At 45.8% G+C, this 288,358-nt stretch overlaps 3 protein-coding genes across 4 annotated transcripts; 2 read left to right on the top strand and 1 right to left on the bottom strand.

Annotated features, from left to right (window-relative positions):
• The first annotated feature begins 95,456 nt into the window (after positions 1-95,456).
• Positions 95,457-208,427, top strand: Trpc7 (transient receptor potential cation channel subfamily C member 7). The gene is made up of 12 exons (XM_042055336.1): positions 95,457-95,516; positions 96,025-96,852; positions 128,641-128,823; positions 153,579-153,743; positions 161,893-162,109; positions 173,787-174,020; positions 181,193-181,457; positions 194,325-194,520; positions 199,935-200,156; positions 200,995-201,075; positions 206,203-206,278; positions 208,258-208,427. The coding sequence occupies exons 1-12, from the start codon at positions 95,457-95,459 to the stop codon at positions 208,425-208,427; spliced, it is 2,697 nt and encodes an 898-aa protein (XP_041911270.1).
• Positions 208,428-228,005: 19,578 nt separating this feature from the next.
• Smim32 (small integral membrane protein 32) lies at positions 228,006-228,317 on the top strand. The gene has a single exon (XM_038332551.1). It carries the CDS (start codon positions 228,006-228,008, stop codon positions 228,315-228,317), a length of 312 nt encoding a protein of 103 aa, XP_038188479.1.
• Positions 228,318-236,375: 8,058 nt separating this feature from the next.
• Positions 236,376-284,515, bottom strand: Smad5 (SMAD family member 5). 2 transcript variants are annotated; one of them, XM_038333551.1, is made up of 7 exons: positions 284,385-284,515; positions 258,751-259,312; positions 253,101-253,352; positions 252,083-252,202; positions 245,919-246,140; positions 242,909-243,165; positions 236,376-241,263 (listed from the first exon to the last, which is right to left on the bottom strand). In XM_038333551.1, the coding sequence occupies exons 2-7, from the start codon at positions 259,151-259,153 to the stop codon at positions 241,120-241,122; spliced, it is 1,398 nt and encodes a 465-aa protein (XP_038189479.1). In that variant the 5' UTR covers positions 259,154-259,312; positions 284,385-284,515; the 3' UTR covers positions 236,376-241,119. The 2 variants fall into 2 exon arrangements, with proteins under 2 accessions (XP_038189479.1, XP_038189480.1); XM_038333552.1 differs by lacking the exon at positions 236,376-241,263 and adding an exon at positions 241,271-242,563 and having other exon boundaries at positions 242,841-243,165.
• Between the last annotated feature and the right edge of the window lie 3,843 nt (positions 284,516-288,358).

Below are 288,358 nucleotides of genomic sequence, written 5' to 3'. Positions count from 1 at the left end.
TGAGCACTGAGTATGACCCCGAGTACTGAGTATGACCCCAAGTACTGAGTATGACCCTGAGTACTGAGAACTGAGTATGACCCCAAGTACTATGACCCGAGTACTGAGTATGATCCAGAGTACTGAGTATGACCCCGAGTACTGGGTATGACCCCAAGTACTGAGTATGACCCCGAGTACTGAGTATGACCCTGAGTACTGAGTATGATCCAGAGTACTGAGTATGACCCCAAGTACCATGACCCAAGTACTGAGTATAACCCCGAGTACTGAGTATGACCCTGAGTATTGAGTATGATCCACACTACTGAGAATGATCCTGAGTACCCAGTGTGACCCTGAGTACTGAGTTCTCATCTAGAGGAAGCTTCATGCTGCTTAGTTTGGTGGAGCCCCATTCTTGGTTACAGGGGCTGCAAGGTCTCCGGAGGAAGCTAGTGTGTCCGTAGCCATCTTCAAGACTGGGAACAAAACAGGGCAACCTTGAAGCTTTGGTTACAGAGCACGGGTCTTTGCCTAAGCTCACCTTTAGGGCTCCTTGTGGGTCTTGGCCTGGGTATGTGGCCCTCAGGCTCTGCTGGGTGCTGGGATTCCCCAGGGTAATTGTGCCTCCAGTCTCGTAGCTGACACCCCTGCATGAGCATCCCTTGCCTGCTCCCCACCTTACAGCACTGGTGGGAGGAGGACAGTGCAAACCTGGCAGTAAGAGTCCTGGACTTTCCTACACATTGGGCTTCATCATGGCAGGCGTGGCCTGCACTTCCCACTCCTAGCTAGAGATGGCTCTCTTCAGACCAGACAATTTAGGGTCTCGGGAGGGTAGGGATGCATTCTTTCCTTCCTGCTCTCAGTGTCTCCTTTCTTCTTGTTATGTTGAACAAGACACTGGCCTCTTCCCTAGCTTGTATGAAGAATTGCTCCATTTGCTGGGTCAGTGTGGAGCTCCTCCTAGGGAGGAGCTTAACACCTTCCAGATACAGAGCAGACTCTAGTTAACCTATTATTTGCTTAAAATTTGCTGAGAGAGTTGACCTAAGGTGTTCTCAACACACGCACACACACACACACACACACACACACACACCATACACTCCACCCCACACCACACAGAACACACCATACACACCCTACACCACAAACACACAGCACACCACACACATCACACATACCACACCACACACACATACACCACACAGTCCACCCCACCCCACACCACGCAAACATACCACACAGATCACACCACACATACACACACATACCACACACCACACACAGCCACTATGTGTGATAAAGATTTTAACTAACTAGACTATCTCACTATACAATCAATATTTGTCAATTACTTATCAATAATGCTGAGGGGGGAATTCCAAGAAAGTTTCTAAAATGTATCCTTGACTAAACAGCATCCTTTTAAAAAGCAAGTCACACCCAGATGTTGGCTGAAGATAATTAGAAGCTTTATCCATTTAAATCCAGATATTGAAAATGTTTATCTTTAGAAAGGCAGGCGCTCTATTTTGGGAAGCAGAAAGCTTGAAAAGTACAATGATTTGTCTCTGGCTTTTTTTTTCTTTTTACAAAAGCTATAATTCCCAACAAGCTGTCATTTCCTGGGGGATTTAGTCCTAAATATCTTTCATTTTTTTCTGTCTTTTATGAATTAACAGGCACAATTCCTTGCAACAACATCCAGAAAGAGATCTAATTTTATGGCAAATTACAATAAGTCATACCCACTATAGATATGCACTAATGACCCTAACGGCTGCCTCCGATGACCTAACAATTGTCACCCAATATTAGGTTTAATGTCGGCATTGCACGTCAGTGCTCTGATTGGTCTACGACAGGCAGGCACTTTTCATGCTGTGGTTGTTGCTGTATGGAACCCAACGCACTGTGCTGAGACCTGCATGGTTTGGGGGTTGACCTGACTGGGGTGAAAAGAATAAAAAAAGCAACCGTGTGAAGACCTAGGAAAACCCACTTAGCCTCACAGTCTCCATCTTGAAAAAGGGCCTCCATCTTAAGATACCTGGTGACCTGGGGGTTGAACTCAGGTCCATGGAATGTGCTGTGGCAGCTAAAACAAATAAACAAACAAAACCCTAGACACAGCCAGTCAGAAGACAGGGCAATAACTTTACAAGGGCCAGATGTTCTTGCAGATGTCAAGTCCACAGTCTGTGGTTTCACGCCAATAGCCTAACCAATTATTTTAAAACCCGCCTTGCCCCATAGCCCTGACCCGATCCTGAACTGCCAACACATGCAACTCCCTGCTTGTGTCTTTTTGCCTTTAAAAACTCACCCTCTCCCGAGTTTGGGGCTGCTTTCCACCCATCCACTGTGTCTGGAGTGTTGGATTGTGGACCCCACTCGAGCTTGTCAACAAAGACTCTTGTATGTTTGCATCTGAAACCATCTCCTTGGGGACCTCATTGGGGGTCTCGCGACAAGGGCACAACAACAGATGTTCAGGACCGCTGGGGTGGGCGGGCTGTGCATGCTGATGGACTCACAGCAGCTGGGGACCTCCGTGTGTACCGGGAAGAGCACAAATGAGGAGGAGCTGGGTTGCCTGGTCCCTGTAGGAGGCCTCTCCAGTGGGGCGGTCTCCCCGCTACCATCATACACTCTCAGCACCCTGCCTTGAAAGCCTCAGATGTAGCTGCTGTACGAGCTGCCAATATCCATCCTCGGATGGGGAAGAGCTAGACATTGCTCTGAGCTGACCTGGGGAAGGCCTGGCCATTTCCGTGGGCCTGAGGTGTTGGAGGCCTTGACATGGCGGCGGTATGCTCTTGCCCACAGTACACACTCAGTCAGGACATGGTTCACTCCCCTCACCCTTCCCTGACTGCTTTCTTTTCAGAGGGCCTGTCTTCCCTCAGACAGTTTACGGCAAGGCCACTCTGGCTGCAGACCTGTACTTTGAAGACAGTCTGTGCGAAGCTGTCACTTGGTGGCTGGAGCTGTTTAACCCGGGGCAAGTGACTCAATGCCTATGATCATCTGTCAAACAAAGCAAATAATTACACCTGGCCACTTAGAGCTGTTAGGCCTGGTGTCAGCAGCAAGAGCTTCCCACCGTCCCCACCTTCAAATCGTGATGGAGAAACTGCTTTTGTGTGCTGCTCAACAGCCACACTGGGAGAGGGATAGCATTCACACAGGACCTAGTTTCCCCTTGGGGGTCAGAAGACAGAGACTCCTTCTGGGCTTCATCAGCAGGACAGCCAATGCTATGTTAATGTCACCTGGTTTTGCGGTGGCCCACACATGGCCCCCAACTCTTGCTTTTGACTTCTCAGAAGAAAAACATTGAGAAAATGAGATTTGTTGTTTGTTAATAACAGCCTACTGTATCTCAACTCAGAGTTCTAAAGTGTATTATTTTAAAATGGCTCAAGTGTTTCAGTGCTCTAACTCCTTTTATGAACTGAGCATCCAACAGAAGAATCATTATTAAATACTCAAAAGGAAAAAAAAATCTCTCAAGGCAGGACTGGCTGTTTAATAAACAAGCCATTGAATTCTTGATGCTCTTTCTTTCAGATAAAGAGCAACGGCCAGGCATGCTACAGAAACCCATCAGGGTACACCCACACCCGACACAAAGTGTCGGACAGACTAAGACGGTAGCACAAAGGGCAAGAGAAACCACAGTTGTGGAAAGAACTCAGATACCTCTGGCACATTAGTCTCTGAGCTGTGTGGTCCAGGAGAACTGGGGGCAAGCACAGCATTTGAAGCGTGTCAGGGGTGTCCCTTCTGCAAGGCAGGTGACAACGTACACGTTAGTATGAGGAGAGAATGACCAAATCAGTCAATTTGCTGTGGGACTATTTTAAATCCACAATAACACAACCGAAGCTCCCCGCTTCGCTCTCCAGCCGGCCAGTGTTTGTCCACCGAATGGACATTGAGTTTGAGTGCCCAGGCGGAGACGAGCCACAAGCCTGTCACCTCCTGTTTCCGGACTCTTCAGCTCCAGGGCCATTACCACTCTTAGGCATTATTTGACTCCCCTAACACATGTAGCCTTCTCTCACCAGAATGCCACAAGTAGAAGTCCCCAAGGGACACATCCCTCCACCACTGCTGGCTATATTTCTCTTTCTCGCCTCCCAGTGGTGCTGTGTCTGTCAGCTTTCTCTCCCGAGGGTCCCTAAGACCTCCCGTTCATAAGCAGACATCTTTATTTCTCCTCAGAGCCTTACGTGACCTGATGACCACTGTCGGGCATGTGTCATCATGAGACTGGAAGTCATGTCCATGTTGAGATCCAGGATAATGGATTTCATTATCTGGATATGTCCAGATCCACATCTGGACAGAGAGACAGCTTCAATCAATATCCAAATGAATAAATAATTCATGATGTGATATCGATCAACAGATAAAATCTATTCCAAAATTAATAAGCATTTCTGGTTTGTCTTCAGTTTTCTTTAAAAAGGTATCCAGCCCACAGTTTCTGGAGGTAGAGGTAGGTTAGGCTGTGGAAGTCTTAGGTCACTACCATACTTACCAATCTTCTGGGGACCAGCCCTCCCATTTTAGAAACTGTTCTATGGCAACAGAAATGATGCCAAGCGCTTCATTTCTAGACAGGATTGTAGAAGTTAATATAGAAGGCATCAGATTCATTCTGGAGTAACTGAGCAATGCTATTTTTGTTCAATAAACACAAAATTTTGCCAACTCTTTAATAGGTTCATATAAATAATCAAATATACAAAAACAGTTTTGCAAATTTAGAACTTTTAAACTGTATAACTTCATGTTAAGAATAAAAATCTTACCAGACATGTTGGTACATGCCTTTTATCCCAGCATTTGTGAGGCAGGCAGATCTCTGTGAGTCTGAGGGCAACGTGGTCTACATAGCAAGTTCCAGAACAGCTAGAGCTACCTAGTAAAACCCTGTCTAGAAATAAAACCAAAAAAGAACACCCCAAGAACCTTCACCAGAGCTGAGAGCCACAAGCTCTTTCCATGAAGCCATGCTGGTCTTTCTCTGCAGTCTTTCTTTGCTCTAAAGGCAATTGTTAGCTCTGTGACCGAGCTATCTGTTCCTAAGTGTACACAAGAAACTTGATGGCTTTGGAGGTTCACATTTACAATGTTCATAGGACTTTTGTTCATCATGACCCAACTCCAAACTATGTCATGTCACCATCCTTGTAGTTGTGTCTTCTACTATGAAGAGTCAAATAAATAAATGTAGTAATCTTCCATGGGAACCAATATACAGTGGATTTGTGTTTCTAGGAGGAGGGAGAGCATTAGGGACCACTCATGTAATCAGCGAGGCTGGCTCCAAGGATGAAGAGGAAGCAGGTGGAGCACCACCATCTGTGCAATGATTATAGCCGCCCTTGGTGTGTGGGAGCACAGAGTGGGTAGAGAGACATAAAGGTCAGGATGTTCTCTGGGAGAGTATGTTCAGGGGCTGGAGTAGAGCAGAGGGCACGTGAGGAAGGCTCTTAGGATTTGGGGCTGGCAGACAGATAGGCAGGTAGGCAGGGCAATTAACACTTGGATGTGCTGAGCTGGGGAGTCTGGATTTTATCCTCCAAGTGATGAGAACTCTCACCTATTCAGAAGGATGAGGGGGTGCAGAAATAAACAAATCTGTATTCTTTAATTCACATGCTATCCATTAACTTTCAGAATCTTTGGTGATAAGAATTCTAAACCAATCTAACTTTTTTGTTTTTATTTGTTTGTTAGTTTGTTGGTTTTTTGAGACAGGTATAGCTTTGGAGCCTGTTATGGAACTCACTCTGTAGACCAGGCTAGCCTCAAACTCACAGAGATCCATCTGCCTCTGCCTCTCAAGTGCTGGGATTAAAGGCGTGCGCCACCACTGCCTGGTCAAAAATACTTTTAACTGTATTCTAAATACTTGTCCTCATGCCCACAGACAAGTGTCAGTCCCATCGCCTCATCAAAGATGCTTCATGTTGCAGCAGACAGAAACTACAGTAGAAATCCACAACTGGTCCAAATGCCCAGAATAAAGTATGGGATGCCTGCCCTTCCCTGATTGACACATCTACAATGCAAGCTCTGTTAAATCTCAGAGAAAACTGTAGCCGAGCGGACAGATAGGTTTAGAAGCCAGAAGATCAGGACTAACTAGCTGCTAGACAGTGTCTTGTAGATGTGACAAGAAAGATAAAGAATATGATCACCTAACAAGATGCGAACAATGGCCATGCGAGCTGACATGCCAGCATGAATGGGAAAATTTCACAAGGACCACTCCTGGATGAAGAGCTATGGGCATTCAGTGGTCTTCTCTAGGGACAATCTCCCAGTCTATCTGGTTCCAAGTAGTCAGTCTTAAACACACCCCCACACAAACTAATTAATGAAGTGGTCTTCAATTTGGGCAGAGTGTAGGAGGGTTTGGGGGCTAGAAATGATCTAAATACAATATTCATTAATGCAAGTCTCACAAAAATTTGGAAAAAGAAAAAACAAAAACACCCAAGAATGTATTCTCGGCAGCAACCCTTACCCAGCAGTGAGTTTGTCAAACTTTTTCTTGCTACTTGCTGCTGATTCTAAGCTGCCTGAGGGCTGCCCTTCATTTACCGCAGAGCCACAGGGCCAGATCAGAACCAAGCCTGCCTCTTCCTACATGAGGGCACGACCTCACTGAGCCATAGACTGTGGTGACCCCTTATCCCTCTTCTTAAGCCTGGACACTCAACCAATCAGTCAACTTCAGCATGTTTATGCTGAAATCCCTAAGTCCTTTTCAAACCCTCACCTGCCACCAAATTAGAGTCCAGCTTCCCCGATGTGTGTCCAAAGCCATGCCCCAGACTGAGACATTTTCTCCCTCCAGAGCCTCTGCCTCAGGACTGGATAAAGATGACAGTGAGTAGGGGTGGGGACTCTGACATTCAACAAGGTCCTAAGTCTTCTGTCTCACTGATGTGCACAGTCTAGTGGTCCAAACTTAGGTCCCCCTGGGGCAGAGCATCACCTCAGAATTACTGGGAGGATGGCTGTAATGAGGTCTGGGGGGATAGATGCTTACAGTTCCCCAGGACATGGGGCTCCTAAGCTGAGGACACCCTGCCGTGACTGCCAGCAGCATGGACGTCCTTCCCCCAGTGAGATGATCTTGTGGAGTCTTATTTTTCCTCCCTTGTTGTTCTCACCTCTCATGCTAAAGTTTCAGATTTCACACCTCTTCTGTCCAATGTCAGTTTCTTTTGTCCAAAACCTTACTTAAATGCATCATCAAAAACAAAACAAAAGTGTTGGATAGCATCCTCTTGGCATTGAACCGCCTGCGCAGGAGGCTGTCTGGAACTCAATTATGGACTCTTGGCTAAGCGGGCCTTGAAATACGCACACGTGGGAAGCAGGGCGTGTTTAGGAGAAATGAGTGCAAAAGAGAGACCTTGGGGGCAGGGCTGGAGCTGTGGGACAATGGCTGTAAGGACCTGGGGTCCCTGGGATGTGCAGTCAAAGGCACTGCAGCCAGGGATGGGTCTGGCAGCTTAGAGGAACTTCTGACCTTAAGACGATGTGTGCATGACGGGAGTTAGCAGCAAATTTAATATTGTTCCTTTCTCAAAGGAGCCTGCTTCTTTGTGGAGTAAAAGGGAGCTATTTTACTAGTTATAAAAACGGCAGTGTTTCAGACTGTCCCTGTGTATTTTTAGCTGTCAAGATGAGATGACAATCTTGTGACCGTAGTTAATGCATGATTTTCAATGGTTCAGATTTGCTCCGGTACAGATCTGAGGATGACATTTTGGGATCTCTTTGTGTTGAGAGAAGAGAGATTTCTTTCTTTGCTAATGATTGAGAATAATTTCTGAGTCCTCGCATATTAGGTTCTTCTTGAAGATCCCTTTCTCTCTCTAAAATGCCAAAGGAGGAAAGGAAACTGCAAGACCAGAAGGTGTGTCACAGCCGTCTCGTCCAGTCCCCTGGCTCATGTTATTTCCATCTGAGTCATTTCAGACAGTAACTTGTTTGGACACAAATGCTGTGACATCCAAACAGAGCATCCACACCCAGAGGTGCTAAAACGAGAGCGTGGGAGGGTTAAGTCAAGATGGAGACACACAGACTCATTGGTTTGGAAGCTTTCATGCCCACTTTTAAGAACTTTGGTGAAAGGCATCATTTCCTATGCAGAGCAAAGCTTATAACTCAGGGATTGGCACTGGAGAGATGGTGTAGCAGTTAAGAGCACTAGCCGTCCTTCCAGAGGACCCGAGTTCAGTTCCCAGCACCCACACTGGGTGCCTCACAAACAGAGAGTACTTTAGCTTCAGGGATCCTCAGTCACCTTCACTCACATGCACAGCTCACACGCACACACACACATGGATAGACATATACACACACACATACAAATACATGCAGATAGACACACAGACACACATTCACACACAGATACAACGCATAGACAGATATACACACAGTTAAAAATGAAAAATAAACCCTAAGATTTTCAAGGTATACAGGTATATATCATGGCTCCCACATGTGGGAGGCTTAGGATTCTTTTCTATCTCCAATGTGATAAAATGAAATAAAATATAAAATTTTGCAAGGAATGCTATAAAACACATACCGGATACCAACTCCTAGGTAAAAGGTATGCATGTTCTCTGAGTTGGGACATAGCCTGAGCAACACTGTGAGACTAAACTCTGTGCAGATGAAGATCTCATGTCTTACTTTAATGATGTTTCTCCAGTGATTATTGCTGCCTAGAAATCATAGACATTTAAAAGATTCCCATTAACCTTGTGTAAATTTATAAAATTTAATTGTAATTTGAGACCCACTGTCCTTATCTTTAAAGAATCATTCTAAATAAAATCTATGTGGAAGACGTCTAAGGCTTCCATAGCTAGTTTCATCATGGCATTGTTAGCAACAGCCAAGAGTGTGAGAAACAATAAAATACGAAAGATGGGGAACAAGCTGATGAAATTATAGAGCAGCCGCAATGGAACACGGAATCAGTTAAAATGGAATTACATACAACTGATGGCATGGAAAGATTCATGAAGAATAGTCCATGTTAGCAGGGGCCCATGTAGGCCTGAGAGTTCTGCAGTCTCTCACTGCACATTGATCAGCTGTGGGTCTCTACATGAATCACCATCTGCTACAACAAAAGCATCTCTGGTGATGGTTCAGAGGTAAAGTCATCTATGGAAATAACAATAAGTCATTAGGGGTCCATTTGATATGACATCCATGTAGAGAATAGTAGCAGGCTCTGCCCCAGTGGATATACAGGAAGAACTTGTTCTAGCTACACGGTGATGTGGATGGGAGGTCGGCAAATCTGGAAGAAATTAGGGGGAGGGTGAGTCTGATCAAAATACATCTTATCGAATTCTCAAAGAGGTAATAAAAAGTAAAAATAAAAAATGCCATTTTATCAAAAATACTATATTTATCAGAAATTATCCTATTTCTGATATTATTTTTTAGTCACGAATATATATTATATTCACATATATACATATAGCAGTAGGACATTATTCAAAATAAAAAATTCAAAAAATATTAAAAATCACTTTCTTCCTCTCTCTCCTTCTCACCTGAAAGCCCCATGGCCTGAAGATGGCTGGCGCTGTGCCATCTTCCACTGCTCATGGTGCTTAGGAAGCGAATGGCTCGGCCATTATTCGTTTCCATTTAATTTAGTTTGGCTTAATTTAGACAGAAATATTAAAATAGCAAAAAAAAAAACAAGGAAAGGCTGAAAGTGCTTTAAAAAGACAGAGAATTCTGATTCAGCTGACATGTATAAACAGTATTTTGGATGTGCATTTCATTTTGTGTGTGTGTCATTAAAAGGCAATCAGCTACAGTGCAAGCCCGCAAAGGGGGTGTAAGACTACAAAGGAGGAGGTTGTGGCACAGGACTCAGAGAAGGGAGGCTGCTGTATGCAGCATGGACCTCTAGGCCTTCCAGTTCATCCTGGGTAATACGTCTGGAGGCACAGAACCTGCAAGGCGTTCTGTTACCACTACCCCTAAGGGAAGTACTGTGCCCACACTGCTAAACAAGGCCCATCAGTCCCTGTGGCTCCTCATTTATTACCAGCTGCCATGAAGCTTGCCATCTTAGCCCTGGCTGCCAGAACAGAACTCCAGAGGTGGCGTGGCATAACCATTAATCATCCTCCTCGCACACTCAGAGGCTGGGAGGTCCAGGATCAGAGCACTAGAAGACGGTACCTGAGGGTTCACTCTTTCTGGGTTGTCAAGGTACTTGCCTCTGCATGCGCCCTCACGGGACGGAGAAGACTGAGCTCTACTGCTGCGCACCGCGCCCCCCGTGTCTGCACTTGGTGCACTTGAACCCAGATCGTGAGATTCAGACAAGGGGCAGGAGGTTAAAATACACAAACACACACAGACAGAGAGACAGCGACATCGGTCATCCTTGAATTCCCCAAGAATGCCCCCTTTATTGTGTTCAGGGGCAGATTATATAGATATAGCCACGCCCCAGCCAAACCCACCAGAAACCACTCTCCTGCCATCAGGAACTCCTGAAGGTCTCGTGCTCAGAGCAGCTGTAGGCACTCAGATCAGGGGATTACAAGAAATTCAGGATCTGGGGTCTCACTGCTCCCAACACTCTATCTTTCTACAAGGACACTGGTCCCATTCTGAGAGTTTTACCCACGTGTCTCCCTAAAGCCCCCTTCCCCCTACCGTGACGCCGGGAACCAGGGACACACCATTCCACCCTGGACTGTCACCCTTGCCCTTCACCAGATGCTAACCAGCTGCGGCAAAAAGAGGACTCTAAGGACAGGATGGACAGAGTTTTACCAGAGAGAAAATGATCAGAATCTGAAGCCAGCAGAGGGCAGGGCCACGTCTGGGGGGAGGGTGTGAAGGACACAGCCAGGGGAAATGTAGACGGTGACCACACTAGGTTGGCCCTTGCATGACTTCTGGGATCTAAAATTATGATCTAGCCTTTTCCTGTGGGACAAACGAGGCTCAAGCAGGTTACGTCACATAGCTTCCAAGTTTGGGAATTCGCTTCAGTCTCCAGAGCTGGCAAGCCCCAAGGCCACTGCTCTTTCTGCTTAATTATGCAAATCAGTGGAATTTAATTCGTGGAAGAGCATCCATCTTTGTCTGATTTGTGCACTGATGTATTCCCAGCAAGCAGAATACTTCTGTGCACATAGCGAGTGCTCAGAAATTATTTGTTGAATGAATTAACAAATGAATGAATCAAGAAAAAGACCACAGGCAACATGGAGCTATCAGAAGTCCCTCGTTGTCATGAGCAGAAGCTCCGTAGACATTTCAGACCCAACGCAATTAAATTAGTTTTGCTGTGGCCTGTTTTGCAAGATCTTGCAAAGCAATGTGCACATCTTAATACTGTTCACAAAAACAATGACTAGAGAGAAGATGGGATTTTCATTCTGGGTGGTGGGGTGTCCACTGGCTGACGGCAGTGACGTAACACACCACCTGCGGCTCTGGTCACTCATGCAGACCTTCACCTGTCCTTAGCACAGCTGCCCTGCCCGCTGGGACGGCAGGGCCTCCAAGCTGAGTGGAGGAGGGAAAGCTGGTCCAGCTGATGCAGGCAACCCCTGTCTTCCCTCTTTTGCAGCTGATATACAGACATACATACATACATACACACATACATACATACAGTTCTGTCCTTGAACACAGTTCAAGTGATGTGGCTTTAACATTTGAGTCGGTCCCCAATCCAGCACATTTCCAATTCAATTCAAGCCACATTTACAGCCATCTCACATAGGCAGTTCCCCTGAACAGCTTCAGTGGAAACCTTCTCCCATGCATTTCGGTGAAAGACTATTTCAAAACCCCAGCTGGAAACTGCAGAGAAGCGAGAGACGGTTGGACTCAGTCATTCACGCGTGTGACTCCAATGGGACCAAGCCTCTCAACGGTGTATAACCAATCCCTTTGGGTGTCAAGAGCAAATGGGTACAGGCACGCATCTAACATTGAGCAAAGCATTTGGGCTGTCAGCTTGAGTTTGCTGTTCTGAAATGGAGACCAACGTGGTCCTCTAAAATCCCTGTTGATAGAAATGGAGCAGCGCAATGGCTAGAACCCTTGTGAAAGAGATGGGTGCACAGGCCTTGAGACACCAAATGGCCTCCTCCAGTAACACAGCTTGTGGGTGACACCCATGGAGCTGATATCCAAGCTCCCAGCTCTGCTACACCTGCCATTTGTACTGATACCTGCTGTATGCATCCCAAATTCAGATGAGTCAGTGAGTGCATTTGTACTAGAGCCTGGCAATAATGTTCCACCCAAAAAATTATTCAGTGCTTTTGAAAAGAAGGAACAATATAAAAATTATATTTTCAGTGATTTACAGCTATCTGCTCTGGGGCTGTGGAGATACTTTGGTTTCCTCTTGCATAATTTTATTGGTTATAATATCTACCTGGAGTATAGCTAGTCTCTTCATTATTCCTGGATATTAACTTATCCTTAATTCAAAATGTGGGCACAAGGAACACTTTTCATTTTCCTACAGGAGAAAAAAAAAGGATTCTTTCAAACTTTTTGATAAATGGCTTCAAAACTCAATTCTATATTAAGATGAATTTATGTTGAGAAGTATTTCAGTAAACATTTAGGCTTGGTCCAAATACTCCACTGGGCTCACAGAAAATGCCTGACAGTTGATAATGAAAAGCTCCGCTGTGAGCGATTTGATTTTGGTGTCCAAGTACATTAGAGAACTCACAAACAGGCTGCTGAATTACTTAGCATGTGAAGCCACTGCTCGAACATTCTCGGGTGGCTGTACTTCCTGCTCCACCGTCCGACAGCTAAGCACTTGGGGAGCTGCCCTTCACCTTTGAAAGGCGGCACAGCGCCAGCTGTGCTCAACTTTCCCTCCGCTGGGTATGAGCACTGCGCCCAGGACAAGTCATTTAAGCTCTGAGTTTGGGGTCTGCTCATCTGAACATGGATAAAGAAGAGTCTTTGGAAGATGTTCCAGAGACTGAACATTTCCAGCCATCTGGCACAATGCCCCAACAGCTGTCCTGTCCCGCCAGCTGCTAACTGTGTCAGTGCTGTGGGTCGGGTCTCATGTGCTGCCACATTCTACCCATTTCCTGGTGAAGGGAAACCCAAAACAGCTTAATTCTCATGTTCAAGGTCACACAGAGAGTAGGTGAGTCCATTCTGTCTTATGCCTAAGACTATTGCGCATTACTGTGTATGTGCGTCTCTCTTTCTGGCTCCCATGCCATTCCTGGCCATAATTCAACTCAGTTTTGGACAGCAGATTCTCTATGTGACTGATGAACTTATTATGAAACTTCTTTACCCTGACACCAATACCAACTGCCGGGCTAGCAATGGAGTCTCCGAGTCAGGACATGTCACCTCCTTGGACTGGACACATAAAGGACACCATCCTAGTATTATCAAACCACTTGCCTGTTCTGGACATGCTGGGAAGGGGCAATGAGTCTCACAATCAGGATGTGTCCCCCGCAATGCAGGGCCTGGGGACTGGCTGTGCCCATCAGTAACCATACTCACAGAGAGGAAGCTCAGTCATCGGCCAGAGCAAGATAATCAGCTGGGCTTCCTCTACAAATCCTCCAGCATATGGAATAACTAACAACCCGAAAAGGAAAGATCCTTCTTCTAATGTGGAAAAATGTCATTATCTATCACTAGTGGGGGGATGGGAAGGACTTGCCAGACATAAAACACATTCCCATGGCTTTAGCTGGCTGGCTTCCATTTGGAGCTCTGTAAATTGTGCCTGCTTTGACTACAGGAAACCCCTCACACCCTCTCCCTGCTGGCACGAATAGATGATGTTCCTCAGAGAAATATTATCCTGAGAGCTTCTTGGTACACGAGGCACAAATGTCTTATTGAATTTTACAACTCCATAAAACCTGAATTAAAGTGTTCGCACTACCTGCTAACTGCCTAATCCATCTTCGCAGAGAAGCACGCATTTTTCCTGGTTATTTCAAAAACCTCTGCCTTGCCTGCAACCTCGCTTGAAAGCAGTGGCTGAAAACGATCAGGAAAGCACTGAGCCTTCTGGTCTAGATCCATCCCCGGGGGCCATCGCTTAGACTGGCAGCCCTGCGCCTATCAGATGGAATCTATCCCGGGGGCCATCGTTTAGACTGGCAGCCCAGTGCCTATCAGGTGGAATCCATTCCTGGGGACCATCGCTTAGACTGGCAGCCCAGCGCCTATCAGGTGGAATCCTTCCTAGGGACCATCGCTTAGACTGGCAGCCCAGCGCCTATCAGGTGGAATCCTTCCTAGGGACCATCGCTTAGACTGGCATCCCAGCGCCTATCAGGTGGAATCCATCCCTGGGGACCATCGCTTAGACTGGCAGCCCAGCGCCTATCAGGTGGAAGATGGCGGAAGAACACTATCTATCCCCAAACAGCAGCCTTCATCATAAATTTCAATCTTGGCACTAATGGCTACCATTCAGCATACTCTATGGAACCTACTAGAATTACCAGATCCACCTCTGCAACACATATTAGGTCCACGGCTGAAACACTTCTCCCGTAAAGGTAGAGTGTAAATTATTGACGTGATCTCTTTTTAATTACTTTTGTTTATATGCATCTGTGTGTATCTGCACAGTGAATGCCACATGTGTGTGGTACCCATGGCAGCCAGGACAGGGTGCTAGATCCCTCAGAGCTGCAGTTATAGGTGGCTTTGGGAAGTCTGAACTCGGGTACTCTGGAAGAGCAGCAAGTGTTCTTTCTTATTTTCTGAGCCATCTCTCCAGCCCCATGGGCTTGCAAATGTTACCTAATTAAAAATCACCACACGATGGCCACCTACTAGCTCCCTCTGTAAACTTTACTGGATGCATAATCATTTGGACTTTTCCAAGCCTCAGCTGCCTTATGTTTTGGGCACACAGTAAGATTCTGCTATGGTTTAAAATTCACCCATGAGTTGAGTGCTCGTCTGGGTGTGGTGGTGCACCCAGCACTCAGGAGGCAGAGGCAGTCAGATCTCTGTGAATTCAGGAGTAATCTACACTACGCAGTGAGTTCTGGACCAACAGGGAGAGCTATATCGTCAGACCTTATCTTAAAATATATAGATTGAGTGCTGAGAATAGCACTGTGCACACATTAAGTACCATATAAATATTATATATATATATACACATTTATATGTATATATATATTAGCACCGAGCAAATCAAAGCGCTCAGTGCATGTCACACGCCACCGTCATTGTCGCTATCAGAAGCATCAGCCTGCCTGGCACTATGCTTAGGCCTAAGAAGGAAACAAAGACTTCATAGGTCCAGTCCTGAGGTCCATCCCCCTTAGGGGAAGAGAGAAGCAGCTTGTGGGAGTGAATTCTGATGGCCACTGAACCTGAGAGAAGCAGCCACTCTGGTGATCCTTCCCCAGTGCAGTCTACCTGGAAGAGAGGCCATTAGCAGTGGCCAAGTAATGGCGCCCACCAAGCATTTAGACTGAGGGACACTGTTTTCCATGCTCGGTGATGAGGGAAGCACAATGTATTGGGTGTGTAAGGAGGAGGAGGCTGACCGTGTCTTAGCATGATGGAGACTCTTCATGGAAGAGGCAATGGTATTGAAAGCCCTCAAAAGATAAGCATTAAATATCACAAATATTGTGTTAGGGTCTTGGATGTGGGATTCCCCTCTGTATGCTGTGATTACCATTGATAAATGGTAATCAAAGAACTGCTTTGAGCCTATGGCAGGGCAGAACAGAGCTAGGAGGGGAAAGCTAGGCTGTATGCTGGGAAAAAGAGGGCAGAGTCAGAGAGAAGCCATGGAGCCGCCACCGGAGTCAGAAGTGCTGAAACTTTGCTGGTAGGCCACAACCTCGTGGTGATGCACAGATTAATGGAGATGGGCTAATTTAAGAGATGAGTTTGCCAGAAATACGCTTAAGCTATTGACCAAACAGTATTGTAAATAATATAGTTTCTGTGTGGTTATTTCAGGGTTGAGCAGCCTGAAATGGCTAACAGGCAGCGGCTGTGCATGATCAGGGAGGAGGGACAGGCAAAGCATGGGGAAGAACCCTCTGGCCACTGTACAGGGAGCTGCAGTTCACTGTAGGTGGGACACGCTGGTCTGGTGAGCTGGTGATGGAGAGATCACAACCCTAGATCAGTGCAGAAATGTCCCGCAGGTGCCTGTTTAGAGGACACCCACCTGGGGTCAGGACCTTAACTGTGTGGAAGAGATGACATGAGGCCTCCTAGCTGCTACAAAGCTGAAAGTCACAGCCAGGGTGATAGGAGCCAAGAGTGTTAGAGGGTCGCAGTTCCAGTCTGACCCAAGAGAACAAAACTTACCAGTGTGTCACTAACATGCAGACTGTTGGGACACTTGAGGTGAGTCAGAGGCCTGGAGGCAAGCCTTCCAGACTCCCCCAGCACCAAGACCTGACAAGATCAGGAAGGGAGACAGCTGTGTGGAGGCCGAGTTCCATCCACCTAGAACAGCCAGGAAAACAAGTCAAGTGTTGCAGAACTGGCCTCAGTGAATGGTAAAACCAAGAACTCGTGGAGAGGAGACAAGCAAGCATCCAAGGAGAGCACAGGATGAAATAAAACATTTACACTCTTCTGAGAAAGACAACAGACTCCTGGGGTTCTGGTTGTACAGTTGTCAGCGTCCAGTCTAAAAGCAAAGTTAGGAGCAAGAGAGGGAGGACAGGCACGTGGCGGGGGAGGAGAGGGGGAAAGGAAGAGAGAGAGGAAGAAAGGGAGGGAGAGAGGTGGAGGGCTTTAACCAATTATAACAGCTACTCTTCAAATGAAAATGTCGCTAAAGAACTGAAGAGATATTGTGTTAATGAATAAACATTTTAAAAAAACTGGAAAATCTACAAGTAAGCAGTTAATCAAATGGATTTTCTTACTGGTTAGAGACAGTGAGAGGCAAGACTCTGAGAGCTCTATGGGAAAAATCACACAATTAGGAGAACTCTAGGAAACAGAGAAAACAGCCAGGCTCAAAGGCCTGTGGACAGCATCCACTGCATGTGTAATGGGCATCCCAAACCAGGTGAATCAGAAAATACAGCTTAGAGCGGTAGCTGAGATCTCCCGGAATTTACACTTAAAAATAAGCATCTAAGGTATTCCTCTCTTGGGACTCTCCACTCTTGGGAGCTCTTTTTTCACTTTTCCTTAACAAATCTATAGCTGTTCTATCTACTACATTAAAAAATAACAACTAAAATAAATGTATAGATCCAAGAGCTTCATCAAACCCCAAGAGGATAAATATAAAACTAAATCACACCTGGGTGTCGCTGTAGTTAGGGACTTGGCCAGGTGTTCCAGATTCTTGGTGTCTAATTAGAGAATAAAATCAAGGTACAAAGAGGCTTCAAAGCCTGAAATATTCTACTCAAAACCAGATGGTTGCACAGATTAGAAAGGAATATACTGTCAAGACTGTCAGCAGACCACAAGAAGGAAGGGACTCGAGAGTCTGTGATACTGCTTGGGGTCTAAGGGAAGTGGGGATATTGCTAAGGAGCACAGTTTGGGTGGTTCTGTTTTCATCAGTAGACTAAGCTGTATAACTGTTTCTCTACTACTTGCGCCCTTTCCCGTTCTGCATCTGATTTTAGTCCTATGCACATCTAATTATGCGCAGGCTTAAGATGGTAAATATAGGATTCTCCCTATAAGTTCACTTGAGGACACAGTTTTGCCTCATTGCCCAGGTACCCAAAACCATCTCAGGCCAGGTCAGCCTTCCTACTCTTTGACCCAGGCATACACTAAGTACAAATGAATAGTTTGACAGTATTAAGGGGAGGAGAAATTTGTTCTATTGTTCAGCATTGGCTGTGCATGAAGATAAATGCAGGTGGGGGTTGTAGGCTGCTAGCAGGTTTCTGGGGTGGGTGCAGTTTGTCCAGGTAAGGGTATTGGGGTGATGAGTAAATCACTCCAAGAGGGGTGTGTGCATAGTCCAAACCAAGTGGAGTCCCAGGTTTCTGAACTGTTCTGATCATCTACCTCATGGTCACATTTTAGGAGAAACTCTAAATCATAAAAGGAGGGGAAGAAGGAAGGGGAGAAAATAATTTAAATGATCACTGACTTTTCAGCCATAATGGAGACAAGAAGAAAATGAACATTTTTTTTATAGAAGAAAGGATTTATTTGGGCACATGTCTCCAGAGGGTTAGGGCACATGATGGTGGGACAAAGTCATGGCACCATTCACAAGAAGCTAAGCGCTCACACCCTGAGCTGCAAGCCTGGATCAGAGACTGGGTACCAGGAATGAAGCATGACTTTGAAACCTGAAAGTTCACTCCAGAGAGACTTTCCCAAGTGACACCATACCTCCAAAAGCCACCCAAATAGTGCCACCAACTGGGTAGCAAGCACTCGAACATCTAAGCCAATGGGAAGCATTCTCATTCCAACCACCATGCAATGGAAAGATAGCTTTGTTTAATCAATTATTCTATTTCCAGGGTATAAATCCTTTTACTATATAATGTGCATAAAATAAAATGCATTGAAGAAAGGATAGGAAGCAATGAGGAAGGAAGAGAATGTCTTTAGGAATGTTGTATATTTCAACAGCCTCTAGTAGAGTTCCATTGTAGACCAACCATTGAATTTCATTTTCTATTAGCCTATAAATGCTTAAAAACAAAGGTAACTAGTCTCAGTTGTTGGTAAATTAAATTGCCATTTTTATAATACAAAGTTTTAACTCACTGTCATAAAGAAAATAAAAAAGTCATATACAAATTTGTATTATTGTATACATATTTTCTATTTCCAATGCAAAAGCACAAAGATGATAGGTAGTGATGGATATAATGATATACTAATTACAAAGCATAGGGGAGAATGTGGAATGGGTGTAGAGGTTAGTAGATACAGAACAAAGGTGGGTCCTTCCAGCTGTGTGAAGTCTCAGAATATCATTTATTATTTTTGTATCTTTTATCCTTTTATTAAAAATAGATTCTTTTCTCACATAATATATCCCGATTGCAGTCTCCCTCCCTCTACACCTTCCAGGTTCTCCCCACCTCCCCTACAAAGTGGTCAAATAAAGGAAAGAAAACTCAACCTAGAATTCTGTTTCTGCTAAAGCACTCTTTACAGGAGAGTAAGCTGGTCAGGAAGTGATGTCTTTAATCCCAGCACACCGGAGTCGAGGCCAGAGAATTGTCATGAGTTTGAGGCCAGCCTGGAGCACAGACATTTCTTGGGAGCCTGGGCTACAGTGTGAGACTCTGTCTCAAAGCAAAATGAGCAGAGAAAGTGAAATATTCTTCCAGGAAAAGCCAGGTGAGAGAAATCAGCACCAGGAAACTGCACACTACAGGAAATGCTGAAGGGTTTTCAGGCATAAGCGAATGACAATAGATAAGGACTTGGAAGTACAGGAAAGAACCGGAAATGGCAAATAAATGTATAACACAAAATAGGAGTGGAGAGAGAATGGCTCTGTGGTGAAGACCACAGGCTGCTCTTCCAGAGGGCAAGAGTTCAGGTCCCTGCACCCACACTGGGCAGCTCACAATGACCTGTAACTGTAGTTCCAGGGCGCCCGAGAATTTGAGCTGTGTTCTGGTCTCCAGGCACACCTGCACACACACACACACACATACACACACACACACACACGTATACATACACACATATAGAAATCATACACATACAATTAAAAATAAAATTTTATAAATATAAACAGCATGATTGTTTTTTCTTCTACAACTTGCCTTGCAAGACAATTAACTTTTTAAATTTTAAAAGGGACATTGTAAAGGTTTATAACATGTAGAATATGAACAATATGACATTAGTGCAAATGATCAATAATACTGGTGAGAGGGAACACACTGGTGTAAGGTTACTATACTTATAAAGTGTAACAAGGGAAAGTGGATGCTTCCAGGGAAGACAAAAGTATGATATACAAATCAAAAACTTGAGCTGTCAAGTGGGACCTGTAAGAAGAGATGTCATTGTAAACTGTAAGGTGTGAGCTATCAGGTGAGCTCCCAGCTGTGAGCTGTAGGTGTGAGCTGTAAAGTATGAGCTGTAAGGTGTGAGCTATAATGTCAGCTATCATTTTAAGATGTAAGGTGTGAGCTGTGTGAGCTGTAAGGTGTGAGCTGTTAGATATGAGCTGTAGGTGTGAGATGTTAGATATGAGCTGTAGGTATGAGCTGTAAGGTATGAGCTATAATGTCAGCTATCATTTTAAGATGTAAGGTATGAGCTGTCAGGTGTGAGCTGGGAAGTAGTTTTATTTAATTGTGAGTAGTGACGAGTTAAACAAGCAAACTGTAAGCCTGAAAACATCCTCTAAAGGTGGACAGGAAAGAGAGGCATAGTGACATGGATAGAAACAAAGTGGAATCTAAAATATACTCAACAGAATGCAGTAAGAGAACAGGGAGGAGTCAACCCCAGAAAGGAACACAGAGGAAAAGCAGCAAGCCACTAAGTCAACCTGAAATGAACATTCACATTAATACACTACTGATAATACATGAAACAGTTAAAAACCATGGCCATGCATGCTAGCTGAAATAAAAGGGCACATATCTATTCTCAAAAACAAGGCAAAGATTTGCCAGGAGAAATCATGAGAAAAACAGGCTCCCACAATATCAGCCAGAAGTCTTAATAATGAAAACATCGCAGAAAATATAATACATTACACAAGATACTCGTTATAAGAGATACAAGCATGATAAGGAGCAATTCATCAGAAAGATAAACAAGCCCATATATATGTATGCCTCTGATGAAAGAACAGCACTCCTAAAACATAAAATGTTGAAACCAAAGGGAGAAAAGACAGATAGGCAATCACAGAGATTTCATCTTCTCAGTTGGTAACTCAGCAGAAACCCACAAAGATGGAAAATACACAAAAACATTCTTAACATTACTAACCAACTTAGTACAGAACACCAGTCCCAGCAGAAAAAAATCATTTTTTTTCAAACGCACACATTAAATGTTCATTGGTAGCAACAGAACATAAGGTGAGCCAAAAAGAAGTATCAATAAATTTCAAAAGATGCTATATCATCTATCCTTAAATTGGGAACACCTTCATCTAATGACGTGTCTGGAGATGAATGACTGAGTGTTCCCCGTAAACTGGGGGAAGACAGCACCGCTGCCCATTTGTAGGCAGGACAATTAGGCAAGAAAGAGAAACCAGAGTCGCTCAGACTGGGTGTGAACAGCTAAACTAATCTCCATCAGATGGAAACCCTGAGGTCTCCACAAACAAATGCTCTTAGAGCTTATTACGTACAGAGAGCAAAGCAATAGGATATGAGGTCAGTACCCCAAACCAGTGCTGTACTTCACTAGTGCTGAGCAACACGAAGGGAGACGTAGGAACCCCATTTCTGTGCAGCTGGAAGTGCACTCAGGCCGCATGGGCTAGCTGTGCCCTCCTCTGACTGGGGAAACTTTCTCGCTGTGTTACCAGAGCTGTTACTCTCGTGGGAGGATTAGCACTGGCCATGGAAACTAGACAAAGAACCTTTTCCATTCAAACATCCCCAAAGTGACTCCTTAACACACCTCTCAACCACCTGAAAAGCCCCACTTCTTCAGATGCATAAACCGAGTTTCACCAATATAGACAGACCATGAAGTGATCCAAAAGGAAAGTATCAATAAATTTTTAAAAAAGTAGAAACTACAACCTCAAGTCAAGCACACCTTGTAGAGAGAATTTACCCCGGGATGGGGGTAGTGTCTACCCGCCCTCTTTGTAAGGTCCAATGACAAACCAAATTTTTATTCCACCAGAGTTTACCAGAGAGAAACCAATGAATTTATTAGGGTGACTTACAGAGCATGGGTGAGTGGTCACAAGCAGAAGTCTGGGTGGCCCTGAACACCCATATGGCCACACACACATAAATGCATTTTTAAACTTTACATGCGCTTTAGGGTTTCTAGCGCTGTGGTGAAACACCATGACCAGAGCAGCTCGGGGAAGAAAGGGTCCCCATCATCTTCATCATCTAAGAAGTCAGGCCAGGAGCCTGGAGCAGGAGCTGATGCAGAAGCCATGGAGGGTGCTGCTCACTGGCTTGCTTCACGTAGCTTGCTCAGCCTGCTTCCTTATAGAACCCAGGACCACCAGCCCAGGGATGTCACCACCCACATTGGGCTGGGCCCTCCCCCATCAATCACTGATGAAGAAAACACCCAAGCCAGGCAACGGTAGCACATGCCTTTAACTCTAGCACTCAGGAGGCAGAGACAGGTGGATCTCTGTGAGTTTGAGGCCAGCCTGGTCTACAAGAGCTAGTTCCAGGATAGGCACCAAAACTACGGAAAACCTTGTCTCAAAAAACCAAAAGGGGGTGGGGGGGAGAAAAGGAAATTCCCTACAGAACTGCCTACAGCTCAGTCTTATGAAAGGTTTTTCAGCTGAGGTTCCTCCTTCTCAGATGACTTTAGCTTGTGTCAAGTTGACATAAAACTATCCAACACATGTGTGGGTATTCTACCTGCAAATATGTAAGTTTATTTTGTATATGTGTCCAGTACCTGCAGAGGCCAGAGAAGGATATCAGATCTCTATGGTCTGACATGTGGAACTTCTGAGAGCAGTAACTGCTCTAATCACTGAGACATCTCTCCAGCCCCATGAATATATATATTTTAAAAATTAAATGGCATGAAGTATGATATGATAATTAGCATGACTGTAATTCCCTAATGTGGATATATACCAAAGCATTACATACACACTGCAAGTACAAACAATAGTATTTGTAATTATTCCTATGTAAACCTGAGTAGAGAGCAGTACATAATGTGGCTCCAAAAGCTGTCTTATTTTTAACTAAATAAAATTGAAAATTATAGATTAGAGCAAAAAGGAACCCTCACTCCTACTAGTGAGAAATCAAAATTGTACACTTTAAAAGATGATTTGGCGTATCTTACAAAGTGAAGGGTAGCTTGTCCACATGATTTAGCAGTAATGCCTCAGAGAGCTTACCAAGTGATTTGTAAACTGTCATAGCCATTAAACACATCCATGGGTCTTTACAGCAGTGGTTACGGTTTGAATATGAAGTGTCCCCTATGAGCTCCTGTTTGGAATTCTCAGTTCTGAGGGTGGTGCTCTTGGGAGAGGTTATGGAAACTATAGGTCACTGGAGTCAGACTCCAGAAGAAAATACCTCTCTCTGCCACAGGCTCCCATCATCAAGAAATGCTGTCTTTCTCCATGCCTAGAGACACAGAGCCAACCAACCCACAGATGGAGATCATGAACCAAAATTACTCTCTGCCCTTGGGCTGTTTCTTTCAGGTATTTGGTTTCAGAGATGCAAATATAACTAACAGAATAGTTCTAGTCTCAGTCACTCCCAACTGGAAAGAAGTACAATGTCTACAGACAGGTGCATGAGGAAACAAACTAATAACCCCACAGGTAGAACATTATTCCAAAGAAATGTGTTACCAAGCTATGAGAAGCCATGGGAGTAACTTACACAGATACAGCTGAGAGAAAAGGAGCTAGTCAGAAAAGGCACACATTAAATGATTCAAACTGCAGTGGGTAACCATGGGAATGGGAGGCAGGTCAGCAGTGTATAACCATGGAGATGAGAGGCAAGTCTGCAGTGTGTAACCATGGAGATGGGAGGCAGGTCTGCAGTGTATAACCATGGGGATAGGAGAGACAGGAATGCAGTGAGTACCCATGGGGCTCAGAGGCAGGACTGCAGTGAGTAACCATGGGGATGGGAGGCAGGTCTAGAGTATGTAACCATGGAGATGGGAGGCAGGTCTGCAGTGTGTAACCATGGAGATGGGAGGCAGGTCAGCAGTGTGTAACCATGGGGATGGGAGGCAGGCTAGCAGTGTGCAATCCTGGGGGTCAAACACAGGTCAGCAGGTGTGGGACTTCAGAGAAGGGGTACCTTTGGACAGGTGAAAAGCAGGATGCCTTAGGTAGGAAAACTATCCCTTATGGTACTACTGTGGTAAGTACATATTGTTACTCTCAGAGGCCTTATGATAGTTCAGAGTGAACCTTAAAGTTTGCCAGTTTGAAAGAGCATGTAGCAAACTGGGGAATTCCCAAGATGAAATGCAGAATGCAGGAAAGCAATGAACTGTACTGCAAATGTATGAAGCAAGTGTACTAAAGGAATTGTGCATGGAATGGACTGATCTCTATGACTGGAAATAGCCATGGAGCCCTGAAGACAGAAAGTCAAAGCAACTGTACATGCACAGTGCACTAACTGACAGAGCCGCTTCTTGGGAACATGTGGGTCCTAGCTTATGATCTGATACATATGTACCCTGAGACTGAATAACTGATTAAATGACTGGTGGGTAGAGGGGTCTGGTTAGGCACATCAGATAAGCAAAGTAAAAAAGGTAAAATAATGTGTGTGGCGACGGGTTAGATTTGGGGACATCAGTTTGAACCAATGTTGAGCCCACTCTGGTTAAAGATGGCTACACAAAGAAGTACTGTGGAGATGGTAAATACACTTGCATTATCCTATACGTTTGCTAAGAGGACATAGAAACTTGACACAAACTACCTCAGCCAGGTGCTCAAAGGAGAAACAAGCAGTGATAGATTGTGCTGATTGTCTGAGAGCCATTTAACATGTCCCCAAGAGATCATGTCACCTGAGGGAAATGGCTGATGATGGCTTCTAGCGAGTGACAGGGATGAGTCCTGGACACAGAGTTAAGATGAGAACAAAAGAGGCAGGCATGCGGGCATCAACGCTGGTGGCTCTTTGGGGAGACATGTCTGTGAAGGAGAGGTGAGCAGAGGCAGAGCCAGGTGGAAACTCAAGGTCAAGAAAAAGGTTCTGAAGTTGATGGAGACTTGGTTGTAATTCTCTGTTGATGGGGAAAGAAGCAAACAAAAGAAGTGATTGACTAGCACTCTGCAGGATATGAAAAGCTAGACAAAGATAAAACACCAGCCTTTTGGATAGCCACTACTGAAACATGTATGTGAGAAGTTTTAAAAAAAAGTACACTCATATCATTTTCAACAGTCTTGGTAGGAGAGAGGTTAGACTCAATGCAAATTTGGACCAAGGCTCCCTTCATTGGTAGATGTTGACTGAGGTTTCTGTCCTGTCCTGTCCTGCAGCCATTAAGTCCCAAAGAATCACACAGAGGTCTACATTAGTTATAAGCTGATTGGCCCATTAGCTCAAGCTTCTTATTAACTCTTATAGCTTACATTATCCCATAATTCTTATATCAGTTTGTTACGTGACTTGGTACCTTTTTTGCTGAGGCAGTCACATCTTGCTTCCTCTGAGGCTGAGTTATGCCTGGAGACTGAGCTTTCCTCTCCCAGAATTCACCTGTTCTCATTGCCCTGCCTCTACTTCCTGCCTGGTTGCAATGCCTATACTTCCTGCCTGGCTACTGGCTGATCAGAGTTTATTTAAAATACAAGTGACAGGGTACAGACCATTGTCCCACAGCAGGTAGATGTAAAGGCAGTCTCACAAGCACTATTGGAGAAAGCTTAGTGGATAGGTAACAGTGGGCTGCCCCAGGATCAAGTCCTTAAGTCAAAGTAGAAGACAAGTTACCAGAGACCTTACATGGGGCAGCGAACGACAGCACAAAAGTCCACAAAAACAGACATATGAACCAGATGTGTCTGTGCATAACTTAATATGTACGCATGTGCTTCTTAGAGGCACTGAGAGGTCCTGGTAGCAATAATGTCACAGAGCCAGAAACACACACACTTCCCCAGGTCCTAATTTCTGGAAGATTACTTCTGGGACAACAAAGATAAAAGGTGAAATTAAAACTTCTTGGAATGCCAGAAAATCAAGACATTGTTTGAAAGCCAGGTGGTGGAGGTGCACACCTTTAATCCCAGCACTTGGGAGGCAGAGGCAGGCGCATCTCTGAGTTTGAGGTCAGCCTGATCTACAAAGTGAGTTCCAGGACAGCCAGGGCTACACAGAGAAACCTTGTCTTTCCTGTCTTGAAAAACCAATTAAAAGAAAGAAAGAAAGAAAGAGAGAGATTGAGAGGGAGGGAGGAGGAAGGGAGGAAAGAAAGAGAGAGAGAGAGAGGGGGGGGGGAGGGAGGGGGAGGGGGAGGGAGGGAGGAAGGAAGGAAGAAAGAAAGAAGAAAGAGAAGAGGAGAGACGAAGAGAGGAGAGGGAAGGGGAGGGGAGGAGAGAGGAGAGGAGAGGAGAGGAGAGGAGAGGAGAGGAGAGGAGAGGAGAGGAGAGGAGAGGAGAGGAGAGGAGAGGAGAGGAGAGGAGAGGAGAGGAGAGGAGAGGAGAGGAGAGGAGGAAAATGCTTTGAAAAGAATGAGATGGATCAACTAAACACAGAAGATTATTGACCTGGATCAAAAGTCAAGCTGGAGGAGTTAGATCCACAAGATAAATAATGACTGACAGAATGCAAGAGACAGCTGAGTAAATCTAATAAACAGGTAAATAATCAAATAAGCAAATGGGGGAAACAGTTCTGACTTAGTAGGAGGACTTCAATTAAGGAAAGAAAGAAGGAAAGCATCAGGCACCATCAGCTGCCTTGCGTTCTCTGAAGGATGGATTCCCACCACGTGGTATGCATTATGTACACACTCTCATTCAGAACAGAAACTGGTCCTGTGAATGTGCCCATTAAAGTAACCTAATAACAAACTGCTAATCATCTCTATTGCATGGCTCTTTCACAATCTACTAATGACATTTTCTGAAATACCTTATTTTTACATATTTCATTTCCATTATTATTAGTGTAGTATGTAATGAGTGGTTTGGATAGCCCTTCTTCACAAAAGATTACGAAAGATAATAAAAGTTTAGAAAGAAATAAAATCTCTGTTCCTGTCATTTTTTATCAAAGGTGACATTATAATGGTAATGTGCCAGGGTTGTTTCCGTGAGTCCTAACAATGTATTGCTGTGAGCTTCAGGAGAGCCTCGTGCAGTGATAGTCCTGAAGACTGCAACTATTCTGAGCTAAATTCTTTAATGAAATATAATTTACAACTGCATTAAACTCACAAAATTATGGGGATCAGTTCAAGGAAGACATGCAAGATCATTCTATCGAATGAGTGCATTTCCGGGCTGGGAAGGTGGCTCGGTCAGTCAAGAGCTTGCCTCACATGCATGGGGACCTAAAGTCCCAGCACGCATTTGAAAATCTGGGCATGGCAGCAATGCCTGCACTCTCAGCACAGGGCGGCAGAGGCAAGAAAACGCTGGGCCTCTCTGGCCAGACTGACAAACCAAATCAGTAAGAGCAGGGTTCAGCAAGGGATCTTGTCTCAAATGTGGAGAGAGACTGAGGGAGACAGCTAATGTCAACCTCCAGCTCCACATGTGTGTGTATGTGTGTGTATGTGTGTGAGCACACAGACATAAGGAAGCATACCTCCACTTGCATGCATACGTACACATGAACATACACACACACACAAACACAAAAGATCAATTCATTTCTGACAGAAATACTTACCAGAGATAATATCATCCAAATTCAAATCATAGCAAGGTTTTGAAACAATTTTCTAGTGGGCTTGTGTAAAATATATATGTAGATTTAAAGAATATTGGCTTCTGAAACTATTTTGAAACAATAAAACAAAATTAGAGGACTTTGCAATCATATTATCATGAAGTCTCAATAATCACAAGAATAGAGTACTGACCTGCACTTGGCTCAGAAGCACTGAGCAGACATGCCGGAAACTATGCTGTATGGAAGTTGTATTGCTCTACACAAGTGCCAAGGCGTTCAGCGGGGAACTATACTGAAGAACTCCCGGGAGAAAATGAGCTTTAACCTTTCCTTTCACCAAACACAAAAGTGAGTGCAAAATGAACCCTACACCTAAATGTAAAAGCTAAACCTACAAAGCTTCTAGAATGAGACAAACGACAAAATATCCATGACCTTGACTTCTTTTAAAAAAATGTAGCATGTGACACAAAAGATGAAATGCAAAGCAATAAAAGGTGAGCTAATTACTCTAGGGAGATCCATGAAAAAGACGGCATACAAACAATAAATACACACAAAGATTTCCAGGGTAAGGGAACACGACTGAAATGGCTACAGCTGAGAAGACCAACAACGCAAAGAGTTGGCAGAGCTGGAGAGCAACTGGAATGTTTCAGTATTGCTATTGGGAGGGAAAGGAAAGGAAAGGAAAGGAAAGGAAAGGAAAGGAAAGGAAAGGAAAGGAAAGGAAAGGAAAGGAAAGGAAAGGAAAGGAAAGGAAAGGAAAGGAAAGGGAAAAACATGACTTTGGAACAACCTGGATGATCTTTAGGGAGTTAGTCACAGCCGTCCTGTGACCTGGCAGCCCTTCTTTTGGCCATTTCACACGAGAAATACAAAATGACACAGTCACAGAAAGACTTGGGCAACAACTTCCCAGTACATGCTTTATTCCGAATAGCCACCAACTCAGAAAACTCAGATGCCCACAAGGGAAAAGAGTGCTATTTCTCAAAAGAAGAGAATGAGCAAGCTATTTGTACACACAGCAAAGATGGTCTCAACAAGCCAAACCGAAGGAGACAGATAAATGAACACATACCTTGTGACTTCCTTTGCATGTAGTTCTACATTTGGCAAAGCTACCCTTCATTCTATGTAACAGGTCAGTATTTGTAGCACAAATTCTAATTGGTCTTAATAATAAAAACTTGGGAGTCAGCTATCAGGGTCTGAAAGTTGAAGGATCAGAGAAGCAGAATACGACCAGCCATTAGAGTTCTTCTACCAATGCTCAGACCAAAGGGGCGATCCTGTCCCTAAGAATCCTCAGACTGAACGCTCTCTCTATGAAACCTCAGACTGCATCCTCGGACTGCATCTGAGCTCCTGTCTCCTCCCACCTTAGATTCTTCTCTCTGCCCAGCCATACCACTCCTGTCTCCACCTCCCTAGTGCTGGGATTAAAGGCGTATGATCCCAAGTGCTGGGATCACCTTTCTATGAGCTCTGTTTCTCTTTTAGACAGATTCGTTCTCGTGTAGCCCAGGGTAGTCCTGAACTCAGATTCATCTGCCTCTGTCTCCCGAGTGCTGGGATCAAAAGTGTGTGCCACCACTGCCTGGCCTCTATGGCTAACTAGAGGCTTAGCTCTGCACTCTGATCTTCAGGCAAGCTTTATTTGTTAGATCATGAACAAAATATCACCACAAGTATTTCTTTCAATGAAGTGAACGGCGAGTTCACTAGAAGCGTGCCAGAGGGCTAAAGCTGCAGAGAGGGCTCAGCAGTTAAGAGTACTGGCTGCTTTTGTAGAAGGCCTGGGATTCGGTTCCCAGACCCGACAAGGTTGTCCACAGATATCTGTCATGCCAGTTCCAGAGGATCCAATGCCCTCTTTTAACTGCCAAGAGCACTGCATGCATGTGGTACACAGATAGAAATGCAAGAAAAACATCCATATACATAAAATAAAAATGTAAAACTTTTTGAAAGTACCTAAGAATATTCAGGAATGTTTAAAATGTCCCATGTCTTGATTGAGGTTGCGTTTATAGAAGAGAATACATTCCTCAAAACTCACACATTTAAATATACTTATGTATTTGTACATAAATTATGACTGAACAGTGATAAATAAATGTTTGTCAGGTTCACACAGTGCTCTGATGGGGATGATGGTTCACAACTGAGAGACAGAAGTTTTTTATCTCCTATGTCCCAGGACCCTGCTAATGTCTAAGGCCCCTATGGCAGCAAATCAAGAGCAGTCCCCACTCTCACTGATGTCACTGGGCTGTGAAGTCAACCTCAGGGGGATGTGCAGCAATAGGATGATGGGAGCACAGGGGAGGGGACTAACTGCCAAGCAGAAGGCCTCAAAGGGAGGCAGTAAATACATTGCTGAAGGGAAAATATGAGCACGGTATACAGGAAAAGGTAGGTGGCTAAGAAAGAAAACCATAGAAAGAAGTTAAATGGATAAAGGCAAGGGAGTGAAAATGGAATTGAACAAAGAGAAGCTGGGCCAAGACGCAAGCACGGGAATTCAGGTCCCTTCCACCCAGGGGTGACTGTGGGGGAGGCCTTACTCTGAGGAGAACAGCAGTAGCATCTCAGAAAGCGTCGGGGCTGCTGCAGCAGGTGAAGTCTGTGAACAGTGGGATGCAGAGGAGGCAGAGACTACTAAGACAATAACCATGGCAAACAGCCTGTGCCAGTGGCTCAGCAAGGGGGCAGAACACAGAAAAGGGGTGACGGGTGTGCAATGCACCTGCCCAACCCCCTGAAGCAGGTCACAAGTTCAAGTCCACTAGCTCCCTCAAAATTGATACGGGTCCAAACAGCCCAACCTCCTGCAGCTATTAAAAATCATTTCATGTTAGTGGTGGAGCCACTTCCCAGAACCACAACCTTTGTGGCTAGAACATTGGCTTGTTCAAACGCCCCTTTACAGCTATCAACCCTGGAAGGAAACTCAAAATAGTGTTGCCTCACATTCTTGGGCACTAACTGCCTTCTGATGCTGGGCATGACGCTCCTGATTTTGGCCATGCCCCAAATCTGTCTTCACAGTTGTTGGAAACTCTGGACACTTTATAGCTGTCCATGAGTCTGGGGTTTGCACCTGACCTTGCTACTCCTTTTTCTTCCACATCCTGGAAAGCGAGCTAATTTTCTTTATTCTAATGAGATACAGACTGAAGAGCATGTCACTCTGTTTGGTGTCTGGTGGCAGCTTGGGTAGAGGTCACCCCTTTATGTCACTACCTGTTTAAGTACTCAGACAAAAAGAGGAAGAGGCAAAGTGGTCGCTTTTTGAACAGTGGGAATGAGAATCCTCCCTCTGCTGGGAGTCATGGGAAGGAAATGCCTCATGGAGGCTGGGATGCTATCCCCCCTCAACTTACATGCAGTTATCCACCCAAGAAATAACTGTCGAGCTCTGACATGTTATGGGCCTGTGTTCTTCACTGGGGACCACCAGGAGAAGGTGCCCTAGACGATCCTGAGGGGACAGTGGAGAACAGTTCATGTACTCACATACATCCCCACTGCTGCCCTGCTCTTGGGGAGTGTGGCCTGGCCAGGGGCTTGTGGATATACCACACAGAGTCAGATGGATACACCTAGCAAAGAAGGGGGATTTTCAGCTCAGATACTCTGAGGTCCTGGTGTGTTGGCATATGGCAACAGAAATAGATTTTTGATGTCAGTTTGAATAGAAATCAGTCATCACACCCAGGAGCTCTGACTTCCTGGATCCGAGGAGAAGACTAACAGGCGTGTGTAACCCTCTCCCCTCACTCAAGATCTCCAGAAAGCTTGCTGGCTCTGGATTCATCCCTCCCTGCCCAACCCCCAGCTTCTGTCTTCCACCTCAAATGGCATTTCTTCTGCGAAGACTCTCTGACCACCCACGGCAGAGTTCCTCCTCACGGTTGCAGCATGTTTCAGAAATGGCCCCATAACTGAGCTGGAAGTATGGATGGGCTTCCGGGCACACCCACACAAATCCCTATAGGGGCCATGAGGTAGAGGAACCAATGCAGCCGCTCGCTTGCTCACCAGGTATATTCAGCATGCACTGCTGATCTCTGAGTTGGTGTCTTGCTGCTTTGTGGTAAGAATTCAGCAGAGACACTATGTAGAGAGCGGGCAGCCAGTGCTGATAAGGGAGAGCTGGCCTCTCATCTGAGCATGCTTTGAGAAAACAGTGGCACACTTTGTTGGAAACTGTGTCTGCATTACCCCCGTCTGCCTCTTTGGCCTCAGAAAAGGGATTGGGATTTCCCAGATTAATAGCAGATTCCTCTAAGGAATTTCCTACAGAAGAGGGAGCCAAGGCCTCTCATCTACATTTTTTTTTTTTTTTTGGTTTTTCGAGACAGGGTTTCTCTGTGGCTTTGGAGCCTGTCCTGGAACTAGCTCTTGTAGACCAGGCTGGTCTCGAACTCACAGAGATCCGCCTGCCTCTGCCTCCTGAGTGCTGGGATTAAAGCTCTCATCTACTTTTATAAATAAGTAAGGGTATCTTTTTTCTTTTCCTTGCTTTCGTCTGGATAGGAATTACCTTAGAAAATATGTACCTCTTCAGCTAACAAAAGAAAGTGGGCTTTTTCCCCCTGAATAAAAATTCCCACTTGTTTATTCAGAGAAAGAATATTGTTTCTAAAAATTATATCTGCTAATTGTGTGTTCTATGGAAATACAGTTGGCTAGAATGACCTGGTCAAGCTGAGTGTACATTGAGAAAGTGTTGGACAGTTTCGACACAGTTCTCTTTTACAACTCATGGGAAAATTGTATGGCCTATTCTTTCTAGTTCCAAGATGGTGTGGGACATCCTTCTGTCTTTGTGTTGCTTTTATTGGTTAATGAATAAAGCTGCTTTCAGCCAATAGCTTAGCAGAATAGAGCTGGCAGGAAAACTAAACTGGATGCTGGGAGAAAGAAGGTGGAGTCATAGAGAAGCCATGTAGCCCCACCAGAGACAGAAGCCAGATGGAACTTTACCGGGTAAGCCACAGCCACATGGCAATACACAGATTAATAGAAATGGGTTAATTTAAGATGTAAGAGTAAGCCAGAAATACACTTAAGCTATTAGCCAAACAGTATTACAAATAATATAGTTTCTGAGAGATTATTTCGAATCTAGGCAGCTGGGAAATGAACAAACAGCCTCCTTCTACACCAAGGGTTGTGAGTACCCTCATTTGAGTGATTTTAACCTCTGTCAGCTTTCCTATGGCTGTTTTCAGCCTCCCATACCTCAGTATGGTAGCTTTAGAGGGTAGGGTCTAAGGCAAAGTAATCAGGTCATGAGGTTCAGCCTTCAGGAGGTTTTCACGAGATCCTGCTGGGTTCAGGACTGGCTTCTGCCTGCTCTCTGACTTCTGTCTGGTCATGTGACTGCTCACTCTTGTGTGTTCTTGTATTGCTATGATGTCATATACCATGAGGTATGAATTATACAAAGCTAAGCCAGAACTGTGTCCTTGAATGTCTGGAACTAAGAGCTACAAACTATTTTTTATTTATGAAGTACACAGTCTCAGTATTTTATTAGATCTACTGAGATATGTGATGCTTCTGAAACATGGCTGGACTCCTGGACAGTCATGGACCTGTTAGTCCCAAACCCTACCCTGTCAACAGAGTTGAAGGTGATGCTTAGCAACCACTGCCAGCCGTCAGGCCAGGTTCATCTCTCTGAGGATCTAACAAGAAGCTCTCAGCCCTTATTCACTCAGAAAACTAACTCTGAATTTAACAGGAACCAGCAAGTGTCCTGCATGGCCCAGGAGACAGACGACAGTCCAGAGGACCTTGAAGATGCTAAAAGCCAAGAGAGAAACCACAGAGTGGTATGTGGAAGACCCCTCCTCGCAGCCCTGAGAGCAAAGGGAAGGCTGTGAAAGGAAAAAGGGATCCCTGAACAAAGCTCTAGCAAAGTGAATATGAGCCAGGTGAGCTTCTCTAAGCATGTCAGACAGAGGAAGTGGCCTGCACACATTCCACAGTGTAATCTGCAGGTGACCAGAGAGGTGGGACATCAAGAATGCCAGCTGAAAAGTCCTGACCACATGGCTGGTACCTATTTTGAAACAATGCCCAGCTTTTACCAGAACCTAGAGAGAGTCAACCCTAGTGTCTCTCTAGATGAGCCTAAACAAGTAAGTTCACTTCCTAGAGCTAAAGGTGGAGTTTTTCTGTCCCATGGTCACACTCAAATAAACACACTAAGGTTCATACTAGTCAGAAATGCTCAGCCAATAGCTCATGCTTATTACTAACTAGCTCTTAAAACTTATCCCATTTCTATTCATTTATGTGCTGCTGCTACACTCGTGGCTTTTAGCTCTATCCCATTTTGTGTGTTTGACTCCTTCTCTGACTGCTGATGACTCCTTTGACTCTGCCCTTCCTCAACCCATCATTCTCAGTTTGACTTTCCTGCCTAACTTTATCCCGTTCAACTATTGGCCAGTTAGGTTGTTTATTAAACTAATGATAGTGACATATTCACACAGTGTACAGAGGATTGCTCCACAGCACAGAACCTGAAAATGTTGCAGCTCTTCTTCCTTTTCTCTTTAGTGTCACCATCACTGTGAGGGTCATTTTAGCCAACATGATGCCAGTCATTGACCTGAAATATACTATTTGTGCTACTTATGAGAGTGTAGTCTGTGAGGGCAAGACTGTGCACAAGGTACAAATTATCATTCATCCATGAGTCTATGAGGTGGGTGCTGCTGTTGTTCATAGTAGAGATGAGAGGTTCTGTGCTGTGGAGCAATCCTCTTCCTACTGCAACCTAATTTCCTTAGAGGGAAAAAAACCTTCCATCTTGGAAGAAAGCTTGTTAAGGCACGCAGGATGTTCTAAAGAGAGGTGAAACCTTCCACCCTATAGGGAAGTTTCTTAAACTCAGGAAGTAAACAACTCAAAAGCTTCAAGAAGTCCCTGAAACTGAACAAAAAGGTTAGACCACTCCCTCACCAAGCATATATGAAGAGTAATGACCACTCTCAGAGCAAACTGACTTGAAAGGAACACTCTCCAACCTGTGGAGCAGCCTATGCCGGAGTCATGCAGTGAGCTGTAGGGTCTGGGCTTTGATGGTGCAGCTGTTTTCAGTCATTTCTACTCCTGTAAGGACCCCACCTATGATCTTGTAAGCAACCCAATAAAACTCTTTAGTCCATCCAGTTTGACTTTGGTAGGATCTTATTTTGGTCTGTAGTTAGTTCCTATCTGGAGTGAGTAAGTGCTTGTTCATATCTCCCCAGTCACACAATATTACCCAACAGCATTTTCCAGAAATTCAAACTTAACCTCATGTATAAGCCAATGACATTATTCTAGCTTTCCTAATTCATACCTCAGTGTAAAGGTATTGCCTTATACAACTACTGGAAGATAATTAGAAAGTACATTTGTTTCTCTTTTAATTGGAAATTAAAGGCATCCCCTGGGGAAAGACATGAACACAGAGAAATTAAAGCTATTTCTTTAAGGAAACCGATCCCTATAAATTAACAGGGAAATTAAATGGACTAGAAAGAACTTCCTAGACTCTCCTAGGCTTTAAGGAAATAATCTATCCACCCAATGGGAACCAAAGACAGAAATAAAAGAATAGCAAATGGAATCCAGCACCAATTTTAAAGAACAAGAACCAGTGTTGGCATCAGGAAGTCCCCATCGGGAAATGTATCGATATAATTAATCACATCAATATGTGGAGAGATAAAGACAATTGCTGTCTTGCTATTGTTGGAGAGTATTCCATCGGCAGCTGCTGCAGGTTTGAGAGAATTAGTAGAGGAGATGAAGATGGCAGCTGGGAGAGAATCCAGGAAAGCCCATGGAGACAGGTTAACATCAAATAGCAGACACATTCATAGCCTGCATCGTAGAGACTAATGTAAGGGAAGCCATGTACTCATTAAGGAAGTAGGTGAGCTGTCCGACTCTCAGTGAGTCATATACACGGTCAGGAGCCCAGACTATGAGCCAGACCGATGGCTTTGCACCTGAGCTCTGTTGTTCATTAACTGTATGGCTTCAGGCATGGTGATAGACCCTTCTGAAGTCATATAACCTATAAAATGAAAGTCAGGATAGTGTTTTCCTGTGGGATGGGACACGGCGCAGCTGGGGAGGGCCTAACTCCAAATGTGAAGACCCAAGTTCACACCCCAGAGCCCATGCAAAGGCTGTAAGCAGAGACTGCTCGTTTGTTTTCTGGCTACTCAGACCCAAATAATCACATAGAAACTGCATTAATTATAACACTGTTTGACCTATTAGTTCAGGCTTCTTATTAACTAACTCTTATATCTTAAATTAACACATTTCTATTAATCTGTGTATCGGCACAAGGCTATGGCTTACTGGTAAGGGTCTGGTGTCTGTCTCCTTGGGCAGCTACATGGCATTTCCCTGACTCTGCCTACTCTCTCTATATATCTCTGTTTGGATTTCCTGCCTGGCTTTATTCTGCCCTGTCATAGGCCAAAGCAGATTCTTTATTAACCAGTAGTAATAAAACATATTCATTGAATACAGAGGGGAAATCCCACATCAAAAAGCCAGGTGTGGTAATGCTATCTGCAAACCTGGTGTAGGGCACAGAGTCAGGTGGGACCCAGTCTAGTCAACTGGTGAGGGCTGGGTTCAGTGGAAGACACTGTCTCAAAAGATGAGGTAAACAGCAAGGGAAGAAGACACCCAACATCAGCATCTGGCCTACATATACATGTACTTATGCAAGTACACATATACATATGCACACCTGCACATGCACACATGCACACACACACAAATAACTATCTTCACAGAGTAACTATATGCACTAAATTAATTAATATTTATAAAGTGTTCAGAGCAGTGCCTGGCAGAGTGTGTTAAATAAAATACAAAATGGTACCACCAACCTTTAATACTATAATATATAGAAAACCCTACACACACACATATGCCTTTGAGCATACGCACACACACACACACATAACTTCCTTCTGACTGGGTGCACCAAGAAAAATGTACACAAAGAAGTGGAGGGGACAGCTAACTAGAGGAAGAGGCAGGACTAATCACCACAGATGCCAATCATCCAGTCACCAGAAGGAGGCTCCCTGACAGTCAGGAAATCCTGAAATCCTGGAATTCCACCATAACAAGAAGAGAGCATCTCAGAATGGGGAGCCGCAGAGAGAGGAGGCGCAGCGGACCTCAGTGGGACCTAGGAGTGCAGATGGGTCAGGAGGAGAGAGATGGAGTTGTTTTCTTCTATGTGCAGGGTGGTATGACAGTATAATTATGAAAATGTGTTACTGCAATATTTTGGTGGCTTAGAAATTAGACTGTTAGATGTAAGGATATGGTATTTGAGATCCAATACAAGTTCTTGCAAATTCTAATTCCACAGCACCCAAAGGAAATTTCAGTTTAAGGGCGTTTGGGGAGACAGCGCAGTCAGTAAAGTGCTCGCCTTGAAATGGGTACCTGAGTTTGATTTCCAGAGCCTGCCTTTTAAAAACATCCCAAACACGGCAGAATGTGGTTGTGACTCCAGTGCTGGGGAGACAGACAGGCTGGTCCTGTGGCTCTCTGGCGGGCCAGCCCTGCCCACCTGATGACCTGCAGGCCACTGTCTCCGGAGAAAAGGGGCCTCAGGGCTGTCTTCATATGCAAGCACACGTGCACACGCACACACACGAATGTGCACACAAACATACCCACAAGCATACAAAATTTTTAAAAGAAATTTAAATCTAAGAAAGAACAATAAAGAAGAATATTATTTTAAAACCCCTATTTGGCCTTCCTTACTGGGATGCTGGCCACACAGCAGAGGCAGATCAGACCAGTTTTACACATGGAAATTAAAATGAGGGCAGAGGCACATGGCCCGAGGTGCCCATGGTGATGTCTAGACGGCAGAGGCACATGGCCCGAGGTGCCCGCGGTGATGCCCAGAGGGCAGAGGTACATGCTTTCTGGTGCCCAGAGGAGAGACCCATTCAGAACTGCGCTATCATCTGTGGTACCACCACAGTTTCACGGACCAGGGTCCGGGTCTTGTCAGTGTACCAAGAACTTACCTGGCTCAGTGTGAACCATGCAGCACCAAGCTCAAGACAAAGGCGATGACCCAGATGCCAGCACAGGCTGATGGAGAAAGCACAGGCTTTATTTAAAAGACAGCTTTGGATTCATGTCCCTCAAAGCTGTATGACTTTGGGGAAAGCTGCTCACCTCTCTGGGTCTGCTTTCCCCATCTATAAAACTTTAACGGCAGAATCCTCTTTGTCAGATGAAATACCACGACACTTCAGAATAAGTGCAGTGGGTCTTTAAAGCGCATTCTTGCCTGTGTCTTGCAAAGACCTTGTTAAGATAACAGCTGTGGAATTTTTAAAAGTACGATGTGTGAGAACAAAGCAAACGGAGAAAAGATGAAGGCCAGGAAGGCGTCAGTGTCTCTGTGTCTAGGAAATCTGTTAAAGGAAAGTAACAGACAAGCAGCTGGCACTGGAAAGTGCATGCACAGCTTTGTAAACTTCAAGAACACAGGAACTAAATAGAACTGCAGTGATTCACGAGCTGTGGTTTAAAGACAACGTGCTCCCCACGGGTCACACACATAGACAAGTGGTCCCCAGCCAGTGGCACTGTTTGGGGAGATTTTGAACCTTTACAAGGTACAGCCTTCCTGGAGGAAGTGCGTCTCTGGGTTTTGAGGGTTTGCAACCTCTCCCCACTTCCTGTTCATGCTGTTTCCCATGTGTGTTTGAGATGCGATCTCTCAACTTTCGGCTCCTGCCACATGCCATCCCTTCCCGTCATTTTGGACTATACTCCTCTGGAACCGGAAGTTGAAGGGACCCTTTCTTAAGTGTTATGACAGCAACAGAACAGCTGATACATGAGGTTCCCTATTGAATGGGAAACTGAGGCCAAAGGAGAACCAGAACTGGTCCATGGGCACAAGATAAGGGACAAAGACAGGACTGTGCACATGAACGCAGCAACTCCCCTGGCTGAAACCTCATCTTTCTTGCCTTGACAGTCTGAATTTCCAGAGTACTGGTCAAAAGCAAGATTTTGTTTTGCTGAGTCTAAGACACTAAGGACCTGAAAGAGGAAATGAATTCCTGAGGCAGAAAGGAAGTAGAGGTCTGGAGAACCGAGGAGAAGAACTGGGCATCTCTACAAACAGCTTTGGAAGGAGATGCTTCTCGGAAAGCATCCTCACAGGCAGACAAGCTGGTCGTGGACACAGGAGGTGGGCTTAGGTTCGGAAGCTGGTGGTAGCACAGAAGGACTTTACCCTGGGTGACAATGTCGCTGGAAGCCAGAAGAAAACTCAGCAAACTAATCTGGCATACTATAGACTCGGATGTTGGATACACAGCAGTCCCGGTATTGATCACTGTCTATGACCGTGTGGAAGGGCTCAAGGGCAATCTCTCTAACAGAGAACTGTTACACCAGATCACACACACACACTACAGGAGGCTGCACAGAACACACTTTTGATGTAAAGCTGATAGAATAGTTCTATTTCTAGAGACAGGACTTCCGGCCCTTGCACTGCATGCTCTCCTGTCGGCCTGGCTCTTGCTCTGGACCTGGAATATGGAACAGCCTTGCTGCTGTGCATGCCTTTGTTTTCTCCCAGGAGAAAAATGGCATTTTGATACTGTTATCTGGTATGGAAATGGGAGCAGAGAGAGATGACCTGCCAGTCTGACCCTGACACCCACTCTTGGAAATCCCCGTGTTATATGGCAGGTTCCTGCGCTCCTGCCATTGACCTGGAGGATGCCTGCAGGTGGAGTCCAGAAACATCAGGGGGCACTGCAGGGAGTCAATCGATCCAATTGGAGGCCTGCCCCTGAGTGCTGGGGTTCCTGCAAACCAGTCTTCCATTATGCAGCCATCAATGGCACGTGGCCCAACACAGAGCTCTGAGCCTACATTAGGACACAGACTGGTGATAGTCTCACCATTGTAAAGGCCTAGAGCGTCGTAAAGCAGTAGATGCTTAGCCAGACCTCACTGTGTCATGAGGAATGCTGGGATCCAGAGTGGGCTAGGGTCCTCAAAGTCACAGGGAATTAAATCTCCCTTCCATTTGACTGCTCACACATTATCGTCTCAATAAAGTCAAAGTGTGTCTGAACTTGTCCCTGCAGTCACACCCTTACACTCGCCCTCAGACGGGCGCTTCCCTGCTTTAGAGACTCAGTGGTCCATCCTGCACTGATGCTGCCTGATGAATTATGGCTTAGCGTGTAGCCAAGTGGCCAGGAGCCAGCCCGTCCCTTCCAGCAAGTGTAAGTGTGCAAAGTGGGCCTGGTCCACTCCCTCTGCCCTTGCACAAGTTTGACTTGACTCCTCTCTACGCTTGTCTTCAGCAGCCTTGACATTTTCCATTCTAGAATATCGCAATCCTGCACAGTGCTCAAGTAACCAAGTTTGATCTTCATGAATTAAAATGTAAAGAACGTTCCACTGAGAATTGTAAAGAGCCTGAAGAAACTAATTCCCATTCTTGAACTACAAAGCAAGGTTGCTTCTTTATTTTCAATACCCAAATGATCAGCACCAGCCACATTGCCAATGACGTCCCAACATTTTACTCATGGAGCTGCCTTTCTGGCAAGGCAGGGCTGCCTAACTCCTTCCGGGCCATCACTGGCAAGAACCATGTTGTTCCAACCTTGGGGCAAGAGTGCAGCTGTTAACCAACAGCACAGGTTTTGCCTATGTTTGGATTCTCAGACAATGGCGATTCTCTGCATCTTCTATTGCCAAGGCCCAGAGCCTCTGCCTGGGCAAAGCAGCCTCTGTTTACCCCTCTCCCAGCCTGCCTTAGGAGGAAATACCCAGCTAGCAGACTCTACAACACACTCCAAGAATATTTATGCCCATTGTCCTCCGACCCCTCTTCTCTCTTGTCTCTAGGTTATGAACAAGGACTTTTTAGACACCTGTCCCCAGCCAATGTCAACATTCTTTCTGCTCTGGAAGAGACAATCGAAGCCTGTACTTACCCACTAAGACAGCTACACAGGGAAAAGAAAACACCACTGACAGTAAACATAGTCACTTCTCTTTGGGATGACAGGCCACTACGGAAGAGGTCTACATGGGATCCATTTTGCCCTGACTAAACTTGGCCAGGGCTTCACCTTTCTTTATCACCAGGTGGGGGAGCTGAGCCCAGTTTCCCTCTTCCCCTTTTTGTGTCTTGCCTGCCTTCCTCTCTGAGGAGACACCAGAGGCAAATGAGACAGTGCTTTTCCACTGGTTTAGGTAGGCCAGTCCCAACGTAGAGACCACTGAGTAATAAAGCTGACCTGTCAGGGCCACCTCCAACTGTGGCCACTGCCTTTTCAGAGCTGAGCACACTTCCCTGTCTAAAACACCTGTTTGTCTTTGGATCTATGCGGGACTTTTCCTCAGTAAAGAAGTAGGACTTTCTCATTGGCTACAGCTACTTGATTGACAGCCCCTCCACCAAAGACACAGAGCCCTCTTGGCCTGATACTGGGCTTATCTTCCTTAGGACCTAAGAGAGGGTCTGAGAGCTGGTCATCTGTTCCCATATCTTGTCTGCTATTCTCAGCTTGCACCAAAGAGCTAAAGAAGAAATGGAGGAGGCTCTATCTTGCAAAAATCCTCAAAGAGCCTCAAGCTCCTCAAAAAAATTATAGCTTTCTCCAGACATATGCTGCACTTGGAGACACTCATGCTGGTCTCATGGAGACACTCATGAATGTGCCTGGGCTCACTAGTCCACAAGGGCTTGCTGTAAGTGCAGGTGGTTTTCAAAGGCCCAAGTTGGTAGGGTTATAGCATGACCAAGAACTAAAGTGCAGACTTGGCAAATTAAAACCTTTCAAAGAAAAAAAATAGTTAAAACATTTAAGGGAAAATGGTGTAATAAGCATGATAGTCCAATTTAGCCAACCATTCCTTGAAAATACTTTTTTTGAACAAATTAAAAAAAAAATGGGCCGTAGCTAAATCAGCAGGAGATCATTTTCACATTCACATGGACCTCCAGATGAGAGGAAAGGCAGAATCCAGTGAGTGACACTGGTTAGGAAGGGGCTTGTCTATCTAAATTCACAGGTGGGGAGATCTCCCAGTGAGATTTCCCTACCCTGTGCACATTTACACCCCTCCCCAGTTGTTGCTAGAAAACCCAGAGCCTCTGAAGGACTCGTGCTTTGACCCAGTGTGCACAGCCCTGAAAGACCTCAAAATGGAACAATGGTAGTAAAGCTGTGGGGTGCATGATCTAAGAGGGGTGCAGAAACATCACTCTCAGGACTCACCTCCAGGATCAGAGAGACCACAAAGCCTGACCACACGTCAGAGGATTTAAGCAACAGGAAAGCAGAGGAGGAGACGCATGTTTCTTAAATATACCCATCAAGGTCCTTCTGTCTTCAGGATGAGCTCTGTCGAGCAGGCCCCTTGGCTCTCTTGAAGGGAGACTTATGACTGGCCATCCCACCAACATTACAGAAATGCAGACAGGAGTCTGAAGCCCAGCAAGCACTGAGCTGCTGGGTTTTGCCAACACATGACACATCAGCATGAAAGGAGAGCTCCTTGTGTTTGCTCCATTCTAGCACCCAGGTCGTCTTCTCCTGGGACTCATCTGTTGCAGTGGCATTTTGTTTGTATTTCAATAAATAAAGCTTCCCTGAAGATCAGAAAAATAAAACAGTAACACTGGCCAGCCTTACAGACCAGGCAGTGGTGACACACACCTTTAATGCGAGTAGTCACGTTAACTTGCCATAGAAACTGGATAGTGGTGGTGCACACCTATAGTGCAAGAACCAGAGAGGAATATAAGATGGGAGGAGACAGCTCTCAGTCTCATTCTGAGATTCCTGGAGGCAGGATCGCCATTTTTTGGACTGAGGTTCAAGTATGTGGCAGTGACTGGCTGCTTTGCTTTTCTGGTCTTCAGGTTGAACCCCAATACTTGTCTCTGGGTTTTTATTAATTGTGCTTCAATCTGTTCACTGAATGAACTGCTCTTTAAGGGTAAAATTTAAAATCTGATATTCAGGACAGTAGGTCAGCAGGATGACTAGTCACTAAGATCTTCCATCTGTTGTCCCTTCCTCTTGTCTGCTAATTCTCAGTGGGCCACACTTAACTGGTGGCCACCTCAGGAAGAGCTAAATAAGACCCCTTATATGATGAGCCCAGAACAGTGCCCAGCAAACCACAAGTCCCTCTCCAAATAGGCTTGTTCCCTCCAAGCTCTTTGACTGTCGGCCGCCTCCACTGGCACCACTCATGTGGTCTCGTCATTAAGGCACTCAGACTGCAGGAAACAGCTTCATCCTTCAGTGAATTTAACTTTCCCTTTTCATGGTGGAGTCGGAGCATTCTTTGGTTCTTGTCCAGGTTGACAAGGAAATGAACGGGAGGGAGTTACCGTCCAATAACGAAAGTACATATAGGAACATATGTCGGCTCTATAAACCAGCAATCTCCATGGTGACCATTAAATTATTATTTCCCATATTTCCTCACGTGCTCTGTGGGGGGCTACCAGCAGGACTAACAATATGAGGGTGAAATCAGACCTGAGGCAAAGCAAACATCCCTCCCTCTGCTTCTCTTTGCAGCGTCACTGAATTTATTGATGGGATAATTAGGAAGTTTGGCTTTTAGCCACAAACTGCCTCCGAGAGGGGGAATAAGAACACTCGTGGTAAAATGTTAATTGACACACATACAAAGTCAAGGCTGCTTTCCCTGTTCTTCAACACCACATCCAGCGCTACAAATTCTCTTCTTACCAAGCTAAAAAGCTTCCCTAGGAAGCCCCAAGGATAGAATAGCAAACTGACTTCCCTTGGTCCCTGAGGCTCCTGACTTCATATTAACATCTACAGCCTGAGCCTTGAGCTATCTCTAAGGTCCTGGAAACTCCATTCCCTAAACTTGGAATAAAAGGGCCTTCCAAGGCTGCAGAGCATGGCTGGACAACCAAGCCAGCCAGCAGTTCCTCAACCACCCATCCGTCACTCTCAGGTCCCCAGCAATGGCACTAAGCAGAGGCACACTAAATATTCAAGGTCTCCCCTCTCTGAGTACCATCACTATTCCACACCGACACCCACAGATGCCTGCAGGGAAGGGGCTATAAGGCTCAGGCAGACACACCTGCACACACAGACTCATGTGTGTACATGGATGTCCTTCACCTGCCTGTAAAATTGGGCTGGAATTACTCTTCCCTGGTTTGACACTTCACCCCCTAGTGTGTTCTGAGTTGCCTGTTAATTTCCCAGCATGCTTTAAGAGGCTCTGTATTTTTCTAAGTCAATCTTATCATCTTAAATGTGGGAAAACTGAGGCCTGGGTGGGAAGGGGGAAAGGCTTCAGTGAATTACAATTGGTTGATTCTGGTCTTTGTTGTCCAAAATAAATGGCCCCAGGTTCCTCTAAGGGTGACTTCTCAGCCATTTGTCACCATGGGAAATTCTTATTGGCCGCATGAATGAGCTCAAAAGAAAAACCTTGAACTAATCAATCTTCAAAGATGGCAGCCCTGGCTGGAAAGATCCCAAGCCAAAGCCACCCAAGATCACCAGGGGCCACCAGGTGTGGCAGGATTCCTGATCCACAGAAACTCTAAGATAACAACTATCTGCTGGGCCAAGTGGGCCTGTCTGGAGTGACGATCACCTCTGGCCTGACTTGGCAGAAAGAGGCCACCCATGTGGATGCTCACACGTGTGGGTGGGATGCTTTAATTGTTTCCCTAATTACCCCAGACTGCCTCTTCTGAACACTGGTGGATCACGCTCCTTCCCAAGCACCTCCTCTGCCAGGGTCCCTTGACTTCCAAGGCTTAAGCTACTGGGTTTTTAAGCTAACTTATTTATTTACTTTTGGTTAGCTAAAATTCAAGCCCTAAGGAAAACTCAAATTATGACAGCCAAATCTCTGAAAACATGATATTCCTGTCTGATATGAGCAGAGCTGATTTTAAATCACGTAAGGGCCGCAGCAACACTCAGATCCCACCATCTCATCTCATGTGCCTGACCCGAGTATGAGCTGAGAGGTGAGAATTTCCCACTCTGCTGAAACACATGCATGTTGACATTAAAGCATGTCAGGCTTGAACAAGAGACATGGATGTCTCTGAGTCCAGTACAGTTCTTACCTTGTACGTGTGCTTTGCCTTGGCAAATTATCTAGAACAGTTGTCAGGGGGATAGAGTCACACCACTGTGAACGTGGATGGTCCCCCTGTGTTGCTTGCTGGCCGTGGAATTCTACTGGATGGAACTGATATAATGCAAGTGGATTCGAAGCCCCGTGGGGAATTCAGAGGTTTAAATGCGGTGGCAGTAAGTCAGCTTGTTCCAGAATTGAGTCACTTAGGCAGATTGGCACTGTGTTTTCTTTCTTGTTCCCTTTGTTCCTTTGTCCCATCTCTGGCTCACACTCTGGCATCTGGGTGTTAAAGCACTCTGGTCTCTTCAGAAAAGTTAGGAACAAGTGTTATTACTTGTGGCAGTTCTATCACCATGGAACCCGAGGTGCTATCCTCTCCTCATTTGTGACTTGCTTACAAGGTCTTTAAATTGCCTTGGGACAATACCGCTTTTAACCTTGGAGAAACAGACAAGAAAATTAAATTGATGTGTCCAGCTATTTCACAAATAACTCATAGCAAATAGCTCAGGTTGCGAGTTGCTCACTTTTGTTCTTTTTTGTTCTCTAGAACTGCCTGTCCCTCTGTGGGTAGCTAACAGCTGTGTGCATGTTGAGGTGGCAAGGACATGGGGACTGAGCTGATGCCATGGGCCCGTTTATCCTTGGACCACCAAGCCTGGGCCTCTTCTTATAGAGAAAGCATGCTGACAGCACTAGCCAGCTCCCGAGTGAAGCCTCTCCAGATTTACAAGGTAAATGTCACAGCTACCAGGATGGAAGTGCATCCTATAAAATGCATCCTATAAGAGAGGTGACCTCACACAAGGTCAGCCATGGCCAGAGAACATCTCACAAATGGACAAAGACAAATCTTAATTAGAAACAAACAAACCAAGATGTGGGGTTTGCTTGAGATGCCTGACAGAGGAATTCCATTTCAAAAGACAGCCTCTTGGGCTTCCTCCTTCCACCAAGCCCACCCACTAAATGAACTGCTGAAGCAGCCGACTGGAAACATGGTCTGTGCTTCAGAAAGAAGAATCAGCTGCAGTCGCTCAAATCTGTCACCAGCAAAGTAGGAAAGCGGATGAAACTATTTGACTTCAAACCCCAAGAACACACAGGGAGAGGAGAGAAAAGAAGCTGGGGCCGCAGGATCGCCCTCTATTGTCTCGAGGTCCACAAACTCTAGGACATGTTTTGTTACTCATAGCCAGTGCCTCAGCCTCAACCTCTGGAAAATGGAGCTACTAACCAGGATCTTCCTCACGGGGCTAAGTGGATCCCACATAGGAAGCCTGTGCAGCGCATTGGAAGCACTAAGTCAATTAAGGTATTATTGATGTTACCTGCTGTCCCATTCTGAGTCTCCAGCCCACATGGCAGACAACTTCAGAACACTGTTGCGCTGGATAGGTGCATCAGTTACACATCAAGATGGGTAGAGAGTTAGTAGCATCAGGCAAGAGTCCTAGGCCCTGTCTGTCAGACAGGTGGGGTTAACCAGGCCAGGAGCTGCGAGTCCATTCCCAATAGCTGCTTCTGTCTGCATTTCCTTCCCACTCTGACTTTCTTTCCCTTTTAATAAAGCAGAATTTTCCAATCAGTCATCATAATAACCATTTCTGCTTTCTGTCTCCATTAATCTTCGCTATGGCCAATTTGTAACGATTCTAACACTTACTATCTTTCTTAATGGCAAGTATTTTGCCCCCATAAAGCTTGGGAAGTCTTTAGGATTATCTAAAGAATTTGCTTTGGCCATTTTATGGTTTTTTTTATGGTTTTTTTAGGTTGGTACACTAGTCTCTTCTCTGTATAAGATGAGGGCTGTTGCCCTTGAGAGTTGTTTGTTGTTTGTTGACACTGGATTGGGACAAGGAAAGCATCCACAGAGACACTTCTAAGGAGACTTGAACATTGAGTCATACACATACACACACACACACACACACACACACACACACACACACGTGTGTGTTTTTATATATATGTGGGTGTATGTATGTGTGTATGTATGTATGTATGTATGTATGTATAACCACATATAGCCCTGCTAGATGTAGTGATATTTCATTTGTATTTTAATATATAAAGCTTGCCTGAAGATCAGAGAGTAAAACAGCCACCCAGGTCAGCCTTACAGACCAGGCAGTGGTGATGCACGCCTTTAATCCCAGCATTTGGGACGTAAAGAAAAGTAGATCTCTGAGTTTGAGGCCAGCCTGGTCTACAGAACAAGTGCCAGGACAGGCTCCAAAGCTATACAGAGAAACCCTGTCTCTAAAAACAAAAGAAAACAAAACAAAAAACAAAACAAATCCATGAATCAAAGCAGAGTTGTGGATAGCAGTTTAACCCTGGTAGAGGAGTGAAGGTAGGCAGGTCCATCACAGGAGAATTCCTACAGCCTAGACTTGAGTCGTCACTGCAGGGAAACCACATTTGAAATTAGCAGAAGCAACTGAGCAGCATCAGGAACAGCAGTTTTAACTGTTGCTTGCAATGGTGTTGCCTGTTATGTTTAAACTGTCCTCATAAATAAATGATAGATACCACCTAGTTGTGTCCAAGGATTGCTTCAAACCAGATCACACTTCCATAGGAATGCAGCTAGCAAGTTTCCCTTCTTTGAAATGATACCTTAAATCAGGCACTGTAGCACATTCTTAGAATCCCAGCCTTTAGGAGGAGGGTATGGCAATATGATTACAATGTCAAGGTCAGCCTGGACCGCATAGGAGAGTGTCCTGAAAATAAAGAAAGAAGAAGGAAGATAGGGAGGGAGGGAGGGAGGGAGACAGGGAGGGAGAGAGGGAGGGAGGGAAGCAGGGAGGAAAGGAGGGAGGAAGGGAGGGAGGAAGGGAGGGAGGAAGGGAAGGAGGGGGAAGGAAAAGAGGGAAGAGATGGCCGTGAAGCAAAGGGGCTAGGGAGAGGGTTAAGTCACGGCAGCGTTTGCTGCATAAGCCTGTGACTCAACCCTCAGAGCACATACAAAAAAGGCAGTCATGGCACACAGGCTTACAACACTTCAGTGGTAAATCCCAGGGCTCACTGGCCACACAAAAACTATTAATTACAACACTGTTTGGCCAATGGCTCTAGGGTATTCATAGCTATCTCTTATATCTTAAATTAGCCCATTTAAATTAATCTGTGTATCACCAAAAGGCTGTGGTTTACCAGGTAAGGTTCTGGACATTTGTCTCCTTTGGCAGCTACATGGCATCTCTGTAACTCCATCTACTCTCTCTATCTCTATCTCTGTTTGGGTTTCCTGCATGGCTTTGCTCTGCCAAGACATTGGCCGAAATAGCTTTATTTATTAACCAATGGTGATGAAATATATCACAACATACAGAGGGGAATCCCACATCATCTCCCACTTCTGTCTAAATAAAAAAGTTTTAATTTTAATATAGTAAAATTACATATACAAAAACTGTTATCAAGCAAGAATTACAGTTACAATATTCCTTTGTGAGTCTAGAGTTTGGTATCTAATTTATATTTTATTATAACTAAGGAAAAATATAAATATCTAGTCTTTAACTCCATCAAAGACCACAGAAGGATATAATATTACCTAAAGAAATAGGAAGTACACTATAAGCAATTTCCAAAGTTCTAGAAATGACAGAGACATCTCACTGCCTGGACAGTCACCCAAAGTACTTCTATAACACTGGGCATTCACCTTCAGCCTACAGGCCCATAGTATCTGGCAGACTTTTCCATGAAGCAGGAAATTTTAAAGACTTTTGCCTATATTGGCAGTTTGTTAGTCACTTTCTTCCATGTCTTGCAAAATGTCTGGAAGACTCTTTCACAAAACAAGGATCCTGAAGGACTGTCTCATCTTTAGGCGGCAAGTTCGGCAGTTATTTTTCTATGGGTCCTGTATGTCCAGTTTATACAGCACACAGTCAAGCAGACCAGGCAAGAGTAGTTTCTTGCCCAAATGGCTAGCCTTGTCACATTGAAGGCAAATTCCATAATGAGTTTCTTCAACACCCATCAACCTCTCTGAAGTAATTGGTGCTGCCAGAAGCAGACACATCTCATGTTGAGAAAAGTCTAAGCTCTTAAAACATTTTAAATTCAATATTCTGTAGGTCTTTGAAAGGTTTGAAGAAGTCGGGTGGGGAATTCCCAAGTTGCTGCAGTGGTCCAGTTGAACCAAACCATGCACAGCTGCACACCAGTGGGGTAGTTCAGTTGCAGAGGGGGTACATCAGCTACATGGGGTGGGAGAAGGTCACAGGCCACCTAGCAATGGCATGGACTTAGGCCACATGGGTATCAATTTGTTGGTATACAAAAGAGTTCCACTCCAGCCCAGAATGGAGTAAAACAAAGGTTTATTTTTTGAGGATAAACTCACAGAAAGAGTAGTGATCTGCAGTCCTCTGCATGTGCTGGGAACTGGAACTGAGTCCAGCAGCCAAGAGGCCCAGGCATGCTTTTTGTCTACCTATATAGTACACAAGACCATACCCAAAGTGGGCTTGTATCTTAAAGGCTATTGGCTGAAGGAGTTCCCACAGCACCTCCCAGAGCAGAACCTTCCTGTGTCTGCAGGTTCCCTTCTAGGAACAAGGGGTTCTCACTGCTGGATACAGGCCAGTAACAAGTAAAGGACGACCCTGTCACCACTTGGTGCTGGGTCCCACCAAGGACACGGAGATGGGAACGGGATACTTCTTACATTCTATACCTGTAGAATGGAACAAAAAGGGCAGAAAACACAGAACAAATTCAGGGACCTGGCACAACACTGTCTGAGCATGCAATCATAGAAGTGTGTCTAATCGAAAGCGATTAAAACAAGGTTCTGAGACTGGAGATGTGGGTCCGTGGTTGTGAGAGGGCACTCCTTTTGCAGAAGATCTAAGTTCCCAACACCCGCACAGGGTCGTTCATAACTGTCTGTCCCTCCAGTTCCAGGGGATCCCATGTCTCTGGTCTTTCTGAGACCAGTATTCATGTGTACATACATCCCTCATACACACATAGTTAAAAATAAAAGCTAAGTCATATTTTTAGACACACAATTAGCCTCTAATCTCCATAGCACTCCCCACCAGAGCCTAGCTTATCACTCACATTTTTTGCTGCCACAGTTCTCAGACTTCTGCCCTAGGGAGCTGCTCACAAGGGCCTTCTTTCCTCCTCTGAACCCTGACCCTGCAACCTTGGGTCCTTTCCTGGAACTCTGCTGCACTTGAGCCTCCTCCTGGGCCTTCCAGGAAAGCTAGAAGATGCAACAACTGCACAGCCTAATTCTCTCTCCCCACCCTGGAGGAATCCCAGGGAGAGGGAGCATATGCTTCTCCCCTGCTGGGACGGCTTTGCTTGCAAGAAATTCTCCACATCACTCCACTTGCATAAGAGTATTGTTTCAAGTACTTTGCCGCAGAGGATAATGTGTGTCCAGGGACGTACGTGTGTGCAGAGACAGGGCCTTTGCTTCAGAGCCAAGCAGACATTCAGTTGCTGAAACCAACATGGGCTCTGCCCTGTGAACTTCAGGTTTCTAGGCTGTTCTAGACCCAGAGGAGCTCTAGCTGCGGAAGAGAGATTAAAGACATGCTCCATCAATCCCACCTCAAGCAAATGGCTCTGAAAACTAAACAAAATGGAAACAACAACAACAAAAAGCCAACCTCACATGCTCTATTTTCCAGATCACTCGAGACAAACAGCTTGGAGGTAGAAGAGGTAGCTAGATCTGTGTGGAGTCAGCTACTTGGTTACCAGAAATAGAGATTTATTACACCATGAGAAGAATTGAAGTGCCTGCCAAGCAAATGTTAATGACACGCTGGCTGAGGCCTGGGTCTCCTTCTGCCCTAGTCATATCTATATCCCCAGCCCTTTGGTAGGGTCCTTTGGGGAATAGCATTCTGAGTAAGGATAAGAGGGCTGCAGACAGCTTGACTCTGCCACACTGGCCAGCAGTGAGATACTGAACAAGATACTGTGTGCCTCAGTTTCCAACCCTGAAAGATTAAATGAGGCAACCCACACAAACTGCTCAGAATGGTACCTGGCTCATGGTTAAGTATGACATGTTTGTTAAATAGTCTTGTCATTTTTAAGGCTGTTTAATTTGCATTTAGCTAATGCTAAGTACTATTTTCACAGAAGTCCCCAAAAGTAGGAGTTGAGAATACCTACAGTTTACAACCAAGGAAACAGACCTGGAGTAAGTGATTCATTCAGACCATTCAGACCACCCTCTTCCTGGTTCTTTGCAGGAAGGATCATACCCTGGACTGTGCCCTGTCACCTAATGAACAGCATAAATCCCTAGAAATGTCCAGTAATGTCACTTCTGAAACAAGGTCCCCTTCCAGCCACTGCACCAATTTCTCTCAATGATTCCTCCCTAGTCAAGTATCCCTGATCCCCATCTGCAGGTGACCAGAAAAAAACTCAAATCCCAGGACCCCAAGAGCTTATTTCCCAGCTATGCATCATCCACAGGTGAAGATCCCACAATGACCCTGGGAACAGCTCTGTGAAGGGCTGAGCAAGAAGACTCTCCAGCCAAAACCACAGCGGTGTGTGAGGATCAACCCTAAAGTGGGAGGCAAGAGTAGAACAGTTATGATCATGGAGACTGAAGCTGTTGCAGACTTCAGGGGCAGAAGAGTGTAGGACGTTCCCTGAGCAATGTGCACACCAGTTCATATATTCTCCATACAACCCTCAATAGTTGTCATTAACCCCACTCTACAACATGAAGGAAGAAGTCATTCGTGAAAGCACTCATAGCTAGTGAGCGACACAGTAGGTAAATCTATAAGTCCTTCCCAAGGCTTCAAGGTACCCAAGAGAAGCAGCCGTGCATCGGCGTCTTCTTGGATGCTCTAGATCCAGCCTGTTTTGTTTGTCTTCCCCGTCTCCAAACTACTGACCAAAGCATGGACTGCCCGATGCAAACAGCATTCAGAGGTAATTTACATATGCTCTGAGGTCATAGCCTATATTACAGCTCCTTATGGGAGCATTCATCTGCTTTGCCATCTCAGCAGTCAGGTGGGATCCTGCTGTCTCTCCTTGAGTGGTTTTCACTGTGACACAAATATACTCAGTGTGCCATGTGTACCTTGCTGGACCCCTGGGCCTAGAGAGGCCTCACTGGTCTATTCCCACCCTCTGCTTTCTCACAGAGTCTGTGCTTCTGTTCTGGATCCCTGCTTGTTTTGAAGCAGCTCTACATTGAGAATCGGTTCAAGGCCTTTCTGGGGAAACTGAGGTAAGGAATATCAGAAGCCTCTGTGACAGCTGGCATGTTTGGAGTTGGATGGACCAGCTCAGCCCTATAGTCCAGTCCACTAATGACTGACATTTAGATATGTTCCTTGGAAACAGGAATTCACTGAAGCCTGAGAGGAAAAAATGTTCAAAAACAGGGGAGCATGCTTAGTCTCTGACTCCCTCCTGGGGCAGACACCCCTTTGCTCACATTCTCTGGGTACCCAGGGGTTGAGTGGGTGTGGCTAAGGAGAAGGGCTGGTTCCTGTTGGCCCACAATCAGGTTCGTCTGTCTCAAAACTTGCACAGTAAATCTTGCTTTTCCCCAAACCAATTTTTCCAGCCCTAACCTCTAGGGTGTATTCCCATCCCTGATGCACGTAGCTCTCACCCTGCCCCTTCCAAACTTAAACTTTTTCCACCCCTGGAGGGATGAGTCACACACCAGCATTGCTTCTGGAGAAGGCCCTCACCTAGTTCTTGGGCTTACTTAGTCATTTCTTTCCCTTTCTACGTTCAAGCATCACTTTCTCCAAAAGCCTTCCTGAACATGCCCTCTACCCGGGCCAGGCTCAGATGACCTTTTGGAAGTTTCCAGATCACCTTTCATTTCCAGCTTCTCCAGTCAGAGCCCACATCACACTGAACTGGAATGACCTGTCTGAAAGATAAGCTTTTCTGTGTACAATATAAACTACACACACACATGCACACACACACACACACACACACACACACACACATGTACCATCTTTCCTTTGTTACTCAATAGCTGAACTTAATGTCCCACCAATGGGAAGGCAGAGAGACGGGCCGGGCAATTATTGCTCAGCTGTTACCACACACTTGTGCCAGCATGCTAAGCTGTGGCCCACCTGCTCTGGTCCTCTGCTAGTGATTTCTGGAGGGCTTCACCTGTCCCAGAATCTACTCTCCAAATCCAATACCACCGAGACTGCCTCTGTGCCCCCTTCTGCACAGAGGACATCTCCCTGTCCTCCATACAATGCTGAGCACCAAGGGGCTGCTACAAGCACATCTCAGGAAGTGATGTGCAAAGGATGCTTCACTCCAGGCTGTCCCAGACATAACCAGATAACATCCTCCTCTCTGGCACTCATTCTAGTAGACTCACAGGATCCTCTCCACGGGAAAGACAACCCTTCTTACTTCTGTTGTACTCCTTCCAAGTCCTCCCTGTTAGCCCAGAAACTATCTTTTTATGTATGGAGCAGGAGGTAAGGTGGGGGGAACATTTCTGATTGATTTTGTACTCTCTGGGTCCTGTGTCTTGCAAAGCAAAGGCTTTTGAAATGCAAAGTCCTAAGCTCTTAAAATCCAGTATCTTACTTCCAAACTTTTGTTTTGTGTTTTTTAAACTTATTCTGAAACTCAGAAGTCAAGACTCACAGCATCCTGAGCCAGGCTGCAGCAACCTTTCACTGAGGCAGAGAAAGCCTTCAGGTCTAATTTACACAGGGAATATGCCCCGTGTGTGTGTGTGTGTGTGTGTGTGTGTGTGTGTGTGTGTTAAAGAAAAGCAAAGCAAGAAGTCAGAGCAGTTAAATGCATGGCAAGAGCATCCCCCTAAGTAACTCGTCTGGTTCTCCGCAGTGTGCACTCTCGGAAGCCAGTTGTCTCATTTACTTCATTAACGCTGCCTGTGCATTCAGTAGAGGTTAGTGGGAAAAATATATGAAGCATGATTGATTTCTGCTCATTTAGAATTTTAAAGAATCAACAATGTAATTGAATGGTAAAGGGAACACAGCTGAATGGTGCAAGGAGACAAACCAAGCTCCCGGAAGTTTCTAAGGTGGTCAAGACACTGAAGAAGTCCCCGTACCTCAGACACTGGGGAGAACGCTGCTTTGCACGTACTGTCTGCTCGCTTCCCACCTTTAGAGAGAATTGGATCTTCCAGGGACCAGGATTCCTCTTCTCCAGGGCTGCTTCTCCCACAGTGAGATGGTAAGAGTCCCCCTAGCACAAACCCTCACCAGTTCAGGTGGAGTCAGGCCAGGACCGGAAGTCACAGGAGCTAAGTGTCCCTCCTGACTTCTTAGACACCGCCTCGTCAGATCTGCTAGCAGAGGACCCGGGAACAAAATTTTCTGTATGATCAGCGCCCACACTGAGCTAAGTTCCTACTGTTTAATGTGGCGAGAAAGTGCTCATAATTTCAGGGATGCTCCCAGAAACCTCATATCGTGTTTGCCCCGAGGCCCATAATTCAGCTTTCTATCAACGGAACTGAAGTACGACGAGGTATGAAAGTTTATAGCAAAAGGGAATCTGTATGCCAGAAGGTAGCTTCCTTTGTCTGTCAGTATTTACTGCCAGGACTCCCTGTTTAGTTTCCACAAGGCCTTTTTAGCCAGGGTTACACCGGCTGGGTTCTCCTTTCCTGCTGAGCCACACCCCCAGCCCCAGCTGCCTTCTTTAAAGGGAAACCACAGCAATGCGGACAACGGGCGCTTGGTTCCTAGACCCCGCTGTAGCTCGGAGATTGCCAGGCTTGTGAAAACCCATGTAGTGACTACTCCCTTTCCTCCCGAAGTTGCTGCTGTCTGGTCTTGTACACATGGACACTGGGGAGAAGCAATTTGGTGCTAGGAATGTCTGCTGGACTTTTCAAGTGCAGGCCAGGACACTCACTTTTCCCTTGCTAACTCACCCGGAGTGACCCAAAACCATCTTCTCATCTGGGGATAACAGTACTGACCAACCCCATGTGTCATACATGGTTGCTATGAGGACTAAGCCAGTTGTTACCTGTAAAAGAATTTTCCACACTGAAATGGCGTGTCCTTGTGAAAGAACAGAAGGCAACCTGGCTGCCAGGCTGACGGCTGTCGCTCTTGTAGGAACAATGAGACTGACAACTATGTGTCCTCCGTGAACTAGCACAGCCCTGGGCAGTCAGGTCCTTTAGTCCCCAGTCAACCCCAGTGCGGTAGGCACTGCTGTCACCATCAGAGTCCTATGAATTCCTTTTCTGTCTGCTAAAGAATTAAAAGGCAGGAAAGAAAATTTTTGACTGTAACAGGCAGCAGCGAAGAAATTCTCTCACACAGCAGACAGAATCAGCTGGTGAAGAAAGGCTTTACTAAGGATGAAGAAACACATGCACTCGTATGCACACAACACATAGATACATACATACACACATGCACATGCATACATACACATGTGCACATGCACCACATACACGTTCACACACATATACACACATGCACACACACCACACACACAGTACACACACAGAAGCACACACACTTTCGTAGGCACACACTCTGTGTGCACACAGAGAAAGACCTTGCAAAGCTCAGCCCTGTTTATCTTTGGGAGGTGGAAAGGGGCTTTTAAGGATCTCTGAGGGTGTCTTCCGCCCTAATCTAGGGTTGGTTGTTTTGATAAGGACAGGAACCCACAACTATCCTATAATCATGTCCTGCTCCAGTTGTGAACTCACAGGGCTGCTGCATGTGAGGGAGGGGTCCTACTAGTGAGAGAAAACCCCTGACTAACTTATCTGCCAGACTTATCTCAGGTCAGCAGGGTGAGGAAGAAGCCTGATATCTTGGAAGTTTTCAATCTTTATCATCTAGTCCACCCAACAGGGAGGCTAATTCCTAGTCCCTCACTACCTGACCTCTTACACATAAGGAAGCAGGGCCATGAGAGGCTTAGCAACTCACCCAGGATAATAGCTGTAAAGATGGAGTCTAACCCAGGCTACCTAACCCCAGAATAATAAGCTGTAAAGTTGGGGTCCAATCCAAGCTACCTAATTCCAGAACAATAAACTGTAAAGTTGGGGTCTAACCCAGGCTTCCTAATCCCAGAATAATAAGGTGTAAAGCTGGGGTCTAACCCAGGTCATCCAGTTCGGGAATTTGTTCCCAAAGCTCCTGATAAGGATAGCTTCCACTCACCTGCTGGCCTTCTCCCACACACGCTGCAGCAGGCCCCAGACCTCTGCACAACTGACTCCATGATGGAAGTGCCATTCAGGCCATAAAACTCGGCATGTAGACAGCACCACCTGCCAAAACAAAAACAAAGGCCTAATCCATCAAAGCCCGTAGTTCTAGGTAAGTCTCTAAATGTACTAACCTTGCTTTTTGGCTTCTTTAGTTCTACTTCTGTTAACTGCTCTTGTTAACTGAAGTATGACAACCCAAGTATAGTGATATTTCACTTGTATTTTAATAAATAACGTTTCCCTGAAGTGCAGAAAGTAAAACAGCCACAGTGATCAGCCTTACAGACCAAGCAGTGGTGGCACACACCTCAAACCCCAGTAGCCTTTTGGGCTGAGGTAGAGGTGAGAGCCAGTGACTGGCTGTCTTGCTTTTCTGGCCTTCACGTTGGGCCCCAATTTCTGTCTCTGGATTTTTATTAACTGTGATACACCCAGGACATGGTTTTTGTGCTTAAAAGCTCACCCTGAGAAAAGCTCGGGGCTACACCCAGTGTAGTCATCAGATGACTTTCTATTGGCTTAATCCCACATCTGAGCAGTCTTCCCTGGTGGGTCTCCCACAAGTTTTATACTGTCAGGCTGTACTTCTCTGAGCCCCGAGAGAAATGGAGGAAGCATACCCAGAACAAGTCTTCTGGGATCCTGAGCTTCGAGTGCACTCAGAACTCTCTCTCCCCTGATCATATAACTCCTGCTTGCTGCTTTTCCCTGCACCCTCTGAGGCCATTAACAGCAAGGCAACTGAGTACCCTCCTCCTCATGGGATTAGCTGCAAGGCTAAAGATAAAAATCTTCTTCGGCCCCTTTTAACCACTGAACATCACACATACTTCAACTTTTTGTCCTGTGAGAGCCCCACGCCCTTTGCAAATGCTTTCCTCCCACTTCCGTGTTCCCTCCCACTTCCGTGTTCCCTCCCACTTCCGTGTTCCCTCCCACTTCCGTGTTCCTGTTTCCATCTCCTATCTATGACCCGCGGGGTCCGCAGCAGGAGTTTAAAGCTCACCACACTAGGATGGGTGCTAAAGCAGAGCTAAGTATTCACTCACCATCTTAACTAGCTCCCTTCCAGCTGAGCAGGTTCTAAGGCAGGTAGGGCTTTCCGGAACCCAAGAGGGTTCAGCTGACTCTCATCCCGAGAGGCTGATTACTGCACTGTGAAAAGCTCTCCCTGTCGCCAGAACCTCCTTGTTCATTGTCTTCCTTTAGGCAACCTCTGTTCAGCTTTCCTTCCTTCCTTCCTTCCTTCCTTCCTTCCTTCCTTCCTTCCTTTCTTCCTTCTGTCTATCCTTCCTTCCTTCCATCCTTCTTTCACTCAGCAAATACACAGAGTCTCCCAAGCAGAGTTTACTAGGGCAAATATATTCTAGAGACTTGGGTAGGAAACTAAGTAGAATTATTTAGCGGCTCTGAGAATGCAGACAGTCACTATTTGGTAATGGTCAAAGACTGTGAAAATCTAATTTATCCTGATTGATTGTCTCTGAATGTGGTAGTAGGAACTTGTTTGCTGAATTTAAGGAAAGAAGTAAATGTCTATGGTGTATGCACTGTGCCCATCCACTGACATATAACCCAGGAGGATGCTTCCAGAAACCTGCTGAAGCAAAGAGAGTGTGAGCAAGCATAAGGCAGCTCTTAGTGTCCACACACCAGTCTTACAGCATTTGCTCGGGCACACCTCTGTGTTTCTCCGAAAACGAAATCAATCTGGGTGAAGACTGTCTGCTGAGCTCTTTCGCAGGTGACCTGTGACCTTGCTGTTTATTTTGGGGATGTTTGGTCATCCAAAAAAGTCCTCAGCTGAGGCTTTTTTATTCCCTTTGAGCTTTTAAAGTTTTCCTGTGTTAACAAATTGTTTTACCCTCAATCCAGAAGACAAGGAGCAGGGTTGTTCTCTTTTATTTTGAGACAGGGTCTGGCTTGGAATTCTCTATGTAGACCAGGCGGTCCTCAAACTCACAGAGATCTGCCTGTCTCTGCCTTCCCATTGCTGGGACTAAAGAAGTGCACTACCACGCCAGGCTCAGGGTTGATCTTAAATCAATATATGATCGCCGGGCGGTGGTGGCGCACGCCTTTAATCCCAGCACTCGGGAGGCAGAGGCAGGCGGATCTCTGTGAGTTCGAGACCAGCCTGGTCTACAAGAGCTAGTTCCAGGACAGGCTCCAAAAAAAGCCACAGAGAAACCCTGTCTCGAAAAACCAAAAAAAAAAAAAAAAATCAATATATGATCAAGAAGAGCAATTAGCAATTATAAATGATTTTGCAGGCCTCGGCTTTTATCCCTTCTGTGTGTGTGTGTGTGTGTGTGTGTGTGTGTGTGTGTGTGTGTGCGCGCGCTTGCATAAGTATATGTGTTGAAGTGGGTGTGCATGTGTGTGGAAGCCAGGGTGACATCAGATGTCCCCCTCAGTCACTCTTTATATACTGAGGCCTGCAAGGTTTCTCCCTTGAACCACTAACTAGCCAGCTTGCCACTGGGGGAGTTCTGGAAGCAGGGGCAGAGGCAGACTGCCACGCCTGACCATCACCGACAGATGCTGAGGTCTGGACTCAGGTCTTCATGCCTCCATGGCAAACACTCTGCCCACAGACCCATCTTCCAGTCCCAGGCGCTGACTCTTGGTAATTTATATACTGCAGTGTCTATCACCCCAGAACTCTGGCTTTGTTCCTGACTGTGGGGGTTACTGGGGTTGAGTGTGGATGGCAGAGATCACTAAACCAGCAAGGGAAGACCCAAGTGGTTCTAATTGCCTGTCTGGAGCTAATGCTAGCATCGAGTTTGTGCCTGTTCTCCAGGCAGCCTCCTTGAGTATAGTGCCTACACTTCCTCACATAGTGACTAGGTTTTGGGAGCCAACTCAGAAGCCCTCTATGGCCTAAGCTGGAAGGTTTCAGAATATACTTCCACTGTGTCCTCCTGGATAGCACAAGCCACGGGGTGAGACTGGACCATCCATGAGAAAGTAAAACCCACCCCTGGATGGGTGGAGCAGGAAAGACTCATTACAAAGCATGGGGGGGGGGGGGGCAGTAAACAGGAGAAGGAGTAATTCGTGGGGTACTATTTTAGGTGACCTCCCCAAATGCTAGCTACAAGTGGATGTCATTGTCATTCAAAGAAGGAGCAGAACGACTCGTCCTTCAAGACCCTCCTGAGAAGCAATCTGGAGCCAAATGTGTTCAAGGTACAGGCTGAGCAGAGAGCAGGGCTAGGGACTCCTGAGCTTGAAGCTGCAGAGCTGCCTGAAGCGAGGATGGCTGTTAGGGACCAGTGCAGACGTGGGTAGCCAGACAACCCTGGGTTTAAATTCCAGCTTTTCTACCTGTCAGCCCTTGACAAGTTCTCAGCCTCTAAAGAGACCTTCCCTTTCTCAAGAACAAAATGGGTGGAATATCATTAGAGCCATTACAAAGGCTTTTGTGTGAGACAAAGCGCTTCTGAGCAAGCGCTTGGCTGAGCACTGGGTAGAGTGAGCACCTATGAATGATGGCTCCTCATTTCCCTGAGCTGGAAGCTTTCCTCGCTGGTGAAAACACTCCCACTGTATTAATGAGCCTGGTATTAGAAGGGAGGCTGGGCTTTCCCTGCGCTAGAAACAACAGTATGACTCACAACACTGAACAACCTGTGTCGACCTGGGCTAGACAAACAGAGCTGCAGAATTCCTGCAGCACCGCTGACGCAGGACCTGAAGCTCCTGCCATACCGAACATTAACTCTCAAGTCGCCAGATACAGGGACAAGCAGGGCAGGCTACATGGCAGGGGCACCCGAAGGACACGGGGCAGGGACATGACCAAGCAGAGGTGTTTCAGCGCTGCCATCCCAAGCATGCAGGTATGGACCGACCACAGCTATATGCTGTCTAGAAGCAGGAAGTGCGGAGGCCCTTCTTGGGCAGGTGACTTAGTGCAGCCAGCTTAGATGTGCTGAATTAACATGTCTGAACCCGTGGCATTCAACTGATGCCCAACAATGGTTCAAGCAAGGCTAAAAGAGAATCATGCTGCCATTGGATTGAGCTCCATGGCATCGGATGGTCTGCAAGTCAAGAATGATAGCTCAGTAGCAGGTGAGACCCAGGGAGACTGGCCATCTCGGGGGCAGGCGACAGTGACAGCAGCCATCACAGGATCATATGAGACTCAGTGAGGGTGGCCAGTGTCGGAGGCTCTATCCTGGAGAAAACGCAGTAAGGTAGAGATTTAAAAAGTGCCAGAATCCAGGGAGGTTAAGCATGTTGGGCTGAGTCAGTGTGAGGAGGAGGGTTCAGTGGGAAATGTTCACGTCTGTGCTGGGTACAAAGATGTGTGCTTAAGGGTGCGGGGAACCAAACAAGTAAACTTCACCAGCGGTGAGGAGCTCGTGTGGCCAGTCCAGAGGGCTTGCTGCCCCAAGCTTAAGAGGGGGAGGAGGTCAGAGAAGATAGTGATTGGTACTGCTGAGGAAGCAGGAGATTGGGGGGTGACACTCAGAGCAACGTGCAGGATGTGAGCATGCACTAGGCTGGAACAAGTGTGCAAGGGTGTTTGCCCTGGCCTGAGCTTGGAAGGTCTGGGTATGGGAGACCTGGGTAACTCCAGGGCTCTGTTAGAAATTCATTGAGTAACCAAGGTAGAAGTCTCATAGACCTACAGAATAAAGAGTGTTTCCCATACTTGGAATTCAAAGTCCTCCATGATTTATCTCTAACTCACTTTTCCATCATCCCCAGAAAGGTGAAGATGTGGGAAGCGGGGGAATGGAGAGGGGTTTTCCACCTAGGAGGATCGTGGAAGCTGATGCAGGGGCTGGAGAGATAGCTCAGTGGGTAAGAGCACGGGATGCTTCTCCAGGGGACCTAGGTCTGATTCCCAGCCCCCAGACGGCAGCTCACAACATTCCTAACTCCAGTTTGACAGCATATGATGCCCTCCTTTGGCCTCCATGAACATTGCACACACATGGTATACAGACATGCATGCAGGCATAACACTGATACACACAAAATGAAAAACTAAGAAGAAGAAAGCCAATGCATGCATGAACCACCAGCGCAGGACCTGCACCACAGCTTATGTCTGGTAAATGTTATGATGGTTTTCACTGCCAGGTGCAGCTGGGCATTGGACACTGCTCTCAGTCACCCCAACTTGTGTTCCCATGAAGTAATGTTTTCTCTAGCGTGCCATTTGTTCATTCTCCGAAGACACTGTAGAGGCCACAAGTGCTCTAAGCACATCACAGGGCTTTGTGGGATTAACCGAGGTTACAGTCCTCGTGTGCTTAGCTCGGTGCTCACTAGGATTCTGTGTTCAATAAATGTTTGGTGCCATTGCTCTGCTATCCCTGATGTTAGTGACATCTGAACTTCAACCCTTCATGAGGAAAATGCCCTTCCCCATCACAACACTTTCCCTGTGGGCTGCTAACGCTGGAGTGTGCATCACTGTTCTGAGCTCTTCCTCCATCTGTCAGGGAGTTTAACATGGCCCATGCTCCAGGCCCCTCTTCAGGTCCCACATCTTCTGCAGATCTTCCCCTGGCAATGTCTGCATCTTCTTTTGGACCTCTAGAGCACCAGTAATCAGCATAACTCACTGACAAGTCATCAAGCCGTGCTATGCCACAGCTCCCTTAGTGTAGTGAAACCAATTATGTGAGATTATCCTAAACGTCTTCCTTGCTGCTTGAGAGCTTTTAGCTCTCAGCCTTGGCGGGGGTGGGGGGAACTAGGATGCTGCAGCACCAGCCCAGCGTCTGCACCTAGCGTGCGGGTTGTTCACGTGGAGATGTCCACCAGGTGATAGAGACCAGGGACGTGGTACCTTTAGGTAGTCCTGGAAGAATAATGAAGAAACATGCTGCAAAGGGCATTGATAAAAAACACCTTGCCCAGGCTGGGGGAGGGGTCTGGGATTCCTTCCTTTGGGTCACTCCTTTTCCAAGTTGTTCCAGCACAAAGTCAAGCCTCTTTTTGAGCCCTGGAGATGAGACACCACAGCCCCAGGGATGCTCAGTCTTGGGAACCTAGGATGGGGTCTGACTTCAAGAACTGTTTGAAATTTGAAAGAAATAAACTTTTATCCCACATTCTCAAGCCTTCTCCCTCATCTGGGGCCCTAGGCATCAAACAAACATTTACTGACTCCTGGTACACTACAGAGAGGACAGAGGACCACGATGAGTAAGTCCTAGATCACGACCTGAAAAGGCTCAGGGTCTTCAAGGAAGACACCCTCAAAAGAACACAAAAGACCAGGAGCCCACCCACATCAGGCCCAAATGTCTTCATGGACACAGAGGAAGCAGTTGGTCCAGGAGGACCCCCCCCCCCCGACAACAGGACCAAACGTCTTCATGGGCATAATGGAAGCGGCTGGTCCAGGAGGACCCCTGCATCTCTCACTAGTAAATCCTACCTCACCTCTAAGACCCAACCTAGCTCCCAATCTCCCTGGATTCTCTTCTGATGCTTCAGTCACAGGACTCACTCCCTCAACAGCCAGTGAGCTTTTCCTATCCATTTTGTACCATGTCACAAAGCATTCCGCATGGCACTGCCACAATTATCACCAAGTTTTGCTTCTAATTTCATCAGACCCTGAAGCGATTTGCATATGGAAGAGTTACCATATTGTTCAATTTTAAATACTTATGTTCAACAAATGAGCCATATAGGTTACATCATCATGAATAAATGTTATAAATGAAAATGTAAAATCTATCTGAATTAACGCAAAGAATATTGAATCTGTCTGTTTTTAAATATGTGGACCTCGGGACTAAAGAGATGGCCTAGTAGTTAAAAGTCTATGCTGCTCTGTCCCCCCAGACCCAAAACCACAGTCTCATCTGTATCTCTGCAACAGAACACATGCCGCAGCCTCCTTCACCTTCTGCCCAACTCCAAATACCCAGAAACACATCTTATCTGTAACCCAAGTGACCACAACTATCAGATCAAAAAAAAAAAAAAAAAAGCCCAACCAGGCAACACACATCCACCACAGTCTCCAGACAGGAAACAGAAACCATGGAACAAAACACCTACCCAACAAAGATAAGTCCAGTAGTCAGAACCTAGACCTATTATCTTCCCAATCCCAGATGCCTAGACACCAGCATACAAACACAATAATAGTCAAAGCAGAGTGTTTCCCCTAGCCCAGCTATCCTACCAAGCAAGCCCTAAATATTCCAACATAGCTGAAGCACAAGAAAAAGATCTTAAACCATCTGTGTGTATTTATGATAGAGGTCCCAAAAGTGTAAATTAATAAATCCTTTAAAGAAGTCCAGGAAAACACAAACAATCAGTGCAAGTAAATGAATAAACCCATTCAAGACTTGGAAATAGAAACAGAATCAATAAAGAAAACCCAAACTGAGGAACTTTTGGAAATGAGAAGGTTAGAAATTCAAACAGGAACTACACATGTAAGCTTTATTAACAGAATACGAAAGATAGAAGGAAGACTCTCAGGCAGAAAAGAAAGGGATACATTGCTCAAAAAAATGTTAAATTTAAAATACTCATGACACAAAACATCTAGGGAATCTGGGACACTATGAAAAGACCAAACCTAAGAATAATAGAAACAGAAGAAGGAGATGAATCCCAGATCAAAGACCCAGAAAATATTTTTAACAAAAGAATAGAAGAAAAGTTTCTTAACCTAATTTCTGTGCCTGCTCTTTGGGGCTCCTTTCCTTCTGTTGGGTAGCCTTGCCCAGTGAGCGCGTCTCTGACTCTGTGCCTGCTCTTTGGGGCTCTTTTCCTTCTGTTGGGTAGCCTTGCCCAGTGAGCGCGTCTCTGATTGATTCTGTGCCTGCTCTTTGGGGCTCCTTTCCTTCTGTTGGGTAGCCTTGCCCAGTGAGCGCGTCTCTGACTCTGTGCCTGCTCTTTGGGGCTCTTTTCCTTCTGTTGGGTAGCCTTGCCCAGCCTCAGTGTGTTTTTGTTTTATCTTAGATTTTATTTTATCATTTTGTGTTTTGATCTCTTAGAAGTATTGTCCTTTTCTAATGACAGACAGAAAGAGAGTGGATCCAGCGGGGAAGACAGGTGAGGAGGAATTGGGAGGAGCAGAAAATAAAAAAAAAAAAAATGCTTGCTGTTCTTGCAGAGGATGGGAGTTCACACCCCAGCACCCTCCGCAGGGGACTCTCCAGGGGAGCCCATGCCCTCTCTGGCCCCTGCTGGCACTCATACAGATGTATAGATACATACACATAAATCAAAATAATAAAAGTAAATCTTTAATGAGCCCAAAGCAAAACAAAAGTGTGAAAAGGAGCATTTCCTATCCTAGGTCAGGTAACTTACCCATAATGCTCTTCAGCACTTCCAACACTACCGCTTTAGGCTTCAGCGTGTTTAGCCAGCTTTCTGCCACTGCCAAGAACACTGCAAACAAACAAAAGAGGAAAGACTTATTTGGGCTCATGATTTGTGTTTCCTGTCTCTATTGCTTTGGGGCTGTGGGTGAGGCCGGACACTGCAGCAGGAAGACGCAATGGAGAAGATCCATCTATGCAGGAGGAAAGAGACAAGAAGGGATCCGAGTTAGGGTATCCACGTCAAAGGCAGGTCCCCAGGGGCACCCCACCCACCTCCCATTTAGCCATAGGCCCATGACTAAATCTTGAATATGGGAGTCCTTTGAGAGACACTTCATATCAAAGCTGTAGGAAGTGATAGCAATTATCAATTGTGGTGATACTGTTTCTTAATATTTGGAAAATGAGATTCAATTTCAGAAGCAGCAGGGGACAGAAGCTGTGGGATCTGCGCTCTTGAGAGAAGAGGTGGGGAAGAAGTTCCCCCACTCTTCCTCTAGTTTGAGAGACGGGACCTGATCAGGGCAGAGGAATGCCACAAGAGGCAGGGAAGGGCTGACACCATTTTCTGCCCATTGGCAAAGATGCTGCTGCCCATCAGGTCTGTTCCCTAATCCCCCTGGGCACTGATAAAATCAGTATCCCCAAGTGGGTCACTGCAGTTTCACCTCTCCTCGCCCAGGTGGCTCTTCTAGGAGACCCGTGACACCAGCTTGATGAAGAAAGGTGGGGTAGGGAGGGGGTCCATCTGTCAATTCCTTGTTCTGTTCTATTTCCTTCCTGCATGTCTCTATGGTGATTTCACATTATATTGACTGTAGACGTTTATTAGGAGTCTCGAAGTCATAAGGAATATGCCATCAGATTTTCTGCAAGGATAATATTCTCTGCTTAAAAACAAAAGGTAAGTGTATTTTGCATAGTTGGAAGGTCTGACAGACACCATGGCTCCACCCTTTCACTCTTTTGCCCTCTGGTGTGAGCATCTGCTTTCTGTGGACACCTCTTTATGTGCGGAAGCTCTGCCCTGTTTCTACTCTGAAAAAAAAAGTTTATTTTTTTAATCAGGAATATGTTTTGGATTGATTTCAAACATTGTTTTTCCTATACATTAAGTTGATATGTTTTTTTAAAGTTTTCAGGTTTACTTTGTTATGATTTATGACATTGGTTTGACTTTTTCAGATTTTATCTCTTAATTGTGTGTGTGTGTGTGTGTGTGTGTGTGTGTGTGTGTGTGTGTGTGTGTGTGTGTCTGTCTGTCTGCATGGGTTAAGGGCACGTTCATGCAGTACCTGAGAAGGCCAGAAAAGGGACTGGTTCTCCTGGAGCTGGCGTCACAGACAGCTGTGAGCAGCCTGTCATGGGTGTGATAGGAACTGAACTCAGATCCTCTGCTAGGGCGGCAAGCACTGTCAACCGCTGAGCATCCCACCAGTTTGCACATGGAGTTTTGATACTAGATTCACTTTTTAGGATGAAGACCTTGCCCACACTATCACTTTCCCTCTATATAGTATTAATATAAGCTGATAAATTTTTGTTTCAACTGCATCCATCTTCACAAGGGACTTCAGCATGGATCTTTCTCTGCCATAATGATCTTGTAATGACCGCCTCTGCTTTTGCTCTTGACTTAACACTGGCCTCACACAGCTCATAAGAAAGTGTGGCTGCTTCCTTGGCTACAGGGATTTATGTAAAACTGGCATAATCCTCTTCAAATGTCTGCTGGGTTCCACCAGATAGTCACTGAGCCTGGATGACATAGGAAAACTTTTCACTGAGAACTCAGTGTGGGGTTGAGCAGGGCTGGACACCGCAATACTAGTCCACGAGGATGAGGTGGAAAGATCACGAGTTTGACATCAACCTGAGTGACACCATGAAACCCTGGATCCAAAAAAGAAACGGAAGAAAAGGAAAGGAAAATGACCAAAGAATAACAAAAAGCAACTCAGTATCTTGGGTGAAGTGGAGCATCTGTACCTTGAATGCTGGTGTTTTACATCTGTCGACTCCACCTTATTCCTCAGGTTTATAGATGATAGTCCCAGCACTCAGGAGGCAAGGCAGATCAATGGATCTTGAGTTTGGGCCACCCTGATCTACAAAGTGAGTTCCAGGAGAACAGGGTTACATAATCTCTGTCTCAATAAATCAAAAACAATAAATGAAAAACCTCCAGTGCCGTCTTTTGACAGCTATGGAGCCTGTTGTGACGTCACGATGGATTGATAATCAATAATTTGTGTCCGTTTTATCTTCTTAGTAAGTCTGGCTGCAAATTTGATTTTACAGATATTCTCAAAATATAATCTTTCTTTTTTATTTTCTCTTTGTTTTCAGTGTCAGTGTTTTCTGTTTGAACTTTATTTTGTATCCACAATTTGCTCTGCTTTTCCTGTTTTCTAGGGTGGCAGCTTACATAGCACTAAATCAAAACTCCTTAGCCACATCTTACAAATTATAGGTGAAAATAAAATACAATAAAAATACAAAATAAAATTTTTTAAATCTGCTTTCATCATAACTCCTTTCAAAATGCTAATTTCTCTTTTTTTATTTCTTCATTAACTTAGGCATTGCTCAGAAGTATTTTATTTCATTTCTGAAGATTCAAGGATTCTCAAGAGAGCATTCTTCTATCCATTTCTAATTTAATTCCGCTGTGATCAGAAGACATACAGTAATCTTTTATAGCTTATTGACTTGCTGTATGGCCCAGTATATAGTTTATCTTGGTAAATGTTATTTTTGTGCTATCTGTCCCATTTCCTCCCTTTCTCCTGTGTGCCTTGTCCTGCATTTTCTGCTTTCGTTCTGTTTCCTCTGTAGCCTTATTAGCTGTAATCCTGCAACTCCAGTAGTTGCTCAAGCTTGCAGCGTCCTTAGCTGCATTCCTGTGACTCCAGAAGTTGCTCAGGATTGCAGCATCCTTAGCTGCATTCCTGCTGCCTCAATAATTGTTCAAGCTTGCCGCACCACTAGCTGCATTCCTGTGACTCCAGCAGTTGCTCAGGATTGCTGCATCACTTGCTGCATTCCTGCTGCCCCAAGAGTTGTTCAAGCTTACAGCACCACTAGCTGCATTCCTGCAACTCCAGACGTTGTTCAGGATTGCAGCACCACTAGCTTGGACTTTCAACTGCCATTGTACCACTTCCTGCAGATCACAGTGACAATGGCACAGGCCCGTTTCTCACCTTTCACTTATAGCTTCCACATTTGCATAAAAACAATAACAATCTCCATATATGATCAACTTTCAACTACATTATTGGGGGCTTACCTTCCTATTTAAAAAGTGTCAACCTGTCTGTATAATTTGTCACACTCTGTCTTCCTGGGTGTCACTAGAGCTTGAGGCAGCATTGTTATCCTTCCAGCTGAGTGTTTTCTGTGTGGGTCTGCTGGTGGTAAAGTCTTAGTTTCCACATGCCTGGCATGCATTTACTTTGAAAGTATACTCTTGGCGGGCACAGCAGAGCAGGCTGGTTCTCTGCTTTTGCGACTCCGAAGACGCCAGCAGAGCACATTGATTTCCTTATATTCCAGTCTGATTTTCCTCCAGCCATTTAAAGGTTTCCCTTTTGTTACCGGCTTTGAGAATCTTGATTACTGTGTTTCCTGCTGGTGCTGAATTTCTATTTCTTGTGCCTGCAGCTAGTTTCCTGGATTTCTGATTGTTCCACAAAGAATGCCTCCTCTGGAGTTTCACATGGAAGAACAGTCTGCACAAGCCCAAAATGCCAGTCATGAGGCAACTTGTAGCTTACGACAGCCGACCTGGAGGAGTTTGCTGCTGGCCTCCTCGAGCAGCGGATTGAGTCAGAGGCAGAGGTGGACAAACAGACCTTGTGGAAAGAGGGGCAGGCCTTTGCTGTGGGTCAGAGTACAGGCTTCTGCTAACAGGAGACATTTCAGGAAAGAGTTTATGCTCCATAGAAAAGAAAAAGAATGGACTAGAAGAAACACATTGGCAAAGGGAAATGGGGAGGCCCTGACAAGGAGAATGGGAAAAATAAAATAAAAATGAATTGCGCAGACTCCCAAAACTGCATGCAAGGATTGTATAGTGTGTTTAAAGAACCTTAAATCAAAAGGGAGGAGGAGGAAGGAGAGAAGATGAAAAGGTGGGGATACAGCATAAGGAGAGGTCACGTGTTCCAGGTTGACTACTATCCCTGATCGCAGCTTTGCACAGACGGCTTCAGAGAGCCTGCGTGCATTCTTTTGGTCTCCTCTTAGGAGTCTACATTCAGCATTTAGATGGCTGTAAATATCCCTCAGCTGTGTCAAGAGAGCCGCCCTGAGAAAACATTTGCAGAACACCTTCATCACGGTAACAGGGAGTGCGCATGACGGATAAATCTCAAAGAGAGAAGAGTTTAAAATTATGAAATTTTCTTTCACTTTTCTAATGAGGAGTTTGTTGGCTGGCAAGAGACAACTGCTGAACCCGGGCTTTGATGTAGAAGCTGTGCAGTGCCTACTTCTAGCCAACCAGCTAAGCCTCTTCCTGCTACACACCCAAAGAAATGCTTGAAAAAAAACATTGTCCCAAAACGGAAAATTTAGAGAAAAATATGAAAGGAAGAAAAGGCAGTCCCAGGTGCCAAAAGCTAACAGAGGAGCAAGTGTGAGCGTCTGCTATGGGGGCTCAAGAAGACGTGGAAACAGACAGAGGTCCTAAGAGGTCCTAGGAGCTAGAGAGTGCAGTCTTTTTTTTTTTTTTTTTTTTTTTTTTGAGAGTACAGTCTTTAATACACAAAGAAATCCAGGGTCACAGAGAGTACAATCCCAGAGGAACAAGCTGTCTGGGAAATAGCCTTGACAGGGACATTGGCTTACAGGAGTCACTGCTGCAAGAGGGCCCAGGGGCTCCGCCATCATTGCATGCAGGTGTGACTGTGCCCACGCTTGCCTGTCTGTCCCCCAGGTGACAGATGTCTGGGTTATTCCTGACCTCTACCAACACAGACATCACTGCTACAAGAATCTTAAACAGTCCCCTGGTACACTAAAATAAGCTTTCATTAAATTAATATCTAGGAGGGGAATTACTGTCATAAAATACTATGAGTTGTTCATAAAATGTGAGTTTTCTTTCAAATGTTCTGATACTAACCGATGAGGATAACGTGTCTTTAATTTGCAGTTGTACAAGAACTAAGAGCCTAATCATTTCACATGAATTTAGCCATTGGAGGTCCCTCTTTACTGATAAACCAACTTAGCTTTTGTCTGTTTTCCTATTGTCTTTGAGGGGAGGTGTTAATATGCTCCAGACATTAGTGCTTCAGAAACACGCACCCTGCAAGCACCTCGCCTTGCATTCTTTGTACTCTTAGCTCTGTTCAGTTTGCCTTGTGCTGCCATCAAATATCACAACCTTTCCTTTGTAGGAAAAGACTTTGGCGCTATCTAAGAGCTCTCTTCCTGCCTCAAGGTCAGACTGTGATCCTACGTATCTCTTGAAGTTTCCGTCTGGGCATCCACTCTGATTTCAGGCTGGGCTGATGAGGGCTCCAAGCAGAGTCAGCCCTCGGTATCCACAGGTCCTGTGTCTGTAGAGTCAACCAGCTACAGACAAAAATACTCAGGGGAAGCGGTTGTGTCTATAATGACCATGTACAGACGGTTCAAACTGTTTCCTAAACTATGTGGTCCGCTGCAGTTCCTATGGCGACTGCACTCTGTTGGGTGTTGCGTGTAATCTAGAATTGATTTAAAGCATGTGGAGTGGGGGGCACATGGAGGTTATATGCAAATACTGAGTTTTATAAGGCACTGAGTGTTAACATACTTGGTTACATTTGGAAGAGAGATGTCCTTGAACCTGGCCTTCACACTCACCGGGGTCGGCTGTGAATGTTTCTCATGTGGTCTCAGTAGCGCTGATCAGAAAGCTCACCTTTCCCCACAGATGTGAAACTCATCTGATTTATAGTGCTGCAATGTAAATTTCTCTTCAGCATATTATTCCAGCACAGAGATCTTTTCCAAATCTGAATTGCCAACTTAAGTTTAAAGACAGCATTCTCCTAGAAATCTGGCACTTGGTTCTTTGGGTACTGGGGCTTGGGGACTTTCCAATTTCCCCATTTTAAATATCCAAATACATTGCTAAAAGTTAACCAATTCTTACCAAAGAGATGGACTAATGCTTGTTCGGTTTTTGTTTTTGTTTTCCCTCTCTATTGTCTACTAACATCTTCCTTTAAAGTATGGAACAGTGGATACCTGGCAATGGTGATTATCTAGAGCAGTGATTCTCAACCTGACCCACTTGGGTCGCATAATGGATATTCACATTACAATTTATAACAGTAGAAAAATTACAGTTATGAAGTAGCAATGCAATAATTTTATGGTTGGGGGTCGCCACAGCATGAGAAACTGTATTAAAGAGTTTCAGCGTTAGGAAGGTTGAGAACCATCAGTCTAGAACAAAGTGGCTTGGGTTAGAAATCCAGCAGAATGTAACTTAGTCACTCGGTGACTCTGATGAAATCTCTCCCAGGATAACGCTGACCTGACTGAGGGCTGTAGCTGGTCCTGTCTCTCTCCTAGGGCCATGGAAGCCACCCGTGCTCCCTTCACACTGTGTCACACAAATGGAAAGGAGTGGAGAACGCGGGGCATCTTCCTGAAGGTCAAGAAGATGTGCATGGCATTAAATAAAAGTCCTACTAGTCATAAATGTGGAGAGCAGAGAAGGGCTGGGCAACTGGGCCCCCAAATATCCAGCTGGATTCTTCAGGCACCTCTCCAATAACACAAGGTGACAAGAGAAAAGGCCAGAGGGGACACCACACGGAAAAGGTGTTAAAACGCAATGAGCATGGTATACATGAGATAAAATGCAGCTGCTATTAATAGCTTCTTGTCAAGTCATCAGGATTGCTCATTTGGAGGAAAGCTTGTGACAGAGGGATAAATGTCAAACTCCAGAAGTAGACACTGATGTCTAATTTTCCTACTCATTTGGCTCTGTTTATGTCCCATTTGTGCTACTTATAGTGTCACAGGCTTGAGAATGTCGAGGCTCAACACCAAAATTGCCTATGGTTCAGACATGACTCTAAGATCATGAATTCATATGCAAGAGGGGGGTATATCTAATTTTTCATTCCAAGACCCTAGAATAGGATCTGGCCTTAAAGGGTATGCAAAGAATGCCTGTGTGAGGGAATAAATGAGGGTATAGAAAGACCAGTAAAGGGAGGCATGAAGAAGAATTTTATTTTGGTGGGGAATAGAATTCACGGGCAAGAGAACACTGTGACAGGCACACTCATAGTGGGATGTGTGTGTCTCTATTTCAGTTCCTGCCCTGACTCCTCTCAATTGTGGGCTGTGACCTGGAAGTGCAAACCAAATAAACCCTATCCTCCCATGTTGTTTTTGGTAAGAGTATTTCACCATAGCAACTGAAAGCAAGCTAGAACAGGTGCCCAGGGGCAGATGGACCAGGTCACTGAACTCACAAAGTAGAGAGATGAGTTTCTCTTGCTAAAAGAGAGTCCAGGCTGACCAAAGAAAAGTGTTTGCTTGTGTTCCAGGTACACAGTGTGTGTCTACTGCCTCACTGATCCAAATACCCAGCATGCCCCAGTACCACAGTAGAGGTGACTGAGCCCAGAGAGACCAAGAGACCATCCTGGTCACATCATCCCAGAGAGCAGAGCTGGCTCCCCAACAAACCAGGCAGTTTTCCTGTTGTGCATTGCCAACTACTATGGCACAGTGTCTGTAGCTTGTATTTCCACTGACATTTTTGTATTATATTTGATACCAAAGATATTTTCCTTTTAAAGGTATTATTTTTGTATGTCATGTTCAAAAATGTAAAAATTGGCAGTGTGGTGATGCTGATCCTGTAAATCACCCGATGCCTGTATTAGAAATTACCAGTTGCATGGTGTCCTGTCATTACACCAGCAAAGGCAATCATTATAGCTCATAATTTACCACAGAGTGGAGATGCCGTCCATTAGTCTGACTCAAAGAAGTTCGAAAAAAGGAAAAGAAAATATTCATACTTCAAAAGAGGGGGAACTCAAAGGCCCAGGCTCAGCCCCATTCCTTCTTCAGTAGGAGATGGTCTTTTATTGAGTTACCCCAATCAAGAGATATCAAGCCTGTACCTTAGAAGCAACATTCTGATCAAACTCATTTCCGACAAGTGCTACAAGACTGGCTCAGAAAAGTAAAACCAGGAAGATTAGCTAAACTAAAAGTCACATAGGAGTCCAGCCTAAGTGGTTAGTAGAGTTGACTGAGTCATCTTTGAAACATCAGCCTGTCTGGTCCTGGAACCTGACATCCTCAGACAAGGTGGTGAGGAAGAGGCCTGGATGTGGGGTGACAAAATCGAGGGGAAGCTGGTCACACCAAGAAGACCCAATTGGTGCTGCTAAGCCTACGTTGGTGATGCAGACACCCTTCCGGGGAAGCTGCACCTCTCATCACAGAGCTAACGTACCTAATGCAAGAGTCAATATAGATGGAAGGTTCTGTCTACCCAGTCCTGCAGCCATCCAGTACCAAACAGAGAGAGGCTTTTATTAATCATAAGCGATTTGGCCTAATAGGTCAGGCTTATGACTGCTGTCAGAGGCTGCTTGTTCATTTTCCAGCCACCCAGACTTGAAATAACCACACAGAAACTGTATTAATTAAATCATTGCTTGGTCTATTACCTTATGCATATTTCTAGCTAGATTTTCTTAAATTAACCCATTTCTATTATTTTATATTTTACCACGAGGCTTATGACCTACCTGCAAGGTTCCAGCTGGAAGCTTATGTTTTTCTCTTCTGGCAGCTACATAGCATCTTACTGACTCAACCTACTAGGTTTTCCTACCTAGTTCTATTCTGCCCTATCACAGGTGAAAGCAGCTTCTTTATTCATTAACCAATAAAAGCAACACATATACAGAAGGACCTCCCACACCATTTCCTCTTTTCTGTTCAAAGAAAAAGGAAGGTTTTAACTTTAACAGAGTAAAATTACATATAACAAAACAGGTATCAAGCAAGAATTACAGTTACAATATCTATATCTACTTTATCTTTTATTATAACTAAGGAAAACTATAATTATAACTATCTGTTCTTCAACTCAATCAAAGACCCAAGAAGGATAGAATATTACCTAAGTTAACAGGAAGTGCATTGTAAGCAACTTCCAAAACTCCAGAATTGACAGAGACACCTCACTACCTGGACAGTCACCCAAAGATCTTTTGTAAAATTGGAATGTCCCTAGAAAATACCTCTTGTGGCTCAGCTTGGCATCGTGCAGAGAACTGAGTACTGAAAAGTGTGGTTTAAGCTAAGCTGAGGCAATATTAGCCCTCCACATGTATTCTTCAAAAAGTCTAACACAAAAGGAAAACCATTAGACACTCTAGCTTTGATCTGCCAAAATATGTGAATACATCCTAGATTCAAGGGACTTAGGTTTTTGCAAAGGAACACTGATCAGTTACTAAGTATTTAGTACATTAATTCCATTGCCCTAGTTAACCAAGGGTTAGTGCTATGATTGGGACCCCTTGTGAGTAAAAGGGGAAAACATAGTACAGCTCAGAGAAGTTAACTGGATCACATATCTGCCTTTCTGATTTCCAGTTCCCGCCTGGCACCCTATCAGCTATGATATAATCTAACTGGCTGGGTGCACCTGGCACCCATCTTTCTCTGACCCTGTAACCCCTCCTGCTACCTGATCTGCTACAATAAATTAAGAAAATCATTGAGTGCTCTGGGTATAGGCATGATTTTGACAATGAAGCCCAGTCTTCTTGCAACACTGGTTATGGAAAATCTCAGTCACTGACTTATATTAAATCCAAGAACCAGACTGATGTGTGTTGCAGAGGTGCAACTCTGTGCTCCCCAAGGAGAACCCTGAGAGTTAGAGATTCCCAGGGAGTGAGCTCTGGAAGGGATAAGGAGCCACTGCACCTCAAACAAGGAAGGAATGGAGAAAAGAAGACAAAACTCAAAGATTAAATGGAGTCAACCAGAGGTTTGAAAGACAATGTTCAGCAGAACCAAGGCAGATGAGAAGCGATGTCTAAGGACTCTAAGTTATAAGGCTCAGAGTGAGCCCCATGGGCTGCTATACGAAAAGCAAACAAGTCCAACAATGTGAGACATTCCTGGATTTGACAAGGCCAAGCTGAAGAAAATGGAGGTGCAGAAAAATACACTGAGGCCCAAAAAGAGACAAGAGAGCAGGGAGTATGGAGTGGGGTTTTCTGAATACCTAGACTAGCTCTCTCCAGATCCCCTCACTCCATTGCTGAGACCCCTCCTGATGTAAAGATGGACAGAAACCACAAGGTACACTGTGAATCCAGTATGTCATGATGATGCCTCCAGCATGTGGGGCTCTGAGGGCACCTTCGCATAAGGTTACCAGATTTCTTGGGTTTACCCTGAAATAATAAATTATTTATTTAATTAATGAAAATAAAAGATAATTCATGGGGGATGGGGGATGGGGGATGGGGGCGGAGAGAAAGGTATCTGAGCCGAAGGAAATTTCATGTAAGAAGGAAAACTATCTTGAGTCATGAGAAGATCAAGGACCTGTGAAGAATTACAAGGATGGGGTAGGACACAAGTTTCCATCATTGAGCCTTCTGTGTCCCTGAACTGTCATGACCATGAAGGCCTTAACCAGCACTGCCCACCACTTAACTAGAACCTTGTGCTTTTTCTGATCAATCCCCACCCCCATCCTTTCTCTTTCAATGTTAACTTTAGAAAGCTTGTAATTGCTCATCCTTTTTTGTTTCATTTTTTAAAAAGGGTTTTATTGGTTTATACTCCTCCCACAGTCAGGGTTTCTCTGTGTGTGTCTCTCTCTTTTTGTTTTTGTTTTTGTTTTATTTTTAATGTTTTTCTTTTAGAGATAGGGTTTCTCTGTGTAACCCTAGCTGTCCTGGAACTCAAAGAGATCAACCTGCCTCTGCCTCTCAAGTGCTGGGATTAAAGGTGTGCATCTCCACCAATTTATAGTTTCCCATTACCATCCATCATTAAAGGAAGTCAGTGCAGGAACTGAAGGCAGGAACCTGGAGGCAGGAGCTGAAGAAACAGCCATGGAGGAGTGCTGCTTATGGGTTTGCTCCCTGTGGCTTGTTAAGTCTGCTTGTTTGCTTGCTTGCTTGCTTGCTTGCTTGCTTGCTTCCTTCCTTCCTTCCTTCCTTCCTTCTTTCCTTTCTTCCTTTCTTTTATTCCTTTTATTGAAAATGCATTCTTTTCTCCCATAATACATTCTGAGTATGGTTTCCTCTCTTTACTCCTTCCAGGTTCTATCCACCTCCTCTCCTATCCAGAATCACTCCCTTTCTGTCTCTCATTAGAAAAAAATAGGCTTCTAAGAGATAATAAAATATAACAACAACTATCATATCAAAGTTGAACAAGACACACCAACAGAAAGAAAAAAGCCCAAGAGAAGGCACAAGAATCAGAGTCTTCCTTGTTCGCACACTCAAGAATTCTCCCCACACACAAAAAAAAAAATCCCACTAAACCACAAGCCATAATATGTAAGTAGAAGACCTGGTGCAGACCTGTGCAAGCCCTATGCTTGCTGATTCTGTCTAGGTGAGTTCACACAAGCTTAGATCATGCTGATTTAGAGGACCTTATTTTGTTGGTGTCCTCCATTCATTCTGGTTCCTACACTTTCTGCCTCCCATCTGCAGGGTTCCCAAAGCTCTGAGGGGAGGGATTTGATGAAGACATCTCATTTAGGGCTGAGTCTTCCAGGGTCTCTTACTCTTTGCATGGTATCTACTGTGGGTCTCCGTATTTGTTTACTTCTGCTGCAGGAGGAAGCTTCTCTGATAATGGCTGATCTAGGCACTCCTCATGAGTACAGCAGAATGTCATTAAGAGTCATTCTATCAACCTGCTTTCTTACTCCATTCAGGACTAGAGGCCCAGGGATGGCACTGCCCACAGTGGTCTGGGCCCTCTCACATCAATCATTAATCAAGAAAACACTCCACAGACTTGCCTACAGGCCATTCTGATGGGGGCATTTTCATAATTGAGAATCCCTCTTTTTAAATGACTGTAGCATGTGTCAAATTGATCAAACAAACAAAAACAATTGACCATGATAAACTCCAAGTTTTACAATTGCTTCAGGCCTAGGAAGTCACCCACTTTGAAATGTAAACACTGAGGGACACAGGACTTACCTTCTAGTTTCCATAGGCAGAGGCTGCTCATTCATTTCCCAGATGCCCAGATCCGAAATAATCACATAGGAACTATATTAATTACAATACTGTTTGCCCTTTAAGCTCAGGCTTCTTATTAACTAACTCTTACATCTTAAATTAACCCAATTCTATTAATCTGTTTATGGCCCACAAGACTGTGGCTTAATCAGAAAAGTTCCAGGTCCTTTTCCCTTGGAAGCTCTCTGACTCTGACTACTCTGCCTTCTAGCATGGTAGAGGTATGTTCACCACCAACTCTGGGACTGCTGGGTGGGAACTGTGCTCACCACTTCAACTCTGGGAAGTAGTTGGCTCATGTCACCAACAAGTAACTTGCAGCATGATACTCACAAACCCTACTTAAGTGCAGGACCTCCCAAAGAGCTAGAGTTCATGCTGCAGCACAAACCAGGAAGCTGCTGTTTTTAAAACAAGCCACACAGCCTTCACTGTCAATGCTGAGTCAGGAAAACCTCTCTTAAAGGAGTCACGCACCCCTGCTCACCACCAGCAAACAGGGCACATACAAAAAGTGGCTACCAAGAAGCTGTGCTCAACTCTGCTCTGTTGTGTCTAGAGTTCCTTCCCAAACTCTCTCAGATTTTATGTTGATGTAGTTGCCCCACATTGGCATCATTTTGTAGGCCAGTTCTCTTCCCTGAGCTGCTCCCATCTCTGAGATCCCTTCTCACTTTATAATGTATTCTGTTTATGATATAGTTGAAACCGTGTTCAAAGTCGCTTTTCTCTGCATGACAATTTGCGCTTGATATGCAGCTAATTTGGTGGTGGTGGCATGGTTTTTGTTGTTTGGTGGGGTGTTTTGTTTTGTTTTTTGGTATTGCAATTCAGACTTAGTACCTGCCTTTTCATCTTTTTATAATTTTGAACATTTAAACCATCCACAGTGGGGCTGAAGACAGATCAGTTGTTAAGAGCACTCGCTGCTCTTCTAGAGGACCCAGATTCAATTTCCAAAACCCACATGATGGCTCAAATCCATCTTTAATTCCAGTCCCAAGGGATCTGATGCCCTCTTCTGACCTCCACAGGTATCAGGCACATAGGTGATACACAGGAACACATGCAACTAAAACACCCATACACATAAAATTTACAAATATACAAATACACTAAAAAATTAAAGAAATTGTTCACTTTGTTGGAAAATGAAACTGTGCAGACAGCTCACCAAGACAAATCTCTTACATATGCTTCCACCTTCCTCAGAAGTAAACGGGCTCATGGATTTCTGGGTTTTTATTTCCCATTCCATTTTGTAATAATGGGCACCTCTCTTGCCTGTCTTCAATAGCCTGCTGTGAAAATGCCACTGAAATTACTTTTACTTCCCTGATAGACTATGGAATCACGGTTTCCTCCCATTCCTGTTCTCTGGCTGTGCTGCAAACCCTCGAATGTCATACTGTGTCCATCACACCAGCTCTAAGCGGTCCTTTAGAAGGACTTTGGTGCAGTGTTTGATATAGTACGAGACGCCACGAATTATTCCTTAATGAGCAACTGTGCACATATGCTGTTTCCTATCTGTGGAAGCATGTCTGCGGAGGGGAAGAATTTAAGTGGATTTTTCTGGGTCAAAAAAATAAACGTTACATCTTGTCAAGCTCCCCTCCAGAGGAAAAACATCATTTTGCATTCCTACTGGAATTACATGAAAATATTTGACTTTCACAGCCTCATCAAGTATGTTACCTACACTGTGGGCTTCTGATCAGCCTAGGAGGTGAGACAGAGTCTCTCCACAATGTTGAAATTTGCATTTATTATAACTAAGTGTAACTGCCTTCTGTGTTTAGAAGCATGAACTGCCATGGTTTTCTTGCCCATCTTGTTTCTCATTCCACAGGTTTCTTCCATTTTCTGAGGTGAGTTCTGTCTTGGGAAATTACCTCTGCTATGAGCCTTAGGCTCTGTCATTTGTCCTTTGATAAAACGCAGGTTGTTCTGTCATGTAAAAATCGCCTTTCTTTTTTCTTTTTTTTTTTTTTTTTTTGGTGCAACTGATACTGCCAGTCTCTTCTTTGGTTATTTCCTGGATTTGTGGTTCCATTTGGAAGTTTTCTCCTGCTGAAGTGAAGTGGTCCAGGTGGTTTTCTTTTGTCATTTATCTGATGTTTATCTGGGATGTTTATGTGGAATGCTTATGTGGGATGTTTACATGGGATATTTTCTACAGTTAGGCCTCCAGTCAGTGTGGGATTGACTCTGCTGGTTGTGTGAGATGTGAAACTATTTTCTTCTAGATAAATGTCTATTGTATCAAGAACACTTACTTTTAAGTGGGCATTATTTTAAATTTTACACGTGGAACTAGTTACATGAGTGACAGATGAGCTGAGAAACCAAACAAGATGACTCAAAAATTGTCACTAGCAAGAAGCCATCACCTCAAGGCTAAACTGTCAAAGTCAGAAGAATATTGCCCCAAGAGTTTAATAAGGTCTCCAGGTAAATGTTAAAATTCTAAGGAGAGATGGTATCTATGGTGGAAAAGTAGAAATGCCACATTTCTTCCTATTTAGTGATCTCCTATCAGTGATTCCCATAGGTCAAACCCAGATAGAACCAAGTTCTAGGGAAGCCTGGGAGATGGATCCTACAGTTGTTAGCACTTTGGCAAAACAGAGCAGAACTAGAGAAAGCAGTGAGGGTTGATGTGGTCCAAGGACAAGTATAGCACTTGGTCAACAAGTGTAAAATGTATCTCCAGTAAGACAAGTCCCCAGAAGGTATATCATGTATGCAGCTTATTAATATGCTAAGAGCCAAATCTCTATGTATTAAGAGGTAGATATCTGTTTATAGATAGTAGTGCTGGCTAAAACACTGTGGAGAGAAAAAGCAAATTCATAGCCCAAATGTATGTCCCTGGCTGTGAGATACATAAACCACTAACCTTACTAGGATAAAAGGGACCCACTGTAGCCAACCTACCAGTCTGGATGCCCTCCTTGGGCGAAGGTATCATATTAACATTAGTCTCCCTTGTAGATGTTCAACAGTGGTCATAACTAGAAATGCTTGCCCTGGGGAAACGTAGACTGTTGGGGTCCCACAGACCCTTTATCACCATTGTTACCATAGTTACATAGCCACTATCCATTAGCAAGACAGCCTAGCACATGTCAGCTAGGTAGGTCTCTCTTGCTATCACCAGGCCCCCATCCTTTCTCCTGCCATGTCTCTTGCCAACTAGTCAGGCTATTCATTACTACTGATGAATCTGTATATATTGAAACTCAGATTTTTTATATGCAAAAGAAACAACCAGGTCTAAGTGTGCAGGCTAGGAGGATTTCTATCATCTTTCAAAGCTACCCCTAAATGAAGTTTATTGACCATGTACTTTTGACTTATACTCAAGTACAAAGCCAACATCTCTATAAACAAAACTCAGCTTTTCCCATCTCCCTCACCTGGGGAGATGAGCAAGGGACATTGGTGCCATAGTGGGAGGCACCATGGTTCTGGGTCAACTGCCCAGGCTGAAGCAGCTTGCTTGTTCTCTGTCCCCCTAGTGCCCTGTCGCAAGCATACTACTTTGATTTTATTATCACTGTTCTAGACTTTTATGACTGTGAATCTCATAGCCCACAGTTCTAGATACATGGTCACACAGCTCCTCATATTCAGATGGTCCAGTGTCATGGCAGAAGCCAGTTTTCAAAAGTTATATAATGATTAGACATACAACAAACTGTCCAGAGCATAAAGTCCATGCTATGATTCTCTCACAAAGACATGACCTAAACTGTGCATGTACCTACTACTACATGTACTGTGTAGTGTACCTACTACTGATGACCTCCAGCTGGTTTGGGCTCATCAGGTTATATGACTCACATGGCAGAGGCTGGACCTGCTGTAGAGTCTCTTCCTGCTCTGGGCTACAATCAACCTTTCATGTTTCCCAGAATATGAGCTGGAGCAGAATTCCCAGCATATATGTGCTGCCTCCAGAACCCATAGACGATTACCAAACCTTGTTTCTTTCTCAGGGTGGGAGACTGAAAGACACAGCAATTTGTCTTTTGCTTTGGAGGAAATTTACTGGCATGTCTTCATTTCTGAACTCCTAAGAAGGTTAGTGATGGCAAATTCATCACTTTCTCCCATGGGAGGTTTTATGTCCTGGCCTCTGGAACATGAGCATCTCACTGAGACTTCTGACATGCCAACCACCTCTCGCTCCTCTGGCCAATCAATGTATTATAATATCATCAGTGTGCTAAACCACCCCAGCATGCTGCAGTATGCTCAGAAAACCTACATCTCTGCATACTCTCTTATGACAGAGGGTGGGGCAGTGAACATAAACCCTTTGCCAAATCATACACATATAATGTTATTGACTTCATCTAAATGTAAATTATATCTGAGAGCCTTTTATAATGTAGGACATGGAAACACTTTTCAAAACAATGACAATGTATTTCAGGCCTATTAATCTACCCAAACAAAGATATCACACCAAGCATAACAATAATGATCAGACCAACTAATGAACTGAACCTGTAGCCACCTGCTGCTACCATCCTAGGACCCCTGGTTCCAATGGCGCCAGGCTGATCAGTTAAATGAAGACTCTAACTTGGGAAGCATCACCTCTCTGGGCTTCATTTGTTCACTGATTCATTTGGAATCCATAGACGCTGGATGAATGAAGGATTCAGTCACTCGGTGATCTCCACCACTTCCTTTCTCTGGAATGCTATGTAGTTTTAAATTTTGCCATTGTGGTCTGGGGCATGTGAGAGCCATCCAGGCATCCTTGCCATGAAGGGTTTTTACCCACGTGACTAGGACTCCATTTGGAGGTCCAAATGCTAAGAACTTCAGACCCACTCATTCAGGGGCCAGTAAAATGGCGCACAGGAGAGTTCCTGGGCTCTGCACACTTGATGCAAGCTTCTCTCTGTCAGATCATGACAAGTCTTTGGGCCTCTGAGTATTAATTCCAATTCATATTTTGTGTTCAGAAGCATTCCCAATGTCTACATAGTCCCCTTCCTCTTTTCCTTGAGACAAAATAAATCAAGTAAACAGGCAGATGATAGAGGACCCAGAGCTCTGGAGAAAAACGGAGGGACGCACTACCTTGAAGAAAACCGGGTTCTTTCCCTCGAGGCCGGGCTTACCTCTTTAGGTTCAGAACTATACACTGGATCAGATCCAGACAATGGAACAGAAATTATAAACAAACATAAAAACTAAGTTTCAGAGTACTTTGGGTTCACAATAAAATGGTGTGGAAAGTAGAAACTGTCTTCACATACTCCCTGCCTCTATCCATACACAGCTTCCCCCATTACCAACAGCATAAGAACTACCACAACAAATGGCCCTATATAGATTATCGCTTTCACAAAAGGACAGTTTACATTAGAGTTCACTCTTGATATTGACGATGGTCCAACAGTTGAAATATGTATAATATGTTCCTTTACTGAATATATGAAATTGTTTCAGAGCCCTATCAACCCTCTGTGTTATGCTCATTAATCCTCCCTCCTCCTAAGCTCTGGCAAACACTGGCCTTTTTACCATATTCATAGTTTTGCCTTTTTCAGAATGCCATATAGTTGGAATTACACAATATGGTACTTTGCCACTGAGACTTCTTTCACCTCATAATACACATTTGTGACCTAGAATAACAGCTTTTTAGTATAATAAACAGCCTTTGAAAAATCATTCCTACAATCACAAGCAAAGTAATATCCTAGGAAGCTGTCTTTCCATTTTGTCTATAGGAAGGCTATGTTCTGGTAACTGTTTCCATATTTCTGTGGGTCATGACCCTTTGGCTGCCTCTCCAATTTTGCTGGTCATGACAGTCATTGTAATAGTCTTGTTCAGGATGGTGAAGCATAGCCATCCTTTTGCTTCATGGTTCCGTCCACATACTGCCGTCAGTGAGCCTGTAACAGACTGTCTTCCTGTTGGCGCTACTCTGAGAGAAGCCCCACTGCTGAAAGGCTCTGTGACCCTGGTGCGGCTCCGAGCCAGAGGCACGTTCTTATGCCTTCAAGGGCCCTCATTTATTAAAAGAAAAGTTAATGAGGGCCTAGAGAAATGGCTCAGTAGTTAAAAGAATGTACTATTTTTCCAGAAGATTCAAGTTTGGTTTCCAGCACTGAAGGAAGGTGGCTCACACCTGCCTCTAACTCCAGCTCTAGGGATCCACCTCCTCCTTCTGGCCTTCACAGGAACCTGCACTCACATGCACAGACTCCCACACAGACAGACAGGCAGACACACACACACACACACACACACACACACACACACACGGTGTAAATAAGTAAATATAAAATGAAACATGAATGTTTTTACTGGATGAGTGACATACCGCGGATATTTACTGAAACTAGAAAGTCACAGTTCTGCATCATGAATGCACAACACCAGCCAGACTCCAGGGCTCTACACCTGAAGGACGTATTCTCGGTCCCCACCTTCTACAGTGGAAATTATGCCATCACAGCCTTGTACAATGCAGCGCTGCTTCCCATGTTTCCAGGGTCATTCTAATAGCCAATTTGTAGGACCCCCTAACAGTTAAACACTATGATTCAAGATAAAAAAATTTGAAGTTAATCAACTCTTACATAGCCAATCTTTCCCTTAGCATCTCGAGACTTCAATTCTTCATGTTTCCTTTGCTCTTGCTGGTACATGCTAGCTAGTTCTTGTGGCTCCTTAGGGGAATTAGTTTTTCCAGTCTTTGACTCAGAACCTCCTCTACTGCATTATGAATCTATGGATATTAATATCAACTTGGACACTGTGTACAACTTAACCTTAAATACAGGCATGGTAGGAAGAAGGATGGTGGTGTGGGACCGTCGGGCACCAGCTATTTCATATGGATGAGGCCTATATATCATCCAGATCTGCCAGTGTGCAATAGACACTGGGTTCCAGCTCATTTTCCTTTCCATTCTAAGGGTCAAAAGCTATGCGTTCAGGATGTCAGGAAAGTGCTATGCCACTGAGCTACATCCCCAGTCTGCTGAGACCACTTAGTAAAGAGGGTAGGTCATGTCCTCAGGCCTTAGAGTGTTCAGAGGTGGCTGTGAAGCTCAGTCACTCAGTGATCCGCATACCATCATCCCACTAGTCCTGGATACTTACCTTGGCAACTCTGACTTGGCTGAGCTAGTCATCTGTGAAATTCCATCGCTCTGAATACAGATTCTGTGACTCAGACACTGACTTTCCTCAGACTGAAAATGCACTTCTTTACATGTAACCATGGTCCTTTGCCTTTATATAACCCAGATATCAGTATTCTGTTATACACCCTCAGCATCATCTTTCCATCAAACATCAGTAGTATTTCACAACAGCTATCTAGTACAATTCGGTCAGCAATTATTTCTCCTACATTTCGATCCATGATACAGCTCACTGCTGTGTATTCTTCTACCTCCTAATTCACTACAAGAGAAAAATGCAAGCACTGGACCATCACCTTGTTCCACGAGTCATCTACGTTTAAGACTTGTCGTGGATCCATATCACCCAACTGGGACGGTAGTGAACCAGTCTGAAACCCCACTGTCTAATTTTTTAATTTATTCCTAGTAGCAGTTAAAGCAGAATACCTTCTCCAGGAGTCTGACTTTTCAGTGAAAATATGCCTTAGAGATCAATGTCTATAAAGAGAGGAGAGAGGAAAGGGGAATAGGCAGAAGGAGAAATCCAACTGTGATAGTTTTGTCCAACAGGAGCATGACATTGTCCACTGTCAAAAGCAGCTGGGGAGGAAAGGGTTTATTTGGTGTACATGTCCAGATCACTGTTTATCACTGAAGGAAGTCAGGACAGGAACTAAAAGAGAGGAAGAAGCTGGAGGCAGGAACTGATGCAGGGAACATGGAAGGGTGCTTCTTATTGGCTTAGCTGGCTTTCTTGTAGAACCCAGAACCACTAGCCCAGGAATGGGAACACCCACAATGGGCTGGGTCCTCCCCTATCAATCGCTATTTAAGAAAATGCCTTACAGCCAGATCTTATGGGGTATTTTTTTCAGTTGAGGTTCCGTCCTTTCAGATAACTCTAGTTTGTTTGACATAAGACCAGTCAGCACATTATATTCATTTATAAAATTTTCACAGTAAAATCAATTGTTTTATATGCTGATTTTTAAAAGTATTTCATGTTAGTTTCACTTTCTTTTAAAAAAAAAAACTTCAACAATTTATGGGCTGATTTATATAGCTTATATAATTCTAGTACAACCTTTGAAATTTCAATGCACATGCCAAATTGGATAAGCCACAATTTTTAATAGATAAACTGTAAGTATACATACAACTAATTTAACACCTGTCGTGAGATATTTGATTATGCTGTGTAAAGACAGGTCACTGTGATTAGTTTAATAAAAAACTTAATGGCCAATAGCTAGGCAAGAGGTAAGGCGGGACTTCCGGACAGAGAGAGCTCTGGGAAGAAAAAGGGAAGCGTTGCCAGCCAGACACAGAGAAGTAGGACAAAAGCCCAAACCATGTGACAGCCACATAGATTAATAGAAAGAAGTTTATTGACATTCTAAGAGCTACACAGAAACAAGCTTAAGTTAAGGCTGAGATTTCATAATTATTAATAAGTCTCTGTGTCACAATTTTGGGTTGGAGGTTCAAAAAATCTGTTACAACACACCACCCTATTATGAAACACTGCTTCCAGTTTCCTTTTAATTGTTTGTGAATAAAGACACATATTATGACTTGAGAACAAACAGTCTAGAACATGAAACTTTTGTCACATTTTGCTCTATATATTGCTATACAGAAGGAACACATCAGTCCTAGGACCCAACCAAACAGCACAGACTGTTTGAAAATATTCTAAGAGGTAAGAGAGCATCTCAAAGAACTCACTTATTGTAAAGATTTCATCCGTTGACTTCAGTTTCTAGAAGAGAACAGGGAAGTGGTTCCTCCAAGGGTGGTTTTTTTTGTTTGTTTGTTTTTTGTTTTTTTGTGAGCTACCTGTGAAGTTCTTGAGTGCAATAGTACAATTCTCTGTGAAAGGAGTACCTGGAATCAGTATTTTTCTACTTTTACAAGCGGACTTGGGCTGTATGGACCACATATGGCTGAGTATTATCGCTGCTCAACAATGATGAGTAATAGCAAAAGCTGAAGTCTGTGCCAGGCACTGCCCTAAGCTCCGAGTGCCCTCACCACAGCTATAAGCAAGCAACTGCTGCCATTTTCATTTTCTAGGTAACAGAACTGAAACATACACTCAAAATGGATGATGCAAACACAATGTGTTGGTGAAAAGTCATGTATGCTACACTCTACCATGATAGAAAGCCAAAGTCAAGATCTTTTACAGAGGAACCTTAGACACCCTCCAGTCCAAGAGCTGAGAGCATTCTCAATCTTAAATGTGAATAGCAAATACCTGATTACGCCAGTATTCTGCTTATTAAAAATGGAGCTTTCATATGGGTGTGACATTTTCCAGATGGTAAGTGCTACCCATTGAGAAACGCCTCTCTATGTGTAAGTAAAGAGCTCTGATAACGAGGTTTCTGAAGACTACAACCTTCATAATATGCTAACTCTTGTCTGAACTGATGCTGATCTTTCTTCAGCTAATTAAGATTTCTATTATTTTCTATAAAATAATTAGTTCACTCCCCTTTCTTCTCTCTGCCTCCTCCTCTGTTTCCCCTTTATAGATGGGATATATGTGCAATATATATATATAAACTTTATTCATCATTGGTATATATTAATATATTTTTCAATGAATTATTATGGATTAAAAAAAGGACAGTTTATCTCAGAATTTCATGAAAATATACTATTGGCTATTTATTCAAAGCCCATCATCTCTATCACTAGCAATTAAAGTCCTAACTAAGTATTCATGAAAAAGTGTTTTATAATTAAGAAAATTTTGTTCTATTTTGATTGATTCACTAGTCATGATGGTGAGGAGGAAACACCTCACTTCATGGCTATGCTAAACACTTCTGCAGTAATATTAAAGAGTTCATGAAATTACCATTTTATTCAAATGATTAAGCCTACTTGTTTGAGTCTAATGAAAAATTAAAATCTTATATCCTTTAGGGCCATAAATATTTTAAAGAAAGATATCTTACTTTTAAAAATTTCTTTTAGAAAGTACTTTATTTAAGAAAACACAATCATTAATATTGGAAAGTTTGTGTGGAGGCTTATGGAATAAAATTAATTTGTCATCAATCATAGAAAGTTTTAACTAGAGGAATTCCCTAGCTTCTTTTGAACAAAGAAGGGAGAGAAAATATTGAAATGTATCTACTACTGCAGGAAATGCCAACTCTCTTGGGTGCTTTGCATAAGTTGTTTCAGTTAATTATCACCATAACAATTGATAAAGGGCACCATTAACCCCACTATTACCTGCAATTTGCATATCAAGGAGCTGAGATTCAGGGAAGTTAACTATTTATTATTTTCAAGGTCACACAGTTAATAAGAAAATTAACAGCCTAGGGTCTTTCTCCACACATCTCCAAAGAAGATGCTAGAAGCATACCACTGAGTCAGTGCAATCTGATTTGCATATAAAACTAGAATGGAAGTGTGCAGAACCCACTAGAAGCCAATGTTTTAATGTGCTGCATTTGCACACAGAGGCAATTTTTATAGGTGACAGTTATTACTGATCTTTGAGTTGGTTTCAGAGAATAAGCACGCTGAGTCAACAGCCCAAATCGACCCTGGAAACTGCGGTGGCATCGCGGGTAAGGATATTTCTCTCCTATGATGTCATCAAGATACTTTGGTGTTTAAGACTCTGATCATTTAATAACATATCAGTTGGAAAGAATGGGGTCTATCAGTGAAATGGATTTGTACACTGGGAATTTTCTTTCAAAATATGGAAAGTTACATATAAAGTTAATCATTATTAAGTGTCTTTTTTACCAGGGTCAGATTATCCTAGGAAATACTAAAAGATCAAAAAACAAGGATCAAGTTGGAGAATGCACCACTCTCAAAAGAGAAAGTGGGTGTGGTTTGGGGTGTTACAAAAGGTTTTAGTTTTTTCTTAACCCCCACCCCACCTGTGTAAATACCTACAAACCAACAGGTAGGAAATTAGCCCCTTCTCCATTTTTCACTTTAAGTTCATGAAGACTCTTCATTTTGCTTTGCATAACTGAAGGCTTAGTGTGTGTGTGTGTGTGTGTGTGTGTGTGTGTGTGTGTGTGTGTGTGTGTGTGTGGTGTTACGCACTGTTCTAGGAGGAGGGGCAGAAGAATCCTGAGGGCCCTGGCAGAAACATAGAGTTACTCTCTCCCTTTCAAAGCTACGTCTGGAAGAGGGTGGGGACTATACCAGCCCATCATCACGCCGCATGCCAGTCTCACACACGGATGCTTCTCCTTCACATTCTCCGGGAAATTTCCCCCAGACTAGGAAAAGGACAGGAAGGCAAACCGGCCACAAAAGGCGAGTTTTCACCATTACCGCACAAAGGAAGGCAGAGTGCACTTCCGCACCATCGCAACTCCGCTCTCTGGAGCAGCTCTCGACTTCAGCACCACGGAGAGCGGCACCTCGGCCACCCATGGGGAGCCAGATCCCCGCGACTCAGCACAGGATTCGGGTCATCTAGAGGAGGGACAAACCTGCGTGTTCTACTCTCAATGTAAGTGGCTATGGTGGTTGGTTTTATATTGATTTTCTCAGTAGAGACTGCTTTCTCCCTGAAATATGGAATTGAACTTTTGTTTATTAGCCCTTTCGCAGGCATTGCTTAGATTTGGGGATCTAAGTCTGGAGCTGAAATCTTATCTACTGAGTTGGTAGAATATTTCTCCCCTTTATCGGAGGTCTAAGTTTACAAGCTATTTAGAAATAGGAAACCCAGCCTGGTATCCTGGCCCTTTCATGCTGGGATAGTACCGTTTTATTCCTAGAAGAGAGCGTGTGTGTTGTCTGGGCTTCTGCACTACTGAGAGCGTCTCTGGTTTGATTTAATATAAATATGGAGTTGGGAGGAGAACCGTAGCTACATTATAAGAGATTATTATCATTAAAGAACTACAGGTGATGATTAATGGGTTATTTTTTCTGTTTTTCTTCTTTCTTTTATCTTTTTTCTTGTTACAAATAAGGTCCTGGAGATATATTTCCTTTCGGCATTCATTTCAAAATAACAAATATGCTTTTAATAAAAAGAGATGTAAATCTGGGCAGGACTTTGGGCATAAGCTTCAACACCAGAGATCACAGAGTCCCTCATTGTATATAAGCTGTAAATTCACTTATGTAAGGCTGAGTAGCTATAACCAAGACGCTGTGCAATTAATTGTCATTTAATGGGTTCAGGGTAGATCTGAAAAAGGCAATAATGACTGACCCTGTCTGGTAGCAGTCAGTAAATTTTTGCCTCGGAATGCCACCTGCTGGTGGGTCCTTTTTCTAAAGCATTGGGCACACATCAAATTTATGAATGAATTCACATAAAATCCAGAATTTCCATTATGGATATCATACAAATCCATTCCCTAAAACGACTATACAGTAACTTCCCAAGCTTCTAAATCACAGTGCAATTTCATATTGATTTCCCCAAACATTTGTTCTTTAGCTTAAAGGTATGTAGACTAGCCAAATCCTTTAGGCAGTAATTAACCCAGAAAGAAAAAAAAAAAACATCAGAACTATGTGGTGCCTCCCTGTGGCTAATTGTGGCATGCATGTGGTATCTTCGACAAGAACTACCAGGAACTGTTGCTTCTGACAAGCAATTACTCCCTCCCCCCTCTCCCCCCAGCAAACGCTCAGCAAGTCATGGGTTTCTCTTCTAGTTCATTCCAGACTCTTGTCACAGAGGTAGAGGAACTGCACAGCACTGTGCACATTTGTTTTATTCCAAGACTAGTTTTAACATCATTATTTGAGCTGGTTACTTCAGCTCTGTCTGGAACTGTGTAAAATATGAGAGATAGACACCTAGTTTCATGTCCTCTGCAGTATAAATAGACAAATGATGTTTTTTTTTTTTTAAAAAAAAAAAAAGACAAAAGTCAAAGCACTAGTTAACTGACTGCTAATCCATAGCAGTTTGTAGACACTAGGAATAACTTTTTCCTAAATGATGTTATTTTTGAGAAAATGAATTACTAGTAGAAACATTTGACATTTAGGAATACTAGGTGATATTTTCCAGCCCAAGATCAAATGGAAACCCACCCATCTTCGCAGAAGTGCTGGAGGGCAGCCCTTGCTCTAAGCGGCGTGGACAGCAGGGTGTTCTGCTGGTCCCTTGCGGAGCCTGGCTATGAAGTAGATGAACTCACATACACAGTGAAGTAACTAACCAGGTATCTGCTTTCCTCTATTGGGGATGCAAACTTTACTCTCACCAACGTAGGCCCAAACCCAAATGCCTTAGCTCCAGAACTAATGTAATAAATGTAATGATACCCAAAGACACATGAGCACTTACTGGCTACAAAGGAATTTATACGCAGTTTTTCACCCCGATTTCAACATAGGGAAGGTAGAACTCAGAAGTCATTAGAAATCCACAAAAAAAATCAGGAGTGTGACGACACAATGGAGATGCTTGGTTCTCTGCTCTCGACGCTCGGCACTCGGCAGACAGGCCCTCGGGTGCTAGCTGCTTCCTCTGCCTGACCTCAGCGTCACTCCCACATGGCAGAGCTGGCCCCTCGGAGGTGGCTCCTTATGTTTGGAGTTCTCGATGAGAAACAAGAAATAATACCTCTAGGACTATCTGGGTCAACGCTTGTCAATACTGTAGCTTTATCATTAAAAATCAAATTAAAGACCAATCCGGATCAAGCATTTGAGAACTGACTTATTTGACTATGAACCATGTCTTAAACGCAGGGACACTGAGTGCCAGGTTCATATGCACTGTAAGCAAGCAATCCCCTTGCCAACCAGGTTCCTGTGCCTTGACAGAAATGTTTGCAGGCTAAATAAACATAGAAAATGTGTGGGGGCAGACGTGTGACAACAGCATCCCAGATGAATGCAGGAGCTAAGAGGCCAACCGAGCACCCACCCGACAGAGGGTGCCCCGTCCACACCTGGGATACCTGGGAAAACACGGCTAATGCACTGAAGCCTCGTTTCCTTGTCTGCTAAGAGGGGATGGAATAGCACCTACATAATGCCATACTGTCTTAGAAGTTAAAATGTTGATGCTTGTGAAGTGCTCGGCCTGAAGGCTACCGTGGTTAATGTTGGCAAGTATATATATATTAATTGTTAGGATTGAATAGTCAGTTAGGAAGATAGCTAAGCTTATCATATGATAATTTACATTAGTAATTTATATAAAGCACTTAATATGGTGATTGGCACATGGTAAATGTATGTGTGTTTACCAACTTGATCATTCACATCATTTGAGACAATAGCCGATTGTATCAGCATAGAATACAATCTGAGCCAACAGAAACTAAGTGTGCCTGCGTGTAAGGTTTTGATCACCACTGTCTCTAAACTGTCTAGGACACTTGATACAAATGTCACTTAATCTTCAGTGAATACTGAAAAAAAGCAATGAGGTTTCGGAGAAGACGCCAGAGTATTGACTCTCTCCTCACTGTGGACTAGAACTCAGAACTTGTTCATTAGAAGAGGAAGCACAGAACCAGGCTGGGTTTCCACGGGCACCTGATCTCAGTTCTGGCTTTTATTTGGCTCTGCATCCAGCTGGAGAATGTTACTGACTGAATCGATTTCAGGCTTGGATGATTGGCACAGAGGCTTTTGATGCATGTAGCAATGTTAGAAAGAGAGAAAAAAGACAACACATCTTTCAAAAGGCCTTCTTAAGTGGCCATTTCCTCATTAGTAATCAAGCACAACCCTAACTCCAAATCTATACACATGTGCAGCTGGACTCGGGGCAAGATTGCTACCTTCATGGCTTACTCACATCTGGCTTCCTTCAGACTGACTGATGTGTTGGTGAGAGCAGCTTGATAAAAATAGCATTCACGGGAACTGAGAGGGAATTTACTGAGCACCACCCCCCCAGATGGTTTGTCTCCACTGGAGTTCTTCTTGATGACACCAGCATCAGTGTGCGCACTCTGGAAAATGAAAGTCACAGCATCTTAACAGAGATGCTCAGTGAGTTTGATCACTCATCTCAATAGCATGTGTGGATAAAAGGCATCTGGGTTCAAAGTTTATTTTTAAGGAGAGTATTAAGGACAACCAAATGCCATTTGCACCAAGGGACAATCCCTCCCTCATTGGCCCCGCAACTGGGATGGGGGCCCAGGAGGATGACACATGGGTTCTCAAGCTTGACCCTGAGCACCAGCTGCCATGGGCTGAGTGATTCTGTAATAGGATGTCTTTTGTGGATTCTGCCTGAAACCATGGGATAAACATGTCCCAAAGTACAAATGCTGTTATATCAAGAGTAAATGGCAAAGACACGGTAGTTAAATATATCCATAAGTTTACAAGCGTCTAAAAAAGCCAACATTAACAGGATGCTAGGACTGGAGGCGCTCAGAATACCACGGTGAGGTTTAGGGGCTCACCAGTATTTAGTCCTTTCTAGGTCTGCTGTGAGGCCATCCTGTCAGAAGCTATCAAACTGAGTGGCATATCTCATGTTACATGCTATTAGCCATGCATGATCAGAAGCCTTATAAGATCTCATTTTTTAATTCCAAGTTCAACTAGAAAAGGAAGAGAACTGATCATTTTTTGAACATCCAAATGCATCTCAAAGCTGAGACTTCAAAGGCTGTGAAAGACTGAGTTGTTTATCACCTTAAATCAGCTTTCAAGGTCATTCAGGAAAATGCGAGGCTACCAAGGACAGTTTCCCTCTGACAAATCCCAGCCATGCACTCACATACATGCACACCTGTGCACGCCCCCCCCCCACACACACACATGGTGTAATCATTACAGGCACATCGTAGGACACCAATCCTCATTGCCCTAAGACAGAGACTTTTCATTTCACCTACTTCAGTTTGTTCACTTAAGAGATGAGCATATTAATATTCTGACTTTTTTCTTTTGTTTTGTTTTTGTAATGAGAAAAATTAATAAACAATATGTGAGTGTTCTTTAAGTTTGTAGGCTTCGATGTTTACAGCATTCACAGAGTTTGAATTTAGATTGGGTATTTCTGTGTTCCAGCAAAGTGTTCTCTGCTCTGACTTGGTTCAGTGGTTATTCTATTTCCTTTGAATTTGCTCCCCAAGGCTTCTTGCTATGTAATAGCTTGGTACCCTTGACCTTGTAGTCTGGACTCCTATCCCTTTGGGACATACCTCTGATGGGATGGGGAGAGTGAATCAAGCTGCCTTGCTTTCTCCCTTGAAGACAGCGGCTACTCCATCCTTAATACACAGCTTGCATGCTCTTCACGGGGTGAAGCTGTGATGACTAAGTCCAGGCCAATGCTCCCGAGCAGGATAGAAATGCATCTTAGAACAGGCTGAGTAATTCTATGAGGAAGATTACTCTTCTGGGGTTTCAGTTTCCACAGTCTCTGGGTGTTTCTGTGCCCAGACGACAGGCCTTGAAAATTAGCTCATTCAAACCCTGGGTGAGGGTCTGGAAGACAAATGAGGTGACAGTTCTCCCCTCCTGAAGCGCCTATAATAGTAAACCTGCCCACTATCTGAGCCTCCCTCTCTTGTGGAACCTAGGATCTGCCTCCCTTTTATGTGGAATGATTACTGGGGATCCCCACCTGGGATCTGCCTCTCTCTCTCATGGAATGATTGCTGGGGATCCCCTCCTGGGATCTGCCTCTCTCTCTCGTGGAATGATTGCTGGGGATCCCCTCCTGGGATCTGCCTCTCTCTCTCGTGGAATGATTGCTGGGGATCCCCTCCTGGGATCTGCCTCCCTCTTATGGAACGATTGATAGGGGATCCCCTCCTGGGATCTGCCTCCCTCTTATGGAACGATTGATAGGGGATCCCCTCCTGGGATCTGCCTCCCTCTCTTGTGGAACGATTGGTAGGGGATCCCCTCCTGGGATCTGCCTCCCTCTCTTATGGAACAATTGATAGGGGATCCCCTCCTGGGATCTGCTTCCCTCTCTTGTGGAACGATTGGTAGGGGATCCCCTCCTGGGATCTGCCTCCCTCTCTTGTGGAACGATTGGTAGGGGATCCCCTCCTGGGATCCGCCTCCCTCTCTTGTGGAATGATTGATGGGGATCCCCTCCTGGGATCTGCCATTGCATGAGGAAGCAGCCCCCTCTGTGAAATGGTGGCACTTTGGGAAGACAGGGCTCAGAAAAAATGTGTAAATTTGAGCCCTAACACTCTTCCCCCTGCAGTCTTTTACCAAAGTACACCCTAGAACAGGGCAGTTTGGATTCCCTTCCTGAATCAGCAAAGCTCACCATCAGGGTTAGTTGCCTGGAGCTGTCTTGGAGGGGGTTTCCCATGACTGCTTCCTTCAGTTTTTGGAGATGAAGGAGCTGCCCCACCTGGCTGTACCATGACTTTCCCAAGGGGAGTGTGACCCAGCTCCACACAGGATTTAGAGTACCTGACCCTCCAGTGCTCTACAGCAGAGGTCGCCACTCCCCCCCCCCCCCAAGGAGCTGGAGCGGTCACAGGTTAAATGAGTAAGAAAATAACAGACCTCAAAATTCCAAAGTCTGCACAGTCATAAAACACCAAGTTTGATTTAAAAGCTTATTTCTTCTGATGGTTTGAGTAAAGAACCAAGCATTCTGCATGCCGCAGACACAGTCAGGAACAGAGAAATGGTTCTCTGGGACCATGGAGAACACTTGGGTACTCGGTCTGAAACAGATACTCTCCAGGTTAAAGCTATGCCATCCTGGATTATTTAGATAGCATGAGTGAGAACAGACAGGAAAAGGAGAATTCAGGCAGGAATAACTGGGGAGTCAGTGCTGGCCTGGGGCTGTATGTGGTTTATCACCTCTATTTTACATAATCTGGAGCTTCGAAACTTGGTACCCATTCAAGGTCCTGAGGCTGCCTAGACAGGCCTGGTGTGAACTCAGATTACATTATGGCTGCGCCTTTCTAGATTGTCATCTTAAAGTTTTGTCAGGGCCCAGTGAGGCTGCTCAGCAGATAAGGCCTTTATCACCAGGTCTCACAGCTTGAGAGTTGATGCCTGGGACTCCCATGGTAGAAGGAGAAAAGCCAACTCCTGCAAGTCCCCTCTGACCTCGGAAGTGCGCTCTCTCTCTCTCTCTCTCTCTCTCTCTCTCTCTCTCTCTGTCTGTCTGTCTCTCTCACACACACAGACAAATAGATAAAAGTAAAGAAAAATCAAAAACCCTTGGCAAACTCTTAGGTGATTTGGCAAAGCCAAGAAGCCTCAAGACTGCCAGCACCGTGTGGATTTCAAGTCCTCTTCCATCAGCACAGATGAGGATAAAAATACCTTTTCTGCTGGTTTGATGGAGGAACTCCACAACCTGACTATGCGAAGCTCTTAGCACCGCTCCTACGACATGAAAGCTTCTCAGCACATGTTAACTGCTGCTCAGCACTAGCTTCTACTCTGTGCCACAAGGGAAGAGCAACAAGCCTGGAAGCCAGCACAGCATGGGAGCTGAGCCGTTTCTTCTGCTGAGAAGAGTGAAGGCAGCTTGAACTGAATCTAGTCTCAAGGAGATGTGGTAACTTCCCAAAGAGGCTGATCCCTGGCCTTCAGAAGAGGCAAGACCCCCAGTCCTGTTCCCGGACACATCTTGGCCTTGAGTAGATAGCTGGTTTGGATCTGGACATGGCCCACATAGAGATGGAACCACATAGAAAATGGAACCAAACGTAGGAACAATCCCATGTGGCCAGGCTTGCAGTCTAGTGCAGCTGAAGGTTAGTGCCAGAACTCAGCAGAGGGTGAGAGATGGGAACTAAAGGCAGCATTAGCCATGAGGCCGGGTCCCTGTCCCACCCACTGAACCTGGGCATAACAAGAGACAGAAAGGGGCAGACGAAATTGAGAGGAAGAATGCTCTAGGCCTCTACCTGCACCTTGCACCCACGTTGCGGCACACAAAACACTGTCCACATTGTACAGGTAAGAAAACAAGAATGCACAGAGCCTGGGGTGGGGGGGGGGGGGGGGCCGGCTCTGCTCTATACAGACAGGAATAAAATTTGCCTTGCCCAATTCCCCACAGTCCTACTCTCAGTCTGCTTTTCCTCCTCGCTCCACCCCTCTAACGTCAGGGAGGAACAGTCAGTATTCTTCCAGTTGAAAACAACAACAACAACAACAGAACAAGAGCAGTACCTCAGGGGGGGTCAGCGGTAAAGCCAGTCTCTAGCAGAATCGCAATGCAATACTCTTAACTCAGTTTTTGTTTATCCTTTTGGGTAGTCCCCAGCCCCCCAGAGAAGTAACCAAGCCTCTTTGCCTTTGTCCTTCAGGTTGGGGAGCAGCACCTTCAAAAACATGCAGCGCAGGCACACCACCTTGAGGGAGAAGGGGCGCCGCCAGGCCATCCGGGGTCCCGCCTACATGTTCAATGAGAAGGGCACCAGCTTGACGCCCGAAGAGGAGCGTTTCCTGGACTCGGCAGAATATGGCAACATACCAGTGGTCAGGAAAATGCTGGAGGAGTCCAAGACCCTCAATTTTAACTGTGTGGACTATATGGGGCAGAACGCACTGCAGCTAGCTGTGGGTAACGAGCACCTGGAGGTCACGGAACTGCTGCTGAAGAAGGAGAACTTGGCACGTGTGGGCGATGCGCTGCTGCTGGCCATCAGCAAGGGCTACGTGCGCATTGTGGAGGCCATCCTCAACCATCCAGCCTTCGCGCAGGGTCAGCGCCTGACACTCAGCCCGCTGGAGCAGGAGCTGCGGGACGACGACTTCTATGCCTATGACGAGGATGGCACGCGCTTCTCCCACGATATCACGCCCATCATCCTGGCGGCGCACTGCCAGGAGTATGAGATTGTGCACATCCTGCTGCTCAAGGGGGCGCGCATCGAGCGGCCCCACGACTACTTCTGCAAATGCAATGAGTGTACGGAGAAGCAGCGCAAGGACTCCTTCAGCCACTCCCGTTCGCGCATGAATGCCTACAAAGGACTGGCCAGCGCCGCCTACCTGTCCCTGTCTAGTGAAGACCCTGTCCTCACTGCGCTGGAGCTGAGCAACGAGTTAGCCAGACTGGCCAACATTGAAACTGAATTCAAGGTAACCCTCCACTCACTCGCCATGCTGCAGGCGGGTGGCCCGTGGGCTACTGTGTACCCCCAAAACAAAATGGGTTGTGCATCCATCTAAAGTGGGGTTAAAGATCTTGGGTTCTTGTCTTTGGGGTTCACAATAGGGGTGTCTGTGGCCGGTGTAGGCCTGGGGAAAAGCAGCCCAGCATGGGATGTTTTGAACTACATAAGGCTAGTATAAGGCAGAGAGAGAGAGAGGGAGAGAAAGAGGGGGGGGGAGAATATCAGTGAGTCAGCTTTGGCTGCAGAAGCCCAGAAGGTCCAAACACACAAGGATCTGGAGTTATTAACTGGGCTGGGACTTAGATTTAGGGCTTCTGTGTCACTGGGTGGTTCGACCCTCACACGCACATTTCTGGGATCATCCTGGACTATGCGTTATACAGTCAACTTCAGAATGACCAGGAAAAGAATTTCAGCTTTTCAAAGAGTTTTGAGATAGGGTCTTGCTACAACTACCAAGCTGGCCTCCTAGTTCTACTGCCTCAGCCTCCGCAGGCCTGTGTTTACAAATATGGGGTGCCGTAGCCTACCGCAGCTGTTCTCTCAACTGGCTGCGGCAGAGGCCTGAGAGAAAAGATCAAACTCTTCTTAAAGGAGGGTTGAATTTGTCATTCCAGTGAATAAGGTCCAGGGTTGTCCTAGAATTCAGCCACCTGGCCAGTATCTCTGCCCACTAGGTCAGCCCCAAAGTTGAAGAATCGCCCCAAAGGCTATGACTGAAGTTTCAGTTTCGCTGTCTCTAAAAGAGAAGGGTCCGACCCAGACAGAAGAGTGTCTTTTGACAGAATGTTTACTAAGAAGAGCAAACACTTATTAGGCACTTGCTGCTACATGGCAATTACCTGGGACATCTTATTTAAGCTCAACCACCATGTGTCAAGGGTACAACGCCTCTATTTTGCATGAGAGCACAGGGCTGAAAACACACAGTCTAGGAAGCAGCCAGGCCCCGAAGCCTACTCAAGCCTGCAACTGACAAGTACCTGAGCCTCATTCACGCTCTCAGCTCCATGGTTTCATCTGCTTTGTGGGCATGATGAATGGGAGTGTGAGTAGGAGAGCAGCAGCCACAACTAGACTCAGTCTATCTCACCCTGTCCCTTGCTAAGAGAAGGCCGTGCTGGGTGCCGTGTGCCGTGGACATACAAGGAGGCGCCACGTACAGAACTGGCAATCCAGCCAGGAAAAGATGTCACCCTCAAGTGAATAATTCATTGTCCAAACCAGATGTCAATGTAAGAGGTGTCCCTGTGTGGGACACAACTAAGCAGTCAAGGCTGAGTCCTGCCTCTGGCAAGGAACCTTTGGCTAAGCTGCTCAGGCAGGACTCAGAGGAGGAATGACAGGAGAATTGGGCCCAGATGAGACAGGTGAAGGTGAGATTCACAACAGCCCAAAGAAGGGAAGGGACAGAGAAGAAGTTCCCTGTGACTGCAGCACAGCTCCCTAGGTGGGTGGGGGGTTTATTCCAAAGAGGTACGGTGTGGGCATGAATGTGGGGGGCCCAGAGCACACAGGCCCTGCTCATCCAGTCTGAACACTTTGAATGTCATCCTGCAGGAAATAAAGATCCACTAAAACCTTGTGAGGAAGGTACTACAACGGTGACAGAGATTCAGAAATTTGACTGACAGGAAAGAAGGATGAATTACAGGGTGCAAACCGGAACTAGAGACAGAGGCAATTTGGTTATGCAATAAGAGACCAAAGACGCCTGTCTGTTGGGAGACGCTTGTCCCACAAGCCAGGGCTAGCCGAGCTCTTCTAACAGGAAGGGGCAGGGCCACGGGCTATGATTGTGCTGTGATTGTGCCTATTTTATTCCATCTGCTCTGTCCACTGAACCGGAGCTCCTCCCAAGATCACTGTACTGCTCTTGGCCTCATTTGGACAGAGTGCACAGCAACCCAGAGAAGCTCCCAAGAAACAGCTGTTGCCTCTCTCCTTGTCTGTCCAGTAACCTGGGTCTCCTGAGGCCAAGGACAGCCCAGCAAATGCCGGGCGAGCTTTGCTTGCTGCCCAGTGCTCAAGTGGACCCTGCAGGAGCTGTGTAGCAGGAATGCCTGAGCCAATTAACTCGGCTATTAGTCCTGGCCCAAGGTGGGAAAGCAGGCAAAGAACGTTATTGGATCAGACTACCGGGGTAATCGCGCAGCTCTCCACTTACCCCACACCTGAGAGTGCACACTGGTAGACTAACATTTGAGTGCACACTGGTAGACTAACACTTGAGTGCACACTGGTAGACTAACACTTGAGTGCACACTGGTAGACTAACACTTGAGTGCACACTGGTAGACTAACACTTGGAAACACAGCTGAGGCATTTGCTTCTATTAGTGAAATCAGGAGTCTGTCATATTCCAATATACATAATGTCTAAATCAGGAAGGTCTGTGAAAGCATCTTTTGAAAGCAAATATGACATTTGATTTCAAAAGTAAATAATGAAAATTGTGGACCATTAAGCAGGCTATGGACACGGTGAGAAGCATTTTCTAGAATGCAGTGGTTCAACCTGAGTAAAGAGCTAGCTGAAGGACACTCACTGGCTATTAACGCCTCCTAGTTAGCACACGCGAAGTAACGCATTTCAGACTGTGGGTAAATGGCCCATTATAAATTAACCTGACTGATGTTTAGAACTTGGGCTTACTCACCCGTCTCTGCCCGTCCATTCCCAGGACTATAAATCTCAGCTTCGCAGGAAGTCAGATTGCAGAGAGAGGATAAAGAACACGTGGGCACGTTCTGTCAAGTACTCGCGTGTCTGTTCTGTTCTCAAGGGACTACGTGTTGTTGTTTAGGTAGCCACATCATTAATATGACCAGATGTCGTCAATTACATAGAGCCATCAGGATCACTGGGAATGTGTCATATGTCACCCTTCATGTCCTTTAAAACAGTCTAGAGTGGCCTCCCCTGGGTAGGAAACATTATATACAATAAGCCTGAATTCAGTCGCCTTGGCTGTTGTTTGTGGAGTTGTCGTGATTTATTAACAGAATCAAGCAAAGTCATTAATAAGGAGTGTAACCCATGTCAAGGTCTTGGGCAAATTGTAGTTGAAGTCAGATGCAGCAAGCCATTATTTTGGAGAGGAGATGATACAGCCACTCAAGGACTGTCTTCAGTCTCATTGTCTTGGCTCTAGAAATGTGTCGCTGGAGACTTCCTAGTGCCTTGGGTGGGACCTAGTGAATTACTAGGCCTTCTGGAAATTCCTGATGAAGAGAAGGAAAACCCCCCAAAGGGACATCATTCTGGCTACTGAGACATAAGATTACTTGGGATGTGCTTTAACCTTCTCTGACACGTGCATCTATTTAATGGAAGCACTTGATCTGCATTGTAAATCTGGATCGTTCTAACAAATGCTCCCAGCTTGGTGGGGGTTCTAGTTTACTCTCTGTTGCTGTAATAAATACTATGAGGAAAAGTCATATGGGGAGAACAGAGCTGTGTCAGCTCACTGGTCACGGTCCATCATCAGGGAAAGCCAGGGCGGGAACTCCAGGCAGGAGCCAGGTCAGTCACAAAGCAAAGACCATAGGAGAATCTGGCTTCTGGTTTGCTCTGCCTGGCTCTCTCAGATACCTTTCTGATACAGTCCAGGATGAATGATGCCACTCACAGTGGGCTGGACCCTCCCACATCTATCATTAATCAAGTGACCAGTTGATAAAAGCTAACCAGCTAACACAGTGGAGGAACGAAGCCCATACACTCAATAACCGGGGATTGACTATATGCTATACTGTGTGTATGTGGCAGGGGAGAGGGGGAGAGAAAAGGGGTGTGTGCGGGTGTGTGTGTGTGTGTGTGTGTGTGTGTGTGTGTGTGTGTGTGTTCCAGGCTCTCCTTAAAGTGGCTCCTGGAGACGGTGTTGCCTGATTGAGTGGGAGCAGTGAGGACGGACTACTACTGAGTGACGTCAGAGCTTCGGAAGGAAGGGAGGCAGTGTGTGATGCCAGGACCCTCTTGCTCCTGCACATTCGGCTACCATTTAGGAGCAGGAGCTTCTGTGTTCCTAAGTCAGGAAAGGAAGAAGCCTGTCAAGGTGTTTGTCATTAGTGATTGGCGGTCCTGAAGATGGGCGAAGGTGCCACCGAGGAGGCTTTCCTGTTGGTACAGTGCCAGCTCGGAGGCACCCTGTGCTTCTGCCTAGAGCTCAGCGGGGGAAGAGTAGGGAGGGCAGGAAGATCAAACTGTAGCCCATCTTGAGAGAGTGCTAATGACCTTTCTGTGTATCAATGGATTCTTAACCACACGTATTATGAAAAGCAGATGATGAATTATGTATCGATGTTTGTGCTGTCATTTAAAGATCCATTTAAAAACACCTCTGGGCCTAAAATACCTCAAATTAAAAATGCAAATAATGATAAATCAGACCAATTTACCACCTGCTGGGAGTCAGGCAAGCCCCCCTACAAGGTAAAGATGATAGTCTGCAATCTTCTGGAAAGCATCTCGGAGGGATAAGGAAGAGGAGGGAGCACGAATCTGTCTCCTGATGCTAAGAGCCCAGGACATTTAAACCGTGACCAACTGGAGCCTAGGAGCCAGGAAGCAGAGTAAAGGGCCAGCCTGGGCCAGAGGCAGCGAGAAAAGCTGAGCAAGCCTCCAGAGTTGGAATCGGTCTCTCACATGCTTTGAGCTTTTAAATTGTATAAACCAACACCCTAGGAAAACAGTTCCTTGAAGCTGGCTGGTAGTATAAACAGATGTCTGCTTAATATGCAGGGAACAGCTTGAAAGTGGTTTCGTTTGCAACTGGGGAAATATTTTTTTAAGCTGTGAAGGCTGCAGGTGTTAAAAGGAAGGGTTTTTTTGTGGGTGGGGTAAGTGTGGAGGAGATTCTGGCAGCAAAGTCCTCAAAGAAGTCTCTTTTCTGTCATCCCCGGGACCCCTGGGGATAGAGGTGCCACACCAGCCCTGTGTGAGAACATTTAAGGACACACAAGCTGAGCGAAGGAAAGAGAGCTCTCAGGTGCCTGTCCATCCATGCGCTGAGCCTGCCCCTCACTGATGGCAGGCCAATGTGGTCCCACATGGTGCAAGTGTGGTCCCAGCACATGCGGGGAAGGTGCAGTCTGAATGCGCTTAGCCTTCTCCGGGGCAGTGTTCATAGGCCCCTGGGCTTGAGAGCAAGATCTGGGGAGTGGCTTCGTGTGGGAAATAGGAAAAAGATGAGTGACTGCCTTCGACCAGGCTCTTTGTCTATTTACTATCTGAGTGTCTGGAGGAGCAATGCCCCAGAGCATGCGCTAATGATTGGCGTCACAGGAAATCGGCCGCTCAGTATGCCCGTTCACTCACGGGGTCACAGACGGTACATAAAGTTAGAAGGTCCTGCTCTTGTGGGTTTGTGCTGTCAGGAGCATCAGCGTAGCGGAGAATGTATAGGTTGGGTGGCAGGTATCGGAGCGGGACAAAGGAGGCCCCTGCACTCAGGAAAGTGTGGGAAGGGCGCAGGCTCCCGGGAGCACTCAGATGGCCGTGCTTTACTTCTTCAGTGCGGAGTAAGAGCCAAGAACTGGGTCCTGAGGTCAGACTGGCCCACGTTCTATCTCCCATTAACCACGGGATTTCCAGCACCATCTGAAAGTTCATTTTCTTGTCTGAAAATGGAGGGTGGGAAGGACTGGGACCCTTGTAACTGGTCTGGTGGATGCTGACTTCCCCGCCTAAGCAGTCCCTCTTACTCTTGAGATGTCCACCTCATGATCACCAGTCTGCAAGAACGTCAGGCACCTCATCCCACTTACTGCCCAGAGAATCCTCACACCCATTCGTTGCTCAATAACAAGTGAAGAAGCTGGGGATGTTTACTCCTAGTGAGCTCTCAGTGTGGACGAGGGTTCAATGGGATCAGTACTGTAAGAAGAGAAGGCCATCTGGAGAGAGCCTGGCACAGCGGGTCTGCTGACCCAAGTTCCCTCTGGTTTCCTGTTGCCTCGGCACCACAGATTCCCTTCCAGTGGACACAGCTCACATCTCAGCACCTCCTCTTTTTAGAGTGTCTCCCCAGTTTTAGCTAAGCTTCCCACTCCCTTAGCAGATCTTTGCAGAACGAGAAAAATGAGCCAAGGGAGTACTTTCAATTGGAAAAGTTCAGACCGCTGAAATTGGATAAGAGAGCTGCTAAAATATTACTGTGGAAAGAAATTATGTGGGCTGGAAAAAGACAGCGAAGAGGAGGGAGGCTGAAGTGGGCAGGCGCACCAAACACACACAGATTATTTTTTAAAAAATATCTCCATGGAAAATATTCATCCTCTCTCTGTGTGACTGTGTGTCTGTCTACCTCTCCCCCCCCCCACACACACACACACAAATCATTTTCCTCAGAAGTGCAACTGTCAGTCTGAAATATCAGAGATCTAAAGAAAATGGTGATGGTTCTTCAAGGAAATTAGCCAGTGAGAAGTAGCACAAATTAAATCAAATGGATACACAAGGAGTTGTCTCTGAGAAGTAAAGGTCACAGAGCCGTGCAAACTGGTTGCCTTATCTGCACAGACTGTCGGGATGGAGGCGCGGGTTTTATGAGTTGCTGATTATTAGTGTTTTGTTAGCAGGCTCTAGAGACTCGCAGCTGACCTGTAGCTATTCTTTGAAAACCCTGAGTCTGATGCAAGGGCTGTGGGCTGGGGGCAGAGATGAAGTGATGCTGTTGTCTGTGGCAAGATGGGCATTCTTCTGAGAGTCGCAGAAAGAAACACAACATCCCAAACCATACGGTGAGATTCTGATAGTTAAGATGTAAGTTGTTAGTTAATGTGTAAGATGGAATATCAGAGTTGTTTTGACTTACAACTCTCTGATGACAAAAGATGTTGAGCATTTTCTTAAGTGTCTTTCAGCCACTAAAAGATTCCTCTGTTGAGAGTTCTCTGTTTAGGTATGTACCCCATTTTTTATTAGATTATTTGCTCTTTTGGTGACCAATTTCTTGAGTTCTTTGTATGTTTTGGAGATCAGACCTCTGTCCAATGTGGGGTTGGTGAAGATCTTTTCCCATTCTGTAGGCAGCCATTTTGTCTTGTTGACCATGTTTTTTGCTTTACAGAAGCTTCTCAGTTTCAGGAGGTCCATTTATTGTTTCTCTCAGTGTCTGTGCTACTGGGGTTATATTTAGGAAGTGGTCTCCTAATATATTCAAATGTACTTTCCACTTTCTCTTCTATGAGGTTCAGTGTGGTTTTTTGTTGTTGTTGTTGTTAAGGTCTTTGATCCATTTGGACTTGAGTTTTGTGCATGGCAATAGATATGGATCTATTTTCATTTTCCTACATGTTGATATCCAGTTGTGCCAGCACCATTTATTGAATATGCTTTATTTTTCCATTTTAAATTTTTAGTTTCTTTGTCAAAAATCAGGTGTTTGTAGGTGTATGGATTGATATCCGGGTCTTCAATTCAATTCCATTGGTCTTCCTGTCTGTTTTTATGCCAATACCAGGTCGTTTTCATTACTGTAGCAGAGTTTGAAGTCAGGGATTATTATGCCTCCAAAAGTTCCTTTATTGTACAGAATTGTTTTGGCTATCCTGGGTTTTTTGTTTTTCCATATGAAGTTGAGTATTGTTCTTTCAAGGTCTCTGAAGAATTTTGCTGGGATTTTGATGGGCACTGCATTGAATCTGTAGATTGCTTTTGGTAAGATTGCCATTTTAACTATGTTAATTCTGCCTACCCAAGAGCATGGGAGATCTTTCCATTTTCTGGTGTCTTCTTCAATTTCTTTCTTCAGAGTTTTAAAGTTCTTGTCATATAGTTCTTCCACTTGTTTGGTTAGAGTTACCCCAAGATATTTTACGTTATTTGTGGTTATTGTAAAGGGTGATGTCTCTTTGATTTCTTTCTTAGCCCATTTATCATCTATATAAAGAAGGGCTACTGGTTTTGTTGTTGTTATTGTTTTGGGTTTTTGGGGTTTTTTTTTTAGTTAATCTTGTATTCTGCTACATTACTGAAGGTGTTTATGAGTTGTAGGAGCTCCCTGGTAGAATTTTTGAGATCACTTATGTATACTATCATATTGTCAACAAATAGTGAGAGTTTGACTTCTTTTCCAATTTATATCTCCTTGATCTCCTTTTGTTGTCTTATTGCTCTAGCTAGAACTTCACATACTATATTGAATAGATAGAGAGGTGACAGCTTGTCATGTTCCTGATTTCACTGGGATCACCTCGAATTTCTCTCCAATTAATTTGATGTTGGCTGTTGAATTGCTGTATATTGCTTTATTATGTTTAAGTATGTTCCTTGTATCCCTATTCTAAGACTTTAATCATAAAGAGGTGCTGAATTTTGTCAAAGGCTTTTTCAGCATCTAATGAGATGATCATGAGTTTTTTCTTTCAATTTGTTTATATGGTGGATTATATTGACAGATTTTCATATGTTGAACCATCCCTGCATCTCTGGAATAAAGCTTACTTGGTCATGGTGGATGATTTTTCTGATGTGTTCTTAGATTCAGTTTGCCAGTATTTTATTGATTATTTTTGCATTAATGTTCATGAGTGAGATTGGTCTGTAATTCTCTTTCTTAGTAATGTCTTTGTGTGGTTTGGGTATCAGGGAAACTGTAGCATCATTTAAAGAAAAAGTTTGGCAATGTTCCTTCTGTTTCTGTTGTGTGGAACAATTTTGAGAGAATTGGTGTTAGTTCTTTGAAAATCTAGACGAATTCTGCACTGAAAGCACTGAAAACATCTGGGTTTTGTTTTTTGTTTTGTTTTGTTTTTTTGGTTGGGAGACTTTTTGGTGACTATTTCTATTTCCTTGGTAGTTAAATGTCTATTTAATTTGTTTATTGCTTATCTGGTCTTGATTTAATTTTGGTAAGTCATATTTATCTGAAAATTTGTCCATTTCTTTTAAGTCTTCCAGTTTTGTGGAGTACAGGTTTTTGAAGTATGACCTGATGATTATCTGGATTTCCTCCATGTCTGTTGTTATGACCCCCTTTTCATTTCTAATTTTGGTAATTTGGATATTCTCTCTCTGCCTTTTAGTTAGTTTGTCTATTTTGTTGGTTTTCTCAAAGAACCAACTCTTTTTTATTGATTATTTATATATTTTTGTTTTTATTTTGTTAATTTTAGCTCTCAATTTGATTATTTCCTATCGTCTAGTCCTCCTGGGTGTGTTTGCTTCTTTTTGTTCTAGAGCTTTCAGGTGTGCTGTTTGTTAAATCACCAGTGTGGGATTTTTCCAACTTCTTTATGTAGGCATTTAGTGCTATGAACTTTCCTCTTAACACTTCTTTTATTGTTCCCATAAATTTAGGTATGTTGTGTGGTCATTTTTGTTGAATTTTAGGAAGTCTTTACTTTTTCTTTATTTCTTCCTTTGCCCATTGGTGATTCAGGTGAGCATTTTTCAATTTCCATGTGTTTGTGGTCTTTTTTAAATTAGTGTTGTTGTTGAAGTCTAACTAACTTTAAGCCATAGTGATCCAATAAGATACATGGTTTATTCCAATTTTTTGTATCTGTTTAGGTTTGCTTTGTTACCAAGGATGTGGTCAATTTTTGAGAAGGTTCCATGGGGTACTGAGAAAGTATATTCTTTTATGTTTGAATGGAATGTTCTATAGATGTTTGTTAAGCCCATTTGAGTCATAACATCTGTCAGTTCCATTATTTCTGTTAAGTTTCTGTCTGGTAGACCTGTCGGGTGGTGAGAATGGGGTATTGAAGTCGCCCACTATCAGTATGTTGGGTTTAATGTGTGATTTAAGCTTTAGTAAGGTTTCTTTTACATTTGAGGGTGCCCTGTATTTGGGGCATAGATATTCAGAATTGAGATTTCCTCTTTATGGATTTTTCCTGAGACAAATATGAAATATCCTTCCTTGTCTCTTTTGATGGATTTTAGTTTGAAGTTTATTTTGTTAGATACTAGGATATCTACCCCAGCTTGTTTCTTAGGTCCATTTGATTGAAATTTTTTTTTCCAAACCCTCTTCTATGAGGTGATGTCTGTCTTCGAGGTTGAGGTGTGTTTTTTGTATGCAGAAGAAGGATGGATTCTGTTTTCATATCTAATCTGTTAGCCTGTGTCTTTTTATAGGTGAGTTGAGTCCATTTATATTAAGGGATATTAATGACCAGTGATGGATAGTTCCTGTTATTTTAGTTTTTGTTGGCAGTGATGCTATTGTGTGTGCTTTTGCCTTCTTTGGGATTTGCTGCTGTGAGATCATCTATTTTCTGTTGTTTTTTTTTTTTTTTTTTTTTTTTTTTGTGGGTGTTCCTGACTTCCTTGGGTTGGAATTTTCCTTCTAGTACTTTGTACAGGGCTGGATTTGTGGGTAGATATTGCTTAAATCTGGTTCTGTCATGGAATATCTTGTTTTCTCCATCTATGATAATTGAAAGTTTTGCTGGGTATAGTAGTCTGGACTGGCATCATGGTCTCTTAATGTCTGCATAACACTTGACCAGGACCTTCTGGCTTTCATTGTTTCCATTGAGAAGTCAGGTGTAATTCTGACAGGTCTGCCTTTATATATTACTTGGCCTTTTTTCTTTGCAGCTCTTAATATTCTTTCTTTATTCTGTATGCTTAGTGTTTTGATTATTATGTGGCACAGGGAATTTTTTGTGGGCCAGTCTATTTGGTGTTCTGTAAGCTTCTTGTACCTTCATAGGCATATCCTTCTTTAGATTGGGAAAGTTTTCTTTATGATTTTGTTGAATAAATTTTCTGTGCTTTTGAGTTAGACTTCTTCTACTCCTATTATTCTTAGGTTTGTTCTTTTCATGGTGTTTTATATTTCCTGGATATTTTGTGTTAAGTTTTTGTTAAATTTAATGTTTTCTTTGACCGATGAATCTGTCTCCTCTATTGTTTCTTCAACGCCTGAGATTCTCTCTTCCATATCTTGTAGTCTGTTGTTTATGCTTGCATTTGTGGTTCCTGATTGTTTACCCATATTTTCCATTTCTGTAATTTCCTCTGTTTGTGTTTTCTTTGTTGTCTCTATTTCTGATTTCAAGTCTTGAATTGTTTCTTTCATCTGTTTGATTGTTTTTGCTTGGTTTTCTTTAATGGATTTGTTAATTTCCTCCAATTTTTTGCTTGTCTTTTCCTCCACTTCTTTGAGGGAATTTTTCATTTCCTCTTTAATGGCCTCAAACATCTTCCTAAAGTTATTTTTTAGTCATTTTCTTCCGCTTCATCTGTTGAAGTGTTCAAGTCTTGCTATTGCAGAGTAAGAAGTTTGCAGAGGTGCTGTGTTGCTCTTTGTGTTGTTGAGTGTGTTCTTACCTTGTTATCTACCCATCTTTTCCTCCAATTGCTACAGCTGGGGCTGTGTCTCTGATGATGTCTCCTCCAGGTGCCAGTGGATCCAAGGCTTAGATAGTCGTTCCTTGTGGTGGAGTCAGGACCATGGTTCCGGTCACACTGAAGGTAGCTTGGTGCTCCCGGAGGTCCGGCCTGCCTGTGCTGGCTCTTGTGGAGGTTGGGCATGTGAGCAGGTGGGTGGGCCTTCCTTGCCGGCTGGCTCTGGCAAAGGTTGGGTGGGCAGACAGTCGGGCCTCCTTCTGACTCCTTTTTATTATTCTGTTTTCCTCTACGTCTTTCTTGGTGATTTTCTTCTCTCGTTCTTGTTTTCCTTATAACTCACTTTATTTTTTGTCCTTATAGCTTATGTACCCCAGCAAAATCTTTCAAGAAATATAAAAATTACAATGTGCTTTCATTTTATTTTTTCAAGTGAATGATTACAATGAATACAAGTTTTTTAAAAAAGCACATTTTCCGTATCCCTCACATGATTAAACATTTCATGTATTACAGACGAAAAACAAGTTGTCCCAAGAACCCACATACATTCATATCCAAGCAACTTATGATAGATAAACAGAGTGTGAGCAAGCAAGGTATTTTTCTTAGCCAGTTCTTTTGCTGGCAGGCTGCAATTTGTGGTTACAAAAAAAAGGATCAATCATTTTACTATTTATCTCAAATGGTCATTTTATAAGAAATCTTAGAAGAACCACAAATCTAACTTTTATATATTAAAAGAATCAGCCAGCTCTATTTTAAATCCCCGGGGTGCACGCCCACTCATCAACAGTTTTATATCAGGAAGCTGGGGGCAGAAATGGACACAAGGAATTAATCGCCATCCCTTCCTAGCGAGAAAGAAAGGCACGTCAGCGGATAATAATTGGGCTGTTTTGTTTTTCTTCTCTGACCTTAACGAGTCCCTCACTCAGCTGTGTTTTTCGAAAACTTTAGATTGTCTTTTTGGGTTTTCACCTCAAAGCTGTTTGACAAAAACAAATTAGTCTAACCTTATTTTCAAAGCTTTGTTTCAGCTATGATGCACCTGGAACCTGTGAACACATCTCCCAACATTAAGATGAAAAAAATTTAAGCCAGCTGGGCTATTGGGACTCAACTGTTTTACTTAATCATTAACATAAGTCACAGTCTGTAAGGCTCCTCCAGAGAAACCCCTGTGTTCTAGCTGTGTGACATTCCTTGTTTTATGTTTTTATCCTCTGCTTCATCAGAGGCAGGCACAACATTTTATCCTACCATTACCTATGTTGATTTTTCCACTAAACTAACCTTTATCATAATTTCTTACTATATTCAAAACTGTCAATCACCAAAATTCTATTTAAACTAATGCTATTATTACATAAATTCCCTGCTTCAGTTAAACAGCACAGCTTGGTAGGAAATCACCTTCATAACTATCCACAGGTAATAATGCCCAGTAGAACATGACATTTCCAAGAGATGATCGTACTGCATTGATGGTAGTGGGATCTCCCCATGCCCACTCACACCATGCCAGACAACAGAGAAAAACGGTAGCAGTAAATACACAAAGGCACAGCGGTGTCAAACATTCTGGGGCTTAGGTTCTCTGTGCCTGACCTAACCGAGATTCACCCATCAGGGTTTGGTTTCCTGGTGAACTGTCCCCCTGAAGTCACTGGCCACCTGCTGCCCCTCTGACATGGCCACTGGCAGTGGACAGCTCTTCCTTCCTTGCCTGTGGGTGTGGAGATGAGAACCTGCAAGCCAACAGGAGACTTTTCAAGGCACCCAGCACACACCTTGGACACTCAGTTGAACCTCAGTCTTTCACTGCTGCTCTAGTCTACTCCCCAAAACACTTCAGTCTATGAGAGAAGTTTATTTCACCTCAATACTGCTGCTAGCCATCCAAAATCACGGTATAAGTAGAGTCTTTCTCTCTCTGAAGGACCAAGGGGCATCCTTCTTGCCACTTGTTCTGGTGGCTGCTACCAGTTCTTAGCTTGTCGGTGCATTGCTCCAGTCCCTGCCACTATTGTCACAGGGAAAGCTCCCTGTGTGGTTCTGTGCTTCTCTTCTTCTTAGAAGTACACCAACTTTGGATTGAGGGCTTACCCTTCTGTAGTAGGGCTTCATTATAATTAGTTCTATCTGCAGCTACCTCCTTACAAAACAAGGTCACGCGCTCATAGTCCAGGAAGGATGTGAACTGGGGAAGTACAAATTCAACTTTACACACAAGGGGAAAGACCAGGCTGAGATGAACTAGAGGAGGCCAAGACCTGGAATCCAGGCTGAGCTTCAGGAGGGCAGACAGAGGCAGGTATCAGCATTCCTGGGAAGCCAGAGCCAGTTCCAAATTAGGATGTCAGTACAAAGAAAACAGGGGGCTGCTTTCTGATGCTTTCTGTCAACCAAGGCCAAATTCTGATAATTCCATAAAAGCATCTGCATGTGTGCATGTGTTTGTGTGTGTATGTATATATGTATATGTGTGCACATGTATGTATTGTGCATGTGTATACGCATATGAATTCCTGCATGTGTATATATGTATATGTATGCATTTGTGTGTGCATGTATGTGCATGTGGGTATATGTGTGCAAGTATGTGTGTATGTGTATGCGTTTGTGTATACACATGTGTGTATGTGTGCATATGTAAGTGCACATGTGTGATTATGTGTGTGCACTTGTGTGTGTGGTATTTAGGGAAGAAGATGGTAAAGGTGAAAAGGAAGCTGGCAGAAGAAAAAAATTGGTTCCAAGGCACTAACCCTCCCAAGAGTGAGGCAGTCATTTTCTAGTTTGAAGTTGGAGATAATAAAAAAAGACTATTCATTATAGAAATTTTTAAAAATATAGAAAAGTTGCTGGAACAAAGAATCAAAAGTAATCTTATCACATAAAAATACATATTTTGATAGTTTTCTTTCTAGACTTCTTCCTCAGCCAAGTGCAAAAATCTAACCAGACATGCTGACCCCTGCTAACAGAACCCCACTATTGCACTTGTTGCTCTTCCTTCTTTATTCTTGTGTTCCTAATGATCTTCATTTCTGGTTTACATGGACAGGTCATGTAAACATGTGACAGGGCGTCTACAGCTCTCATTTGTCTGTATCCTTGTATCTACTTTCTTTCCAAGTTCAGCAACAGGCTAATGAGGCAATACAGCAAGTTTTGCTAGACTCCTTGTGACTTCTGTGTACACCACCATTCTTCTCCTGGATCTGAAGCAGGGGAGGCCAGTCATAAATTTTCTTTATAACAACTCTCAACATAGGCCAGCAAGGAAAAGATGAGGGGAACCTCCCTGGTTGTGAATACTTTGGAGGAAACCTCCCGAGACCTAAAATCTGTCACCTGTGTCTACGGTGCTTCTGTGAATGCCTGGCTTTGAAATAGCCTGAAGGTGTAGTCTTGCTCAAAAAGGCATCTGCCCCTGTCTCCCAAAGTCCTAAATATTCCCTCCTACGCTGCTCCTTCACAGACTTGGTGGTCATGTTCATCTTCAGTCCAAGTGCAGCTTCCTTATAAATGTAGAGTGAGTTTCTAACAGATTTGCTTTTTTCTAAACAAATTGTGTCCCACCATCATCCATTAAATAATCTGCTTCCCAGCTTTCTTGTCCCCACTGTCATCTATCAATTCCCTACTGCACGTGCTTCTGCTTCTGCGCTTTCTAGTACATTCCAGTACTCCTTCTAGCTGTTAGCCCACCCATTCCTCCAGTTTCACTCCTAGAAATTTGTTTTTTTAATGATTACCAAGTTGGAGGATCCAGTGGTGATGGTGGTGGGTGATAACAGTGATGGTGGTGATGGCAATTGTGGTGGTGGAGGTTATTGTGGCAATGGCGGTGGTGGAGGTGATTGTTGTGGTGGTGAAGGTGATCATGGTGGTGGAGGTGATTGTGGTGGTGGAGGTGACTGTGGCAGTGCAATGGTAGTAGTGGAGGTGACCATAGTGGTAGAGATGTGTAATGATGGTAGTGGTGGTAGAAGTGATTGATTGTGGTGCTGTGTGATGGTGCTAGTTTTATATGCATAGATTTGTCTTGTACGATTGTGTCAGGAATATATAACCAATCTGTGGTCCTGTCTTTTTCTCTGAGTACTATAGCTTTGGCATACACACCCCTCAAGTTAGAATATCACTCAATAAGCATTGGTACCTAGAAAACTCTGCCATCACCATCAACAAAACCAAATCCATGTTAGTCCAATAGCTTCCCAACCTGAAGTATGTCTGTGGGAGTTCAAAGACAGAAGCAGGGCCAAGTCTATAAGAGAGGTCACTTGAGAGAAAACATCAATGAAGAAGACCATGGGGTAAATGGTTACTCATCTGTCCATCTCACTCCAGGTAGGGAATTCTCATACACATTTCAAACAGACAATGAAGACATTTCATTTCAAATCAAGTCATTAACTTCATTTTTTCTTAGGTTTGTGTTCAGTGTTGCTGTAGTGATTGATTTTGGACTACATATATCACTCTGATCTTTCCAGTGCCCTCAGCTACATAGTGTGAAATTAACAATAACGACTGGCTTCCCAGGCTCCTAGGAAAGATGGCCCATCACTGATGGCAAAGGATTACCCACCTTCCCACTCTCTCTTCCTCTCCTTTTCCCTTTCCTCCACCCTTCCTCTCAATTTTGCTACCCACCCTCTTCCCCATCCTCTCCCTCCTTCCTGACCTTCTCTTTCTCCCATGGGGTACTGGATGGGTTTAGTGCTTTGTCTGTAGAGAGCATCTGGCTCTTCTTGCATGGTACCTGACAACTCTAGTTTGGGCCTTTTCCTGTCAAGCCTGGGACTGTGGACTAAGTCTATCTGGGAACAATGTCTCTTCTCAAGCAATTATTGGATTTGAAGTTCATTCTCCAAAGAGTCCACTCAACACTTTGGCACAGCACATTAGAAACTTGATGTTTTATGGGCCTGAAACAGATATTTTAACATAAACATGGAAATGAGCTCCAGAAAATGTGCAAGAATAGAAAAAAATTCAAATTAGGCTGAAAACATCAGGAGCCAGAACCAATGCCTTTAAATAGTATCTCCTCTATACAGACAAATTTGGAAACCACACTTGAAGCAGTGTTGGGTCTGCTCTTCGCACGCATATGACACACAAGTTTTGTTGAGTACCACGGGGTAGCTGCGCTTTAAACATTACTGCAAGGAACTAGACAGTTTGGGATCTTGTGGTCAAACTCTCCCAGGCCATGCCACGTGTGACAAGTGAGGCTACATTCATAAAAGAGCAGGGTAAGGTGTGGACAGGAAGACAACTTCAGGAGAAGAGTAGAAAAGACCCAGGTTCTGTCACGTGACCTTGACTGAGTCCTTCCACTGCTCAACATCTTCGTCTCGTTCTGAAGGCCCATGTTCCTGGGCTACATAATCCCTTAATAACCTCCAATGCTTCAAGCCTTTTGTGCAGATCATTACCACACCACACCACACACACACACACACACACACACACACACACACACACACACCTTTGTAAACTATAGAGGATTAAGCCCAGAATATTAGACCACTATAGACAATCTCCTAACTGGAATGTAAGAAGGAACTATTGTTCCCATTTTACGGATAAGCAAATGGTCTAAATAGTTAAAACATCCATCCACAAAGGGTAGCTCCCCTCTAGCTGCCAAGTCCTGTACAAGGAACTAAAGATGCAGAGGGAATGAGATCTGGGCTCTGTCCTCAAAACAGGGGAAGAAGCGAAAGACTAAGGTCATTACAGATGATTCATGGTAAGGAAACACAACCAAGAAAGCACACGACCAAGCAGTGAACGGGCCAAGCCAGCAGAGGCTTCAGTGACTCGGAAGGAGTTTTACAAATGGGCAGCAGAAAGGAAAGCATGAAGAGTGAGTGTGCAAGTGAGTGTGCACAGAGGCAGAGTGGGCTCAGAGGATTTGGAGAACAGGTGTGTCCAGAGGAAAGTTTGGTTTCTGGAGTTAGTAAGGTATGTCAAGGCATACTAGGACGCCGAGAATCCTTTATAGATTCTGGTGTTTGGTTATAGGAGACTGTGGTTGATAAACTGGCCAATCAGCAAGCTAATGCATAAGTCAACACTCTATAAGTCTTGGTAACAAACTGGCAGAGATAAGGATGAGCCTAGAACACCCACTCTGGATGCCAAGCAAGTGAGGACAAGGCAAATCGGGTCAGAGGAGTCCACAGAAGTCCTGCGTGTTTGGTGTAGGGTGTGCGGACTTTGAGGTACCTGCTTGGTTGGTTGAAGTGATGGTCCAGTCAGCTCCTTACACTGCAGGCTGGGTCTGGAGGGGGAAGTCCAGAATAAAAGCTCGCAGGAGAGAGCAGCGGCTGTGCAGTTGCAGGAGCTCATAAAGGAGATTGTACCACAGGCTCTTCCTCCTAGTTCACAGAACAGGTCTAACATTTATTTCTGTGGCATCCAATCATTAATTAGACCAAGTCACTTTCAAACAAAAACTAGAATCTCACTTTTCTGATCACTTATAAGCATACCACACACACACACATACATCCCACATACGTACACATACCACATGCCACATATACCACATACCATGCACACACACCCCACATACACACTACCCATACCATACACACATCCCACATACAGACACACACCACATACCATACACACACATACACACACACACATACACACCACACATCCTATGTATTCCAGAACTTTTAGAAAGTCACTCCATCCATCCATGCCCAGGATAACTCTGCTTTGTAACAAACAGCTGTGTTCAAGGCTTAAACTAAACATTCCCTGAATGTTCTCAGGTCAGGTAGTCAAGGTTCCACACACTATCACTACCCCCAGCATCTCACAAACAAAATTCTCTCTCTCTCTCCCTCCCTCCCTCCCTCCCTCCCTCTCCTCTCCTCTCCTCTCCTCTCCCACCCCACCACCCCTCTCTCACACTTTCTTATGTGCATGAATGTTTTGCCTGCATGACGTCTGGGCACCAAGCCACACACTATGGACTGGAGTTACAGACGGCTGTGATCAGTGCTGGAAATCGAACCCAGGTTTTCTGCAAGAGCAGTCAGTTCTCTTGACCTTTGAGCAATCCCTCCATACCCTAAAAACAAGATTCTTAAGCCAGACTGCATATGTTAAATCAGTTCATTATTTTACAAGTCCTATAGCGTGTCATTCCTGGGCTGGAAAATACAAATGAGTAAGTTTAGTTTGTTAAGTGTCAAAATACAAAGGTCTAGGACAGTTATTTAAATGCAAAGAAGGCAACACTGTAGGAGCCCAAGGCCTGAAACAGCAGGTTTCTCCAGGGATGCAGGGCAGAGCTACCCTGGAGTTATCCTTGGGATAGTTGTGAGAAGGGTCTTAGCAGTGGCAAGGAGGGAGGCAGGACCCAGGGAGAGAGCAGCCTGCAGTGAGAGGCACAGTGAGCCCTCAGCCGGGAAATCACAAGCCCTGATTTGCCTAACTTGATTTTTGCTCTTTGTTTTATTATCAGAAGGCTCCACATTTTTAATTGCTACTTTGCCATCTAGCTATTAGTCCTTCTTAATCAATAGCATTTTCAGCAATCATAAGCAATTTTCAAATGTGCTTCTATACATATACCACACCGTAATGACTCTCCCAAGGAATCTCGTGCACACTTCTTATTTTGAATCTATAATCAGATGAGTCGTGGCATAATGCTCTCTCAGGGTGTCACCTGGGTCATGGCATAATGCTCTCTCAGGGTGTCACCTGGGTCATGATATAATGCTCTCTCAGGGTGTCACCTGGCAATGCCAATTTCAAATTAGTACCTCTGTGAACCGTTTTCAAAAGATACAGTTAATATACGGTACATATGTGGGTTCCCATCTCCACGGGGACTTTTGTGTTCAGCACATGTATTCCAAAGCCAAACAGAAAGGGTTTAAAAACCGTAACACATCCAAAGTCTTCTTTTCTGGTTACACTGGTGATGTATTATTAATATAAAAATGTATTTGTATGGAAGAAAAAACTCATTTATAATCCTATCAGGTGTCAGCACAGTCAGGAAAGTCTTTCCCCTCCCCAGTCTGCCTCAGGCACTGTCAGGCTCTGAGCTCTCATCCTCTGCACCCTAAATCTTAGAACATAAGCGCTCCCCCAATCATGTCCTACACCCTTCCCGCCACTGCGAGCTTCTATGACACATCACCGAGTCAGAGACAAGACACTGCCCCACCTAAGGCTTTGGTGGCCACCCTGCCTGTAGAGTAACAATCAGCCTTACCAGGGAATAAGACCTCTCCGTGGTCCACTTCCTGCTTCCTTGTCCACATGAACCTTCACCTTCCCTATCTGCCTTGCTGCATGGCTTCTGCAGATCCCTGTGCCAAGCTTTCACGTCTCTCAGCTTCTGCTTGCCCTGTGCTTCCTCCACCTCTAAAACTGGATGACTAATTTCTCCTTCTAGGCTCTGCCTTCTACCCTTACTTCATTCAGGTGACTTCCTTGACCACCCACATAGGCAGAACCTGGTGACGATATGCCAAATCACCCAGTCTATCTTTATCGGTCAATTACCGCCACATAAGAAGACGTGACAGCCACCTCCAAACTCGGTCCTCCGTAAACGAACATTTATCCATGTTTACAAGTCGGGGGTGGGGGAGGGTCTTCTGGCCATGCTGCCACCCTCAACAGCCTGAGAAGTTTGCTTAGATTTGGGGGGCCCTTGACTCAGCCTAAACTGGGGTTTGTTGCTTCAACACTCTACAGGATTTCAGGACTAGCCTGTTCAGCAAAGCAGGCTGGCAGCTTTATTAAAGAGAGCTTAATATAGGCTGATGCATGAGTGTTAAGGGAAGGAAAGACCATTAGAAAGGAAGACACCCCTATGCAGAAGCGTTAGCTTCCTGAGAGAGTGCAAGCAAAGGCAAGATTACCCACATGTGGGTCCAGGCTGCTATGGAAAAGACTAAGCAATCATTTGCCCTAGTGTTAGCCATGGACACACCTTGGGGACTCTTGACATCTCGAAAGCTTGTTAAGAAACCCCACCCATCTTTCGACAGGAGAAACGGGTGAGGTGGCTTCAGAAATGCCTGTCCTGGGCACATTCTTCTCACACTCAGGGAGACAACAGAGGAGGCCTGGTGTCCCCAGGCCTGGGTTAGAACTCCCAGGCTGTCATTCCCACTGTCATATTGTCTTCACTGACCACAGCTGGTGTCAGTGGGAAAGGAGGGGAGCTTCTCCTGGGACTCGAAGGAAGGTGGGTTGCTAAGCGGCCATCTAGCCCAGCCTGGTGCTAAAGCCCCAAACCTCAGATTCCCCTGCCCCCACTTTCCTTTCCTAAGCTCCACCCCATCAGCAAGCCCTCAGTCTTGCACACACTTCCAGAGTCCTACACGCCTCAACCCCTCGACTTCTTTTCTCGGCCCTGGCTTCCTTCATCCCTCCTCTAGGTAACTGAACAGCACTCTAATTGGCTCTCTGCTTCTGCTTCCGCTTCCGCTCCTTGCAATTCGCTCTCTGCTAGCATCCAGACTGATCTGTTCAGTGCACGAATCAGATGGTGTCCGAGGTTTTTTCAATGACTTCCATCTCCCCAGAGGAAGAGGAGAGCAGCCCTCAGCAGCGCTGGACAGACAGACATCCGCCATCTGCTCACTGCTGCTGCCCTGGACTCAACTCTTTTCTCCTCCTTTGTTTGCTTTGCCCCAGCCACTGCCCCTCCAGCTCTTCCTCGCTAACCCCTGACCCTCTCCCTTTCGTTCTGCACTCTCCTTCCTCTGGAGACCATCTGGAATATATCACAAATTTGCAAAGCTGTCTCCCTCACCTTCCTCCACTCTTCATTCAAAATCACCTCCTCGGGCCGGGCGGTGGTGGCGCACGCCTTTAATCCCAGCACTCGGGAGGCAGAGGCAGGCGGATCTCTGTGAGTTCGAGGCCAGCCTGGTCTACAAGAGCTAGTTCCAGGACAGGCTCTAAAAAAAGCTGCAGAGAAACCCTGTCTCGAAAATTCAAAAAAAAAAAATCACCTCCTCGGGAGCTCCTGCCTCACCATCTGGATAAAAAGGTGACCTCTCTAGGCAGCCTTCCTTCCCCAGTAAAATGCAAGGCCCACAGGAGTGTGGCTCTTGCTTTGCTTATGGTTGCATCTCAAAGACTCCATGCAGTCCCTGTCACGGTATGAGTTGCGTGAGTACTTAGTGGCTCTTGGCTCAGAGGCTGTTTGACACTGAGCACATATCCTAAGATCATCTACCATGATCTTACCATGTAACAATGTCCCCATGGGCAAGGAGAACCCATGTCACTCCTCCTTGTAGCTCCAGTGCAAGGCAGCTCAGGGAGCACACACTTTCCAAGGCGAGGTTCCTGGAAGTCACTTAGCCTTTGGGTTAACACATTCTTAGCCAGTTTCTTCATCTTACTAATAGTTTTGGAAAGGAAATGTCTCCTAGGGATTACCAGAGGCTGAGAGTAGACACAAGCTCCAATTTCACAAGCAAGTCAGCCCACCATCTAACTCTGCACAGGGCTCCCATTGGCATCATTCACTTGGACCAGCAACCTCACAAGGGCAAGATATGACTGCCCAACTCTCCATGATGTCTCGGGGTCCCAACTGGTGCCTGCACCCCAGATGCACGGTTCAACTCTGATGATTAAATGAATGAATCAGAGACCCCATAGTCTCCTGTGCTAAAGCCTGTGCATGCATATGGCTTGGGAATGGTCAACGGAAGCTTTGGAGGGAACCAAGGAGGGGGCACTTCTAGTTTGGCAGCATCTGCAACTATATCATCAGCTTCAGCTACAACAGAACAAAGAGACCCCAAAAATGTGTCTGTTGAAAGCTACCCACTGCGACTGTGCAACCCTCAGGGACTGAGCTGGCACAGGCAGGGATGCCATATCCTGCCAGGCTGTTTCTCTGTGTTCCTGAGGAACGAGCTACGAAGTGCTCTAAGATACTACCAGGGGACTCTGCAAACTTTCGTTCACCTACCCAGCCCTGTAGCGTTCACTCTACAGACAGGAATATGAGTGGGCAGGGGACTCGTTACAGAGAAAAGTGAATTGAGACCAAAGACAGTGGGGGGAGGGGTGAACACGTGGGCAGAGAATCGCCACACTCTACCGTCCTCCTGCTTTCAGGGTGCTGTGCAGGGTTTGGGGCATATACCACAGCACTTTTATGGGAGACCTGGGACCTTGGGCAAAACAAAACATCCCATCCCCTTAGAAAGCACTTCCACCTGTCACACAGGTCAACCCACATCTTCCTAACCCAAGGACGAGGTAAGCTCGCCCACCAGTTCATCCTGCCTCACCTCCCAGCCTCCCCCGGAACAAGGCCCTGACTTAGTCTCAGCTCTGCGGCCTTTAACACCAGCTCCTCATCTTCATTCCTCTCTCACCGGTTAGGACCCTGAACAATCCTCCTCCCTTCTGCCTGTCAGAGCGGGGCTGGGGTCTTAGAGTGTGTGCTAGGGTAGTTGGTGCTATTATCCAATGCGTGCTTACCTACCCTAGGATACTGATACCTGAGTTTGAATCCCAGCTGTCGTCAAGTCTCTAGATTTCAATCCCCCATCCAGGAAACAAAAATGTCGATAGTATCTGCACCCTAGGTTTCCCACGAGAATGTGGCAAGCTGAAAAGGTATGGGAGCCCAAGACTTAGCACACAGCAAGCATTCAATAAATGATAGCTAACAGGAATGGCGCTTGTGATAGATGTATAGTCTATTTGATACATCTGTAAGAGAATATTACAGAGTGGGTGAATTACAGAGAAAAGAGATTAACTGAAGGCTGGGAAGTCCAGCGTTGATGCGTCTGCATTCAGTGGGAGCCTTTCCCTGCCTTATCCCATGGTGGGAGGTGGAAATACAGGAAAATTCAGAAAATGAGAGAATTCTAAATACAGCCTTTAGCTCTTGTCATAATGAACCCATTTCCCCAATAATGGTTCTAGTCCAATCCCAAGGTCCTCCTGACTTAAGTTACTGCTTTTTAGGCCCTAAGACTGCTACAGCAATGGGAGTTAGGTTTCCAAGATGTGAGCTTGGGCGACACAGTCAAACCATGGCAATTCGAACGAATCATGCTCAGGCCAACCCCATGTGGACGCAGGCTGTGGGAAGGGAGGGCCCTTCAGGAATCTCTTGTTTCAATTTACAATACTAACAGATTTCCTCAGTCATAGCATGGAGCAAGCATTCTGTCACAGAACAGAGACATATGTTTACTAGAGGGAGTGTGTGTGTGTGTGTGTGTGTGTGTGTGTGTGCACAGTGGTGTGTGTCATTGTATGTGTGTGTGTGCATGTGCATGTGTGTGCATTCATGCATGTGTTCATGCATTCACAACAAAGAACTGCCAAGGCAGAGAAAGGTCAGGGAGGAACAGTGAGGTGTGGGTTGCAGGAACTGGCTAAGATATATCCAGAGTTGGGATCACTGTAGTGTCCACAGAATGGCAGGGAGCTAAGAGAGAGGCCCTGGTGAGAACTCTGCAACAGATAACCCAGAAGTGCCCTTGCTCTGGGTAGATTTGCAGAGCGTGTGGTCTCCTCTATAGACACAGGAGCAAACCTGATGTGCTGAGAAACATACAGTCCATGCACTGACCAAGCCTGGGTCAGAGTCGCCGACATCTAGCACGGCCTGCACAGGGATGGATGCCCTCTCCCAAAGGGGCATCTGTAAGTCTTCCTCTCTAGAATGTTCACCCTTGCTTCGTCTCGCACCTGCCTCAGCCCAGCTAGCTTCCGCTCATCTGTGGGTCTCAGGTCACACTGCCTTCCACTTGAAACCCCTGCTGTCTCTAGGTCAGTGGCCCAGCTCTGTCCCAGGACACTTCCAGAACCTTGTGGTTTCCATTTGGTTGCTCATAACTTGCATGCAAGGGCTGTGTTTTACTTAGATCTGTATTCCCAGGGCCTGGCACACTGTGGCTACTTAAATCTACTTGCAGAATTAGTGGGTGTGACACCTGAGTTTCCCAAACAGTACTGGAATTGTTTTCTTAAAATGCAGCTCTGTCCCTAGGCAAGCCTCTGAATCCAACAAAGGACCTGTTAAAAAGAGCAACAAGCGCAGCGATCTGTTACTTCTGGAATCTCACAGATACGTCACTGTGCTGATCCCTCGCAATGTCAGTGGCTCCAAACCAAGTAAACTAAAGTCCAGGTGGGTTATTAAAATGTCCACAGAAGCCTGGTCAGCACTGCCTGGTACACGCATAGTGCCCCACACCCAGGGTCCTTGGCACAGACACAGCACCCCATGCCCAGGGTCCTGGTACAGACTGTGAGTCATCAGAACTCTGTCGCATCCCCAGGCTCCAAGCTTCGGCCCTCTGCTTACACTGTGCACCCTAGGACTTCACAGAGTGAAGTTGCAGGAGTGAATCCAATACAGGCTTTTGTCAGTCTTATTCAAGGAGGTACTGGAAGAGCTACCCCCAGACAGATAAGTATTCACGCCGAGGTTCCCTGCAGGTTCCAGATCAGTACAGTGTTGGCCAATTCTTGTCATTTGCCATATTAAGTGATTTACCCAGAATCCCTTGTTCTTTGCAAAAATCAGCTTGCTCTTTGAAAAACAAAAATACCCGATAAAGTATTAAGGAAGCCCTACCTTGATGAGCTTTGTAGCAACATTGGGCTTACTGATGTGGCAAAAGTAAATGAAACAATTAATTGTAATTTTCATTGTAATAATGAGCACCAGACTCGGGGTCTCACCTAGTGCTTCACAACCATCAGCTGATTTTAGAACTCAGTCATGTGTGTTAAATCTTAGCATATCCATCCATCTCGCTTCTAGCAAGAGAGAAGTATGTAGAAGGAAATGGACTACGGCCGGTGCAGCATTGAGTCTTGTGTCAGCTGTAGAGTCCCACGTGTGTCTGGCATGCCCAGTACCATGCTGCCTGTTTCTCTGACCTCAGACAACAAAATCCTCACACCGTCGTAATGGGGCTTCTCTGTCAGCACCATGGCGTCTTCACAACCACTTAGAGACTGCATCTGAAGCATCAGAACCCTACCAAACACCACGATTCATTTTCAAGCCCGTTGTCTTCATCCACAACACTCTCCACTCCATTCCCTGGGTCGCACCCTCCAGTATGGCTCGCATCGCTCACTCCGTCCCTGAGAGAAGCGAAGCCTCCACCCTCTCTCTGAAGAAAAGCCCCTAAGGACTCAGCTGCTGGCGGCCCCGACAGTGTTCGCAGCGCTGGGCCTGGGGCTGAAGCTGCTCCTTGCCACACCTTGGCCTTTACTCTGCTTCTCTTCCCAAGAGCCTCCATCTTTGAATGAGTCTTCATTAGGCCACCTCACCCTTTACTCGTCATTGCCACTCCTGCCAATGTGATAGTATATGACACGGTAGGGGTCGCCCACAGTCGCTTCCCCGTGGCTCAGTTGCTGCTGTTCCCAGTCTCGTGTTTTGGTGTGAACACACAGCACCCTTGCAGCGCTCTGGCTGGGTTCCGTGGACTCTCTTCCTCCAGTGGTCTTAACCTCACCCTCTCCTGGTCACTACAAGTGACCTGTGCTACTCATCTGTCATGATCAATAGATGTAAACCCTTCACAATCAAAGCATCACCATACTTTGCGACCTCCCTTAATTCCCCAACTCCAGCAATACTGTCTTCCTCCAGAGCCCGGGAGTCACTGATACCGTCCTCGTCCCACTTTCCTCCCCTCTAGGGTCTCCTTGTCACGTATGCCAGCTTCAGTTCCACCTGCTCTCCTCAAAACCCTGTACAGCCCTCAACTCCTCTGGGTTTTCTGTTTGGAAAAACCCAAGCCTCTGCCTTGTTTCAGTGTAAGCGCCCGAGAAGCACAATGCATCTAGGGAAAAAAAATGACCTCATCTTAAATTGATCACCATAAACCTCAAATGGGCTCTTTCGTGGTGCTTGTTTTGTTTAGTTGTTTGTTTTGATAGATTTGATAGAGCCTTGATTTTTGGCTCTTCTCCAACTCCCTATTCAGCCCTAGGCTAGTGTAAAGTCTGCTACATCCTACCTGCACCCCCAGTGCTCCTGATCCATTCATTCCTGTAGTCTACCCGAAACTGTATCTGTGTTCTCGTCAAATCCACCACCTCCCTTATTACCTCTTGATTAATCGCTTTTACGTATATTTAACTCAAAAAAAAAAGGAAAAAGAAAGGAAGGGAGGGAGGGAGGGAGGGAGGGAGGGAGGGAGGGAGGGAGGGAGGAAGGAAGGAAGGAAGGAAGGAAGGAAGGAAGGAAGGAAGGAAGGAAGGAAGGAAGTTACTTTGCTGTTGCCCTGACAAAATCCCTTAAGGGGAAAAAGGTTCACTGGGACATACAGTTCCAGAGGGACAGCCTAAGTTGTGGCAGGAAGGATACGCTTACATAAGCAGGAGTCTGTTGTGCATATTGAGTTCATATTCAGGAAGAGAACTGTGAACAGGACCTGGGCTGCAGTGCCCCAACCCTATTGACCCTTGGGTGAGCTCTGCCTCCTAAGGTGCCACACCCCCACCCACCCCCAAATGGCACTACCAGCTGGAGACCAAGTGCTCAAACAAACAAGCCTCTGGGGGACACTTCACATCAAACCACAACCAGATGGATGAAGGCAGAGATGGAGAAAGTGAGAAAAAAAGAAAAGATTCTCTTGAGCCTGCTTCTCTCAGCAACTATTTATCCTTCACAACACAACTCCAGAGCGCCCTCTGTCCCACTGGCTACAGGACCTTTCTTTCTCCTCAGTGCTCTGTGCCCATACCTTCACGGTCCGTAAGAGCCTTTTCATCAGGTGACTCATGACCTCCAAATCACTATCTTCAGTAACAAAATCTCAATCTTACTTAGGGAGAGCCACGAGTGAGTGATGGCAGACGGACCATGCTTAGAGCACTTCTGTTGTAACTCTTGCTGCGGCCATCTCTGGACCCAGCTGCATGTCAGAAACCAAAGCTCCTTCTAGGCATACAGCATACACATCTCTGCTAACACCCCCCCCCCTTTTCTGATCCAGTAGAGGCTTTCAGTAAATATTCCCTCCCCGTAACTAGGTCCCCAAAGGGAAGAATGCTGGAGTTGATTTGAAGTCCACAGTCTTTTGAAATTTGATTTCTCAGATTTCCATTGAGGACTGAGTGTTAATTATCCTGAAATGTGTGGGTGTCTCCACAGCATCGACCTGAGAAAGTCGCTTCACTCTGCCCCATCTGGTAATGAGCCTCTCTTGCTCTCCCTCCTGATTTTTATCTGTCAATCACTTTGACAAAACTGACAAGTTGGAGTTCCTCAACAAAATCAAGAAAACTAATAACTTGTTAAAACTGATGCTGTTAAAACAGCAATCTCAGCACCAAAAGTTTACCAGATCAATTGCTTTGCTTCACGATTTCCATTTGCTATCTGTGTTGGGATCAGAAATTCATCTACAGATTTAACCCAACATCACTACAAAATCCCAACACAGTTTCCCTAAATATATGAATAAGTTTGCTATTAAGTTTGTGTAAAAGAGGAAAGAATTTTTTAAAAGCCAAAGCAATATTTAAATGTATGACAAAGCTGGGGGATTCAGAGTGCCAAGCCTTGGCATTTAATGTAAAGCTACAAAAATAAAGACAGAGGATCCAGGAAAGGACAGGCCATATAAAATGGTATGCTTATTCCAGAAGTAAGTTACTAAATCCAACATGCATTTACCATATGCTCAGCCACCCAGTCCTTAGTATTTACGCTAGCGAGTAAAAACTCGAGCTCACACAGAAACATGTGCACTGACATTTATAGCAGCTCTGTTCTTCTTTGCCAAAGGCTAGGAACAACCAATGGCTTCAGCAAGGGAGTGGGTAGACAAAGCGTGGCCCTACCACACAGAGGATTCAAAACAGAAGGAAAGAGGCTGATCTCGAAGGGTTATACGCACTATACAGTTCCCATGTATCTGCCGTTCTACAAAAGGCAAACCGCTAGGGCCTCCTTCTTGTCTGGCACGGACACAGCTCATGGCCCAAAGAAGTGTGCGCAGCAGTCCAAAGCGTGAGTGATGGGGAGGCTCGCCGGCCTCCGCCAGTGGGGCAGCTCAGCAGCATCCGTCAGTGGGGCCTCCGCCAGTGGGGCCTCCGCCAGTGGAGCCTCCGCCAGTGGGGCCTCCGCCAGTGGGGCCTCCGCCAGTGGGGCGGCTCAGCAGCATCCGCCAGTGGGGCCTCCGCTAGTGGGGCCTCAGCCAGTGGGGCGACTCAGCAGCATCCGCCAGTGGGGATTCCACCAGTGAGGTGGCTCGCCAGCATCCACCAGTCCCCACAAAGTACAAACACCTTCCCCATCACCATTCCAAAGAGCAGACTCGAGCATTTCCTAACAGGAGATGAAGCAAAGCAGGCCTTGGCCTACACAGCAGCTCACAAAGAGTATGGCAAGGTCCACATTTGGATAACCCATCTTCTGGTTTTATGGAAGCTAGAGGCTTTGACAAGCTGAAAAGAACTTCATCTGCCATGAGGCACCAAGGAACACTGTCTTCCTTTCTTAACTATCGCAGTGATAAAATACAACAAAGAAAAATAGAGGAGTAGTGTGTTAGGGCTCACAGATCATCATGGTGGAGAGGTCAGAGCACTGAGAGCCGTGACACGAGATAAAGAAGATGGTCTAGAATTGGACATTTCCTTGAGACATTCTAAAATAAGATATGATGAAAATAAATCAACACAGAATGCAAAAATAGTTAGATGGGGAATAAACAACACAGGGTGGTAAAGTGGGCTAGAAACCAGGTGAATAATGCGTGGAGGAGGTGGGGGCAGCCACTGTGTCAAAGCCATCACCAGGTCAGAGAGGGGAAGACTGGGAGCCAGCTACTGACCAGAACAGTCCCAGTGGCGCTCAGGCTGTGAACTCATTATTCAACGGGACAATAAGACATACCAGAGAACAACTAGAGACCGTGGCTTAGACAACTCCGTTCAGAGATTTGCTGTCAAATAATGCAGGAAATTGGAGCAGTAATGGGAGTCAGGAGAGATTTATTTTTAAGACAAAGAAAAAATGGCGTGTGTGTATGCCGAGCCAGTAGGAGGTGGGAAAGCTGGCAGCGCAAGGGAGGAAGGAAGACTGTGGGGAATATCCTTGAGTAGCTATCCAGCCTGAGTGGAGGAGCTGGTTTAGGAAGGAGCAGAGGTGACTGGGTCCAAGGTAAGAGAGGAACAGACTTCGTGAGCACAAAGGCACATGGGACAGTCCATGTGTGGCAGGAGAGAAGGCATGGCCGCACAGAGCAGATGCGTGCAGCTCTCTGAGCTCAGGGGGTCTCGGTTTCTTCACCTTTCAGCTGGAGCTGATGACAGTCCCTCCATTACAGGTTTTTGTCAGGACTAAGATGGTTCCTCTGTGCTGCCCGCTGGCAATGGGAAACCTCTGCATCCCCAAACATGACCTCTGAATGATGTGGGCCAGGGTAGGCTCTGTGCAGGTTTTGCTGGGCATTCGCTCCTCTCCTATGGAACTGAGGGTAGAGGCCCAGCTTCCTTTACCCCACAGTACGCAGAAGCAAGAGTTGCACCTCTCACTGGTAACTCCACTACCTGGTATGCTGCAGTTCTTGAGAATGAATGAATGAATGAACGAATGAATGAACGAATGAATGGCGAGAGGGTGAATTTAGGGATAAAGGAAAACAGAATGCAGCTTTCATGTCACCACACCACCTAGTCTTAGATGCCCAACACTCTCCACGGACCCTACATGCCAATCTGCCCAAGCTTGGCAGCAGCCATGCCTCCACTGAGTCTCTGAAACTCCCTTTTTCTACCAAAATTATGAATAAAAATGGAGCACGGCCATTCTTGTCTGAGAGTATTTTCTTGATCCATCACCTTCCCCAAGCAAACAAGCACTGCTGACCTCTTAGTCTAATGCAAAGTGACGTTCTGATGCAACATCCAAGAGGAGCCGAAATTAACTCCGGCAAACGCCCGCACTGCTCCTCTGCCAGCGACTGCCTGTTTGCTGAGGAATCCAGGCTTCGGGAGGGCAAAGCTGTCCTATCTGCCAGCTGCAGGCTGTGAGTCCCTGGGTTGTTGACAGTGATTAGCATAGCAACATTTGACATGTGTGTGATTTCAACTAATAAATCAAAAAGGAAGCCTCAGGGAGAAAATGTCTAGGGGAAAGGTGGGTGTGCAGGTAGCATGGAACATTCTTTTTTTCCCAGCATTTTGGAGCACTGTCTGGACTCTGAACTATCTCTTAGGTAGAGAGACAAGTTGGAAAGTCACTAAGTAAACCTCCCAAAGGTATTCAGAAAGACTGGCCTAGGGAAGGAGAGACCCAGGAGCAATTCATTAAGGAAGGGAAGATGCTGGTGAAGGGGTCAAGACCTAGAAGTGTTTATTCAGCAGGCAGGGAGCATAGGAGCCCAATTTTTTAGATAAGTGTGTATATGGGGCGGAGGAGCATCATGTTAGATGTGAATTATAGTTCATATTTTAATGTATAAGCCAGTTTTCCAGAACATGAAAAAAACACACCTGTGGGGCTGGAGAGACGGCATGGTGGTTCTTCCAAAGGTCCTGAGTTCAATTCCCAGAACCCACATGGCAGCTCACAACTGTCTGGTACCCTCTTCTGGTGTGCAGATGTACATACAGACAAAGCATCCATATACATGAAATATATAAATAATTTTTTTAAAAAAAGAAGCCAGGTGGTGGTAGCACATGCCTTTAATCCTAGCACTTGGGAGGCAGAGGCAGGAAGATCTCTGTGAGTTCAAGACCAGCCTGGTCTACAAGAGCTAGTTACAGGATAGGCTACAAAGCTACAAATAAACCCTGTCTGAGAAAGAAAGAAAGAAAGAAAGAAAGAAAGAAAGAAAGAAAGAAAGAAAGAAAGAAAGAAAGAAAGAAAGAAAGAAAGAAAGAAGGAAGGAAGGAAGGAAGGAAGGAAGGAAGGAAAAAGCACACCTGTGTATATTGTTTTCCAGGTTAGCCTCCCCGCCATAGCTTTCCAGTAAAGCCTTGTGAGGCAGTCACCAGCACAGACAGAAGTGACATTTCCCTACAGTCTCAGAATTGACTCAGCCTTGGGCACAAGGACCTCCTGCTGCTTTGAAAGAACCTGGGGGTGGGGGAGCGCAGATGCACAGACAAGACAGATTGCTGGGCCCAATCCCTAGGAATTCTGGCTCAGTGAGCAGGGTGGAGTCTGGGAATCTGTGACTTCAGCATGTACTCAAAGTGATTGAAGCAAGTGGCTTGTGGATCAAAAACTCAGCAAATGCTAACTTGGAGAAGTCAGGCCCAGTCTAGCGCAGACCTCTGGCTCCAAGGCCCTCCACAGGTTCACTGTTGGCCACCAATGCTGAACCTCAGTGCTATGCTATGCAAGTCACCCTGTGGGGGCTCAGTGTGATACACCCTGATTTCTCTTTATTCTGTTAGAATGATTACAGGAAGTTATCTATGCAATGCAAGGATTTTGTGGTGGGCGTGCTGGACCTGTGCCGAGACACAGAAGAGGTGGAAGCGATTTTAAATGGGGATGTGAACTTGCAAGTCTGGTCCGACCACCACCGTCCAAGTCTGAGCCGGATCAAACTCGCCATTAAATACGAAGTCAAGAAGGTAAGCTTCCTCACCCTTCCTGGTCTTCCTGCCTGGCTTTGCAGGGCTGCTGGCCTAGCTTTGTGCTCATGCATATCCGTGTCCCCACAATGTGACTGTGATGACACCCCATTCTGCCTGGAAGGGAACTGCCAGTTCCTCAGAGCTGCTCAGATCTCACTACCCCTTCCTACCTGGGCTCCCATCCCCCAACAGAGAGGACTCCCAATCAGTCCAGGGCAGGCCTTATGCCTGAAGAACAAAAATCAGTCTCCAAACCGCTGTAGGAGCACTCTCGGGAGAGCTCCCACAGGCCAGCAAGCCAACCCCAGGCCTTGCTGAGAATCACAGCACTGAGCTGTCTTTCTGCTCCTAGGAATAGTCACATAGACAGCAGCTTGGAGAAGAGGGCAGGTGAGAACCATGGACCCCAAAGTCTCATAAACGTTCTTAATAGATAGCTCGAGTAGATGCCCAAAGGAAAGTTCATCAACTTGTCAGTACATGCCACGGTGTCTCAGTACCCCTCATGTCCCCAGACAGAGTTACACTGAAAGACCCTGTCTCACAAAAGAAAACTTCTTAAAAAAAAAAAAAGAAAGAAAGAATGAGGAAGTAATTAAATGATATTTATGCCCCAATTTGGGTTCTCCTCTTCCTTGATTATCCAAGTGGGAGCAGGCAGGGGGAATAAACCAGCCATCAACAAGGGACCTAGGGGGTTTCCATGATTCATAAGGTTTTCTGCTCTTTTACTTTAATAATGATCACAAATCCTGAAGAAAATGTATTTCCCCAAGGCTCTGAGCCCAAAAACAGAGCAGAGTTTTGCCAAGTGCTGGGGGAAGTCAAACTGCAAGTTCAAATCTATATTCTTAGTTTATGGGATGCATTTTTAACCTAACCCTGGGACTTACCAGGTTTTCCTTTTGCTTTCTTTTTAACCAAAGCACAGAAGTCTCATTCGAACACCGAGACTTCCCACACCCTTGTGTTCAAACAAGCTCACTGTGGGGGCTGTGTGACATTGGTGAAGATGAGCTTGGGGTCCTCCAAGTCTCCACATACCCCTCTCTTCACCCTATGAAGGGCAGGATGATTGGGTTTGAAACAGCCAGGAAACAGGAAATACTGGGGGTCTGCGGTTTATAGTCACAGGATTTGACTAAGCAATCACAACCTTGCCTACCTTGTAGACAGACAGTGCCCTTTTTCCCCTGAAATATAAATTCAGATCCTCTAGCAAAACTGTCACTGAGGGTAGAATTACCCAATAAACCCAGATATCTGGCCACTTCCTCACAGCCATGCCCTCGCAGTGTCAGCTAAAGGCACAAATGACGTGATAATGAATGAGACAGAAAACCCAAGTTCTCCATGGTCGTGGTTGTCGGGGTCAGGATAAAAAGGCTTCAGGAGGGAAATTATTTGCCCTAATGGAATTTTCCAATTAAGGGAATCATAAAGGTCTCTGGAAATAGCTGTCACGAATGTCAAGTGTCTGCTGCCTCCGTAGGTGGGAAGATGATAAAGGGCCTGTGTGGAATGCTAACCTTGCTGATTTCAGAGACCTCCACGGGGCAAATTCCCTCAGACCACACATGCCATCATGCAAAGGCAGACAGCCCTGTAGCTTTTCTTGACATTTGTTCTATTGTGAATCACTAATGAAAATGCCTAGTATAGTATTAGAAGGGCTTATGAATCATACAATGGACTTTCAGTTTTAACTTAGGAAATTGAGCATACTTTCATAAATACAATCCTACCCTGAACATTTGGGTTGCAAGTGACAAATGTCAAGGCCAGTGGACAAGTACATTGATGGCCTTTTGTATCAGACGAATGGATGGATAGATGATAGACAGACAGGTAGATAGATGATAGATTAGATAGATAGATAGATAGATAGATAGATAGATAGATAGATAGATAGATAGATTAGATGATAGACAGACCGACAGACAGACAGACAGACAGACAGATAGATAGATAAACAGATAGGCAGGCAAGCAGACAGATAGAATATAAAGCCAGAGGTCCTGCCCATGTGCTATCAGATCAGTCCATTAGTACAGAGATCAAGTCAGATTAGTTATTCTTGCCATTTTCACGGGCATCTAATCAGATGTGACCATTTAAGAGACAGAAAAAAGATTTTATGTTTAAATGCATTTAGATACCTTGAGCTAAGCAAAATCAGACAGATGCCTTTGCTTCAAGACACCCTAGAGCCCTTATTTTGTGTGACTACTCTCACAGAAAATATAGCATGCCTTACAAGACCCCCAGAGCTCACTGTCTCATCATGAAAAATTATTATCTGTTTTATCTGTCTGCAGAAGGTGCACACAACCTCAGCCTCTCTGTCTAGGAAATGTTTGCACATGAGCGGCTGGGGCCACTGTGCCTGACCGTGCATGGGGTAGTGCCTCTTATCTGAACAGCTGCCTCTTGGCAGGACTTAACCCTAGCATCTAGCCCAGTGTCTGTCACCATTAGATGAAGACGGGGAGCCCCTGGTAAAGAGGACAATCCTGAGCTAGTGTAGGAGACAGATTTGAAGCCTGACTCATATACTATAGCATTATGGTCTTGGTCAAGTCATTGAAGCAACTTCATGTTCTAGCTACAAAAGCAGATGCATGAGCTTCTTCTTCATAGAGCTTTTGTAAATTTATTCTGGAAATAATGCAATCCCCTATAGTTCAAAAGGGAAGCACCACTATTGCTATTCAGCGATGACTGCCTTTGGATACTCTAGATGTTCCCTGAGACATTCTCTAACTAGTCCTGTTGTCTCTCCCAAGAATGCAAAAAAAAAAAAAATGGTTCCATGGTAAAGACATCATCTAGTATAAAATTCTGCTTAGAGTGGCAAAATGTCTTGCGAGGCTGTGACTACCCTCCATGACTTCTGCTTTAGTCTGGCATGGTAACGCATGGCTTTAATCCTAGAACTCAGGAGGCAGAGGCAGGTGGATCTCTGTGAGTTTGAAGCCCAGCCTGGTCTACAGAGTGAGTTCCAAGACAGTCGAGGCTACATAATAAGACCCTGTCTCAAAACCAGAAGAGGGTAACTCAACCTCTGTAATGCAGCAATTAGAGACAGTGTTGGAGATGTGGCTGAGGGTGAGCCCAGTGAGGTCAATTTGGGTCTAACCATTTACTAATGGAATCACTTGAGCAGACACTTAGACTCTGTGTGGCTACTGCTCGCATCACTAAAGGTAAGGTAATAAGGCCAACTTCACAGGCTCTGATGAGACTCAAGTGGAATAAAATATGCGTTTTTTAAATATGGCCAGACCTCAGCCCCTGTGGTTATGAAGAAGGCAGTGTTAATCTGCTCACTGCAGGGCTCGCAGCCATATCAAGGGCTCACTTGAGGACGTATCTGCCACCCACCTCCGAGAGCAATTTCATCTTATGAGAAATCAGAGATAAGAGCCTCTATCCCTCATGTCGCCTTGCACCAAAGCTCTACAGTGACTAGGCTGTGCCCTTCAGCTACTCAAAACCACCCCCCAACTCTGGCTTGTAGATGCTCAAAATGCTTCATCATCTCCTTGGGCCATAGCCAGCTGAATAGGCCAGCTTGCTGTCTATCTCAGTCTCAGATACCCTTCTCAAAGGTCTTCCTCTTCCACAATCTACTGACTCTAAATAAACTTAGGGCATTTCTAGGCATACCCTCTGGAAAGGTCCAACTACCCTAGATCTCAATTCCAGCTCAAGCTTGATCCATAAAGCGAAACCAGTATATGGTATGTGGTGACGCTTGGTGACGGTCACAGAGACCCAGAACCTGCCTTTAGTGGTGTATACAACCTGTCCAATGGAGAATACAGTCTCACTCCCCCTCCTCCTCTTTATTGCTTCATGGCCTGTGAACTTAAAGGGGTGATGTCTGCCTTCCCTAGGGAGCTGTTTACCCAGGGTCACCACGCAAAGGCTGATTCAACTGAGGTCCAAGGGAACCAGGTAGCTTCCTAACCTGACAGAGAATTTGGCAACATCATGCATGTGGTATACTGCTTTAAAAGTGTAAAAGATGCAAAAACGGAGGGTCGTGGAGGTTTGTGCAGTGGTTGCTGGGCCAGGCATTTGCATGCAGCTGTGAAAAGGAAGCCCAATTTGCAATAGAAACCCTGGGATGCCGGAGAAGCCAGGATCTTGGGACTTCGCCCTAGGCAGCTGTTTTTCGGCAGGCTGGGTGACATTTTCAGTTTAGGCTTTTCTCCTCTCAGATGAACTTGGATTTTTCTCAAGATGAAGACTTCAGTCTTACCCTCAGGGCACCTTTCCTATTGTCTCAGTGCACAGCGAGAGGTTTCTCTTAAAGACCCTATCTTCAGTAATTACAGCCACCCATCTTGTCTGTAACGTTCTCCTTTCCCTTCCGGTTCCCACATACGTCAAATAGTTTTGCTCCATTTACTGCATTGTCTCTCACCCACAGATTCAAACAGAAGCCGTGAGAAGTAGCCCTTGCCTAGCCTGTGAGCTCATTGAGATTCCTTCTGACAATGTCGCCAATAATCCTGAGATAGCAGATCACAGGCAGAATATAGCTAAGTTCTTTGCCAGAAAAATAAAAAGAGAAAATAAGCACTGACAGTGTGCTTATTACCCTATAAAAACTCAAGAGCTGGGCCTCCCCTGTTCATTCTCACTCCCATAAGGATGGTCCATGAAGCTCTGCATATAGCTTTTTAGGGCTTTTCTAACTCTAAGTTCACACACACACACACACACACACACACACACACACACACACACATTAATCTTGAAAAACAGCTCAAAGGTCTACAGATCACATGATCATCTGTAATACAAACACAAGCCCACTCCATACCAATTTAGTATGTTAGTTACTTTCTCATCTTGACACAAAAATACCTAACAAAAGCAATTTAAGTTGGGCAGTGGTGGCACACACCTTTAACCCCAGTACCAGGAGGCAGAGACAGATGTATCTCTGTGAGTTCGAGGCCAACCTAGTTTACAGAGGGAGTTCCAGGACAGCCAGAGAAACCCTGTCGCATAAAGCAAAAACAAAACTTAAAGAAGAAAGAGTTTATCTCACAGTCTGAGTGTTCGGACCATGACAAGGCAAAGAAGCAGGGGAGTCACTCTGCACCCGTAGTCAGGAAGCAGGAGAAGCAGGTACTCAGCTTGCTTTCTTGTGTTTATCCAGCCCAGCCCCCCAAATGGAATGGTTACAGTGCACATTTAGGGTGGGCTCTCCCACCTCAATCAGCCCAGCCTAGGAACTCTTTGGCAGATATCCCCGAGGCTTGTTTTCTAGATGATTTTGTACTCTTGTCAGCTTGACAATCCATACTAACCATCACACATACCAAGCCAGCAACCTCTACAACTTTTCCCTGATGCTACCCCTCATTTTGAGATTCTTCTATAAGCACAGGGACAGAAACTCATAAAAATGTGTCCACAACTCAACACCATGTTAGTCTTTCCTCAGAGGGCAACACTGAGGGGGAAACAGCTCAGTGGGAGAGTGTCTGGCTGCCGGGAAGACTGTCAGTTATTCTACTAAGACTTGAGCCAGATGAACACCTTGTGCTCATTTTATAGACTTGTCATAAATGGATCCATTTTTCTACTGGTAAAGCTGCTAGAAGGAAACAGAGCCTGCTGGACAGCAGCCATGCATGGTAGCTAGGAACGTGATGGCACGGCTCTCGTTTACCAGGTATATAGATATAGATGCTAGCCCGGGGGCTTCTCGGGAAAATCAAGTGCTGTTCTAACCTTCCAGAGCCTCGCAGGAAAAAGAGAAAGTGAGGTCCAGCAGCAGCCACAAACAGCTGGCATTGTCCCCCGTGTGCATCCTCCATGGACAGGACACTGGGGAGAGGGCAAATGACCTCTGTTGAGTCCCATTTCATTTCCTCTGTCTGCACAAAGCACAAGCAAGGCCAGTGAACAAAGGGGACCTGGGGACAGGAGGCCCTTCCAGAGGACACTGGAGGGGCCAGGCAGACAGGCACATGCCCAGGCAGACATTCCCCCACTGTGCTTCCCTGCGGCACATTGTTCCAGCAGATGCTCAGCATCGAGATGAGAGCAAGCAGCCTGGCTGGTCAGGCGCTACCCCAAACTGCGCTGCGTGAGGCTGCCCACTGCCAAACCATGTTGGTACCAATGCGTCAATCATCCACCTCTTCAGGGATTCCTTTCCTCACTTCCGTGGCTCCAGCCTGGCCACGTGGCACAAAAGTACCCAGTGTCCATTAATCATCTGGCTTAGAAGGGCTGTCTTTTACTCCAGGAAGTGTGGTTTTCCCGAGCAGGAAATGTTAATGAAAGAATAAATATATGTGACTCATGATCCCTTTTCTGCCCGAAACACCTCCTAAAAGAAGCGGGAGGGAAGTGCCTGGCAGACGCCTGCTTCCCTGTGTCAAAGTCTCAATGCCCTTTATGTGTGTAATTCCGTCTTAGGACCTCAGTTTTCCCATCTATTAATGAGAACATTTAACCTAAGAAACAATCTTCAATCTTTATTAGCACACATAATCTAAGAAAATGGTATGCACATAATAGATTAGCCTATGGACGATATTTATCATGTTGGTTTTGTATGTACCCCTCCAACTAAATAAGCACCTCTCAGTTCAGTACCACTATTTACAATATTTTGGGCCAGGTCATTTTTTTTTTTTTTTTTGCTGTGAGGAATGCCCAGGGCAACAGCCCCCACCTCCACCCAGCATCACCCCCCTCAACTGTACCAACCCAAATGCATCTGACTGCAATCTCCTTCTGAGAACAAAGCGGACAGAAACACCCCGTGGGAAATTCTGGACTCGTTTCCAGACTCTGGGCCACACAACCCCTTAGTTCTAAGTCTCCAGGATAGGAACCATCACTATCCAAGGACTTTGTACCTCTCTTCCCTAACAGAGCCACCTGGGAGCTCTGTGACCGAGGACTGTCCCTAGCCAGTCCTGAACAGTTAGCCTCAAGGGAAGAGCATCAGTGTTTTTAAAGCTCTCAAGAGAGTCTCAGCTTTGGAGCATGAACTCACAGAAGGTGGGATCTCTCTGGAAACAGTGCACATCCTGTATGTCATGTGCTGTATTTGGTGGGAAATTAGAGGCCTTGCTGCTCCTCCAATTCTGTAATTAGGACTCGTGATTAAAAGCACATCTAGCAGAACCTAGATGACATTCAAGGCTGTCCCTAGAGTATAGACTCAACATCTCCAATGCCTCTGCTATAAACTGTGTCCCTTTGGGCTTGAAAACCTTGGGAAGCATCTTGCTATCCAGGGAAACCCTGGCAATCTCAGGTGAGTCCCAGTGGGTCCCATAGTCAGAAGGAAGCAGTGGGGACTCTGCCTTCGGGGCTCACATCATGAAACACTGAATACTTACAACTGGTCTCAGGCACGCTCTGTCTCATTAGCCTGAGTTACTACTGCATCCCCGCATTCTACCCTGGCCGGCTGGAGGGGCACAGTATGTGGAAACGCCTGTTGGCCCCTCTGCCCTCCTACAGGCAGGTTGTAAAATGCCCGACACAGTTTTCTCTAATGACGGGGCACTACTGTTAATTTGCAGCAGGGACCCCTGGTCCTGGAGGTGAGAGCTGCTACCGTCACCACAGTTCAGAGCATGGCTGCCTTTTTCAGCTGTTTGCTGCACATGAACCATTGTGTAGAAGAAGAATCTTTTGAAGCACTTTTCTCTTTGGTTAGCGTGTTTCCTGTGCCTCACAATCTTAATGCGCTCAACTGTATCCACTGGGTGCTGGGCTTGTTGCGACAGACTGAGCTAGATCACGAATGCATTCTGAATCCAGGGTCAGCAAGCAGGAAGGAATCTGAAGGGCTTTTACCACAGGAACGGAAACTCCTCTTCATCCCCAAGAACAGATGCAAAACATTTACTATCACAACATGCAAAAAAATAAGAACTATCTTCAGATTATCATTTTTACCACATAAATCAAAAAGATCTTGACTTCCGGCTAACTCTAAATAGACTTAATGCTAAAGGAAAATGTACATTTGGATCATATTCTTTGGTTCTAAATTCCCATAGATTTAGACTTTAAATGAGGAATTGATCTTTCACAAATTCCTTCCATTATGTCCCATAATGCCCCCCTTTTTAGCACTCATCTGTCTAAAGACACTTGCAAATCCTCTTTATGGGAGGCGAGTTTTGTAAGTATAATTGCAGATGGAAAACTTCGCTTAATATGGATGCGTTAGTTAATGCAATCTGAGCCCCAGCTGACATCATGCCTGAATGGTATTAGCCTCTAAGTGATCTTCCTGCATCTTCTCTCTCCCTACACACACACACACACACACACACACACACACACACACACGCTCGCGCACACGCAGTAATCATATCAGGTCATGTCCAAGCTTAAATCTGCTATCTCAGGATAAACGAGGAGCTCAGTCTGTGACCATCACTGAGGCTGGGCTCACGGCTCACAGTTGGTCAAGAGGGTGACGTCAGGACAAACTACAGAAGTAGGATGGAGTAGAGAAGCCAGTGGTGGCTCCCCAGAAGTCTATGGAGAGTAACTGGCACTGGAGGAGCTCAGCGGGAAGGCTGCAAGGAGAGGCCACTACCTCCCAGGCATGTCTGGGTAGGGGGCTCCCATGGTGGGGATTCTGCTGTCTCTCTCTGAGTGAGCCTTCAGCAACCCAGACTCCAGCAGCCAAAGGTGGGCGCCCTTTCCTGGTCCGGGACCTTGGCAGGCTGGCAGCATCTTTCCCTTCGGCACTGTCAACCCTGGCATCCCCAGGGCCCGCCGGTTGCTCCGTGGCTTGGTTCCTGCGTTCCTCACTCTCACGTCACACGGAACTCCCTCTGGACCTCCCCATGCCTAGCCCTCCTCTTTAAACCCTCCACACTCCGCAACAATGTCCCTTCAGCTGTCTGGATTCAGAACCGTCTCTCTCTCTCGGGGGCGTTCTGATCACCCCGTCTCAGCATGACGTCACCGTCTATCCCTCCCACACAGCCACTCTCCATCCCAATGCCGTCATTTGTGGAGAACGTGATATGTTTTTTATTTAGTTATTTACTTTTTCACCCAAATCCTCCGGTTAGAGTCTACACTGTGTCCTTAACTTAGGGCAGACCCAGGCAAGTAGTCTCAAAACTATTGAGTTAATCGCTGAATAAATGAATGAATCACACCTGAGCTTCCATCCAGTCCTTTCAGTGAAGACAACAGAACCCCAAGCTCCAGGTGAAGGGCATTCCTAAAAGCTGTGGGAGGGGCTCGTGGGCTCTCGAGGCTCTGAAGGAGAGGAGCAGAACTGGAACCCCAGGGTCTACATTAACCACCAAGCACCTCACTCTCAAACCCCCAGTCCCTGGAAACAAGGTCATATCTGATGGCCTTAGCGTACTTTTAAAAAAGAATTTGAACATAAAATTCCATTTAATAAAAAATATTAGTGATTTGATCTCCAACTTGCAACTGAAGAAATAAAGAATTAATCTCTAGTTATTATATACTTGTTAGGATACATAATAACTGATGTAATAAGTATGCTAATTATAGAAAAAAGTCTTAGGAATCACCCTCTTCTACTTCTTATTCCATTTACTATGGGACCTAACTGGGTGCACCCTGATGACTGCTCTGGCCACTCCCGTTTTGATGGGAGTCAGCAGGTAGAGCATGATGGGAGCAGAGGTCTGCTCAGTTGACTGTGAACCATGTGACAATCAATAGGATCCAGCCAGTATCCGCTAAAGAGCTACACACGGGGACCTGAGCCCAGCCAGATGGTAAAAGAGACTAAGATAAAAATGCTGGGGAAAGAGTCACGGAGAAAGAGGTGGCTCTTTTGAAAGAGGGAGTCAGAAACGTAAGGAAAACTAAAGCTGTCCCCAACACAGGGAACATGGGCTTGCAGATGGCCGAGGGGGGTGCACTGGGGAGCAGGAGGCAATACGAAAGAGGGGAAGGAAGCCTGGAGTAAGGAGAAGCCTGGCTGTCTGGGAGGGGCTGAAGGACAAAGTCTCCTATAGAAGGGCAGGGCTGCTCGGGTGACCTCTGCAGACAAGAGTTCTCATATCGCTTATCTTGTTTATTATACAACATGATAAAAATAAGAAATAATTAAAAGTAAGGCAATAACGTGCACTCCTGTGCCTCAGACAGCAGCTGCTTTAATTGTTTTCAGTTGTCGAATTCTTTCCTGTGCACATAGATTTGCAGACTTCTAGCTTTAGAGTAAATGATTTTGTAATTCGATTCGTTATTAGAGTGGAACTGTTTTTCTGTATTTTTCGTAGGTGCTCTTTTTTATAAAGCAGACAACCGATGTGCTGTTATATACGTTTTCTTTATTGTTCACACTTGAAATATACTTACATTTCCCTACAGTCTCAGCTACATTTGCCATTACTGTGACAAATACCCACCGTGGGGCTGGGGAGGTGGCTCAGCAGTTAAGGGCACTCACTGTTCTTGCAGAGGACCCAAGTTCTGCTTCCAGCAGCCATGCTGGATGGCTCTGTAACTCCAGCTTTAACTGTGAACTTGACACAGCCTAGAGTCGCCTAAAAGAAGGCTCAGGTGAAGGCCTTCCCAGATCACGTGGTCCTGGAGGCATAGGAGGGCCCAGCTTGCTGTAGGAGGTGCCTTTCCCTAAGCAGATGGTCCTGGACTATATGAGAGTTGTTCTCAGTCTAGGAGGGAAAGCCAGCAAGCAGCATTCCTCTGTGGTTTCAGCTTCAAGTTCCTGTTCAAGTACCTGCCCGATTTTTCTCCTATGGGCGTAAGGTGAATAAGACCTTTCCTCCCTGGTTTGCTCTTGGCCATGGTGTTTGCCCCAGCGACAGAAAACGAACTAGAGTGGGTGCTGGGGGACAAAAGTGGGGTGTGGGGGTCTGGACAGCGCTGTGTCCAGGGGAGGAATGTGGGGGTGTGGGGGTCTGGACAGCGCTGTGTCCAGGGGAGGAATGTGGGGGTGTGGGAGTCTGGACAGCGCTGTGTCCAGGGGAGGAATGTGGGGGTGTGGGGGTCTGGACAGCGCTGTGTCCAGGGGAGGAATGTGGGGGTGTGGGGGTCTGGACAGCGCTGTTTCCAGGGGAGGAATGTGGGGGTGTGGGGGTCTGGACAGCGCTGTGTCCAGGGGAGGAATGTGTGGCGCTGTAATTTTGGACGTAGAAAATACCAGTTTCTAAGTCAAGCACCAAGTCAGTCTAGAAATGTCAGTGAGAGTCTGGTCCGCCAATCATAGGATGAATTGCTCAGATCCCTAACTCACCCCAACAGAAGTATAATTCCAATAAGGGGAGGGGTGGAAGCCGTTTTACGAGCACAGAGGACTTGTTGGTAAAATTAGGCAGCACTGAAGGAGGCCTTAGAGCCCCTCACAAAGGGGGTGAGGCTGGGGCATTCAGGAATAAGGGAGGTAGAGGAGTCCCCTGGCAGGTGCCAGCAGAGGCCACTCTCCTCTTCACACACAGGCTGCACTCTTGTGCCAGCTGCTGCCACTCAGCTTTCTAACAGAGAAGGGAACATGGCACCTAATGTCATACAGCTGGTAAAATGCCATGCAGCGACTCAGACTTGCACACATATAGGAAAAGCCTCTCTTCTGAATCCTTAGCCACCACACTGCACTGCCACACTGTGGGGGCCCCAGGCATTGGGAAAGTCTTCCTGCCTAGGAGGCTGGCAGAGGAGTCCCTGTGGGGATTGACTGGGAACCCTTGCTCTGCTTCCCGAGGTCTGCAGAGGTACCTCACCTCTCACCAGCTCCTCCCCTTACCATCCTCATCCAGCTCCCCTGGGTCACTTTCAATTAAAGCAGCATCGTGCATAGTTATTGTTTATCAGGTTTTAATTGTTTGTGTGTATTGTGTTTTGTCCCCATGTGTGTCTACATGCCACATGACCACCGAGGTGAAACTTAGTGAAATTAAGATCCTTTAGAGAGGATTTACAAAGACAGATTTCAACCACCAAATCCATTAGCATCCATTATGACTCCTAAGCTGTTATCAAACCACTGCCCTGAGAGAGCTGGTGGCTCACTTCAGGGACAGGGAACACCCACAGGCTCACAATGGCCCTTGTAGTTGTAATCTATTGCATTTGCAGACAGGGTAGTTATCCTCAAACCTCCTTACATAGCTGTTAAGAGATGTCGTCCCCAAAGAACTGAACGCTTCCCCTAAGAAATGCACATTTCTAGGAAAACAAAAACAAAAATAAAAGCCCTTTTACGGTGATGTGGAGAAAACCTCCTACGAAGCAACCACCGGAACCATAACCCCGGTGTGATGGCTGGGAGTCGCCCTGAGTGCTGCTTTGGTCACCTCACCCAGCGCAGGGACTGACGTGGGATGTCATTCTGTATATGCGTTGATTTATTGGTTGATGAATAAAGCTGTTTTACTTTGCTCATGGACTTCTAGTTTGTAGTAAGTTCCAGACTAAAGTGGCGTATGGCACCTTGCAAATGTTCTCTTTAATGAACTGTCCAGACCCACAGTCAGTGCTCATCAGGAGACAGGCTGTAGGTGTCTGAGTGGCAGGTGACGCGCAGGCCACTGTGGTGCTGTAGGCTACCAATAGGAAAGGAGATTTTTTTCCCTAACCTAGACCTGATGTCAGAATTACTATATCATTCATGAGTTTAACATGTTATCTGGATATGTTTATAGATAAGGTTAAATACATGATGGCTGGAGAGGCAGGCAAAAATACAGATCTCACGGTGGCAGACACACCTGGGCTCACATCCTGGCTATATGGCCCCAGTTTCTGAGCCTCGGTTTCTTCATTTGCAAACCAAAGAGCTAAAATTAGATCTATGACATAGGCTCTTGTAAGGAAGTAATAAATACATCCATGTCATTCAGAGCCTCTTAAATATGGAATAAAGGGTGAGTCGTACCACCCTCTGCTTTCCTTTGCGGATGTGAATCTGACTCAGTGTGCCCACCTGGCTTGCCAAGAAATCCCATCTCAATTCTGTACTTGGGCCTGAGGATCCACCTGTACAACCATAGGAGGACTCTGATTTGTGCCCCCCGTGGATACCTTAGCCACTCCAAATGATGATCCCCATCATCTGGCCTAGCTGTGGCTCCCTGTTGTCATCCAACGTATTTTTAGTCTGTCGGGAGAGCAGGTACCAGGGATGGATACAAAGCAGACAGAAATCCCAAGTCTCCAATATATACCCACGGAGAAAACCCTCCCAGTGAGATGGTGCTATGGCCCTATATGTCCACAGAGAGCATCCTTGGCCCTGTTCTCCAGAACAACACTTAATGAAACCCATGTACACCATCCATGGGAGACTCCCAAACCCTTCTCCTCTCTCTGCAAAGCTCCAGGGTAATCAGAATGGGAGATACTGACACCACCATCTTTAGTGAAATACTATCTATCTCAGGAGAAGAAAGTTAGGACTTCCTATTTGTAAAATGCACCAGATCAGTAGAAGAAACCAAAAACTCACTCATGAGGTCAATTGCCCCATCCCTGAGCCATGCCCTGAAAAGTTCATATTTGATGAGAAACTACTCCATCTGCTAGAATTTAATGAACAAGCCTTGCTTTTAAAGATCTTGGATGTTAGCATGGCAGTGGATAATAAATGCATAACCAATTCTCATAGTAGCTAAGTGACAAAAGATAAAGTTGAAGACCAGGACTGGGGAGACGGCTCAACGGTGAAGAACCCTCTGCTCTGGCAGAGGACCCTGCTTCAGTTCCCAGCAGCCACGTGATGGCTCGCAACCATCTGTAACTCTGGTTCCAGAGACTCTGATGCCCTCTCCTGGCCTCCATGAGCGTCAGGCCCAAATGTGATGTACTCAAACTCATACCACACACAGGAAGGAAGGAGGGAAGAAGGGAAGGAGAGAAGAAGGGGAGAAGAGAAGGGAAGGAAGGAAGGAAGGAAGGAAGGAAGGAAGGAAGGAAGGAAGGAGATAAAGCAGGGAAGGACAACGGGGAGGGACGGGTAGAGGAGGAGTAAGTTTCCACTTGGGACAGTGTTGAGGAAGACTGTGTACAGGTCAGGTTTAGGAGGAGGTCAGCAGGGATGGCAAGGCATTGAGGAGAAGGTGCCAAGGTGCAATGTCAGTAAGTACCAGATTACCAACAGTCTTGCATATATGGGAACAGTCAGGAAGTTGTTTCTCATCATGGAAAGTGGCCACTGGTCTCACCCCTTGTCCAGCTGCATAAGGCCCAGTTCTTAAGAATGATGCTTCCTTGCCAGCCAAATATTCCTCCTTCCCTGCCTTGGAGTGGTGGAAAGGCTAGAGATGACCAAATTTCCCATCAGCCAATACACCTCCAGGCCTCTGATATTCCCTCTTGGATCTTAGAGCCTAGGGGTAATGTTTGCTGTAGGCTTGATATTGTGTGACAAGAGGCCACCCAAGTCACGTCTGGAAAGAAACATAAAAACAATTCTGCATAGCTCCAGATGGCTCTGAAAATTCAATTAGACCCACAACTAGCCCAGGAACCTTCCCCAACATAATTATATTATTGATCATTAACATTTAAAGAGGCTGCAAACAGAATACTGGACACTACAATAAATTATCATTGTCCACGGGGCAAGCTCAATGAATCAGCTGCTCCTGGAGCCTTCTGAGACTGTCTGGTGCTGTCATTTGGAGGATGTTGCTCTATTCTTCAGTGCATGGAGTACAGCAGGGGTGGCAGTGGGGGCAAGGCTGTACACATAAAAGTTTCCTTTCTGGATATCTGGTCTACCCCTGTGAAAAACAAGGCTGCTCCAGCATCTTCCAACACCCGAGGCTGACGCTCTGTCTTGTGTTCAGCCTCCATCTTATGGCATTTCTCAGAGAAGAGGAGAGAACATTAAAATTATCCAAAATGGAAGACTTGAGGAGTAGGGTGACCACAGTGTGTATGAACAAGGCAAACTAAACCAACATCTACCGAGTGTCAATCAGGGATTTCTGCCAGGCTTTTGGTTAAAGCCAGCATTTCTCAACCTGTGGGTTGCGACCCTTTGAACAACCCTTTCAGGGGGGGAGGGCACATATCAGATACCCTTCATACCAGATATTTACATTACAGTTCATAACAGTAGCAGAATTACAGTTATCAGGCAGCAACAAAAATAATTTTATGGTTGGGGGTGACCAGGACATGAGGAACTGTATTAAAGGGTTGCAGTGTTAGGAAGGTCGAGAACCACTGGTGAGCAGTAGTGTTCTTTACACGCTGTACTGTGAAAGGATAGCGTAGCATATAGAGCTATTAGACATGCCTCTAAAATGCCTTAAAACACGAGCCTCGTGTGGAAAGAGGCTTTTGGGAGAGAAGGGATGCATTGACAGCGCTCACTGTCATTTGCATAGAGCCCAAAGCCACATAAAAAAGGATTTGAACTCTGTCTACACTGGATCTACCCTTATTGATCAGAATGGTGCCAAGAGGTAAACAACCATGAAATGCAGTTAATTTTTTATGAAAATCTGAGTGAAAACTCCCAGAAATACCAAATCTGGCCAAGAACAAGCTGAAGAAGATGAGCAGTGGCTGTGTAGTTAGAACCCTCAGGCCCTCCTCAGCCTCCCTTCCAATAAGCCGCAGGAGCTGCATGCTCTCTCCTTCCTGTTTCAGGGATGGTTAATTCACAGTCTGACAAGAGGAAGAGAAGTCGGCAGTCCCTGCCTCGGGTGATCAGAAGCAGAGCCTTGGTGCCCAAGCCTGGGAAAGAGCAGCAGTGAAGTAGTGGACCCTGTCAGTGTGCCTGGGGCACGATCCTCAGCAGCTGTGGTGACAGAGACTGCCCTGTAGGAAAAACGGACCTAAGGAGAGACAGACATTTCTGATTGATAGTAGTGATCTAGAGACAAGAACAAAGGAGAGGGGTTGGCTGTCTTTTCCCTACAGAAAAGTCCACATGCCAAGGAGCAGTTTGGTCAGAAGAATGCAACTACACCCAGCTCCATAGGATCCTCCACTCCCAGGACTACAGAAAATCAGCTCCTTAAGAGTAGAGGGCAGAGGGCTGGCCGCACCTGGCATCAGCACTGAGTACTAACGGGAGAGCAGGCGGAGCTTGAGTGCAGAGCGGCATGGGTTCGCAGACGCTTGCCCAGGGTCTGCAGCAGCCTACCTGGGGCTCTTTGTAAGCACAGCAGAGTTGATGGCCTGCACCCAGGACATTCAAGAGCATGTAGAGAAATCTGGAGATGAGAAGCTTGGAATGTAGCTCAGTGGTGGAGAGCTTAGTAATGTGTAAAGGCCTGAGTTTGACCTCCAGCACCACAGTGTGTGTGTGTGTGTGTGGTGTGTGTGTGTGTGTGTGTGTGGTGTATACATACAGAGAAGTCTGTAAGACTGCCATCCAATCTGAAGGGACTTAGTACCATAAGGACTGAGAAGTTAATGGACACCCTAAAGGTAGGGCCTTAAGCATCTTAGAAGGCTGACTCTGTATTCTGTGCTTAGAGGTGTGTGCCAAGTACCAAAATGCATTTATGACACATCTGGTGGATGCATGGACAACTCCCTACCAACACAACCAGGTTTATATTCAGTGGCAGCCAAGACCTAGAGCATCAGGGTCACACCCATATAATTTCTAATTCTTAACCAATGTCTATTCAATTTTTCAACATTTACATCTCAAAATATCACAACATTGGCAGCAGTCACATTTTGTAAGTTTGAGAAACCCAAAATTTAAATTTAAAAAATGATGGCACCAAATCCCAAGTATATGCCAAATCTAAAACCGCATATAAAAATAAGTGTCAGGAAAACTAAATATGGGCAAATGTGATATGCAGAAGTCAGCATTGTTGTATAAATTCATAGGATATGAAGTTAATTTTAAAGTATAATTTTAAAATAATTACATAAAATGAAATACAATTTTTTCTTTTTAAATTCAAAGCAGATCAAATGCATCGTTCCCGAGTCATGCACACACTGATCAGAAAAAGAAATCTGGAAAAACCTAGAAATATTAAGAGATAACCCTAAATGATTTCTCATAGACTCTTGCATCCAGTGCAATGATCTAACATTTTATCTGCTAATACAAAGGAGTCTTGTGAAAACAGTGTACCCACCCACTCCACCTGAGCCCCATCTGCCTCGGCTGGAATTTCTATGCTGGTCGCACTTAGGGTTTGTGTTTGGTGAAAGCATTTCCAGTCTGTCTTTGTCTTCTTTCATTTCCCGGAACACAGGTACAAATTCCATGCAGATTTCCTGTATCATCATCAATAACTGTGGGCCTGTGTTCTTATTGATAAAGAGTTTGAATTAAGAGTCAAAGATTACTCTTGTAAAAAATAAAATGTTGCTTTTAGTGATGATCAAATTTCTTTCTCTACTTATGAACTACCAAACAAAAGTTCTCTGTTAAGAAAAGACAGCTCTGGCTAATTAAAGTTGCAGTCCATGGCAGAAGTGTTTTATAATTATGAAATAAAATATGTCAGCAAATATTAAGACTTGGCCATAAATCACAGTCTAGATCAATGTTTCTAAGACAGTGAGAGTTCCCATGAGTAATCCCTGTTTGTGACCGTTTAAAGAGCAAAGAGGCGTCCGGCTTGCTCACAATCCCTGGGACCAAGAGTGGCACCTGACAGGCCCCATGCATGTCTCTAACCCATGGATCTTTGCACCCACAGTTGCCGCACAGCCATAAGAGTGCCACAGAGGTACCCAGCAACCTGACCAATTATCCAGTCTCAGCTAAGACTCGGGGAACTGGAACCACAGCTCTGCCAAGTAAAATGTAGCAGGTGGAGTTCAGCCAGGGGTCTGAGATCCAAACGAGGTCCCTCACCAAGGCAGTTTTTAGGGCTATGTGTTATTTGAAGCTGTAAATCTCCATGACCTTTCATGAGGCTATAGGCAGAAGACGGATCAGACACTGGGGCCATCATGAAATCAGTTCCTGGTAGTCTTGTCCAAGGGTGGGAGGGAGAGCCCAGGGTTTTGTCTTTAGCATGATAACTTGCAACTTCTAAAAGGACAGAACTGGAATAAACTGGTTTTGAGCCATCCCCTTGCATATTCTCGGTATCTCTCTGCACTGGAAGTTGGCTGACCAATGAGTAGGTGCTGAGAGACAAGAGTTCTACATTATGCTCAGTGGTGAGGCCATGCCCATGCAAACCTGGGGAAATCACCACCCCTCCGCTTTGACTTGTCTGATTTTAAATATACCTTTTAAAAATACAGGAAAACAGTTCAAAATGTTACATTTGAAATCACATCAGCCTGGGTTGAAGACCAGATCTTGTTATAAACAATCACTTGTGTAGCAAGCTACAAGCTAGTGACTTCTGTGTATCAGGCCCCTCTACTTTAAAAAAGCATATAGAATTCATATCTCAAGGAACTGATATGAGGGTTTCTATGACTTCGAAGTGTTTGAGAGTTCCCTTTAGGTTTCTTAGAGGGAAGTCTGGTCCTCGGTGTGACAGTGTTGAGAGGAGATAGCCTAGTCCAACTGAATTAGGTCATAGGAGCATCACCTTCCGAATGAATCAGATTGGTTACAATCAGGAAGATCTAGCAAGGGTGAATCAGGACTAAAGAAAGACTGCTCCCCTCTGCCCTCTGGCTTTCTGTCACACTGTAAGGTCTCTCCATCTCCATCTCCCAACTAATGCCATCTCCATGTTGTGATTTAGCCAGAAATTCCTTACTAGAGGCAGAACAGACAGACATGGTCACTCAATCTTAGACTGACAACCTCTAATCTGTAAGTTAAATAAACTCCATTATCTTTCTAAGATTCCAGCTTCAAGTATTTGGCTACAGTAACCAAAAATAAATTGACACAGAGTTAGACAACAAAATGACTAGTAAGCATAAGGCCTGACATGGAAAATATTCCGTGAATACTATTTATCTCATCATTGTAGTTATGATTATAAAAATATGTGATTAATGTTAAAATATTGACTTGATACCAGTTTATGGTAGCATACTACTACATATAGAGAAATTAAGCAGTTCTCATCCAATCTAAGTATTAATAATCAAGCCCTATATTAGACTGATATTTCACTTTTCCCTTGCACAACCAGATAAAAGCCTGCCTTAGTTCCTGGCATTTCTTCATATCTGCCTCTTTAGTAAAGATGTGAAGGCAAGTAAGTGTTCACCAATCCCTGAGTGATAAAGGACTGTTATATTTAGAAAATGTTCTGGGATGATGAGTTACCAAGAAAATCATGGAGCAGATCCTAGGGGGACACAGGAGAGCATTGCAACCATTGATCAACCAACAAAAGCTCACCCATCACCGAAGTGACACACTCACCAGGGAAAAACAGGCAGTAGGTCTTTCAAGATTACAAAGGACAAATCACATGTAAACAGAAGAGTATGTATCCACACGGATAGTCATGAACTATGGTGCCTTCTTTTAGTTATTTTTCTATTGTTGCAAAGAGGCACTGTGACCAGGCAACTTATAAAAGGATTTATTGAGGTTTACAATTTCAGAGAGTGAGAATCCATGACTATCTTGGCAGGGAGCAGGGGCGGGCAGGCAGGCATAATGCAGGAGCAGTGACTGAGATCACATCTTATCCACAATCCCGAGGCAGAGGAAGCTAGCTGCAATGGCCTGAGTTAGTAACACACCTCCTCTAAGGCCACACCTCCTAATCCTTCCTCAAAAGTTCTGCCAACTGGGGACCAAGTATTCAAACATAAGTCTGTTAAGAAGCCATTCAGTTCCTTATTGTACCAATCAGGTGCCTTAGGCAGGCAAGGTGAAACCAATGCAACACATCTTTACATAATTAAACAAATACAACATAAACAAAAGTAGCACACCTTTACACAGTTAAAGTAATAAGCAAATGTAATGCATCTTTACCTACTAAAAGTAATATTCCACAACACCTACCTGAATGGGTGAGATAAAATATTTTGGAAGTAAACAGCCCTCAGAGATACCCACCTCCTCTGATGCCTAGAATCTGCACACTTAGCCACACTCTTGTGCAGGGTGAGTGTGGATGGAGTCAAAGCACCTAGATTCTGGCTGGATTCCAGAGCATGGGCTGCCTCATCTCATTACTGTGTACATGAGGCCTGGGATCAGAGAGAAAACCCAGCCCGAAGGGTGTGGAAAGCACACGGCTTTGCTGCAACCTCATCTCCTTCCCTGTAACACGTGGACTTTTAGGTGGGAAGGAATGGGGTGTGGAGAGGGGGAGAGAGCAGTTGCTTACAGTCAGAGGGCTTCACCACCTGTGGCAGTAATACCTATGTGTCCTAGAGTAGACTCCGTCCCCTCCTGCCTGCCCCAGCAGGGAGCAGCTCACTCATAAGCTCCACTTTCAGGGAAGAGTAACAGGATGACAGAGGAGAGAGGGCCTAATGTACCCATTTAGGTTACATGGGCTGCATGCATTAACGCCTCAAGAAAATGTCTACTGAGACAAAATTAGAAGTAAGAGATAAGAGATACAGAAAGGACAGAAGAAATGGGGGAGGAACAGAGACCCTGTGTAATTGTTTTTTTTCTATTCTTTGGGGGCCCTCCACCCAGCTCCCAAATACACGGAGACTTACTTATGAATGCCTGGCCTTAGCTTGGCTTGTTTCTAGCCAGCTTTTCTAACTTATTATCCCATTTCTTTTTACCTATGTTTTGCCTCTATGCTTTTTACCTTTCTCTATCCTACATATCTTTCTTTCCTTCTTACTCCGTGGCTGGTTTTGTGGCTGGGCGGCTGGGCCCTGGTATCCTTCTCTCCTTCTCCTTTTCTTGCTCCTCCTACTCCTGAGCCCAGATTTCTCTTCCTATTTATTCTCTTCCCGGTAGCCCCCTCCTATCACCTCACTTCTGCCCAGCTATTGGCTATCAGCTCTTAATTAGACCAGTCAGATGTTTTAGGCAGACAAGTTAACACAGCTTTACAGAGTTAAACAAATGCAACATAAAAGGTAACACATCTTTGCACCATTAAACAAATATTCTACAGCATAAACACATGTAAGACATCTTAAACTAATATTCCACAGCACCACTGGCCTGTCTTGATTTACTGCATTGTAAAGCAACACTACTTTACAGAGTATTTACAGCACTCATCCCATGACTAGCCCCACGTTAGAGAACACAGCCAAGCATGGAAAGAGCCAAGACCAACCCACTGGCAGATATCTGGCCAGACTCGGAGCCCAGGTAACCCAGCCACAAGCCCTCCATTTCCCACCCACCACCAGGAAAGCCTCAGAACTTGTCTGGGCCTTTTATCTGGGCTGTGGGAGTCAATATCCCAGAATACAGTCCCCCTGAGTATTTATTAGGTAGTTGAGGGATTCTTGCAGATCCTCTTCAACTATTATTGTTAAACACTGGCCATTTCCTTACGGGTGAATTGAAAGCAGGAGAAAGAGTGACGGGAAGGATTTTCCTTTGAGATGTGAAAGAAAAGTAGCCACAGACTAATCACAAGCAAAGGGCAGGCCAAGGTTTAGCAGATATGCCTCACAGCCTCAGCAGGCCAGCCATACCTGAGGGGAGCGCCTTTGAATGAGGCTTTAGCAGAAAGTAGTTTCAGATGCAAACATTCTATTAACCATGACTGTGGTGCCGGTGGGCGGCCAGGATAATTGGCTTGGGGTGGATCTGAGAACTAGAACCAAGCACATCTGGTCTTTCGTGCCCTTGGGTTCCTACTTCTCAGGCAGGTGAATCCCAGTCCATTGTGGAGAGAATTTGGTCTCAGTGCCACAGGCTGCCTCTCCTGGTGGTCAGCCTTCTCTCAGCTGCAGCACCCACTCTCTGGAGAGCTTCATCCAATTACAGACCTGGCTGGGCGTTGCTTCTCCCACAAAGCCACTTGGCCTCACATAAACCCACCTTAAACACTCAACTCCAGCTCATGATAGACTCGGCATTCACCGAAAAAGTCAAGGCAGTCATATCAGCTCTTCCCCATGCTCCAGGCCAGAGTGATGGGGGCAGGAATGGCTCAGGCAACGCTCTAAGGACAGTGTGCCTTTTGATCATGCCAACCTCTGTGGGTTAGATAACAAAGGAAGTGAGCCCAAGCCTACACCCATCTCCTGAGTTCCATCCTAGTCTAGTTGTGGGCTTTTCCACCGTGCCTCCTCTGACCTTGCTTCTGAAGCTCTTCTTCCTGCTCTTGTTTTGTGGTTTTGTACCTCGCACAGAGTTCCTTTGTGCTCCGATGGTCTACTTCTTTTCTTACTCTTAACCTCCTTGGAACAGGGGTGATATTTTCCTGTGCTGTAGAATAACAGAAGAAAAATTCTGTGATACACACTGAATTATCTGTCACCAAGTTATCTTCTGAGGCCTGCCATGAATATAGAAAAGTGCCCACAGACAGGCGAGCATCAATTTGGCTTCAGATATTAGCTGCTGTCAACTTCCCGGGAGCAGATTATAAAGTCTATCTAGAAATAAATAGCAAACTGGAAGCTAGGTTGCTTTATTGTGGGGAAATGAATGTGCCTATGAGAATCAGCCAAGGTTTGGTCAAGGGCAGACAGGCTCCGGTCACCGACAGACAGGCTCCCAAGAGCCACCTTCTCTTAGTTGAGGCCACTGTCTTGCTGTCGGGTGAGCAGGAGAACATGGGGGCAGAAGGCTCACACTTATTCTCTCAGAACCCTGCTGCTCGCTCACAGAAGTCATGGAGTAGGATCTCCCTACAGAGGCTAATGTAAGCATGGTGAGAGCCTTCCAGGGCAGCAGCAGAGTAGAGAGCGCCACAGGGGAGTCACGTGGCCCTCCTCTACTCTCTCATGAGTGTAAGCCCCACATTCTGTGAGGACTGCATCTCCAGAGCAGGACCATTTCAGCGCCCAGCAAATGCAGAGTCCTGGAAATGACTGTCCCTGTGTTTACCCAGCATTCCACTCTCAATCCATGTTAGGACTAGACCCGGAGAATTTCAGTAGCATTTACATGATTTCCTGTCACTTACTCCACTTGTCTGGAAGGCAAGGGGCCAGGGTATCAGAGCAGTGGTATCTCCCTCAGTCTCAGAGAACCTTGAAGGGGAGGGGAGACAACAATGGCTGCTGTGAATCTGATAATGAGACAAGAAGCCTCGCTGCATTTAACACTCAGGTAGCAGTATCGTGGGGTCAAACAGCCATAGCCAACATCTGCTGCATTTACTCAGGTAGCAGTGTCATGGGGGTCAAACAGCCACGGCCAGCATCCTTACAGATGATCTGTTGAAACTGTAAGTTCCCAAAGATGGAGACATATGCACGCCGCCATCTGCACTGAGAATTTCCAATAGCTCCATTTATGTTGTTCTGAGAATGAAGAGGGAATGTCTTGCATTTCTCAGTCATTGTGCCATGCTCGTTCCTCAACACCCAGCGAGGCCAATGGGAGGGAATGAGGTCTATCGCGCTTGGGCTAAGCAGTGGGAGAGCTTGTAAGGGATGCCCAGTCTGTCTTCTCTCACTCATGAGACTCCTCAGTGGGGCCACCGGATGGGCCTGCCAACAGTGAACAATGCCCTCTGTCTGCCATGGAGAAAAACAACAAGTACACCAGATTTTCTCAAAGCTTTTAGCTTAAATACTGCTTACTATCAGTTTCCTCTGCCAGGACCCAGGGTCAGCTCAACAGATGGCCAGGAAGCAACAGCTGTCTACAGGAAAAGATGGTTTTAGTGGCAGCAACTCAAGTCAACGTGCTAGATCGAGCAGAATAAGGAAGACTCTGTCTACAAAGACATCTCTTTGCACATCTAAGCAGAGTTCAGGAGAGCCCCAGACAGTGACAAACACCACCATGGCTCTATTGGCATAGCTTCACTCTTTCCTGTCTTTCTCCTGTAACTGGCTTGTTTGGAGAACAAGTTTACACACTAAGAACACTGTCCATGTGACCCCAATTATAAGGGAGTTCCTTCCAATTGTCCATGTGATCCCAGTTATAAGGAACCACCCGCTAAGTGCATCCTTGCCTCTCAGCAGAGCCCTAAATACCCGAGGGACAAAACTTCAGAGGGCCATAGTCTAATAGTTGTACCAAACTGGGGATAAAATGGCCACTAGAGGTTCATGTATAACTTAACCACTGGAACCAACAGTTGCAGAAGGAGGTGAGTGATGACCCCAAAGGCCCTACATGGAGGCAACTGTGTCAATATCCCAGCACAGAAGCCCACCACAGGCCACGCCCAGCACCGGATCAGTGAGGAAGCTCCGTAGAGTTCTCCCAAGGTTCCTGGAGATGCTGTGAACATTTTCCTCGGCTGCACAGGAAATATAATCCCTAACTTAATCCCCAAGACAGTGTGATAAACCCTGCTTTGCCTGTGAGAATATTGAGGTTAAGTAGCTTGTCCAGGGGCATCTAGCTAACAAATGATAAAGTACAATTCAAAGCAGAAATCCTTACTCCCAAACCTATTAGTGATTTACGCTGTGTAGCTTGTTACTGAGCTCTGTGCAGAGATAAGTCTCTCTGGTCAGACGGCCAGCCTAGACTAGAGACAAACATTCACCCCAAAGCTGCCCTTTCCTAAGTCTGAGACTTCTCCAGGCCCCTGGTTGAAGCAACAGTTCAGTCGTTGTGAGGAGGCTCTGGCCTCGGCCTCAGCAGCCCCAGGTCAGAAGCCCTGCCCACGCCTGCGCCCTCCCTCCAGTGCTTGCCATGGCTTCCCCGGCTCCAATGTTCCTCCTGGGTTGTGTAGTGTTCAAGTGCTATGACGCCATTTTCCTGTTCGCATTTTGTTTTTGTTTTTGTTTTGTTTTTACAGTTCGTTGCTCACCCTAACTGTCAGCAGCAATTGCTTACCATGTGGTATGAAAATCTCTCAGGCTTACGTCAACAGTCTATCGCTGTGAAATTCCTGGCTGTCTTTGGAGTCTCCATAGGCCTCCCTTTTCTCGCCATAGCCTATTGGATTGCTCCGTGCAGCAAGGTACAAACTGCTTAAGGTGTGCATGTCATTTGCAGTTATTTCTTCTTTTCTTAGCACTTCCTTCAAGTCAGCAGAAGAATTCCTTCTGTGTTGTTCAAGTACTAAGTCGGAGCTGGACTGGGGGAAGCACTTGCCCAGCACACATAGGCTCGGGGTTTGAGCCCTGTACCACAAAGAAAGATGAAAATGAAAGGAGGGAGGGAGGGAGGAGGAAAAGGAGGGAGAGAAGCCCTGATAGACCAAGCAAAAGTAGAAGAGCCACAAAAAGAAAAAAAAAGATCTCAAAATCTGTCTTTAATTATCAGTTTTTAGAGAGAAAGGCAGGTAATGAGATGGGCTGTTATGACCTTCAAGGCATCGCTGAATGAGTAAGCAGCAGGACAGAGAGTCAAAGTCCCTTCCCTCTACATCTGCACAGCGTGCTGAGTGTGTCCTCCAGCTCACAGCACACCAGCCATCATCATGGCGTAGGAACAACCACTGCTCCCTGAGGACTTTCTCTTCATTATATGTTCTTTTTGGGATAGTCCGTTTTACTCCCTGATTGCATTAGAACACGTGTGCTTCAGGAAGCAGTTCAGAAATGAGACCCAGAGGGCTGAGGACTGAGCACAGCTCATGCCAGGCCCTGCAGACTTGCTGCAACGTCCCTCAGCCTCCATCAAGAGGTTCTGGTCCACATGGCCGATGAAATAGACTGCAAGAAGAAATGGGGGGAACATCTAGAAAGTAGGAGGCTGAATTTTGCCTAGGGAGGAATATCAGAAAGGTAGAGGTGACAAGAGGAATGGCCCTATAGGTTCTCTGACGCCTGTGCTGCTGTGGGCTTCACCTTCCTCATGGCCCAGACATTAGGACCAGAAAGCACCCACACCCCAGCTCCAGGAAGAGTTTGTGCCCCAAACACCAAATCATTAAGAAGCCTTGAAACATATCCCATGGGGTTAAGATTGTCTTCAAGGCTTTCAAACTACATTTATCTAGGGACAGATTTTTGAAAGGCATTGAGCTCAGGTGACCCTGAGTTCTCAGTGGAGAAGAACACGGGAGTCTACAGGGAGATTGTTCCATAGACAGCTTGAGCAGCTAATGCTGTTAACACAGTGTTGCCACTGAGCTGAACCTCCTGTCAAGCCCACTAGTGGGACACTAGGGTCAGAAAGGTGAGGCCAAGAATTCAGACTGCTGCCCCGCCACCAAAGCAGCCAGGAAGGGAACTCAGTGTCTCGGTGTAGGTAAGCAGTCCCCGAGACGGGCAAGCTTCTCCCACAGACAGAAAACTCCAAGACTGAACTGTGTGTCCTCAACATCTATTGGGAGTCCTGTTTCTATGGCAGTCTCATGTCATGGACTTCTAAGTCAAAATTCTCCAAACAATATATATGTAAGCAAGGTCAGGATTTTATTTGGTTTTGTTTTCTGTCCTTTTTTAAAATGTCAGAGAGTGGCTAGACCTGAACTGGGGTGCCGTGGGCCACAGGCTTCAGGCACATGTCTTAATGCTGTGTCTTGAAGCTGCAACCAAGCAGTCTATAGTGGATTGAAACACCCCTGCCCAAACATACACGCATGCACGCACACACGCGCACGCACACACACACATGCATAGAACCTGTGTGGCCAGGAACATCTGCATTTACTCTCTTGGGTCTTCAAGCACACTCCTGAGAGTTCAGTCATTAAAATAACATGACTGAGGGACTGCTACCAGCTCCCCCCACCCCCAACAAAACTGACTGTGACAGCTTCCAGGAGCCCGGGGCTAGCGAACACCAGCAAACATCCGCACCTCTGTCTGCTGGTGCCTTGTGGAAGACTTAATTCTTCTTAAACTTGTGGTATGTCTGAAAAGACTCAGAAAATAACATATACATGTCCAACCCCACCCCTGAAAAGGTCTATTTGTGGGGAGAGCATTCTGGGAGTCCCAGGTCTAGGAAACGCAGAAAGCTAACACAGCGTGGACACGGAGGGGAGAGCCACGGTCATCTCCTGAAACAGCACAGAGAAAATTACTGCGGCAAGATCTAGTGCTTGACTGGGGCTTCCTTTTCTCTTCAAATGCTTGACTGACAGTTAGTGCTCCAAAATCTTTCACTAAGACCAAAGAAATAAAACACTCATGACAAATATAAGCTGATCATGAAGCCACTTGTCCCTTCAGCACATTTACCACTGGGCCGGGGCACAGTGGACGCGTGACCGACAGGCCTGAGTCTGTCACACAGGGTGACTCTCGGGGGCACCACTCATTACAAGGCAGGAGTCCCTCATTAAAGCGTTTGTCAAGCTTGCTTTGAGACAGCTAAGGGACAGATAAAACAGTCAAGATATTTTTAGTCTTTCCTTCTACCACTTAGAAAAAAATCTTTTCAAGTTTGGCAGAGATGTTGCTGGAATTTCAGAGAGGTCAGATCTTACGTGTGACAAAGCCAGCCAGTAGGGCTCCTGATGCGCAGAGTACCATGTCCTCTCAGGAGGAGACACTGGGAGGAGTCTCATAGGCTGATCTTCCAGTGAGGTCACCGCTCTCATGGCTATTTCTGTAGTCTCATGAAAACACAATGTCATTCCAGGGATTCCATGTTCCAATGACATTATCACGTGCCCAGATATTAGACCGCCATATTCATTTATAGATGGACTTGTAAAATGTCACTGCCAAACTTCACTGACTGGATCGTGTCCATCAGCATGTAGTGACTGCCAAGAGGCTCTGTTCCCAACCTAATGGTGCATTCTCTTCCTAGGGACAATTACCAACACTGAAGTTATCAGCTTAGCCTTCTGAGATGAACTCATTATTAATTTCCTATTGAACTCCTAAGCCTGTCTTTTCAGTTTTGGGGGTCCCTAAGAAAGAGAGTTAAGTGAAGAGATGACACAGCCAGGTATATCAATAGCAGTTCAGCTTGTTAATTTGTCATCTGACAAGCATGAGCAAGTGACAGGCATGTGCAGGCGAAGGCAAGTGCAGACATGGGTAAGGGGCAGGCCTTCCAGGATCGAGAAAAAATTAATAGAGACTTTGTTCATCATTCCTCACTGTCATCACCAACACAGGTATGGCCAGGAAGGCCAGTGAGTTCCTGAAAATGTCTGCTTGAGTTCAGTGATTCCTAGGCATCTTTATCCTCTTAGCAAGGGCTCCTGTGCAAAGGGAGCCTTCACTGCTAATTAACCATTTTCCTGTCCTCTTCAAGTCCTAAGCTAGGCTGAATACCTGTAGAAACCTCAGGCAGCATCTCATCAGCAGGAGGGATCAAAGTCAGCATCAGGGCAGTGTCGCAGGGAGGCACGAGTACAGGTGAAGGAGAGCCGGGAGCTCAGTGGTTGACTAAAGTAGTCCCAGCAATCGGACGGGGAAAACTATAAACATTTCCCGGACCCAACCGGACGCCCTTGCAGTGTGCAGTCTAAAGCCTGCTGCGCAGCTCCTGTTCCGAAAAACACCCAAGTGTTTGCAGGCACTGCCCTTCCCTGCCCCAAACAAGCATCTAGGCAGGACAGGGCGGGTGAGTCAGCAGCTTTGAAGGATCTTGGCTTTGCTGGACCAAGTTTGTGGTTAGAAGCAGGAGTCCCCACTCCACACTGCCCAGGCGTCAACCAGAAGAGAACAGACTCCTCCACATTCATCTCTACCAGAAAGCAACGCTCCCTCCGCTACAGAAAATCACACAACAGCTTTCGTCACAGCAATGGAAGGAACATTTGTGTCAGCTGACCAGTGTTCCTCTTCCACTGCCAATACTTCTGCCACCAAATCCCAAGAGGTAGGCCAGCAGCAGGCACCCTGCTGGGACAGGACTGGGGCGTGTCAGAGGCGAGTCACCCCACTGCAGACACACTCTGACCCCCCCCCCGCAATGTCCGTTCTTATTTAGCTTTTACCACCATTTTTAACCCGTGCCTCCCAACTAGGAAATCAGGAGCCCCGAAGGGAAGGACCAACTCTTGGGGGCTGTTTTGTCTCTATCCCCTCTAGTGTCCACTCCAAACAGGTTCACAGCACACACAAAGACCCTGCATGGGTCCTTCGTGAGCCTTTGCAGACAAGCTCGTCAAGGCTCAGCCGAAGCAGGAGGGATGGTGCAGTGGGGCAAGCACTTGTTGCTATGAAGAGGACCGGGGCTCAGTTCCCAGCACCCGCATGGCAGCTCAGGTCTCAGGGGTGTCAACACAGTCTTCTGACCTCTGAGAGCACCGGGCACCCATGATGCACAGACATACACATAGGCAAAAGGTCATCTGTATAAAATAAATAAATCTAAAGATATTTTTCTAAAAATATCTTTATTTTTAAACAAAATTTTAATTATTTGACTGTTTAAGAAACAGTCAAGTTTCTTAGGCTTTGCACTGGAGTTCCCTAGCCCTCAGGGCCCTAGGTCAAGAACTCTCTACTGAGGAGGTGCTATTTCGTGTCTGTTACATCAGTCATTGCTTACCCTAACCACAGGAAGATTTTATCTTTCCAATCCCATTTTATAGAAGAAACTGAGACACGGATCAATTTAATTGCCACAAATACATGGCATTGTGATTATAACTGAGTGTATACAGGTCAAGAGATTTGCCCATAGTCACTGTGATGGCCTCTGTACATGTACACACAGCTCCAGCGACAGCCGTGTGCCAGCCCACGGTGCCTACTGTACACATCTTAGTTGCTGGCTAAACTTGAAATAGACTTGACTCAGATATTTAGAGCTGACTAGAATTTTCTAGAAAAAAAGAAATCAACTACCGCAGGCCAAACAACAGCTGTTCCCTTTCCCCTCATTAGAAACCCTACCTTATAAAAGCTACTATCACTGAGTGTCTCTTCTGCCCCTAAACCAGGTGTGGCCTCCCACTGTAATATGAGAAAACCCAAATTTCACACTCTCAAATGAATCTACTGTCATAAAAGGAAGACACCTGAGGCCTGGATTAGGCTTTTTGCTTTTAGATTTTGTTGTTTTAAATTGCTTTCACATGTGTTCATGTGTATGTCCATATGACATATGAATGACACCACGTGGGTACAGTTCCCCATAGAAGGCAGAAGAGGGTGCTGTTTCCCCAGGAGATGGGGTTGCAGGTTGTTTGTAAGCTGCCCAGATTCTTTGCTTTAAGAGAGTATCTCCTCCCAGGGCTAACCTGAAACTGTTTTCAAATTCATGATCATCCTGCTTCATCCTCCCAAATACCAGTAGAGGCTTACAGCAACGGCTGTGCTCTCCGCTCACAGGGCCGAAGCAGTGGCTGAGCTTCTTCAACACATTTCCAGACTGTAGGCAGGGTGGGCTGTGACCCACACCGCCCAAAGCCCCAGCAGCAGCTGTACCTTGACTGGGCTCTGACAATTCCAGAGCTGGGAGATCTTGCTAGGTGGGCTTTTGCCTTTTCTCTGCTCGTCGAGTAGGCTTGTGGGAAACAGTTCTTCCCCTGAGTAATCTGTTTCAGAAATTTCAATCACACACACACAGCCACAAACACACACACACAGTCAAACATACATGCACACAAACATACACACACACAAACACTCAAATACACATGCACACACACACCCACAAACACACACTCAACCACATAAACACACACACACTCTAACACACATGCACACACACACATGCACACACAAAAGCTGAGTTCAGTGGGATAACCTTATAATGGCAGTTCCTGAGGCAGGAGACTGCCATGAGGTTGAGGCAAAAAAAAAAACTGTCTCAAAAAAGAAAGTTGAGGAGAGGAAGAAGCAGGAAAAGGAAAAAGATGTGGGAGGAGGAGAGAGAGAATGAAGGCGAAAGAAAAAGGGAAGAAAGAAGGAAGAAGAGCCACTGAAATGACTGGGCCTCCTCTGTCAACGGTTTGCCCATAGACGCTTTCAAGTTCAGAAGAACCATCAATCCCTAACCTTGCCCTCCCTCCCTATTGACTGCATCAAGTGAAAACTAAGACCAGGGTAGCCTTCCAAATCAGTGGGAGGCACTGTCAGAGGTTTTTGTTGCATTTTGCAGGAAGCATAATCGTTTTTACAGGCTCATCTTCTGCTAGCAGATAATAATACCCTGAAAAGATATCGAAAAGAAGATAAATCTCCTACAGCAGGGACTGCAGGGACATTCACAGCCACCTTGGTCGGGGAGACAGAAACGGTTCTGTCCCACCATATTCTCACAGGGCCCATCAGTGGGAGACCCCAGAGAGAGCCTACAGGGAAACTTGGCAGCCATCTTTTAAGATGTGTCTTTCTCAGTGTCTCCATCTTTCTTTGGTGGACTTTCTGGGAGACACGGATCTGGTAGCCCATGTCTGCTCCTCTGCCAGAGTCTCAGCTTCCCTTGCTGCTTATGAAAACGCAGACAGTGACAAGAAAGACCGTGTGATGGCCGCTGGAGGGTGCCCGTGGGCACAGAAAATGCCCAAGGTCAAAAGGTTGCAAAATGAGGCTCCAAGATGAAGATGACAGTCCTCTAAATGTTGAAAAATTTAAACTAGATCCCAGTATTTAATTCAGATATGTCTTGATTCTATTGGACTCGTGTGATAGACACTGTGTTTATCCTTCTACTCTGCATTACCAAATCAGTATATTTGCCCATTGTCAAAAATATGTCAATAAGAATAGATATTATATAGATACATACAGATATATATATACATATATATGAACTTAAAGCATTAATGCATAGAAATGCTATGTGTAAGGAGTGTGTCAACCTATGATTGTCAGATAAACTCTCTTTATGAAAGTTTATGAAGTTGTTCCCAGCTTGTCTAAAGGAAATAAACATGTGGGCACCAGTTACTTTCTCCATGGTCAGGGACTCAGTCATGACTATTTTAGAAAGATAAAACTCAGCCTTGTATAAAATTCCTATCAGTGTTCTCTATGACATCAGAATAATTATAACTCGTGTTACACTGTTGACTAGAAGAAGGGGTGGATACTAGGCAACACACTTTAGAAGAACATCATCAAGCCAGCTAACGCACAAACAGTATGCTGACCACAGCTGTAATTGGGGATCTTACCGTAGAGACCCTGCAGTGAATGAATGTCCACCATTGGTCAGGCCAGTACTCAGTCTCCAAGGTGACATCTGCTCCAGGACTCCTAAGGGAGGGAACGTGTGACAGTCAGAGCGTCAGTCACTGGTAATAACTGAATCCACACTGGAGGAGCTGGGCAGCCAATGCCTGGGGGAAGGGTCAGACTTGGTGTGAGAGATGAAGGTGGCCTAGTGGGGATGTGTGTGATCTCATCAGGACAAAGAACTTTAGCTGGAGGTCATTAGACAGAGAAGATGCTCCCAATGCTTACTCCCCAGGAAGGTGAATCCCAGGTCATTCTAGATGCATTGGAAATAATCACACCAATTATTGGGCCCCAAGGAGAAACCAGTGAGGTTTGAGAGATGGCATAAAGCCTGCGTTCTGTAAATACTTCTGTAAAATTACAGATGTCTGCTGAAACAGGCTCTCCCTGCGTAGCTCCAGCTAGCCTTAAAATGGTGACTCTACTGCTCTGCCCTAGAATTTTTTTCCAAGCAAGCAAGAAAAAAGTCCCATGTGATTGCAAAGCAAATAATCCCTGAGTAGAAAATGAATCAAAAGTAAGAAAAACAACAGCAAAAATTCCACATATCAAGGTGCATCAAATTTCATAGAAGTGTAGCTAAAGCCACAGCAGGAACCATGTGGTTCTAAGTAAATTTATCAAGATTCAAGAAAGATGGAAAGTGAACTATCTAAGCCTGAAGCCCAGGCAAATGTACAAAACTCAACGTGCACTTTTAAGTTGTAGTTCTGTTTAGCACTGTTTTCTCAGGTTTGAAGGGTGTAAAATCCGACCCATGATGCTGAGGGTACCTAGGCCAACAGACATAACTTGATTATGTATCTGTGTGTTCTACTGTACTCCCTCGGCCCCTCCCCGAGACCTAGAAATAGAGAAAAAAAAACAACCCTTGGAAGTCAGTAGAACTTAGATTTAGTTAAATAGCCACTCGTGTATAAGTACAAGAGACAATGCCTGTGTCCCTTCTGGCTTCTGCCCAAGATGGGCGATTCTCTGGTTAATGTGTGGTTTCGTGCAGTAAAGCGATGTTCACAGAGAACCGTGCCCACCTGACCTGTGCCATGCACACTCTGTCTCCAGCTAGGACGAACCCTGAGGAGCCCCTTCATGAAGTTTGTAGCCCACGCCGTATCGTTTACCATCTTCCTGGGACTATTGGTCGTGAACGCATCTGACCGCTTTGAGGGGGTTAAGACCCTGCCCAATGAGACCTTCACAGACTACCCCAAACAGATCTTCAGAGTGAAAACCACGCAGTTCTCCTGGACGGAGATGCTCATCATGAAGTGGGTCTTAGGTAAGCCACCCTCTTTCGCTCCTCTGACTGATGATGCCTTCTAGACTCCCCTTCTGCTGGGCACACTCTGGGCTGATGCACCAGCCAACACAAAAGTCAAGAAGCGTACAAGAGGCACAGAGACCCCAATTTTGAAAGGAAATGTTTGGGGGGGTACCCACTAGATATTCTTCCATACAGTGTACTGATTATGATTATGAGGTGGCTTTACCTGGGAAATGAAGGTTCCCTCTTCCCAGAAGACACTAGCTTATGCCATTATGAAAAAAATAGCCTAATCAATACAGAGAGTAGCATGCGTTATTTGTTTAAATTAGTGTGCTAAAGAGGTTGTAAGATTCCTATCTGTGGTGATATTTTATGCTGTCAAGGTTTGTCTTGACAATAAATGGCTAATTTGAATTGTAGAAAATTGCTATTAATTTAATTTCTAACACCAAAACCTGCAAATAGATAATACGTGGGGAAATGCTCAAGGAAAAATATTGAAAATTTGCTAAAGCTATTATCAATAATATAATAAGCAAAACTTTAATAAATGGAAAGATTCATATTGCAAAGATTCAGATTTAATGGGGCTTTTTCTAGTAAAGTGGAAGTTTAAAAATAACTGAAATAAATTTACGTAGCAGCAGGAGTCGATCCACTAATTAAATTGGTTCAACAGCATTCACCCAGATTTTGCTTTGGTGGCAAATGTTTAATATTTGTTTAATTGTCACTATGTTTGTAAGTATTAAGTCAAAAAAGTATTTAGGGCTGGAGAGATGGCTCAGTGGTTAAGAGCACTGACTGCTCTTCCAGAGGACCTGAGTTCAATTCCCAGCAACCACATGATGGCTCACAATAATCTATAAGATCTGGTGCCCTCTTGTGGCCTGCAGGCATACATGCAGGCAGAACACTGTATACATAATAAAATAATTAAATCTTTTTAAAAAATATTCAGGATCAAAGTGTTTATGCCATCGAACAGCAAAATCATAAACAGATATGTAAAAAGTTATGCAACACATGGCCTGTACTGATATGTAGCCCAAAAAGGTCACAAGAGTTGAATTTCCAGAGAGCATAATGAATGCCCAAGCTGAGATCAACTGGAAACATGGACCCTACATGGACCACACAGGAGGATGTTTTGACTTAGGGCAGTCAGAACAGCCATGCCATGCTTCTCAGGGTCATGTGACCAACTGACAAGCCTGTGACTTCATCGTGGAGTCATTAACCCTAACTCTGAAAAGAGACACTGAAGCCGGGTATGGGTTAGGGTATGGTCTTTTACAGTTCAGAATCTAGTCCAGGTCTCCCTTGGACATCCTGGGTTTAAAAAAAAAGTCAAACATTTTAACACTAGGTACTTTCAGATATTCACACACTGAGTTTATTGTGAGCAGAAGTTTCTGTCCCACAAGCCTCTCCCAAGTAAGCACAGAGGATTAATATTAATTATAAATGCTCAGCCAGTAGCTCAGGCTTATTACTAGCTAACTCTTACATTTTCAATTAGTCCATAATTTTATCTTCAACTTGTCATGTGGTTTGGTAACTTTTCTCAGTACAGCATGCTTCTCTGTGTCTGCTCACTACCCCTTCTGACTCTGCCCTTCTTCCCAGCATTCTGTTTGTCTCTCCTTCAAACCTTATTCTTTCCAGCTATTCACCAGTTGGCTTCATTAAACCAATCACAGAGACATAAATTCACAAAATGTAAAGGAACATTCTACAGTTTGAGTAAAAATGTGTTTACAGTGCAAATTCTGTACTCACCCCATTTTCCTACCTGTATCCCAGACTGCAGAGAGTACAAGATCTCTTCCTTTAAACAAGTATAGTTAATGCTAAGCCTCCTGAGCCATGACTTTCTCCCGAGGCCTTCTATGGCTCATCCTAGAAGTCAGAGCATTAAAGAAGCGAGCTGCATCTCTACCCAGTAGGCCTCTTCTCTGACTTAGACAGCCTGGGAGAGACGCAGCTCCAGCCAGCAGGCCTCTGACTTACACAGCCTGATTCCCCTCTTGGCCATCAAAGCAGAGCTGAGTTTAAGGACTTGCACATGAGATGTGTTGGAGAAGATAAAAGCCCACTCACAGTGACCTCTTTCTTGCCAAGTTTAATGCATAATAAAGACTTCACTTTCTTACTAAAGGGGAAAATTGCAAAATGTTTATTACAGTTAATTTAAAAAATACGAAACTCAAGAGATGAACAGGATGAGCCTCCCATCATTAGGGTTCATGGCCAACCTTGCCCGCTTCCCCTTTTCCTTCACCTCTGTTATTTTGAAGCAAGGTCAGGGAGCATAAATATTTCAACTGTTAAAAAAAAGGGAAGGAAGGAAGGAAGGAAGGAAGGAAGGAAGGAAGGAAGGAAGGAAGAAAGGAAGGAAGGAAGAAGGAAAATCGTGTTGTTGCCAAGTACTGTGGTGCACACCTTAATCCCAGGACTTGGGGGCAGAGGCAGGCAGATCTCTGAGCTCAGGACCAGCCTGGTCTACAGAGTGAGTTGCATACCAGCCAGGGCTGTGTAGACTATGGCAGAACAGTGAAGTATTGCTTCTTTTTTTCTGATCCCATGCCTTCTCTGCTTCATAATGCTGATTTGTTTACCATGTCTGTGAATTTTAATCCAAATGAATTGTTTTCATTTCAGGTAGACTTCAATTTGTGAAATTCATATTTTTATAAGTCTCAATTTTTTATATCGTTATATTGTCCATTTCCTTCCCCAATGTGTTTATACTTCTTGAATATATTGTATATATTTATGATACCTTTTAAGTCTTGACTGTCATTTCCATGTAATTTCCACAGACTGCTTTCTCTTAGAAATTGGCATCTATCAATGTTGATCGGTAGTACTTCACATATTGTGTTGAACAGCTGAGTTTTATTGCCTGAGTCAGTTTCTGTTGCTATAACAGAAAAACTAAGGCTGGGTAATCCATAAAGTAAAGAGGGTTTCTTTGGCTCTTGTGGTGGAGGGGGTACCTAACATAGGACAGCTGCATCGGACAGGACCTCAGGGTGGAATGTGGAAGGAAGCCAAATGCATTACTGGATGCTCCCTGACCTTGCTTCAACACAACACAGGGTGCAATAAAAGAGGATGCAGGTAAGGCTGACCATGGGCCCTAATGTGGGAAAGAAGATACGGGAGGCAAATTCACCCCATGAGAACCCCTTCCCTTCTCAAGAACCCTTCATCATTCATCCACAGGAGCAAGAAGTCACTAACAGGAGGAAAACATTAACTCATGCCCCCAACACCCCCTGCTGTGCCCAACCTCCCCACTCTGGCACACTGGGCACTGAGCCTCTACCTGAGCTTTGGCAGAGATAAGCCATTGTCAACTGCATGGTCATCCTTCTAGAGAGCTGTTATGCAGATGGGGCTTAAGCTATTGCCTATCAGCTTGGGTCATTCTTCAGGTGTCCTAGGAGTGTGGCTCAGGAATTTACCATAAGACTATTTATTTATGGCTGTAGAGACTCACTTCTGCGTTCCTTACTGGAGGCCTCAAGTGTCAGCAAGGCCTTTCAGTTCTGGGTGGTTACAGCTCATTCTCCCGACCCCTGTTAGCTCTCTGGATATTCTGTGTGGAATTCCAGTCCATATGTTCATGGCTTGGAACTGAGCCACGGACTCTACTTAAACAGCCAGAGTCAGGTTTGCTTTTGGGCTTGCAGAGTCCCCTTCCCTCTGGAGCTCAGCCACGTGACATCTGATCACCTCTGCCTCTTCAGCCCGTCCCTGTGCCTGCACTCTCAGCTCTCTCTAGAGTGTAGTAGGAGTAGCCAGCTGCGTTCCCACCTGGCTCCCGCATGGCTACCTTAGCCCCAGAATAATTACAAGGAAACTGTATTCATTTAAACACTGCCTGGCCCGTTATTTTCAGCCTCTTATTGGCTAATTCTCACATCTTGCTTTAACCCATATTTAGTAATCTGTGTAGCAAAACGAGGGGTGGCTTACCAGGAGAGATCTTAACCTGTGTCCCTCTCGGAGAGGAGAGGCATGGTGACTGCCTGAGGCATCTGCCTGACTCTGCTTTCTTTCTCCCACAATTCTGCTCTGTCTACTCTGCCTACCTAATTTTCTGTCCTATCAAAGGACCAAGGCAGTTTCTTTATTAACCAATGAAAATAACACATAGACAGATGACCCTCCTCCATCACCAGAGCACTGCAGAGGGGGGATGGGCTCCTAGAAAGAAAGCAGGCCTTTCCAGTGGCTTCCCTTTCCCTAGGGCCTGTGCTGCCTCTTTCTGATGTCTGCAAACAATTCTTCATTTTACTCAACTTCTGGGAACAGAAACCAAAACACATCCTCTAAAAGAGAACCAGAAACCTTCGTCAAAGCTGAAGAGGCCAGGCATGGGAGCACATACTTGTAATCTCTGTAACTCTGGAGGCTGAGGCAGGAGACTCACCAATCTGAAGCCATCTTGAGCTACAGAGGGAGAGGGAGAAAGGGAAGTGGGGAGACAGCTGGGGAGAGACAAAGAGAGACTCAGGATGCAAGAGCAAAAGGAAATAATTCCTCTGTATCTCCCTACATATAATCAGCAATCAGTGTTCATTAATAGGGAGGTAAGTGGACTCCTCTCTCCCTTCAGGTCTTGAGATTCCATGAAAGCTGAGCAGCCAGAGAGCACCCTGCTCCCGCTGTGGGAAGCTGAAAGCATCTGGGACAGAAGGGGTGGTGTGGCCTAAAGCCCAGAATCAGTAGCAAACTGGATATGTTCCAAACAAGGATTTCTGAGATCTTCACATTCAGGGACAAGAGAGGCGATGGCAATGGGGGTAGAGCCGTTGTGGCTTTTAACAGAGGTGACATTCTACAGCTTCAGTTCTTCTGTGAGTGCTGTATTAAGAATGGGTGGTTGTGGGACAAGAGCAGAACAGGGTGCCAGTTACAAAGCCCCTATAGGAGTTAGACATCAAATGGTTAGTGAGAACAGGTCACGCTTTGAAGGTAAAATCAATATTTACTGCTGAATTACCTGTGAGATGTGAGAAAATGAGAACTATCGGGAACAATTTCTACTATTATAGCTTGCAAAATGGTATCAAAGAAAGTCATTCAGTAAGATGGGAAAGACCAGGGTGGAGCATGGTGGGGCAGAGGGAATGCAGACTCCAGTTTGAGATATACACTATAGATTTTCTTCAAAGGGCAAAGATTTACACCATCTGGAGAGAAACTAGAGTATATCAGACACTGAAGAGATGTCAAGTACTAAACGGGTATGTGCGTCTGAACTCTGGAGAAGCTGGGGGCTGGAAACAAATTGAGCATGGCAGTATATTTAAGCAAATTATGGTATCACTCTGATTTTGAAAGTGGACAGATAAACTAAAGATCAAGCCAGAGGCCATAGCAGTGTTAACACGGGGAAGATGAGCACTGTCTAGCAAAGGAAAAGGAAATGCAGAGAGTAGTGAGCCACAAGGCGGAGCAAGGAGCCAGGAAGTGTGGCCAACAGATGGCAGGATGCTGCATCCTGAGGCTGGGGCATCTGGAAGCAAAGCTCCTGAGGAGGTGACAGGAAGTATGATCTAGTGTCCGTGTCCAGGACTTGGCCTTACGAGGGGCATGGGCAGGAGCCCAGGTCCAGCTGAGGGCACAGAGTACACGGTGTGGCTGATATGGTATTAGAGGTGCTGACGGTGTTGGCTGGGCATAAAGTACACGGTGTGGCTGATACAGTGCTGGAGGCGCTGATAGTCTTGCCTGGCATTTTCTAGCCATCACTTTTTCTCAGCAGGTCCATTAAATGTTAAGCATTTCATCATGTATTAGGCAGCCAGATATCAAGGAAACAACAATGAATATTACTAGTGTGATCTTGCCCTAAATAACTTCTGGTGCTCTTTAACTGTTGCAAAAGTAATGACTTTGAAAGATCTGACCATCATCTACAGAAGGTGCTTTGCGCTGGCATGCCTTGAGATTCAGCATCCAAGCCTGTCTCTGCTCAAATACAGGAGAGTATGAAGTAGCATTATGCCCTGCTGACGGCCTTGGACTTCTGTTCTGACACAGCTAAGAATGCCTTTAACTAGCTGCCAACAGAGATGCCCAAATCTTTGGTATGTTGCACTCCAGATGTGTAGAAAGCTGGGCATGCCAGCTACACAGCGACACAAGCCATTGCTCCCTCCTCACCAGACGCAGCTCCGACAGTGACAACCTAGGGTCTTGAACAAGCCCAGCCTGTTTCCTTCAGATATGGAGGTCTTAGCCACTGAGAGGTGAAAGGTCTCATCCAGGCCCCCTGCTTTTGCCCTCCCCTTTCCGTGCCTCAACACAGAAGTGATAGTGACCTATTTAGCCCTAATCCTCATCACTGTGCCTCAGAACTTCTCATGGCTTTCCATTTCCCTCACAGTAGCAGCCAGTGCGGTTACAACAGCCTAGGAAGGTCTCTACTCCCTAACCCCTCTCTCTCTCCACCATCTTCCTCCCCACTCACTGTGTCAGCCCTCTGTTCTCCTTCTCTGTTTCTGCCCCTGAGGCTTTTCCCCAGCTCTTCTTCCTGCAGGGATCTGCATAGTTGTAGCTCTTACATATTTAAGTTTCTGTCCAGGTCTTTCTGTGAGAAGGATCCGGGAATGGACGCCAGAGTCTCACATATGCTAGGCAAGCAGTCTGCCACTGACTTGAGCCCCCAGACTCTCAAAGGTCTTCTTCAAATGAGGCCTTTATAATCAACCTGCTCAGAAATCCGAGTCCTCTTCTTTCCCCCAGTCCCTTCTCCCTCCTCTCCTGCCTGACTCAGCATTTCTGAAGCCACCCCACATATAGCTGACTCATCCTCTCCATGAGGGGGTGGGGATCTGGCTTCCTCAGTGATTTCCTTCAACGATCACATGGCACAGCCCTGTTGTCTCCAGCCCCGCGGTCTCCATCCCCGATGGATGACTGCCTTCAGAGAGCCGAACATGGAGCAGCCTGGAGGACACCCAACAGCTGCCTGGCTTCACATCAGAGCAGCGGCTCTGGGGCTTGAAGAGCTTGGCGGACAGTCAATTAAAGAACATGCCTCTACAGATGCCATCAGAGAACTATGAAGTCCTAGAGAGCCACGAAGACCAGAAAGAGTCTCCGAATCCGGGTTCCCCATCTAGGAATCTTTCTGTGGAAGACTTTCTCTCCCTAGTCTCTGAAAAGCCCACCATTAGTTGTCTTTTTTTATTAGTTATTAATCCACTCTTTCCTGGCAGGACGGGCATGCACACATGTAAAGGCTGACAGGCATGCACACATGTAAAGGCTGACAGGCATGCACACATGTGAAGGCCGACTTGCACACATGTGAAGGCTGGCAGGCATGCTCACACATGAAGGCTGACAGGCATGCTCACACGTGAAGGTCAGAGGCAGCTTGCAAGAGTCATTTCTCTCCTTCCACCCTGTGGGTTCTGGAGATGGAACTGCGGCTGTCGGGTGGCACCAACTGCTCTTACCTGCTGAGCCACCTCTCAGCTCTGGTACCATTTTCTTCCACACCTGTGAGCAGTGCCGAAAACTCCATTGATGGGATGAGATACAAATGTCAAGACAGCTGCAAAATACATGAAAACAGCAAAGAGGGGCAGGATTGGGACTGCAGTCAGGAAACTGCCCTGGCTGACCAGCCTCATCCCGCTCTGTGCTCTCCCCTCTCTGGCTTTAGGTTCTCACACCTGCTCCCTCACCTCTGCCCACCAGGGTTCTAAATTCTGAGGGCACATGTGAGCCTGAGCTCCTAATCATACCTCCATGTTTAGTCAAGAGGGCAAGCATATAATCCTGTTTCCATGATTCTGTCCTGGTTCTTATATATGAATTCACTCTTTCAATGGATCCTTTGGGTATTTAGCCAGGAAGTCCAAACATGATACCCCAGACTACTGAAGTTTCTTCTAGCAAGTCAAAGCATGTTACTACCCTGCTCATCATTTTTAGAGACTGCCCACAGGCTTGGGGTAAACCCCGGTTCTCAGCACGGCCTGAGGAGAGTCTATTAGGTTACAAAAAACTCTCTTCACCTTTGAACCTAAGTTCCTAGAGTGACCTGTTCTCCCACAGTTCTAGGCCACTGCACTCCCTCCTTCTGGCCTAGCTAATTTCTTTTTCCTTGGCCCAGGAGCCTCTCTTCCATGAATCCACCCTTCCACGAGGTCTACAAAGACACACAGGCACTCTACTTGGCCCCGTGACTGCAATGTTGACCCTCTTTGCCCTGTGCCACCAGAAGTTGGCCCCTGTATAATTTTTAGGACAGCAGCTGTACTGCCAAGTGGCAAACGGATATCTATAGCAAAGCTATCATTATCTGGTCAATGGATGACTTCTGACTAAACAGCTTAACCTTGTGCCTAATGCAGGGCAAGGTGGAGGTGGCAGAGCAGACAGCAAAGCGTCTGGACTGCTTGCTTGCCTTTGAACAACTGACTTGCCAACTTTGTACATGAGTTTCATCTTGAAAGTAGGGATAATTATAGTTGCTGTCAATCAGTGTATTTTGAAAAGTCAATTGGTATCTGTAAAATGCTTAGCCCAGGACTGGGCAACTAGAAGGAACTCAACAATTGCTGGCTGCTGTGATCAGAATAAAGGGGATAAAGAGACACAGACACATTCTTAGGAAGTTATTGGTATCATCTTTCTGCCTGCCAAGCAAATGAACCCCTAACATGGAGACAGCATTGTCTAGTAGGGGCAGGTGGAGAGCTTCTGGGTGTATTTACTTGCAGTGAGTTCTTGGAGCACCCGTCCTGGCCCAATGGTGAGAAACTGACTTCAGGAAAAGGGTAAATGTGAAACCCCGGCATACAGCAGCAGGAGCAGACCTCTGACTATTTAAGAAATGCACCTGTTTCTATCTGGGACACTCTGAAAGGGAAGCCCTGCTGAGTGCCATGGAGGCCAGATTAGGAGTGAGTGCCTTTCCTCCCTCTGCCGAGCCCCCTCTTCTAAGAAGGCAGGCTTTACCCTGAAGCTGTAGTGTGGATTCCCGGGAGGCTTCCTGGTGAGCTCTAGCTTCCTTCTCTGCCAGGCACCTCTCTTAATTATTGGTGACCTTGTTTTCTGAGCTCCAGGCATTCCCAAGTAATGGGAACTTTGCCTGGAGGAGTCTTGAGTACTGAGCATCCTTTATCCCTTGGGCCCCTGAGCTCTAAACATTTCTCTGATTGACTGCTGGGGCAAAAGACCTGGGGCTCAGCTACTACATCCTACACTGCCCCAGCATCTTGGAAGCAGGAGGCCCAATTTCCCTCACTGAAGTACTTAATTTCACACACTTCTGTTTTCATTAGGCAATTCCTGCTGCTCAAACCCTCACCCCACGTTACTTTTACTTATAGTTCTGGAATGACTTAAATTAACCTAGGCATTTAATATTCAAATCTAGGAAGGCTGACAAGGACAGCTGACCATGGAGTAATTTTCAAGGCCTGATGAAAATAATTTGCATTTCGGATTCATAGAGCTTTTAGTGTTTGAAGTTCCTCTAAAACACACTCAAAATCAAGGGACTTATCCAATGTCCCACTGCCAGGCAAAAACTTGAGCCCAGGGTTTGCTGACTCCCAAGCAGTAACCTGCCATGCTATAGAGGACGATGTCGTATTACACTATGACATTTAATTTTAATCTTGGGGAAGAGAAAAAAAAAAACAAATCCACATCTTCCCCAGCCTGTAATGGGTTTTCTAGTAACACTTTTAAATAAACAGATAAACGTTATGTTTCTGTGCTAAGAAACTTATGACAGGCTGAATTGCTGCCCACAGTTTCATGGTGAGCTGAGACATGGCTTTGTTAAGAGAAACACACTCAGGGGCTGTGAGAAGCCTTGTAAACAGATCTGCAGGGGTGGGGGCATTTCTCACGGTGGGGGCTCCAGTGCCATCTTCAACAAACAAGGCAGGATTCTTCTGTAGACAGCTGCTCTACACTGCTTTTTGCCTTGAAAAAAAATATTTCAATTCCTTTTATTTGATGGGCCTTTTTCACCACCGGATGCTAATCCAAACAGTCCCTGGGCAGAGTCCCCGAGGACTGAGGGCAGTCAGCTCCTGGCTCTCATATGTTCTGAGGCGGGACTAGAACCAGCGTAGCCACACTCTGAAGGATAGAGCCACCACCATCATCCACTCTCAGTACCATCTTAGACTCAAGGAGGTTTCAGCAGCTGAATCCTCAGAGAGGCCTGTTTTGTAACATGAGCAGCTGTCGGTGGGCTTGTCCTGCAGTCTGGGGAGACAAGTGTCCAGGGCAGAACCACTGGGGGATTGTGGTGTGGATGGTTCTGCCAGATGTATGAAGATGGAGGGAGACCACAGGGTTCTGACAGTCTGCCTTCGGTGTGAGGCTTTTCCTAGGGTTATCATGCACACACTGCAGGCGTCAAAGAAAGCAGTGAATATCATGTGATCTGTTCACTTGGTGAGGCGAAAGAGTCAGAATTTGAAGGGGCAACATGAAACTGAAAGTCCATCAAAGGAGGATCTGCAGACATCTCTTGTGATCGTCTGCCAGAGGAGTCAGGAATGTGAGCCAATGAAGAGGGAAGGATGGGGATGCCAGCTTGGGGTGTGACATCTCCAGCACCAGCAGGATATTCAGATACTAGCTGCAGTTCCTCTGTGTACTGGGAATTTCATTTTAAAGCTCTCTTAACCAACTGGGCAGCGGTGGTGCACACCTTTAATCCCACCATTCGGGAGGCAGAAGCAGGCAGGTCTCTGTGAGTTCAAGGCCAGCCTGGTCTACAGAGTGAGTTTCAGGACAGCCAGGGCAGCACAGAGAACTCCTGTCTCAAATAAATAAATAAATAAATAAATCTCTTAACTAAAAGTAGGAATATATTCACCTGTTAGTATTTACAAAGTGGCCACAGTACCAGACAGTGACAGGTCCAGAAGTCTATACACCAAAGCAGTAGCGAAGGCCAGCATTTCTCAACTTGTAGGTCGCAACCCTTTCACAGCGGTCACCTGAGACCATCGGAAAATACAAATATTTTCCATTACAATTGGTAACAGTAGCAAAATTTGACTTTTGAAGTAGTGAGGAAAATAATTTCATGGTTGGAGTCACCATAACATGAGGAGCTGTAAAAGCTGCAGGGTTAGGAAGGCTGAGAACCATTGCCAGGCCATCTCACGGGGCCATCTTAGAAGAGGGGTCGATTATATACCGCTATGTCTGTTACCTACTGTGAAGATTCGTCATTTTCAATTTCAGTTCATTAAAGGAAAAGTGGGAAAGACCAATAACCCTAAGCTTAAACTCACTGAAACAACCACAAAAACAGAGGAATCTGTAACTTGGATTAAACTGAATTCATATCACATGTGGGACCTTCAGAAATCCCTCCACTCAGCCTCGTTCATTCCTAATCTATAACGACTCCATAGTAAAGTGTGGGTTCCGGCAGCCTTCCCTCCCATACACCGCCTACAAAGTCTGACCGTGGATGGGGCCGGGCCCCTCTCCTCACTTTCAGAGGCGGTTTATCCATGAAGGTCAGGGACAGGAGCGCGTCTTCTCTGTCTTTGAAGGCGGTCTGTACCAATCTGTCTGTCTCTAGCTCCCCCTACACAGCAGACATGTGTGTTTCTACCTAGTTCCCTGGGCTCCTATCAGGGAAACTGAAGATGGGCCTGACCTTCTCCCACAGGAATGATCTGGTCGGAATGCAAGGAAATCTGGGAGGAGGGGCCGCGGGAGTACGTGCTGCACCTGTGGAACCTACTGGATTTCGGCATGCTGTCCATCTTCGTGGCTTCCTTCACCGCCAGGTTCATGGCCTTCCTCAAGGCCAGCGAGGCCCAGCTGTACGTGGACCAGTACGTGCAGGATGTGACGCTGCACAACGTCTCACTTCCGCCGGAAGTGGCCTACTTCACCTACGGTGAGTTCCAGGGGCCACGTGTTGGGTCTGAGATGTGGGCGTGCCAGTCGCTTTGTCTGGTCCGAGGACCAGGGATTTGGAGCCCACGGGTGCCCCAAACTCTCTATGCCTACAGCGCTTACAGAATGTGGACATATTTGTGACTTAGAAATGGGCTTCTGCCTTTGGAAGGATGGGGTTTGTTTGGGAGAGGTTCTGGGAACATTTCTGTAGGTTTAGGGTTTTGTTTTCGAAGAATCCTTTTTTTTCTCCCCCTGACGTGGGGAATATATATACTGAAATTTTTCTGTCCATCCTGGATACTGTGTTCTACACAAAGGTATGCCCTGTTTTAGTTCTGCATTCTTTCTCGTGGTGAGATCAGATCTTAAAAGAGACATTAATACATTGATCATACGGGTTTGAAACTGGTTCCATGGGAGTTGGTGGCACAGCTTAAGGCTGGTGCCTCCAAGAAGCCTGAGGGGGGCTACAGAGAGCTCCCCTCTGGTGACACCAGGATTCTTGAGGGCCCTGCAGAAAATAATTTCAGAAGGAGCCAGTGTGAATGAGAGTTGGAGTTTATTTAGAAGGAATTTTTGTAAGTAACCCTAACTAAGCTCGTTGGATCACCCACCCCCCCAAAAAGCATAAAAGTAGAAGAGGGACCAGTTTGGAAGAGGGGGAATCAGCAGTAGCGACAGGAGAACAAAAGATAGTGACAGACAAACATGATCAAAGTGCATATCACAGATGTATAAAATATCAGCACGATGTTGTTGTATATAATTTGTATGCTAATAATTACTTTTTAAAAAAGAGATTGTGACATAATTTTGGGTATGGGCTTTAAGAGAGAATGAAGAGAAAAAATATTAGGCATCCACGTGTGGTGTAAGATTTTCAGAGTTGCTTTTCTTTACAATAGCTCCTCACACATGCACACACGCGCACATGTGGTATACAAACACAATTCTGGCAGCTTCTTAAGGTGCATTTGGAAGGGTTGCTAATGATCATTAACAAGGCCATAGGCTGGCCCCTGCGATGTGTGGGATGGCATTACAGCTGCTAAGGTAAAACTGTAGGTCACAAAGTTGCATAATGGAACTAAAATATTTTTTAATGTAACTGTAGAGCCTCATTGTGAGATACCCAGAAATTTGCAGGCTTATACCTTGGAAACGAGCAAGGTGGTATTCAATGGTCCAGTACATCATTGCTATTTTTGTATTATTCTTTAGAAATGTATTTCTTTAGAAAGAACATAGGCAACCTCCACAGTCAATTTTTAAAATATTTTGTTAATTCTTTGAGAATTTTAACAATACATTTTGATCATAGTCACCCCAAGCCTGTCCCCCAACTCTCCCTGACTTACCCCTACCTCCCCCAAGCCTGTCCTCCAACTCCTCCCTGACTTATCTCTACCTCCCCCCAAGTCCGTGTCCTTTGCTTTAAAAAAAAATCAGCTCCAGTTTGTGCTGCCTATATATTCCTGTGTGGGCGAGCATCCACAGGAGGAGCATGGTCAACCTGCTGGGAGCCATGTTTTTAAAGAAGACGGGCTCTCCCTCACATGCTAGAATGCTGACTGCACTTGTGCTGATCTTAATACAGGCGGCTGTAGCCATATTTAATGACTTTTTTGTTTTGTTTCATTGAAAATAGTTTTTCCATACAATATATTCTAATCCTGGTTCTCTTCCCCTCTCTCATCTCCTCCCAGATTCTTCCTACCACCCCAGTGGTTCAACTCAATCTCTCTCTCTCTCTCTCTCTCTCTCTCTCTCTCTCTCTCTCTTTCTTTAGAAAACAGGCAAATAAAAAATAAACAATCAAACTGGGATAAAACAGGGGAAAAAACAAAAAAAAAGCACAAGAAATACATACCCATGCAGACAGACACACACACACACAAATCCATAAAAACATATAATCAGAAACTATAAACAAAAGACCCATATGATTAAAAGAGAGAGACCAAAGTGTTATGAGACAAAACATCTTCAAAAACATCATTGAGCATTGAGTTTGTTTTGTGTTGCTTATTTACTGATGGGCATGGTGCCTGCCCTTAAATGTAGTTTGTATAGCCAGTGAGACTCCACGGGGGGGGGGGGGGGGGGGGAAGAACCTGACTTTTCCTCTGTCAGTAGCAGATAGCTTCTGTGTTGTGTGGGGGTGGGGGAGGGGATCTTTTCTAGTTCCCTCTCGGCACTGGGACTCCATCTGCCTTGGGCCTATACAGGCCCTGTGCATGCTGCCACAGTCTCTACCAAAAGCTTAACAACTAATATCTCAGGATAATTTTTTTCTAGCTCCTTCTATTTATTTGCAAATTTTATTATTATGTTCTTTTAACAGCTAGTGATACTCCCTTGTGTAAATGTATCACGTTTTCATTATCCTCTCATCTGCTGAGGGACAGCTCGGCTGTTTCCAGTTTCTGGCTCCTATAAATAGAGCAGCAATGATTATGGTTGAGCAAGTGTCTCTGTGATTGGATAGAGCATCCTCTGGGTATATGCCCAAGAGTGATATGGCTGGATCTTGAGGGAGATCAATTCTCAGTTTTCTGAGGAACCTCCACATTGATTTCCATAGTGGCTGTACAAGTTGGCAGTCCCACCAGCCATGGAGGAGTGCTCCTCTTGCCCCACATCCTTGTCAGCACTGAGATATCATTCGTTTTATTGATCTTGGCTATTCTGACAAGTATAAGATGAAATCTCAAGGTAGCTTTGATTTGCCTTTCCCTAATGACTAAGGTTGTTGAACATTTCTTTAAGTGTTTCTCAGTCATTTGTGTTTCATCTTTTGAGAACTCCTTGCATGGTTGGATACCCCATTTTTTTTTGAGATAAGGTTTCTCTGTCTGTGGCCCTGGATGTCCTGGAACTCACTCTGTAGACCAGGCTGGCCTCAAACTCACAGTGATCCACTTGCCTCTGCCTCCCGAGTGCTGGGATTAAAGGTGTGTGCCACCACCACCACCAGGCTAAGTACCCCATTTTAATTGGATCATTTGTTTTCTTAATGCCCAACTGTTTTTAATTCTTTAAACATTTTAGATATTTACTGTAGATAGACTTTTCTGCCCCACCAGCCAACTCCCAAATAACCACATGAAGATTTATTAATTATGATAGCTTGGCCAATAGCTTAGGCTTGTTTCTAACTAGCTCTTATAACTTTAGTTTGCCCATTTTTATTTATCTGTATGCTGCCCTGAGGCTTGTTAACCTAATATACAGATTGTCCATCCTGTTTCCCTGCTTCCCCTATGTCTCCTCATGACTCTGCCCTTCTTCCCAGCATCCAATGTACCTGGAAATTCTGCCTAGCTATTGGCTGTTCAGCATTTTATTAAACTAATCACAGTGACATATCTTCATAGTGTAAAGGAATATTCCACAACAATTAACCCTCTATCATATGCATAACTGGCAAAGATCTTTTTCCATTCTGTAGTCTGCTGCTTTGACCAAATGATGGGTTTTTTTTGCCATACAGAACTTTTCAGTTTCATGGGGTCTCATTTCTTCTTGATCTTAGAGCCTACACTAACAGTGTTCTATTCAGAAAGGCTTTTCCTATGAGTTCAAAACTATACCCCACTTTTTCTTCTATCAGATTCAGGGTACTTGTCCTTATGTCGGCGTACCTAATGTTTTAATTAGGCTGAAATTCTTGACTCTCAGATTTTAACCAGACCCCACATTGAGGGGTTCTTTGCCCGTCCTTTGTTCTGTTAAAGTTTCCTGTCTTTCTGTCTTACCTCAATAAGGCTTTTGTGGTTTTACAAAGAAGACAATATTGTTTTGTGTCAAAGAAAATCCTGGCCTTCAGTGAATTGAAAAATCATAGCCTATGATTTTTTTCATTTTATTTTGTGTATGGGTGTTCTGCATACATGTATGTCTTTACCCACATGCACACCTGGTGCCAGCAGAGGCCAGAAGAGGGCATTCGACCCCCGGGACTGGATGGCCGAGAGCAACCATGTGAGTGCTGGGACTGGAACCGGGAAGAGCCGTGCTCTTCACCACTAATGCATCCCTCCAGCCCTCTGGTAGCTAATTTTGTTCCCAAGCTTTGAAATTAGAAAGACCTGGAGTCAAATCCTAGTCTGTAGATTACTTTGCTGGTTTATTTAACTTTTTGTGTCTCCACTTTCTCACGTGTGAGAGGATAACAACATTATGTCAAAAGTTATGTTTGGGATTAAATAAGATAATATAGATGTTTGCATTGTCCATGAAAATAGTAAAAGCTCACTAAATAGTAGCCATTATTATTAACGCTACCTCTTTGGCCATTTGTTTTTAATCTCAAACATTGTACTGCATGTTGTCAAAAGAATAATGGCAGAGTAATGTTGGCAGAGACCGCTTGTTCGTTTCCAGCTACCCTGACCTGAAAAAAATCACACAGAAGCCAGAAACTGTATTATTACAACACAGATTGGCCTTTTAGCTCACACTTCTCATTGACTAGCTTTTATATCTTAAATTAATCCATTTCTATTAATCTGTGTATCACCACGTGGTTGTGGTCTACCGGTAAGATTCTGTCTGGCATCCCGCATCTGTCTCCTCTGGCTGCAGCTCCATGACTCCACCTACTCTCTCTCTCTCTCTCTCTCTCTCTCTCTATATATATATATATATATATATATATATATATATATGGTGGCAGATAATTTAAATGAATGTCAAATGGCCCTCCTGGCAAATGCTATTTTGTTTAATAGCCCTTGTAGTCCCAGAAGATCTATCGTCAGGCACACCTGTGGTCTTTAGTGAACCGACCACATGATGCGAATGTGGCTTGTCTTACAGCCATTGCTTCCTGGCCCCTGCTTCTGAAATATGTTAATGTAACAAATCCAGATTTCTCTTGAATGGCTTATGATTCCTGCTCTATGCTGCTCAGGGAAAGATATTCTTCTTAATGTAACGGCACAGGCTGCAGTATTGTCCCCGTGTGACTTCTATTCCTTTGAGAATTGTGTCCGGTCAGCTCGCAGCACATTATTGTCCTTGCCTTTTCCGGTTCACCTTGGGCCCTTGGAAATATTCCGGAGCTCTTGCTGCGCGCCTGTGCCCCAGCTGCGGGCGCCGAGCGCCCTCTTGTGGAGAGACTAGCAGTCGAGCCTCCTAACTAGTTCAGCATCAAAAAAGTAGGCCCCGAGGATTTTTCAGGTTTTGAAGACTTTTTTTTTTTTATGGTAGAAGCAGTTCCGAGATGAAAGTCTCTTTGTTTGAATCACACCGTGCAGCTTGTTTTATGCCCACACATCATGCATCACTATAGCTCCGACAAACCCATCCAGGCCGAATCGTCCACACCGGAAGTCCCGCCCCGGCCGCCAGGAACAGACAGAATCTAGCTAAGAGGCGATGCTAAAGCTGAGGTTCAAGATGATGCATTGTAGTGGACATTTAAAAAACAAATTCATTTCGGTGTGTGTTTGACGGAAGAATCCACTTCCTATTTCATAACACTCAAATGTGGTTTTTTACCCCTAGAGGGCAGCAACTGTTTCAGAAAACACGTGCTTGGTTCTCTTGATCTGCCTTTCGTGGGCTTCTGAGTTCTGACCTTGGTGAGCATGTAGTCTGCGTTAATGTATTCCAAGTGTAATTTGGAAAGTGATGCATAAAACTCGGTGGCACAGCTTCGCTTAGAAGGTTTCTAGTCTAATTATTTAGCAGTCTAGCTCTGAAAATAAAGAATAAAACTCTTCCCCCTCCAGCTCCCTTGGGGTGCCAAAAATTGCCATGTAATATGCTTTCTATTTGCACTTACTGGCTCTGAAAAGGACCCCATACCCCCAAATCCAATCTTAAAAATGGCAATAGTGATATCTGTGCTCCAGGGCTGCTGTGAAAACCACAGCTAATTTAGTGTGAGGGCTAATTTAAGTTTCTCAATGTTTCCCATTTAAGCTTCATTCAGCAATTCACAACAGGGATGCTGTTGGCTTTGTCAGCGGGGCAGTTTTCGCCGTGTGGTGCAGTCTAGAATGTTCTGAGATGTTCGGCATCTGAGGGGTACTCCTACCCAGTCACTGTGACAAGCAGGCACCTTCCCAGGGGGGCAGTGCTGCACTCACCTGAGACTCACTGTCCTTCCTGACTCCTGCAAGGGACGCTGGTTCTTAGACTTGGGTCAGCAGTAGCACAGTAGGGCCCAATGCAGGTTTGCTCTGCTAGAGGATGCCTGTAAGGCAGCTCGGGCCCCAGGACTCTCCAGCACTGCTGTGGCAAATCGATGTGGATGGTCACCACCTCTAAGACCCTAGCTGAGTTAGGAAAAAAAAAAACCTGCCAGCACACACCTCCTCAGAGAGAGGGTGGAGAATAAGATTATGATCTCAGGCAAACCCTTCAGATTCCTGGTCCCCAGAGGAGCTTATTTGTTTTGACTCACGGTTAGAAGTTTCTTCAATCACCTCACAGGCATTTCTCAGGGCCTGCTCTGTACCAGATTGTTCTGAGCATATGTGACTTATAGGCCACAGTCTATGTCTGTCATGGTCACATGGGGACAGCGCGGCTCAAAAAAGCCAGTTGAGCTGATTCTAGGCCCACTGCTCGTCCCCACTGCTTTGTCAGGCTTCCCCAGTGCGCAGCTCAACTCCTGTGTGTGGAGGAGGGGACTCACTGGTAAACACTGTGGCAGCTGTTTTAATGGACACACATAGGACAGACTCCATGGGAACCTACAGGGGCAGAGGAATCCCACCCAGCCTGCAGGACTCACAAGCACCTTCTGGAAAGAAATGATTCTAACAGAATCTTGAAGGATGGTTGGGAATGAATCAGACCTGAAGTAAAGGACGCATGTTCCAGGCACATGAGCATCTTCTGTGTACTGGACTACCTCAGAGCAGAGATGACTGGAGAATGACGCATGCTTCCGCATGGAGCCTAACAGGTCTGGAGAGATGACTCAGCAGTTAAGAGCACTTGCTTCAGAAGGACCTGAGTTTGGGGTCCAGCACCAAAGTCAGGTTGTTCACAACCACGTGTACCCCCAGCGGGAGGGTCCTGAAGCTCTTCTCAGGTACCTGCACACAGAGACATAAGACAATAAAAACAAATTTTTAGAGTTGCCTAACTGGGTGCTCTTCTGGAGCCGCCCCCACCCCACCCCCATGAGTAACACAGACTGTTTTTTTCCAGCCAGGGACAAGTGGTGGCCTTCAGACCCACAGATCATTTCTGAAGGGCTGTATGCTATAGCCGTGGTTCTCAGCTTCTCTAGGATCGCCTATATCCTGCCAGCCAACGAGAGCTTCGGGCCCTTGCAGATCTCCCTGGGAAGAACTGTGAAAGATATCTTCAAGTTCATGGTCATTTTTATCATGGTATTTGTGGCCTTCATGATCGGAATGTTCAACCTGTACTCCTACTACCGAGGTGCCAAGTACAACCCAGCGTTTACAACGTGAGTACCCAGCCCTCTCCCTCCCTGAGGTTTCCTGGGGATCCTTGGGAACTTCTTGCTAGCGGCTTCTTGAAGAACTCAGGTTTCCTTGAGGGTGGTATGAGTTTCATTCTAAACGGTTTAGGGTTTAGGTCCTGACTTTGCCACTATGTAGCTCTGGCTGGCCTGGAACTCCTGGTGTAGATGAGGCTGGCCTTGAACTCACAGAGCTCTGCCTTTCTCTGCCTCCTACTGCTGGTATTAAAGACATGCACCATCCAGCCATTTCTTCATTTTTAAAATGGAAATATATTAGTTGCTTCTTCGTTGCTATGATAAGCAACATGACCAAAGCGACTTAAGGGAGAAACAGGGACTACTTAGGTTTACCGTTTCAGTTGGGGGTTCCACAGTGGCAGGAGAGGCATGCAGTATGCAGATGGATCAGTAAACTAAGAGATCACATGTTCAGCCACACACATGAGGTGGAGGAAAAGAATGGGCTGTGACCTCTCAAAACCTGTCCCCAGTAATGTACCTCTTCAGCAAGGTCACACCACCTCCCCACACCGTGCCACCAACTGGGAATGAACCCTGAGGGACATTTCTCTTCCAAACCACCACGAGGGGTGATAATAACAGTTCCTGCTTCCTGACAACAGTGTGAGGATTCAGCAGGATGGGGTAACCTGGAAAACATGCACTACATGGCTGGAGAGCCATGTATTTATCATGTGTGATTATTACAGCAATATACTTAACCTGTATTACTTGGGAACAGAACCCAGACAAAACCCTCATACCTCATGCTATTAGACCTTGAGACTTATAATCCAGGGGAAGTGAAACGGGGAAGAGGGTGAGCAGGGTGAGCAAGAAATGAGAGCTGGGCAAGGTGGGCGCAGGCTGTTACCCTGCATGCACCCTAAGCACAGGAGACTTCCCTGGGAGACAAGATGGAAGCAGGCATCTCCGAATAGCCTCCTGGAGAGACGAAGAGAATTTATCGGTCAGATCTCTCCCGCCTGCTGTCCCTCCGGAGTCAGATCCACTGACTCCTACACTTCCAGGGACATGCTGAGGCCCAGGTCCGCAACTGTGCACACCTGGCTGAGCACAGGGCAAGCTCTGCAGCTCCCTGCTCCTCTGCAGTCAGAGGGGAGGCCCAGGCCAGGGAGGCCCAGGCAGGGGAAATGGCTGTTTCAGCTAGCCAGATGCAGGACAGCACAATGACTCCACACCCCACCGCACCCCCAAGAAGATAAGAGACAGAGCTCATGCAGCCTGTGTGTAAAAGATCCAAAACTCCTCCCCTTCATGAGGAACAGTGGGGTCTCCTGGAGGCCACCAGTAGCACTCAGTAGCCCTGAGCCAAACTCACACAGTGAAAGACGTTACTGGCTAATGTAATGTAAGGACCACTAGCCAAGTCATCGGATGTATCTGAGCTCTTGTACCCACATCTGTGTTGACACAAAAAAACACAGCCCTCATTGTAATGGAAACAAGAGATGGTTTATTCCAGAACCATTTTGAGTAAGCATGGCCCAGGAACACAGATTTAGGTTGCCACAAAGTCCACGTTTCTACATGGAAGCAGTTTCATGAAGCTGTACACTTTACAGAACAGTTGGGGACATCAGAGAGGCAGGTACAGTGAGATGGGCAAGGTGTCCTACAGGCTCTGGATGCTAAGCTTCCGGCTTGGCAGAGGCTGGTGGACTGCTAAGGTAATCGATATTAAAAGGGTTTTTTTTTTTCTATTATCGCAAGATGTTTGTCCTGACACCTTGTGTGGACAAAGAGTGGCTGTTCTGGGCAGGGCTAGAACTAGCCCAAGATAAGGTAAGCAGCTTTTGGACCTGCAGCATCCCGGTCTTGCCACAGAGCTCAAATTCTATTCAGCTGAAGACTTCGCCGCCACAGCTTCCTTCCAGGAGTCGCTGTCCGCACCTGTGAGAGGGAACGAGACTTTGCCCACCTTACTCAGAGTGCCTTCGCCCTCCTCAGACAGCTGAGGTGTTTCACGCAGGGTGTCTGGGTGTACTGCCTCCAGTCAGTCTTTCTCCAGACCCTTGAGTTCTAGAACTTGCCATCGTCAAGCTCTGGCCAGAATCTTGCTGCAGCTGGCCCCAAGAGGGCTAAGAACCTCCTGACCAGTGCATGTCCCCAGGAAGGCCTGAGTAGCCCGACGTTTCTGTTCTCCAGCCTCTGGAAATGGCTGTCCTCTGAGCAATCCCCACCTTGTAGCAAGGCCTCGGCTGGCCTGCTCCTGGAGAAATCACACATCAAGGAGAGATAGTTGTATCTAAGAAAAAGTGGTTTGGCCTCCATGCTGCTTACCTCAGAACTGTGGGTGGCACTGCCTGCTCAGCTGGGTAACCCTGCATACTGCTGAGTCCCGAGGGTGAAGTGTCCACAGAGAAGTCCCTGCCGGGCCCAGTGCTGAGTGTCTTTGGAGGCCTGCATGCATGCAGCACCCAAAGGTCAGAAAGACTAGATTTCCATCTGCTCTTAGCTGAGACTCACTGTACCCTTGGGCAGGCTCTTACATCTTTGGGCCCTGGATTGCTGCAGCTCTGACAGAGAGGTGTGAAGAAGGTCAGCCTCACGGGACTGTTGCTAGGGTCCAGATAGAATCAGGAGATCCAGTGCATAGAGCCTCCAGTGACTGGCAGTGACAGAGACAGATGTGGGGACTGAGCCGGACTATAGGGCCCTCTCTGGGCAGTGGTCTAGCTGGCAAACTGGCCTCCAGCACAGGATGTAGTCAGACAAACTGGTTTATATTTCTCCAACACCCATTGAAGAAATAGAATAAGCCTGAACCACCCAAAAACAAATGTGCTCTGAGCACGCTGGGAGGGAGTGCGGAGGGCTGGCGAGATTGGAGAATGGCAGGACAGGACGTAAAGGCGTCTAATCAGCAGGCGCCACATTGTCGACAGATGTGGGAAGATGTCAGCCAAGAAGCAAGGGCTCTGTGTTTCCAGCCTAGCACAGGGCCATGATCGGAATATTTACCCATCAAATGCCTCGCAAACAAGAATGGGGAATGAACAGGAGAAATAAAGCCAGATTGAAGGCCATCTAGTAGGCCACTGGCCAGGCCATCCACAATTTGGGCATCTGTGTTGACTTTGTCTGTTTGGCTATTCTAGCGGCCCCTCTCCCCTCCCCAACCACAACCACAGGAACATGAGAGAGGCCGGACTCAGAGTGGGCATAGGCCAACCACAGTTCTCAGCTGAGTGCAGTGAAGCCAATCAATAGAGGGCACTACGGCAGGGTGCCTGAGCTGGAGTCCACAGGTCGTGAAATCAGGATGAAAAGTAGAATTGGGGCTGGGGGGGTAATAAATACACTCCTGTGCCAGGTACCAGAGATGCCGGAGACCAAACCAACAACGACCCCAGACCTCTCAGGGTGGGGAGGAGGAGCGAGCGGCACAGCAGACTCAGTGAGGAAAGGACCGGAACGCCTTCTCCTCAGCAGTTCCTGGAAGGGCATGTGTAGCTGCGAGTGGGTTTGATTAAATGGGAAAGTCGATAGAGTGATGAAGCAAAACGAGGAAAGAATGGATTTTTGTAAATGTCACCGCTTACCTTTTGACTGCCTGCTGAAGCGTGTCGCCCCCAAGAGATCAGCCTTGGCATTAAAAATGCCAGGAGGGAACAAATAAGGAGGAGTGTGTGTCTGGGGACTCAAGGTTGCTGCCTTAGTGTTGGTGTGCTGGTGCTGAAGTTAGACACCCCACTGGAGTGCAAAGCTGGGTCTTCCCTCTGCCCTGCCCCCAGCACGCGCGCGCGCGCGCGTGCACACACACACACACACACACACACACACACACACACACACACACCACAGGAAATTCTCTCTGTAGTTGCTAGCTAAGACAGGGCTCCGCTCCTCTGTACCCATGGTCTTCCAAACGTCACAGTCCTGCGGAAGGGCGTTGGGGTTCCAGCACACTGCGAGAGCCATCTCACCCTCTCTTTTGGACCTGACCCCCAATTCCACGCCTTCTGTGTTCAGAGGAGGCTGGGCTCCCAAAGCCGCTCAGGGGTCCCCTCAGAAGGCAGCTGTTAAGATCCTGCAGGGAGCCCTTCTCACAGGAGCTCCCACTGGGGTAAGGTTCAAGGCAGCTCACAGCGCCAATGAGAGTGGAATCTCACTAAGCCCTGTGCTGTCCTAAGGCCAGGGTATGACGTACATTCTGAGAGTACTGGGAAGAAAAGGTAAAGTGGGGTTTCCTACGGACTGCAGCCCCCAGCCCTCAACCAAACCCTGTTCAGATTCTCAGGGTACTCCAGTTCTGAATCAAGGACCACTCCCCCTTCCCCCTAATTCCCATTTCCTCCACCCAGCAGACCTCAGGTGAGGGACTAGGAGAATGTGGGAGAGTTGAATGGGTCCATCTCCAGGTATGAACAAGGACCCAGCATCTTAGCTGAGACCAGCAGTCCTCAGAAGACATCAGGATCACTCAGGGGCAGTGGCTAAATTGCAGGTTTCCAGGAGCCTGCCTCTTGGCATCTAATTATGGAGCTGCAGAGCCAGGCCCGGAACACTGGAGAAGGGACTGTTAATGGACACAGGGATGGGGGCAGTCATGGTCTTCAGGGATGGTCGGTGGTGAGTCTCACTGCTCCAGGGGATGGCTCTGCACCTCCGCCTGTGTGGCCAGCCCTGTGTGCTCAGCGGGCCACAGGACAAAACAAATGAAAACCTTTGAAAGCACCCTTTGCTGGGAGGAAGAGAAGTTAATTGAGGGGAGGGAGATAAAGGGGAGTCGGGATATGAATGAGATCAGAATGTGTCATACACGTATAAAATATCAATAATTTTTTTAAAGAGCCACTGGGATCTTCATACATGATTAGGTCACAGGGTTTTTGTTTTTATTTTTAGTGTGAATCTAAGTTGGGGGTGGCTTAAAAGGACCTGCGCTCAGTTCCCAGAACCTGCATAAAAGAGTTGAGTGAGGTAGGGAAGCACAGACAGGAGGATCCCTGGGGCTCCCTGACAGCCATGCTAGCCCGATCCATGAGCCCAGGCTGGTGAGAGACCCTGCCTCCTAAGAAATAGCACCCAGGGTATCCTCTGGCCTCCACACCCGTGCCCATGCGCACACCTGTTTCTGCACAGACATGGGCATGCGCACATACAGCCTCTCACATGTGGATCTCATCCAGCATTATCAGCACACCAATGCAGCAGGTGCCATCTGTGCTCTTCATTTCTAAGTGGAGGCGTCTGCTCGACTGCGCATCTGCCTGGTAGCTCAGACCACACAGGCAGGTTCTCCTCAGCACAAGGAGCAGAGCGTACAGATCCAGCAGGAGTGAGGCAGGAGTCAGATCCCATGAGCATAAACAAGCTCTCTGCCTTCCACTCCAGAACCAAGGGTTCTCTAGAAGGTCTCAGTGGCTTTATAGAAGCGCTTCTGTGGTGGGGCCTCCTAAGAGGGAGGAACAAGCATGTGCGTACACAGCTGGGACCTGTTGGACATGACAGATAGTGTACCTGCTGGCAACCAGTAATCTGTAAACCACCTCTGTTAAAACTGGGGATGGCCAGAAAGTGGGACAGGGACTTTGAGACCAGTCGTGTGCTCTTTGAGTCTCAGAGCAGTCAAACCGTGGATGAGGAAGGCGAGAGGAAGCAGCCTGAGAGTGTACCTCCTTCACAAAACTCAGGCTGGAATCATAGGAATTTGCTGTCCTTGGGGTTATATAGTTGGTTACATCATGGAAGTCAACAAACTTAGGCCTGCTTTTTGGCAATTTGTTTTATAGTCAACTTTGCTGAAATTCATGAATTCTATAAAGCAAAGATACTCTGCTTGAAGATAAATGGGAATGTTGACATCCTAGCACTCGATTACAGAGTTAGAAAAACAGAGACTAAAGGGCTTTGCTCACATATGAAATTCTACTGGAAGAGACCGCAGAGGAGATAATGTGTCCTCCTTATATGATGACACATGGATTAATAAAAATGCTTCCTAGGCACTGGACTATTGAGTCATTGTAGGAATATCACAGAATGTACTGACACAAACAGATAGCAGAGCCTCCTACTTGCCTAGGCTGTATGTCACCACCAACAGATTCGTCATTATGCAGCATATGACCAGACAAATGCAGATAGGAGGGGCCAGAACCATGAGTGACTCAGGGCAGATGCAGAGGGCTCTCTCACAGAATACATAATGGCTCCCTGTCTCCCTAGTAAGTAGTTTGGCTCCCTCCACTTAACCCTGATCAGAGATTAAGGGTGGGACCTGTCCACAAAAAAAAATAAAATAAAATAAAATAAAATGACCCTAGCCAACCTTTTCTATAGGCTCCATGGAAAGACTATCACAGCATATTCATCGAACCAAAAGCAGCTCCTTTGCTAACATAGCTCTATCTCCCCAGGAATTACTTTTAATGGAATAACTTTAGAAGTGCTGGGCAAAATTAGAAGCTCTTGTTTTCCACGATAGCTTGGGAAATTTCCACACTCCTTAATAGGAGATTTCCTGTGCCCCACCTCAGCCCAGGAGCAGAAGGTACTGACACAGTGCCTCCCAGTGGGTCCATCCTGCAATCCCGAGGGGCACTGGGCAGATGAAGGGGACCCTGCAGGCTACCACGTATCCACCACACCTGGAGACCACGGCCCACTCGGCCTGAGCCCGAGTCTCGTGGACTCTGGCTCCCTTTGGAGATGGTAAGAGACAGGAATGAGAAATGCCTCAAGCAGTCCATCACAGCCTTTCATTTAAGCGCATCGTGGAAAGACCAACGCCAATTTAAATAAAAGGAGGTGCTGGACTCCCCAAGGCCAGAGTGAAAAAGTGAAGGCCAATCGTGAACAGCTGACGCACACCGAACTGTTTTGTACACCTCACAAACATTGTGTTGATTCACAGCAACCTTATGAACTATAGACTTATTTTTCCATCTTACGGCTAGGAAGAAAGAGATCCAGAGAGCCTGTGTTATTAGCTCCCCTGGGCTCAGAACCTGCCCTCCTCTGACGGCAGTAACAGCAAGGCCAGTGAACAAGAAGTCAAAACACATAGCACAGATTCATCCGTTCTCTCGTAAACACACCTTCAGTTCCTGGAGCTCCTTCTGCTCAGCCAGATAGATGTCACCCACCCCAAGATAGACTTCTTTCTTCTGGGTTTTCTAATCCCAACTCCTTATTAAGGCCCAAGATAGAACCACAAGGTGATTCAGAGGCAGAGGCGGGAACTCTGGGGTAGAGCGCTCAGCAGGAACACATTTCCTTGGACATTTGACTATCACCCCTCACCCTCCTCAAGCCTCGGGATTGTTTCGGGTCCCTGAGATCTGGGTGTTAGAGGAACAGCCCTCCTACCAGAGTTTTCTCCACGCCAAGCGTCTTCCTCCATCACCTGCTTGGATGGCAAGCACCCTGGCAGAACTTAATAGGGCACAGCCATTGTCTTTATGTGAAGAACAGCCCTCTGAGTTCTGATCCTCTTGCTTAATTTTAGCCTGCTAACTGCACATTTGGGTAGGTAACTGAACCGAACTGAGCTGTTGTGGGGAGGGTCTGTTGCATTCTGAAGAAGCAGCAATTTTCATAACAATCGCCCTAAACTGTCGCCTTGTTGATCAGTTTGTTCTCTGAGGCGCGTGCACGCTGCCTCTTCAGGAAGCCTGTTATTAAAGCCTCATTATCCAGGCGAGACAGACCTGGTGGAGAACTGATTACCTTGTCCCAGCTTTCTGCGTGACAGATCAGCCCCAACCTTCCCACACATGCTCCCGCCCAGGGAGACAAGGGTGAATCATGGTCTATTCAGTGCCTCTCACGGGCCCTTGCTGCTTCCACTTGCTAAGAGTGCTTCTCATGCTACGGTGGCCTATTGACTAAATTCGGTCCCTTCCACTGCCAGCCAAGGCAGCTCGGGTTGGAGGAGCCAGAGGGATAATTTGCATGAAGTCAAGCTTCTGTAGTGATCTGGCCCATAGGAAGGGAAACAGGGCCTGTTCAGGAAAATCAGTAATCCCTCATTCAATGGGCCAAGGCTTCTGAGCTGATGGGGCTGTGTGTGCTGCCAGCCCTGGTAGAAGCACGCAGCAGCATCTGGCTTACAGCTTGACAGCATTCTCTCTAGCACCATCTAGATTTCTTTCAGAGTTCAACAAACCAGAAAATGAATCAAAAGAATAGCAGCCATTCGGGTGCTCTTACTATGCATGTTATGGGAGTTGTTCTTTTAATCTTCCTAGCAACTGAGCAGCAATACAGCACTGTTCTGTCCATTTCATAGTTGAGTAAACTGAGCCCCTAACAGGCTTTGTAACATGTTTAAACACGCACACAACGAGAATGAGTATTGGGGAGGTTTGGACCCAGATATGCATCTCTCCTTTTCCCGCCTATCTCTGTGGAGATCTCTGTGACACAGTTGAGGAACTCTGGCAAACTCCACAACCACTGGGGGAGAAGAGGCTGGGGAGCCAGCAACAAGGAACCCCAGATGTGGCCATAGAGCAGCCAGTTGCTGATGGGGGCTTTTGTGAGAGGCTTTGTGGTAAAGATCAATTAAGTCAGTCCCAGGGGTTTCTTTCTGAAAGGCAGCTCCGGATGGTGATGGTGATGAGAATAGACTTTTGGCCTCCAGTCCTGGGTCTTGTGGGTCCTGCAAACTCTAGGCAATGATCCAGGCACAAGGACCCAAAACTACAATGCCAGTGCTCAGGGGGCTGAGGAAGAAAGATAGCTATTAGTTCAAGGCCAGGCTAGGAGAGTCGTGAGGCCTTGTCTCTAGTAATTAGATAAGCAAATAATGGTGGGTGGTGATTAAGGCACTATCCTTTCATAGGACATTAGGGCTAGCTCAAGGGCCCAAGCCCTTGGGATCAGTGATGTTTTACTGGCTTGGTTCTATGCCACTTTCTTTCTAAGAACATATTATGTAGGCTTCCAAGGTGTCGGTAACAAAAATCTTTCCCCGCGGAGGGCAGTGAGACTGAGTTCCTTTCATTTATTTTATTCCTGCCACACCCTGGACTAGAAGATACTACCCTGGCATCTCACACTGAATGTAAAGATGTACATTTTTCATTGACATCTCCCCAGCACACACATTCCTTTCTTTCTTAGCGTGTCTGTTGTTTCCATACTGGTTCCTAGAAGTGCTTGTGTGTGTGTGTGCAGTACTGGGGAGGTGGGGCCAGTAGGATCAGGTTCAAGGCCACCAGGTTTGGCAACATACTCAGTTCAAAGCCAGCTTAGGCTCTAAGAGACTGTCCTCAGGACATCATTTATTGTTGGCTGTATGGTTTGAATTTAGATCCCCCACCCACAGGCCCATGTATCTGTGTAGGTGGGTTATGGGACTTTAGGAGATGGAGACTGGTTGGAGGAGGTGGGTTGCTAGAGGCAGGCTTTATCTGTTATAGTCTGGCCTGGCCTTGATCTGAGCCCCTACCTGCTTCCTGACCACTGAGACCGGAGCAAACAACCTCATTCTCCTGCCACCCGATGTTTCCACCATGATATCATCTCAAGCCATGAGTCCTACCTTAAAGGGGCTTCTCGTCGGGCCTTTGGTCAGACGAACAGGGAAGGCTCTGGTTGCATCGGCTGACATTGCAGACTCAAGCCCTTCTCCCACTCATCTCTGACTCACAGGGTGTTTTGACATTCGGGAGCTAATGTCTTTGTAATTGGATCTCTCGATGTTTGTATTCATAGTTTCTGAAACTCTCCCCAAGCAAAAATCATCTAGTAAATTCTCAACAACATCATATGCTCGTTTCAGTCATAGGAATTTTTTCAAATTTTAACTTTTCCATTCCACTCAGAACTTGTCTTTTCAGATTGTGTCAGTCTAGGTAAAATATGGTACCTCTCACAGCTTAGTCTAGATAATCCACAATAAATCAGCCAGCGAGGCCCGCCCTTTCAATAACAATGGCAAACACTGCTCTATTCACAGTGAGAACACTGACTGCCCCTATGGAGCAGACTGGGTCCAGATACAAAGCCCAGGAGCTGACCGGGGCTCTAGCGTCCTGGATGGTCAGCCTGCCCACCGTTTCTGTTGCTTCAGCTCATCCTGCCTCACACAAAGAGAAGATGAAGCCACAGACTTTTTCTGTTGGACTAAGACCCTTCTCAGCCAGTCAGGAGTAAGGGCTACTCCTCTGGAGAGGAGACTTTCATTCTGGCAATCCCTGCGAGTCTGGGCCTCTTGTAATTACCCTCTAGAGATGAAGCTAAGTGGAAGTTCAGAGGTCAGTCTTTTCACTGTAGAGGGGATGTCAAACACACTGGGTTGGAATCAGGGTGAGCACTGAGCTGTCACTTTAGAGACCACACTGTGAACACGCTCACCAACAGACCTCCCTGTGCACACACTCACCAACAGACCACACTGTGCACACACTCACCAACAGAACACACTGTGCACACACTCACCAACAGACCACACTGTGCACACACTCACCAACAGATCACACTGTGAACACGCTCACCAGAACATAGTCTTCTAGGTGGGCCACTCTGCTTCCTCTGGTTACAGACAGCATGCCCAGATGAAGGAGCTGGGACTAGATGAGGGCTCAGAGGCGGACTTCATAATGATAAACTGTACATGCTGGATCTGAGCTGTCTTCCCTAACTGGAATGTACATGGTTTGTCCTGCATGTGTTCCGTGTGACTCAGTGGTGTCAGCCGGGACCTGTTGGATGATCCAGGGTAAAGAACAGAAAGGGAGTCTGGGTGAACCCTCTCACTGTCACAAGCATTGGTCACGGGTTCTGTTGTTCAGGACAAGTGCACAGGCCTGGGTCAGAACCGATTGCCCAGCGTGTTGGCACTCTCAGCTGTGCAAGAGATGGAGCACGGCCGGTGCCTTCCAGTTTAGGATCTGGGGCTCATCCATTGTGTGGGACTCTCTATGCCCTTTTTCCTTTCCATAAAGAGAGAACGGAGTAATTCCTTCCTAACGGGAAATGGTACCTCAGTGAGTCCTCACACGGTGACACCATGTCTTCACACAGAATGGACTTGACATCTGTGTAAGGAAGCCATGTTCCCTAATGACAGGAGCGTTGGGACCCAGAGCTCTCAGAGATGGCTCTGTATCCAGTCTTCACTTCAGAGCCTGCTACTGAGCCAGCCATAGTGCTGCACGCCTTTAACCCCAGCCCTCTGGAGGCAGAAGCACAGGCAAGCAGATCTGGTTCTGTTCAAGGCCAACCTGATCTACATAGTGAGTTCCAGGCCAGCCAAGGCTACGTAGTGAGACCCTGTCTCCAAACGAATCAAGAAACTGCTACTGAATTCCTGATTAAACGTTGCAAACTCGCAGCTTCGAAGGAAATAAAAGACAAGCAACAGCAAGACAGACTCACAGCGGACACCAGCTTCTCCGGCTCGGGGATGCACAGGGAATGAGCCACACTGCTGGCTGTGCACCCTAAGCCTCACCCCACACACATAGACACCCCCATAGTCTCACATACAAGAGAGCTGTAAAATCATGCAAGGCAAGAGTGGATATTTTAGCCCAATTTGGAAAACTAGCATTTTTGTACACTTTCTCAAATAAAATTTCAGTGCCTAAGAAACACTGGTGGAGGGATGGGTGAGCTGAGTTAATCCTGGTCATTTGTGGGTGAGTGTTGAAAATCTAAAATGTTAAAAGAGGAAAAAAAAGAAGAGTCCTGTCTTATAAAGGCAGTGAAACCAGATGCAAACTGAAGAGTTGAACTTTATGTCCCTAATACACAAGTGTATTCTAAACCATCCAATCACAATCTAGCTTTTTTTATTGGATTCTATGTGATAATATATGGAGTCATAACCAGAAGGTCAGGACTGTGGAATGTGCTTGGGGATTGAAACCACTGTATTCATAACTTCAAAGGGTCAAAGCATGGTCTACTGAAGGCCAGGTCTTCCCTGGACCCTCGGAGCATGTGTGGCTCTCAGCAGCTGTGACACCTACAGAATCAGAACAATGTGCACACTGCCCTCAGCCTCTTTTCTAACTGTCTCAGTTAGGGTTTTTATTGCAGTGAGGAAACACCATGACCACGACAACTCTTAACACTGAAAACATTTAACTGGGGTGAGTCGCTTACAATTTCAGAGGTTCAGTCCATTATCATCATGGTGGGGAGCATGGCCACATGCAGGCTGAAATGGCGCTGGAGAGGTAGCTGAGAGTCCTACATCTTAGAGGCAATAGGAAGTCAACTGAAACACTGGGCAGTATCCTGAGCCCAGGAAACCTCAAAGCCCACCCCCACAGTGGCACACTTCCCCCGACAAAGCCACACCTCCTAATAGTGCACTCCCTATGAAAGGGAGTCAGCTACGTTCAGACCACCATACCAGCCCACCCTGGTTTATAGATCTTTATTTATTGACTAGCCTCAGGTAATAAGTGGAGATAAACATGATCCTGCCACCAAGTATCGTGAGGCCCAAAGTGTGGGGCAGCAATGCCAGCCAGCTCAGCCTGTTGGACATGGTCATGGACAGGCTGTGTAGCCTGAGAAGAGCTGTCCACTGAAGGAACAGTGTGCCTTCTTGAGGCGCAAGGGCAAATGTTTGCCCCGTGTTTAATTTTAGATGTCAGATTAATTACAGCCAGATAAAAACTGTGTCTCAGTCAGGAGCCCCAGCGGAACTGAGTTTTGGAAGGAAGAAATTGCCGTATAAGAGTCTTTCTGTGTCTTCTTAGAAACCTGAGTAGTTCAGTAGTTCAGAATGTGGGCATCAGCAGCCCACCACAGCGCAACTCCAGGGGACCATTAAAGCCGGGTAATGGAAGGGCAGCTTTCATTTTAAAACTGTAAACCAGTCCAGGACTCATGAAAGAACTGTCTGTTTCCTCGTAGAGTTGAAGAAAGCTTTAAGACCTTGTTTTGGTCCATATTTGGCTTGTCTGAGGTGATCTCGGTGGTGCTGAAATACGACCACAAATTCATCGAGAACATTGGCTACGTGCTCTACGGCGTTTATAATGTCACCATGGTAGTCGTGCTACTCAACATGCTGATAGCCATGATCAATAACTCCTATCAGGAAATCGAGGTAAGCCAGCTCAGCGCTCTCCCTCCCTCGGCCAATCGCAGCACTTCAGCAACGACAGCAGACACGCCTGTTGTCTCACATGTGTTGTGCGGCTAAGACAGTAAGGCCTTCTTTCTGGACCATACTGGAAGTTCCCTGCCTGTCTGCCACATGGCCCTGCTGCCACCACCGCGTGGGAGGGCCCAGTGAGAGCAGAAGGAGTAAGCATCACTCAGACAGCGTGCCCACGGCACGTAAGAGTGGCTGTGTGCCTGTCTCCCGTCTGCCTGGCTGTGCTTCTTATGAAGAGCCCACTGTGTGCCGAGTCTGTTGAGCACCTGGTAAGACAGTGCTGCCACCACCAAGGAGCACATAGGCCAATAAGGAAAAACAGAATGGGGGCTGGGGAGATGGCTCTGTGGGTAAAGTGCTTGCCTAGCAAGTCTGAGGCCCTAAGTCTGGATCCCCAGAACCTGTGTAAAAAGCTAGGCATATGCAGATAATCCCAGCTCTGGGAAGCAGAAACAGCAGAATCTTGGGAGCTCTCAGGCCAGCCAGCCTAGCCAGTCAGTGAACTCCAGCCTCAGTGAGAGACCTTATCCCCCAAGTATAGTGGAGAGCGGTGGAGATGGGTCCTCAACATAAATTATGGCCTCTAGATGCAAACACGTAAGTATGCACACTCATATATCCATGCATGCAAATCCCCTACACATATACACACGCAAAAGCAAACAAACAAAACAGGTAAAAGCTGGTGAGATGGCTCGGCAGGTAAAGGTACTCGCTATAGAGTCCTGACAACCTGAGTTCAACCCCCAGAACCAACATAAAAGCGGGAAGAAGAAACCAGCTGCACAACATCGTCTTGACCTCCACATGTGCACCGTAGCACACGCATTCCCACACCACACACACACACACATACACACACACAGAGCGATAAATAATTCTTTAGTCCCTTGATCTCCACATGTGCAACGCAGCACACACATTCCCACATCACACACATACACACACATACACACACACACACACACACACACAGAGAGAGAGCGATAAATAATTCTTTAGTCCCTTGACCTCCACATGTGCACCGCAGCACGTGCATTCCCACATCTCACACACACACACACACAGAGTAATAAATAATTCTTTAGTCTTAAAAAGACAGGTAAGGCAATCATCAAATCATCATGCTCTGGGGTCAACACAGCAGGGCACAGAAGATGCAAAACAAAGGGGGAGAAACTGATGGGAAGCTTGGGGCCATTAAAGATGAATTTACTTTGCCAGAAAGATAAAGGCTGTGGAAGCAGCAGTGGTAGAGCATTCACCCAGCACATGCAAGGCCTTGGATGTGATCCCCAGTGAGGTGCAGAGGAGGCAGAAAGGAGATAATTTTAAATAATGAAGTTGGGGATACAGCTCAGTAGCAGCATGTGCCTGGCAAAGTCATAGTCCAGTCCCCAGCTCTGAAAAAAAAAAAAGAGGTACGAACAGATCCTTTATTAGGATCTAAAATACATAAGCCATGGTTTAGTCTTATTTAGACCATCAGGAAATTAAAAGCAACACAAATGAGCAATAATAGGAATCAAGTTAAATTGATTGTGACGAATCTGAACACAGGAATATCATTTAACTTAGTGGAAAAGAAAAGGAAAGCATGGTGGGGATTGGCAGCAAGGCCGTTCAGCAGGTAAAGGAGCTGTAGCCAAGCCTGACGACCTGATTCAATCCCAGCACTGCGTGGCAGAAAGGGAGAACTGACTTCCGCAAGTTGTCCTCTGACTCCACACATGTGCCATGGCATGTGCGCACCAGACACCTATGCACACAAAATAATAGATACGTGAAGTACATTTCTTAAAGATCAGTGCTCCTGCATGTCATCCCAGCACACAGCAGCCAAACAGGAAGATGAAGCCCTGCCTCGGCTACGTGGCAAGACTAAGTCTTAGAAGCAGACAAACAGAAAAGATGGGCAGTTTTAGCTAAACTACGGCAGTGAAGCCCCCAAGCCCTGCTGTTAAGAGGAAGGCAGAGGCAACTTGATATAAATAGTGCATTCTTCTCCTGTGGAATGAAGAGGGGATCCAAGGGAGTGTGGGTTCATCCCCCTTTGTCACTGCATGTGTGTTTGGGAAAGAAAAAACTTCTCAAGGAAACCATAGGAAAGATATGTGGGGCTGGAGAGATGGCTCAGTGATTAAGAGCGGGTGCCGGAGTTCAGTTCCCAGCACCCAGGGATCTTATGCCATCTTCCAGCATCTGTTGGTACTTGCACTTACATGTGCACATAGTCCCACCCTACACACACATGTGCACACACACACAACACACACACACACACACACACACGTGTGCGCACATGTGTTTTTTAAGAGGGGAACAAAGGAAACGCCCCTCTGGGATACCTGACTATTGCCAGGTAGAATTGGGGGAAAGAGGCAATGGACAAGGTCCCTTTCAATTTATACTTTTTATGCTTTCTAAGTCAGAAGAAAATCACTCTGATACTATTAAATGAAAAAATGCAAGATTAATTTCTCCTGATATAAACAGGCAAATCTCTTATTTATACGATGATACAAATGCATACATCCAGGGGAAATAGTAGAAAAAGATTGCCAAGGTTGGGGCCACGGTCTTTCTGTGTGGCAAGGATTTGGAAGGAGGCTCAAGCAGGGCCTTTCTCATTTGCTGGTTAACCCTGTGCTTAAATAATAAGAAATGGTTATTTCCATGGTTCTCATATAGAAAAACAAAGAAGTTATTTAATATGGTTTTCATTTAAATTTTTATAAAAGTAAAATCAAGACTGTGTGGCTTAAACATCAGGCATTTATTGCCTCGTATTTCCTAGGGGCTAAAAGATCTAAAAGTCTGGGCAGATGGTTCCCTGTGAGGCTGCCCTTCTTGGCATACACACAGCAACCTTCCAGCTGTGTCCTTACATGATTCTCTACTGGTCCTGCTTGATTGGGGACCTGCCCTTAGATCCTCATTTAACCTTAAGCACCTTTTAAAATGGAAAGCAGCTCTGTCTGCAAATACAGTCCCATCCCACAGTGGTGGGGTTAGGGCTGCAGCGGGTTGGTTTTGAGAACAGTGTTCAGTCCATAACCTGCTCTCCCAGAAAGATTGTTCCAGACTATCGGATCAGAGAGGGTCAAACAGAGCGGTTTGTTCCGCACTACAGGAGCACACACTGGGCCAGGGAAAGAGGCAGGGGGGTGGAGGAAGTAGGGGATGATCCTAAAGCATCAGCTGCTCATCCCCCCACCATCACCCCCACTCCCTGAGAAATGCAGCATTCACCTTAGAGATGGACCGGTGGCATCTTTTTAAGAAGCATTTCTACATGTTTGGTTACCTATGCAAGTGAGCTATTGCCCTCTAGTCTTCCCATCATTATGGGCCTCAGTTTCCCTAAGTGTAACAAGAGGGAAGTGGTGTTGGAAGAAAATCCATAGGTCTTTTTATTTCCTGCCCAGAGAGCTCTGCCACATCCTAACAAGCTTTGGTCCTCATAGCTATGGCATAAGAAGGTTGGCTGAGCTGAGTGATGCCCACTGACTTGGTGCAGAACTAGGCAAGCTCATGGCTCATGGTGTCACTAGGATGATCTCTGAGGTGAGCAGAACACTGAGGTGGCCCAACCCCTCCCCCTGGCCCATGAACAACTTCCTGGTCAGGTCAGAGCTGCTGTGCCTGCCCGTCTCAGTGAGCCGTGAACTTTTGGATAATGCGGGGTACTCATGACCACATTCGGCCATGGCGAGTGAATATCCGTATGCCTTCTACAAGGACTGGTTCACTAGATCTTAGCACCTCGTGTAGGAATCCACAGGCTCTGCTGCCCATGCCGCTGCCATCCTCTCCACTTCCTCCCGCTGGGGAGGTCCTGGCCCTCAGGAGCCACCGTCCACTGCCTCCCTGCCTGCCTCCTCACCCTCCTGCTCACCACATGGCCTTTTGTGTCAGCAATTAAATGAGTCGCTTGGTCAAAAACTTGTCTTCTTCTAAAACTGAGAAAATCCCCTCTCTGTTGAACTCCCACCACCAGGGATCCACACTTCTCAGCTCCTCTCCCACTGTGACTCAGACCTATTTTTCTCTACTTCACCCCCTCAAACTGGTGGGGAACCATCCAGCGCTAAAATCAGCCACGAACAGACTTTGAGCCCCGGGGTAGGCCAGCCCCGACACGGATCCTTTCTCAGCTCTGGCACATCTCTGGATCAAGTCCAAGGCGGGCTGATGAGTGATTTATCCCACCAAGCCACTGACCAACTGTGCATTCCAAAGCACATGCTTCCTCCTTCAAAAATATGGGCTAGACTATGTATGTATGGCTGAAAGCTAGCAGCGAGGCCCATGCCCAGCTGTGGAGGTAAAAGGCATTTCTAGCCAGCTCCTGGCATGGTTAGACACGTTTCATGCATAGCCCTTTGGCTCTTCCAGCCACCTATGAGGCAGGTAATTATTACGCTGTCTCCATTTGTAAATGAGACAACTGAGGGCCAGATTGGCTAAGTGGGATACCATAGTTTCACAGCTGGTAAAGACCATGGCCAGGATTCTTACCAGTATGCCAGTCTTCTTCTCATTTCCAGTCTCCCTGTTACACCAGGGTGACGCCCTCCTCACCAAGCTCGTAGTCTACAAGATCCATCCATTGTATCCCAGCGTACACGGGTCACATGTGGGGCCTTAGCGGTAGAAAGCAAAGGGCACTTGCTATTCATGGACTTACAGCCTAGTGGTCCGTCCCAGCCGACTATAGGTGCATCCTTGCTGGGCTCACAGTGCCTTGGGGCGTAGCCACTGCCTGTGCAAACAAGCGCGCGCGGACGCCTGCTTCCAGACAGCATGGAGGAGGCAAGCCTTACCACACTCTGTGGAGTCACCAGCTCAAGCCACATTGTTAGTGAGAGACTTTCAAACAAGATACGGGTGATTCTACGCCCCATTGCCTCGGGCTCACAGTACATTTCTGGGGGACTCTCCTTTAGGAGATGACTAACTCAGTGCTGTAGTGGCCAGAACTGTGAAGTCAGCGGACAGAAGGCTGAAACTACAGTGAAAACAGTTAGTTCTTAAGAGCTACCAGTGGGGACACTGGTGAAGGCGCTGGTGGGGGGAGGGGCATCATGGCTGGGGCGTGGGGACACTGGTGAAGGCGCTGGTGGAGTGGAGGAGGGAGCTTTTCCACCAGGAACACTGAGGCAGGTAGAGTGTTAAAAGTGCTGCCTGCGCATGGTCTTAGAGATGCTCCTGACCTGCGCCATCACAGACGAGGGACACACCCACAGCACGCCAGTCCTGTCCAGCGAGCCGCTCACACGCTGTAGACTTGACCCTGTTCACACCCTGCTCAGATGTTAAGCTGTGGCCCCCAGTGTGTGACTGATTCCCTTGTTCCACAGGAAGATGCGGACGTGGAATGGAAATTTGCTCGAGCAAAGCTCTGGCTTTCTTACTTCGATGAAGGAAGGACTCTACCTGCTCCCTTTAACCTAGTGCCGAGCCCCAAATCCTTCTATTATCTCATAATGAGAATCAAGATGTGCCTCATAAAGCTCTGCAAATCTAAGGCCAAAAGCTGTGAAAACGACCTGGAAATGGGCATGCTGAACTCCAAATTCAGGGTAGGTAGCATCTGGTCGTGGGGAAGGGGGGAGTGTGGGTGGGGCCGTGTGTTCGACTCCTTCCTTCCAACAGCCACCCCTGGCACAAAGCCAGCTATCCAGCGTAGGTGCTACAAGGAGCCACCACCTTGCCAAATCTACCAGACACCTCAGCAAAGCGCCACCCAGCAGAATGTCCCTAAGTCCCCTAGAGACGCTTTCAGTTCAGCAAGCTGCCTGCTGCGTGGAGAGACACGACCCCAGCAGAAGGGAACCCCTGTAGCAGTGGTTCCCAACCCTCCCAACGCTGCGACCCTTTAACACAGGTCCTCATGCTGTGGTGACCCCCCAGCCATAAATTGTTTCGTTGCTACTTCATAACTGTAATTTTGCTACTGTTATGAATTGTAATGTAAATGTCTGATATGCAGACTTCTTAGGTGGCCCCTGTGAAAGGGTTGTTTGACCCCTGCCCCTGGGGTCCTGACCCACAGGTTGAGAACCACTGCTCCAGTGCATGTGGAAGCAGATGGCTTTTTACAGAAAGCAGCCAGAGGATGATCTGAGGACAGAGTTCCCTGCACCTCCTCCCACCTCTGTGGTCTCAGTGTTTATTGGAGATAAACCTCTGAGGAGTTCTAGAAGAAAGACACAAAGCCCAGGGCTTCCTAGACCAAATGCGCCAGCGAGAGTCGTTTACTTTGACAACCCTACAGAAACTCAGTTCCCAGGAGCAACAGTCTAGGGAGTCAAGCCATTTCCAATCCTTTCCCAGAAGGTTCCCTACAGGCCACCTCTGTGTCCAGATACTACTCCAAGCCCTGCCGTGTATGCATGCATCTTTCTTTCTTTGATTTAGAAGGCCCGCTACCAGGCTGGCATGAGGAATTCCGAAAACCTGACATCAAACAACACTTTCAGCAAACCCACCAGATACCAGGTAACTACCCCTCCTTACCTATGTGTGAGCAGAAGTAGACGCCGCTTAGGTGGATTCAGTACGTGGCTGTGGGAACGCAGATCACAGCTTCCCTTATAGTACCTGCTGTATGCCAGTATTGTGCCATCTGCTGGGCATGCCGACAGGGCTCCTACCCCGGGGGCACCTCCAGGCTTAGGGGGAGAGACAAATAATAAACACATAGACAGCATACTGCATCAAACTGATAGAAATCCCAAGAAATAAAGAATAAGATTAAAACTAGAGAAAACCAGGAAGGTTTAGCTGGGGTAGGGGGGTGGGGTTGGGGCATCTTCATGAAGAGAAGAGTTGGCCAAGACCTCAGCCAGGTAAAGGAGACAGCCATGGGGCCTTCCTGGTAAAGGTGGAGAATCACAAAGGTCTCAAGCTGCAGGGGAGAACAGAAGATAAGGTTAGAAGGGAGGGAGAGTCCCACCATTCTCTCAGGATGGCAATAGTATCCGGTGTCGTCTAAGGTCCAGGAGGGGAGGGTAACTTGGCAGGGGACAGGCATGATTACACTGTACTCAGCATCAGTGACCAGGCAGAACCAGCAGGAGGAGGCACGGTGCCTGTGGTTCGGATCTAAGGGATGGCTATTTCTGTTGGGCTGTGTGAGTGGGCAGTGGGGCAGAGCTAATACAGTGCACAGCTCTGGACTAGATGTGGGGTGGGGAGGAGTCGCACCTCCATGACTCCCAGTGTGCCCTCGGTGGCCAGGTGGATCTCGGGATCACCACTGAACCTGTCAGCCTGCAGAGATGCTTGCTACAGAACTTTGGGGGAGCCCTCTAATGCGTGCAATCCCCTTATGCCTTCTGGAAACCAGGACTGCCTCCGCTCCAGTGATGAATGGCGACTACCGCTTAGCTGTTGGGACACGCGGGGAGTTCTCTCACTGCCTCCTACTCCCTGCAATGAGCAGGTTCACCCTTGTCCATAACTTCTTCTGGCTGTTAATATGATGTTTTCCTGGGTATCACTTTGGGCTGAGGTGAGAAGGTGACATGTCCCTGGTGCCACCTTCCCACGGGGCACCGCTGCTGACCTGGCGTCTTCCGGACACAGGTCTCAGGTTGAATCTCCTCGCCCGGGTTTCAGAAGCCAGCTGCGCACTGGAGATGATTTAATTGTTCAATTAAGAAATAGCTCATCCTTGAAAACACTTAAGTCTTAACAGATGACATGAGCTCAAAATTGGCAATGGGCAAATCTTGAAATTAATCGTGCACAGAATAGAGATGGCCCTGTTTGGCCTGCTTTGAGCTCTTTCACAGGCCAAATCCTCTGCCAGGGGAGGGCTCCCATTTCTCAGCTTCTCGGAGGAGAGCACAGATTTTGTGTGTCACAGAGCAGATAGCAACTCCTAATAGAAACCCCTGATCTTGGACAGAACGGCTACTGAGATAAAGGAAGAATGATTGCCTGCGACTCCTGCACCCAGATGAATGGCAATCAACCTCACAGCTGTCCCTGTCTGCCTACCCGCACCACGATCTCAGTCCTCCAGCCTTAGACTCCCAGAAACCCCTGCTGTGATGTTTGCAGCCTCAGGCTAGGGATGACCTTGGGAAGCTTTGCTCACTATTATTTTGTCATCTTGGAGAAAAGCTCCAGGCTACTTACTCAAATAGTCCTCACAGAAAAGCGGGAAGGCACTGGGAATGGGGGCTGAGGGACGGCAGTGGGACTGGAACACCCTGCTTTTTGTACCTGGCCACTCTGGACCAGCCCGGCTCTGTGTCTAGCTAGTCATCTATTCAGCTTTCTGAGCTATTCTAGCTTTCTGAGCTAGTCATCTATTCAGGATCTAAATTAGTCTTGAGATGACCCCAGAGGTCATGTGGAAGCAGTCTGGACACTAGTGGTGTCCTTTCCCCCCAGATGCCAGCAAATTTTACAGCTTACAGAACTAATTCTCCTTGGCCGGGGCCTCACAGCTGGTGGTGACCCAGCTGATTCTCTGGGCACTTCTCTCTCACCACAACACACCACCCAGGCTCTGGCCTGTCATTCTGGTGCTTCCCTAGAGTCCCCTCAGTCCCTGCCTTGCCAGGGCTTGGTGGTCTCTAGTATGGTATCTGTCAAAACCCCCAAGCCCAAGGTGAGGATGTGGACCGGGAGGGGCCTGGATCAGTGTCCTTTGCCAGCTGCAACACGCAAAGCAAAGGTGGATTTGAGGGTGACCTGAGGCTGTCTTCCTGCTTTGGGGCCCACTGGGGACCTTCCAGGCTGTGTACTTCTGATGCACAACCGTTTGATGGGCAGAGAACCTGCGGTCTTCAGTCCATCGCCCCTCCCCTGCCTTCCCCAGAGCAACCAGTTCACTGCAAGCGTGTTCTGTCGATCTTGTAAACTGTGGTCATCTGCAGAAATCCTGTGAAATCACAGACAGGGCAAGCTTTCCTCTTTCACAGGGTCCCTGGGCCTGGCTCCCTCTGTCTCTTCCTCTGGAGTTCCCGGGTGGACAGAATTCTCTGTTTTAATCTTCTGAGCCCTTTTGCTCTGTGAGGTGGGGAAAGGCAGTTCCTGCAGACTGGAGCATCCACCTGGAATCTGGCTTACTAGTTCCCTCAGCACTGGCTGCATGGTTAGTTAGGTCTTTTCCAACCTGGCTCCCATGCCCAAGAGCCCAAACAATGGACTAGAATCAGGACGCGGATGAGAGGGCCTAAGTGCACTCCCCTGAGAGCTGAGTTTCTGGAGAGATTGAGTGAGCTCACTTTCTGTGGATAAGACTGATACACTATGGTCTGTAAGGTGTAGTACATGTCTGAGTTGCTTCTGCTTCCTCTTCCTCTTCCTCCTCCTCCTCTTCTTTCTCCTCCGAGAAGATGCGTGTGAACTGGATCTCACCAATTCAAAACGGAGCTTGGCAGGCATGTGCTAGAGTGTCATTAAGTATAGCCCTTGGGATATTTTTAGAGGACTCAGTTTAATCGTGTGGCCTAATCCAGAGCTCAGTGGATACTAACTACTAACTAGGCAGGACTGTGGTGGCTGCTGCACCCACAAAGAGGTGTCATTCACACTCACCCATTTCTTTCAGGCTTTGTCTTGTCCTCTTGCATCATGAACAGCTAGACTCCTTCACTCAGGAGACCGGAAGTGGAGAAACCATTGGCTTGCTTCACTGAGACAGGCTCTCACTGTCCAGACCTGGAGCTGGCCCAGGAACCTACTATCCTCCTGTCTCAGACACCGAAGTGTTGGCAGTTGAGGTTTACAGGAGTGCACCCAGCAGGGACACTTAACTATTGAGGTTTGCCTTGAAAGGCAATGAACTTTAACTTGCTCACCCTTTCTCTTGAATCTGTTGTCTGTGGTTTCTGTCCTGCCAGGTCCCCACAATTGTTAAGTCCCAAAGAAATTACACAAAGGTCTATATTAGTTATAAACTGATTGGCCCCTTAGCTCAGGCTTCTTATTAACTCTTATAACTTATATTAATTCATTATTCTTGCCTATGTTAGCGACTTGACTCAGTACCTTATTCAGTGATGCAGTCACATCTTTCTTCTTCTATGGCCAGGTCAGGACTGCACAAACAGCTTTCCTCTTCCCAGAATTCTCCTGTTCTCATTAATCTGCCTCTACTTCCTGTCTGGTTGTCCCGCCTATACTTCCTTCCTAGCTACTGGCCAATCAGCATTTTATTAAAATACTATTGACAAAATACAGATCATTGTCCCACATTATGAATCGGCCTAAAAATGTAGAACAGACGAATGTTCTTAATTCCTTAGAATAAAAGGTGCAGCGATTAACTTCCATTCTCTTCTGGGAGAACCAATTAAGGGTAGTTTTTATTTTTGTGTTTGTTTGGTTTGTTTTTCCTTTGAAGGTACCAAGGAGTGGGTACACATGCCTGTGATGTAGATAACCTGCTTCCTGGACTAGAAGAATGTCCCAGAGAAAAGGTTGGGCCTCATTTCAGACACTGCTGTGCTAATACCACCATCCGAGGACAAACAGGGCAGCTTGCTAATGAGCTGTTCCCAGCACCCAAACCATGGAGCTGTGGGGAGGGGGACCCACAGGCTCCAGCAAAGGACTCACTGGCCTAAGCTCACCCATGCCATGGGCGAAAGAAACTTAGCTCAGGACATGTAAAATCTTTGGACTGCAGTCTGGAGACATCTCCTTGGCTAGGCAGTCTCAGCTGAGGGCATGAGGAGAACCATCAGCTGACAGGAAATTCGTTGACGCCTCTACCACTGTGCATGCCATTCAACCCCATTTCTCTGCGGTGAGGGAGAATTTAGGACTGAACCCAGGTCCACTGCAGGTTTCTGACTCTCAAGATACTGCTGCGTCCTCCTGATTCTGGGTATGAGCAGGTGAATGGGCCACTGGCCAGGGCAACAGTGGCAGCAGGGAACCCTGGCCCCTCTTCCATGCTGCTCATCTCACAAGAGTCAGAAATCTCAGCTTTCAGAATATTTTTAAATTCTGTGATTTCACAGGAACCCTGGAACAACTAGCTGGCAAAATCCAAAGTTCAGCTCCTCGGGGCTTCCTGACACTTGGCACTATTCTTGGTGCCCCTCAGTGTGGTTCAAGCTTTGTTCAGTAAGGAATACTTACCTGCTGTCGGGAAGCTGGGGCCAGAGTCCCTGCTGCACCATTCCTGGGAGTACAGGGTCAGACCTGGGGGTGTCTGGGGAAGTGGTCTCTCCATCACGGCCCAGAAGCCCAGCTGAGAGTGAGGTTGACGGATGCTGGCAGCAACTCTTCAAAACTCTTCCTCTGCTTGGTCCTGGCCGCTGCTGTGGTCGGCACACTGCCCTCTTAAGGGCTGCAATTACCTGAGCTGACCTGCTAAGATTTCCCAGCATTCCCTTTCTGGCCAGGGCTAAAGTGGGCTTAGGCCTCATGCAGAGCCATGTATTCAAGGTTCCCTCTCTCCTTGGCTTGGCTTCTCCTATTCTCACCTCTTGGGGAGTATGGAGGCTAAGCAGAGCTCTGCCAGGCCCTCCACCGGGCAGAGCACCTGGGAGAGAGGCACCAGCCTGCTAGCGCTCCGTGCTGCCTCCCAGGATGCATGAGGGAAGGAGCCCTTGTTGGCTGCCCCGCCCCTGAGCCCACCTCTGCTTCTCATTTCAGAAAATCATGAAACGGCTCATAAAGAGATATGTGCTGAAGGCCCAGGTGGACAGAGAAAACGATGAGGTCAACGAAGGTACGTGGGGGCCCCGAGGCAATTTCTTTCTGATTCCGCAGGTCATGGTTCTCTCGGGGCTGAGACTGTGGTGGTGTTGGCGTTCTGTGTCCTTTCTGGGGGGCTCTTTGCTCTCGAGTGTGAGCAGATGCTCACCATGAGGCGGGGAGACCAAGGTCTTCATTTCCCTGCCTCAGCAGCTGCTCCACCCCGGGGTCTCCGCACTTGACCCGCCTCTCAGTCTCCACCTGTCTCACCACCAGCTCCCACCTCCGCCCTGACCCGCCTCCATCTCACCTCCTCCTCTTCTCTAAGAATGCCGGGATTAGACTGGCTCCTAGACCATCCAGGGGACTCTGCCAAAGCCAGCTGGTTAGCGCATGATTCCACATGTCACCTTAGTTCCTGTTCACTGTGTGACATAACTCACCCTCAGTCCAACCACCAATGATGATGATATGAGCATCATGGAGGTGTGGGACGTAGTGATGGTTTCCTCGGTTGGCGTCCAGCACCTTGAATTCAGGAGAGCCTAGGAGCCCACCATTCATGCCCTCCTGTGTGGGCATGTATACAAAATCCCATTTCCAGAATCTGCCACTAGCTCAGCCCCAAATGCCCATCCTGCCTCTGTTCTGAGTTCTGAGACTCCAACAAGAGCTGTGTTTCTCGGAGGGCATCCCTCTTCAGTACCTGCTGATTAAGGTGCACAGACCACAGCCGATGCACCCCTGCAGCTGTGGCAGAGCCTGCGGTCTCCCTCGTAGATGACAGTGTCAGGTGGTTCCTGTGCTCTCACCGTCTCAGTTATTATCCAGTCTGCTTAAGAGAGAGGCGGGTGCCTTACGTGGGGGTCATTACTCATGCAACACCCAGGATAAATACTCGCTACCCAGAAAGCCCCTTGTCCACGACTGGAGATCCTCTGCCTCCCCTCACTGGGACCACAAGTGCTACCAAAGGAGCCCAGCTGCTGAGTGACACTTTGCCTCATCTTGGGGGTACCCAGCATAGTCTGAAAAGCAGCAATGCCCAATCTAGCTGCTAAGCAAACAGACCTGAGGCTGGGCAGCAGCACACTTACCTCTCCTTGTGGGCCCCAATTATGAGATCACCAGGTGCCATGTCTCCTAGCCTTATGGATGTGTGACTGTGACAGACATGAAGGTAACGGATACACAATTTGTGGGCGGGTGCCCCGGTGTCATTGCAACTTAAATGACACCATGAGCCTGGGGTTTCATGAAGCCCCCTAATAAGAATAGTGTGTATAAGATCTCTGCACTTCATATATTTAAGCACACCCATGTAAGCAATAGGAACAATATTCCCACAAGCAGTGGATTCCTGCAGAATTAAGTCTGGTGTCTAGAATATGAGGAAAGAGCCTTCTACTCCCCTTTGTGCTTAATAAAGAGATTCCCACAGGCCAGACCCCATGGGCTTCTAACCATGTGGGTTACTATGGAAACAGAAAATGAGAGTGACTGCTTGGTGGTCCCCTGTTGGGGGAGGCAGCTGCAGGCATCAGGGAGGCTCGAACTGGCGAGGTCAGGCTGTTTCTAAGAACGAGCTGAAGGTGCTCCCTGCAGTTGGCCAGCCCCAGGGCTGTTCTGTGTAGAGCCCGGCTCTCAGGTGCACGTGTCCACAGAGTCAAGCAGAGCATCCCGAAGGTGAACGTTCCAGCTAACGAGCATCTTGCTCACTCTTGACTGGAGCCAGCAGTGTGTGAAACAGTTGCCAGAAATCTTGCAGCCCTGAGCTCCACATCTCCAAACTGTGAAGGGGGAGGCTTTCCAGGAATGGGGGGGGGGGGGGCTGTAAGTGCATAATGGGAAGTCAGCTGGGTGGCACTTTTGTTCTCTGAGATCTGTGGGCACAAGGACCTTCATGATCCCAACACCTCCCCCCCCCAACCCCAGGGGCTAGACCTGCACCCAGAGCACAGTACTGCCTTCCTTCTGAATGGTCATCCCAGGAACCCTGTTCTGTCCTTGCAGGTGAACTCAAGGAAATCAAGCAAGACATCTCCAGCCTTCGCTATGAGCTTCTAGAAGAGAAGTCACAAGCTACGGGCGAGCTAGCGGACCTGATCCAACAGCTCAGTGAGAAATTTGGGAAGAACTTAAACAAAGACCACCTGCGGGTGAACAAGGGCAAGGACATTTAGTGCCTGACGGGCACCTGTGACTTCTACCAGCATTCCAAAGCCGGGCTGATGTCCCAGTCACAGCCCTGTTGGGGAGGAGTTCCTCTCCACTCCCCTGGGATACAAGGGGATCCACTGGCTCTGTCCTGGGCATGTGGCTGACATCTTAACCCAGGACCTGCCTGGACCCAGGATTGTGAAACTAGGCTGTTGGGAGAGAACAGCTTCCCCAAGGAGGGAGGAAGTGCCATCAGACAGACAGGAGACCTCCCACCCAGCCTCGGTGGTCAAGGCAGGGAAAGGCCGTCTTGGATGCACATATGTGCCCTCCCACCCCACTCAGGACTCCAGCTGTGTCCTGGGAAGTCAACCCTCCCCATCCTGTGAGTCCCTTCTCATTCCTCCCCGCCACATATACACACAACCAGAACCGGGAGGTGGCCTCCGACCTACTCTTAAGTGCCAGATGAGAACCCAGATAGCCTAATAGATAAATAGTTCTATTTGTTTATTTAAAAAAAAGTTTAAAAACACTAAATCAAAAATTGTACTGTAGAGAAAAGTTGTCATTGTTTAGAAACGACAAAATCCAAATAATGTATTTTTACCTTTATTAAGATTATCTTGTATTTACTATTTTTACCTAAAATGAGAAGAAATAAAATTACCTCATAAGAGCCTGGGGATCTCTGTGGATGTCTGCTGGTCCATCTGTGACAGGTGGACCTGGCTTTGGGGACCCTCGGGGTCAGGGAATCTGAAAGGAGAGGCCCACACCCCCGCAAGAAGTGGGTGACCTCTATCCTCACTGCCAAGCCCCACCTCCCATTTCCAGCCCTGACTCCAGCCTCTCCAAGGTCAGGAAGGAAGTGGTGAGGGAACTGCCAAGTTTGTTCCCAGCCCTCACCCAGAGCGTTCCTGCCCTGTTGGGTGTACAAGGAGGGCAAGGGGGCCAAGGAAAGGGGCCTCACATCCAAGGGTCCTAAGTGAGAGGAGAGAGCAGCCACCAGGTGGCGCCCAGCCCCAAACAATGTGCCAATGCCCTGGGATTGAAGGAGATGCCACTGGTCCCAAAGAAACACAGACTTCAGGATTACTTCAGTGTACCCATGTGTACTACTGTGTACCATGCATCAGTACTACTGTGTACCACGCATCGGTACTACTGTGTACCACGCATCAGTACTACTGTGTACCACGCATCGGTACTACTGTGTACCATGCATCAGTACTACTGTGTACCACGCATCAGTAGCCCCATACATCAGTTCCCAAATCTTCACAGAACCCCTAGAAGGATGGTCAGGATTCCAAAATCAAATGCCTAGAAGATACTCTGGAAGGAAAGGAAAGGATGGTTACACATGCACACACATGCACACACATGCGTCCACACACATTTGTGGATATGCACATATGTAGAGATGGGAACTGTGTGATGGATGACTTTTCAACTTTGCGATCTTGTCAAAGCTCTGCATTCAGTAGGAACCACACTCCCCATTTGGGTTTTACTAGGGTATTGATACAAGGTAGGGTAACATCTCTGGATGCTAGGTGGCAGCTGTTCCTGGGCATATGTGACCATATGCACTGACAGGCAACCCTCTACAGGGGACTTAGTATTTTTGCATACAGGTACCCTGTGAGATACCGCAGTAGGTGGCTTTGGCCAACTGAGCACAAGTTTATACTGCTGTCTGGTAGAGTAGGTAATATTTTCAAGGCATGATGAATTTGTATATACTCTCCATAAGTCCAGGGGTGAGCGTGCCTCGATATATGCAGAAAGATCAGACTTGACTTTCAGGTATCCAGTTGCAGAATCTGTTTGCTTCACTCTGAGGTAAGGAAGCAGCAGGCAGGATGCAGTGACGAACAGAAGGGAAGTTGGTTCCAGCGCCTAGGGAAGCAAGGATGGTACATCCCTACTCATTGCTAATTCAGGCCATTTTACCAAATCTGCTCCATTTGGAAGGGCAGGGGAAGTCAACATTTGTTGGGCCCTGGATGCTGAGGTAGGCTGCTAGAGAAGATGGTGCAATGAATATTCCATATCTGGGTCTTCCCAGCCCCACCCATACCTCAACCCAGGGCTTGAGCAAGATGCAAACCCCGTAGCCCATGGGCATTATGCAAATATAAATCCCTGTCCTTAACCTGGTGTCAGTAGGGGGATTGTAGGTGTATTTCAAAGAACTTCTGGGGCTGGAGAGATGAGTCAGTGGTTAAGAGCACTGACTGCTCTTCCAGGGGACCTGGGTTCAATTCCCAGCACCCACATGGCAGCTCACAGTCTTCTGAAACTCCAGTCTAGGGTATCTGATGCCCTCTTCTGGCTTCTGTGGGTGCTTCATGCACATTGTATACTAACATACATGCAGACAAAATACCCATACACATAAAAATAAATTAAAAAATAAAATGATCAAGTCTATGGGTGCCTTTTAGGCTGTGTGCAGGTCTCCAGGGAGAGAATGTCTTTCCCTTTGTCACCCTCCCAGCTCCCAAGCCTGCACAGGATGAATGCATGTGTGCTGCAACTCTTTACTTGGCCTCTGACTAGGACCCAGGAGTCCCCTTGCAGCCTAGACTCTGGATAGAGGCATACATGCTTGGTAGGAAGAACAAATAATCTTACCAGAGAGGACAAATTACCAATGTTTCCGGAAGATTTCCCTTCCAATCTCCCGCTTATCTTCCTCAGAATGCTGATAAACACTTCGAAGCCACAGCAGGGTCCATTTCCCTATCTGCCTTCAGCCAGAGAGAGCTTGGCAGGCTTTTCCAAACTGTGTGACACCCTGTTCCTAAAAACCTAAGCTTCAGATCTGCTCCTCAGAGAGATAAAGGAAAACAGGCCCCGCCACAGAATTAGCACTGGAACTGAGACTGGTCCCATTCATTGGGCTTTCAGGGCCATCCAGGAATGGCCTGACAGCTGCCAGATGGGCAAGAGAGAAGGGGGGCTTGGTTTCAAGTGGAGAGCCTGGGACTGAATGAAGCCTAGCAGAGCTTACCAGCCTGGAGCTTAGTGGTAAACTCCTCATCTGCCCCGAGTTTGTACACCCCCCATGCCTGTGCCAGCAGGGAAAGCAGCTCAGGCAAAGCAGGGCAGTGAAGAAAGAAAAGGAAATGTAGCACAAGGGCAGAGGAACAGGAGTTGCACGTCCCGTCTCCTGCAGCTCTGCCCACCTGCCGTCATGCTGTCTCGTGTAACTTTAATGTGTACATTTGGTATCTGTTGCTTATGCCCAAAAGGAAGATCTAGGAGAGACCCAGGACTAGTCTCCAGTACATAATGGACTAGAAGCAAAGAGTGGTACCTAGAGAAGCCCTCCCAGGGACCTCCCAGGTTCCAGATTTCTCAGGTTCCTGCAGACAGCACCCTCAGACCCTGAAAAGCTTCATGCATTTGCAGAAAATGCAAGCCCTCCCAAGCTGCATTTTTGTCCAGCTGTGGCTGCGCTATGTGGCCCCGCTCCCGCTAGCCTGGAGGATTGCCAACGCCTTCCCTGGCAGAGCCCACTCCCTGCCCAGGGGGAGGCTCCTGATCAAGCCTCTGGGGTAAGCAGAGATTAAGCATGGAGATTGTCCGTCATTTGTCACTCTCAATGGCTTCTAATAGGACTCAACAGGTCCTGCTGACATTTCCCAGACAAACCCCCCAATTAGCTGTGGGGCTGCTGCCGCTGACAGGCGTGCTCTCATGCTTGCTCTCACACGCTTGAGGAGGCAGCACTCCTCCCCTCCCAGTGAGGTCCCTGATAGGTCTGACTCCAGGGAAGTTCCTCACATGGAGGTGGCAGGCCTAGGAAGGCTGTGACATCCTGAAAACAAGGAGCTTCATGGACTGTCACTCCTCCGAGGGCACGTTACTGCCCTGCAAACTGCAGGGAAGCGGGTCGGCATGCAGAGACCTTGCACCAAGGAGTTCTGACCTACCTGTGCAGCCAGCCTCACCTTCCTTTCTTGTCTGTCTCTTCCCTTCACCTCTCGCAGGGAGAAAGTTCTAGAGAGAAGGAGGCACAGGAAAGGGAGAGAAATAAACCAGTTTTCTCTGTCCTGGCTCTCAATGAAACCACTTCCAGCTGGCTTCCGGGCTCAGCAAGATCCTGAGGCTAACCCACCCTCACTGACCCTGGGAAAGTCACACCATGGGAACACCACCCACCCACTCACTAGTCTCCTCTGGATCCCCCAGCAAGCAGCTTTCGCTTTGTTTCAGAAAAGGAAGGGCCCTAAGATGTGGGGGGATTGAAGGTACAGGGCTGCTGATTCCAAAGGCTTGAGTCTAGAGAAAAGAGCTTCAGACAAGACCAAGCCTTTGAGGGAGATGGCGATGGACTGTCTCCAGGCTCTCCACACCCCAAAGTGCCTTCCACCAGCCTGAGAGAGATGTGGAAGCCACGGAGAGGCCAAGGTAGCAGGCAGGGGGGGCCCAGCTGGAAAAGGGGTGTCCTGGTACCCTAGAGATCAGGGCCTTAGCTGTTCTAGCTCTGCCCACTGGAAGTAACTAGGAACAGCTCAGCCCTTCCTGTGGCACCTAGCCTTTGCCCTGCACCTGCGAGGGTTAAGGAGGAAGAGGAAGGGGAGGGGCCCCTTTCAGCCCTTGGTGTGCTCTTACAAAAGGTAAATTTAAAGGTGTTCATCTCAGAACCTCCATGTGTCTGAATCAGAAAGAGGTGGGGCAAACATGGCCCACTGGTGTAGTGTCAGCCACATTGACAGGCAAAAGGCCCGTGTGTGCTTCGAGCAATTGACATGCAGAAGCTACCTGCAGGGCCAGCAGCTTATGTCAATGGTTCCCACTTTCTCCTGACAACCAGAAAATGGGGGAAACATAGCCATGCCGTTTCCATGCAGGAATCAGGTAAGATGTGGCAAATGCAGAAACCAAGAAAGCAGGCATTGGTCGTGGGCTAGTGACTGCACTGCGCTCACCCCAGCCAGCAGAAGCCAACACCTGATGCCAGTGCAGCCAACCAAAGGCACAGTCCTTCCCACACGGTCAACAGCTGCCCATAGCAGGGCAGCTTGCAGTTTTGCCTTGAGTTTCACATATATATGTGACCACAGGGATGCTGAGCAAGAGAACATGCATCAATCCCTGGGCATGTGGAGAGGGGCTGTCTGCAAGGACAGGAACTGTAGAGGGAGAAGAGGAGTAGCAGGGTGTAAGGAAGGAGGGGAGGGAGGAAGGAGTGGGTGCAGAGCTGTGGGTCCTTGGGTGAAGCCCGCCCCTGAGGCCCTGCTTCCTACAGCTCTTCCATCCTGGTGACTTGCTACATGGGACTTCTTAGTTCACCGTCAAACAACCGCCACTTTTGCTCAAGCTGATTTGCAGTAGGTGCCCCTCAGTGATCTCCTGAGCCTGGCTGGATGTCACCCTAACTCCTTTCCCACCCTTCCCTGCGTTAGGTTTCAAGCTTCCACCATTTGAGACGTCAAGGCCGGAATCTGTCCACAAGCACTGTTTCTCCTTAGGGCTCACCAACTGTGAGCGGACAAGGGGGACCAAGTTAAAAGCTCAAGGAGAATGTGTGAGGCATGGGGCCTGGCAGTGCTGCTCAGTGGCCTGGGGATTTGGGCCCCTCAGGATTAGAAAAGCTGTCTGGCCCATGTGGAGACAGCTGAAAATGGAGATGCCACACAGGAGGTGAAGCAGAGAGGTGAGAAAGGATGCAGGCACGGTGACCACATTCTCACCCTTGTTTGTGGGGTCCGACCTCAGACACTCCAGAAATAACCAGTAGTCACTCTGTGGACGATCAATTTCTGGCTGGTAATGCTGTTGCTATAAATAGGACCTATGCAGCCTCGTTTTGTAAGTACAGGCTGGTGGAGTCGACTATTGGAGTTACATAAAAACAACTGAGTACTGATTCTGGGGACATCTGTAGCTCCTCATGTGTGCAGACATCAGGAGCAGAGTTACAGCCACCATACCTCTGACTCACCATCTTGCAGATGCCCAGACCTGAGAGAACAGAGGAAGTGACTCTTCAGATCACTTCAATGACAGCAGAGAATGGGCCCCAGGGTTCCAGCTCTGCACTGCTTAATCCCAGAAAGGCAGCAGCAAAATAGATCCCCCAGTGCCTTCCCAATCTGCAGAAGGAAATCAGCGGTCCCCAAGCCAGCAGATCCCTGCTGAAGGTGAGCATTCCATCGGCGCCTCACTGGCTCCTCCGCTCCACACACAGACACTCAGAATTATCGTCACCGTATGTCACCAGCAGCATGAACACAATGAATGTCCTGTGCTTCAGAAAAGCCATGTGTTCCATAGCAGTTCTACTCCAGAGAGGAAGATGAGTTTGGTGTCCTGGGACTCCTGAGCCTGTCTGTCATCTGTCTCTGAGCGCAGTATAAGGGTGTGTGATCTAACTTGCACTCAGGTTGCTGGGAGAGGGAGGAAAGGATGGAGCTTCCAGCCACTCCAGGCAGATTCTCAGCGCATCTCACAAATGCCGACCTTGCAGTTTGCCTCCTGTCCAAACATAGGATGGAGAGGACTTGCACCGGGGTGAAACATGAGGACGGTTCCTGGAAAACAGAAGAGCACAGACATAGGAGGATAGCATGTGCATCAGCTATAAAACATGGGGGGGGGGGCTGGAGAGATGGCTCAGAGGTTAAGAGCACTGGCTGCTCTTCCAGAGGTCCTGAGTTCAATTCCCAGCAACCACATGGTGGCTCACAACCATGTGTACTGAGATCTGGTGCCCTCTTCTGGAGTGTGGGCATATGTGGAGGCAGAATGTTGTATACATAATAAATAAAAAAATTGCTAAAAAAAAAAACACATGTGAGGATAGTGTGTGCATCAGACATAAAACACCATGTGAGGATAGCGTGTGCATCAGATATAAAACACATGTGATAGCGTGTGCATCAGACATAAAACACCACGTGAGGATAGCGTGTGCATCAGATATAAAACACGTGAGGATAGCGTGTGCATCAGACATAAAACACCATGTGAGGATAGCGTGTGCATCAGATTATTGCTGTGAAACACTATGACCAGAGCAACTTAAGGAAGAGAGAGTTTATTTTGGCTTCTGGCTCCAGAGGGCTAGAGTTCCTAACAGCAGGGAAGGCATGGCCTTGTGGCAGGAGCAGAAAGCTGGCTGTGCCCTGAACAGGAAGTGGGGCTGGCTATGAAGCCTCAAGGCCCGCCTCCAGGGACTTACTCCCTCCCCTGCAAGGCTGCACCCCCTACAGGTTCCATCAGCTCCCTGGAGCTCCACCAGGGGATAGAGTGTTCTAATAGATGAGCTTAGCAGAAGCACATCTCATTCCAACTCAGAACTAAATGTTGTCCTCTGCACTCAGCTGTGTGCACTGGTAGCCGCAGGTAAACCGTCCAGAGAGACAAGATGTGGACCCAAGCCCACCGCTTGGCACTGATGCCATGCTGCCCCACTAAAGAGGAGACAAGGGGTATCTGAAGGGGAGACTGGGACTGCTGAGCCCCAACATAGAACCCGAAGGGAAGAGGAGAGGTGGGGCGGGGTGAGGGACAGACAAGTGATTGCATCCAGGTCCACCTTGTGGCAGAGACAGGTGACCTGAGGACGTTTGGAGACTTCATCTTCAAGATGGGCCTCGGTGGCAGTCATACCCACAGTCAATGAGCAAGAGGCATTATCACAGCCAGGAGCACAAGGACTAGTGGCAGAGGAGCCTGGGTTTGTGTGACCTCTGGCAAGTCCTACACAGGACATGAGGTGGACATCAGCACCAAGTCCCAGTTGAAAGATGTACACCATTCTGAGGCAGAAGTCCCACTGCCACAAGCTCAGCTGTCTCCCGTGGCTGCTGTACTATCTATTCTATGGAGTGTTTGGGTGACTTCTCAGGAAGAAAAGGGAGAAATGGCTGTGCTGAGCTGTGGCATATGTGGCCCCAATGATACACATCTTCCACGTCTCAAATCCCACGAATCCCTTTGCATATTCATGCCTGGCCCACCATGTGACTTGCATTAGCCAATAAGGCATTAGCAAATAGAGCACAAGGAATAGTTTGATGAGTACATGGTCACTGGGGCTTGCCTTACAGCAAGACAAGTGCCATGTTGTAAATAAGTTGGCACACCTCATTGGAGTATGACCACAGAGAGAAACTTCAGAACACGGGGGAGGGGAGGCTCTTCCAGTCTGGTTGAGCCCCAACTGAAAGCAGCCCACAAGCAATTCAGCCCCAGAGAGCAGAAGAACCACCCAGCTGAGCCCTGAGAAGCAACACTTTGTTGCATGGGGGCTGGAGACGGCTCAGTGGCTAAGCGTGCACAACTCTTCTTACAGAGGACCTGAGTTCAACTGTCACATCAGATGGCTCACGACCTCGTACACCTCCACTTCCAAGGAACTCAGTGTTCTCTGATCTCCAAGGGCTCCTTTACACACTTGGTACACAAAAACTCATAAAGGCACACATTCATACATATAATATATACATTTGTGGAGTTTGTTGATGTAAGAACTTGTGTTTAAGGTAGATGGTACCCAGTGACAGACAATGTAAACAAAGAAGCTGAAGGGTGGTCCAGGAACCATTCCTCAGCACTGTGGAACGAACCCAGGGTCTCCTGCACACGAGGCAAATACTCTGCCACTGAGCTGTATCCTGTCTCCGTGCTCTTTTTGGCTACTTGTCTGTGGAAAAGCAATCTCATTACTAAATCCGCAAATAATGATACACTCCATTGCTGCCTCTACTAACGTTATCCAACAAACCCACATGCGCGGGCGCTACTGAAACTGTAGTTAGGCTTTCCAGCCCACCAAATCCAGTCGTGCCTCAGTTAGAAGCCTGTTTCTAGACACCAGTAAAACCAACACACACACATGCTCATACACACATTCACACAATACACACACACGCTCATACACACATGCTCACACATGTTCACATACAGTCACATATATGCTTATACACGCATGCTCATACACACATGTCACACACAATCCCACACTCACACACATGCTCACACACATGTGCCACACGATGAAGCTTTGGCCATCAGACAGGAGGATGCATACGTCATTGAACAGGCTGATACAGGCAGCTCACTCGGTCTCCAGCTCAGCTCCCATGCAGTGTGAGAGACTAGCAGGACTGCATGGATGCCTGCTGTCTCACTAGAGAGAAAAGAGCGAGCCTGGGGACAGGTAAGAAGAGCCCTGGAATGCTAACGAGAGCTGTGGCCACCACAGAGAGCAGAGCAAAAGGAAACAAGAATGTCTGTTGGCTGCAGTTCACTGAACGTCCGCCCAAAGGCCTGTGTTTTAAAGCCATGGTCCCCAGAGTGGTACTATTGGGGGTGGTAGGACCTAAGGCCTAGTTAGAGGTCCTGAGGTGACTGGGGTATGTCCTCGTAGGGCCTTGTGGAACCCTGGCTGCTGCCTCTTTCCCTTCGGCCTCCTAGCTCATGCTGTAAGTGGCTTTCTCTGCCACATGCTCCCATCATGATGAGCACTTGACACACTTCCTAAAGCGCAATCAATCATCCATTCATGCCCTGGAACTTTCCAAACTGTGAGCCAAAATAAACCTTTTTAAAATAAGAGAATCATCTCAAGCATTCAGTTGAGAGCCGGCCAATGTGTTGTCCAAGAGACGAAAATGATGCCTTCTTAGCTCTCCATACAGCATCTGAGAACTTTCCTATCATTTATCTCCTTTAGTCCTAACAACAACCCAACGGCGTGGGCAGGTTGGGATTTGCTGTCCCTGTTTCATAAACAGAGCCTAAGTAGGGCAAGTGTCCCCTTGAGTGGACCACTGATAAAACGACAGTTCGTTAGATGGCGTGGTTGCCAGGCTGACCGAGAGGGGATGGTGACGAAACAATTGGACCCAGTCCTGGCCCGGTCTCTAGGCAGACCAGTGTGAGGCTGCTCTAGTTTTAGAAAGAGGTTTAGGATGTGTGCGAGCAGGAAAGGCGAGGGATAAAGCACCAGGAACAGCAAAGAAAGAAAAGCCAGGGCCAGGCAGCTCAGCCTACCACCCTCCACCCCACACCCAGGGCATTGCTAGAGCCATGAGAAAGGGGCCGTGGACACTAGCTACGGCTGGAATAGCTGTGTGTGTATTTCCTCTCCTTTCCCTAGGGTTAAAGAGATGGCATTTATCCCCTAGGACATGGGGAGAGTCCACATGACCTTCAGGCCAGGGTATCAGGGCTGCAGAACCAAGGCATACAACCTGCCAGGGTTGCAAAACAAACTTCTAAAGTTTCTGCCACCTCCAGCTGAGGGACAGGGGCGGGGGAGCTGGGAGGGGGGGGGGGTTTCATCCCTAACATAGTGCTCTGAGGTAGCTGAATGGAAGACTCTAGCAGGCTGGGCAGGGGTGGGGTCTACACCTCTCCCCACCACAGTGCACACGGGAGAGAGGTGGTAAGGGGCATGGCTGGTTCCCTACCTACTCTTTCCTCCTCTTGGGGACTAAAATATAGTCACTTCCAATCTGCGTCAAGAGCTATGTTGTTAAAGAGCATTCATAATTAGACCAGGTAATTCAGTCTTTAATAATCAGCCTGTTTCTCCCTCCAGCCCACTACACCTCCCCCTCCTGTGCCCACTTCTATTTTCATCCCACCCCTCCCTAGCAGGAATTACCTATAGCAACTCTGCAGCTTTTGTCTTCACTGTTCTTTCCAAATAGGCCCAGGGCTGATAGTGGGCTTCTCTGCTACCTTTGCTGTTTGGAAGAATCTCTCTGAGCAAAGGTTCCACAGTGCCAGAGAGAGAGACTATTTGGTAGTGTGGATAGGTGTGAAAAAGACCCTGCCCAGTCACCCTCTGGCCCAGACTTCTTAATGGCCAGATGAGAAAGAACTTCTCCCCCAAACCTAAAGAACAAGGCTCCATCCATCCCTCTGTCCTCTCCAGTGGGGATAGGGGGTAAAGATTTTTCTTCATGATGAACTGTCTCTGGCATCACCAATGAGACTCTCCCTGCAGCACCAGCCCGTGCCAGTCTTTGCCTTCTGCAGGTTGGCAGGGGCCGGAAGAAGAGGCACAGATGGAGCGCTTAAGGAACGGGTACCCCAGAGATGGGAGGGAAGTGGCAAAGCAAATTGCTTTAGCTGCTCCGGTGTGTGCTGTTTTCTTAAAATACTATTTTCATCAAAAAACAAACCACAGTGGCTGGAGAAATTTCCAAACTCCTTAGCACTCAAAGAAAAAGAAAATCTCTCTGAATCCATCCAGTCTGGGGTGGTTTCTAGGAGGCATTCAGTAACAGTTGTCTTTGCTTATTTATATAAATCTTAATACATGGAACAATTGGCTACGAGATGTAAGGGTTTTTTGTTTGGTTTTGTTTTGGTTTTCCTTTGTTAGTCGATCTCTGGCTGGAGCATTTCTATTCCATTTCTGAAAGGACCAAACATCTCAGTCCAGCTCAGAGTGACCGCACCCACTACCTTGGTACTGTACTAGGCAGGGTCTGTGTAGAAGACAGAGGACCTCCCATGCATGAACCCCTCTGTCTGGACCTGCGTCCACCATGCTGCTAAAGGTCCAGTTGCTTCCTTGAAGTCCCTTCTGCAGGCCACTGCTACATGGACCCCCAGTCCCATGGGAAGCATACCTCAAACACAGTTGACCTCTTTCCCATTCTTCTCCAGGCACTGACCAGGGAGTCTGCAAACCACTTCACAGGTAGAGGCTGCAGCTAAAATCCCTGAGTTCTCAGGTACATCTTTGGACTTATTCTGACCCCTCACCCCTGGTGGGGTTCGGGCAAGCCAGCCATGTCTCTGAGGACTTGTGTGGTCTTAGAGATCTGTGTAGGAAAAGCACTCTCTCCTGTGCATCCAGAGTCCCCATGCTATCTGGGTTTTCTGTTAGCCATCCTAAGGCAGAGAACCCCTTAATCTCCTCTCACAGACCAACCAACATATAAGGGCCCTGTATCTCCCAATCAACTCTCTTTTCTTTGTACCCTCCCCAAGATCTGGGAAATAGTTCCCAACTTCAGGATGGGAAATTTTGCCATCACTCAAGGCTGTGAGTAGGGTGAGGCAGTATGGATGTTCAAAGTGACCTGCAAAAAGGGGGTTTAGGTAATATGCCGGAGAGAAGGGCTGCGGGCCACAGCCCTGCCCTTCCTTGCTCATCATGCTGTGACAGCTGAAACATTTTAGCCAACATTTCACCCTCTCTGTTAACTGAGTGTTACAATGTTGTTCCATCCCCTGGGCGGTTGATGTTGAACAGTCTAAGGGCTTTCTGGCTACCAGGAAGGAACTTGAGTGTCAGCAAACGCAGGGATGCCTTGGTTCATACTTAACCAGTACCATGCATGCACATGCCCTGCCCTCCCCTCCCCCTGCAACACACACAGTCACACAGCGCACAACGCACGCCTACACAACCCACCCATAGCACCAAATACTAGGTTTGAATCTTGACTAGGACTGAACAGAAGAACTTTTGTCCGTGTAACACAAATTAATTAGTTACTTGGGAAAAAGGAACCCCAGTTTAGGTACTTGCTCCACGAGACTGGCCTGTGGGCATCTTCTTCATCAGTGATTGATGTGGGCAGGCTCAGCCCACTCTCGGCAATGTCTCACTTCAGCAGGTGGGCCTATGCTGTATAAGAAAGCAGGCCGAGCAAGCCACAGGGAGGCAGCCAGTCAGCTGCACTCCTCCATGGCCTCTGCCTCAGTTTCTGCTTTAGCTTCCCTCTGTGAGTTGTAATCCGTAAGCCAAATAAACTCTTTCCTGGTTTCCATCAGCATGTTATCACAGCAACAGAAAGCAAACCAAGGCAGAGACCATTAACTTTTAAAAGCACGAGTGATTCTGATGATAATGAAGAGGCCCCCCGGAGGACTCTGCGACCATAGCTGGTGCCCAGCCCATCATCGCCTTAGTGGGTGATCAGACCAAGGCTGGATGATGGCTTGGCTTATCTTCAACACTCTTCACTCCCCCTGAGTATCTGCTTGGTTTCCAGAGCTCCCTGTGGAGCGCCATCTATGAGGGAGTGTGATCTGAAAGTCTTTCCTGTGAAGCAGCACTCTGGCTGGGTGATGCAGGCCACATCGCCATGCCCCAGACAAGGCCACCCAGACTCCTCTGGGCAGCAGTGGGAGAAGCCCTTCCCCTGGCAGAACTGGGATACAGGGATCCACAAATTACCCCCAGAGAAGAGCTCCCAGGATGGGGCCTGGGTGTCCTTGCTGGGAGCCGAGGGAAGGACAAGGTCCCCTCATCACAAAATGGCAGTGCTGATGGAATTTCCGATTTAGATTTGGAAATGCCACTTAAAGGACAGCTTCTCACCCGCGCAATTCCACATTTCATCACGAGCCAGGCCCTGAGCCTGTGTGCCCCCTCCCTCCCTCCCCGCCAAGGCTGACGGGAAAGCCTCCTTCCTCAGGTCTTGATGAGCCGGGCACATTTGCCTTGGTCAGGGGCCTTTTTCTGCCCCTACCCATAGCCACAGTCCCCACAGCAGCTCACCATAACCTGCTATTTTTCCTTGGGAAAGGACAGTACCGTCGCCATGGTGGAGGGGAAGGAAAGAGGTGAGAGCCATCCCTCTCAGACTACAGCGACAGGGACAGTTTGGAGCAGAGAGAGGGTCACTGGCCCCAGGGAGGGACTTATGAAACAGAAGAGAATAAATCCTTGTATAGTTACTGTCACTGTAAAATGTACAAACTCCAGGCTTCCCTCAACCTTGAGACTGGACCTCAGAAGAGCAAAGGCAGAAAGCCGCTGTGGCCTCTGCATCTGGAGACACAGACTGGGCCTGGGTGGAAGCTACCTCAGTAAAAATAGGAAAGGGAGGTCAACACAGCCAGGACCCAAAGCCTGGGGTTCACCAGGGCCTGCCACTGCTGACCACAGAAGTGACACCGAGCCGGGTGAGGCGCTCGCCTCTGAAACCTCACAGCACTCAGGAGGCTGAGGCAAGAGGACAGTCACAAGTTCAATGACAGCTTGGCTACGGTGTGAGAGAGACCACAGCTTGAACAAAATAAAACACAAAACGTAAAGGAAAAAAAAAAATGGGTGAGGTATTGACCACAAGGGGGCGCTCACCATAGTTCAGACACCAGCAAGGGCAGAAGGGCAGACAGAAAAGCCGTGGCTGGGGCCAGGGTGAGAAAGGAGATCTCTGAGGAAAAGTGAGCCCCTGCCACCTGTTTCTTCTCCCAGAATTCAACAGGCCACAGAGGGTCACCAGCTCCAGCCTGAGCAACAGAACGATAGCCTTCCGATGAATGAATCAACAAACTCAAAACTGCCACCATGTCCTACATCCTGCCCCACAAGAGACTCCAGGGGGCCAGGTTTGCTTGGGAACTCTTCACAGGCCTGTCTGATGGCATTTTAGTCCGTAAACCGTTCCTCTCGGGCCCTCCTTTCCAGAGTCTGGTGGCTTCTTGGACCTCACAACCCCATTCATCATGGGGCCCTCAAGCTTCTCAGAGGTCCCCACGAACAACATCACATTGGAGTTTCTTCTCTTCATAATCAAGAGAAATCAAGAGATGGAAAAAAAAAAAAGTCACTCTGCAGTTACTTCAACCTTGTTGAAGCTGCCCCCAGAGAAACCAAATCATCATGGCTGCCAATAGTTAGCTGTTTTACCATCTCAACCACTGTACTGGCTGATGATCTAGCTGCCGCTTAGAATGATCATTTTAGAAAATGAAACAAATGCCCCCAAGACTCCAAAATGAAGCCGTTTTTCTAATGAGACTAGGCAACAGGCTGGGAGAATGGGCATGCGGATGTGAGAGGGGTCCCACAGAAGGGGAGTTTACTATGCCGGAAACATGGCACCTCCTCTTTGTCCTCAGGTTGACTCAGATGCTGGAGCAAAGGCAGTTAAAATAAAAATAAAAATAGCCGGGCGGCGGTGGCGCACGCCTTTAATCCCAGCACTCGGGAGGCAGAGGCAGGCGGATCTGAGTGTAAGGTCAGCCTGGTCTACAGAGCGAGTTCCAGACAGCCAAGGATACTCATAGAGCACCTGTCTCCAAAATAAATAAATAAACAAAAATAAAAACCAATCCCCAAACCAAAAATATGTTCTGCAAGCAGGGTATCTTCATCACTCAGAAGGGAACTATGAACCCGCCCACCCCCACACACACATACACAGGAAGTGTCTTCACCCCCAGCCTGTTTGACATTAGTGGTTTCATAGTGATTCCCCAAACATTTAGAAGAAACAGAAATGGCTTCACCATGCACCACACCAGTTTCAGCAAAGTTTACAAAATCCTGGGGCTCAGTGTGTTGGGGGCTGCAGACCCCTGGCCCCTTGACTTTCTTTGCCTGCCTCAGACCCTTTGCCTGCTGGAGTAAACAACTTGCTTTCCTGTGCCTGCAGCTGCTCTGAGCACGAGACCCTCGTGAGTTCCTGATGGCAGGGGAGTGGATTCTGGTGGGTTTCACAGCTGGAAATCCCAAGAGCTGGGGCGTGGCTATCAGTTAAGGATCCCCATATAAGCTTCCCTGGAGCACAATAAAGTTGGCATTCTTGTTTCAAGGATGACCCGTGTCTCTGTCTGTGTGTGTGTATGTATTTAAAACTCCAGCCCCTTTCCTGGCTCGCGAACCGTCCCGCAGCGCATGCGCACTACATCAATGCTCCCCTAGTTTCCACTCAACAGCTGCCAAATGGTCAAGGCAGGAGGGTGTCCTTACCTCGCCTCCCTTGGGTCTCTGCACACAGGCATCAGGAGAAGCACACATGCCACTCAATAAGTACGGAATGGGAGAGAGGTCTTTGTGAGCACACAGCCCTGTGACCTCTGCCAGTCAAAGGCGGCCTCGGAGCCCCCTTTTATAATCTTTCAAAGACTTAAATGTGTGAGTCCATAAAGCACCCTTAATGGAAGGTCACTCTGGCTTGGAAAAAAAACAAAAAACTGCGCAAACTCTATCTGTGCATTTACTCAGTGACAGGCTTGTTCAATTGCCTGCCCGGGGATGTGCAGGGAACATGATCAACCCTCTCGGGGCTCTGACTGTCTTTCAGAAAATAAACTGTGGCTTCCTCATCAATACCAGAGGACTCCCCCAAAGGGGCAGGGTACCCCTCCAACTTTGTCAAGAGAAAAGGCAGCTTGACAGCATGCGGCTTTATAGACTGGGTGAACATTCCCAGGCTATAACATTCGAGGCTCCCTCATCCTGCAACCCAGCTGTGTGACCTTGGAAGTGACCCCTTTCCTAGGTCCTGCCCTCTTACCTGGGGGGCACAGAGGTACAGCAGTGTTGCCATCGCAGGCTGCAGTGTGCGAGATGAACCCTGAAGGCCATGTGTGCTTAGTTTGTGGATAGAGGCGTGAACAGCAGCTACCAGAACCGCTCTGCCATGAGAACAGCTCAGTGACGTCATCTGCATGGCCTTGGTGGTCCAGCTCCTTCAGTGCCAGGTGGGAGGACTTGCGCAGCACAGACAGGAGGAGCAAGTGGTGTCGGGGGCCTGGACCAGCATCAGAGATGCTTTGCCCCCACCATGAGCCTACGATGTTGCAGGGAAGGGACCCTCTCTTCACACCAACCCGTCTTTATATACCCACGTTTCATAGCCACATCCTAGAGACACAACCCGAGAAAGACTAGCCATCTGTCTGCTATGCAGCCTCCCTTTACAGCCCGAAGGCGTTGTCCTGCCCAGGATGCCACTTAGGACCTCCCACCTGAGTTGCTCACACAGCTGTAGGAAGTCCCCTGCCTGGGCACTTAACTAGCCAGGCTGGTACTCAGTAGAAATGGGCAAAGTCAGCCTCACCACTTCCCACCCAGTGCTCGGGAGAGAGTTCCAGGCCAAGCCCCAAACCTAGCCACCTGGGTCTTTCACTAACGCCACACAAGAACCCAGAAGCAAACCTCCATCCAGCCCCGAGGCTGATCATTGCGTGGGTAAGGTGCCAGGGAGGCCTGTTCTGGCTTGGCATGTCTGTAGGACTTCACTTCCCATGCAAGTGTGCTACAAAATAGACCAGGCCTACAGAGCAAGTGACACCTGCCCCTGCTACTGCGGCCCTGGGGCAGTTCTAGTGTCCGGGGCTAACGAAGATAAATTCTGGCACCTCTCTGAGCCAGCTTTCCCATCTGAAAAGTGAGTTGTTGGTCTAAACAGTAGCCAAACGTAGAGGCCCAGGGACCCGTGTCCTTTAAACACATGTGCGGCTTGCCAGGACGGAGGCTGTCAAGGGTGGCAACCGAGCAGGCGTGGGCAGTGCTGAGTCCTGCTGTTCCCTAATTCTACATGGCCCCCTCCTGGCCCAGGGAGTCTCCCCAGAATTCCCTACATGGGACCACAGACGCCCTTGGAACAGCTTAGCACATTATTAAGTCAGCACTCGGGGCCACCAAGTCAAGTGAGACGGGGTGAAGAGGTGTCTCTGTGACATGGAGAGAGGGGCTTGTGGGGATGACCTCTGACCTGCCACGCCGTGGCCGCTCTTGCAGTACTACCTGTGGCTGAGCCCAGTGTTCAGTGGGAGAGGGGAAGAGCTAGCTCCTCTTTCCATCGGCTCATTCAGCTGCCAGCCCAGGCTTTCCTGAGGCTCTTCTCCATGTGGGGAGGAGAAAGGAGCAGAGACACAGATGTGAACGTGGCTGCTTGTGATAAAGTAGGGTGAGGAGTGAGAGAGACGTCTAGAATGTGAAATCAGAAGAAGTGTCTGCCCCTGCACATCTGAGGCCACTGTCTACTTCGGTCCTGTGTCTCTCACCAGCAGCGCCTGGTTCCGGCCTTGCAGCCCACGCCTGCTGAGCGTGGCAACTGGGTATTCGCCTCACGCATGAAGGCAGGACTTGCCACCCCCACCCCCAGTCCCACTGACTGCCCACTTATGGTGTGGCTACCAAGCCTTTTCCAGGGATATTGATCTGTCAGCTCATGCTCTCTTTTTGCCTCTTTATGGGACAGCAGAGCAAACAAGGGTTGCTTAGCAAGGGATCGACTCACGTGGAACCCTGAGCACCCACAGGTCCCATGTGAATCACCTCTCCTCAGTCCCATTTTGCTCAGGTGTGCCCAGCCTAAGCAACCGGCAGCCAGTCACTGGGGCTCTATGCAAACTGGCTACACACCCTGGGGGTAGGGGGATAATAACAGAGGGAAGGCAGAAGGGGGCAGGTGTGGTATTTGGTGGCACTTGGTGGTACTTTGGTCTCTGACTCAGGTCACCCCCATTCTAGTTTGCTTCTCTGACCATGAAAGACTTGCCCAGAGAAGGAAAGGGTCTCTTTTGGCTTACTTCCTGGTCACAGTTTATCACTGAGAGAGGTCAGGGCAGAAACAGAAGCAGATGACATAGAAGAATACTGCTTACTAGCTTGCTTCCCATAGCTTGCTCAGCCCAGCCGGCTTTCTCATGCGACCTGGACCACCCGCCCATGGATGGCACAGCACACCTCCCACGTTGTCTTTATTCAAGAAAATGCGCCCCCCCAAACATGCCCACAGTCAGTTTCCTTCTTGGGGTTCCCAGATAACTCTAGCTTGTGTCAAACTGACAAAAAGTAATCAGCTCAGCCTTAATTGAGTGCTCTGCCTGATGGCCTGTGGCTGGTCATTAATCAGTTGTGCCCCACCCCTCGAAAGGTAGCTAGGAGCTGAGCCCAGGCTCCCTTGCACCACAACCCCTTGTGCAACCTTGGCAAGTGACATCCTTCCAGGCAGAGGTGCCACATCACTGTGACAGGTCCCGGTGACCTGAACCCTGAAGCCTATGCCCTGTATCCAACCTGTGGTTAGCCATGAACAGCAGCTGCCAGAACTACTGTGCAATGGCCCCGCTTCAAATCCCGGCTCGTTCAGTCTCAGGTGTGAGGCTTGGAGAAGCAACTGGGAAGAGGAATTAAACCCCCACTCCCCTGCCAGCCTTCCTTGTGCCGGGCTCCTCTCTCTCCCTCTCCCCTCCTCAGTGTCCTCTTCGGTGAGTGATGAGAGGCAGGCCCAGTGCTGCCTCCTTTCTGATCCTAGGACATCCATTGGCTTGCAGCCTCTCTCAAGGCAGTGCTGCAAATCCTGTCACCTCCCTGCCTCCCGCCCAGGACAGAAGGCGCTAGGAGCTCAGTCTCCAGCTCAGACAGGAGCGCAGCAGCAGCAGCAGCAGCAGCAGCAGCGGGAGCGCGTTAGGACAGGCCCTACACACCAGGCGTCTGGACAAGGATCCGAGGCTGCGGGACTGGGGAAACGGAGGACCCCAGAGCACCTCGAGCCCAGCGCAGAGCCCAACAGAGTTGCTGCTGCATTCACCTGCACCCTTAGCAGCTGCGGCAGCCCAGGACTGCTCCGGAGCTCATTCAAGCTGAAGAGCGACAGAAAAAACCGCGAGATGAGCCAAGGGCTCAGGACTCTGTCCTGGTAGCAACAATCAGAAGAGGGAACACCTGAGGTGCTGGGGTAGCCTGGGCTAAACATCTTGACGCCCCTCCCCACCCCCCAGTGGTCTCGGTGATCTCCCCGCCCACGGGACGTCGATTCCTCCTCAGGTGCGCAGGAGGGGAACGCCATGGAGGCGCTGGGCAGCGCGGGTCTGCAGCAGAAGTGAGGTAGTCCCGCCAGGATCAGCGGGACCCGCGGATCATGTACGGAGACGTGTTCAACGCCACCAGCGGCCCGGAGGCAGCGGGAAGCGGCGCGCTGCCCCCAGGAGCCACAGTTAAGGCAGAGGGTGCTTTGCCTTTGGAACTGGCCACCGCGCGTGGAGTTCGGGACGGCTCGGCCACCAAGCCTGACCTGTCCACCTACCTGCTGCTCTTCTTCCTCCTGCTGCTATCCGTGGCTCTCGTCGTCCTCTTCATCGGCTGCCAGCTGCGCCACTCGGCCTTTGCTGCGCTGCCCCACGACCGCTCGCTGCGCGATGCCCGTGCGCCCTGGAAGACGCGGCCGGTATAGAGCAGACTGAATCAGGGCCTCGGAGCGCTTGGTCTTAGTCTCGCAGAGCCTCCAGCAGGAGCAGAGCAGGGTGGGCTCCAGAGTCGCTGGCCCCTGGGACACTTCGCCTAGATCTAAAAGACCCTTTCAGACCTGGAGAATAAGTGATGGCGGGAGAGCAGTTGAGGTTTGTGTGGGGTCCTGGTCCAGGTGCCTGAAAGTACTCCCCAGTAGAGTCCCTACTTCTACCCTCTACAGCGGGTCCTGCCAGGAAACCATCCAGAAAGAAGAGTACTCAGCCAGACACAGGAGCCTGGCTTGCCTGGTGAGTTCCTGGCTTTGCTCACAGAGGGGCAGCAGGCAAGGCAAGGGACTAAGAGCTGCCTCTCCGGACTGGGCTTCCCAGCCCTATGGCTGTCTCCCTGCAGCTGCTACCACCCCTCTTGCTCTTTGACCCTGGGGATCCTATCGGGAAATAATGCAAGGGTTCATTGTGTCCAGCTCGGGTTCAAGTACCTAGTTTCCTTTAAGAGCAGGGGCCCAGGGAGCTAGTGGAGGCGCAAGTCACAGCTGTAGGGTCCTGCACGGGAGAGTCTGCACCTCAGGCCTCCACGGATCATGTTTTTACAATAAAATCTAACCAAATTAAACACAGCACTGAGAACACCGATCAGTAGTTGCACCATTTTAGAAAGGGAGTATGAGCGGGTCTCTCTAGGGGGCCTAGACCGGAGGTATCTTCTGCCAGGGTGGGTCTGAGCATATCTCCTTCCTGGTCTTCCCCAGCATTTCACCTGCTCTGGAAAGTGGGTTGTTTTGTTTTGTTTTCTGGCAGACTCCAGGGATAACTGCCATCTGACCTGCTGAATCAGTCCCTTCTAACAGGACCCCATGGAGACCCTCTCTGCCAGGCAGGTCCTTCCCTTGCACCTTTGCTCTCAGAGCCTTCTGGGCCTGAAGCTCCTGAACTAGAGACAGGGCTTGGTGAAGGTATGTCATAAAAGGGGAGAGGGCACTTCCTCCCAAGCAGAGAGAAGTTAGTCCCCAGAACCCCACAGGAACGGAGGACAAGGAGACAGGTCTGGGGACAGCCTTGGCTATTTTCAGTCAGCCTAATTCCAGGTACATGGTTGGTTTTTAACACAGGGTCTCAGAGCACTGGCTTGGAACTCATGGAGGTCTGCCTGCCTCTGCCTCTGCAGGGCTGGGATTAAAGGCGTGTGCTACCATGCCAGGTCAAGAAGTTATTTTCATGGCCGTGTAAAATACTCCCAGGAGCCACTGGCTTAAAGTTCACTTCACTTGAGCTTAGGAGACATTTTTACTGAAGAATTTGACATATTAATCCAGTTAATTCTCAACCATGCTGGAGTCGTGCGAGTGCTGAGAACCAGAAGCAGGAAAAGCACATTAGCCCCTGCCCGAATGCATACACACAGGGAATTCTGCAACATTCATAAGGGCTTTCAGACATGTTCGGATGGCCGAACAGGAGGCTCGGGCAGACTAGGCAGGGTTCTCCACCATGCCTCCTACCCCTATCCTAGGAAGCCGGGGAGGTGGCAGGCAGTGGCAGGAAAGCTCCCAGGTGTGGGGTTGCTCACAAAGCCGGCAGGCTCTAGCTAGCACAACCCACTCTACAAGCACCCCACAGCATTGTAGATTATAGCAAACGGAGCCAAACATCTTCAAGCCTTCGGTAAGGATAAGCCAGCCTAATCCACAGGCAATGTGGCTGCAGAGACTTCATGAGTATAGACGTGCAAACCACAAGCCCCTAGCTGGCATACCAAAATCACATGCTCAGGACTGGGGACTGGGAGGGGTGGGGATACTGTGTAGAAGGGCATTCTACTACACCCCAGCGGCCAGTTTTGAAGGTGGTGTGCTGAGCCAGTCCAGACTACTCTGTTCTGACCCTCTGGCTTTACATACCAATTTGTCTCTCAAAAGCCATATGGTCTTGTGTGAACTATTTAACCTATGTCCTGTGGCCTCTTCTGTGAAATGGGTATGGTATCACCAAGCTCTGTCAGGCAGCATACTAAACCAGTATAACAGCCTGAACAATGCTCCCACTGAATGGTTATCAAATGCTCAAGATGGTTAAACTGAGATACAGACTTGAAGCAGCACTGCTGAGGGGAGAAGCTGACTCCCAGACAGGGTGTGCTCACCTGACTCTGTGGCCACAAGAAAAAGCAATGGCTGGTCCCCTCAGAGAAGAGCATGACTGAGTAACAGGTTACGAAGTTAGTCACCTGTGGTGCCTCAGCCACTATCAGCAATAGCCACAATGATGCATAGCCATTTGGACCCCTTTATAAAATATCGACCAAGGTGGCCAAAGGTGCTAAGATAGACACAAGCTGGAACACATGTCTCTAGAACATGGCAGTGGCTACTTTCAGTAGATGCTTCTGGAATACAGTCTCAGATAACGGCCTACATGGAGCTGGAATCTAGAAAGCAGGCCGAGTGAGAGAGAGCCCCTTGTGCCAGCACTTTCTGAATGACTCCATCTATTTCCTGGGCTAGCTGAGCAGTAATGGTTCTTCTTTACGTGGGACTGGGGTTCCCCAGGGACAGCAGGATGTGGCCGAGTTCCTATCTCCTCTGCCAATATGTGAGCCAGTGGACTACAATGTGATTACAATTTATTGTTGTGGGCGGAGTGTTAGGTACGCTATCCCCAACCGTGTGTCAAGGTCCTGATTCCCAGAACGGCTGCATTTTCAGGGAACTGGAGCTTCCTGAAGACAAGGGGTGAAGCCCTCACCTACCCCTCATTCCCCGTAGCTGAGAAGGCTATGTGCACACACAGAGATGCTGGCCATCTTCGAACCCTCTTCCAAAACTGACTTAACCAGAATCTTCAAACTGGACTTCTAACTTCCAGATTATGGGAAAATAAATTCCTACTGTTTAATCTATCGAATGTGGTATTTTGTTCGGGCAGCCCATGCTTAAGACACATGGCTATCTAGAAGCTAGACCTTTCTGCTATCCTAATCCCAAATTGTAATGGAAACACCTTGAGAGAGCTGGGTATGGCATGTTAAAAAAAGGAAACACCATGTCATGGCTGTTTGTGCTCCCCTGCTCAGACAGCCACTGGGAGCAAAAGCATTATCAAGAAGATATTCTGACAGGGTGAGAAGGGGTGAGGGTATGGGGGTTGCAGATAATGGGAACAGGAGAGACGACAATAGGGAGCCAGCTGGAGATCTGAGTTTGATCACACACTCTATACCCGGATCACATCTGTGCACCTACCTAAGTGGGATTTTCAACACAGACATTTCAGGTCAAGTGATCAGCTCATGTTGGAGATGTGGGAAGTGCTTGAGTGTGCGCTATTGTTGTGGTTAGTTGGGATGCTGACTCCAGTACTTACAGCAGGACAGACTGCTTTCCATGAGAGACTTGCTGTCTTCTCACCCACATGGGACACGGGTAGATAGAGGGTCTGCACTTCCAGCAGGTCTGCCTAAGTCAGAGTTGGCTGAGCCTCATCTACTCTCGGGGTTTTCCGTGCTCCTCAGAAGACCCTCCCCTCCACAGCTGTGCTGCTCTGCACCCCAGCTGGGCATCTTACAGAAAAACCCAGCAAGTGTAAGACCCATCACCTTCCTATCTCAGGGTAAGGGTTGTTCAGGAGACTCAATCTCCGTTTTAACCCCCCAAGGTTAATATAAAAAAGCAGGGTAGTCATTTCACTTGCTAGCATGCTCATGCTATCTGCTAAACACTCTTCTACCCCATCATATCCTTCACCTCCACTCTTGCCCCTCAACCTCAAAGCCCTACAGCCTTTTCATCTACCTCCAATCACACGCACCTGATTGCAACATTTGCTCCCAGGCCCTGCTTGTACTCTAATGGCATCTCCTTTCTCTTGAAAGACTTGGCCTGCACCCTTCTGGCCCACAACCAGCCTCACTTCCCCATATTCTTCTTGAATCTGAAACCCTTTAATCCCTAGGAACCTTCTTCATTACGCTTTCTCTTCCCTCTGGCTAATGTCTTCTCGTCCTGATGTCTAATCTTTGACAAAAAGGACGTGCCTGAGCTCCCCAAACGGATCAGTTCTATTCTCGGCGAGCCCAGTCATCGGGAAGATGACTTACAAGGATATTAACGCAGCTGAATACAACAGTCACTCATGAAAGCCCATCATTGCCCATTTCCCCACCGTCTGTCTCCCTTTGGCCTTCTTACCTCATTCTACACTCTGGAAGTGGCCATTTCAAACTCAGTGTATTCTGACCTTGACTCCAGACTCAAATGTTTCCTCCTCTCAAGTCCCTAACGAGTTATGACATGACTATAATTAGCCTGTTTCTTCCCCACAATTGCACGCAGTCATCTGAGATCAAGACATCTGTCTTGCTCACCACTTCTAGATGCCTAGCATTCAAGGCACAGAAGAGGCACTTGGTGGGCATTTGTTAATTACACCGCGAAACAAAAGGCAAGTTATTTTTTTTTCAGAAGGCAAGTTTCACTGGTGCATTTATCTTTTGATTCCTCACTTGAAACAAAACCTGTATCTGACAAAACAGTTGAACTCTCCCTTGCCAACTCATCTTCCAAGCAGCCCGTTTCCCAAGGTGGCAATCTGGTGTTAGCAACTAGCATTTCCTGTCTTCTTGTGCGTAACCCTTGAGTTATTATCTCCTGTGTAACACTTGAGTTATTATATTATTATCTCCTGTGTACGTAACCCTTGAGTTATTATTATTATCGTCTGTGGAGACGGAGCACGGAACTTACATGTTAGTACATGTCCTATTTTTGCTTACAACGCTCCACTTCCTGCAGGAAAGGACAGATCTTAGCAACATTGCTCCCATGCTTTCTCAACTGCCTGAAACAAAAATGTTCAGTCTATGTCACATACTGACTTCCTCACTCCTTCCTCACTTTAACCCAAAATGAGCTTTTCACTGAGCTCTTTCCTGGCTGCCATACTCACAGTTTGAAGTCCTTCCTCCCCACCCTCCCTTCCCAGCATGTCTCCTTAGAACTTGCCAGTAAACATACATTTTAATTACTTTGTCTGGTGTCTCCATCAAGGAGAATGAGAATGTGCAAGGAAGAATTTTTTTCTCTGTATACCCACATAAGAGTTTTTAAATATTAGTTGAATCATGTTCATCTAGGTCAGAAAATAGGCAGGCTGGGCAAAGGGAACACAGGTGTGTGAAGGAGGGAGGTGACAGCCTGCATGCAGCATGTTAAGCAGACCATGTGGGACCATTTCTCTGAAGCCTCTCTGCAGCCGAGTTCACGTCAGTGTTTGCATTTTCTCCACATTCGCTGGCATCCCTCAGCTGACCTAACCCATTCTAAGCTAATGAAAGGCACATTTTGCAGAAGTGTGAGATTAATCGTGGACTGCTGTTACACTTCTGAACTAACGCTGACACACCTGTAAGGTACTCAACAGCTGTCCAAGTCTTGGGCCTCCGTCACCCACATAACCTCCACCAACTATAACCTAATCCGGCTCTCAGAGGCCTTCCCTCCATGCAACAGATGGGTTGGGGAGAACCTTCCTGGCCTAAGCCAGAGTACAAAGATCAGCGTGCATTCACCTCCAGGCTCTAAAATAGGAGCATACGTGTCTCTTCTGGTTTCTTGTCCTTTTTACTTTCTCGGAGAGAACACCAAATACCAAAAGGTGAAAATACCAGCTCAACTGCTATTTTTTTTTTTTTTTTAAGGTCAGATAAGCAACAGTTCCAGGTACCTGATTACATCAGGGCAAAGGCACAAGAGTTCAAAGAGGAAGAACAGATTAAGAGCTATGCTTTCTTAGCTAAATTTCCCACTGAGATATGGTGAAGAGCTCTAATGATGCTGACTAGAATCAATTTAACTCAAAACTGCCTTACTACATTACACACGTTACCTCTAGCATTAAATCACACCTGGCTTTAGTATTGTCAACAAGTCCCACAGCAGACTCCACACTGGGGAACTGCTCCAGCAGAGGATGCAGGTCTGCCTTCACAAGCGCTGACACAGCTAAGTGGTCACAGCAATAGCCTGTAATGCTTCGGGAGTCTCCTGAACAATCCTGACTACAACTCAAGAAAAGCCTCCTGTGCCTGGTGTTCGGGTGACCTTTGGCTCTTGGAGGGAACATTGTCAGCCCAGATGAGAAATTTTCATTTCAGTTATATATACTTAGACTGTGCGGTGAGTGTACATCTGCATACACACAGTGTCACCAATGATTAGCTATGAATCTGTCAAAGGAAGCAGAGAACCAATGGTGAGTGACTACCTGAGCAGGTAAGAAGGGTGTATGCCTAAGTGTTCAGTGGTTAGCTACTAGTCTGGGAGTTTTACCATGTGCTTTTCTGGGCTGTTAAAATTCTCTGAATTCACCTTGGGCAAATAAAAAATAAAATCCTTGCCGGGCAGTGGTGGCACATGCCTTTAATCCCAGCATTTGGGAGGCAGAGGCAGGCGGATCTCTGTGAGTTCAAGGCCAGCCTGGTCTACAAGAGCTATTTCCAGGACAGCCACCAAAAACTACAGAGAAACTCTGTCTTGAAAATCCAAAATATAAATAAAATCCTTAAAATGAGGTGAGTAAAGTTTATGGAATGAGAAAGGGGTGAGAGATTAAGGCAAAGTAAAAGGAACTCTGCAAAATCAATCTGAGGCAGCCGAGGCAGCATCTGCCTAACACGCACAATGTCCCGAGTTTGATGCCTGTAAGCCCAGCACTCAGGAACTAGAGGCAAGAGATACAGATCTCAGGGTCACCCTTGGCTACATGATTATATTAGACTTTGGTTCAAACAAAAATAAACAAACAAACAAAACCCATCTCTACACATGAACCAACTAACTTGCTCCTGGACATTCCTCCCCCAGGAGCCACACATTACTTCCCTCTCAATACAGCATGGAGAGGCCTAAACACCAGCCAAAATCCTCTCACCCTTTCCCATCTAAATACCTTTAAGTCCAGGGGAGATCAAGACGCCTACAGTTTGTTTTCAAAGTTTCCTACTACCCTACTCCCTTAATCTCTAAGGCAGCAAAATGGAAAAGGAAAGACTTGCTGAAAGAATGCTGTGTCCTCTAAGTTCATTCTATTGGGGTAAAGAATCTAATGTTTTCTCCTTCTGGCCATGGTTTTCTCCTTCATGTCAGGGGAAGCACACACCAGAGGAAGGATCATAAAAGCTAGTCTGCCTTCAGTTACCAAAGAAAAGGAGAAAAATTAAAAAAAAAAAAAAAAAAAAAAAAAAAAAAAAAACCCAAAGCTGGGCCAAAGGGCTAGGGCACAGGCTGCACTTAAGTGTGACCCCTAGGATCTACATGGTGGGAGAGAATCCTGGTTCTTCTCTGACTTCAATTAGCACACTATGACATGACTGCTCACACTTGTATATGCACACAATAAATAACTTTTAAAAGGTTTTTTTTTTAAGCTTAGTTAGTTCATTATATAGACCACTGACCAAGTTTATCAACCAGGGTCAAGGTTCAAACAGTATTAGAAATAGTTGCTTGAAATCAACGTAACAAGACTTAACTGGTAATTTTAATGAATTATTTTATCCCAAGCAGTAACCTAAATACTTTGATTTGTATTGCTTCACTTACTTTTTCTATGAAGTAGAACTCTGTTTTCGAGCTGCAGAATCGGAGGCACAGAGTAACTAAGCATCCTGCTGAGGAGTGCAGAGCCATGGGCCCAGGGCTGAAATACAGCCAGGTACACTACATAGCCAACTCTGCTAGGCAAGCCCGTCACTTAGAGGACAGATCTAGAACACACTGACTAAACTAAAACACCCCAGAATAGGCCTCAATCGTTCTTCAAAGCAAAGCACAAAAAGGAACAAGACAGCAACTCCCATACAAACGAAATGGACAACCTTCCAAGCCCAGTTCACTGTGTGGTTAGAGGTCATGTGTGGTCTATGCACCTCCTGTCCACAGCACTGAGAATTCTGCATCAACGAATACCTCGCCCTCCTTAGAACACTACTATATGAATCATGAATTAGGGCAGAGAACCAGGAAATAAACAAAAACAGACACCACAAGCACATTTTGAGGTTTATTAAAATAAAGTATTAGCAAACAATATGCAAAACAAATTGCTTAATAGTTATGGCTTTGAGAAGCACAATATAGTAAAACCTAATACATTTTTGTAAGTATCAAAAAGGAGCGGAGTTGAAGCATGCTGCTAGTTTCGTCTCCTATGACATGAAGAGAAGCAGGACCAATGCAGGCAAGCAGACCACAGTGCAGCCGTCGGTTCTTGCTCTCCACCATTCCACACGGGAGATGTCTTCCTCGGAAAAGGCAGGAACACACAAGCTATTCATTTCCATGACTATATTCCTACCTAAATTTAAGTAAGTAAACTCAGATTGCAACTTTAACCAGGCATGCTAAAGTGCCACGGCCCAACAATCATTACTTACGATCCCCATACTTTAGCTCCATAGAATGCCAAAGCAGCAGCATTGCCAATGACATCAGAAGAGGACAGCCGACTCTAAAAAACCTTCTTTCAAAAGAACTTAGGACTGACTCTTTGGCCTAACTGGAGTGCGGTTATGGCTAACACCAGTTCACAGTAACAAACAGGACCCACAGCGGGGCGGGAGCCAGCAGGTGTCCCACCTGCACACAAAATTCGGGGATTTTTAAGAAAAGCAACTTCAAACAAATCCTTAAATGGTAACTGCTTATGCTGATTTTCACTTGGACAAGGACACAAACTCCTCTTCTGAGGTCCAGTGCTCCAGCACTGAATCCTGGCAGGGGACGAGGTCATCACTGAGCAGCAACAGTCACCAGCTAAGTGTTTTAACACGGATTCTCACTTTTTAGGATGTCACTAAGACTCTGTTGTCCTTGGTTCTGACACTATCCAGTTGTGGGTGGTCACTTCAGTTACAGTACTGGTGCATCTGAGAGCTGTTTGGTTTGGTTGATGCAGTGCTGGGAAGTGCTCCACCACCGAGACCAACACTGCTAACCACTGCTGGCCATTATTAGCACACACTCCACTGCAGCCCAACAGTCTACAGAACTGTTCAAGTGTCCATCCAGCAGACAGAAAACTGTTAGTGTAGAACAAATGCCTTCAATGCTCACTTCCTATACATGCATCTCATTAAACAAAATTTCTAAGAACTGGCACATTCCAAAGGAGAAACCCCTACTGCTGTGAGGAAACAGCCACGCACTGGAGATTACCTTCAAGAGGTTATTCTCCTTAGCATTGGGGCCCCTACAAACCACCACTTAGGAAAATCCCCTCCCCTAAGATCATGAAACGCTTCTAAAACCACAGGTCACCTACATTAAAAGCTGCCTGCTTATTTAGCTGTGTGTATACTGAGAAAATACATTTTTACTGAGACCCCAGACAGCAGAGGATTTACCTGGTAGACAAAGAAGGGGTTCAGAGCACTTTAAAGATAATAGGTCTAAATGCGCACCATCACCAGAGGCTGAACTCTAAAAACCATCAGAGGTCACTGTACCGGGTCATGTGCCTGTAACCCCAGAACTGCAGAGGCAAGAGAATTACTTCAAGTTTGAGGCTAGCCTACACAGTAATTTCCATGTTAGCCAGGGCTATATAGAGAGGCTATGTCTCAAAACAACAAAAACCCAAAGAAATAAATTTTTAAAAACCAGTAATTTTTAAGAATATTTCATCTTCAGGAATCAAAAGGAGACAAAACTTGAAGTGAGAAGAGGAAGACAATCCAGTGCTCCAGGGAAATGACTGGGAAAGGCCTGAGCCACCGCGGTGCTCTCAGCAACACACACACCACACCCCCGACTCGGTTTCAGGAGCTGTCTCTCCTCACGAGGGCACTACTGGCCAGGATCGGAAACGTTCCGCAGGTCCTCGCAGGCAGTCCCAGTGTTCACTTCGACAGTACATCTCTTATCACAATGTCACTGCCATTTACACCCAAGGGTGCCCACACGTTATCAACACGGGCACATTCCCTATCTGCATTTTAGTGTAGCCGGCTGAACTGTGTCTCTAGCAATATTAATACTGGTCTCACACTAGCAGTCCAGATACTTCTATGACCACTTTTTATATGCCAACAACCATGAAACAACACAGAAAAAGATTTATATTCTGTTCTATTTGTTTGTGATTTTAAAACTGACTTCTTCCTACAATTTTCTCTAAATCAGAGTAGTCATTCTGGACGGCCAACAGCATGCCTACTACCTATAGGCCATAAGTTTAGTTTGGTAACAACTACCAGGCCATCATGTTACCCTGAGACAGACCAGTCAAATGGCCTCCTCAGGCCATGCTTTTTTCTAGATGCATCTTGTTGCTGTATTCCATGACTGAAAATTTGATTCTACCATTTGCAGAATTCACCAAACTGATGGCAATTTTCATTATTTGCAAATCTATCACTTTATCTGGCATATATTAATATATTTTGCACACTAAAAATGTGGTCACTGAACTCAAGATGTCACTCAGTTGGTAGAGCACTCGCCTGAGCATGCATGAAGTCCTGAGTCTGATCCTCAACTCCACAGAGACGGGTACAAAAAGGCTATCTGTCATCCCAGCATTTGGGAGGTAGATGCAGAAGGATCAGAAGCTCAAGGCCACCCTCAGCAAGTTAGCACGGTCAATGCCAGTCCGGGCTGCAGGAGACTCATCACAGAGAGACGTACTGCTGCTGCTCTGGGTCTGACGGCAAGCATTCCTCACAAATGCCAAGCAGCCACACCCTTCTGAACGGCTTCTTTACAAGAACTGCTTCTTTCAGGCCAGAGTTGTGCACTTGCTTTGCACACTTTTTTTCCTACCCACAGACGTAAGTATGTCCTTCGACATTACAGGAGCAGGCAGACAGACTGCACTTTTCATTTACAGACACAGGTGTGATGTTGACAACTTTTAGGAAACAGGTTTGGACTTCTCCATGAAACTCTGGACAGCTAAGAGCTTCAGTCCTACCATTCACACAGAACCCTGCAACCCGGAGGGCTGTGACATGACTGTGGAGAAACAACATAACCAACTCACTGTCGACAAAGCAACTAAAGGCACTTGCTTCCAGACTTCAGCAGGGCTCACTGACGGGTACCTGTCATTCAACTTGAGACCTGCAAACTTGCTCTGAAGACTGCGCCATGGAGGCTCAAGCTACTAAAGGCCCAGCAAAGTACTTCTTGGAAGGAATGAAGCCACCCAATGGCTACACTCTGAAAGGCAATAAATAATGACACAGAAAACAAGGGGACTCATGCCTCCCCCACCCCCACCCCCCACAAAGCTGGTTTCCCCGTAATGGCAGGAAGGGCATTATAAAAAGTCAAACCAAAATAACATTTTCAGCAGCAGAATAAAGTGGCACCAGGAAATCAAGCTTCTCGCTCTGATAGGGAAATTAGGTCATTTTTTTTCTTTATCAAAGTAGTGTCTTCATTCTCAGGCCGAAACTGTCCATCTGACTGTTCCCTAAGGCCAAAGGCACAGTGAACTAAATGGGTGTCTTAGAGCATTGACATCCAAGATGGTGTTCTGGAGACTAGCATCAAGGTAGGTTCTAAAAGAAGAAAAAGGCAGAGCATTGATGCTGAGAGAGACAAGTCTACATTCTTTGTTACATGACGTTACAAATGCGCTATCCCAACCCCCACTGATGACTTGGTCACCAGCACACCAGCAGCCTCATCCTCAGGACCCACCCAAAGAGCCTGATGGTCGCACTGCATAGGTCCTTGTATGGAAAGTCTGGTGTAAGAGCAATAGTATTAAGTATATGATCTTTCAACATTAATAACACCCATAAAATTGTAGGGAATTAACAGGCACCTTAGTTGGAGCTATAGAATAACAACTTCATACATTAGATTAAAAGATAAAAGCTAGGAAAAGCATCATGTCGCACAACTGGAATCTCTAAATGGCAGTGCTGATACAAAGGAGTGCCAAGGAAGTCAAGGGAAGAGCTAAGATCAGGTCACCTGACTGTTCTAGCGGAGGTTACACTAAAACTGTCACCCATAAAAGTGCAAAATGAAAAGGTTAATGCACATTAAAATTAGAGTTCTTGAAACATTGGCCCAAAGCAGCAAATACAGCTGAACAAGGCCATGTACACACTGAACTGTTCAATAAAACTTATGACAAACTTGAGTAAAATGACAGATAATAGACATTTTTAAAAAGGAAATGTTTTACAAATGATATATAGCATAGAGTCACATTACACTGACAAACACCAGCTATACTACATGTCAATTATGACATCTAGAGATCCACCACCCTGCTCTCACCAAACACATCAGGAGTGCACAGTATCCTTCAAATAGAGATTCAATAGTTTCCTTTAAGCTCCTACCATGTCTTTGCAAAACAATGTACTATGCTTTTTCAAAGGTGGCAGGACAAAGACCTGACTAGAAACTCATCGCCTAGGACTTTCCACATTCTATGCCCTCTTCCAGGAAAATCTTCATTATGTGGTGCACTGCTTTGTAAAAACTGGTTGGGACAATAAACAAAAGCATGTTCCAGTTTAACATCAATGCCAAACTTCTCAACGGGGGCAAAATACTCTACATTGTTTACAATACTTTTGAAAGTTACAATGAACATGAATACAAACAAATGTAAATTCATCACAAAATACAAATGTGTTGGTCACAATTATGTAGAAAAAATAAGCAATAATATCTGTTTTTCCATGTCAGCTCACAGCATCTGTACTGGAAATTCTTCTAAAATTAAAACAAGTCCAGTAAAAATATAGTTGAAAAGAATATTTCTGCACTATGAAACAGAAGAAATGGGGTTCAGAGGAGAGCCCATCTGAGTAAGGACTTTATCCAGCCACTGAAGAGGCCCATGGAGGTGAATCTCAATCCAGCATGGAGTACTAGTAACATCCTGTCGATGGTACTCTGCTCCCCAGCCCTGAAAAGGAACAGACAGCAAAGCAAATCCCTCTTGAACAGTCAACAGTCTATACCAACTTTAACAATAAAAGTTTAACTATAAACAGTATACTTAAACTGAACATCTACAGAAAACCAATCAGCATTCATGTGACATGATATTAAAAGAAAATAGCTGCATTATTCAAAGCTATAAACTTTTAATAAAAAATAGAAATTCTGATATAGACCCATGGGGACAAATATATTTCGGAATGTTTTTAATTTTACAAAGGCCATAGACTATGATCTCTCACAGAAAAAGGTCTTTAGGGCTTGGGGGCTTTTGCTGTTGTCTGTTTTTTATTTCCTCTAATAATCATATTAAGCCATTATTCTTAAAGGTGAGAAATTAAGATAAACTTTCAGATAAAAACATATATATATATATATATATATATATATATATATAAATTTTTACTTTTATTTTCTTGATTTATCAAGTTCTGTCTTTCTGTTTATAGTGATCCTTGTCCCAGGGAAGTAGGGGAAATAAAGAGAGACAGGAGAATAAAGACAAAACCATATTTCAAAAAGGGAAGAGAAAGTAAATTCATATGACTGACAAACAGCAAGGAAACAGTAGACTGGGATTAAATGCCAAAAAATGAAACACCCAACAACAACACAAGCAAGCACACAGACTGCACACACTGTGCTGCTGCTCTCCCTGGGCTAACTCCAGCACCAGGACGGAGCAGAGCCAACTATGGAACTTCCTCAACATTTTGCTAATGAGACACAATCTTTGGAATGTTCAGTAACAGCAGGCCACAAGAGTAAATGACAGTGTCATTCTTGCCAGGTGAGCGTGGCACACACCTTTAATCCCAGCACTTGGGAGGCACAGACAGGCAGATCTCTGAGTTCAAGGCCAGTCTGGTCTAAGAGTGAGTTCCATAACAGCTACACAGAAAAACCCTGTCTTGAAAATGACTAAAAACAAAACAAACAACAACAAAAAAGTAAATGATAGGTTTTATAAATCCTTTGTAACAGGATTGAGCCACAGTAAAGTAAGTTAGCACTATAATTCAATCTCACGAGTCACTTCCATGGAATCTGAGGCATTCAAAATGCAATTTTAATATTAAATGCTTTCCAAAAATTTAGTCTGCTAACTGAAATATTTTATAAACTTAATCCTTACCCAATATCAAAATTATCAAGGATTTTATGTATATTATAAAATGAAATAACCTGTCAGATGGTTAAAATGTTAAATTTGAGAATTCACTTGCAATGTATCAAACTGAGTCAAAAGTAGTGATTAGTTTCATGTTGCGGGAGCTCCTTCTGCTCCTTCAGCCAATAGCCGCTGAGATACCAGCCCATTGGGGCGTGGTCTCTCTTTTTAAAAATGCGGCCACTTCCCTCCGCTCGCTCTCTGGCTTCCGGCTCCCCTTCGGACGACTAGGCTCCCTTCCTGATTGCGCAGAGGGCTGTTGTCTGGGACGGTGATCTGTAAGTTTTTTCCCCTTTAAATAAATAACCATTCTATTAATCATAATTCCAAACTGGTGTGGGATTGTTTGTGATTTACGCCATCAGTTTCATCTAGTAATTTTTAATAATGTGTACATGTTTACAATGACTAAAGTCATAGTAGAGATCAAACCACTCACCTTGACAAAACTCATTCGAATGGTGCACATCTTTGTGAGCTCATACACGGCCTCAAACCCATGGTTGACAGACTGAGCCAGAAGCTGGGCAAATTCCTGATTGTTAAAAATCTTGAGGCTGCAGCTGCTGGGAATCTTACAGACAGTGGTGGGGTGGAAGCCATGGTGGAAGTTGCAATTTCTACTCTGAACAAAGATGCTGCTGTCACTAAGACACTCGGCATACACCTCCCCACCAACGTAGTACAGATGAACACCTGAAAGAGAAGTAACCAGAGAGAGGCTGAGCAAAGCACCGCAGAGAGCCAGACAAGTAAGTGTGGAGGAACCACAGCATCTAGAAAGGCACAACAAATGCCAACAACCACCACTAGATGGCCTTCAGTAGCCAAAAATAATCAGCCTAACTAAAAGATCCTTGGGACTGCAATTGGCAGGGTAATTAAGATGTCTGCCCCACGTTTGTTTTTCCAACCATTATTTGTTTCTCTACCAAAGAAAAGATGCTATTTAAAAATTCATTCTATGAGTACTTCGAAAGAAACGCCTGGTACGTCAATCATCATAAACGTTAGTGAAGTTTTCCATCATTTGCTGACAAACAGGACCACAGCATTTCAACCATCACCCACAGAAATCCAAACATACGATGTGACTTCAGATTACAGAAAGAGCTTTGAAATGGCAGACTCATTTCCCTTTCTTTTAAAAAGCCATTTAACTCCCCCCGCAACCACCCTTCATGAAACTGAAGCAAGGGCTCAGCAGTTCAGAGTACTGGCTGCGACCCATGTTGGATTCCCAGCACCTGCAAAGAGGCTCAAAACCACCTTTAACTCCACTCCCAGGAGACCCTCCTCTCTGGCCTCTGAGGGCACCATATGCATATGGTGCACAGACATACCTATAGTAAAATACATACACACAAAATAATAAAATACAACTTATTAAAGTTTTCTACAAATATACTTAAAAATACTATGAGAAAGAAGTTCTAATAGTAAAATTTAACCTATATTGCTAAAAAGCTAACTTACCAAATACTTCTCCAATATATCTAGGAATTAGCTCAAGTTTTTCTTAGCCATAAGTAGACACTGCTCTGACTTTGGTGTATAACCTTTTAAACCTTATTTTATGCAGTAGATTAAGTTACACATATGTTCCTATGCAGTCTGTTTGTGTGCTTCTGTGGAGGCTTGTAGGCGGAGACCGCTCATTCGTTTCCCAGCCACTCAGACCCAAAGAATCACACAGAAACTGTAATTACAAAATTGTTTGGCCAATGGTTTGTGCATATTTCTAGCTAGCTCTTACATCTTAATCTAACTCATTTCTATTAATCTGTGTATCGCCACAAGGCTGTGGCTTACCGGAAAGATTCCGACAGGTCCTTCTCCTTCTTCAGCAGCTACACGGCTCCTTGACTCTGGCTACTCGCTATCATCTATCTATCTATCTATCTATCTATCTATCTATCTATCTATCTATCTATCTATCTATCTATCTATCTCTGTTCAAATTTTCCACCTGGCTAAGCCATTGACTGAGACAGCTTTATTTGTTAACCAATTATAATAAAACATATTTACAGCATACAGAAGGGAATCAGAGACTTTGCTTTATTTTTAAATAAAATTCGTGTCACAGTCTGTTGTTCAGAAGCACATGCTCTTGTCTTACTGATAGGACAGCATGCTGGCAACTGTCATATTCTAGGTGATAAGAGAACACTGACCCCTCAGTGGACAAGTCTCCATTACTGTCCATGACCACACACAGTGCCTTTTAGCTCGATCTCCATAGATGCAAATCTCTGCCCAAATATAAGTAACAGTATTATATCAACATATGGTATTGAAAACTATGGTTTGCTTCTGAGTAAACAGAAATGAAGCAGATCAAAGACTCCAGAAGGGGAATATTGGCAAATAAGGAAAAACCGATCCTAGTATTGGCCAAAGAGATGCCCCTTAAATTGTCAACAACACTCAAGAGAGACACCTTCCACAAAAAGGTCAGGACAAGTTGACACTGAAATCAAGAGAAACTGTTCAGTTTTATTTTTTGTTTTGTACAGTTTTTTGTTTTGTTTTTCTAAAGACAGTTTTGCTATGCAGTCTGGGTTGGCCTTCAATTTGGCTTAGTGTCCCAAGTATTGGGATTACAGGTGTGAGCCACTTCACCTGGCTTCAACTTATTTTCTGAATCTTTTCTCTAAGAAAGACTATCAAAGTTATGATTCCCTGCCATCGTTACCATCTTTGACTAACACTCATGTTAAAGAAGCAGAGTAGCAGGGATGTAAAAGCAAAGCTGCTCAAGAGACATGCAAAGCACTCTACTGAAGAGGCTTCCTGACATGAGACACTGGCATCCCTGCCGTGTGCACACTTCTGTGCTTCCAAAGCCTCCTGACATGAGACAATGGCACTCCTGCAGCATGCACACTTCTGTGCTTTCATGGCAACTACATCCCATGGCATATTATATACATGAACTCCACTGCATCAGGTTTACTGATAGTCTCCCTCTATTTTCCATCTCAAACTCCACTTCCCCAATACTGTGCAATAGAAAACACTCCAAATGCAAAAAAATTTAAATTTCTAATCTTTCACAACATGTACATATTCTGCAAAGATTTTTTTGTAATTTATGAGCCAAGCATTGGTCTAGCTGAGGGCACTGTTCTGAACAAGGTAAATTCCTATGTCTCTTACTTTCTATTTAGGCCCTGACTTAACTGACCCTAACTAACTGTTAGGGAAATTTGACGAAGCAGACAACAGGACTTCAGGTCTCTAGTACTACAAACAGAAACTGAGCAGGACCACTCTTACCATCATTTTATTTGATAACATTCTTTAAACCTGCAACTTGAGGCAAAAGCCATGCCTTAAGATTTTTTGGATGTTTCCAGTACCTTCTGCAATGAATCGTACCCAGACTGTACAAAAATATAAAAAAAGGACTTCCTTCAACGGCATGGAAAGAAATACAAGATTACCTTTTCCAATATGCCGCCTTGTGTTTTCAATGGTTGAATTACGGTTCACATTTGACAGCAATCCCAAGCAGAATCGACTTTTGTTATTCGAAGGGTCTGTGAATCCATCTACTAACACACTAGTAGAAGATGCATGGAAAGCTTCCCCTACACGGTTGTTCAGTTCATAGTAGACAATTGAACACCAGTGTTTGGGCTCTTCATAGGCAACAGGCTGAACATCTGAAAACAGAAAAGAAGTTTAATAACTGATTAGCTAAACCACCAGGTTCTATGAATATTTATTTACCCTTAGGCCTAACCAAGCATTATATGACAAAGAAAATAGATACTTCATTTAAATTTCACTGAGATTTCTATCTTAGAGTCCAAGGCAACTTACCTTGGTCTGCTCAGACAGCCCTAACAACACACCACAGATTGAACAGCTTAAATTCAAAGCAAAACAACAATAACAAAACCACAATTATTTCTCACAGTTTGTTCAGAGGCCAAAGTGTCAACAGATATGCTGTCTAGTAGAGACTCACTTCCTGTTACATAAACAGAGAGCTGCCTGTCCTCTTGCTTTGTGTTTATAAGGTCTTCAGGGCATACTGTGTGTGTGTGTGTGTGTGTGTGTGTGTGTGTGTCAGGGTCTCCTTGTCTCTGCTTTGTTACATACTCCAGGCTGCATCCACTTCCTGTCTCACTGCAGAAAGGCTGAGATCACAGAGACACCTATCATTCTTTGTACAGTGTTTCAGGGATCTCAAGTCTAGTCACTAGGCTTGCCCAGGCAAGCATGTTTACCCATGGAGCCATCACCCTGGCCTCCATGTCTAATACGTAAGGAAAAGTAACTATTTTGAAGGCCCTAATTTCAGGAATTTATTTAAACCTAACTGCCTCTTAAAAGGCCCTATCTCTAAACAGCATTTACTGAGAGTTAGGGTTTCAACACATCAGAAGGACTAAAAATTACTATTTCACCTCTGTCTCACATGTAAAACATATACGAATTTTGTCTCCCAAGTTCCCAGTGACTTAATTTACACCAGGAAAAACTGTAAGCTAAAGAAAATTTCTCAAGGAAAAAAATGCCTCTTCAGCTGTAATACAGCTAAACTGTGCATTGTAGAGAGCTGAACTTTAAGCATCTTCATCCATTGGTCCATGCAACCTGATGAAACAATCACCCGCCGGGCCAGTTCTTTTTAGCTTACAACCAAAGAGCTTAAAAGTCCTGCCTTATAAAGTCTAACAGTCTTCCTTACCCCTAACCCACCTATCTTCAAGTCAAATTAACTCTGTTCCTGATGGAGGAGGAGTATAGTAGCATTTTCTTCTTCTTCTTCTTCTTCTTCTTCTTCTTCTTCTTCTTCTTCTTCTTCTTCTTCTTCTTCTTCTTCTTCTTCTTCTTCTTTTCTTCTTCTTCTTCTTCTTCTTTTTCTTTTTCTCTCTCTCTCTCTCTCTCTCTCTCTCTCTCTCTCTCTTTCTCTCTCTCTCTCCCTCCCTCCCTCCTTCCCTCTGTCCCTCCCTCCCTCCCTCTCTCCCCCCTCTCCCCCCACTTGGTTTTTCAAAACAAGGTTTCTTTGTGTTGCTTTGGAGCCTGTCCTGGAACTAGCTCTTATAGACCTGGCTGGTCTCAAACTCACAGAGATTTACCTGCCTCTGTCTCCTGAGTGCTGGGATTAAAGGCAAAGACTGCCTGAAGATCTGAGAGTAGAACAGTCCCACTGGTTAGCCTTACAGACCAGATAATGGTAACACACACCTTTAATCTCAGTAGCCATAATGGCATACACCTTTAATCCCAGCCCTAGAGAGAATTATAAAATGGGAGAAAACAACTCTCAGAGACACAGTCTCCTTCTGAGATTCCAGGAGGCAGGATAGCCATGTTAGACTGAGGTTGAGGTAAGAATCAGTGAGTGGCTGTTTTGCTTTTCAGATCTTCAGGTTGAAACCCAATTTCTTCTGATCCTGAGTTTTTATTAATTGAGCTTTTATTAATCGTGGTTCAGAGGGACCTGATCAGGTCCATATTCCACACCCATAGTAATACCACTATCAAATGTAAAGAAAATCCTTAGTTCTTCTCCAAACACACATTCTTATTTACAATGTGTACAGCATGAAAAATCTCTTAAGTTATTTTTTAAGTTAAGAGTTTTCTTTTTAATCTTTTCATATTTTATTATTAGCAATCAGGAGAAACCAGTCATATTTTGACTGGTATAAGAATCTCTTCAGTGAAGTAACTGATTTTGCATCTATATAGTTCTTCCCTCCCCAAAACACGTGAACATCAACATAATCCAACCAAGCTGCCACTTCGTTACAAGGAAGGCCTTTTCTCCATCTTCCAGTGTTTTCAATTAGGCCTGAGTACAGAAGCATCAGGCTCAGCCCTATATTCCCACCACATTCAGTGGGAACCACAAAATTAAGGAACCACAAAATCAGTATGTTCTTAAGGAAATGCAAAGATTCTTTACTCCTTTTTATCAGTCACTTCACAAGCCCTTTCTCCAGACTCTACTGGTTCCAAAACCACAGCCATATTCTTAGGGATCTGTACAACAGCACCACATTCTAGGTACCAACTTCTGTATCAGCGGCTTCAGATGCTCCAGGAAACACCATCATGGCAGAGGTGAGCAACAGAACTCTATTTCTCACAGTCCTGGCGGCAAGGAGTCCAGGATCAAGGAGGCAGCAGCTTCCATGTTTAATGAGGGGCTACTTCCTGGTTTGGAGACCGCTACCCTCCTGTTTTTTGCTAGCAGTCTTTCCTTGGCTTGTGCTCAAGGACAGAGAGAAAACAAGGGAGCTCCTCTTCTCATAGGGGCACTAGCCTCACTAGAACGACTCCATCCTTATGATCTCATTCAGACCCAATTACCTCCCGAAAGCCCACATTTCCAAATACAACCAGACTGGGGCTTATGGTTCTATACTTAACTTGGGAAAGATACAATCCCCAAGGCAGCAGTGACAGCACCTCTGAAATGGGTCTACAGTAAACCAATGCAGGCTTAAATTAGTCAAGTAGAATTCTTTTCCAGCAACTTTATGAAAATGCATAAGTACATTAGTATCTGTGACATTATCCTAAACAAACAGATGCACTGAAGACAAAGTGAGGTCTAAACAGACCAGGAGCGCTTGCAGAGGTGCTATCCTGCCGTTGCTGAGTTTAGCGGAAAACCCATATTGCACCATTAGGTACAGAGTTAGCTGTGGGTGAATATCACAGATACAAAACACACACACTGATCTTTTTAAAGTGTAAATAGTATCTTTTTTACTTTATCTCGTTGCATGCAGTAGTGCAATTGTGAATGACAACTCAAGGATTAATCTTTGCCTTCCACCACCTTCTTTGGGGGGCAGGGGCTCTTTACTGTTTGCTACTTGGTTTGGAAGACTACCTGGCTCTCAAACTTACTGGGATTCTTCTGTTTCCACTTCTCTTGCCCTGTAGGAGCACTAGGATTCAAGGTGTGCTATGTGCCTGGATTTTATGTGAATGCTAAGGATGGGAACTCAGGTCCTTATACTTGCACAGCCAGACTTTACTCAGAGATACCTCCGTAGCACCCAAAATGTCAGTAAACCATCTGTAAAACACTTGTAACAACATAAGGCACCAGCACAATGCTAACATCACGGGAAAAACAAACAACCACCACACTATTCCTTACTTGTCAAGTAAAGCACTCTATATACAGCACCACTTCACAGCCATTAGGACAACCATTGTAATAACGAGGAGGGCAAGGACAGTATCACAAACAACAGAAAAGCAAGCTGGCGAGGATGTGGAAAACTCAAAAGCTTGTGCAGTGCCACTGGGAACACAGTGACACAGCTGCTGTGCAGTTTGGGGGTCCCAAAGGTTAAACATCATTAGCACAGAACATAGCAATTCTACTCCAAATGTATGTAACACTCAGACTCAAGCAACAGCCTGCTGTGCAATGGCCACAAAAGTAGAATAAAGCCAAGTGTTCATAAATAGACAAATGGTGAACAACTATACAGATGTCATTCAGCCCTAATAAGGAATGAGATTTAAACATACACTGTGACATGGCTAACCCTTGGACATGCCATGCAGGACACAAAAGGACATGCAAGCAGTAGATGAGTCCACCTAGAGCAGACACTCAGAACAGAAAAACTCAGATAGGAAGTAGACTGCTACTGACCAAGGGGTTAGAGCAAGGAAAATGGGGGTATTTATAATGGGCACAGGGTTTATTCAGGAGGAAAACAAGCTCTGGAAACAGACAGTGATGACAGCTGCACAGTGCTGAATGTATTTAATATTCCTGAATTGTACATTTTGACAGGAGTCCCCAAATACATGAAGCAATCATCAAAAGAATTGAAGGTAGAAATAGGTAAGTCTATCCTAATTGTTCGAGACTTCAATCTTTCACTCTCAATTTTAGAAAGAACAATTAGAAAGGAAATAAAACATTTGAGCGCTGTAACCAACCAGCCCACCATAACAAGAGAGCATCTACAGCACAGCACGCAGCACTGCAGCAGCCTCCAGGTGGTGCTTCTGTAGCTGACAGAGCAGAGCTGTGGGGACAGCACAGCAGCTCCTCTGTGGAGAGCGGGTGAACAAACAGGGCACACACAAGAGAGGATTGTTCACCTAAGGAATGAAATTCTGACAAATACAACAATGTACGTAGGCCTCAAGGGTGCTGTGCTAAGAGAAATAAGCTAGTCATAATAAACAAGTATTGTATGGCTCTACTTAATGTTAATTAAGTAGAAAAAACTGATCTAGAACAGTATTTCTTCATGCAAACAATCTACTGCCACTCACTGTGACCTGAGTTAGATCTCACCAAAAAGAGTGGGGTGGTCCACTTCCAGAATCTACAAAGAACACTACACCTCAATAAAGACCGCAATATCAGTACCCTATAGGGCGTACAAATGAAATCCAGTGAGTGTTTCACACCCATGAAGTACAATAACCCGTCAAAAGCTAGGCGGTAACAGTACTGGGAAGGTATGGAGAAGCTAGGCCTTAGATAGGAAGCAGACAGATACTGGCAGTCACACAGGAAAAGTCTAGCTATTCTTCTCAAATAGTTAAGCTTACCTTCTGATCAGAAATTCTGCTCATAGGCATCTACCCAAGATAAAAAAAAAAAAAAAAAAAGCAGTACCTACACAAAGCCCTGTACACAGTGCTCTAAGGGTGCAGCTACTCAGAACACTAATCCAACTGCAAACCACTCAAAGGTCTGCTGAACAACGCTACACCACAGGCGACCTTGACAAACTGTGCTAAGTGAATGAAATACAATCTAAAGGATTATATTTGGAAGCTGTAGGGATGGCTCAGTGGTTTAGACCACTTACTGTTTGAGGAGCACCCAGATTCAGTTCCCAACACCCAAACACACATGCAGGCAAAGCACATACAGAGAACAAAAATAAATAAATCTTTAAATATATTATCTACAAGTGCACTTTTATTACATTATCTAGGAGGGGATTCCTCTCCTACCATGTGCGTCGTGGTAAACAACCTCAGGTTCCTGGCATGGTCATCAGGGTTGGCAGAGCGTGCACCTACCCACTAATCCATCTCACTGCCCCCATGACGCTATGTATGTATATATTTGGTTTTTTGAGACAGGGTTTCTCTGTAGCTTTGGGGCCCGTCCTGAAACTTCCTCTGTAGACCAGGCTGGCCTCAAACTCACAGAGATCCACCTGCCTCTGCCTCCCGAGTGTTGGAATTAAAGGTATGCAATACCACCGCCTGACCTTTTTTTCCCCCCATGACTCTATTTTATGAAATATTCAGAAAAATATCTGTATAGAGAACAGAGGTTTGTTGAGCCCAGGGTAAGGTGGAAATCTCTTTGGAAAGGTTATGGCAATGTTTGTAAACTACATTTTGAACCAAAATTTCATATACTTGCCAAAACCACTGAACTGCACACTCAGTTGATTTTACAGCCATACTCCATTCACACTGTTTGCTCAAGTGACCAAGATTGGGAAATTAACTCAGTGGGAGATTATTTACCTAGAGTAGGAGGGCCCTGGATTGGATTCCTAGCACTGTAAAGAAAAGTGGCCAAGCAGTTAAAGGAAGCAGGAATAGCACCAACAAAAGGAAACAGGAGTGCTCTTCTCACCTCTGCTGGATATGCTGGGCATGATCTGAGGAATGACAGCACTGCTTGTGTCCATGGGCTGGGAGTTATCTTGTCCCATCTGATCCTCGGGGGGCATATACGCAGGAGGAGGTGTATCAGCTAAGAGAAAGAGAATGAGACATCCATTTCTCAAAGAAGATAGTCTTCATTCTGCTTAAAGCTATTACTCTAAAAGCATTTTTAAATTGACAAGGTTATCAGCAAGATTCATTAAAGAACACTGCACACACAGATGTAGGACACTGTACAAGAGCAGAAAAGAGCACACACAACCTCTCCAGCACACCTACTACAAGCCTACATTAACTTGAACCCTCGGTAATCCAGGATACCAGGAACAACACTAAAGTGGAACCCAAGGTCAAAAATTTTCTCTTTCTTTTAAAGCTATCTATGTTCAAAGAAACTGCAGCTAAGACAGCAATCTGCGGCCACAGACCACCTTGGACACATACGACTGGCACATTTTAATTGCCATCATCATCACATGCTGCAGTGTCATCTAAAACTGTGTCCCTTCAAAATGTACTTTAACGGTCACAGAGGTTATCTCATTCTTTTGTAATGCCCCCAAATAACTAACACACCCCATCAAAAGAGAGCAATTAGCTTCGGAAACAACATTAACAAAACCTTTGGCCTTCCAACACTCAGAGTTGTGAATTTTTACGAAAGCTACAGCTAGATCTTTTTGTTTTAGTAAATATAAAACTGAATAGAAGTTGTCTTTTGCCTCAAGGTTTATACAGGATATATTAAGACAGAGCTACATATAGCACTGAATATAAGATGAAAGTATTCATTTGAGACAACACCTAACAGCAAATTAAACACTTATACTTAATACCCTTATTTCCAGATTTTTGAACATAATGGAACTTGAAAAATAAACTCTACTTCTTGTGGAAATAAATTCCTAAAGAAAATGTCACCCACAGCAATCTCACTCAGAAAAGCAGAACTTCAAACAATTCCCGCTCTCTGAGGTCAGTCTTACCTGGGAGCTGAAACGGGCTTCCTGGTGCAGAGCTTGCTGGGGAGCTAGGGTATGTGCTGCTGGCGGGGGAAGGGGGGTAGGGGCTGTTAGGAGACAAGGGGAAAGGGGTGCTGTTGGGCTGCTGGAAGGAATCCGGAAACGTGGCGTTGTGTGGCATGTGCGGTTCATTGTGGCTCAGGTTCCTAAACTGAACCAGAAGGCTATGCTGCGGATTGAATTCGTTGTGGCGAGGCACTAACACTGGAGGTAAGACTGAAAGAAAAACAACAGTCAGTCAGGAACACTTAAGGAGCTGGAGGAGAAAAGAGAAGCAAGCTGTAATTAAAGTTTACTGATGGGGGGGCGCTGTTCTGTAGAATCTGAACCTGTGTTTACATCGAACCAAACCAAAAGCCCTCTGGCATTTACCCTGTATGAGGGACTCTAGAAGCAGAAATTCAGAAAGGATGCCATTCTCCATGTAAGCCATTTCAAAAGCAGTTAGAATAAGAAACATTTAATGCAATTAATAAGAACTCAAGAAGTGAGCATATCTAGCCAGCAGGAAACCAAATACATGGAAAGAGTAACACCTGACGGGTCAAGAGGATTTCCCATGAGAAAGCTAGGAGAGAAGAGAGGCGGTGAGAAGGGAGGAAACAGCGAGCTGGTCTAGCACCAAACTAGGCAGAGGTTAAGACTAGGGAGGGAAGTGGAGGTCAGCGTGCCGTGCCTTGAGAACGGAGCATTTCCAGTTGGTCAGAGAGCTCACGTTCAGCATTCAGCAAACTGGTAAGGCTCTCCTCATCCATCCAACAACAACCCTCCAGAGTGAGAGCCTGCTCACAGTCAGTCCTCTAAATACAATCATGAGGACACACGTAACAACCTCTCAGAATGTAGAGTAGTTTCCTTTATCCAAGTGTCCATCTCTAAAGACCCCTACTATAATGACGAGCAGCTGATTATCTTCTGCAGGAAAGTAAACGTACCAATTATCTCTTTCACAATGTTCTTTTAGTTGTCAATGTTAACGCCATTTCAGGGAGAAGAAAAAGAATTTAATTTGACTCTGGACTATGCAGCAGCAACAAAATCAAATATATATGCTAACCAGGTCATCCTTCACCTCTCAGAAGTAAAGACACACATAGGAACCCAGAGGATCCTGCAGCCGGTGCTCTGCTCTCTTATGTAGTAACAACAGCTATCGCTAGAGAAAGGTGAGACAGCTGCCTGCAGAGAGTAGAGCAGAAATTAGGAAGGATTTATACTTAGCTATCCAGCAATCTGAATAACAGTAAAATAACTAAAGAATTCAGTTCAGTCAAGGTATTTTTGTAGGCATAGTTAAAATCCCTGTTTTGCCTCTCATTTGTATACTATCTATGCAAGATTTTATTTTTTTTATTTTCACATAAAATGTGGAGAGTAAGAGACAAGTCTGTACTCAATATATTTAGTAAGAGACGACAGCATGCAAGGAATTTTGAGCGCTTTCTGTTGTAATTCCTCCACAGACCTTGTTTACGCTGGGCACTGCGATGCATCTATATGCATACTATGATAAACTGTTATTATAGATTCTATGACATTATTTATAAACTTCTCTTATGGCAAATGAAGCAACTGTTTTTGTTGGTGGGGAAGAGAAACTCAAACAGTCTTGCTGCACAGACTAGCCTCAAACACAGCAATCCTACTGCCTTGGCCTCCCAAGAACTATGACTACTAGCTGAGGCATCTTTCTTATAGTAGTCTAGCCCTTTCTATTTCCCTAATTAAAAATTGGGTTAAGAGATGGCTTATGGAGATGGCTCAGCAGTTAAGAGTACACTGGATGTTCATAAGAGGACCTAGGTTTGAGCCGGGCGGTGGTGGCGCATGCCTTTAAACCCAGCACTCGGGAGGCAGAGGCAGGCAGATGTCTATGAGTTCAAGGCCAGCCTGGGCTACAGAGTATGTTCCAGGACAGGCTCCAAAGCTACAGAGAAATCCTGTCTCGAAAAACCAAAAAAAAAAAAAAAAAGAGAGAGAGAGAGAGAGAACCTAGGTTTGATTCCTATCAACCACACGGCAGATCATAACAGTCTCTAATTCCACTTTTACAGGATCTGATGCTATCTTCTGGCTTCCTCAGGCACACAAGATGCAGGCAAAACGCCCATACACATAAAACCTATTTTTTAAAATGTGGGCTCAGTTGGTATGTAGTGTTACTACATATGCATGTCCTATACAGTCTCATACATACATATGTGCATATATATTTACATATATATATATACATACATACATACACACACACACACACACAAAAAAAAAAAATCAATTGAGGGGTCAAGTATATTGTGCATTTTCCTCCTGAGCAGTGTTTATTGTTAAAGTTAACAATTTCCTTAATTTTAAGTACACACCACTAACATTTCCAGTATCCTAACCCACTTGTCAGAGCCTGTCAATAGTACCTTTTTCAGATGTTATAAATCAAATGATTATGGACTTCCTGTGTTGTGTCCCTCTGGATTGTTCAGTCCTTTGCTTGCTCTAATCTGTCCTAGTTGCTGCTTAGGACTGTTTCTCTGGCTGCTTCCCCTTCCCTGACTTTGCCCTCTACTTGCTTCCTAAGAGCGAAATGGGAAACATGTATGAAGTTATTCTCCCTTTCATGTCTCTATATACAGAAATCCAGGCCATAGTTTCCTTCTGGATTTTGAAGATAAATGCTTCATTTTCTTCTAGGATCCAGAATTGGATTAAGAAATTCAATAATTTAGATTTCTAGCTTTTGTTTGTTTTATTTTTATGTGCCCTAAATTTTCTTTCTAGAAGCTTTCAAAATATCCATATATATGATTAACTAGAACTCTATCAGTAGGTATTTTTCAGTCCTTTTGCTAATTACTTGGCTTTTGCATTTTCAGTTCGAAGTAGCTGCAATAGTGTTTACTAGAAAATTTTCTCCTCCCACTCCCCATATGCTCTATTTCCAGAATGGATCCCTCTGGAGAAATGATCTTGATTTGAAACTAACTGGGGCTACATAATGTTTAAGCACTTAGATCCACAATAACTCAACCAATCTCCAAAAAAAAAAAAAAAAAAAAAACAAACTGTTAGGTTGTTAGTATTAGTACTGTCTCCATCAAAGAGATTTTGTATCCTGCCTGAGGACAGGTAATCATTATATAGTAAAACCATAACTCTAGAAACCAACCTCTCAGCCACCAGATAATACTTTCTAGTCAAAAAAATTCTGGACCATTTAGGTTGGCCTTACTTTTCTGTGCTTATTATACCTCCCACCTTTTTCTCACGCATTCACTGTGTGCTCTGTGTAAGTTAAGACTTAGCTCCTTTGTCTACATAGTTAATAGACTTCAATGCCATGAAAAGCCATGGCTTTCTGTCTACCTCTACAACAAAAGAAGCCCAGAATTAGGAGAGCACTTATGTTCATGAGTGCTCAAAACTATTCACTGTCACCATAATCAGCAACACCCTTTTTTACTAGCACACAGCAGGAGGAGAGACATCTACTGTCCTGCCTGCTTGGTCAAGGAGGAACACCAACCACTCCTGAACAAGGCTGCCCCTTCCCGAGACGTGTGGGCGGGGGTCCAACATGAGGTTTCTATAGTCTTTTTCCAGCAACTTAACTAGCGAGCTTTCTGAAGTTATTGTAAAGTATCATAATTGCTCCTGTCCTTTCTACGGAACAATAAAGTGGATTAAAAGAAAGACAATTCTACTGGCCACTGTCGATTATACTTTGACTATGAGAAGGAACAGACAAAATCCTTAGATGGATTGTTAGTAAATACCTAGTTTGAGAATTTTTCAATTTTCAGACAATATTCTTCCTTTAAATCTGCCTTGTTCTTTCTTCCTCAGTTCCCTCACACCATGGCTCTCCTTGGGCTCCAGAAGAAACTGAGACCCTTCTCAAATATGAACCGCAACTCACGGTTGAACTGTAACACAAGTCTCTGCATCCAACCACACAGGCTTGCAATTCCTCTGGTACGGAACACAGGCTCTGGGTATTCATGAGCTTGGACAGTCATCTCTCTCCAGCATATGACCGAGGACTTGCTTCCATCCAACAGAATTATTGCAAAGTAATGGTGCAAGGTCACACTGCCTAAGAACTCAATGTCCTCTTGTAGGAAAATGCTCTTCCTGGCTCTAAAGAAAACACAACAAAATAACATGCATGCATGCTCTGAGAAATCCTCTGTAGAGAGCAACTGTGGCACTGCGAAAGGGAACGACAGTGTAGAACACACAGAAGGGTGAACTCCTGACAGTCTCCAGCCTACAGTCAGCCAGAGTTCAGGGGCCTCCACAGGAACTAAATCTCATTAGCACAGGAGCCCCTTACCCGTCTGAACTTCCGAGAAAACCAAGCCCTGACAGACACCTTGATTAGAAACTCACAAAAGATGCTGTTAAGCATAGTCACCTGTTAAGGGTAGTTCAGATGCCTGAACCCCAGAAACTGTAAGGTAATAAATGTGTGTTGTGCTTAAACTACCACAGGTGTGGTTATTTATTGTTTATCAACAGATAAAGATCCCAACTAGTATCTCAGCTGCTATGGAAAATCTTGCGAAGTTCATGTGCCAGAAACTTAATTCACAACATGACAGTGCTGGGAGGTGGGGCCTAACAGGAAGCAACGAGGTAGTACCCGTGGAGGTGGACTCCTTGGTACAGCAACAGGTGACTTGGTCTGGGGTGCAGCCCATGACAGGGCACGCGCCTACCATGCACAAGACTGGTCTGGATCCCCAGCACCACAGTTTCCTTACGGACGCTCTAGCTTCACGCGGTCTTCTCTGTCTCACTCACACTTGAGTGCTGCTCGTAGCACAGTCGATTATGAGGCCCACACCTGGCAGTCTCCTAATCCTGGACTTTCTACCCCCAGGATTTCTACTGTTAATCTTTAACAAAGGCTCATGTAAACTTTTAGCTAATAAACTTAGGTATGTGCAAATTAGAGAGACATGTTGGCTTTGTTTTGGAGTCTTCTCAGTAGAGTGAACTTTTCCAGTCTGTGGTATTCTGCTATAGCATCAATAAAAGGACTAATATATAATTCACTGATTACAAAAAAAAAAAAAAAAAAAAAAAAAAAAACCACAAAAAACAAAAGCAAATACTGGCCAGTACCTACTAACAACTAGTAAAGGGAACTATCCTAAGCAATGAAAAATGAGTAACAAGATCCAGGAAGACCTCCTGAAAATAGTCCGCTGATCTCCACATGTGTCATCTCGTATGCAAGCACGCAAGCACACAACGCACACAGTAAATGTAACAATAAAGACTCTTGTAAGATGTAAAGCCAGAAAAACAGTTGCTGCACGACAGCCCAGTTCCCAAACAAACAAGGAGCAGGATCTAGTGTGAACACGGGACATGGGTTTAGCATTCAGAGATGGCAGCCACAGAAAAGAAGCTGGTGTTATTAGAGACAGTGAGTTCTAGCAGCCAATCAAGAGCTTAATGTTCAAAAAAGCTAAATTTAAAACCTAGTATTCCTCCTAAGACGAAATCTTTAACAAAGGCTAATGTAATAAGCCTAGTTATATGCAAATCGGTAAGAGCCATGTTGTGTTTTTGTTGATTTATTCTTAATTCTTCTCAGTGAAGTGAAACTTACCCGGACTTTCCACTCTCTTATAGTGGTATGGATTGATACAGACTTCCTTTTGCTTAGATCCAAAAGGAAATTCACAAATATCCAATGGCTTTAGCTCATGATGACTCTGCAAATCTGGCCAGCGCCAAACACGGCAATATATAACATGGGGTAAGCCTTTTCTGTGAGAAACTTGCAGGCGTCCATCCAAGGACCTGGGGATAGTGACACATTTGCTTGGCTGTCCTGGGCTACTCAAGGCTTTCTCCAACTCCTCCATGGCACCCTTCTTCTTCTTCAGCTTTTTCACTAAAGCATCGACTGCCTTTTCTGCCCATTTTTCTTCCTCATCACCTTGTTTCCAGCCCAACAATCGCTTCACGGCTGGACTAGTGAAAGAAAACAAGCTGGCCATTGACGTCATTTGATACGAATCTTCAGAGACTTTTCTGTAATCAAAGTCAGTAGATATGAGAAGCCAGAATCACAGGTGGAAAGTCACATGCAGGTCTCAAGCAGAAGGTCCAAGTGGCGACAAGGAGTGACATTTAACTTTACAGGTGCCATATGCTTCTTTTAAGTCCTGAAAGAGAGGGGAAAAGGAGACTAATTAAATCTAAGAACACTAATCAGCATAACTGAAAAGTATATTTGCTGTCATAAATAAAAACAGAAAAGCATCCAAAGCCAGAAAACAAAAATGTCTGTAAAACTCCTGTAGCCATTCGCTCCTGTCTCCAGAACACAAGCAGTTCAGCTGCAAAGCAAAGGTCGAAGAAGTCACGGCAGGCAGAGGCAGGTGCATCTCTTGAGTTCGAGGCCAGCCTGAGCTACATAGTAAGGGTAAGTTTCAGGACAGCCAGCTCCCCCCAACCCCCCACCCCCGCCAAAAAGTGGTAAGATTCACCAAACTGTCAAACACAGCCTGACATTACCAGGAAAGTGTCAACTATCTATTTTTAGAATGAAGAACGCTAAAGAGATTTAGAAAATAAATATTATTCAACTCCTCAAATGTCAGTTTGTACTTTATAATGACTATTGGCTTCTATATTTAAGCACATTAGTTAAGGAAGATGCTTTATCAAGAAGCCGTTGGAAATAACAAGAGAAGTTCTGTGCCATGGTGCTCTGTAGTGACATTTCGTTTTATTTTAGTAAAGAAAGCTTGCCTGAAGTGCAGAGAGTAAAACAGCTCCACTGGTCAGTCTTACAGACCAGGCAGTGGTGACACACACCTCTAATCCCAATAGCCACACTAGTTTGCCATAGAAACCAGGCGGTAGTGGTGCACGCCTTTAATCCCAGCACTAGAGAGGAATATAAGATGGGAGGAGACAGCTCTCAGTCTCAAGTCTCATTCTGAGATTCCTGCAGGCAGGATCACCATTTTGTACTGAGGTAGAGGTAAGAGCCAGTGGTTGGCTGTTTTGTTTTTCTGACCTTCAGGTTGAGCCCCATTTGTGTCTCTGGGTTTTTATTAATCATTCTACAGTGCTCTAGTGCTAAGACTGGGTAAAATTACCTGTACAACACTAGTGCCAACTACAAACAGTAACACTGTGAAATAACAGGACAATGTTTAGAAAAGAACACCAACTTTAAAAAAATGATTCTTCACGTGCTGTTTAACAAAGACAGGAAAGGAACACTATAAACTCATTATATGAGGCCTTATCCGAAACTAAAACCAGGTAAGAGCCTAACCAAAAAAAAAAAAGAAAAAGAAAAAGAAAAAGAAAATCATATAAAACCAGTATCCCTAAACATTACACAAAAATTTTCAATTAAATTCTTGCAAACCTAATTCAAAAATACATTAAGAATTCATGTAGTATCATTGCAGGAAGCCCAGAAGCATGATTCAATAACATACACAAAGCATTAAGTGTTAAATGTAACACAGCATTCAAACAGACTTAAAGACAAAAATCACAGTCATCTCAAGAGATGAAGAACAGGCCTCTGACAATGCAAAGTAAAACGCCTTTGCACACTCCACCCTGACAAAGACTAGCTGGGCCGACTCTATGGATGTGGACATTTTGAGAGCATTTCCTCTGAGACTGAGAGTAAGACAAGAAGGTATTCTCTCCACATTCCTAGTCCATGTCAGTGTCTTAGATAGAGGAGCAAGACAAGAGAGGGAAATGAAAAGGATACAGATAAAAAAAAAAAAAAAGAGGTCAAATTGTCCCAATTTCCAGACAACAGTTCCTATACTTAAGACATTATAAATGTTTCATCAGAAAAATTCTTATATCTCTAAACCATCAGTAAAGAGGCAGGATCCAAAGTCAACATGCAAACAGTAGCTATTTTTTGTATCAACGGCAAACTTGCTGAGAAAGAAATCATTCACAATAGCTTTTAAAAAAATGACGAATAAATCTAGTAAAGAGGTGAACGATCTCTAAAAATACAACTCTAAAGACACTGAAGAAATTGAATACATGGATATATTCTCAGGATACTGCAAAAATGGCCCCATTGTTCAAAGAGATCTACAGATACAACACAATCCCCATAAAAATCTAATGAAACACTTCACAGAAATAGAAAAAAAATATCCTAAAATTCACATTGAAGTGCCAAAGATTCCAAATAACCCCTAAGTAGAAAAATAGCCACTCTGGAAGTCAATCTCAAATTATACTACAGAGCCAGAAATCTCTATGATACTAGCAGGAAACAGATGTATAGGCCAATGGAGTAGAACACAGGACCCATAAATAAATCTACACAGGTACAACCAATGATATACTCAAAAATAGAAGGGTTTTTCATCAAATAGCAAAGAAATTTACACACAAACATGCAGAAGAATCTATTCAGAATGGGTCCAAGATCTCAATGCAAGACTGAAACTCTGACCGCTAGAGGAAACGGTAGATTAAAGACGTCAGACACAGACACAGCCGGAGACTTTCTTAAAATGACGTCAGCAGCACAGGAAACATTCCCAAGGATTGACAAATAGGATGACAGGAACGTAACAATCAACTGACGACAGGACAGGAGGTCAACCCTTCAGCAAGCACACAGCAGGCAAGGGCTGATACATAGAATAAAGAACTACAAATACTAACACTAAAAGATCTCCCAATCAAAAGGCGGGCTGATAAAATAGTTTTCAAAAGAAGAAATACAAATGGCCAATAAATGTTTGATTATGTGTTCAACATCCTTACCCATCAGGGAAATACAAATGAAAACTACATGGAGATTCTCTTACTCAGACAGAATGGCATCACCAGCAAATGCTGGGGAGGGAGAACCCTTGCTTGCTGCAGATGGGACTGTCAACCAGCACAGTCCCTTGTAAATCACTATGGAGGCTCCTGAAGAATTAAACATCAAACTACTATTTGACTCAGCTGCACCACTACAAGCCCTGTGCTCAAAGGGCTCTTGATATTCCAAAAGAGGGAGAGAGGAGCGAAACATTTATGATAATACAGACCACATGGAACTCTTACATATTGCAGCTCAGTCACTTTGGAAAATGTTTCCAAACATTATGCTAAACAATGACCCTTGTAGTCCAACAATTCTATTTCCAGGTATATGTCCAACAGAATGAATGCTGTGAATGAAAGCAACAAGCGTATGACCACAGTATGTAAAAGCCCCAAATCATGGAAATTTCAAGTGATATATCACTCCTGACACAAAATATAACTGAACTTCCGATAGATAAATGAATTTATATTATATATAAATATAATTATATATAAATATATGTTATTATATATAAATATCATTGCATTTATATTGACATTCAAAAACTAGGCAAAACTAACGGTGAGCTTTAGTGACTTCCACTGGTCCTAAGAGGAGCACCCAAAGCCCTCTGTGGAAAATGAAATTGTATCTTAATCTGGGCAGTATGAGATTGAGGTTACAGATACCTGTAAATTCTGTATGCTTCATCACATGGCACACTGTCAGTTAGGTTAGTCCAAGTTACCCTTTGCATGCTGACAAGGGACCTAAGTTCTCCCAGATCAGAAACAAAAGATGTGCTATCATTCACAACACAGCAAAGCATCATAAACGTAAACAGGATTCGAGGTTTCCTTTGTCTCTAAGATGCTCAAAAGAAATGCCGAAGGTTCCAACAGATGGTTTTGACTCCATGGGTCTATCTACAAATACTGAACTTTTTGAGTCTCCTACTTTTATGGTCAGAAGCCAGCAAGCACCATATTCTTTACAAAAGACTCAAGAGTAATTTGATTATGAAAAGATTAATAGAAGCCCTTGGGGGAATATATACCACACACACACCCCACACACAAATACACACATACACATAGAGATGACAGAAAGATATAAGATATAAATATTCAGGATGTTTTTATGCAGGATCTCACTCTGTGGCCAGTTTGGTTCCCAGACCGGCCCTAAAGTCTTGATTCTTCTGCTTCTTCCCTGAGCACTAGGATTACAGGCATGAACCAGCACATATGACTCTTTACACATATTTTTGAAGCTTAATGCTGATGCTGTAAATGCCATACACAAGGATGATTTGCTAACTATTCTGTGAGGAAAATTCAATCTATTCATTCACTGCTTATCATAATAATTCATATTTATAATGTAATGTTTCCTTCTAATTGAGAATTTTCTTTTCACAATAAAATCCAAGAAGTGGCCAGGCATGGTGGCAAACCCCTTTAATCCTACCCAGCATTCAGGAGACAGAGGCAGGCAGATCTCTGTGAGTTCCAGGCCAGCCTGGTCTACAAAGAGAGTTCCAAGACAGCCAGGGCTCTGTTACAGAGAAACCCTGTCTCAAAAAAATCAGAAGAAAAAAAAATATCCAAGAAGTAGGGGACTGAAAAAACAGTTCAGTGGCTAAGAGTACTAACTACTCTTCCAGAGCAGCTGGGTTCAATTCCTAGCACCCACATGGCAGCTCACAGCTGTCTGTAATTCCAGTTCCATGGGACCCAACACCCTCACAGACACGTGCAGGCAAAACACCAGTACACATAAAATAAAAAATAATAAAATTTACAAATGCTCTACTGAAGGAATATTTCCTGATTCTTAAAAAAACATAAAATATTCAAGAAGAGCTTTTAAATACGCACTTTCCTGACCAGCTATCACTGTCACGGAGCAGTCAACACACAGGGCAGAGCCTCTCTTCGTGGCTGTCACTGTTACAATCTGTGAGAGGCATGGAGCATGGCACTGCTGGCAACCAATGGGATCTTGGTTACTCGTAGAGGTTAAGTTTTGTTTTGTTTTTTTTTTTTGTTTGTTTTGTTTTTTGTTTTTTTTTTTTTTGGTTTTTTTTTTTTGGTTTTTTGAGACAGGGTTTCCCTGTAGTTTCTAGAGCCTGTCCTGGAGCTAGCTCTTGTAGACCAGGCTGGCCTCAAACTCAGAGATCCGCCTGCCTCTGCCTCCCGAGTGCTGGGATTAAAGGCGTGAGCCACCACCGCCCAGCGAGGTTAAGTTTTTGCACTTTCAAAAAGAACACAGCTATTTCAAGAATCTCAGTATCTTCTTTTCTAAAAATGTAATTGCTAGGGCTGGCAAGATAGATAGCTCAATGAAAAGCACCCGCTGCTCTTGCAGAGGACCCCAATTTGGTTCCCAGCACATCTAGAGATTCACAACTGCCTATAACTTGATGGGCACAATGACTCAGGCTTGGTCAAGCCTGACCATAATCACCACCGCTATGGAAGGAGCAAAGCTGACAGAGCCACCACTGCAGTGGACTCGGAACTGTGAGTTTTGAGTGGGAATTTCTGTGGCAGCAAAGTTCTCACCTAACAGCGTCACCACAGTGCACGAGGTACCAGCGCACACCCGCTTCTCTACCCTTGCCAGAGGCAGGGCTGGATAGGAGACAGCTTGCTTTACCGACATTCACTGCGCATGCTAATGGGGACACCACTGACTGCATTCGTACTTAGTTATACACATCAGTCTAACGGGGGTGGTGTAGAAGATCCTTCTATGTGTTGTTTTTATTGGTTAATGAATAAAGAACTGTCTTGGCCTATAGTATGGGAGGAAGAAGACGGAGTTAGACACTATGGGGCCGCTGCCAGAGTCAGACATGCCAAAACTTTGCCAGTAAGCCACTAACACGTGGCAATACACAGATTTATGGAGATGAGTTAAATTAATATGTAAGAGTTAGCCAATAAGAAGCTAGAGCTAATGGGCCAAGCAGTGATTTAATTAATATAGTTTCTATGTGATTATTTCAGGTCTAAGCTAGCCAGGTGGCTGGGACAAACAAGCGGGCCCTCTTCCTATAAATTGGCACCCATGTGGCCAACTAAAATCCACTTAAAAACCTGAGAGAGCTTAATTCTAGACACAAAAATATAGAGCTTAACACAGCTTCTTGCCATTTATTGGCAGCATGCTACAGATCCCTTAAGAGAGGTTTCCCTGATTCAGCTGTGACCGTTTTAAAATGCCGGCTTTCTGAGCCATCCTGCCAGGCAGGAGGTCCGGCTATAGAGCATTGGATGGGGATGGGGTTTGTGAGCAGACGCTGTAGCTTGCTTAATTGAGACATGGACTGGCTGTGTGCCTCAGAATGGGGCTGTGTGCATGGTTCTCAGAGGCACAAGTGCCTTCACCAAGCTGGACTGGGCAGGTAAGCAGGGAGTACCATAGATATCATAGTAATGGTGCAGTTAAGTTTTAGACTGGGCAGGCAAGCAGGGAGTACCATATATACCATAATAATGGCGCATCTTAAGTTTTAAGAAGCACTTACCATTTTAAAAAGCGCTCCTGGACAGTAAAGAATTACAGATGTGCAATAAAGACAAATCCAGATGAGTCACAGTGTTGGACAAATGTACGTAGGCTTGGAAGAGAGAAGAAACAGAGTATAGAGAGTTATAAAATAAAGTTAATGCTTAAAAAAAGTGGGGGGGGTAAAGTCTTTAAAGAGACAGAGTACAGATAGTCATAGATTAAAAGGAGAAAAGAAAAATAAGCCACACAAAAATAGATAATTCAATGCTGGGCAGCGGTGGCGCATGCCTTTAATCCCAGCACTCGGGAGGCAGAGGCAGGCGGATCTCTGTGAGTTCGAGACCAGCCTGGTCTACAAGAGCTAGTTCCAGACAGGCTCCAAAGCTACAGAAAAACCCTGTCTCAAAAAACCAAAAAAAAAAAATAATAATAATTCAGAGAGAGTCTGGATTATGTATATTGTGTTTTCTTTAAATTTTCTGATTGTGAATGAGCTAAGTACAGAGAGACATTTCATTGTATGGGCTGCTAAGCTAAAACAGAATGTATATTATAAAGGTAACACGACTTCCAAATTTGGGTCTAAGGATATGTTGCTTTGAAAAAGAGGTTCTTCTCTTGTTTCCACAGAAGATGAGAACCTGTGGATTGCTTTCAGACTGGTGTGGTTTGATGGAATAAGAACCCCTGAAAGGTCGCCTTGAATACCCCTCAAAAAATTACCTCACCCAACTGCTGACTGAGATGAATCTAGTACACAGGATACACCATAAAAAAAACCTGACTAACAGCGCTTCCAATCAGCAGGAAGATGTATGGACAAAACTATGCCCATATTCCCAAATATTGTTTATAAATGTTTCTATAAAGGGGGATATGATATAGATAGGAATAACCTGCACTGGTGTAGATCTTGGCTTATTGATACAAATTTAAGGTCAATTTTGTTACATGTATTTCTGATCTTGATTAAGGTATTGTATTTGTATAGCTCATTTTAAAATGTATAATTAAGAAATATAGGTTAATAGTTAATCATCTATTATAGTCAAGCTTGTAGTCATGTTAGGTTTTCTAGATATACAGAGATATATTTCAGTTAGGTATTCTTCAAGTCTTTCAGAGACCTTCAGAACATGGCATTTAAATATTTTAAGAACTTAGGACTTTTCATAACAGTGAGATACATCTGCTCCTGGCAGCACCAATCTACTTCAAGAGGAAGATGGGCATCGAGGAGGCTCCTTAAGGAGTTTTTTAGATGAACTGGACATGCAGAATCCTCAGAGAAATGACTACTGAACTTGCCTAAAGGTGAAATGGTCCTTTGGGGTTCGTGCTACATGAAAGAGTCTGTAAGACATTATGCAGGACACAAAAGAAAGTGACTGGCAAACTGTCAATATAGGCAGACCTGTCATTGAAATTTCCTGCTTCATGGAAAAGTCTGCTGGATACTATGGGCCTGTAGGCTGAAGATGGATGCCCCAACGGTACAGAAAAACTTTGGGTGATCAGGCAGCGAGATGCCTCTGTCAATTCTAGAGTTTTGGAAGTTGCTTATAATGTACTTCCTGCTGATTTTAGGTAATGTTATATCCTTCTGGAGTCTTTGATGGAGTTGAAGAATAGATAATTACAGTTATCTTTAGTTATGATAAAAGATAGATATAAATATTATAACTGTAATTATTACTTAATACCTGTTTTATGTAATTTTACTAAGATAAAGTTAAAGCCTTACTTTTTGTTTAAATAGAAAAGGGGAAATGGTATGGGAGGTTCTTCTATCTACATGTTGCTTTTATTGGTTAATGAATAAAGAACTGGCTTGGCCTATAGCATGGGAGGAAGAAGGAGGAGTTAGAGAGCCGCTGCCAGAGTCAGACCTGCTCAAACTTTGCTGCTAAGCCACTGCCACATGGCAATATACAGATTAATGGAGATGGGTTAAATATGTAAGAGTTAGCCAATAAGAAGCTAGAGCCAAACAGTGATTTAATTAATACAGTTTCTGTGTGATTATTTCAGTTCTAAGCAAGCTAGGTGGCCAAGACAAACAAGCAGGCCCTCCTCCTACAGGGTGGAATTTAGGTTTATCTTTTGGAGTGGAATATAGGTATGAAAAAAGTTAAATGAATCATTTTAAAAAGTTCTATGCCAGGAGTAACTTTGAAACATAATGCTAAATGAAAGAAGCCAGTCATAAAAGGCTACTTCTATGAAACAAATGGGTAAATTCAGAGACACCATGGAGATCAGGAGTCACCAAAGCCTGGAGAAAGCGGCAGCTAAGATTGATTGACTGCTAATGTACAGTGTCTTTGCAAGAGACTAAAATGTCCTAAAATTATTACTGGCTATTCTAAAATTCCTTTTAATAATTACTAATTAACATTTTTCATTAACTGTACTTTATAAGTGGGTAAAATGTATGGCATATAAATTATACTTTAATAAATTATTTAGATCTTTAAAATTGTTCATGTCATGGCACACTCAAATGCCAGGTACTTCTACTTCAGTGGATTTTCTTTAAGTAATGTTTTATGTTAAAAATAGAACTCTATTCTTTTTATATTCCTTTGACTTCTCCAAAATATTTTATTACTTTAAAATAAGATTATATAGTTTGAGAGACTAAGAATTATATAGTTCCATACATTTCCTTTTAAACTGGGTGTGACAACACTTAGCACACTATATCTCATTCTCTTATCACTTCAGCCCAGTCTTCCCTCATCTGAGCTCAGTCTGCAGGAAATGAAGGCTCTCCCTGTATGCAGGGAGAAGCCATCGAGTTTCTCTGTACACCCCACAACCCAGAGCGCTGGGGTCACCAAGCATGGGACAGGGTTTTCACAATCCAAACAGGCAGTGCTGCAGAAGTTACAACAGTGACTGTATCCTGTAAGACAGCCAGATGGCACAGGCTGAAAGATCAGAACCACGAGATTTCCCTTTCTCTCATCTAAGGAGAACTCGATTCTTAGAAGGATTAACTTCCATCATGTTGCTGACATGTGACTAATTTTGAGACCAACTCACGAAACTCAAAACACATATGCAAATTTATTACATATAACAGGCCTAAAAAGGAAAGGACAGAAGTTTCTGGATTCTCTGGGATGCTTCCCCAAGGCAGATGTGCTCCTTCTATCTTCCTGAAACACTGTGTGTTTGGCTGTCTAAAAGCTTAGACAACAATTACGTCTGCAACCACAATTGCGTTGCTGGCCGTCAGCCTCTGCTCCCTGACAGCAATCTAGGAAGCGGGGTTGAAAGTCCTATTCCCAAGACCATGTGACTGAACGTGCAGTGAGCTATCTTATCTAGCCTCAGGTACATCTGGAGAGGGTTGCTGTATTCATCTGTATCTGAGATTGTTTCATCAATTACCACATAATGTTTTTTCATACTTAAGAAATTTGTTAGCAGTATGTCCTTCCATCAAGACTATATAAGTGCCTTAGCCACTGTTATATTGTTAAAAGATGTCATGACCAAGGCAACTATTTTAAGAGACTCATTTAACTGGTGCTTGCTTATAGTTTAGTCCATTATCATCATGGTAGAGAGCATGGTGGGGAGCATGGCAGCTGAGAGTTAGATCCTCCCAATCTATAGGCAGAGAGTGAGTTTCTAGTCTTGAATGAGCTTTTGAAACTTCAAATCCACCCACAGAAACATACTTCTTCCAATAAGACCACACCTCCTAATTCTTTTAATTCTTTTTTTAATATTTATTTATTTATTATATATACAACATTCTGCCTCAATGTATGCCCGCATGCCAGAGGAGGGCGCCAGATCTCAGTACAGATGGCTGTGAGCCACCATGTGGTTGCTGGGAATTGAACTCAGGACCTTCGGAAAAACAGCCAGTGCTCTTAACCTCTGAGCCATTCTTTTAAAAAGTGACACTCCCTGATGACTAGGCATTCAAATATATGAAAATATGGGGGCCATTGTTATTCAGACCACCACAATCTACTCCCTGGCCCCCATAGGCTTATAGCTGTTTCATAATGCAAAAGTGCATTCTGGCCAACTTCAGAAGTCTCCAGTCTATCAGTCTCAACACTGTTTAAAAGTTCAAAGTCTCTTCTGAGACTCGTGGCAATCTCTTTACTGCAAACTCCTGTAAAATCAAAATCAAAAATAAATCATATACTTCCAATATACAACAGCACAAAACACACATTCCCATTCCAAAAGGAAGGAAAGAGGCTGTAGTGAGGAAACACTGGACCAAAGCAAGAAAAACCAGCTAGGCACACTCCAAACTGCATCTCCATGTCTGATGTCAAAGCGCTCTTACAACTCCAACTCCTTTCAGCTTTGTTGACTGCAACACACTTCTTTCTCTTGGGTTGGTTCCACTCCCTGTCAGCAGATCTCTTCCGCAGGTATACCACGACTCTGGAATCTCCAACATCTTGGGGTCTCCAATACAACTCAGGTTTCACCTTCACAGCTTCACACAATGGCCTCTCTAGGCTTTCAGGCAGGGACACCCTTAATACACACCCGGCCTCAGCAGCCTTCCTTAGCAGTGAAGGGAGACTCCATAACCCCTTTCTTGTAACCTTGACTCTAAAGCCAGAAGCACGTGGCTGAAGCTGCCAAGTTCTGCTGCTTACTAGGGCTGGAACATGGCCCCTAGTTTAAGCACATTTTTGTCAGCTTTCTGTTTTCAGTTTCCTTCACTGATAAAGCTTTTCTTTAACTCCTTTTCACAGGCTGGAACTCAGCTGAGTGGGGTCTTGCCCTGAGGGCACCACTCCTTTATTCATTAGCATCAGGATTTTCTATAAACTTTTGATCTCTATGAGCACTGAACGCAGCTCCATTATACTTTCTGGTGCTCCTTTTCTCCTCAAACGGTACGTTTTGTACTTCTCTGATGTCCAGCTTCACCTTTTCATTATAGATCTCCATAAGGAAATTACTAATAACCAAAGGACAGCGCCAATGCTAGGTTATCTTGAAATCTCTTCTGCCAAAGCCATTAATCTAAAATTCAATTTAGCCTCAGGCATTTTATTAGGACAGAAGGAAAAAGCAGCAACATCCTTTGCCAAATACCACAAGAATGGGCTCTAGGCAACTTAACTAATATTCTTCCTCTTTGAAACCCCTCGAGCCTGCCTGTAATTAATGATCTACATTGCTCCCAGCACCACTGTCTTCCGTGCTCCCACTAGCATGGCCCATTAAGCCCCACTTAAAGTGTTCAACTGCTTTCCTAACCCATAGTCCCAAAGTCCACATCCTGCCAACAAGCAGCATGGTCAGATTTGTCACAGCAATAGCCCACCCCTGGTACCAACCAGGGTGTCTTAGTGCCTGTTCTACTGTTGTGAAGACATACTATGACCAAGGCAATTACTGTAGGAGAAAGCATTTAATTGGGGCTTGCTTACAGTTTCAGAGATTTAGTTCATTACCATCATGGTGGGCAGTGTGGCAGCCTACAAGCAGACATGGTGCTAGAGCAAGAGCTGAGAGTTAGATCATCCTGATCCAGAGAAACAGAGGAAGTCTCTGGGGTTGGCAAGGGCTTTTGAAACCTCAAAGCCTACCCTCAGTGACAAACTTTCTCCAAAACCACATTTTCTAATCCTAACCCTTTTAAACAGTGCCACCCCTATAACTAAGCATTCAAATATGTGATCCTATATGGACCATTCTTATTCGAACCACCACAAGAGGTCTCAGGAGTATTTCAGCATTATCCCAGCAAACAGAAAACTGGTGACGTGGACACACAGAAACATGTGCTGCTCCAATTAGAAACCCATGACCTGCTATGGGCATTGCGTACCTTATCTCTGACTTATGAAAATACACACCACGCATATATTGATAATACAGCTTGACTGAAGTCTTCTGTCCTTTCTTCCTTCCTTCCTTCCTTCCTTCTTTCTTTCTTTATCGTTTTTCAAGATAGGGTTTATCTGTGTGTCCCTGGCTGTCCTGGAACTCACTCTATAGATCAGGCAGACCTTGAACTCAAAGATCCATCTGCCTCTGCCTCCCAAGTGCTGGGATTAAAATAAAGGCATGGCTTTTCTGTCATTTCTTAGAAAACGGAGCACAAAACTAGATGGTAAGATACAGAAACTTCTGGGTGTGTTAAATTCCTTGAAATTTCTCTGGACTGCTCCTACTACTGACTAAATCACTGAGAAATCCAGAGAAGCACACTGGACCCTTAACCAAAAGTGAAAGCCTTCTAAAACTAAGAGCCACCGCAGGGATAGGGTCTAGGACAGTGGTAGAACATGAAGCCCTGGGTTTGATCTCTAGTACAAGAAAAAAAATGGGGACAGAGAGAAACCATGTATCTGTGCATTACAAAAAAAAATCACTACAGTACATACACATTACAAAAGTTCCCACATATATCTCTCTGCATTAAAACACCTCTTCTCCAGGAAGTCTCCAAGCCACCCGGCCTAAGGAATCCCCCTAATGGACTTAAGGTATCCCACGTCTCACTTACAGTGCTTCCATTCCTGTATTTACATCTATCTACCCAATCTGCCCCAAGAGAATGAACATTCCAGAGGAAAAATAGCATCTGTCTTCATTCAGGACTACACAGCCAATAATAAATGTGCACTTGCACACACATGTACACACACATACCTGCAAGCACCTGTACATACATACACATTGCAATACAAGTGTGCATGTGCACACATGCACATTTTTTTCAAAAAAGAAAAGAAACATTTCTGGGCTGGAGAAATAGCTGAGCATTTGTACAAGGCACTGGGATCAATCCTAAGCAACATAAAAAGTAAGCAAATAATTAAATTAAAATGTGTTTGTTTGGTCAAAAGTGAGCCCCCCCAGCCCTCTAACACCCCATATCCAAAGAGTCTGGAATGTAATATTGCATTGGACTCCAATTCCCAGCCTGCCAAGTGCTTGGACTCAACTCCCAGCCTGCCAAGCGCTGACCCCTCCCCAGGGAGGGTCAGGACCACTCCCACAGTGTATTTAGGCTCCACCAGAAAAAGGAACACATGGTCTTGGGGTTTTCATGGGCTCTTCTCCTCACCATGCTGTCTTGGTCCACCCGAGAGTGCCGCATTTATTAAACACAGGTATTTTAATTCGGTCTAATCTGTCTGATTGGTGTTCTTTGCATTGTCAGAGTGGCTTTTCTTAAGATTAAAATCAAACAAATGGAGGTCCCACCAAAAAAGAGTATTTTTTCCCACAGGCCCAGGGCCTAGGGTCCAGGGCTGCCTGCTGGAAAACGCCCTTCCTGTGTGCCCTCCGCCAGGCAAGATCAGCTTCACTCAATGAGTCCCCCTTTTAAACTGCATTGCCAGTATGGTCTTGGGGTGACCCATTTGCTTTTTGGGTTTTCCGCTGAAGCCACAGGCCCACGCCGGAATCCTGATCCACTTGGCAAAAGCCAGGGACTTTTGCTGAGATGGGATTTGGGTGTGGGGAAACGTCCCCACCCATTTCTCATGTACCCTCATTTTCACAGAGGCATGAGCTTCTAATGGGTTACTTGTGATTCCAAGCCAATTAATCAAATGCCCTTAGACAGCCTTTTACACAAAGTCCTTTTAAATTGGGGCTATCTAACGTAAATTAACAATACACCAAAAGCCCATGGTTTCTAAATGCACACTCTCATCCCACCCCCACTTCCCTGTGTGTCTCTCTCACTATTCCCAGCCAGTGCTCTCGCCTCTCCCCACCCCCTTATTCACAGCCAGCGGTTTGTCCTTCCATCAGGCAGTGAGGACCCCTGTTCCGGATTCGGGGATCTAAACCCGACTCCCTGAGGACAGCAAAGGCCATTGCCCATCATTCAGAACAGGCACTCGTCCATCAGTTATTTCCCTGGCCTTTGCCTTCTACGCTGGGATCACTCTAGCCCCTCCCTGCTGTTTGCCACTTGGGCAGCCTTTTACAAAAAAAATCCTTTTAAACTGGGACTAACACCTAACTCAAACAAGGCTCCAAAAGCCCGCAATTTCTGCCATGCGCTCCTGCCCTGCTACCCACCTTCCCTGCTTCTCTAAGCTGTTTGTTGTTTGTCTCACTCTAAAATTTTTTAAAAATAAATCTGTTTTCCCTGTCCTTCCACCCTCCTGGCTTCTGTCACCTAACTACGCCAAAATTTTAAGTTGGTCAGCTAACACAGGTTTCTAAAAATGTTTTGTTTGTCTGTCTGTCAAAGTGATGTGGCCACAGTATGTCTGTGTAATTTTATAAATGTTTCTGTGTACCTGTGTGCTCGTTTTAAGGTTCTTTGACTTATTAAAATATTCCTTTTAATCTTCTTACATGTACTAGCATTGATAAACTGTAACTAACTGGATAAAATACACGCCTAAATTTAGCTTATATGCCCAGTTTAAATAACTGGTAATGGTACCTAGTTCTCAGTGCCTTTACACATCTAAGGGCATGGCATATTAACAAGAGCTTCTAACACAGACAAGCAGCTTCTGCAGAATCCTTTAGCTCCTCCAAGAAGACAGAAGACCTTCCGCCTTCAGGCCTTGCCTCTGGGTTTGGTAAAACCACGACACAGCAAAAAGAGGCCTCTCACCTCTTCAGCTTCCTGGATGCTTCTTCACCCAGGGAATCATCCAAGACAGGTAGACTAAAATCTTCCCCTCACTGGAAAACTCTTTGGGCCTCTTGTGCTCAGCAGCTAACAGCAAGCACTGCTTCTAAGACTACTGTTCTCCAAGGACTAAGAAGAGGATTTGGGATTGCCTGTGTAGCTAAAACGGTGTCTCACGTTTGCTGATTTATCCCTCCCAGATCTGTCTAATGGCATTTGACAACTTAAGGTACTGTTAATTCATTACTTCATTTATGGCATTTACTGAAGTGTCCTGCTAAAATACAGACAGTGTGCCTCCTTCACAGGCCTCACAGTCCAGGACTAACAGGTTTCAGGTGTGTCTTGGAAGGTCCAGAGTTCCCAGTTTCCTTTACCTCTTAACCTAAAGCAGTAGCCTTTTGCTATGACACTAAGATGTAAGAACTGTTCCAGTTCTCTTACAGGTTCCTGGGAAGCTTCTATTGCAGTATCAAAATCAGGTCTGGTAAAAAAAAAAAAAAAAAAAAAAAAAAAAGTACCCCAAAAATCTCCAGAGCCTTTTGCTAACCCCAGCCAGTTTCAAGCATATTTTACAGGTCACTCCTACTGCCTGGGCCAAGAGCAACCTAAAAACCACTCTCCAGACAATGCCAAAAGTTCTGTACCAGCTCCTGGGACTTCACCATTGCTACCAACTCTCCTGGATTAAGGACACCTGTCAACTAAAATCTGGTTTTAAAAAATCCAGGGTGATCTGCTATTGTGTCCCATCCCACGGCTAGCCCCATTTCACAGGGCCAATAATTACACTATTCCTTTTCTCCTAGCCACCTGCCTTCTCATACTCCAGATGACAGCAAACCGGATGCCGCTCCAGCCACACCTCTCACTGGGCGTGAGCACACCAACTCCCAGCTCTCTCCTCGCCCACTTCACCCCATGCCCACAGAAAGTAGCCAGACTTGAGCCGACGCCCCTATATCCAAGGACTCTGGGATGTTTGCTCAAAAGTGAAACCCCAGCCCTCTAACACCCCTATATCCAAAGAGTCTGGAATGTAATATTGAGTTATACTCCAATTCCCAGCATGTTAAGCTTTTAGACTGCAATTCCCAGCCTGCCAAATGCTTGGACTCCAATTCCCAGCCTGCCAAGCGCTGACTCCTCCCCAGGGAGGGTCAGAACCACTCCCACAGGGTATTAGGCTCACACAAGAAAAAGGAACACTTGGTCTCTGGGGTTTGCGTGGGCTCCTCTCCTCGCCTTGCTGTCTTGGTCCACCCAAGAGTGCCACATTTATTAAACATGGGCATTTTAATTTGGTCTAATCTAGTCTGATTGGAGTTCTTTGCGTCAGCAGAGAGAAATTTCTTAAGATTAAACCAAACAGTATTTCTGAGAAGAAAGGAAAACAAAACTAACTTTTTAAACCTAAATACAGACATGCCTCAGCCATATTAAAATCCTCACTAGTAATACTTATATTATCAAAAGACATTCCTATTTCAAAATAATTTCCTCTAATTTATTTAGGGATACATAAACTTCTAGACTAAAATTAACTTTAAGAAACATCAATCAGAATAGACTGAAAATATTTCTATAGATTCTGCACTCTAAATCAACAGGAAATAGAAATCATGCACACAGTCCTGCTTCTGAAGATATCAGGGGTCGGTTTAAGCCTTTACTGAGTCTCTATCTACAAGCCACCACTCAACATCCAAGGAATGACCAGGACTGTGAGCAGGGTTACACGGCTGTTCATTATACAAGGCTGAAGGAGAAAATGAGGTGCCCTTTTCTGTGTCATTTGCAAAGGTGCTATAAAAGCGAAAGGTGCAGAGGTGGTCCAAAATCTCTTTCCAGAATAATTTAGCAGAACAGACACCAGTTTATATATAAACTACATAATTTTTTCTGTAATTATGAGATACATGTGAGAGATCAAGAAACAAAGAGGAACTAAGAAAAAGAACCCAGTCTAATCACACAGCACGTCCCAGAGTGCCCTTACTACAAAGGAGGCGCTACATCTTAAGACAGCACAACTCCAGAAGCAATGTTCCTGATCCCCATTCCTGAAAAGCCTCTTTCTTCCCACCTTTTGTTACCTGATTTTCAAATGCACCTTTTTTTTTTTTTTGGCCTGTAATACTTTGCTCAAGCATCAACCACTAAATTCCATCTCCTATCTCAGATTTCAGCTTTAGCTGTCATCCCAAGGAAGATAATTAAAAATGAAATTAATGTTTAAAAATAAATTCTTTAACTCACTCATTTCACAGTTACTATTTACTAGATACAGTTTATTCAAACTAAGAATAAAACATTAATTAACTCACTACTTATTAAGGCATTATTATGAGCTGAGAATATAACAAGGAAAGAGGTATGGAGGCACAACCTTTAATTCCAGCACTCAGGAGGCAGAGGCAAGTGAATCTCTGAGTTTGTGGCCAGTTTGATCTACAGAGTGAGTTCCAGTACAGTCAGGAATACAGGGAGAAACCTCGGGGCAGGGAGGAATCAAAACCTCTTGTCTTCTAGTAACGTATATTCTAGTGGTGGGAAGCACACAATGTAGTTAGTAACATTTTTGTTAGGCAACATCTGGCAGAATATGGTGGAAAGCTTATATTCCTAGCAGGACTGCCCACAAATTCAAAGTTGGGTAGATCTACATAGTGAGTTCCAGGCTAACCAGGGCTGCATAACAAGATCCTAAATCAAAAATTCAAAACTGTTAAGAAGGGGGAAAAAAATCAGATGGTGAGGGAGGAGAGACAGAGATGGGTTAACAGGGAGTATGAAGAGAGGCAGTTTCCAATAAAATAACGGGGATGGGCCTCGCTGAGAAGGCACCAAATGAACCAAAATTATAAGGAAACAAGGGGAAACCATTAAAATGCAATACAAAGACCCTAAAGGGGGTGCACGCAAGGAACGCAGTGTTTCCTGGGAATAAAGTGAATAGACAAGAAGGTAAGGATTGGGACCAAAGAGGGAAGCAAGGCAGACCAGCCACAGTGGCAGGAAGAGAGTCAGTCTCTACTGTCGGTCAAATATGGACTGGCTCAGAGAGCTGAGGAGGCACAATAACTGATTTATATTGTTGAGAATTATCCTGCGACCAGGCATGTTGGCCCACACCCATGAACCCAGTACTTAGGAGGCAGAGGCAGGTGGATCTCTTTGTGTGAAAAGCCAGCCAGGTCTACATAACAAATTCCAGACCAGCTAGATATAAACAGACACTATCTTAAAAACAAAACAAAACAAGAGGCTGTGGCTAGTGTGCTGAGAGTTGAAGTAATCTAAGTAAGAGGAACTGGCAACTACCACCAGGGTGATAGCACTGGTATGGTGAGAAGCTGACAGAGACAGCAGGGTCCCTGATGGAAAGATATGAGTTGTGTGAGAACAGAAGTCAATAAAGATTCCAAGGTGTCAGTCTGACTTGGAAAAGGCTGATAAGCAGTCTAAACAAAGATCAGAACTTTAATAGCATACATATTAAATGTAGGAATAAAATGTTGCTAAGCTTCAAGATTTCAGTATCATCTCCAACACCCTCCCCCAGACACAGAGTTCATGCTCAGACTGGAAAGAGCAGCTCCTTCACTCTCTGCTCCAACATCCCTTACTGCTTCAACTCAAACTAAAATGCAAAGCAAACTCTTGACAACACCATCCCATGCAAACCGACATTCCATAATGACCCACAATTCCCCATCACAAACGCACACATAGCAGACAAGTCTCACAAGCACAAAGCCAGTGAACCACATCCCAAGACCAACTCTTAACAGCTGGGTTCTCACTTCCATAGTGATTTGATGCCTGCTGAGTGGGAGTGTGGCTGGATGCCGTCTCCATAATCCATGCATTTCCAGGGCATCTGGGTTTCCTGACAGGCTATTATGCTGACAGGCTAGCCTTCAACCCATCTCAGAGAACTCGTATTACCAAGGGCTGGAATGGGTTGGGAAAGAAAGCATGTGTTACTCTACCTGGCTAACACATGAGCTGTACCCGGTCTCACATGTCCTGTATACTTCCAATGCAGAGGAAGGCCTGACTTCTATTTCAAGGTCTTTTGCACAACTCTTTCACAGACTCCTTTAGTTGTGTCTTACGGATGTGAACTGATGGTTCATCATGACAAAACTTTCCTGCATTCTTCATACTGAAAGTGAGTCACCTACACGGATATTCAGAAATAAGATTTAGCAAAGTTTCCCTACATTCCTTAAATACACAGGCATTTTCCACATGTATTAATTCTCTTATTAGAGGCAGCAACACAATACCATTTTTCCTCCAAAATTCTTCATAGGCATCTTGGGGTAGGAGAGATGTCTCAGAGGTTAGAGAAGCATACTGTTCTTGCCAAAGATCCTAACCCCCACCTCAGGTGGCTCACAAACACCTGTAAACTACTCCAGCTCCAGAAGATGACAGCTTCTGTCTCCTCCACAGACACGTACAGTCATGCACTCAGACACACACATACACAAGAGAAAGACACACAGAGAGAGTAGAGATAGAGAGGGAGGGAAGGAAACAGAGAGGGAGAGAGTTAAAAATAAATCTTTAAAAAAACAGCCAGGTGTGGTAGCCCACACTTTTAATCCCACTCTCAGAAAGCAGAATGGTCTCTGTGAGCTTGAGCCAGCATGGTCTACACAGTGACTTCCATGCCAGCCAGCGCCAAACAGTGAGACCCTGTCTCAAAAACAAAACAAAACCTTCCCACATTTCTAATAGGAATCCCAGGTTAGTTTGAGAACCAAGAAGTTGAGAAACAAACAAGTAGAAGCAAGCCACCTGCAAATATACAGAGTTAACTTTCCAGGTTAACCAGGATGAAGCTTTAGAAAATCTCTTTCCCTCTGGTTCTAACATAAACAGCAGCCACCAAGGATCACAGGGACAGACCCCAGCACCACTGCCTAGGCTTTAGTTCTAATGCTTTAGAACTTGCAGGCTGCAGCTGTGACTGCTGCAGAAGAGCTGAAAGAGAACGCGAGTACACACAGCTCCTCCAGACTCAGAAACGCACCAGCTCTACAGGAAGATCTAAAGGGAAGGAAGCACTCAAACTGCTTTCCTAGAGAAAGGCTAAAAATCACTGTTTTCCTCAACCAGCTGACTCCCAATTTCAAAAGCATTGGAGAGACAGCTCAGCTGCTGCTGCTCATGCAGAGGACCCAGGTTCAATCCCCAGAACCCACACAGTAGCTCACAACCAACTGTAACTCCAGTTCCAGCATCCTCTGGACTCCTTGGACACCAGGCACATACACTCAGGTAGAACACATAAAGATTACATTTAAAAAAAGACATCCAAAGCTCTAAACAGCTCTCAAAGCCCTCTGGATGATGAACATGGGTCCCGACACTTCTCAAAGCACAGTCCTGCTCATTCTTTTGTGCCCCCAGGTGTCCCTCCTTTGAATCGCCCACATCCAGACTTCTGTTTCCCAGCTTTTAATCACTCTTTAGGCTTCAGCTGCTTCTCTGAGTCCTCTAATTAAGCAGAGCCTGATCTAGATGTATCGCTCACCCTCACAGAGCCTGCAAGACTCCTTGCCTTGCCACCAGAAGTAGACTGCTTGTACAGGCTTGCAGGCACAAGGCCAGAAACAGAGCTGGTCAGTCTCCTTCACAGTGCTCTCCTTTCAATTACAACAAAATCACTGCTGCTCTTCATGCGCCTCTGAAGCACAGAAAGCCGAAGTCTACAGCATCCACTCCAATGCCACTGCTGTCCTCCAGCACCGCATGTGTACCCGAGAGTACAAGTACCCCCCCTTAGTAGGAAAGAAGAAAACAAAACAAAAACCAGTGCTGGCTAGCTCCTCTGTTCTGTCACAATCTGCACTCAAGCCTGAAAAGTGCAGTCAGTGAGTTAACTAGACTGTCACCTAAGAGAACAGGAAAACCCAAATACAGCAAGACAACAGACAGCTCAGAAGTATTTCTGCAGTGTCCCTTCTTCCCAGGAACATACACTAGGATAACTAGACCTGCAGTTAGGCAGTCCACCACCTAGGAAAAAAGGCAAGACCCTAGTACTTCAGGGAGAACAGAACCCCTGTGATCACACACATACTCAGAGAGCAAAGTTAAATTTGCAGTGCCAGCCTCTTCCTGAAGCACATTCTGAGAAGGCAGAAAGGACACTTGACATTTGAGGCTGCTACCGTTTCCATTCCGTCCAACATAACAAAGTAACATGCAGGAAATCAGAAGGAAATGCTCCAGTTAGAAACCTCACAAAAGATCAAGATATTTCCAAATTCCCATGGAATGCCAAACTAGAAAATACAGATACACTACAGGTAAAGACTGTGCTCACAAAGGATTTAGCACAAAACCTATTTACAAAACACACATTAACAATAACAACTAATGAAGTAAAATTATAGGCTCATGTAAGAGAACTGTCCTAATAATTCTTTCTTCCAAAAAAAATAATAATCTCAACAAAATTAAGACACAGTAAATAAAGGCAGTAAGAAAAGCTACTGAAAATACTTCTGGTAAAACTAAAGCACAACCTCTAACCTGGTTGGGGGAAAAGTGTGTGCCTGTGTATGTGTGTGGGCATATTCACACATCTATCAAAGCTACACAGAGCCCAGAACTAGTGATTAATTATGAAAAGCCTTAATGTTCTATAATTACATCATCCCAAGTTATGAAACAATAAAGATTTAAAATATGTGACCTATGAGATTTGGAAATTAGTCTGTAATGCATGCCTTTAATTCCAGCACCCAGGAGGCAGATAGATCTATGTGAGTTCAAGGCCAGTCTGGCCTACATAGTGAGTTCCCGGACAGAACTACATAGTGAGACCCAGCCAGAGCTACATGAGACCTTGCCTCAAAAAATAAATAAATAAAAGATTGAAAAATTCTAATAATTAGTTTTAAACAATTCTTCTGAAACACTTCTAAATGCTGATGGTTCCATTTAGTAAACATCCACACTACATTCAAGTTTTGGTTGGAGGTAAAGGATGTATAGTAATGGCAATAAGCTAGATGACCTTGCCCTGAAAATTCCAACTGCTAATATTCCACTAAGTTCAGAAGTAGAAAAACAAGGTGTAAGAAGGCACAGGTCAAACGGGGGGGGGGGGGGGGGGGGGGGCTGCACCATCTTTTCTGGCTAGAGAGGACCTTGAGTCTGTAACAGGCTTTCCACATCCCACTTTCTCAGTTTCCTTCCAGACTGACACCTAGTAAAGATAAGAATCATTCCTCAGGCTACTACTGTCCATTACAAGATGGGAATCTTCTCCAATATCCGACCTCTTCAAGATATGCTGGCAAATGATAGAACCCAAGGTGCCTACAACCATGTTCTTAATACAAAGCACTTACAGGTAGGAACATACAATAGGAATAAATGTAATGTGGAGATGGATAAACCAGGGGAATGAAGGCCCTGAAATTAGCTCTGATGCGGGTCTCCCTGCCCAAAGCAACACAAACACCTGGCAATAAAAAACATTTGTTAAGTTATAAACAACAAAAAAAGAGCTTTCTTGATTCACACTACACAAGTATTGGTAAATTAAAACTTACACAACAGAATATGCATATGAAAGTGATTTTATATTAAATTTTGATACAAGCTACTAAGAAGTAAAACACTATAATTTTACTGCCTTATCTTCAAAACACTAAAATGGAATTTGTTCAACCAAGCCGCCAATCTGTTTTGAGCAGAGAGAACACACTGCCTCTGTTTAACACAAAGGACAAGAGCTCATCACTGCAAACCATGCTGTTTGGGTCCACCATGAAAACAGGAAATAGGCAGCCCAGGTATAATTACAGCTGTAGCCTAATGTGCCTTCAGGTTCAGCCAGGAATGAAAGCCCAAGAGAGTAAGCAGAATTGACTTGCCTCTCTCCTTGCTACAGAAGGCAACTTTTAATAACACTCTCACAACATGTTACATAACCAGCACACAACAATCTGATTCAAACCTCATTAGCAACATTCTGCCACTGTCTCACGCTGCAATTAATGGCTGACTCTGCCAGAGGGAAAAGAAAGGCAACACATCCATCTACCCATTGCCCACCAGAGTGAAGCAGGTAAGCACAGCACTGCACAAACCACAGACACATTTTACTCCCTCCCCCAGTTCACTGACTTCTTCCTTCAACTATCTATCCCATATCCCATGTATGCACGGAAAACTATCTGAGAGGTCGGTGCAGTGAGGTCTGCAGGCTCCAGCCAGCTAAAAGAGCAAGCCAACCAATCCAAACAAACAACCAAGTGTGAGGGTTCCGGCTTGTGATGCCAGCCTTTGAGAGGTAGAAGTAGAAGTTCAGGTCATCCTGGACTACACAGCAAGTTTGAGGCTAACCTTGGCTAGCTATCTGCAGAATGGAGGAGGGAAGTCAACTGAGAAGATTTGTCTATGACCTAAATAAAGTGACCAAACGATGGATGGCATTTTTAACAAAGACACAGTAAAGGCTTCCAAATGCCATCCATGGTAACAGCCATGATCTGAAAAGACTGAGTGGGGGAGCAGCAGAGGAAGGAGAGGTGCCCCAGAGATCATTGTGTAAGCAATCAAACAAAATGAAAGGTTTTTCACACAAGGCCTCACTAGGTAGCGCTGGCTGGCCTGGAACTCAGGCAGATCTACCTGCCTCTGTCTCCCAAGTATTGGGATAAATTTAAGGTTTGAGCCAGCATGCCTGGCAAAACAATAAAAATAAAAAAATAAAAAAATCTGAGCATAATATATAAACGTTATAAAGGTTATATTTTGATAAACTGTTGCTTCTCAGTTGTGTTGGATATTTTTATAACTTCAGGGTTTTTTTTTAGAGGGGGAAAAATGTTACCAAATGGGTACAAGGAAGAATGGAATTTGTTACTACTGACCCACTGACTTTCTCTACAAAATCTGAAACAATCTCAGGACAGGGCCGTTGAGTGTAAAACTGTCTTGTCTTGCGGCATGTGGGCACTGTTTGCATACAACAGGCACTATGGGCTGGCATTTGGCAGAAACATTCAACTAAGTCTACTGGGTTTTCAGCTTCAAGTTAAATGAAAAGCTACCTCGCTAGTGGTAACTCCCATACACTAAGGACATCCAAGCACTCTTTGTTTAAAAAAAGAAAGACTGCCAGACCGTGATGGCTCACCACCACTGCAATCCCAGCACTTGGAAGGCTGAGGCAGGAAGACTGGCTGGAGTTCAAGGTCTGCATTGAAAGACCTTGTCAGAAAGAAAAGAACATCATGTGTACCCTTTTCTCTTAGCTTCTGTAAAGCCAACCAACAAAGTCCACTGATCCCCTTTTCTGTTGCTAGGTAGGAACACACTTGATAGCGCTAGGCAACAGGCATGATGTGACAAAGGCCACCAGACTTCAAAACTTTTTCCAAAGAAAGATAAACAAGATATACTTAGCACCACACCCATTTAGACGCAAACGCGGCCAGGAGTACGCCCCCCACCTCCAGCTGCCCAGGAAACATTGTCTTTACAATCAAGATAAAGATCGAGCCTAGAGTGTTCGGCCAGTTCTGGCTCCCAGGTTGGCCTGGGCTCCATCCGCCGGTGCCATCCAAAAACCGGAGTCGGGACAGACGCTTCGGATAGCTGGCACACCTCCAAATACCTCGACTATCCTCGCCAGCTCTTTCTGCAATCAAAATGTCCAGGCTACTGAGCATGCTCCGACCTCAGACGGGCGCCACGGGGGAGTTTTCAAAGCTCGGCTCGCACCTCGGCGCCACACCAGCCTCGGAAAAGCGAAAAGGAACCGGGCCAGGGGGTGGGGGATGGAGAAGGCGCCTGGGGCACGCAAGCCCTAGGGAACCACCGGGACCGGGCGAAAGACAAAAGCTGCTTCAGTTCCTCACATAAAGTTTGGCGAGGCGCGAGGACCTCGGCGACGTCCCTAGAGCGCTGGGCGAGCGGGTGGAGGGCGGCCCCGGGCGGGCAGGCGACAGCCGGGTGCAGGGGCGGGTCGCCGCGGGCCGGGGTGTAATTCCCACCGATAAGCGCGGATCCTTATCTCGAGCACACAAAGCGGCGGGGCGCGGGCTCGGCCTAGGCCGTCTGCACTGCTTGGTGGAGCGTCGAGGTGGCGGGGGGCCTCGTCGGGACCGTGGAGGGAGCCGGGGCCTCCGCGGCAGCCAGGCCTCCCCCGTCGCGCCGCGCAGCTCGGCACCCCGTCCCGTCCGGTCCCGCGCGGGGACCCGCTAGGCCTCTGCCCGACCCCGGCTTCCGCCGCGTGTGCCCCTCCGCCCCGGGGCCCCTCACTCACCTCCCGGCCGTCCGGGCGCGCTCTCCTCACGCCGTCGCTGCGCCGTGCACGCGCCGTAACTTTATTAGCAGCTCGGCCACGGGACAAGCGCACGGCGCCCGCTCGCCCGCCCGCCCGGGACCCGGATGACGAGGGGGAAGGGGGGGCGGCGGAGGGCCAAGCCGGCCGGCCGGCGCATGCGCGTCGGGAGTGGCCAAGGCCTGGCTCTCCCTGTCGGTGCACGGCAGGCCTGAGCGTGGCACTGGGCTCCAGGCGCTGCACCCACGGAACTGACCCGCCTTCTAGCCAAACAGCGGTCCTCACCGTGGACAACGGGGGACTGCTCTCGCCTATAGAAAGCGTTGAAAGGTGTCTTCAGCTACAACTTCGCCTCTTAGGTTGACGTGTGATATAAATCCTAACTATCATACAGCTTGCTAGATGCAGCCAGACCGTGGCGCCCAAAGGAAAAATGCTCTGCAGATGGAGACCGTGCTAACCCGGAGCTCAGGGGAGATCGTCCATTTCTCAGGACACAATCCCAGCTGTCTAAGGGACACCGCCCCACATCTGGAAGCAGGGAGTGTCTTGGGCGCAAGTGGAGGCGTGAAGGTGCACAAACTGTCCATAGGCTTAAGCCGTAATAATCGGGCCTTCTGGCTCCTCTTTCCCTCCTAATTCCCCAAAGGGTCAGCATTCCCAGAAATATATCTGTACTAGGGCACCCGATTTGCACAACAAGGGGAAGCTTTTAAATAATTCTGTGTTTATTTTTTAAAGTGTTCAAAACTGATTGTACCGTTTTCTTGCTAAATCTGACAATTTCTTGTCGCCTTTACTGCCACCTCTATGGCCTACACCAGGGTCACCTCGCTTGATACACAAATGGGCAGTTTCCGTGTTGTTCCAAGTTTCCGTGGCTTGTTTCCAACGCTGTTGATGCTTGGTCGAAGCAGCCATCTCAAATGGTTAGAGAAGTGAGCTGGGTAACCAGAGAGCATCTATCCACTCCTGCACTAAGGAGAGTAGCTGTTGTTGGCTGTAGCAGGCCATCAGCAGGGAGAAGTGTGGGAATAAGGACCCAGTATTGGCAGATCTTAAGGCTTCACAAAGAAGATTGGAAATTTATCTTTTTTACACAAAAGGAAATTCGCACATTTATCCGATCGGCCTCTTTGTCCCTTTCCACCCCCCCTCCCTTTCCACCCCCTTCTCTTTGACATTGAGAAGACTAACGCCAGCACAAGCCAAACAAAACACACCCATGGTCCGGATTTAGCCTGCTGGCCCTCAGTTTGCAATCTCAGGTCTCCATCTTAAAGTTCTTTACTACATCATAAACTTTGTGAACGAGGACTCCGTGTGCGTTGACTCTCTGTCATGCTTACTGGTTCTTTGTTGTTAAATACGTTTCCAGCCCTTGGAAGGCATGGATTCTGGAGCCTGGCATGGATTTACAACTCTCAGAAGTACCTATAACCGTAGCCAGAGAAATGCCCTTTTTTCAGAATTGATGTTTGCAGAGGACCTTGTTGAATACTGTGAGTGCACCAGCAACACTCTTCCCTTCAAGCCACTAGTAAAAGTCCTTCCACAAACAAACGTGTGCATATTTGTAAGGACAATTGGTGAGGCTTGGAGTCCTTTCCAGAGTCACACAAATAACACTAAAACCAACCATTTTACTTCCTCAACTGTGTATCTGCGTAGTGATCAAATCAACCAGACTCCAGGCTCCCAGGTGGTTTGGGGTACTCAGGCTAGGACTTCAGTTGCAAGAGATAATAACACAGAATGGAGGAATAGAGAGGTCAGCTGCCAGTAGAACTCTTCCAGAGAACAGAGACATGATGTCAACTTCACAGGGTGTAGAAATCAGAGGGCCTACTGGAGGCATAAGGAAGTTGAGCTTTGGGTAATCAGCAGACTCTAAGAACAAAAGTAGGCCAGGGTGATCTGCACAGATAGATATGTGCTGTGGGACATCAGGATTTGTAAAAAAAAAAAAAAAAAATGGTTTTTGAGATCAGATGCTCACCTGATGGAGATCCCCTGACACTCACCTTGGTGTTTGATTTTTCTTTATTGGGAGAGAAATCTATTTCTGAATCACTAAGACCTGCAGCTGCCAACCAGGAATGGCTGTTCTCTAGGAAATACCTAGCAGTTTGAAGACTTTCTCCATTGTCCCAGGCAGGAAGCCCATGGGAACCCAGCAGGAAGAAGCCAGAGATGATATAAGCACCCTAAATGTCTAGAAGGCCCTTCTTCTGCTGAGAACTACCCAGCCTGGGTGTTAAGGTGCAAAGGCAAGAAACCTCAACCTCAACTGGTTTGTATTTGATTAAGTTCATTTTAGGAAAAACTGGGCCTTTTCTTTCCAATTCTTTTCAATAACTGATGAAGTCAGTCATTTGGTAAATGGAATTAGCCTCAAGGGTTTATTAATGTCCTACCCCACCTTCAATTTTTCCAGACCCAAGAAGTAAACAATTTTTAGGAAAATTGGGGGAAACACATGGATCATATTTTCTTAAGTTTTATTTTAAAATATAATATAATTAAAGCAAGATGTGTTTTAGTTGAAAATTATTAATAAATACTTGAAGTCCACAATTTTGCTATAACTCAGAAGTGTGTCACTAAAAACACCTACCTATACACAAGTGTAACTAGAAGAACTAAGTGTTTGGAGGTCTCACCCAACAGAAACATTCCTGAGTGACACCATCAGAGGCATCCTATCCCCCAGAGACGACATCATCAGATGTATCTGTATCTTCATAGCCCCAGAAACGACACCATCACAAGCATCTGTATCTTCATAGCCCCAGAGATGACATCATCAAATATATCCATATCTCCATAGCCCCCAGAGACAACATCATCAAATGTATCCGTATCTCCATAGCCCCCAGAGACGACATCATCAGAAGCATCCATATCTTCATAGCCCCAGAAACGACACCATCAGAAGCAACTGTATCTTCATAGCCCCCAGAGATGACATCATCAAATGTATCCATATCTCCATAGCCCCCAGAGACGACATCATCAGAAGCATTTGTATCTTCATAGCCCCCAGAGATGACATCATTAGATATATCCGTATCTTCATAGCCCCCAGAGACGACACTATCAAATGTATCTGTATCTCCATAGCCCTCAGAGATGACATCATCAGAGGTATCTGTACTTCATAGCCTCCAGAAATGTCTCCCTTCCTCAGACAGTTATGGAAAGTAGGCACTGGAGAAGAAATGTCCAAACTTATATGCATTCTCCAGACAGCATCCTTAGATAGAATAAAACCTCCATTTCAAACTCTGAGAGTTCATTCTCTGCATGTTCTTCCACTGGCCAACTACCCCCAGGCTCTGTCCTACTAGAAAAAGTATAGGAAGCACAGCTAAACCAATCAGAGTTCCCAAACCAACGAGGCTCCAAAGAAATGGCACCTGAAGACACCCCACAGGCCAGAGGGGGGAAAACAAACAGCAATACAAAGCACAGATGGTGAAAAGGAACTTCATGTTTCTCTTTTAAGAGAAACCAGGGCTGGAGAGGTGGTCCAGCTGTCAAGAGCACAAACTGCTCTTCCAGAGGGCCTGAGTGAGATGCCAGAACCCAGTGAGCTCGTTCACAGCCACCTGTAACTGCCACTCCAGAGGAGCCAATGACCTCTTATGGCCTCCATGAGCAATTGCACTAACATACAAACCCATGATAGATGTGCAAATACACACATGATTAAATATAAAAATAAACCTTAAAGAAGGACAGAATAAACCAAAGAATCATGCCAACAGGAGATCACACTGAAGCAATTTTTATAGAAAATTTAAAAGTGTTTTCCAGTAAAATTCTAGTGTTCTTGTGTGGAAGACTTCTACACTCATCAGTAAGCCAGGCGTGGCAGCATACACCTGGACTCCTAGCACTGTACAGGTTGAGATGGGAGGACTGTGAGTTCAAGGCCAGCTTGAACTGCATCA

Source organism: Arvicola amphibius, chromosome 6 (genome assembly GCF_903992535.2).
Source record: "Arvicola amphibius chromosome 6, mArvAmp1.2, whole genome shotgun sequence".
NCBI classification, from domain to species: Eukaryota; Metazoa; Chordata; class Mammalia; order Rodentia; family Cricetidae; genus Arvicola; species Arvicola amphibius.
The sequence above is the reverse complement of the archived record's forward strand: the minus strand, read 5'-3'. Positions and strand labels throughout refer to the sequence as shown.

What these genes read in the sequence shown, in the direction of transcription:
- Smad5 (XM_038333551.1), bottom strand. Translation starts at nt 259,153, where the DNA reads ATGACGTCAATGGCCAGCTTGTTTTCTTTCACTAGTCCAGCCGTGAAG. An exon ending in AAGGCGGCATATTGGAAAAG is followed by an intron (nt 243,166 to 245,918) that starts GTAATCTTGTAT and finishes CTTCTCTTTCAG; the next exon opens with GTGTTCATCTGTACTACGTT. An exon ending in TTCGAATGAGTTTTGTCAAG is followed by an intron (nt 241,264 to 242,908) that starts GTGAGTGGTTTG and finishes GTTCCTTTTCAG; the next exon opens with GGCTGGGGAGCAGAGTACCA.
- Smim32 (XM_038332551.1), top strand. Translation starts at nt 228,006, where the DNA reads ATGTACGGAGACGTGTTCAACGCCACCAGCGGCCCGGAGGCAGCGGGA.
- Trpc7 (XM_042055336.1), top strand. Translation starts at nt 95,457, where the DNA reads ATGGAACCAAACGTAGGAACAATCCCATGTGGCCAGGCTTGCAGTCTA. An exon ending in AGTGGCCTACTTCACCTACG is followed by an intron (nt 174,021 to 181,192) that starts GTGAGTTCCAGG and finishes GTTTTTTTCCAG; the next exon opens with CCAGGGACAAGTGGTGGCCT. An exon ending in AAACGATGAGGTCAACGAAG is followed by an intron (nt 206,279 to 208,257) that starts GTACGTGGGGGC and finishes CTGTCCTTGCAG; the next exon opens with GTGAACTCAAGGAAATCAAG.